At 52.8% G+C, this 285,102-nt stretch overlaps 3 protein-coding genes across 6 annotated transcripts in view; 1 reads left to right on the forward strand and 2 right to left on the reverse strand.

Moving 5' to 3' along the window:
- The window catches only part of UBE2T (ubiquitin conjugating enzyme E2 T), a 20,410-nt gene extending 20,260 nt beyond the window's left edge, over positions 1 to 150 (forward strand). Inside the window, exon 7 of the mRNA XM_074935991.1 lies at positions 1 to 150. This exon is cut by the window's left edge and continues 211 nt beyond it. The gene's annotated coding sequence lies outside the window, so the exon portion shown is untranslated.
- A 4,543-nt stretch (positions 151 to 4,693) lies between these two features.
- LGR6 (leucine rich repeat containing G protein-coupled receptor 6) lies at positions 4,694 to 207,852 on the reverse strand. Of its 4 annotated transcripts, XM_074936144.1 has the most exons (19): positions 207,624 to 207,852; positions 141,643 to 141,714; positions 118,833 to 118,904; positions 99,566 to 99,637; positions 75,176 to 75,391; positions 62,466 to 62,537; positions 38,396 to 38,464; positions 35,524 to 35,595; positions 34,189 to 34,260; positions 32,966 to 33,034; positions 32,119 to 32,190; positions 29,471 to 29,536; positions 27,422 to 27,493; positions 25,993 to 26,064; positions 23,878 to 24,003; positions 20,707 to 20,849; positions 17,824 to 17,829; positions 7,347 to 7,427; positions 4,694 to 6,252 (listed from the first exon to the last, which is right to left on the reverse strand). In XM_074936144.1, exons 1-19 carry the CDS (start codon positions 207,842 to 207,844, stop codon positions 5,015 to 5,017), a joined length of 2,883 nt encoding a protein of 960 aa, XP_074792245.1. In that variant the 5' UTR covers positions 207,845 to 207,852; the 3' UTR covers positions 4,694 to 5,014. The 4 variants fall into 4 exon arrangements, with proteins under 4 accessions (XP_074792245.1, XP_074792247.1, XP_074792246.1 ...); XM_074936146.1 differs by lacking the exon at positions 75,176 to 75,391; XM_074936145.1 differs by lacking the exon at positions 35,524 to 35,595.
- A 17,084-nt stretch (positions 207,853 to 224,936) lies between these two features.
- Positions 224,937 to 276,223, reverse strand: LOC141975621 (receptor-type tyrosine-protein phosphatase V-like). The gene is made up of 39 exons (XM_074936147.1): positions 276,161 to 276,223; positions 274,198 to 274,264; positions 270,727 to 270,993; positions 269,347 to 269,616; positions 267,765 to 268,034; positions 265,516 to 265,788; positions 264,512 to 264,778; positions 263,386 to 263,658; positions 261,802 to 262,071; positions 257,862 to 258,131; positions 256,546 to 256,818; positions 255,162 to 255,434; positions 254,340 to 254,609; positions 253,143 to 253,415; positions 250,952 to 251,224; positions 249,558 to 249,830; positions 247,649 to 247,921; positions 246,922 to 247,200; positions 246,546 to 246,680; positions 246,228 to 246,438; positions 245,689 to 245,756; positions 245,040 to 245,166; positions 244,663 to 244,710; positions 243,877 to 243,970; positions 243,035 to 243,125; positions 240,070 to 240,146; positions 239,069 to 239,203; positions 238,350 to 238,472; positions 237,302 to 237,462; positions 236,665 to 236,800; positions 235,536 to 235,615; positions 235,026 to 235,113; positions 234,235 to 234,325; positions 233,668 to 233,744; positions 233,372 to 233,506; positions 231,542 to 231,664; positions 230,811 to 230,968; positions 230,096 to 230,231; positions 224,937 to 226,679 (listed from the first exon to the last, which is right to left on the reverse strand). The coding sequence occupies exons 1-39, from the start codon at positions 276,221 to 276,223 to the stop codon at positions 226,620 to 226,622; spliced, it is 6,831 nt and encodes a 2,276-aa protein (XP_074792248.1). The 3' UTR covers positions 224,937 to 226,619.
- Positions 276,224 to 285,102: the final 8,879 nt, after the last annotated feature.

Here is a 285,102-nt window from a genome sequence, read left to right on the forward strand (position 1 = left end):
GATGGCAGGGGGTTTGTTTTCAAATTAAAGTTTTTTTAATTTTATTTCAGTAGCATTACATGTTTTGTATTCTTGTTTGTCTTGCATCTTTTGTGCCTAAGTATTGTGAAGGAAGGCAGAATTGGGAATAATAAATCAGTCTTATATGTATTAGAGTTCTCTTGTGATGATGGTTATTGTGTGAATGAGAAATGGCTTAACATTGCCCATGGACAGTATATGGCCAGTCTGGCTTTTTTGTTTTTGTGGTTGATGACAGAGTAGAAATTGGAGCACATAATTAAAGGATGTATTTGAATTTGTAAGTAATATTTTGGTGTTTCCCGCCACAATTGAGACATCAGCACACCTGCCTGTAGCAGACACTTCGGTTTCCCTTGTTGGAGTAATAATAGTCAATGATACATGAGTGTGGACATATTGTATACTCTGTATCTCACCCTTTCCCCAGCCATCTTCCCACCTGTGCAATCAGTAACCAGCTCATAAATCAGAGTTCCACAAGCTGAGCAGATGGCTTAATGTTTTGCAGCCCAAACTGGAGCGGAGTCTAGGGGGAGATTTCAACTGGTGTAATTTATACCTTCCAGTCCCTTAATGCAGATTTGCATCCACTTACCAACTTGTACCTTACACCTCAAGTCTGCATTTGGCCATTGAATGTAAAGGAATCTAAATTTTGGTAATCTTGAAACCCGAGGGGCTGAAAAAGGGTGAGAGCATAGCAAGAAACACAACTACCTGGGCTATGTGAGAAATTGTAATTTAAAGCAGCCACTGCTATTCCTCACTTCCTTCTGACTTCCCAACATGTGTAAGTTTCACCAGCTTCAGTTCCCTTATGCACTAGTGTGTGGGTGCAAAGGAGTCTGTTCGTGGAAGAAGTCTGACTTTCAGAGGTACTGCGATCCTGTTGATTTCAGTTGGAGTTATGGGTGCTGAGCACTTCTGGCAAAGTCCTGAAAATGTCCATCTTACACCACCCCTGAAGTGGGCCGTTAAACTAAATCTGAACTAAGCGGTAGTTTAGTGAATGGAAGCGCTTTGTCACTAGCTTATATTCGGGCTTGTCTGCACTTAAAATATTGTAGTGGCTCAATTCATAGAATATCAGGGTTGGAAGGGACCTCAGGAGGTCATCTAGTCCCACCCCCTGCTGAAAGCAGGGCCAATCCCCAATTTTTGCCCCAGATCCCTAAATGGCCCCCTCAAGGATTGAACTCACAACCCTGGGTTTAGCAGGCCAATGCTCAAACCACTGAGCTATCCCCTCCACCAATTGCAGTGCTTCAGAGAAGATGCTTCCTTTGCCAATGGCATGTGTTCTGCCGTTGGGGTAGGTAAACCACTTTGCCGAGAGTCAGTAGCTCGGGCAGCAAGAGAATTCTCCCGTCAGCCTTGCGCTGTCTACATCAGGGGTTAGGTCGGTTTAACTATGTCTCTTGGGTGTGGATTTTTCACAGCCCTGATCAATGTAAATTATACCGACCTAACTTCCTGGTGTAGGCCAGGCCTTAGAGACAAGAGCCACAGCTCTTAGAAAATTACATATTTAGGCAGGACATACGTGTTAAATTGACTTGGCTAATAGCCTTTATGAATAGGAACATGGAATCTGCCACACTGGATCAGACTCATCTAGTTCATTATCCTGTTTTTGATGATACTGTAGGTGTGCCCCCCTAGTGGGCTGTGAAGGCATGTTTGGGGGGATATGGCGAGGCCCAGGCCAGCCCCCACAGAGAGAGGGGAGGGAACTGCCCCCAGCTCTGCTCTGGCCCCAGCTCCTGCACACTTGGCTGCAGCTCCGCTCCTAGCCCTGCCCCCAGCCTTAGCCCTGCCCCCAGCTGTGGCCCCCTTACCCCTGTCTGTGCCCTCTTCCCCCTCCACGGGAGCTGTATCCCCAGCTCCCAAAAAGTTTAGGGACCACTGTACTAGATGCTTCATTATAGTGTCATTGCCCACAAGGGGGTTTCTCTGAAGTGGATGAATATGCAATTCTTGTGTCTTTGTGCTATTATTTCTGTATTACCATAATTTCCAGGAGCCCTAGTCATGGAGCAAAACTCACTGTGCTAGGCACTGTATAAACACAGAACAAAAAGGCTAGTAAGTGCGGAATGTTGTTTCTGTATGCTAATTCTGTAACTAGACCTAGCGCTTCACCCACCCCAGAGAAAACAGATTCCCTTCTCTGGCAACACAGGACAGAGAGAATCTGGGGGAGGAGAGTATGCACGGAAGGACAGAAGAGGTGGAAGGCTGTTTCATGCCCAGGGAAAGCATGAAGGGAAATGTGAATCCATGGGCCTAATTCTGCAACCCCTCCTGTTGAAATGAATGGGCGCTCGATGGAGAAAGGAGGGGTGCTTGCAGCAGCCGGGGCTGAGTGCAAAGAGATGAGGCAGTGACAGGCACATGGAGGAATGGAGTGAGTGGCGGAGGAGAGGTTGGACAGGGCCTTCAAAGTCAACTTACCCTCTGAGGAGAGAGTTGAATGAGATTTGATTTTTAAAAGAGAACAGTTGCCTGGAACTAGTCTGTTAACTTCTAGGCCTAACCTTCATGTCTTTGCCTACCTGAAACTTAGCAGTGAAATTGGGACTTGAACATGTTAAATTCTTAGGCCTTTGCTCTCCCAGAAGCTGCAGGGAGCCCCTCCAACCACTCCATGCAGATTCAGAGTATAGGCAGCAGGGGACCTAAAGCCTTTGCTTCAGTGGTGCTTCAGTGACCCCCTTCCCCTCACCCCCAAACAGAGTAGTAATAGTTGCATCCAAATATTTCCTACACAGCTCAACAGGAGTTTGCTTCTCCAGTAGGGACTGAATGTGGGGAACAGGGCACAGCCCAGCCTGCACCAATTCTGAGGTAGTTAGTGACGACGAATGTGTGGAAGTCAGTTACCTCCCCTCACTCAAGTGCTTGCTCATGCACGAAGTCCTACTGAACAATTAAAAGGTGGTTCTACTCTGAACTGCCGTGGGGATCTCTGCGTCAATGAATCCAGAGCAAATGGGTTCAGTTTACATATAAAGGGATGTTTTTTTCCTACTGCCAGCCCCACTCACCAGCCTGCAGCTTCAGGGCTTGCCTGTGTTACAGAATGCAGAAGCTTTATTAGATGCACATAGTGAGCCCAGTTTGGCGCTCGGGCCTTGTCTACATTACATCCATATCACAGACGCAAAACGGAGTTGGCCAAGTCCAAAGGGTTCTGTCTCAGACGGTGTTGGTTTTGCCTTCTCTTCTGTACCCCCAAAAGCTTATTTGCTGAGATGCTAATGTTAATGAGACCTAACCAACCAGTCATGGTTTTTTAACCCTGTTCTATGGGAAAACTGCAGCACTTTAAACTTATTTTAAAATTACAATTTATTTTTCTATAGCGTCTTTCATACAGGATGCTTTACAGTTCATATACACAAACAGGGTGAAGGAATGGTCAGCAGGGCAGGGAAACTGGTTATATATAAATATACACATAATATACACACGCACGCATGCTGGATATTATATATGGCATCATATATACATACAATAACATATACATGGTGTATTAAAGGCATTACATCCAATTCAGAGTTTCTCTTAGTACAGGCATGTGACAGATGGATGTGTCCATGGTTTGTATTTGATATAGGGTAGAATTAATGTTAAGAATAAATGATCAGAATGATATTAATCTGGTGTCCTTTAAAAGCAGACGGTGCTTGACGCAGACTAACACCTCCAGTAAGACAATATCCCAGAGCATGGTGGCTGATCATGTTAACACTGATTCAGGAGAACAAACGGCAGGCAGCCCGAGAGTGGGAGAGGATGCATATTTCGGGTAATAAAGAACTGGGGAAAAAAGATCTGGAAGGGTTTATCCATAGAAGCACGGAGGCTCAGAGCCTCAAAGGTATTTAGGGGGCCTACCGCCCATTGAGACCAATGAGAGTTAGCTGCCTACGTGCCTTTGAGGATCTGGACGCTAGAGTAAGCAATCACAAAGCTGTCCCAGCCCTTTAAAGGGAGTCAGGCTCAGCCATGCCTGTGACGGGTCAGCTACTTGCCTGCAGATCCCGCCTGGCAGGGGAGCAGACGGCCCTATTCGTTATTAGGTCCAGTGGGAAGGGGTCAAAGGGCTGTGAGAGTGCCGCTGGAAGGCTGGCACTGTGGAAGGGTGGTTGTCTCCTCTAGTAGGCCCTGGAGAAGGGCAAATGCGAGGCCCCAAATTAACGGCTGCTTTTGAAAACGTTGCCCTTCATCCCCTCCCTTGGTTTCCCCAGCTGCGTAACGGGGAAGGTACAGTTCTGACTCCCCTCCCAGGGCATGGCGGCGCTCACCGGAGGGTGTCTGTAAAGTGTCCTGCGAGGTGCGAAGCCTGAGGATTCTCCCACCTGCTGTGGGGTTGCAAAGGGTTTTTGCTGCCACTGCTGTGGGTGCTGCCTGGTGCCACTTCACTCCCACCTCCTCCACTCCCTCGCCCATCCTCTTCCAGGACACACGACCAGCAGGACTAAGTGTGGGCCAGCATCACAGCTCTTAGGGTCAGAGGGCAGCAAGCTTGGCAAGAGCTCCCGCTCCACCACAGAGGCTGGGGGGGTCACTCCCTTGTGGGGGGGAGGAATCTCCCTGGACTAGAAGCATTTTGGTTCCTTACCTGCAGGTCCTTCCTGCTCTCTGACTTGGTATGCTAGGAGTCTGTCTAGGGAAATCCCAGAGGGGAGTCTCTCTCGCTCTCTTTCTGGGCTTAGGGGGTCCCCTGTTATGCAGGGGCAGAGGGGACACAGTGTTTCTTTGTGCGTTCGTGCACTTGTATCCTGCCATGAAAGCCCTGAGCCCTTGGGATGGCGGCTAGGCTGCGCTGCCAGGTATTGCTCTGCCTGTTGCCCAGGGTTATGATGCGATGGGGGCATGTCGGTGCCTGACATAGATCAGCCTGCGTCTCGTCCCCCCAAGGCTGGGGGAGCTTTTGCTTGACTCATTTGATGAGGGGCTGCCTGCGTGGCCGCTTGGGGGGTGTTTATAAGTGAGACGTGAAGGATGGTGCGGGCAGAGAGGGGAAGAAGCTGACCCGGAGGCCGCTGCTGGCTGGATCCCTGCTTTCCGAGGAAATCAGCAGCTCGTCGTCGGTCAGGCAGGGGTGGCGGGCAGAGTAGCCACTCTCTTGCCCCTTGGCACCCATCCTCTGCTGGCAGGGGACGAGCGTCACCGAGGGGAAGCTGTAGGCATCCAGGACCGGGTGCACACCCAAGGCGTCGGGCACCTCAAATATGTGATCGGCGTCCGAGAAGGTCACTAGAGCCTGGGTGGAGTCGTACGAGCTCTTCTCCGTGTCATCTGAGGCGTACGACCGGGGGCAGCTGCCCTTGGTCTGGCCCCTGTGCTGAAGCAGGCGCAGGTCGTCTCGGAAGTGGGGGTTGAAGAGCAGATAAAGCAGGGGGTTCAAGCAGGCAGGTAAGGGCAGCACCACCAGCAGGACCGACTTGATGACCTCTGGGGTGATGAGGAAGAGGTTGAGCATGGAGGAGAAGGTGAGGAAGGCTACCGGGCAGTAGAGGAGACAGTTGGTGAAGATCAGCCAGGCCACATGCTTGATCATGGCACAGTCCCAGAGGGTGTCGAACTCCCCTTTCAGCAGGCTGCAGTAGAGCCGGATGTAGGTGCCCGTGATGATCAGGAAGCAGAGGGTGTTCCCCATCACCAGGGCCACCATGAAGCCCAGGGTGGAGGATTTCCCGTCGGGGACGGGGGACGGGAGGCAGAGAGGGGACGCACCGTACTCCCCAACGGAGAAGAGCGGCAGGGCTGCCGCTGCACAGGACAGCATCAGGCAGCCCAGCGTGGCGGCTTTAACGCTGCTGAAGGAAGGTGACTTCCCGTACAGCCGGAAGCAGGAGACTGAAACGCTGCACTGCACGGTGGCCAGCGTCAGCAGGAGGATGGCGGCCTCTGAGGCGAAGACGGACAGGAAGCCCGTAGCCCTGCAGCCCGCCCCCGTCTCCCACCTGGCCCCGTACTTGGCAAACTGTCCGTAGGTCAGGGCGTCGACGACAGCCAGCATGCTGCAGTAGACGCCCGTCAGCATATTGGCCCCGGCTATGGAGCCGATGATGAACTTGACTGGCGAGAGGTAGCTGGGCGAGGCGAAGACGGCCAGGCTGACCAGCCCATTGCAGAGCACTGAGACCAGCGCGATGGCCCAGACCCCCAGGCGGATTATCCAGCTCTCAAACAACTGATTGCAAGGCTTGAAGGGACCTGCAAGGAAACGAGGCCCAACATCATCGACCATACTGTCGCGTCGCTGATACGGCACGTGGGCCTGATCCCAGCCAGGGCTTGACCCAGCCGGTCCCACTCCTGTTCAGCGCTACCAAGCAGAAGTGGGTCAGAACAAATGCCCTAGACCCGCTGAGGGCACCTCTGACCCAGGAGACGTTCCAAGGGCCCTATGCTTCCAGTGTTACCCCTGAGGTCTGCCCCAATGTGCTCTCCCCCCAGCTGTCTAAGGGGCTCTGGTGCTGCCCAGTGGATAAGAGCACACTGTGTATAAGTAGGAGGTGAACATTGCTGAGCAGGTCAGGGAGTGGAGAAGCGGGGAGGGCTGTGCTGGCATCTGTGTGCATGGCCTGGGATGTGTGGCTTGAATGTCAGCCCTTTACTCTGAATTCATAAGTTTATGGAAGGGATGGTGTGATGAGACTGTCTACAATGGCATGGAGCCGGTCTGCGACGGCTAGCAGCAAATATCTCCACCAGCCAGAGACGGGACACTGAGTTACTCCAGAGGATTCTTTCCCAGGTGTCTGCCTGGTGGGTCTTGCCCACATGCTCAGGGTCTAACTGATCACCAGATTTGGGGCTGGGAAGGAATTTCCCCCTGGAAGTTCAAGACTAGCTTCTGCAAAGCAATCCACATGTGCGGGAGCCTTGGGTGAACATGTGAAGCACTGGCTGCTCTGTGTGGTACCAGGGTAGGTGGTTTAGCCTGCAGTTTCCTATGCTAGTGTGTGATGGGGCCAATCCAGTCCCCTCTTCTGCTAGGACATACAGCCTTCCTAGGCATGGGCCCTGGTGCAGGGAAAGGCTGGAAGTGGGAAGAGCTCTGTAGAAGGGTGGGGCTGCCATGAGTCCTCCCTCTCCACCTGGGAGGGCACTAGCTCCATGGCTTCAGCCTGGTAAAGAGGAATCCCACTGCTGTCCCCAGGACCCAGCCTGGATTCTGGTCTAATTGTGTAGGTAGCGAGTGGTGGGATGTAGGGGGAAGGACGTGGGAATCAGCTGCATTAGAAGAGCCTCGAGTCTTATTTCTGTGCTTTAGAGGAGGGGTCTCCCCTCAGCTTGCTGCTCACCAGGGCTGGGTGTGCACTGGATGGTGGGGTGCAACTTTGACTCCTCAAACTCCAGCTGGAAGTCGTCCATGTCCAGGTCATCTAGGCAGGAAAAGGAAAAAGGGAAAATGAGCTCAGAACAGAACACTGCAGGGACACAAGGTCAGTGCCAGGCCGGTGCCGGGAGCTTTTCAAAGGTTACAAGGCCAGAAGGGACCACTGTGATCATCCAGTCCAACCTCCTGCTTAGAACAGGGCACAGACCTGCCCTGAGTTAATTCCTGTTTGAACTAGAGCAGATCTTCTAGAAAAACATCCTGTCTTGATTTAGCAGTCGCCCATGTTGGAGAACCACACCACAATCCTTGGTAAGTTATCATCACTCTTAAAAATTTACATCTTATTTCGAGTCTGAATTTATCTAGCTTCAACTTCCAGCCATTGGACGTTTTAGACCTTTGTCTGTTAGACTGAAGAGCCTGTTATTAAATATTTTCTCACCATGTAGGTACTCACAGACTGATCAAATCACCCCTGAACCTTCTCTTTGTTAAGCGAAATAGATTGAACTCCTTGAGTCTCTCATTATAAGGCAGGTTCGCCAACCCTTTAATCATTCTCGTGGCTCTTCAAACCCTCTCCCACTGCCTTTGTTTGTGAGATCAACCTGCACGATTAAAAGGGATGTTGCGGTCTTGCTTGCCCTTTGTGTTGCGGGTAGAGGGTGCATGCCCCTGGAGAAGCCTGTTGGGTTGGCAGGGAAGCCAGCCCCGCACCATTTTAAAAACGAGTCTCACAATATTTGATGTTTTAATTAAAGCCCCAGGTCCCAGAATCATGAGATTACATGGGCATCTCAGCTTGCCTTAAAAAGAAAGTGGATGTTCCTAATCCTCTTGGTAGCAGAGAAAAGCCTGAAAATGTGACCCAGGAGTGTCAGCTCCATGGGGCAGGGTCCGTCTTTTTGTTCTGCCTTTGTACAGCACCTAGCACAAGTGTTATTGTTGTATGCCTGGAGCATCTAGGTGTCCTAGTCCTGGGGCAGGATGCCACAAAAGGTGGTCCCTGCCCAAAGAGCTGACTATCTAAATATGGGTGTGTGTGTGATAGAATGCAGCTGTATTCTCTATGCTCGCACCCTGAGGGCCAGGTCTATTCCTGGTGTAAGAATCAGGTGCCTGTGGTCTAATCCAAGGCCTGCTTTTCTCCATTGCCCCTCACATATCAATGGCATCTGGCCCCAAATAACCCAGTTGATTGCTGCTAATCCTTAGCTATGGAAACACCAAAACCAGGGTGAGTTCTCCCATTGCACCACCACAATGCACAGCACCAGCTGAGGGGCTGCCGTGGCTGCACACCCTGGCTTGGATCCCTTGTGGGGGTTCTCAGCACCCCTGCTTGGGAGCCTCTCACCACAGCCCATGTTTCCTGCCCTGTAGGGCTCGGGGAGACTCTTCAGCCAAGCCCCTAGGGCTAGATCTGCAGAGATCTCCTCCACGTGAGGGCAGTGGGGTGGGGGAGGTTGTGGATGGGGGTGGCTGCACAATGCAAGAAGCAACCATTGCTGGTTGCAGAGGCCATGGCCAAGGGAACATAGGGCCAGACTTACAAAGGTATTTAATTGCCTAGAGATGCAGATACTCACCTAATGGGATTTAGTAAAGGGCCTAAACACCTTAGGGACCCAACCCAATAGGCACCTAACCTGCTTAGGAACTTTTGACCATCCCACTAGGGTACCTGCCTGCATCTTCAAGTCCCTAAACCCTTTGTACATTTAGCCAAGAGTATTATTTAATAATAATAATAATGATAAATAACGTGCTGCCTTCAGCACCTCCCGACAGATTCTGTGGCCTTCTTGGTTTCAGGAAGCCTTGGAAAAAACTTTTCATCTGTTTGCCCAAGCATTAAAATATCACTGCTGCTCTGGAGTCTGGCAAGAAAACACCCAGAGTGGGACGGAAAATATTTCCTCCCTTGCACTTTACAGTCTCATAAACCCATCGAGTCTTCTTCTGCTCTCAGGCCCTGGCACACTGTGTCTTGATCCCCTGACACTGGAAGCCTTCAGTTTCTCTGGCCCAGCTCTTTCCTGTTTGGGAACGTTGCTGTACGAAAGGCCTCGACGGCTTTGCATTTAACAGATGCTCCATACTGCAAGATGGTCCTGGGCCAGGGCAACCCCAAAGGCAGGAAATGTAAACTGGGAGTTCCTCTCCTCATTGGGAACGTGGGCACACGTCAGCCGGGGAAGCGCTGGAATAAATGAGCTATTCCTCAGTGAGTGGGAATATTCTAACAGAGCCCAGCTCTGTTCTGGCAGGGCAGGTTGCCTTAGTTTTGTAACATCCCCATATGTGTTTATTTGGACTCTGCTAAGGGGCCTACAGGCCTCTGGGCATGGGCGCTGAGAAGATCACCCACTGGCCCCATGGCTGGATGGGCTGATCCCAGGAGCCTGAAAGCACAGCGTTGGGGCGCTAATCCGTAGAGCAGAGGGCAGAGCTAACGAAGAGTGACGCTCTGTATTCGATATTTCTCACTCCGTATAGATCTTGTTTTCTGCCATAACCAGGGTTCTCACACCTCATAATTTATGAATAATGTTATGAATGAAAGGCGCCCTGGCAAGGAGCTGCATTGCTTTCCTACGGTAGCCACGTTACAGCTCCGAGCATGTCAGCAACTGGGATAGAAGAGGCTGTGTTGCCCAACTGTCTAGACAGATGATCTTCTGCTGTTTGTTTAGCTTGAGGTGCTAAGAGCGCAAGCTAGGCAATATGTCTGGAAAAGGCGCATATTCCCATAAACATCCTTTAGTCAAAACAACGCAAGTTCACAAAGAAGCACCATGTGTTCTCTTTGAAACTGAGATGACCTCCATGGGAGCAGGGTCGGAGATGATGCAGGACGCACGCAGAATCCATTACAAGTGGGAATAAAAAGCCAGTCTGTGTTTTATGTGTGACTGTCACAGATGCAAAGTGCCACTCAGGCAGAAGTGAGCTACCCAGTCCAATCATTCACTGGGAACAGGAATTTCTACAGCCAAGAGAAAGGGGGTCTGGCTGGGGTCCCGGAGACAGCAGCCAGTTTAATTCTGAATTGACAAAATCAGCTTGGTCAACAGTAACCACACAATGGGACCTAAGGTCCCTCAGTTATTTCCTGCTCTTCGTACGGGGGAACAGCGGTATCCCATGTCTTTATTAGCACTTGTATTACGCTAGCATCTGGGAGCCTCAGCTGAGATCGGGAACCCACTGTGTGACATGTTTTACTGACATACAGGTGTGACTAGAATGGGGCAATTATTTTTGGTCAAATAATAAAGTCGCCCCCAAATGAAACTATTTGGGAATTCTAGTTGAATTTGACGAATAAAAAAATAGGGGAAACCTCCCCTCCCCCCCCCGACAGAATTAAAATGGTTCATTTCGACATTTTTGAAACAAAATGTTTTGACTTTTCATTTCGACATGATTCATTTCTAAATTTCACTCCATTTGTTTAATTTTTTAAAAAAAGGGTAAAAAGCACCCAAAAAGTAACGAAACAGAATAAAAAAACAACAACAAAAATTTGTTTTGGGTCAAATGAAACATTTAATTCAACCTGAAATGAATTTTGTTCATTTTTGTTTTGTGCTGGTAAGAAAACCCAAGAAAGTTTCATTTTTGGTTCGAAAGGAAGTGATTTTTATTTTATTTTTCGGTTTGTCCATCAAACTGGAAAATCAATATTTGCTCAGCTCTATTCTTGATGGTCCCTGCCCTGAAGAGCATACGTCTAAATAGTTGACAGGTTCAATCTCAAATACCATAGCACGGCGGCTGCTGGTGAATGGTGACCTTTCACTGATGGTAACTGTGCATCAGACAGAAAGACGGAATGCTTTCTCTCCCGCTAAGTTCTGATAGTCTGTTGGTTTTAGAGCATCAGGCTTATATTTTATGGCCATGCTAATTTTTGCTGCCATCTTTGTTGTCCTTTCTCCTGCCAAAGCTGTGAACTAAGAGAGACCAATCACAGCGGGGCAAAGCAATGCCACTGATTTCATCCTGCTCTCGAAGCTGATGGCTGCTAAGCAAAACCTGGTCACTACATTTAGGAGGCTAAATAGAAATAGAGCTCATTCGGAGACAGTGGGGTTTAGTGGATAGTGCACCAGACTAGGAATTCAAGAGACCTGGTTTCTATTTCTGGCTCTGACCTGGTGGTTGACCTTGGACAAGTCACTTTGCCTCTCTGTGCCTCAGTTTCCCCATACTGGCCTCCTTTGTCATGTGCTTTAAGATCTACTGATGAAAGGAGCTAGTTATCATTTGAAAACTTGCCCCTCAGCCTTTCTTGCAGGCTGTCTGACAGCAATGAAGTAGCTGAATGCAAACTGTTATATGCCGCTGCTTCCTTGCCTTCATCATGTCCCATCCATCAGGGTCGGTGGCTCTCGTTCTTCGTCTCCAAGCATTCTTGTCCAGTGGGTATTCCAAGTTGACACCAACCTTTTCCATGTCCTCCTTCAGCATCTCAAACCACCATTTTCTAAGTCTTCCTTGTGGTCTTTGTCCCACGATTATTAGCTCTGGTACTCTCTGGCCATCCTATCCCATATCTTGTCATCTGACATGACCAACCATATCAGGTGATACTCCCTCAGCTTTTTCATGATGGGGGCTACCTGCATCATGGCTCATACCATTTCATTGCATAGCCTATCAGCTCTCATCTTACCCAGGGTTCTCATTTCGGCAGTGTGCAGTGGTTGTTCTCTCTTTCTCACAGGCCAGCCTTCTGATCCATACATCATGGCTGGCCTAATCATGAATTTATCACTTTGCTCTTTAGTTTACTTGGCATATCCTTAAAGCATAGAGTTCCCGTCAACCCCCTCCATTTCACCAAGGACTCGTCACACGACTCCTAACATCCGCATTCATCACTCAACACTGAACGAGCTATGGAAGTTGTTGCCCAGACATGAACTGAATACCACCCTGTTTTACTGGCTTCTCGTTGTCCCTCTCAATGAAGCGTTGCATATATTTAGTCTTTTGTTGGCCGACCCATAAGCTATTTTCATCTAATGCAGCCCTCCGTAGTTCTCAGTCCCTTTTCGGTTCAGATTTATCTTCATGGCACAATCTAATGTCATTGGTGAAAAGCATGCTCCATGGAGCATCTCCCCTAATCTACTGAGTCAAGGTGTCCACCATAGTCACAAACAGGAATGGGCTTAAGGCTGATTCTTGGTGTAGACCCACCCTCCCAGGGAATGACTCACTGTCGGTGCAGTTTCTTCTGTTCTCTCTACTGTTGTGCTACCCTCCTACATGTCCATGACAGTCTGAACATATGTCTCCAGAAGATTGCGTAGCCGCAGGCACCACCATAACAATTCTCTAGGAATTCTGTCATAGGCCTTCTCTAAATCCACAGACAATAAGTGAAGTTTCTTGCATCTCTCCCTGTGTATCTCCTGCAATGTTCAGGCTGCAAACACTGCATTCATCGTTGACCTTCCTGGCATAAACCTGAATTGGTGGTCACCTGCTTGATACTCCAACTCCTCCTGAAGTTTTTCTCCATAATTCTTTCCAGTCATTTCATCGTGTGATTCATTAAGTTGATGGTAGAGTTGCCAGGTGTCTGGTTTTCGACCGGAACGCCAGGTCGAAAAGGGACCCTGGCAGCTCTGGTCAGTACTGCTGACCGGGCCATTAAAAGTGTGGTTGGCGCAGGGCTGGCAGGCTCCCTACCCAGCTCCATGCGGCTCCCCGGAAGCGGCAACATGTCCCTCAGCTCCTAGGGGGAGGAGCAGCGGCGCCTGCAGGTGGAGGCAAAACGCACCAAGCAGAGCCGCCTGGCCACGCCCCCACCTAGGAGCCAAGGGACATGCCGGTGCTTATGGGAGCAGCCCGAGATGAGCGCCACCTGGAGCCCACACCTCTCACCTCCTCCTGCACTCCAACCCCTGCCCTGAGCCCACTCCCTCACCCCAAATCCCTCCTGGAGCCCTCACCCCCTCCTGCGCCCCAACCCCCTGTACCAGCTTAGAAACCCCCCAACTCCCTGCCCCAGCCTGGAGCCCCCTCCTACACCCCAAACTCCTCATCCCTGGCCCCACCCCAGAGCCTGCACGGCCAGCCAAAGCCCTCACCTCCTCCTGCACCCCAACCCCATGCCTCAGCTTGAGAGCCCCTCCACATGCTGAACCTATCAGCCCCAGCCCGGAGCCCCCTCCTGCACCCCAATCCCCTCATCCCCAGCCCCACCCTAGAGGCTGCACCTCCAGCCAAAGCCCTCACCCCCTGCCCCACCACAACCCCCTGCCTCAGGAAAATGAGCGAGTGAGTGAGGGTGGTGGAGAGTGAGCGACTGAGGGAGGGGGGATGGAGTGAGCAGGGGCGGGTCCTCGGGGCACGGGCAGGCCAGTGGGTGGGGCAAGGGTGTTCGGTTTTGTGCAATTAGAAAGTTGGCAACTCTAGTTAATGGGTCGGTAATTACTACATTCTTGCACATCTCCTTATCATATACTTGATGGCAGGGACCAATGTGCTCTTCCTTCCCACATCAGGCATGTTTTCAATATGGAAAATTAAATTGAAAAAAAGTTTGTGGTCATCCCCACTCCCCCATGGCCTAATGCTTTAAATGCCTGGACTGGTCCACCATCGGGTCCCACTCCCTTCCGACATTTCATCACCTCTAGCATTGTCTGAAGCTGGAACTGGGCTTCCCAGCGTGGGTAGACAGTCACGTGTTAACTCTGCTCAAGCTAGCATGCTAAAGGAGTACAATGGCTGCAGTAGCATGGGCAGTGGCTCGGGCTAGCCACCCGAGTACAGACCCAGAGGGTCCCGGTGGGTACGTACGTGGGTGACTAGCCCGAGCTGCCGCCCGTGCTGCCCTGGCTAGGCTGTTATTTTTAGCATGCTAGTTCAAGCAGAGCTTGCACGTGGCTGTGTAACCGTGCTGGGAAGCGTGCTCCCGGCTACAGGGTTAGATTTAGCTAAATTTTCCACCATGGGGATAGGTCTTGTAAGGTTGTTGCTTGCGCGTACTTCCCTCAACGGTTTCTTCACATTCTCCCCATTGAACAGTTTCTCAAAGAACCGTGGTCACCACGTACTGATTTCCCCATCTTCCATCAGCACTCTTCCGTTCTCACAGGTGACACTTCACAATTCCCAAGTCCTCTGTGCTTATCTGCCTAATCTTGGCTAATCTATGGATTCCTTTTTCCCCTTCCTTCGTTAATAGACTTGTGTATGAGGCTTTAAATGCCTGATCCTTAGCTTCCACATTCACGGTTCTCGGCGTTTTCTTTACCAGAGTGTATTCCTCATAGCTTTCCACCGTTCTTACTTTCTGCCATCGCTGAAACCTTGCCGCCTTCTTCTTTACTGCTTCCTGCATATTGCTGGACCACTGCCATCTCCTGGCCATGATATTTCCCTCCTGTTGCTTGCCCACAGAAGAAACTTGTTCACTTTCTGTAATATGTTTGGATATTTCCCCCCCAGTCTTCACTGGTATTATTGTGATTGGTTTGGTCATTGTCCAACCTCCGTAGAGCCTTATCCTTAAATTTCAGACTTATCAGTGAGAGTCCACCACTTTATCTTTTGTTCCACAACTCGTCTTTTGCCCTGTCGCCTTTTCATCTGGAAGTCCATGACAAGCAATCTGTGTTGCTCTGCTATCTGCTTTCCTGGGATCACGTTACAGTTTCTCATGTTTTTTAGATCTCTTCCTCTTTTCAGGAAGTAGTCAAGTCTGGGATCTGTATTTAATTAAGTTCTCAGGCCATGGGCTCTGGCTAACCCTGAAGTATCCTTCAGCTTCACTTCTGGTTCCAAAGTCTCATCCTCCATGACAATTGTTGTAGCCGTCACTGTGTTCTCAACACGTCCGTTGGGGTCAGCTCCAATAATCAAGTACTCACCTTGTGGTTCTTCATTTTGCACTCGGTCCAGCGCTATCTTCTCAGAATTTCTTCTTCTCAGTCGTACAACCAAACTCCAGCATGTATGTTTGTTCTCTGCCCAGTGCTATTCCAACTTTCATCAGAAGGTCACTCTTCCTTTGCATTTTCACTACCTTTTCCTGTAATATTTCTGCTCTGACTATTCCTGATCCATTCCGCCTTGCTTCTGAGCCCTGATACATTATCTTGTAACCCTCCCAGATGTTCATGGATTTCAATCCCTTCCATTTTGTCTTTTTGTATACAGGCAATGTGCACTGTCCTTTTCAACCTCTTGGCCACTTCGCTTGATTTCACAGTCATTGTTCCCACATTCAGGGAAGCCAAACGTAGTTCTTTAGCCACATGCCCAGAATGTGGTGGCCTTTTCCCATTTTGCACAGCTGCCCGGTGAAGCGGTTGCCCGTTATGTCCAGGGGACGCCCTAGCATTGTACTGAAATAAGACAAACACCCACAGAGCACGTGTGAACGGCACAACTTTTACACTCCAGCTGGTCAAGTCAGATGCTCTTGTTTTGAAACTGGAGTCCCTTCTCCTAGGTGGCTATGGTTAGGTGCCAGGGCTAGCGAGCCCCATCTGCCTGGAGCAATCTGGTTGTACGGCGCCAGTCTCCTGCCTTTCACACCATTGCTACAGGCTGCAGGGCAAAAATCCTGAGTTATTTGCTCTTAAGCAAGAAGCTTAATCTCTGGGGGGAAAGGGCGGAGAGCTTTGTTCCTCCTTACTGAGGCACTTAATGTACTGTCCTTCTAAATTCATGTACCAAGGCCTGGCTACAATTGCTGAAGGCCACAAAGGAGGCCTTGGGAATAAAACAGTAATTAATACATTAAAATAGCAATTTATACATGCGTTTAAAAAACCCACACGAGCAAAAGTGCGTCATGCACAGGAGATGCAAGGGTCCATTATTGAATGTTTAATGACCGAGACATGCCAGGGCCATGCCTAGCTAAGGACATGCTTGCACAGTCCATGCACCTTAAGACCATGGGAATTATTCTAACAGGCATTTAGCATAGGCCTAGGTGGCTCTTCCTCCCTCTGGGCTGCCAAGAGTCTCATCCCTCAGAATTGTTCTGCGTCACTCCCTGGTCCTAATACCCTAGGGACACACTAAGAGGGGCCGGAACCAGTCCACCTCAGGGCTTCCTGGAAGGTGCTGAACACCCTTAACTCTTATTGACTTCAACGGGAGTTCAGGGCGCTCAGCCCCTGGCAGGATTGGAGCCTGACAGAGTAGCCACTAAGCGATCCAATGGCTCAAGTGGCAGTGAGCGAGCTAGTCCCCAAAAGGTGGGGATCTGCCGGGAGCATCGCTGAGACTCACAGTGCAGCCAGTTCATTTTACATTTCATTGAACCAGCTGTAATTCGCCGGGCCAATGCCCCCGCTGCGTGCGCCAAGGTCGTTAAAGTATGGGACACATTAATGTTGGGAAAAATGACCAGGCTGCAAAGAGGTTCCTGCTGCACTGATGTTAACACATGGTTCTACGTCACCTACTCAGGGTTACTACCCAGCTTGCCGTGCTTCCTGGTCCTGCCACACTAACAAGAGCTAAGTTTGTTAGTTTCCACTCATGAAGCTTATCCACAGGCTCCAACAGATCGGAGGGGGGAGGGGATACAGACTGCACTGGTAAATAATGTGGGGTCTATGGACCATTTTCATAGCTGTGTACCCATAATTCAGATCAATATCATAGAGTCATAGAATAACAGGGTTGGAAGGGACCTCAGGAGGTCATCTAGTCCAACCCCCTGCTCAAGCAGGACCAACCCCAGCTAAATCATCCCAGCCAGGGCTTTGTCAAGCCGGGCCTTAAAAACCCCTATGGAAGGAAATTCCACCACCTCCCTAGGGAACCCATTCCATTCCATATCTATTCATTTTGTTTCAAAATTTGCTTCTAGCAAATTTTCCAAAGGAAATGTTTTCCACTGGAAAATACCGAGCCCGTTAAATGGAAACATTTTTTCGGGAATGTGTCGATTTTATCAGCATTTTTATGGGAAATGACCCAAACCTTTCATTTTGAGTTGAATGTTATGACAGGAGTGGGTGGGTGAGATTCTGCGGCCTGCGTGGTGCAGGAGGTCGGACTAGATGATCATAATGGTCCCGTCTGACCTTAGTATCTATGAATCTATGATACTATAATTGCTAATATAATATAAAAGTTGAAATGGTTCTACTAATATATAATATGGTCAAAATGATAAAGGCAAGAGTTTGGAATAGTTCATTTTGTGTAAAATGAGGCGATATGGACGTTTGGTCCCTCTTTGGGGCTACATGAAATTTTCAAATCTCAGACTTTCCTGCAGTTGGGAATTGAGCAGCTCTGGTTTTGGAGCAGCGAATTGAGCAGCTCTGGTTTTTTGAGCAACGCTGCTCACCTCCTGGCCCAGGGGCAATGGCACCATAGCAACCTATGAAATAAAAATGGACAGAACCACGCTTTCAATGCGGCCTCATCACATGGGATCTGCTAACCCTGCTCTGGGCTAGCACAGCATGCCTGGCAAGGCAAGGGTGGACCGTGCATTCTCCTTTGAGTTGCAAAAAAAGGCCCAGCCCAGATTCTGCACTGCGTACAACTGTTGGGGCCGCACCTCCAGCACAGCGGGCGCCTAAAGCGAGCTTTAGGCCTCAGCGTACAAGGGCACAGCGCCAGTGGACTCCTGGGCCACCTCCCTCCCTGCTGCTGGTGCAGGAGGCATGGCCAGGGCTCCCTTATGTCTGACTGATCACCTGCCACTGCGGTGGGCAAACTTTTTGGCCCGAGGGCCACATTGGGGTGCGAAACTGTATGGCGGGCCAGGAAGAGAAGGCTGTGCCCCCCAAACAGCCTGGCCCCCGCCCCCTATTTGCCCCTTCCCACTTGTCGTCCCCGACTGCCCCCTCCTGGGATCCCCGACCCAAACCGCCCCTGCCCAGGATCCCACCCCCTATCCAACCCTCCCTGTACCCTGACTGCCCCGACCTATCCACACCCCTTCCCCGACAGGCCCCCCAGGACTCCCATGCCCTAGCCAACCCCCCCGTTCCCCGACCCCTGACCACCGAGAACCTCCGCCCCATCTAACCACCCCCTGCTCCCTGTCCCCTGACTTCCCAACCCCACCACCGCCAGGCGTGCACTGCTGCTGCCCCCTTACCATGCCGCGCAGAGTGGCAGGAGCTTGCAGCCCTGCTGCCCGCACGGCGGCGTGGCTGTGTGGGCGGGAGAACAGCGGGGGAGGGGCCGGGGGCGAGCCTCCAGGGCCAGGAGATCAAGGGCTGGGCAGGACGGTCCCGCCCCTAGTTTGCCCACCTCTGTGCTACTGTATCAGCCATCTGGCAGCTCTGTATGCCAGGAGACCGGCTCAGTGCACAGCAGTCCCAGGGGTAGGGGAGTAGTGTTGCCTTCTAATGCACCAGGCACTTGTTGGCCCAGAAGGAGGATCGAGCCTGATGTGTTTCTACTTTCAAGGCACTCCAGAATTAGTCAATGTGCATGGGGTCACGTATTTACACAAACACGTAAAAAAACCAGTCTCCCGGCTGCATTGCAAAATGCTCTTTCTTCGCTCCGTAGGTTTGGATATCAGTAGCTAAACAGGAACTGTGGGTCTCCTCTTTTTATTTGCCTTTATCGGAAGGTTCCCCCTCCCCCCCGCCTCCCCCAAAGGATCCAGCTCACGCTGCTGGGGGAAGCTGCCAGTGTTTGCTCGCTGTGCAACAAGCATCGATTCCTGCAAATACTGATGCATGTCATCAGGGTGAAACCTACAACGGCAGCTTTTCAGAGTGATAAATGCAAAAGCCATGGGATTGACCCACGGTCCCTCAGTTTTCAGGCAAATTGGGCTGTGCATGTACATTTTAGAGAACTTTGTTAATTAAAGGCAGGTCATCTGGGTGTGTGTGGAGGGGCTTTATCTCAGGAGACCCTTGACTGCATGATCCCAACTTTGCACCCTAAAGGTCTTTTCAAGGTAATCTGCCTATGCATGTACACGCGGGAGTACTTTGAGACAGGTCACTTGGGAGGAGAACGTGTCTTGGGAGCCCGCCTGATCAAATGACCCCAAATTTACACCACAAACCGTACCCCAGGCCCTCTAACGGCACACCAAATTTCAAGATGATCTGAATGTGCCAGTCAGTTTTAGAGCACTGTAACCAAAGGGCTTGAAACTGGCATGCTCCAGTACTGGATCTGGGTCGCAGCAGCCTGCATACCACTTTATGCAACCAGTCTAATAACTTTGGAAATATTGCAGTCGGTGGCTGGTTTTCGGTGTTGTTCACGAGATGAGATCAGGGGAAGTCTACTGATGTCAATTTATGTGGCTCCTGCATATTTCTACCTCTCATTCCATCTCTGGTCATAAATAAGAACCAGAGCATTTTAGAGGCTGGTCATTTTTGGGGTGGGGGGAGGGGGAGAAGGATATATCTGCTGATCCACTGCACCAAATGACCCCAAATTTTATCAGCAACTCTATTCCTGGCTCTCATGGGCAGAACAATTTTCAAGGCATGTGCATTTTACAGCACTCTGAAAAACTGGCTCTGAAACAGAAAGCTTCCTTCAACCTTAACTATGTTATCACTCCTGCATAATCTAGCCCCAGCCTTTATCTCCTCTGAGTCCACAGGCTGACAGTGTTTGCGGATGGAGCAGTGTTTCCTTTTATTCGTGCCTGACTGCGGGGCACTTTTGCCTGGTGTTTCGATTGCCAGGCACAAAAGAGTCAGTTTTCATTGTACCCTCGGTGATTTCCAATCCTTGGTCCAGCTCTGCGCTTTCTCATCCTTCTTTATTCTCTTTCAAGCAGTATTCACCCTGAGCATCGTCCTTATCTGGTGTGTTACACTAGAGACAGAGACGCTGTAGGATCAGCATTCTGCTGGGGAGTTACACTGTCACAGGAATACCAGATGGCCCAGTCACTAGCTCAGGTCAGCTTGTTTGAGGGGAGAAATAGTCCTGAAGCTAAAAGAATCATGGGAGGGGACTGTTCTCTCCTAAATGTGAGGCCACCCTGGGGCCTGCCCCCCAGCTGCTGTCAAGATACAAGCCATTCTGTCCAATCCAGGATATTTTGGAGATTCCAGCCTAGCTCCACTGGGCCCTTAGTAACACTGATTGCAGCCCAAGGTGTCAGCATTCACAGGAAATGATACACCCCCTGACCAGCCGGACATGGAAACCTGTGGGCCTGCTTCTATTTTACACTGATCTAATGCCATTCACTGCCTTCGCTGGGGTTCTTCCTGATGTACCCCAGTGTAAGAGAATGCAGAATCAGGCCCAAATGTACAGCCAAACCTGGCCCATGAATTGATCACAGCTCAGCCTAATTTACTTACAGTGGTTATCAGCATGACCCGGAAACAACCCCATGCTCCTCTTGTAGGCATCCTCATCTTCCGGGCTCATGTCTTCTGTCTCCCACTGGCTGGATACCTTGAAGAAGTTGCTACAGACTCCATAGGCGCAGCACTGGTAGGCATAGGGCACTTCTAGGATTCTAGGGAGGGGAAAAGCAGGTCTCTTAGCTACTTCATGCGGACTGTGTTGGAATTGCAAGCTATCGCTTGAAGAGAGGGGAGAGTTTCCTGCTTCTGCTTGCAGGCAATGGGGCTCTATAGCAAAGCCTGCAATGTGGATCAGTCTAGAAAGAGGCAGCTTAAAAGCCAGGTTGGGAGAGTTGTGCCTCGCTGTCTTAGGGAGCAGCCTGTTTTGGTTCTCTCTGCTTTTTGGATTCTTGTGTGTTATCGTTCTGAAGTCCAAGAAACAAAGTCATGTTACGTTGCAACCTTCCAGTGAGGTTTCTCTGTGTGTGTGTGCTGGGAATGTAACACTTCACTGCTCGTGAAACCAAGGGCCTGATTTCCCATTGCCCTACGCTGGGTGCAAAACGTGACTAAACCAGGTTGGGGGAGGCTCTGCATCCTCTGCCCTGCTGTAAGTGACTCAGCCAGCACAGGGCAGGAGTAGGTGCGTGTCCGGTTCCTGACCCGGTTATTACACATGTCCAGGATCCAAAGTAGAAGTTAAAAGCAAGTATTTAACTTCACGGCAAGCTGAGGAGCATTGTGACAACATGGCTAAGTGTCATGCGCGCACTTCCCATCTGCACCTTGCTTTACAAGTAATAGCTCATGACACCCCTCGTGAGACAGATGGATGAGCATGCGCCTACGCGTATGTGTCTTGGGGGGATGTATTTTTACCCTTTGTGCCGACTGTTTTGAAGGTGCACAAACTACAGAGCAGCCCTCGGGCAGTCTGCTACGAGAGCACCTCACACTGTGGCTTAGTTGTGCCTCTCACCTGAGTGACCTTCCAGCAGGTGGAGTAGCTCGTTCTTCTGAAAATGCCACTTAGGATCCCAGTCCTCAGGCCAGGCCTCCACCTTTTACTGCTCTCAGCCCACAGCATGCCTCCCAATGCCAGCTTTGGAAAATAGCTAGATGCTCAGCTCCCATAACAGCCCCTAGATGATGCCCCAGTGCTACTGCACCTGCCCAGGCTCTTGAGAACATTGCGTGTGCGCCTCACTTTGGCGGAGGCATCGAGAGGGTAGCTCTCCAGCATGGTGATGGACTCACAAAAAACTCTGAGTGTGAGGGGGGACTCGGGCACAGGGGTTAGATTAGAATCAGAAGTCGGGGATACCCCCACTAGCTCTGCCAGCCCGATGGCTCTGGGCCACGCTCTGCCAGCCCACTCAAGGAAGCCTGGCTATGTTTCTCGAATTCAGCAAGATACCTGAATGCAGCTGGCTGCTAATCAGAAGCAGGGCCAGTAATTACATCCTGTATTACAAGGTCAATTAAACCGCAGTTGAATATCATCAGGGTTAAATATCAGGGCTATCAGGCTGAAACAGCACTTTCACCACTGACAGCAAATGCCTGCCTCATTTCTGGAAGCCAGTAAAGCCTGGCAATCCAATTGAGGCAGCCTTCAGTTTTTCAGGCAGTTAAGGTCTTTTGACAGGATTAGTAAATCTGGGGAAACTCTATAGTCTAAAAGTATGGTTTTGTTTTAAGTTACCAAACATTTCTGGCTGAACCCTGGGAGGTGATGGGAACTCTGTATACAGATCTGCTTCCTGTTATAAACTCCAGATTAAATCCTATTACCAAAAGGTGGTAAGAAAGTGAAGATCCTTAGGAGGTGGCTAAGAACTGTTTCCAGATGCCCCCATCAGAAAGGGCAGCAATTAGGACTGAAACTGTCTCTCTAGCACCACAAGCTGATGTTTTGGAAAGACCAGTGGGTGCACAGGCTGAGTCTGAGTCCAAGGCCCACCCTCCCCATGTCAGTTACTCTGATGTAAATCCAAACCAGCTAAATTGACATCACTAGGGTTAGTCTGGATTCACACCACTGCAAGGGAGAGCTGAATTTGGCCTGATGTCACTGCATTGTGTTCGCCTGCATGTCAGGGCTTATCCCCACCAATCCCTCAGCTGCTAACACCAACATTGTTAAAAAGGGCCTCTGATGCTGGCAGCCTCCATTTTTGGAAGCCCAACTTGAGACACTCTGGGCCTGATTTGCACAGGTGCTGAGACCCCACGGTTCCAGCTGGAGTCAGTGGGAACCTTGGGGCATACACCACCTCTGAAAACCACCCCACAATGAGGACTCCCCAAATCAGAGGCCACTTTTGAAAAATGCTGGCCTTCACCTCCAAGTCAGGGTATGAACGTGGCCCATGCACTAGCCACAAAAAGAACAGGAGGACTTGTGGCACCTTAGAGACTAACAAATTTATTTGAGCATAAGCTTTCGTGAGCTACAGCTCACTTCATCGGCTTACGAAAGCTTATGCTCAAATAAATTGGTTAGTCTCTAAGGTGCCACAAGTCCTCCTGTTCTTTTTGCGAATACAGACTAACACGGCTGCTACTCTGAAACCTGCAATAGCCACAGCTCACTGCGCACCAGACAAGGGGACGGCGCTAAGAACTCACTGCTAACACAGGTGCTGAGGCTCGCCACAAAGCCGGCATTCCCAGGGCAGAGGTGGCCTCAGTGCCATAGATTCATAGATATTAAGGTCAGAAGGGACCATTATGATCATCTATGCAGCATTGTCTTGTTTAGAGGCTTAATGTGACTCCCTTCGGGCAGCTCATTAATCCATAGCAGACAAGACACGGCCACACAAACAGCGTTTACTGAAGGAAAGCTGGATGTCATTAGCTAGGACTGGCTTCTGAGAATGTTTTCCGTTCAGAGATGCCCCAGGCTCATGCTCCTTGCTTCACGAGCTCCGCTTGTGTGTGTGTGTTTGGCGGATGTGAGCAATGGGACGTTAAGCGGAACATCAGTTTCCCACGGAAGGCTCGGAAGGATGGATGTGGAGTGTTAGCAAGAAACCGGGCTTTCTCGACCTGCCGGCCGGGAGGAATGGCAGGAAAATGTCCAGTAAACAAGGAGAGCAGGCGTCTGATTGAAATAAACAAATAAAGGCCCATTGGCGAGACCCACTTGGAGCTCGGAGGATAAAGGTGAACCGGGCACCCAGAGCAAAACCATACCTCATCTTAGGGAAGCTTTCTTTGCTGAAGGGCTCAGACAGCGCCGGGTTGCCTTGGAGCTTCAGATGGGTCAGTCCACCCAAACCATCCAGCGGCAGGGTGACCAGCTGGTTGTTGGTCAAATCTCTGTTGTAGTGAAAGGAAGGAGGAGCAGCAGGATTAGGGTTTTGCTGATCAGAGGTGTGTTAACCGAGAGAGGCTGGACAGCTCGGCAGATGGCCCATGGTCATCTTGACCTGGTGGATGTCCAAAATATGATACAGAAATGGAGAGGGCAAGAAGTGTTGCTGGGCGCTGACTGGGGGCCAGTCCCAATTTGGGGATGAATGAAAAGATACAGCAATCATTAGGGGAGTGCCATCTCCAGGGGTGCTGGAATGGGGGGGCCGAGGGGCCATGGCTCTCCCACTTGTTGAAAGTGGACAGGCCTGGGCCGTCCCCTTTTCGCCACGGGCCCTGCCCCTGCCCCTCCTCTTCCCCCTGAGGCCCTGCCCCCGGCCAGGCCAGAAGCTGGAGCCAGGTCGGGGTAAGAGCTGTGTGGGCAGCTGTGGCAAGCTGTGGACCCTCCACCTGCCCTGGTTGGGAGAGCTGGAGGCAGGAACGTGGGCCAGGGGCTGCTCCCAGGCCCCCCCATCCCAGGCAAGAGGAGGGGCCCGGGCTTCTCGGTTCAGTTCCAGCTTCTGGCTTGGCCAGGGGGCGGGGCCACAGAGTGGGTGGGGCCTTGTTGCCTCCCGCTATTACGAAGACTCCGTCGCTGCTGGCCATCGCTGTAAACTCTACTTCGGTTTTCTGCCTTGTTCTCGTAATCATGGGATTAGAATGCCCTGATCTGCTCCCTCACTCCCACCATCCGTCATGCCCCATTTTCTTGAGGTCTTTTAAAATCAGACGATTTTCTGGGCTTGGGTCTTGGAAGGCCAATTAGCGGGGCAAAGCACTGTCTCTGCAATTTTCCACATGACATCAAAAGTAGGGTCTTATCCCTGATTGCAATCACGTACGCAGCTTGCTAACGCCTGCCCATTCATTAGCTTTGGCGATAGGGTGAAGTCCTTTGTTCATCCCTGATCAGCTACAGCATAGACAGCCACAGCCCAAGTGTACTCATCCCACCCTGCTAACGTGCCTCAGTCCTGACCTAGGGTAAGACTTTGCCTCAGCTCTCTAGTGCAGGGGTCAGAGCGTGTCCCAGTCAAACTCAGCCCTTGGCCCCCAGCAATTCTGGGGACTGGATACCTGTCCGTTAGCAACAGAGACCAATGGATCCTGGAACCTAAACTACTGAATGGTCACCAGATGATGATGACTCTGAGTCGATACTCATCCCCTGCTACGTTTAAACTGGTGAGCCATGGCTAGCCACGGCAGGATCATGGCAGGGAAGAAGGCCGGCTATGAAGAGGAAGGCCCCAGATCCTCAAAGGTATTTAGGATCCTAACTCCCATCGAAAGCAACCCTTGAGGAGCGGGGCCTAAGACCCGTGTTGATAAAGCATCCACTCTGCTCATTAGCAAAAGGCATCTAGGGAAAATATGGACCCCATGGGAGGTAAATGGGCAGGGACCTTGAGGGTTTATACCTATCTCTGCAGCATGAGGTGCGGGTCACTTGCTATGATCATCTGAGTGTCTCACCAAATCCAATCCCTGCCACTGTAGGCCTTGGGCACTGGTGCACCTTGGTCCCTCCTGTTCTCTGCCCATGGCATGTAACAGTTTAGTCCCCTGGGGGCAGTCATGCCTTGTTTTAACTCTGGTTGTGGAGCTTGGGGTGGAGGCGGCTGGGTGGTGTTTAAGGGCCTGTGATTCACAGAAGGTCAGACTGGATGATCTGTGTGTCCCTTCCAGCCTTAAACTCTGTGACTCTTTCTGTAGCTTCAAGATTTCACTTGAGGGGCACTCTCAGTTGCATGTGTTTGCATTAGCACCACAGCCATCATGCAGGGCCCACCGAGCCATCCTGTCTGCCAGTCTGTCTGTGTAGGCATTTATACCACTCCCATCACTGGTGTGTGTGAGCATCTGTGCCCGGCCCCACTTTCTGCGAGGGAACCTGAGGTCCCCACAACTGCACTTTCCTTGTCCCACTGCAGGAGTAATCTCGAAGCAACTTACAGCTTGGTGAGCGAGCGGAGGGTCGCAAAGGCCTCCGGATGAATCGACTGGATGTAATTCCAACTCAGGTCTCTGCAAAGCAAGTACCCGGCGGTGAGGGTGGCTGAGGAGAATGGTGGGGTGCCTGTGAATGGGGAAGCTATCGAGATTGGTAGGCCAAGATGTGAAACGCAGCCATTACCCATCCAAATCTCAATGTCCAAGCTCCCCTGGTTCTCACCACGCTCTGGGGAGACCTCTCTCTTACTGAGGAAGGCCAAATTCTCATCAGCCCTGAACGGATCCCCAGTAAAACCTCCTGAGTCCCCTCCACTGGCGTGTGTGTTCTCCTTTTCCTCTCCCATGTCCCTTCTTCCCTCCCCCCATCCTCCCCCAGGCTGCTGGGATTCTGGGCGTTATCATTGACTGTCCCGGGCTCTCTCTTAGCGGGGAAGCCATCCGAAATCAAGCTAGGCTAGATCCGTACCCCCTGGAGTTTTGGAATCCAGCTCTGTTAGCGCAAAGGCTGCACAGCCCCTGTCAGGGCACAAGTTGGCTGGCCCCTGAGGAAAGATTCCCCTTGGGTTTCTTTCTGCAAGTTTGGGGACTTTTGCACTGAAATACTAAACTCCGAGGTACTGACAGTTCATGGCTTCCCCATAGTGCAAAGCAGCAGGCTACTGGCCCAGATACCCTCTCCCAGGAGTGGGCAAGCAGGGCAAGCAGGGCCAGAATCTCTAGGGATTGAGTGTGCAAGTGTGTGTGAAGTGCTGGTGTGTACGCATTAGCATGCATGGTGCGAATGGATGTGGTTAGTGGGCAGTTGTGTGTCCATGTGAGTTTGGGTGTGTGTAGTTAGTACACGCGGGACATAGGGAGCGAATGTGTGTGGTGTACAGCATCTGTGTGCAGTTGGTAGGTGTAGTCAGTAGCGCATAAATGTGCGTGGTTCGGATGTGTGAGGTGTAGGTCTGTGTGTTTGTGTAGTTAGTACAGGTGTTGCATAGTGTGCGTATGTTTGTGTGTGGTTAGCATGTGAGGTGTGTATATGTTTCTGTGGGGTTAATATGTGTGGTTAGTGTACGTGATGTGTGTACGGAGGGGGTCTGTGTATTTGTGGTGCACACATACATATATTAGAGTGTGTGTTTTCTGCACCGTGCTGCATTCACTTCCATGCACTGCCATTATTTGCATGATCTGCACCCAGCCGCTGCCATGAGTTCTCTGCCTGGAGCTGGGCTCACCCATGTGCCCCTATAGCCCCGTGGTCCATTGCTTCCCCCGGGCAGGTGTTTGGGACCCAAGAACCTAGCAGTGCAAGCAAAGCTTTCAGGTCTGGGACTGCGTGAGCACCTTGCACAAACCTGGCAGTGAGCCCACGGTTCCCCTCCCCCACAACAAAGAGCCCCACGGTTTCCAGTGCCGGCGGAGCCGGAGCCGGACTCACATGGAGCGGAGGGCCACGAGCTGCCCGAAGGTGTCGGCTCTGATTTCATGGATCCTATTGTGCTGGAGGCCTCTGAAAAGACAGAGAGGCTGGCATGAGAGAGAGGATCTCTCCGGGCCCCTGGCAGCCAAAGAAAGCTTGTCAACCCTGCTCTTATTTCAAGGGGTGAGCGGGTCAGGACACAAAGCAACCCAAACCCAGCCCTCTCCCAAGTGCCACGCTGGGTGTCAGACAGCGCTCCCTTTCACGCACCCCCCCTCCACCGCACAGCAAAAGAACCGTCTGTCTGGACTTGTCAAAGGCTCTCGCGTTCTCAGCCTTTCCAAGCTGCTGCTCCTATTCCATGCGCCATCCCACCATGGAGCTTGGGTGCTCCACAGCCATGCAAAGCTTGGAGGTGGTGAGTCAGGACGCGCGCCTCGAATGGCTCTTTGCTATAGGGCTGGACAGTGACTGACCCTAGCGTGAGAGAGTGAGTGTGTGTTCACACACACGTGCAAGGAGCAGATGCAATCCAGCCCTTCGCAAAGAGCCATTCAGAGGCGCGTGCGTTGACCCACCGTCTCCAAATTCCATGCTTTGCACCCTCTTTAAGTCTCAGCCATGTGCCACGTGCAATCCCTGTCCCTGCACTCTCCTGAATGCAGAGACCACGCCCCTCTGGCAACCCAGGGCACAAGCCACCCAAGGGGGTGGGAAGGAATCAGGGCCAGGGCTGGAGCCACACTGCACCGGCTTATGGAACCATACACTCCCATGCACTCCGTGAGGTGCGATCCTTTACAGAGCACTTCTCTGCACTGCCCACAATACCAGCTAGTATTCGCAGCCCAGGCTGTCTCTAAGTCACACATTCAGAAAGGCCAGAGGAGCCATTCTGAGCATTTGCTCTGACCTGCTGCCTAATGCATATCAGAGAACCTCACCCAGGGATCCCTGCATCCAGCCCATAACTTGTGGTCGAGCTGGAGCAGTTTCTAGGTAGAGACACCCCATCTTGCTGTAAAGGCTCCAGCTGATGAAGACTGCACCAAGCCCCCTAAGGGGAATCTGGGCTTCTCAAGCAATGCCACCTGTCCTGCTGTGAGCGGTGAGTGGGCGTCCTACCCTCCCTTCCTCTTGCCTACTGAAACACATTCAAGCATCTCATCGTCAGCTGTAATGCTTTGTAGGACTCACCCTCAGCCCTCATGTCTGCCTGCTCCCCTGCCAGGTCTCTGTGCTGTTCCCGAGCATCTCTTGGTTCAGGCTGTCTGCATACTCAGGCAGACCCCATGACATCAATTACACTCAGTTTCTATTTTCAAGGTTTTCTCCCAACCATAAAGGCTAGACACATATCATTTTAAACAAAAGGTCCAATTGCGGAGCACAGCTCCGTGGCAAGTGGGTGCATTCCACTGCCAGTTCTGCAGCTGTAGAATCGCAGGATACCTGGGCCCAAGGCACATTCAATGGGATATAGGTACCTAACTCGCTTAGGCGCTTTTGAAAATCCAAACCTTAGCTACCATGGTGATAGGGGTCCTATTAATGCCATCAGCTGGAATAGATCAGGGGATGCTCAGATGGGGAATTAAACTTCGTATGAAGGTAAAGCAGAGCTCAATGCAATCAAGCCCTTCTTTCTCCTCTTGGGGCTGGGATCTCTCCAGAGAAAGCTCCTTGTGGGGTAAGTTCTTTGGGGCAGGGAGCAGCTCCTTGTTCTATGTTTGTACAGCCCCTAGCACAACGGGCCTTGGTCCATGGCTGGGGCGACTATTCCACATAATAATACGAATTCTCAGTGCTTCCCGGATGGTGCTGGGCCCTTAGCACAGCCTCTCTCTTGCTTATTTCAGGGGATTTGGGTCCAGTATTAGTGAACTGAACTTTTCACCCCCAGCATGGATTTGAGTCCTGGCAAAAGCCCGGCTGAGTTTTTATCTCCTTGGAACTGGATCTCCCACGCCTTGCTCAGTCCCTCCTCAGAGCCAGGACCACCTCACTATCACCAAGAGGGCCCCTGTCCCCGAACCAAGCTTTGAATGAAGGAATCTCTTGACTCACATTTCTTCCAGCTGCTGGCACCTGTGGAAACTGGGCAGCTCCTCGATTTGATTGTGCGAGAGTTCGCTGTGGGAAAGGAATGCCACAGACATGGCAGGAGATTAAGAGCAAAGCAAGCCATCCTGAGAGCATTCTTGGAAAGTAGATATTGCGAAGGAGGGGAGCGGACTGACCTCGGGCCGTGCAGCTGGGGAAAGCAGGAAACCCCAGCACAGAGGCATATCCGCTCAGCGCACACCTGACACTTGGCACTGATTTCCTCGTTCATTTCCTTGCATTATGCATGGATTGCTCAATGGCTCACCGGCTAACCCAGCCCCAGCACAGCTCCATCAATCCCAGCCACACGCGAGCCACTTCTACCGCTGGGGATTGGCTTTTCTTGAGGGGAAGGGCTGCGCAGCTCTCCCCACCCAGCCCCCGCCACAGGGACTTGTGCATGTCAAGGCTCCCCTCCTGCCCCTGTGGATGGATGAGCACTGCAGATGCACTTTCAGAGGCCAGGCGACATGTTAGCTCACAGGGTAGTCGGGCTGGTGATGGTGCCTGTTCTCCTCCCTGGCACTGCACGTGCACCGAGCTGCACCACTGGCCTGATCCTGGTTTTTAGCCCTTCTCTTGGAAGACGCCATGTTCAGTGGTTCATTACAGCCAGTGCAGGACGTTCCTGCCTGTCAGCTGCAGCTCCCCCATCCCAGGATGTCATTCAAAACATGATCCCCCCCCAAGTCCTTGCTGTGCCATCTGTGCCCCACACTGCACCAGTGAGCAAGTGTTTGTCCACAACTTTGGGGGGAGGGATAGCTCAGTGGTTTGAGGATGGGCCTGCTAAACCCAGAGTTGGGAGTTCAATCCCTGAGCGGGCCATTTAGGGATCTGCAGCAAAAATTGGGGATTGGTCCTGCTTTGAGCAGGGGGCTGGACTAGATACCTCCTGAGGTCCCTTCCAACCCTGATAGTCTATAAACCTCCCAACCCCCCCGCACAACTGTTAGTCCTTATACTTTGTATTTCTATGGCACCATCCAGCCCAGAATCTGAAAGCACTTTACAAACATTAACTATGCCTCCTGTGAGCTACTGTCCCCACTGTACAGGTGGGGAAACTGAGGCATAGAGTGATGAAGTGACTTGCCCAGGGATGTACAGTCAGTGAGAGAGCCAGGCACAAAGTCCCTGAGTCCTGACTCCTAGCAGGTTCAATTCTTACTTCAGCCACAGGCTTCCAGTGTGACCTTGGGGCAGTCCTAGAATCATAGAATCATAGAATATCAGGGTTGGAAGGGACCTCAGGAGGTTATCTAATCCCACCCCCTGCTCAAAGCAGGACCAACCCCATCTAAATCATCCCAGCCAGGGCTTTGTCAAGCCTGACCTTAAAAACCTCTACGGAAGGAGATTCCACCACCTCCCTAGGGAACCCATTCCAGTGCTTCACCACCCTCCAACTGAAAAAGTTTTCCTAAAGAGTCACTTAGATGGGGCCTCAGTTCCCGATCTGTACAATGGGGCTAATACCGCTGTCCTGCGTCACAGGGATGTGTGACGATAAATACATTAAAGATTGTGAGGTGCTCAGATACCACGGCGATGGGGGCCAGAGAAGTACCTTAGAGAGAGATCTAGTCTCCTGCTTTAACCACTAGACAACGCTACCACGCCACACAGACATTGACCCTTGCTTTTGCCTGACCTGCGATCACTATAAAAAAGGTGTATTTTTAACAGCCATTCTGTCTCCCATCAATAATGAATCGAATTAACGGCCTGAGGCCGAGAAAAGGCACAAGGGAAAATATGAGAGAAAGAGGCAAAACCATCCAGTTCACAGAGGAGAGGAAAGCATGACTGGTAAAGCAGGTCAAAAAAATTCCATCCAAACAGTTTTTCAACTGAAAGTGCGGTTTTGACTAAATGAAAATTTTCACAAAAAGTCTCTGCTTTCCATGGAAAATTTGGAACCCTTTTTTTCAAAAAAATAAATCCCCAAATACCCGAAGACTGAAACAATTTGGCCAAAACCTAATTTTTTTGATTTCGAATTGCTACCCCGGTGCCTCCTGGAAGTCTGAGGTCAATTGCCTGATGCTCCCATTCTCCTCTGTGATCTGTGTTCCCCTGCCAGACTAGGTCTCCCGGAGCTCACCCTAGCCAGGGTCTCCCAGGATACACCAGCGACTCAACAAGAAAGGAGACCAGGGTGCATCATGGAAAATGTAGTCTGGCCGAAGAGACCGGCCCATAGAGGAGAACAGCATCAGCACTACAGTCCCATGTGGCACCTCGGCAGCATTTCCAAATCAAATTTTAATTATTTTTTTTTGTCAACCTTTTTTCCACTGAATATGTTCAGTTTTCAATTTTTTTGCCAAAAAGTTGACATTTTCCATGGGGAAAAAAAAAACCACTTTCCAACCAGCTCTGGCCATGCTGACTTGGTAGCACTTCGCACCCACTCCACTCTGCCCTGACACTGGGGCGAATAGCACACAAAGCCGCAGAGCAGAGAGACGTCAATCCCAGCGGGTGTCTTATTAGCTAATGTCCCGGAGCCCAGAGCTGCCTCACTGGGCGCTGTGCTGGGATCAGACAAGCAAACCAAAGAATGGGGCAGTGAAATCTGGTGGAGAAGCGCGTGAGTTACTCACAGGACTCGGAGGCTGGGCAGCTGCTGGCACATTCCTCTGGGAAGCAAACGGATCCCTGCCCGGGTCAAGGTCCTGGGGGCGTGAAGGAGACAGAAGGGGCTACTGAGAAGCTGGCATGCAGAGAGCCCAGCCCTCGCTGAGGGAGGACAGAGCAAATGAAAGAGCAAAGCACATGGTGAGAAATTAAAGGTGACTTGGTAAGAGGGAGGAAGGACCCTGCACTGGGCTGGGGGAAGGGAGGGACGAGTTTAACATGCCCCGTGGCTCATGGATTGCTTGGTTCTACACCTAATCTGCCAATGGGCTTCTCCTTGGAGACTGTGGAAGGGGAATGTGCTGGTCCCACAGACATCCCCAGAGCACCCTCCATCCGGGGATCAGGGCCGTGCACTGCCATTGGGGTTGGTAGTGGGGGAATCTGAGGCCCTGCAGAAACGGTGGGAGGTTCTGCAGTGTCAGCAGGGTCTCTGTCCGTGGAGCTCTCCGATCTGCCGCAGACCCCCCTTCCCTGGGGGAATGACGTGGTAGCGCTGGGACTGAACGGTTGGTGCGGGATATGATTTCTGGAGGACCATGTGAGTAGCTGGCTTTACAGACCAAGTCGGGGGGAGGTAGCGAGCCAGAGACCACAGTGGCAAAGAGACACGTGGAGGGCAAAGGTGGGGGACTCCAGGAGAAGCTATGGGTAGCAGCCGCAGAGAGGAGCCTCCAGGATAGGCAGTGGAGTTTCCCATGGTGTCTAAGACCCTGCACTGCAGAGCTTGGTAAACGCTCTCTCCTCCAAGCCCATGCCCAAGCCTGGAAGGAACACCACGAGGAACGTGGAAGAGGGCGACTTCCCACTCACAGAATTTCTAGGCTGGTGGTTCCTTTAAGGTCTGGGAATTCTCTGATGTCTGTTGCTCCGTTCAGTGACCTGCAGAGAAGGATGGACAAGCTCAGGGGGGGTCGTATGGAAGATGGGCAGAGCAAACTGGAAGGAGCGAGGGCAGGTGCTGGAGCTTCCAAATCCCCCCTTCTCCCAAAAGCTTTGGCAGCTGACAAGTGGTGGCCCAGGCCTAGCTAGGAAGGTGGGAAGCACTGCCACGCCTGACGATACCTCTCCCAGGAGCGTGCCACGGCTGGCTGGGGTGTGGAGCAGGGCACCGATGCATTGAACCAGGGACTCAGGCGTTTACTCCCCAGGAAACTTGGCAGGGTCCCACCCACCCCCTCCAAACCCTGACATTCTTGGCAAATTGCTTCCAACAAAAACAAAATGATGGTAGCCTCCAAGCTCCCCGGTGCCTTTATCCCAGGGAGCTAAAGAACGCTGCGTGGTTCTTGTTAGAAGTTATTTTATTAGCTGGAGCATATAACTATGCACCCAGTGGCTTTATGAGGCTTGTAAAGAGAGCACGTTTGAGGTTACCTCTGCCACGGGCCCATCTGCCGTGCACCAACGGAGGAGGACTGGCTGCAAAACACCCCATATGCAGGCCTGGCTGGTCAAGAAGATGCACCACACAATGGCAAGTGGCGCCGAGGAGATGCAGGCTAATGCCTGTCAGTGTGTTTCCAGTTGTGACACACTGCTATGGCAATGCATTACTGTGTGTCTGTTCTGTGAGCCGCTGTCCCCGTGAAACCTCTGCCTGGCAGCATGGTATTGCCAGGGCCGGGCAGTGCTGCATAGTGGTGTGAGACTCGGCACACGGAGAATGCAGCAAGTTAAGGAGCATCTGCGGCTCAAGCGGGGGCGTGGCAGGAAGCACACCGATGTCTGGTGAGTGGGATGGTTCTCCAGAGAGGTGCAGGGACACCGCAGAGTCCTGGGGGGCTAGCACCCAGGCCCTGCCATGCTTGCAGTGAGAAAGGAGGCCCCTCTCAGAACTGTTGCTCTGAGCGACTGTGGACACCTGGGTCATTAACATGGGCCATGCAGAGCTCTGCCAAGATCCCCTGGTGAAGGTACTTCCAGACACGAGGGCTTGGACGGCAAAGGGGGATGGAAGACGCTCAGTCTGCTGGCCCCGGAGGCTTGGATTGCCAGTTGCGTTACCTCTCTAAGGACCTGAGGGATGAACTTACAGAGTGTGCAGCTTTGACAAGAACTGGAATGCGGACTGTCCAACAAACTGGATGGGATTGTCATAAAAATGGCTGCAAAGGAGACAAATACCCAGCTTAGGTTACCCTGTGCGGACTGGAGGAGATGCTAGTGTTAGTCCAAAGCAGCGGAAGCGACTAGGAATGAGCTGTGCAAGAGATTCTGGCATCCTCGTGGTGAGCCCACCTGCTCCAGATCATTCCTGCCTATGCTACAGGCTCCAACCCAGGCTGGGCATTGAAGGGAGGCCCCGGGGCAAGTGCTCTGCAGCCCTGGCTTTGCCTGCTGGGCTGCAGGTGCCTCCATGAAGTCCCATCACTGCTCTGAGCCACGACTGGAAGGCGCATGACGCAATAGAGCTGCTCCCCTGTTAAACCAAACTGCTGCACATGCCGCGTAGAACGGGGCTGAGGGTCGCGTTGTTTGGCTCTGATTGTATTTTCCCATCCCTCAGAGCGGAGCAGTGCCCCGTGTCACCCGCTGTCCCCTCCACCGCCAGAAGGTGGGATTCCCCCGTGCGACGTACAGCATCAGCCCGGCAGAGCTTCCACCAATTCATCGCCAAAAGTGTGGTGGGGAAACCAGAGGGAGGAAGTGCCTGGAAAACCTGCAGGGTAGGACGGGAGTGGTGCCGGCATCCCTCTGCATCCTACCCATGGGCCTTCAGACCCTGCTGGGTCTGGGGTGGTGATCGTGGCCTGCTGAACTGGCTTGGCTCAGCTCTCCCTAGCCGCGTCCCAGGCTCGCAGCTACAGCTATCACAAACAAGTTCCAAGCACGGGCTCTAAGCATCACCGTGGGCTAACATCGGGGCAGGCGTGGAGAAACCCCTCCACCGCTGTGTGTTACACACAGCAATACCAATGCTGTATAAATGATCTGTTCATCTCTCCTCCTCTCTAAGGGCTTCATGTGAGACTGGAGCCATCAGAGCTGGGGTTGGTGGGACACATGGGAAAAAGAGGGGGTCAGAGGACAGGAGGGAGGGGGAGGCATAGCTCAGTGGTTTGATCATTGACCTGCTAAACCCAGGTTGTGAGCTCAGTCCTTGAGGGGGCCATTTAGGGATCTGGGGCAAAAACTGGGGACTGGTCCTGCTTTGAGCAGGGGGTTGGACTACATGACCTCCTGAGGTCTCTTCCAACCCTGATATTCTATGAGGGGAAGAACTAAGAGACAAACCTTCATCTTACATTAGGGTCCTTCTTTCATCACATCCCACCCTCCCCAGCACATGCATGTCAGATTACGACCCTGGGAAATGATGGAGATCCCCTGTACAGAATGAAGTAGGAAAGCTGGTTCACATTGCTTACATGGTTTGGAGTAAAGGATTCCCAACAAATGCCTTCTCTGGAATAGCCTTTATGTTGTTGTTATGGAAGCCCCTGTTGGAAGAGAAAGGCCAGGATGTGACTGGGTCAGAAGATGGGAAAGGAAACCCCCTTAAAAGAGGTAGAGGATTTGAAACACAGAGGGGATGCACAGAGTTATAGATTCTGAGGCCAGAAGGGACCATTGCGATCATCTCACCTGACATAGGTCAGAGAACGTCCCTACTATGATCCCTAGAGCAGAGCTTTTAGAAAAACACCCCATCTCGATTTAAAAATGGCCGCTGATGGAGACTCCACTCTGACCCTTAGGATGGGATCAGAGCCTTAGGCATGGTCCACTCTTAAAATTAGATTGACCTCACTGTGCCGCTCAGGGTTGTGCAAAATTTTGCACCGAGTGCTGGTTGTGTAGCCGCGGCTAGCTGATGGAAGAATTCTTCTGTCAGCTGAGCTACCCCCTTCTCGGGGAGGGGGATTAGCTACATCAAGGGAAAACCCCTTCTGTTAACGCAGGGTGCTCCAGGGGCCCAGCTGTAGCGCCGTAGTGCAGACTCACCCGTGGACTCTGTCTCACGCATAATGCCACTGACACGAATGTAGAAGGCGCATCATCGACCGCCCTGCTCCATCAGACCTAGGGCCTGATTGGCCTAGCCCTGCTCAGGTTGAGTAGCATGGCATGCCAGGAATAGCACCACTGAAGTCAGTGGGATTACTCCTGGATCAAGGGGGCTGTTAAATATAGGGAAGAGTGTCCGATTCTGGGAGCACAATGAAAGGAATGGGCCCATTTTATGCCACCGTATCTAGCCAAGGATTTTAGGTTTTTTAAAAAGTCTCACCATTACGTCTGTCCAACTTTTAACTACGTTTGCAGCCTGTTTGTGGGACAGCTGGCTTGATGCAGGGCTGGCCATAGCACTTCCTGGCCATGCCCAGGAAATGGTTTGCCTCCCACCTTGTCACAGATTGGATCAAGCCCAGGAGAGACCCCTGTGATCCTCCGCTCTGCCCTCCAGCTTAACGCAAGCCAGAGACGCCCACCCAAGGAGTCCTGTGCTGAGCCCAGCGTTGTGTGGCAGAGCTACAGCAGATCATCGAGAAGGAAACAGCCCCTGAGCGATGGTCAATCCACACATCCCTCGGGAACCCGTTTCAATGGTTAATTCCCCCTAGGTGCCTCTTGTTTCCACTCTGATTTCAGCTTCCAGCTGTTGGCTTCAGCTCTGCCTTTGGGTCTACTATGAGAGATCTTCTTCCTACCCAGGGACTTCTTCTTCCTCCAGCCAACCAAAAAACCCTCTGTCTCCCACCCACCCCTTCCTCAAAATACTAACGGGGCTGCCTCTTGTCCCCATGCCTGCACTCTACATCACCACGAATGAGCGGCACAGCCTCAGGGTCGATAAATAACCAGGGAGCCCCAGCTCCCTGCAAAATGGGCTTGTCCCTGTCTCAGGGCCCATCCCTGGCACTTGCAGGGACAATAGTTCTGCGCCCTTGTGGAGCCACTGACCAGCTAAGCTGGTGACCCTGCCAGCAGGCTGGGGCGAGCGCATACACTCCCCTTGTCCTGCCGGCCAGTGATGTGGCCACCATGGCCTCCCTGAAGCCACTCAGCGAGCAGCCCCTCTCGCCGGCCCTCCCACACATTGGCAGGTATATGTGCAGATAGTGAGTCTGGGCATGGGTGTGACTGGTGCGGCCGAGAGGGGGCTGGCATAGCAGAGGGGCACTAGACTGTCACAGGGGAAGACAAAGAACGGAGCGGGCGACATAGAGCAGGAGTAGGCGTGGCAGGAGGAGAGTGCGGGCGAGGTGGGGGTGGAAGGTGCTTGGGGTAAGAGGGAGGAGAAAGGGAGGAAAAGGAAAAAAGGGGACAATCTCACAGATCACGCTGATGGGAGGAACAGGCCACCGCACCCTGCCACGGCTCTCGGCAGCCAAAGGTCGCTCCCAGGCCTGGTGCTGAGAGGGGCAGACACAAGCATGTGATAGGCTACACAGGCGAGGTGTGTGTCCAAACAGCACAGGAAGGACCCTCGTTGTATGTTAATCGGGGATGGGCCATACTGATCCTTCCCCCGGACCCGCCAGTCAGAGGGGAGCAAGCCACGAGAAGGGTCCCATGTGCGGTGTAGACACCCAGAGTCTGCGGGTGCTAGAGGAGGCTGTTGGTGCTGCTGGGGCTGAGAATAGCCTTATAAGCACCAGGCTAACTCCATGGGTACGCTGCCTCTATGGGCCCGATCCTGGGGGTGGACGTCAGTGAGAGTTGGGACTCTAAACAAGTCTCAGTGGGTGAGTTGCACAGTGGGGGTCAGTCACAACAGCTTAGGGTCTGATCCAAACCCTACTGATGTCAACGGCAGCATCTCCCACTGACAGGAGGTCCTGTAAGGGATGATCTGGTGGTTCCTTCTGGCCCTAAACTCTATGGCTGTAATGGGCTTTGGCTCGGGTCCTTAGCCAGGCCTACCAGGAGGCCGAGGCCAGTCAGCGCTGGGGAGCTGCGAGGTCGGGGGGAGTGCACCTCCTCGTCTCCCGGCTCCATGTGGGCTCTCCTTGGTGGTTCCCCCACCCTGCATTCTGCCAGAGGCCACATCTGTTTAAACCCATCACCGCTGGCCAGCTGGTGTCACGACTTCTAGAAATGCTCTTTCCACGCTAATGAGGCCCCGTGAGGCATGTGTTGCCACGGTGGGGTGGAATGAGCTATTTTAATGGGGATCACAGAGACGGTAGGGAGGAGTTTGGAGGCTGCTCTCCCCAGCTCAGGCCATGCGTGGCCCTTTATGGGTTACTATCTTGTCGAGAATTCAGTTGGAATGCAGTAAATAAGAAATCTCACAGCTCCTGCAGCCGGCCTAGCGTCCTGATGGCTACCGGGAATTCCAGCAGCTTGTTATAGTTCAGGTCCCTGAAAGAAAGAGAGGGAAAGCAGTCATTAAGGCCGCTGTAGGAGCTCAGCGGAGCATGTCCGTGCTCTGAAGGGATGGAAACTTGGTTATTAAGCATCAGAGATGGCTGTTTCCAGCTGTGCCGATCCAGCCACCAATGTCTGGAAACAACACACATTCCTGCCACAGGAATATTCCCAGCTAGGGGCATTGTCAGGCATGGGCCAGACCGGGCTCTGGCTGCCTAGAAGATGTGACTGTCTGGAATCCTCAGCCTCCCACCCCCGACCCCACAACAGTCCTCAGCGTTGGCCCGAGTTGGACTGATTCACTATCTTCACTGTGTCCGCCCTGCACCCTGGAGTCTCACTCTCACATACTATTGTAGTTATAGACATTTGCCGCATGCCCTGGGGGGGCCACATCTGAGCATGTTTACAAAAACAAGATACAAACAGCAGCTGCCGTTCCATGGGCCTCGGGGAAGGGCCACCGCTCTGATCCCCATCTCCCAGCCACCAAATGTGGCATGCAAGAAGGAGGAGGGGATTCCAGAACAGGGGGCCGTCCAGCGGGAACGCTCTGCCGCTCGTCCCCAGGTGCTCAGCCCGGCTAGCTGTAGCTGCCCTGATGGAGCAGGTTCTGGGCATTAACTCCTGATGTTCATGCTTTTGGGACAGGGATTGGAAATCCTGGGCTGAATGTGGAGGTGATGCACAAGGTTTGGGTGGGGGGGTTAGACTCCTGGGGAGCTACTGACACTTGGTGTGCACAGGAGGGGAAGTCAGTGTAACTGGCTCGCAGAGGCGCTAGATGGAACTTACAGCAGGGGGGTGGTTTCCTTTAGCTAGCACCTTCCTACATCCTCCGGTTAGCTGCTCATCTTGCTACGCTCTTCCGACCCTCTCATCACGTGAGATGCCCCATCTTACCCTCCCTGGGCACCCGAGTGGCAGTTTGAGTGGTGATGTGGGAGGGAGAGATGCAGGTTAAATGGTGGCCGGCGGTTAAGACTCTAATGGGGTCTGAACTGGTGTTGCACATGTTGGGGGGAAGGACTAAGGTATAGTCACACCAGCTTAGTGGCTGATCCAACTCTACTGACATCAATGGAGAGTCCTGCATTGACTTCAATGGGCTTTGGCTCACTTAGACTCAGATCCATTTCAGACATCTTCTGGGGACCCCTCTACGAGTCTGTCCTGTCCCACCCATGCCAGGTCCATGCCCTGTTCCAACTCCCTGCTGAAGCTGGGGTTGCCTCAATCACAATAGGAAGAGAGTGGGGGTTGGGGTGGCTAGCAAAGGTGCCGAAGACAGGAGCAGATTCTGCCTCTGGAGAGGGGAGTCTGTCCTAGCATTTCAACTCTGGCAATGGGGCTTCAATGCAGTTGATACTCTCCATGGAGACGCAGCTCCACCTTGAGATGGTACAGTCCAGTCCTACTGATCCCTTATGGGCCAGGGCACCAAGAGACCGCGCTGAAGGTCGCACTTAGCATTGCAAGGCATGCATATCACGGCACTCCTTTCTGCGGGCAGGTAACTCAGTGAATTTTAAGAGGTGAATCCCTTGGAACATTAGAGGAATTACTGGCTCCTGCAGATTACTGTGTAATTACGCTTAATCGTTCCCAAAGTAATTACATCGAACCTGGATTGTGGGTTACAAGACAAAAAGAACCATGAATTTACAGCAATGAGATGGTATTTGCTGCCTAATTACCTGCTAACTCCCACCCTCTGGGTCCTCACTGGGTAATTACCCTCTAATTCTCCCCTGTCCCCGCCCCTACATAGTAATTACCCCATAATTCTCCTCTGAGCCCCACCCCTACATGATAATTACCCTGTAACTCCCCCCTGTCCCCGCCCCTACATGGTAATTACCCTGTAACTCCCCCCTGGCCCTGCCCCTACCTGGTAATTCCCTGTCCCAATCTAGGATATCTGGCCAGCTTGTACTTGTGACAGTGACATTGCTGCCAAGCCTGACTCAGTGACATGGAAAAGAAAGGAATGAAAATAGCCTAAAAATTCCCTAATCCTGGCATCCTCATCCCTTCCTACAGGACACACGGCTGTCTCTGCTGCCTGTAGGCTGACCAGAAGTCCCGTTTTAAAGGGACAGTCCCTGGGGACTTTTTCTTATACAGGCGCCTATTACCGCCCACCCCCTTTCCTGTTTTTTCGCAGTTGCTATCTGGTCACCCTAGCTGCCTGAGACAATCAAGGGCCTGTGGTTGGGCTAATGCTTTCCACCTTCTTGTCATGTTTACAAGTCTATCCTGAGCTGCATGGGTGGGGATCCAACTGGACTCCCTGAAAGCTACCTACATGAACCAAGGGGAGGCTACACATGACGATGCTATCCCTAAGTCTGAACCACACTGGGTCAATTAAGAGAGCTCCCTTGTCAATGAAGGATGGGTTGGTTTGACCCATTAAAGCCGGGCATTGAGCTCATGGGTCAGTATGTGTAACGGGTCAGTTTCTCCATCACGTCTGCTCCAGGTAATCTGTCCAGGATTAAGTGGGCTGACTCTGCTGCTCATACAACTTGTTATTGGGGGTGGGGGGGAAGCATTACCTGTTATCCGACCCATGGTACTTCGCTGGCCTCTATCACCAGAGTATCTGAGCACCTCAGAGTCATTATATTTACCCTCACACAGCCCCGTGCAGCAGGGCTACTGTCACCATTGCACATACAGCGAAACTGAGGCCCAGAGCGGCAAAGGGGCTTGCCCAAGGTCACATAGGACGTCTATGGCCCAGCAGGCACTGGAACCCAAGTCTCCCAAATTCTATGCTAGTGCTCTAGCCAGCGGACAGCCTACCACTCTCATTTAAACAGTTTCAGTCAACCAATAAGGGAGCTGAGCCAATACCATGTGGCTTATGTGGCCAATCACATATCATGGAAAACAAATAGGGAGGGGTTCCCCACTGGGCAACAGACAGCACAAGGCTGAGCCACCGCTTCAGTCCTGCTCCAGCCTTTGCAGGTCCTAAGTGGTGGCTAAGCCCCTGCACAGGGGTGAGTTTCACCCCCATGAGCAGCTGGTATGTTTATGAGCAGTCCACAGGAGGAAAACGCTTCCCAGCAGAAACCAGGCTTGGCTCCCGGATGAGTCACTAGCAGAAAAAAGCACCTCAATTCACAGCCAATATCATTTGCAAGGAATAATTCAACAAGCTCTAATATTTGCTCCCTCTCTTGCTCTGAAATTGCATTTCCTTTCCAATATATTTCCCTCTCAGGCAGACTATTACACAGGCTCCCTTCTCTTTCATCAGCAGACTAAACATTTTGTTTGCACATCAGTGTGTCTGCAAGTATGTACAGGAATCGTTCCTCCTGAATAAATACACCCTTTCTTCCCAGCACTGCAGGCATCTCCGGACTCCCCTGTCAATACTTGGCAGATACAGGGTGTATTGTATTCAGCAGATACCTCTGGGTGGACGAGCCACCCCTGTACTCTGCCATGTATTGTGCTGTGTGGGAAGCTGAAGCAGACCCAGGTGCAATTGTGTTGTTCAGACCCAGGTGCAATTGTGTTGTCTGACTGGTGGTAACCCTGGGCTGTCTGGGAGAGACGCTGGACTTTTCTAAAGGATCCTGCTAACTTTTGCCCCAGTGTTTCCCAAGAGCCTCCACCCTGGAAGAAGAAACCAATTGCATCTGCCTGCAGCTCTGCTATGGGGTGTTAGCGGCCTGCCCATCTCGATGTATATGTCACCCTCGCCCCTCTGGCTGGTCCATCTCTGGGATGCACCCCACTCTGGAAAACACTGATCTACACTGAGTTCCCATCTCAATTTAGTGAGACCAATAAGCAGAGAGTTATTTTCACCTCCAGGAGTCTCCCCCGCCACGTGGGGCCCGTTCCCCAAATCCTTACTCAGGCATGGGTCATGCCTTACTTGCCTAAAAAGAGCCCACCTGTAACTACTGAGAAAAATCTCTAGACTTGACCTTCAGAGAGAAGGTCCCTGGCATGGGAAACCCTGGCTGTGCTCTTGTAGGGCAAACCAGCATCCCCACTCCCCCTTGCTGGGAGTGCTGATGGGTAAGACGACGATTTACTCATGGGTATTTTTAGTAAAAGTCACGGACAAGTCACGGGCAAGAAACAGAAAATCATGACCCATGGCCTGTCCATGACTTTTACCATAAATGCCCCTTGAATCTTGGTTGGGGGAGCTCTGGGCAGTCTGGAGTCAGCCACACTGGCCACTGCAGAAGTCACAGAGGTCGCAGGACGTCATGGAACCCGAGACTTCCGCGACCCCTGTGACCAACACAGAGCCCTACTGATGGGACGCCGATGACCTACAACGAAGGCATGAATCATATTGGCAAGAGCATTGGCCAAAGAGGACAGGTACTTCCCAGATTCCTCAGCTCAGGAGCTGCAGCAGTGATGAGCCGCGCAGGAGGGAGACAATGCTGAATATTCAGCGACGCTAATTCTGCGAAGACACGGTAGGAGATCTGTCTTCATAAAGATAAGACCAGCATCTGGGGGTCAATTCCATCCCAGGTGTAACACCGCTGCCTTTGTTCCGGGGATAAATTTGGCCCATCCTGTCTTACCTGTCTTGGTTTTCCTGTGGGTGACAGAACTTGAATTCTTCTCTTGGTTTGTCTTTTGGAAAAGATGGACTGGGTGCAGCTAGGGGGAAAGCCTGGCTCTAGGGGAAGTCAGTAGGCATTTCAGCATTGACTTCAGTGGGGACTCGGTGTCACCCACAGAGTCTTTAGACTTGAAGAGGCCCTTTTTGTGGAGCCAGGATTGGGCAAAGACACTCAAGGAAGTCACGCCTGGCTACAGCACTGGGGCCTTCCCAGCTTTAATCTTCCAGGGATGCTGAGCTGTGCCTCTAAGAGGTACAGAACAGAACTTACAGCCCGAGGGGAAGGGAGTGTTTGGGGGGTGGGGGAGAGGAGGGCTGTTGAAGGTACAGGGGCCACCCCCAGGGTCACCGGCATCTCCACAGTGCTGTGTGCCATGACCTCACCCCCAGCCCCACACCAGGCTTGTGAAGGGAGCCTCAGAGGGCAGCATTGTTATGGTTTCCTTCCGTTGTGCCCATGCTGGGGGGAATCTTCCCGTGGCTGGATTCAGAGATTTTAGGGCCCCTTTATGCTCCTCCGGCCCTGTTATGTGGTGTAAAGAGAGCAGAGAAGGGAATCTCAGCCATGTTTTCTAAAAACTGATGGAAATGTAGTTCCTCCACTCTGAGCTCAGGTACTCAGGTACCATGATGATGAGTTCAGAATAGAGACAAGAGACAGACAGAGAGATGGATGGGGTGTATGGGGATAGATAGATAGATAAATGTGGTGTATGGGGATAGATAGATAGATAGATAGATGTGGCGTATGGGAAGAGTGAGAGAGCGATCTTGTCCTAGAGTGACTGATAACAACCGTGTCATATGAAAAAACTTTATAAAACACCTTGTGAATTTGTTTTCCTCCCTCAGTATTTAAAATTTGTTCAGAAGGGTTAATAATTAGTTCTCTAAAGTTTTTTCTCATCTTCACAGCATTGGGTTCGGTCCCTGCAAAGACATGGGGAAGGCTGCAAAAGCCCATGCTTGCCACCAGGTGGCACTGTACTACAGCTGGGTGCTGCCATGGTGACCTGGGTTGGCCAAAGCCTCCCCCTTGCTCAGGGGAGGGAGAAGTGAGCCAGATCTGCATTCAGCATCTGTGCATCGTCCATTGCATGAGCTGGGAGCTCTCTGCTGGATGGTGGGAGGCTTTCTCCTTCCAGCCCCCAGCTGGGAAAGGGGATACCATGCCCACCCTGTCTGATGGGAAGATGCCGACACACCATCCTTTTCCCATCTTCCCCAGCACCATACGAGTTGAGCTCCACGTAAGGAATAAATGATACAGGCCTGACAGGAGGGTGTTTTGTCCACGATCAAGGACTTTACAGAGCCAAATTGGCCGGCCAAGTGTTTTGGGGAATGGTGTGCAAGAGACATTATAATAAAAATACCATTTCTCTTCGCCGAGCTCCAAGACACCAGCTCCAGACACCACAATTGGACTTTTAAGGTGATCATGTCTGCTCCTTTAGTTACAATCAAAACCGCTTAAAGTCACCCCCCCAACCGCCAACCCCGGCCTCCGCTGGAGCCATAGCGTGCTGGGTGGGACACTATTTATTACTCATTTTATAGAGTGCCTCTAGCTTCATATTTGCAAGATCTCAACCAACCCTGTTTACTTAGAAATAAAAGCAAATTGACATCAGCGCAGCCCTTATGTCAGACAGTAACTGCCAGGGCGACTTGAAACTGACGATGCGCAGCCTGGAACTATTAATCACTTAAAACAGGCCAGAAAAAGAGGAGGGGGGAAACAAGATAAGTGCAACTCAATTTTCTGCCTGTTACAGGCTATTAGTGGTTCCACAAAGAAAACCCAAACCAAAAATTATATGGAACTATAAATTCTTCCCTAAGCCACAAAACACCAGAGATTTGCAGCTTATACACCTGCTGGGGGAATAAGGTTAGAACCTGGAGGTAAGATGTTTGCTGGTGATTTCAGTCCCCCTGCAAAGTCCGAGATGTCATTCGAACTCCCCAGGAGTCTCCTCAGCAGACCAGATACTTGATTCGTGCGACACCAGGCACGCCTCAAGGGAGTTATGGCAGTGTGTGCATCCAATTGGCAGCTAACCAGACTGCGGGAAAATTGGGTTACCGGTGGTGCTTGCGGCACTGGTTATGGTGAGCAAATCAAGCATCACTAATTCATAGATTTAAAGCCTGAAGGGCCCATTATGATCATCTGCATAGCACAGGTGAGAGAATCTCACCTGCATCAAGCCCATAGCTTCCGGCTGAGCTTTTAGAGAGAGACACCCAATCCTGATTTCAAGAGTGAATAATAAGGAAGATTAGGATGCCAGCGCGGGTGGTCTGCCCACACCCCATTCTGGCAAGCATCAGCAAGGCTATGCTGATACAGTGCAGAGATAGTCAGTTCCACTGCTCCATAGGCTTTAGAAAAACACAAGGGGTCCCTTCAAAATGCCAAGGCACTACAGCTCCTTGTTACAACGGGACAAACACTGCGCTGACTGCAGGGTCAGGGCCTATGCTCATTTCACAGGGGCCACCAAACCAACAACTCATGACAGCAACTTTGGGTCGCAAGCGGCCACAGCTGGAGTTGAACTGGCAACCTGAAAGTAGCTCATTCCTGGACCATCCAGTCCCATTAAGCCATATTAAATTACCAGCAATGATGATGATTTCATATTTATGTTGTGGTAGCATCTAGAGGCCGCAGCTAGTTTGGGCCCCATGGTGCTGGGTGGTGAGCATAAGAACATAAGAACGGCCAGACTGGGTCAGACCAAAGGTCCATCTAGCCCAGTATCCTGTCTGCCGACAGTGGCCAATGCCAGATGCCCCAGAGGGAATGAACAGAACAGGTAATCATCAAGTGATCCACCCCGTCTCCCATTCCCAGCTTCTGGCAAACAGAGGCTAGGGACACCATCCCTGCCCATCCTGGCTCATAGCCACAGATGGACCTGTCCTCCATGAACGTATCTCGTTCTTTTTTGGAACTTGCTGGCTAAAGGACAAGATACAACAGGTGCGTGAGATAAACCCAGCGGGTCAGGGTCGGAAATAGGGTAAAATAAAAAATAGCCCGTTGCCAGGTCACAACAGGGGTGGGGGGTGGGGGGTGGAACAGCGATCACAGCCCTCCCCTGCTGAGCCATTACTGAAGTCTTACATGGGCACTGGGGAAGAGGTGAATTTATCCCCCATTGGCACAAACAAAGGCTTGGTGCTGCACAAGACACAGAATGAAGACAGCACTGGGAGGCGCTTTAGCATGTGCCGTCTGGTCTGGCTCCCTGCTTGTGGAAGAAGCGAGTCTCCAGGGGGGTGGAGAATGGAACTGGCTGTTTCTCACCTGTGCAAATGCCTTTCCCTCTATGCAGAACACAGCAAACCCCTGGCAGAGAAAGCACCCACCGTCTGGCCTTGGGGGAAACTGGTCAGAGCTCCCCAGAGCCAGCTTTTTGGCTAGCACAGAGCATTTCTTCCATCCAGGCATTTTTTCTTACCAGCCTTGCATGGAAACAGCCCCATCTTTGCCTCGCATAGAGTGTTTGAATCACTATCCAGGGGTTTACACAGGATTGAAACTTATACTGGAGGGGGAAGGCATCTGTCTGGAGCTCCTGCCTTATACATCTCCAGCTGCCAGTCCCTCTCCATCAGGGCTCTGTTCCCTATTTAGAGATGTAGCAGTGCCCAGAATGTGTCTGCTCCAACCAGTGTTTCTGTCTCTTCTGTAACAGATGAAGGTACGGAATTAAATATGTTTTCAATTCCAACTGCTTTATTTAACAAGCTGGACATAAGCCTTTGAGAGGCAGGCTCTCGTGGGGGGTCCCGGAGACACAAGCACATAGCACTTACAAGACACAAAGGAAATTGATTGCAAAGCACAAAGCAATGGGGACCGCAGTGATTCAGCTCGCAGACTGCTGCACTCTGCCATCCAGAGGGGCGTGGGCTCAAAGCCCGATGGACAGTTGGTCATTTGTGAAATGAGTTAGGGGCCATGGGGGCTCTAACAAACCCCTGTTTGGGCAAATTGCTAAAGAGCTGCACCCTGCACTCTGCTCAGGAGAGGAAGATCAGGGCTGCTCGGCAGTGGGGGGCTGCGGGTTGGGATTGAGGGGCACCGGTAGAGCTGGTGGGAGTGCATGCAGAACCCTGAGCTAGAGGGGGCTGTGGGGCAGGACTGAGACACTGGCAGATCGGTGCATGAAGAGCCCAGGACTAGGCTAGCAGGGGGCTGTGATTCACGACTGAGGGGCACTGGCAGAGTTGTGTGTGTGGGGAACCCAGGCCAGGGAGAGCAGAGGGGGCTGCAGCGTGGGACTGGGGGACGTGGGCAGAGTTGCGGGGTAGGGAGGCAAGACTGGAGTAGCAGGGGGATTGAAGCTTAGGAGCGAGGTGCGTGGGCAGAGCTGCGTGTGCAATGGGAGATGCATGGTGGAACCTGTCTGCCCACAGCCTGCCTCTCTCTGGTGCTTCTCTAGCCTGCGCTGACTCTTCCTCCCTTTCATGGGCACCAATTCACGCTCACATCTTCTGGGAACAGAGGGCTCATTCCTCCAGCGCGAGCAGCTGCCCTGACTCAGCCGCTCGTTGGCAGGCAGCGCCGAGGCCATCAGCCCGCGCAGGGCTGGAGGGGAATTCCAGGAAGATGAAGCACGGGGGACAAGGAGCCATGTCAGAGCAGCTCTGAGAGCGAAGGGCGTCTTTGGGGAGGTTGCTGGCCTTAGTCCAGTCGTTATGAGAAGATCAGCAGCTGGAGAGCTGGAGGGCTGGGACAGGGTAACGCTGGGGGATGGATGGAGTAATACTGGGGAGCTGGGGATGAAGGGATGGGGCAATGCTGGGGAGTTGGGGGGATGGGACAGAGGGTCACACTGGGGAGCTGGCAGTGGGACAGGATGGGGTTTCTCCAGACCAAAGGGGGAAAGACATAGCAATGAGGGTGAGCAGTTACCCCTTGGGATGGGGATCATCATCCCGAACCCTGCCATGGAACATCTCCACCAGCAGGAGCAGCTCAGGGTGGAACATGCGACCCAGTGGGCCAAGCTTACTGTCTCCAGCGCTGCTTGTGCCCTGCGGGGTTCTCCTTGCTCCCAGTCCCCAAATATTGCATCTGCCTTGGGGGCAAATTCCAGATCAAAATGAAACCAGGGCGTAGCTCAGCTCCCTCTGCTGTGTTGTCCCAACACAACGGGGACAAGGGGCCTCACCAAAGATCCCGAGGCAGGAGGGTCAACGGCCCTTGATCAGCGAAGCCAGAGGCTCAGGTTGTGCCCCCAGATACGTGCACACACCAGGCCGGAAGCAAAGGACCCATGGAAATCAGAGACGGGTCAGGTGGCCCGCTGGGCAGGAGCGCTCCCGATGCTACAGTGCATTCTCCAGTTGGCTTCCCTGGCTCCCACTCTCGTTATTCATGGTTATTTACACAGCCCCCAGTCTGCTGTGCCTGGAAGACAGTGGCCCTGAAGACTCACCCTGTACCAGTGGAAGGGAACTCCCTCACAGATGGCCTGTCTCCCTGACTCCGCTTGCATTTCCCCTTTCTCTGTCACCCTGTGCCCGCATACTGCCTTGCTGCTAACAACCCCTCTCCAGCTGCACCCACAGCTGAGCAGATCACTAAGCAAAAGTCTTTGTCAGGGTCCACGGGCGGTGAGTGCTTCACTTTTCTGGGTGCCCAAATTGAGAGGCCCTCCAGGGCTGATTGTCAGGAAGCGCTGAGCTCCCACAGCTCAACCTGGACCGGAGGAGGGCGCTCGGCACCTCTGAAAATGAGGCAGGATGTGTCTCAAGTTGGGGTTGTGACAGATCTGTCATTAACGTGCAATAGCCTAGAGAAACCTTACAGGCTTTTGCCCTAAGAAGACATGTGCTTGCAAAGGATGCACTGTGTGGTGACTTATAAGTGGCACAATTACATTGTGTACCAGGGCAGAAGTGAAGTAGACCTGCTTAGGCCGACTGTCTTTTGCAGGGAATAACCCAGAGAAGGCAGGGAACTCTTTAGCTTAGAGATACCCTGGTCAGAAGGGAGAGAGCCGTTGGTCTCCACTGCAGAGAGCTGGGCGCAGCCCACAGATTTTGACTGCTTGTCACAGGGATCTTGACTGTGCAGCGGACGCTCTAGTGCTTGACAAACTAGGCAGCTGCTTGGGGTGGCAGGTTTCTGGGAGAAGCAATTTTGTTTTTGAATGCTCTGCCGGCGGGATGGAGGGGAGAGTGAGAGAGCTGCTAATAAGTGCTGGGAAAAATAGTGACTGAGAGGTCAGCGCATGCTCCCCACTGCTACATGATGAAAATCCGCCCATGCCCAGGTACCAGGGCATGGAGGGTTAGGCACACCGAAGTTTTGCAGACTGTCTAGAGCTGCATCTGCTGACTGTGCACGGCCCAGGGGTCCCGTCTGTGCACGGCCCAGGGGTCCCGATGGTGCACAGCCCAGGGATTCCAAATGTGTGTGGCCCAGGGATCCCCATACACCACTGGGGAAGGCAAATTCTGCACTAGTGCCTGGGCATCCTTTGGCAAAAGGCTTCTCCCAGACAGCGACAAGTGCCCCATGTTCCTGAAAGGGTTAAGCCAACCCTGGCCGGGGGCGGGGGGCGAGGGAGGGGGTCTCAGCTGGAAGATTCCCAGCTTCCTCCCTCCTGCTTTCGTGGCCCAAGGCACAGTCCCCCCACCCCACAGAAAATCTAAACATTCAGTGACATCAGTAGGTTCCAGCCCTGCTCTCTGCGTTTCCAAAGCCTGTCTAATTACCCACATAATGGGAGCAGTGCGTTGTGAAAGCCTGTGGTGAGGGCACTTCCTGTGAGGCAAGGTTAGGCAGATCTGACGCCTGGGGCCAGTGGGTTTGGGATCAGCCCTTTCGGGAGACGTTTTTAATTGATGAATGTTTTGGTTTTTTTTAAAAATAAGGCTTTTAAACAAGGAAAGGTTTGTTCCCTCCAAGTGATTTATCTCCCGTCTGTGATTAGAGGAGGAAGTGTCACAGACTGGAGAGCTGCAGAGATGGGGAACAAGCAGGTCACCCCAGGCAGGTGGGATGAAGCCTGATCTCAAGGCATTGTGTACACTGCCCCGTTGACTGCTCCAACGCACTGGAGAGGCACACACAAGCCCCCGGCTGTAGGGGTGCTGTATTCTCCAAATCGCTGAGGAGTCCTGGATCCAGGAAAGACCTCAGCATCCTGGAGCTCGCATGGAGGCAGTGGTGGTATGGTCAGGCCTGGGGACGGGGCAGGAATGGGGAAGCTACTCAATGGATGACTCTCCGTGGCCTTCTATGGATGGGTGAAGGGAGAGCCCCACCACCAGTCCTGCAAAGCCCTGCACGGTCCATGCTATGGGTGATGGGAAGTGTGCTTCAACAAGGGACCGGCCTGTGTGTGTACATGAGGGCAGGGAATGTGCATGTGTTGGTGTGTGTGTATGGGGATGCACAGGATGTGTGTGAGTGTGGTGTGTGTGATGTATAAGGTGGGTGTGCATGTGTTGGGGTTCGCGGACGTGTGTCTGTAAGGGGCATCAGAGAGCAGCTCAGGCCAAAGGCGTAGCTGTTGGTCACGTTCCCTTTTAGCTATCTTCCAAGGCCTGGGGACTGCTCCTCCTTCCCCAGCTCTGCAGGGGGCTGCTATCTCCACCCACAGGCCTTCAGGGTGCAGTAGGCTAGGGGCTGCTGCCTCCCCCAGTTTTACCACAGTTGGTGGGGGTGGGAGGGCAGGAGACACTGATACCAGATCCTGGTACCAGTCCCTCTACCCCAGCCACGGCTCGGACGCTCCCCAGGCTGCTCCGGAGGCGTCAGGGAGGACTGTCGCTTATTTTCTACCTTTCCCTCCAGTGATTTAGCTGCAGGATCCGCAGAAGCCAGTGAGATCATAGCAGAAACGCTCCGAATCCTGCCCCTGAGCAAGCCCCCCACATAGAGATGCTGGATGTCTATGCCAAAGGGCAGGAAAGGAGCAGCCATAAATCCACCACTCACTCACCTCCCTGCAGGGAGGGTCCTTCTTCACTTCTCCCTCCCCTGTCACTTTATCCCCCTCCTCTCTATTCAGGTCTCCTGAGGTCCCTAAGCTGGGCCCGTCACCCTGGTATCTGAACCCCTTCCAGAGCCTCTCCCAGCTACCCAGAATAGCTCATCCCACACCACACCAGTCACTGCCTTTTCCCCCATTCTGCCTCTGGTTTTCTTGCCTCTCCTTTGTCTGGAAGGGGCCTCCCCTCCCCCTCTTCGCTCCCCTCCTTTCCCCGCATTCCTGCGAATCCATGCCCCATCTCTGCTCTTCCTGCCCTCTTTGTTCCCTGCAGCCCCGTCTCTCTACGCCCCGGGCACTGACTGCTCCCCAGCCTTCTTCACCCTCCTCTCGCTCATGTCAGTTCTGTAGCCCTTCGATAGTGCTCTGCAAACACCCATTAGTCCCTCACCGCCTCCCCCCTCAGGTAGATCAGGGACTAGTGGTACCGTCCCCATACTAGAGAGGGGGAACGGAGAACTATCCTTCCTTCCTATTCTCTGCTCCCCTACTCTATTGCTCTGCATTTCCCCTCCCTTCTAAGTCCCCCCCATTCCCTTTTCCGTCCAGTAAGCTAATCCCTCCTGCAGTGAGCCATGGCACCTGACCCCACTCTGCTGGAGAGACCTACCCCTTCCCCTCCCTTTGCCTGCCGGGTTTATTGGGGTGCGTTCTTTGGGGCAGTGCCCTGCACAACAGGGCCCCAATCTTGGCCGGCCCTTAGGCCTGCCTGCAGCACCAGCCATAACGCACAGAAAGGTGTGCACAGCCACCGCCCGGTTTGCAGTGTCTCAAAGTGAGCCGGGAGCTGAGGGAGAGCTACGCAGGCCCGTGGGCGAGCCAGAGCCGAGCCCTTTCCCTGTCAGTCGGTGCCGTTCGAGGGCTCCAGCCAATGCCAATTTTCAGTTGAGAGGCATCCAAGTTCGCAGACATGCCACCCACCTCCCCTATTAGCATAACAGAGGCCCTGCCGGCTTGCTGAAACCCGTCTCCTTGCCATGGATGTGACGAGAGCCGGCACCCCGGGCCACAAACGCCCCTTCTCACAGCTTTGGCATAAGAAGCTTTGTCTTCTGTGCAGGGCCGGATTAACCTTTTGTGGGCCCGGCGCCAAAAATATTTGTGGGCGCCCATGGAGGCAATGGAGCCTGGCGCAGGGAGGTCGGTCCCCAGACTGAGGGGCCAACCAGGCCCCCCGCTCCGCCCAGCCCAGTGCGAGAGCACTATTTACAACCCAGCAGTTGCCAGACGCACAGGGGCCCTGTGATGCCAGCGTGCCCCTTCCCCTGTGGGGGCAGGCCCATGCCACGCCACAGAGCCCCCCGCCCAACACCCCCCTGACTCCCTATGACCAGAGCCCCCCCCAGACCCACTATGCCCAACGCCCCCCCAACCTCCCCCAGAAATGCACAGTGCCCTGCACAACACCACCCCTGCCCAGTGCCCCCAACAGAACCCCCACTCCCTAGTGCCCCAACACACACACATCTTCCCCACCCCCTCACGGCCCAGCACCCCCCCAGATTTCCCAGAGACCCCCTCCCCCACGCCCTGCCTCCCGGCCGCACTCACTGGCCCTGCTGGGAGGCGACTGTGTCTGCGGGCTGAGCCCGGGGCCGGGAATCGCTCCGGCCCCTCGGGAGTGGCACGATCAGCCAGGCCAGGGTCCCTCAAGACGCACTTGCCTGGAGGGGCCCAGCCAAGCCCCCCACACTGTCAGCCCCCCCCCCCCCCCGACGCCCCCAGGGTGAGACTGGCCAGGCTTCTGCACCATTCCCGGGCGGCTCAGCTCTGGGGAGCCAGGTGGGGCCCCACAACCAGAGGTGCACTGGGGTCCTGCCTGGGGGCAGAGAGGAGCCCTCGGCCAGCTGGCGGGCAGGCCGAGAGGAGCAAGTGATTGGCAGGGGGAGCCAGCGGGGTGTCGGGGCGCAGGGCAAGCAGAGCAGGCCGGGGCCCCTTCTGAGCGTGGGCCCGGCTCCATGGAGCCACTGTGAACCCGGCACTGCCTCTGTGGCAACATCATAACAGGATGGAGGCAAAAATCTCTCCCCTCCCTCAGCTGCCCTCCTCACATTGCAATGTGGGCTCCCATGAAGAACAAGAGACCCCCCGGCCCCGCTCTGGGGCGGCAGGGGGGATGGGCAGCTGCAGAATCGGGCTGGGTGATCGAAACTCGGGTTAACATGTGTGCGTTGCCCCAGCGCTGTACGGTTTGTGTTTTACAGCCCCGAACATGGTACGTTTTACAAGGCCACCGGGACTCGCTACCCAGGATAACGCTGTGGCTGGCGTCTGAGCTTCTGACATTCCTCACTTCTGCTCTTTCCAAAGCTTGAGGTTTCCCTTAGCACCTCTTGGCTCCTTTCTGTCACCTCCTGCAATCTCAGCCCAAAGCCTCCTGCCCTACGCTTCTGCCCTCTCCTCTCACCATAACCCAACCTTGCCTTTGCAGTGGGAGCTACCAGCTGCTGGCTTTCGCCTTCTGTTGTTCCTAGTGTGGTTCGTTGTTTTCTTAGGAGCTCTTGCCCAGCTCTTTGGCAATAAAGGAGGCAGCTTTTGCTCTTCACACAGCAGTCATACCCCGCAGAAAGTACACAGCCCAGTGGAGTCCAAATAACTGTGTTTACTAACAATACACAATAGATATGCCAGGCCTCACTACAGCTTCTAGAACACAGTGAGCGCCATTAGAGGGCTCACGACCTATTTAAAGGAATACTACCCTTTTCTCATACTCACGCCAAAGGTGCTATATAAAGAATGTGTCACATAAGGTGAACAGCAGAGAGGCTAACAGAGGAAGTTTGCCTGGGATCTGTCTGAGAGGAGATACGCTAAGGGCTGCATTAGGGGGGTTGTGTTGGTGAGTATCTGAGTGTCTATTGCGGGGACAGTTTGACAGTTTGACCGTGTGTTTGATTGTTTGAAAAGTGTGAATTGGGAGTGCTTTGTTCCGTGTGAGCCTTGAGTGGGCCTGACTGTTATAAAAAGCCAGTCAGCTGCAAACAAGCTGAGCGGCGAACAGCAGAGAGGCTAACAGAGGGAGTTCGCCCGGGGAGAGCCCACTGAGGCTTACGTCTTGCAAGCTTCTCTGAGTAGTTACTACAACTCCTGAGGAAGCTCGTAGAAAGAAGGTAATATGGATGGGGAGTGTTCAGCTGTTGTGACCTGCACTGGATGTGCTATGTTTGTCTTTCTTCCACAGGACAGAAGCGACTTTGTCTGTACAAAGTGCAAGCTGGTCTACATATTGGAAGAGACAGTTCAAGGTCTGGAGAAACAGGTATCGACCCTGTGTTGCATAAGAGAAACTGAAGATTTCCTGGACAGACATCAGAATATGCTTCTACGGACACAATGTTCTGAAGATTCAGAGCAGGCTGCGCAGCAGGGACAGGAGGATGGTGAAGAAATTTGGCAGCATGTGACCTCCAGAAGAAGAAAGGGGAGCGTCCATGTACCAGCAGCGCAGATACAGGTAAGTAACCGTTTTCATGTTCTCTCCACAGGTACTAAGGCGGAGAGTGGACTAGATGATACATCTGAGGGAAGAGAGCAGAAGGAGACTCCGCCGATTGGAAGGCATGAGATGCACTGTCCTAGGGTTGGGGGTTCCACGACCACTGCTCCCAAGAGAAGGAGGCGGGTGGTGATGGTCGGGGACTCTCTCCTCAGGGGGACTGAGTCATCTATCTGCTGCCCCGACTGGGAAAACCGAGAAGTCTGCTGCTTGCCAGGAGCTAGGTTTCGCGATGTGACAGAGAGACTGCCGAGACTCATCAAGCCCTTGGATCGCTACCCCTTTCTGCTTCTCCATGTGGGCATCAATGATACTGCCAAAAATGACCTTGAGTGGATCACTGCAGACCACGTGGCTCTGGGAAGAAGGATAAAGGAGTCTGAGGCGCAAGGGTGTTCTCGTCCATCCTCCCCGTGGAAGGAAAAGGCCTGGGTAGAGACCGTCGAATCGTGGAAGTCAACGAATGGCTACACAGGTGGTGTTGGAGAGAAGGCTTTGAATTCTTTGACCATGGGATGATGTTCCAAGAAGGAGGAGTGCTAGGCAGAAACGGGCTCCACCTAACGAAGAGAGGGAAGAGCATCTTTGCGAGCAAGCTGGCTAACCTAGTAAGGAGGGCTTTAAACTAGGTTCACCGGGGGAAGGAGACCAAAGCCCTGAGGTAAGTGGGGAAGTGGGATACCGGGAGGAAGCACAGGCAGGAACGTCTGTGAGGGGAGGGCTCCTGCCTCATACTGAGAATGAGGGATGATCAGCGAGTTATCTCAAGTGCCTATACACAAATGCATGAAGCCTGGGAAACAAGCAGGGAGAACTGGAAGTCCTGGCACAGTCAAGGAATTATGATGTGATTGGAATAACAGAGACTTGGTGGGATAACTCACATGACTGGAGTACTGTCATGGATGGATATAAACTGTTGCGGAAGGACAGGCAGGGCAGAAAAGGTGGGGGAGTTGCATTGTATGTAAGAGAGCAGTATGACTGCTCAGAGCTCCGGTATGAAACTGCAGAAAAACCTGAGAGTCTCTGGATTAAGTTTAGAAGTGTGAGCAACAAGGGCGATGTCGTGGTGGGAGTCTGCTGTAGACCACCGGACCAGGGGGATGAGGTGGACGAGGCTTTCTTCTGGCAACACACAGAAGTTACTAGATCGCAGGGCCCTGGTTCTCATGGGAGACTTCAATCACCCTGATATCTGCTGGGAGAGCAATACAGCGGAGCACAGACAATCCAGGAAGTTTTTGGAAAGTGTAGGGGACAATTTCCTGGTGCAAGTGCTGGAGGAACCAACTAGGAGCAGAGCTCTTCTTGACCTGCTGCTCACAAACTGGAAAGAATTAGTAGGGGAAGCAAAACTGGATGGGAACCTGGGAGGCAGTGATCATGAGATGGTCGCGTTCAGGATCCTGACACAGGGAAGAAAGGAGAGCAGCAGAATACGGACCCTGGACTTCAGAAAAACAGACTTTGACTCCCTCAGGGGGCTGATGGGCGGGGTCCCCTGGGAGAATAACATGAGGGAGAAAGGAGTCCAGGAGAGCTGGCTGTATTTTAAAGAATCCTTATTGAGGTTACAGGGACAAACCATCCCGATGCGTAGAAAGAATAGTAAATATGGCAGGCAACCAGCTTGGCTTAACAGTGAAATCCTTCCTGATCCGAAACACAAAAAAGAAGCTCACAAGAAGTGGAAGATTGGACAAATGACCAGGGAGGAGTATAAAAATATTGCTCAGGCATGCAGGAGTGAAATCAGGAAGGCCAAATCACACCTGGAGTTGCAGCTAGCAAGAGATGTTAAGAGTAACAAGAAGGGTTTCTTCAGGTATGTTAGCAACAAGAAGAAAGTCAAGGAAAGTGTGGGCCCCTTACTGAATGAGGGAGGCAACCTAGTGACAGAGGATGTGGAAAAAGCTAACGTACTCAATGCTTTTTTCACCTCTGTCTTCACGAACAAGGTCAGCTCCCAGGCTGCTGCACTGGGCAGCACAGCATGGAGAGGAGGCGACCAGCCCTCTGTGGAGAAAGAAGTGGTTCAGGACTATTTAGAAAAGCTGGACAAGCACACGTCCATGGGGCCGGATGCGCTGCATCCGGCACTACTAAAGGAGTTGGCGGATGTGATTGCAGAGCCATTGGCCATTATCTTTGAAAACTCATGGCGATCGGGGGAGGTCCCAGATGACTGGAAAAAGGCTAATGTAGTGCCCATCTTTAAAAAAGGGAAGGAGGAGGATCCCGGGAACTACAGACCAGTCAGCCTCACCTCAGTCCCTGGAAAAATCATGGAGCAGGTCCTCAAGGAATCAATTCTGAAGCATTTAGAGGAGAGGAAAGTGATCAGGAACAGTCAGCATGGATTCACCAAGGGCAAGTCATGCCTGACTAATCTAATTGCCTTCTATGACGAGATAACTGGCTCTGTGGATGAGGGGAAAGCAGTGGACGTGTTATTCCTTGACTTTAGTAAAGCTTTTGACACGGTCTCCCACAGTATTCTTGTCATCAAGTTAAAGAAGTATGGGCTGGATGAATGGACTATAAGGCGGATAGAAAGCTGGCTAGATTGTCGGGCTCAACGGGTAGTGATCAATGGCTCCATGTCTAGTAGGCAGCTGGTATCAAGCGGAGTGTCCCAAGGGTTGGTCCTCGGGCCGGTTTTGTTCAATATCTTCATTAATGATCTGGAGGATGGCGTGGATTGCACCCTCAGCAAGTTTGCAGATGACACTAAACTGGGAGGAAAGGTAGATACGCTGGAGGGTAGGGATAGGATACAGAGGGCCCTAGACAAATTAGAGGATTGGGCCAAAAGAAATCTGATGAGGTTCAACAAGGATAAGTGCAGAGTCCTGCACTTAAGACGGAAGAATCCCATGCACCGCTACAGACTAGGGACCGAATGGCTCGGCAGCAGTTCTGCAGAGAAGGACCTAGGGGTTATAGTGGACGAGAAGCTGGATATGAGTCAACAGTGTGCCCTTGTTGCCAAGACGGCCAATGGCATTTTGGGCTGTATAAGTAGGGGCATTGCCAGGAGATCGAGGGACATGATCGTTCCCCTATATTCGACATTGGTGAGGCCTCATCTGGAGTACTGTGTCCAGTTTTGGGCCCCACACTATAAGAAGGATGTGGAAAAATTGGAAAGCGTCCAGCAGAGGGCAACAAAAATGATGAGGGGACTGGAACACATGACTTATGAGGAGAGGCTGAGGGAGCTGGGATTGTTTAGTCTACGGAAGAGAAGAATGAGGGGGGATTTGATAGCTGCTTTCAACTACCTGAAAGGGGGTTCCAAAGAGGATAGATCTAGACTGTTCTCAGTGGTGGCAGATGACAGAACAAGGAGTAATGATCTCAAGTTGCAGTGGGGGAGGTTTAGGTTGGATATTAGGAAAAACTTTTTCACTCGGAGGGTGGTGAAGCACTGGAATGCATTACCTAGGGAGGTGGTGGAATCTCCTTCCTTTGAGGTTTTTAAGATCAGGCTTGACAAAGCCCTGGCTGGGATGATTTAGTTGGGGATTGGTCCTGCTTTGAGCAGGGGGTTGGACTAGATGACCTGCTGAGGTCCCTTCCAACCCTGATATTCTATGATTCTAAGGTCTCTTGAGCTCTGCGATTTATCCCCAGTCTCCTTGGGAGTCTTAGGAGACAGGCCCAAAAACATGCTCATCTCAAAGAGCGTCCCAGCCTAAACCTTGGCCCCATGGCTGTTCCCCTACTGGGGCTTCTTGCCCTAGCCCTGTTGTGTCTGTGTGGCTCCTTCGTGTGTATTCTCCTATCCCCAGGTGAACTGGCGACATGCCTCACTGGGTTTTTCCAAGAGGCTTGGAACACATACCAAACCACATGGGAGACAGAGGTTTTATCTTCCCTCCTGCTATCTTGCATGAGAGATGTCTAAATAATGAAGATTTGGGATAGCCAGAGGGGGAAATACTCTTCTAGTAAGCGGCTCACATGAAAACCTTCAAGAGTAATAACTGGAGCTAGACCAACATCAGAGTAGCAAGGCTGTGGCGCAAACGTTTTCACCTCGCCGCTTTCTCCTGCCATGGTTTGGTGTCTGTGCCTTCCTGAGCAGCTGGGATAGGGGGGTCTGCTGATCCATCAGGGCTACAACATGTCATTTGCACATCTCTTGTGAAGGGGGCGATGCACGGCTGCCCTGACTCTGTGGGGCACTACTCATTAGGCTGGCAGAGGAGGGGAGCTCAACAACCCCACTTTCTCTTTACCTCTTTCCAGGTGATTAGTGCAGCAGTCTCTGCTCAAAGGGAGCTCTCACTGTGATCTGTCTGTGCACAGACTGGGCACACAGAGGAGAATTCCTGAATGCCCCCAGCTCCCAGCTGCGGAGGGATTGCACAGAGCAATCGGAGCTATTTCTCTCTTGAATCTAAAACAGGGCTTCTCAAACTTCATTGCACTGCGACCTGCTTCTGACAACAAAAATTACTACACGACCCCAGGAGGTGGGACCGAAGCTTGAACCCACCCGAGTCCGAGTTTGTATTTTACAAAGTACAATCCCTCTCCCTGCCTATCCTGGCCAATCCAGCTGTCTAGACATGGTGGGGAATCTCTGGCTCTGGGTAACTAGCTCCCATCAGTGCCTTTGAAAACCCCACCCAAAATGTCTTTACCCCTGCTGAGCTTTAGAAGTAACAGCCATAACAACATGGCACATGGCTCCATATCCGCAATGGAACAAAATGCACCTCTTGGAAACACCGGAGCAGGTTCTGCTCTGAGCAACATTCTGGCCATCTCCTTGACTTCACTAGGGTTACACCCATAAAACAACTGGGAGCAGAATTTGGCCCATGAAATACTGAAGAATAGGTTAAATACCACATGTGAGATTAGCAAAATATCCCCAGCCTGTACTGGAGGCAAGAGGAAGAAGTTTAAAGGAGGTGTCCAAAGGGGAGGCAGTGTGGGCTAGTGGCTAGATCACAGAATGCTCCCCCAGCGCCCCACAGCGCAAGGGGCGAGCTCCCACTGCTACACCTCTTTTGTGGAGTGCAGCGCCAATCGACCAGCCCTGCCCTTTCGGGGACAAGGGGTGCCCCCCAGTGGTGCAGTCAGGAACTGTGATTGCAACAGGCCAGGGGAGTGCATGGGCGGAAGCTCCGGGCACTCTCCTTATCCTCACACCTGCGCACCCCAGGTAGGAGCCGGGAAGAAAGGAGGAGACGCAACAAGGGGGCTCCCTGGATCAGTGGACAAAGCAACGAATCTCCAGCCGCAGAGGCGGTGCCTGACTGGTAATTCCCTGCGAGGGCAGGAGATGAGGGAGACAAAGAGAGGGATCCCCAGCGGTGGGGAAGGACAGTGTGGGGAGCTTCCTCAGCCTATTCCCATGCTGTACCTGTTTCCTGGATCAATGGTCTCCTGGACTTTGACCCTATCAATTTCCCCTGCTGTCGAGCTCTGCACAGGAGAGGGGGCAGAGAGCCAGCGGGGCTGGGTTATGCCAGGTTGGCCTGAGCAGGAGGCTGGTGTAACGTATGCTGCTGTCACATGGTTCCTAGGGGCTTTGTGGAGTGCCCCTCTCCCATCTCCACCAGCTACTTTACAGCTAGACTCTGTCCCCTTGGTGCTGCCTGAAGGCCGCCGGGAATCTGGAGCAATGTACGTGCCAGTCCAAGGAAAGGTGTCACCTGGGGCTTGAAACCAATCCGGACAATGGAATAGCTGGAGCCTGCTGACCAGTGGGCGGCTCTTGGCCATGAATGCGAGATTCCTTGATGCCTCCATCATGTAATCGTCGCAGCAAAATGCCCCGGCTTTGCCTGCCACGCACACAAACCCCGGACAGTGGGAAATGAGCTCTACGCACAGAGATTTCTCTTCTCCCAGCTGGTCTCCGATGCGTTTCCCCTCTGTTTTACACTGGGTGTTATGGTTTTTGGGGGCGGGGGGGGGGGAGGGTGGATTAGGGGAGACTGTAAATCATGAAGGTTCCATCTGGTCCACACTGACATCATCCAAGCAAACAGTTGCACGTAAAGAACTGCCAGAAGCAGGCCCTAGGCAGGGCTGGTGATCAGATACCATGGTGAGGGGCACACACGGAACACTTGGACAGACAGCAGAGACGTCATGTTGACAGCGGCCTCCCGTCACCCCATGTGCGACTCAGCTTCCTTTCACTGATCTATAATGTGCCTGTCTTAAAATCTAACCTAGCCTCTCTTTCTCTCGGTACGTGCCCCACACCCACGGCCACGTTAACCGAGTACCTCGTGGTTCCATTATAAATACACACCGACACGTCCAGTGGAAATCTGGAGGAGACCCCCCGCTGCCCCAAGCCACCAGTACCAAAGTCTAACACCCTCCTCCCTGTTCTGGGTGCCTCGGGCTCTGTCGGTCCAAATGCAAGGGAGAGTGTTTCCTGAGACCGCCTTGCCCCCAGCCCTCTGGGGAGCACACCTAGGGACCATGGCCCAGCTCCTCAAAAGTATTTAGGCCCCAGTGGGAGTTAGGCACCTAAATACCTTTGAAGATCTGGGCCCAGCAATTTGTCTGCAGTATCTAAGCAGCTTCCCGCTAAGCACGGAAAACGCCCTGTCTCTCTGAGTGACACTTTTATGACAGGACACGTCCTCTCTGTTTATTCCCATGCCCTTCCCCTTCTTTCGTTGGGTTCTGCCCAAGGCCAGCACAGCGGGAGAGGTTTCTGTGCAACTGAGGGCAAGAAGCCGCCTGCTCAGACATTTTGGAGCCCTGATTTATTTGCTTGTTTGTTTGTTTTTCACATGAGGCCAGTGTATGGTCCATTAAACCCGGGCTGTTCACAGGGCAGCCACATGGACTCCTGGGCGAGGCTTTTCGCTCTCTCCCGCAGTTCAGCAACACCCCAGTGCCGGTAGCTAGGAGCAGTCCTGTTTTCTGATGGAGTTCCTGTCCTACAGCAGGATCCACGCCTGACTTACAAGAACCTTGGAGTCTAGGCTAAAGCTAGCCTGCCTGCAGGACAGACTACACCGGAGAATTTGTCTGTTTTGTCATCGTTATTATTATTAAGAATCATGGTTATTACAATAGTGGCTAGGGACCAACCAAAAACAGGGCTCTATTGTGCTAGATATTGTACAGCCGAACCAAGAGACAATCCTTGAACTGTCGGGTGGCATGAAATGCTTGTAAAATACCTTGGCCAAGATTTTGCAGACCTGGCCACTGATTTTTTAACCGGCCTTAATTTTTGGGTGGCCTTAGAAGGCCCCGATTTCCAGACGGTGGGAGAGTGAGCAGGGATGGCGCGTGAGGTGTTGACAGCTGGGTGGCGGAGGCTGACAACTGGTGAACAGTTAGGTGCATACTCGGGGGGCAGTGACGTGATAAGAGACCAGGACAGAGCAGCAGATCATGAGAAAGGGCATCATGCCGTACCCCTGTGGGGGTGTAGCCAGTGCGTTCGGGGCATGGTCCGGCTCCCCAGCCTGGTTAGCAGCTGTATGCATGCCAGGCCCTACAGTCTGTGAGGGAATAATGGAGCTGGAGAGCCGTTAACAGGCTCTGAGACCTGGTGGAATGGCTCTGTCTCAAAGCACTTGTCTCCAGGGCCTGCAGTTACAAGAAGAAAGCAAAAGAAGAGAACACGAAGCAGCAAACAGGCTGCTGAACACGCCAGCTCCTTCCAGTAACTCCAAGTTTAATTGGAACTCCCCTCCGAGGCACACTCCCCATCCCCCACGCACCTGTGCCAGGGGAGGCTGTGGCTGCACTTAGCCCCTGGGCCTGGCATGGATACACACATCGCCCATGCCGGCTCCGCACAGAGCCCTTCGCAGAGGGCATTATTCCCCGCCGAAGAGAAAACGGGCAACTCACAGGGTTTCCAGGCTGTGCAACCCTTCGAAGCTGTTGATCCCCAGGCTCTGGATCCGGTTGTTGTGCAGGTGCCTGCAGAGAAAACGGAGAGGCTTAAATGGGGCCGAACTCAGCTGGCCTTTCTCCAGCAGTCCCTGAGCGGCGACCATGCAGGGGTGCTCGGAGAGCTGAGTGCGGCTGAGCACACGAAGGGCACCGGGGCAGGAAATACACCTTGCAGAGACTCGCTAAACCACTAGGCTCTCAGGATGGCCACAGGGTGCCGCAAACAAGAGCGAGGTATATAAAAGCCAGGGCTGGCGTTAGGGGGTAGCAAGCAGGGCAATTGCCCGGGGCCTCACACCACAGGGGGCACCACGAAGCTAAGTTGCTCAGGCTTCGACTTCAGCCCCGGGTGGTGGGGCCCCTGGCTGAAGTCCCACGCAGCTGGGCTTTGGCTTTCTGCCCTGGGCCCTAGCGAGTCTAAGGCTGGCCATGCTTGGAGGAAACCCCGAAACCTGCCTGCAGCCCCCCAGGGAATGCCAGATCCCTGGCTGAGAACCACTGAGGTGGATGATACAGCATAGAGCCCATGTTCAGTGGCCTATTTTCTTCTTAGTAAGTGGGTGTGCCCTTCCTTTCTCTCTAACGAACGTTCTCTCTACCACAATAGGCCCTGTTCTGGGTGGAGGTTCTTGGAGCCCTTTTCCCTTCAGGAGAAAGGCACAGAAGTGAGTCTGAGCGAGCTGGAGGGGTCTAAGCCAGTGTTGCCGAGACACTTGGGACTAGAAGCTAGTGTGTGTTACAGCAGCTCAGCACGCTCCCATGCACCACCTCCGAATCTGGCCGCTTCTGGGACACCGTCCTGTGAACTGCCTTTCCTGCCACACATTCAGTTTGCACAAATGACACTCAGTTTGCACAGCCACTCAGTGCCAAGCTGCACAACTGCAACACGGACAAAAGAGCTTCCTGCCCAGCTCATGCATCGCATGCAACGTGCACCACTGTGGGATCTACAGCAGAGATTTCCCAAGCTCCTTAGTGGGTTTGGATGCCCAATTCCCATTCATTTGACTAGGAAGCCCTGGGCTTTGAAAAGCTCAAGCCAACACTGCTAACACGTGTTGGGCCCTATCCGATCAAGCACCTTCAACAACCATTCATTGCTTCAGGCCCCATGGGTGGATCCAAGTAGACTAAGCAAAGGCCTCCTTCTTCTGCAATGAATGTTACAATACCGATGGTCCAAAGCCCTGTCCTCATTCGCATCCCCCGCCCCACTGATCTCAATGCATGGGTGGATTTACCTAGAAGTGTTTAAAAAAAAAAAAAAAGACAATAAAACCTCTGAGCCCCATGAGTCTTGGTCTTTTAGTTCAATGCCATGATGTCTACAGTCACAGCTTAATTATCTCTTGCTCGCAGAAAGATGGAAATACTTCCAGATTTAGACTTCTGGATTTACTCCAGTTTGACTGCAATCGAGGTTATCTTCAGTTTAATGCTTTAAAAATGTCTAACCCCGGAGCCGAGTGGCTAACGTGACATTCTGGTGTGCATTATCCACACTGAATCAACAAAGCTTACCCGTTTTCTCCTCTCTTCATTGTCTTTTGTCCCAGTGCCACGTATTGTGCAGTGGGTGTGTTATTTCTGATGCTCGAGGGCCCATGCATTATGAAGCCCTTCTGGGCTAATGCTGCTGCTGGAGACCCTTGTGCCATCTCTATTGTAAGGGCAGTAAAGTCTCCGGTGTTACATCTGTCCTTGAGAGCCCAGGCATGGTACAGTCCCATGGGTTCCCATTGGGATGTCCTGTGTGTTATTTCTGTGGCCATGTCTACACTTCAGGGACTACAGAGGCACAGCTATGTCACTATAGCCACGCCAGTATAACCCCATAGCGTAGACCTAGCTTCCAGGCTCTAGGAAAACCACTTCCCTGAGTGATGGTAGCTAGGTCGATGGAAGCAGTCTGCGATTGGCCTAGCTGTGTCTACCCTGGGGCTAGGGCATCATAGTTACAGTGTTCAGAGGGGTGGATTTTTCACAACCCCGAGTGCCGGAGCTATATCAACCTACATTTTAAGTGCAGGCCAGGCCTCTCTCTTCGTTTTTGGCAAAACTAGGATCTGTGTTACTGGATTCTTCCTTCCAAGTTGTCAGCGGCTGTCTGAGTGTGTGCATGAGTGTGCGTGGGTTTTAGCCACCTGACTCCCATTCCAGGCAGTGAGTGCCCCCCTCGTTGAACCAAGGCAGAGCGCTCCAGAATCCTACTCCAATCATCTTTTCAGTCCAGACAGATGGATCCCGGGTGCCCTGGAGACATGCTGTAAAGCAGAGAAGGCAACACCCAGGGGACAGACTGTGAGTCCTTGCTCACCTGAGTAGTGCCCTTGATTCCAGTGGGGCTCCTCACATGAGTAAGGACTCACCAGCCTAGTAGCAGCTCAGGGGGACAGAATATTTGCTGTGGTCCACTTCACTAGATCGGTCCATTTTATATGCCTGGGGCCTCGCCCCTGATAAATACCAAGCCCCTCACATCCAGACACAGACAGACTCTGCATCCGCTGTGATGTAAAGCATTAATCTATTACCATCGATCTATTCCCCAACCTATTGTGTCCTGGAATACAGCCTCTTTAAAATGGCCTGGGGCCGCGCTAGCAGGTGGATCAATGACATTGGTGTTTCTTGTGCTTGCTCTAAATCTGCCTTGGCTCAGAGAAAAAATTCTCTCCCTGCACCTGGATTTGAGTGCAGGAAGTATCACCGAGCGCACACTGTTCCCAAAGCCAAATGTTCCACGGTAAAAGCAGGAGGGTTTAGGAGCCGGGGAGGAAGCAGGCTCTGTCTGGTAGTTAAATGAAGGGCTGTGAGGACCGGAGCGCAGTTTGGAAACCAGCTTGATTCTCCCAGAGAAGCACATTTCCATCCAGTGATTCTGATGAGAACACACAGATTCTGGGGAGACACGAGGGTGCGGCCGTACAGCAAAATTTACTGTCTGCTCCCAGAGGTAAGTGGGGGAGAGGAAAAAGCAGCTGCAAGAAAACTTGGCTCAATTGTGATTCTCCGAGGAGGAGAAAGATTTAGATAAAACCCCAAGTCAGGAGATTAGAGGAGCTATTTCTCTTTGTCACAAAAAAATATGTTCCCCGTCCAGATGGTTTCCTCCGCCACATTTTATGGGGCATTTTCAGATCAAGTTGCCCTTACATCACTTTGGGCTTTCGCACTAAGATGACGCCAGTCGTTTGAGTCCCTCTGACCCTGGATAATGCACTCGCCAAGCCAAATGTTTGGATCTCACTGCATGTTCCCAGGGACGGGGGAAGCCAAAAGAGTGAGGTGCAAAACAAAACCCCCAATCCTCTAGTGCATCTGTTCATTTGAAATGACAAGCATGGGCATGAGGAAACAGGAAAGACAGGGCTTGCAATTCAGGTAGCAGGGACAACATTTCTAGACTGTTCTCAGTGGTAGCTGATGACAGAACAAGGAGTAATGGTCTCAAGTTGCAGTGGGGGAGGTTTAGGCTGGATATTAGGAAAAACTTTTTCACTAGGAGGGTGGTGAAGCACTGGAACGGGTTACCTGGGAGGTGGTGGAATCTCCTTCCTTTGAGCTTTTTAAGGACCGGCTTGACAAAGCCCTGGCTGGGATGATTTAGTTGGTGATTAGTCCTGCTTTGAGCAGGGGGGGTTGGACTAGATGACCTCCTGAGGTCCCTTCCGACCCTGATATTCTACAATTCTATGATTCTAGATGTGCTGGGTCTGCAGCTGTGGACCTCGCTTCCCCTGGGATCCTGCCCCAAATTACTCACCTTCCAGGCCTGGCATGTGACGTATTAAGTAGCATTCCCTTAGGAGGGGCTGGCAGAGAGCCGTACAGAATGCAGAGCTTTCATTTGGACAGACAGGTTGGGGAAATGAAAGTCTTGTTATGGATCCTCTCTCATCTCAGGCAGTCTTAACAGAGGCATCCTGGCCTGTGTTCTACACCTTTACAGGGCATCAATGATCAATGGCTCCATGTCTAGTTGGCAGGCGGTGTCAAGTGGTGTGTCCCAGGGGTCGGTCCTGGGGCCGGTTTTGTTCAATATCTTCATAAATGATATGGCGAGGATGGTGTGGATTGCACTCTCAGCAAATTTGCGGATGATACTAAACTGGGAGGAGTGGTAGATACGCTGGAGGGGAGGGATAGGATACAGAAGGACCTAGACAAATTGGAGGATTGGGCCAAAAGAAATCTGATGAGGTTCAATAAGGATAAGTGCAGGGTCCTGCACTTAGGATGGAAGAATCCAATGCACCGCTACAGACTAGGGACCGAATGGCTAGGCAGCAGTTCTGCAGAAAAGGACCTAGGGGTGACAGTGGACGAGAAGCTGGATATGAGTCAACAGTGTGCCCTTGTTGCCAAGAAGGCCAATGGCATTTTGGGATGTATAAGTAGGGGCATAGCGAGCAGATCGAGGGACGTGATCGTTCCCCTCTATTCGACACTGGTGAGGCCTCATCTGGAGTACTGTGTCCAGTTTTGGGCCCCACACTACAAGAAGGATGTGGATAAATTGGAGAGAGTCCAGCGAAGGGCAACAAAAATGATTAGGGGTCTAGAGCACATGACTTATGAGGAGAGGCTGAGGGAGCTGGGATTGTTTAGTCTGCAGAAGAGAAGAATGAGGGGGGATTTGATAGCTGCTTTCAACTACCTGAAAGGGGGTTCCAAAGAGGATGGCTCTAGACTGTTCTCAATGGTAGCAGATGACAGAACGAGGAGTAATGGTCTCAAGTTGCAATGGGGGAGGTTTAGATTGGATATTAGGAAAAACTTTTTCACTAAGAAGGTGGTGAAACACTGGAATGCGTTACCTAGGGAGGTGGTAGAATCTCCTTCCTTAGAGGTTTTTAAGGTCAGGCTTGACAAAGCCCTGGCTGGGATGATTTAACTGGGAATTGGTCCTGCTTCGAGCAGGGGGTTGGACTAGATGACCTTCTGGGGTCCCTTCCAACCCTGATATTCTATGATTCTATGATTCTATGATCACAAAGAGAAACAAATAGGTAACGTCTTCCCACCCACCCATGTGCATACGCCTTGACTTGGAACATTCACGGCTTTAAAAACAGCTATCTTCCTCCTATGGGGCCAGATTCTGCTTCCCTGACTCCTGTTGGGTAGCAGCTTTCTCATCCAATCCTTCCATCCATTTCAAGGGGACCACTTGAGGAGTAAGGTAGCACTGAATGTCCTAGATAGAGTTTGATCCGGGCAGCGCTCCATCTCCAAGGAGACGACGTCCCTTTGGGATGTGCCATCATGATAACTGAATGTGAGTAAAGGTGGCACAACCTGGTCATTCATTAGGACCAGAAATCAAGCCCGACTTGATTTTTCTAGGTTTAGAAATGTTTGAGCTGCAGGAGCCCATCAGTTTCATTCAGGCCATATCAGCAAAGAGGAATGAAACGAACACTGAGCCGGTTTTGCTTAAACTTGGCTTGAAGACGTTTGGAGATCAAGCAAAGAGAAATCCAGCAGATCTGCCTGAAACAGGGATCCAACTCACTGAGGAGTCAGCGTTGGTCTCCCCACTGGTGTGGCATCCAGAAGGAACGCTGAGAGTTTACATTGGCATGCGGGTAGCATGCATCACTGTTGCTGTCTGCACTTTGAAATGGGCTTCCTCCCCTGCGAGCACACGCACCCTGCTGAAAAGAGGCATGTTTTGTTGTTGAACATGTTTCTCTCCATCAGAAAAGCAAGCAGGCGAGAGACAGCCTTGCATCTGCGGTGACTGCACTGCAGTCTGGGAAACTGGAAAGGCACATCAGGAAAAAATTACAGGAGCCACCTGCCTCCAATAAAGAACAAATAGCAATTCCCGACGGGGGGGTCTTTCGTCCTATTAAAAACTCTCTAAACAGGCTGTAGCCCTGCACCCTATTAAAACAGGATTTATTCCAAATTCTCCTTTCGGAAGTCTTCTGGCAAATTGTCTCGTTTTCCTTTTCATTCTTATTTTCAAATAAGTTTTCCCGTGGGTGAAAGGAGCCCTAGAGAACAAAGTCCTGTGTCTAGCAACAAGCATGGCACAGACAGTAGCAGTGCAAGCTTCCCCCGCCGCTTGGAAGTCTCTGGAGAAGAGAGCAGCTTGGTCTTTCTGCCTACTAAGTACAACAACTACAAACAAGGGGAAAGGATTAGTGCCAATGATACCAGTCTGTTAAGAACCCTAGGATGTATCAACAGGGGAGTAGTGAGTAAGGAGGTGATTTTACGTCTGGTGGGACCAATACAAGAATACTGCGTCCAATTCTGGTGTCCACATTTTAAAAACAACGTTGAAATTTTGGAAAGAGTGCAGAGAAGAGCCATAAAAATGATTTGTGGGCTGAAAAAAAATGCTTTAGAGTGGGAAACTTAAGAAATGCAATCCGATTAGCTTATTAAAAAGATCAAGAGGTGACTTGATCACAGTGTGTAAATGCCTTCATGGGGAGAAAATATGGGGTACGACAGGCTCTTAGATCAAGGGGAGAAAGACAGAACAAGAATCAATGGTGATGGTGGCCCTAGCCTCTTTTTGCCAGATGCTGGGAATGGGAGACAGGGGGTGGATCACTTGATGGTGACCTGTTCTGTTCATTCCCTCTGGGGCACCTGGCACTGGCCACTGTCGGAAGACAGGATACTGGGCTAGATGGACCTTTGGTCTGACCCAGTAGGGCCGTTCTTATGTTCTCATCAATGATTGGAAGTTAAGGCCAGACAAATTCAAATTAAAAACAAATTTTTAACAGTGAGGGTGATTAACCATTGGCACAAACTACCAAGGAAAGTGGTGGATTCTCCATCGCTTTCATTTCTAAATGTTTCCATTTTCTCTCTTGAAGGACCAATATGACCAGCTTCATTTTCCACCAGTCACTTGTATTCCATTGCCTTGGATCAAATTCAACGTCTGAAATGAGTCGGGATCTTGTCAGTGCACCGTGAACATCTCAGATGACATAGGGGAGTGTCATGGGCAAAACCCATTCAAAGTCCCAATCTGCCACAGATCAGTAGGGGCATCTGGTCACAGGAACTGTGCAAATTCACCTGGACAACCCCGAGCAGCTGGTAGCAGTGGTTAGACTCATTTGGAGATGAATAAAATCAGCTGGAATTGACAGCAGCAGCAGGGGATTTCATAGAGCGCTATTAATCTCTTCTACGGGTACTAGAGATGCAAACTCACTTTTCTCCAGGCAACGTGCTCAGCCCTCAGAGAGAGAATCAGCTTTTGTGGACTAAAAGGCCAAGACATGGAGCCCAGATGCTCTAGGCAATATTTTTTCTTAATAATAGAGGTTCCAAGGTGTCTTACGAAACTGTGGATCATTACCCCACTTTACAGATGCGAAAACTGAGGCACATGGAGATTCATACCAATGCTACGGCCATTTTATCAGAAGACCCCAAGTTTGGGGATCCCAGCTTGAGACACTGAGGGTCTGATATTCAGGGATGCTGAGTCCCTAAAGCTCCCACTGAAGTCAACTTGAGCTAGGGGTGCTCAGCTTCCCCAGCCCCCCTGGAAATCAGGCCCCTGGTGTCTCAAGTTGGATTCCCAAACATAGAAGCCTTCTCTCTTGGGCATGAAGCAAGCCTCCTTCACAGAGCGGAACCCCACTGGCAGTAATAGCAGAAGAGTGTATTTCCCCATGTGACCGGCACAGAGAGCAGCTGATCCCTGACTTGACCCATCCCCCCTGGTACGACTTCCCAAAGCCTGTGGGGACCTGAATACACAGCATGTTCCTGGAGGGACGTCTGGATATTTAGGGGCAGGCGATACTGCTATTCCAGTTCCTCTCCCCCACTTTTGAGTGGCATCTGCCCCATTTTCATCCCTCCTATGCTGAAGAGCAGAGGGATTGAGTGAGAGCTCGCTCGATGCAAAGCACAGCGAGCCGGAAGGCCAACCTTTTGATACCAAGGGGACGGGCACCTAGGTCAGGCTGTTTGTCATGGAGTTGAGCACTCTTGGCCATGTGACAAGACAGGGCTCCGGGGGTCCTGGCATCACTCATGCTGGTGTAGGCCTGCAGTAACGTCAGAGGAATTCCCCCGCTTGTGACTGAGAGCAGGACGGCCCATGGTCGTTACCAAGCCATCAGCACTGCAATGGAAGCACTCCCTTCAACCGGCTCCAGGGCCAGAGGGCAGCTCAGACTCCAGGGCCCAGTCACCTCTTAGCCGCTCTGCTCAGGGTCATGCTGACACGAGGAAATGAAGCTGCAACCCCCCGCCATGGCATGGTGACAGAGCCCAGATCTCCCCACACAAACGCCGGAGGCTGACTGAACCTCACCCTCTACCCCAGGCAGCTGCATTTATTAGGCCTTTGAAAGAACAAAACACACCGAGGACCGCTCTGCCTGGAGCGACAGGCTAGGTGCCACCATCTCAGCCTGGTCAATCCGCCTCCCCATCCATTCCCGGGTAATTGCAGCCAGGGCTTGTCTTTGTGTCCTCCCATCTCTCTCCCTAGGGAAAGGCAGCAGGTTAGATACTCCCTGCTTGGTTCGTGGGGAGAGTAAGAGAGGATGCCCACCAGGAAAAGCCATTCTCCTAAGCACGGCAGTACGTTCATGATGCCCCAAGGAGCGGGGGAGGCAGTGTGTCATGGGAGTCCCTGGTGGTGGTGCATCCTAGAAGACACAGTCCAGCCTGGGAGTTCAGCCCATAGAGGAGAATGGGGACATGGCGTAACTAAAGCTAGACATGAGAAGTAATTCTTCCACTCAGAACTGGCGAGGCCTCAGCTGGAGTTCTGTGTCCAGTTCTGGGCACCATGCTTCAGGAAAGATGTGAGTACATTGGAAAAAGTCCAGAGGAGATCAACAAAGATGATTAAAGATCATAGAAAAGATGACAAGGCAAGACTGAAAAATCTGGGTTTGTTTAGTCTGGAGAAGAGAAGACAGAGAGGACATGATAACAGTCTTTAAGTACATAAAAGGACGTTTTAAAGAGGAAAGTGATATATTGTTCTCCTTAACTATGGAAGACAGGCCAAGATGTAATGGGCTTAAATTGCAGCAGGGGAGATTTAGGTTAGACTTTAGGAACAGCTTCCTGCGAGGGTACATTAGTTAAGCACTGGAACAAGTTGCCTAGGGAGATTATGGAAACTCCATCACTGGAAGTTTCTAGGAACAGGTTAGACAAACACCTGTCAGGGACGGTCTAGATAATATTTAGACCTGCCTCAGAGCAGGAGCCTGGACTAGATGACCTACCGAGGTCTCTTCCAGTCGAACATTTCTATGATAAACTACAATTCCCATGATGCACGGTGGTAGCATATCCAAATTGAAATATTTCTGGTTTTAGCCCTTCTGATTTTCAATGAAAAAAAAATTATTTTGTCAAAATCCCAATTTTCAGTCAAAAACCAGTTTTGATGGAAATTTTTCGACCAGCCGTTCTCACAGATGCTAAGTGACATTCTGTCCCTGTCATGCTGGGTCAGACTCCGGAGGGAAAGTCTTAGTGTCCCATTCCCAACCCCTTCAGGCCCCCTACCCCCCATATCAAACAAACCAGCCCTCAACATCACTGCGCTAACACTCACAGCAAAGGAAGCTGCAGTTATCAAAGATAGCGAAGGGGAGCATGGTGGAGTGATTACACAGGGGCCTGCTTTCAAAATACTCTGCAACCCTTGTTACAAACCTGCACCAGAAATGGGAACAGGTCAGGGAATTCCTCAGCGAGGGGGTGTAATTTATAAGCAGAGGCTGAAGCCCCTAATTTATTCCAGATTGAGGCAGGTATATTTTGCTGTGGGTTCATCCCATCACCACCGGATGGTTCAGCTGTGTCTTTCCCAAAGGCCCAAGGTGTGCAGAGCAGGAAAACACGTTGCTGCATCTGGGAAGGTCGTGTTCTCCTGACGAGGGGCGTCTGTGAGCATTAATCAGCCTATAAATGACAGCTTTTTCCCGGTACTCCTCCACATCTGCTCTTAGCTCCCCTCTCCTACAGGTGCTTATGTTAAATAACTCCCAGACTAGAAGGGTACTTAAGTTTATGGCAGCGGCTAGCCTCTCTTCTCCCTGCATTTGCAAGTTTGCACACTCACACCTGGACAGACACATGCACTCTGCATGGCGGTGGGGAAGTTTTACTGGCTGGTGGGCTGAGATTCTTTGCTGAGGTTTTGGAAAGTTTGTTAGCCTCGTCGGAGGCTGAGCGTGGAGGAAGGCAGCTCACAGGTCAGGGCACAAGGGGAACATCAGATCTTCTGTGGGCTAAGTGCCGACACGGGGAAACCGAGAGCATGGCGGCAATTTGTGTGGCTGGCTCTGTGGAACACTTGTGAGTCCCACAGAAATCCTGAATGATCTCCCACAATGTCGGGTTAGGCTCCTACACATGTCCCATACCCAGCTGTCTGCGAGAGGGTACTCCTTTCCGTCTTGTGGTCAAGGCCTCTTCTGCTTTCCCACCATAGCGAAGAAGTTTTTTCCCACCCAACGTTTGGGATTCCCAGTATGAGAGCACCATGCTTCTGAGGTTGAGATAACAGTCCAAAAGGCAATTGAAGCCAAAGGGCATCACCAGTGGTTGAACTGATGACTGCAAGTGCCTTGAGATGACGACATTTGGTCCTATCCTCATAGGCTATCAGGGTTGGAAGGGACCTCAGGAGGTCATCTGGTCCAACCCCCTGCTCAAAGCAGGACCGATCCCCAATTTTTGCCCCAGATCCCTAAATGACCCCCTCAAGGATTGAACTCTATCCTGTGTGAAAACAAACTGATTATCTGACATTTCTCAAGCTATTTCTCCCCAGTGTGCCTTTACCTTCCATCTAAGCAGCTGAATATTTAATAAAAGTTTGTAAAGTGCATATTTCTATAAGGCTTCAGCAAACGCTTTTTCTTCTGAGAGCTAAGCAATTGCTAAGCTTTCCCTGAGCACCAGATGCTGATGATACTTTATTGCTGGCTACAAAACACATGAATACGGTAGCACTCCATTTTATGTCCCATAAGCAAGCCTGTAACTATTGCATGTACATACAGGGGTTCTGGGCTACTTGGCAATTACACTTTAACTTACTAAACACCAACCAATAAATTGCCAACTAATTTGCAGATCTAGGTTTCCATTTAGAAGACCAATAACATGTAAGCCCCCAGTTAATGTAAGGGACACTTCCCAGTATGAAATTACAAAGGCATCCGTTTGCCATATAATTAGAGATTGTAGAGTGTTTACTGTTTCTCAGTGCCTGTGAAATAAATGTATTCCATCTGGAATGGAGCAGTCATTGGAAGCAGTGTCATTTTCCTAGACTGTTCAATATACTGTAAATTATGTCTTTACATTCCAATGGCACCGTAAAAAGAATCTAGAAAGTACCAAGTAGTGTGATAGGGTCGGGCCAGATGGCTATAGGAGAATAATAGAAGGCAGATATATTAGCCCCAGGCTAAGTAGGTCCCTTTTCCCTGGGTAAGGTAACAGGGAAGGTTCCAGAACAATCAGGAACCTTCTGGAGACAACTAAGACAGGCTGATTAGAACACCTGCAGCCAATCAAGAAGCTGCTAGAATCAATTAAGGCAGGCTAATCAGGGCACCTGGGTTTTAAAAAGGAGCTCACTTCAGTTTGTGGTGCGCGTGTGAGGAGCTGGGAGCAAGAGGCACTAGGAGCTGAGAGTGAGAACGCGGACTGTTGGAGGACTGAGGTGTACAAGCAATATCAGACACCAGGAGGAAGGTCCTGTGGTGAGGATAAAGAAGGTGTTGGCAGGAGGCCATGGGAAAGTAGCCCAGGGGGTTGTAGCTGTCGCACAGCTGTTCCAGGAGGCACTCTAGACAGCTGCAGTCCACAGGGCCCTGGGCTGGAACCCGGACTAGAGGGCAGGCCCGGGTTCCCCCCAAACCTCCCAACTCCTGGTCAGACACAGGAGGAGTCGACCTGGACTGTGGGTTCAGAAAAACGGCCAAGCTGAGGGCTGCCGTGAAGCTCCAAGGCGAGCAAATCCACCAGTAAGTGCAAGACCCACCAAGGTAGAGCAGGAACTTTGTCACAGTAGGTTTAGAATTATTACAAAGAATAGTAGCCCATAGCCACTGGTCATTTTATCTCTCTCACACACACAGTGCTGAGGTCAGAACTGTTGTACTTTACCTCCCAAACCCAGAGTGGTTAGGAAAGTTTTTGGTCAAAGTTTCTTTCCAACAAAAAAGGACTTCTGGACAAAAAACCAAAAAGTTTTGCAGAAACTTTGGTAGACATTTCCCACTTTTTTTTTAAATGAAAAGCCAGAAACTTTTTGGTGCACATTTTCATTAAAATATGTGGGGTTTCGGTTTGCAAAACGGGAACATTTTTACACAAACCAGTTTTCAAAACATGAAAACATCCGTGGTTTTCCATGGAAAAACAGAAAAAAAATTGTGGAAAATTTAGAAAGAAAAGCAATTAAAAAAATTCATAGGACAAATAATTAGCATTTTTAAAATCAGCTCGATTCAAAACACTGGTTGCTATCATTTGAGCTAAAGGAGATCTCCTTTATGTGGCCGCAACAGTAGGTCTTACATCCAGATCGTCTTGGCCTGACCACTAGAGCGTGGCATTGCTCATTCTCACACACACACAAATATAAACAGCGTATAAATGTACAGTGCATGTCGAGAGCTTACAGTACAATGAGGCTGCTGAGGTTCTGGAAGGCGTAGTCAGGAATGTGCCAGATCAGGTTGAGAGCCAGCGTCATGGCCTGCAGGGCTGGAAGGTTGTTGAGAGCTTGGACAGGGATCTCTGTCAGGGCATTATCATCCAGCCACAAGTGACGTAAGGAGGGCAGCCCCTCAAAGCTCTTCTTGGGCACCACGGAAATCAGGTTTGCATCCAGGCGTCTGGGGGAAAGAAACAGTGCGGATGAGTAACAGGTTCACCCAGCATTTCATGATGAGCTTGTATTGTTAGTTAAGTGGGTTTCTTGCCGCTGACTCGAGAAATTGACAGCCCTGGAGATGGAGCTGGTCTGTAAAAAGCAATTAAAGCAAGGGGAAGCCATAGTGCAATGTTCCAAACTGTGCCCAGGACAGGTGCTGCAACTGTGACCTGGCAGCACCTCTTATGGGACCTTGAGGGTAGTTCATTTCTGTAGCCCATTCAAACCTCCCAAGGTTGCCAACTGCCAGTTCTGATGGTGTTTCTAACAATGTAACTGGACTAAGACCCATCATCTTATTTCATATAGACGTGCCGAACAGCCGCCAGCCAGGAATGCCTGAGTTCCTGGGGTCCTGGATTAGGTATGAATGCCTGACCTAGAAACCAAAGACAAAGAGGAAGGGAGCATCGACGGTGAGCATCCATCAGACTGTATCTCAGAACACGCTCTCTGGGTTGCAGGAGTTCAGGTCTTAGTCCAACTACTCTTTACAGTCATGAAAACCCAATGACTGGAGCTGGTCAGAAACTGGAAATTCTGTTCCATGAGAAATTCCGCCTTTGAAATTTGGTTTTGTTCCAAATTTCCCCTGGAACAAAAATTCTGAAAGATTTCCATTCAGAACAATTCAAAGATTTTGTTTCAGTAATGTCAAACTGTTTCATTTCAATAAGGTGCAAACATTTCATTTTGATAATGTCAAAGCATCATAATATAAAATGTGGAACATATGGATTATACGGAATATTATCTGTAACTATAATGTAATATTAAAATTAAGATTTTAATTGGATATTAAAGTCAAAACGAAATGACTCAAAATGATAAAGTCAAACCAAACCTGGTTGAAAAGTGAGAAAATCAAAATGATTTGTTTCAATTTTTTCCTGTCAAAAATTTTGTTGAAATTGACATGTTCCTGTGACATGTTTAGACTCTGACAAAATTGCATTTTCTGACAGAAAACTGTTCCATCAAAATTCTTCAAACAAACTCTACCAACAGCAAAATCTACCAAAAATCAGTGATATCCTCCAAGTTCACTGGAGCCGCAATGAGATTCACTCTTTTACCCATAAGAAATAAACAGGATAGTTTGATGTGTCTTGCTGCCTAGGACCCTATATGATAAATGACTATGGACAAATTTCTGCCCTGGCTTATACCCTGTTAACACAGTTACATGGAATATAATTCAGGGGAAAGTTTAGCACATTGTTTTTTCTTCAAGAGATCAGGACACCAAAACTTACTAAAGCCCACGGTTGTGTTTTAAGAAAACCTGGTCAAAATTTTTCATCAAAACATTTTTGGACAATTAATAGCTTTTTAACCAAAACAAAATCTTTGGTGGAAATTCTGGTTTTGTTGAAAATTTCTGGTTTTTGGGGGGTGGGGGAGGCGGGGCTAAACAATGGAAACGAAGAACTGTAATTGTTTTGGTAAAATGTTTTCATTTTCAGTCAGATAAATATTATTGCTTGGTTTTTTGGAAACCAGATCTCTCTTACCCCATACCATACCACTTTATTGAAAACGGTTTTCAAAAGCTAATCGTTTTCACATTACATTTTCATAGAAAAAGACATTTCACAGGAAGTTTAAAAAGACTATACATTTTTCAAAATGTCGAGGGAAAAAGAATTTACATTTTTTTGCCCCCGTCTAGCTTTAAGCCATAACAAAGGAAGAAGCTGACACAGAGGGTGGACTATCCCCCAGAGCATAAGGGGAAGTGGCTGAGAGAAGGATGGTGTTGTGGTTAAAGAAATGAGCTGAGTCGCAGAAGATCTGGCTCCAAATACCACCTCAGTGAGTCACAGACTTCCTGTGTGACCTGGGGCAGTGCCTCTGTAGGAGGAGGATAATCCTGATTTGACTACGTAGTTTGTAAACTCCTCAGGCCAGGGACAGCCTCTTACAGCGTGTAGATGGCTGCTGCCATGATAGGACTCTGATTTCTATTGGAGTCTCTACTTCTAATTTAATCTGAATGGTCCTTGTGTACGTGAGCCTTGGCTGGCAGAGTTAAGCTCAGTTTTACGCACGATAACACGGTGCATGGGGATTTCACCATCCTTTGCCTTTCGGTGGTACTGAGGGAAAACACTGATTGGCTGCTAGCTAGGGATGGTGGTGAGACAGCTGCAGACGCTATCCTGCTGTAGAAGACAGGCACTAAATTGATACAGGCAGAGCTAGCAAACGGGCCTACATTTCTGTCTCAATTAAGGAGAAGTAAGGCAGATCACTCACGCAGCAGAACCAGAGCCATCTATCCCCCGAGCTGTTCATAATAGCAGAGCGCTTACATCTCAGAGCTTGGGGTCGGGTCAGCTGTCCTTTACTCCTCTGCACAGGGGCTGTGAGAGGATGTGTCTACACTGCAACTGGAAGTGTGACCGCAGCATGCCCGAGCTAGCTGGAATCCAGCCAGCTCGGGTAACAACAGCAGCAGAGCCGTGGCAGCACTGGTTTGCCACGTGAGCGCTCAGGTCGCCCGCCCACGCTAAAGCCCAAGCTGCTGCAGAGTCACTAGCTAGATTACAACTAGCTCAGGTATGTCTGCAATGCTGCAATCAGACCTCTGTCCATAGTGTAGACAGGCCACCTGCATGGCCCTGTTATACCAATATTAATACAGACCAGGTCTGACTTTAAACCTCTCTGTCGTATCCACCCATGTAGCTCCCAACACCATAGGGTATGAGAAGCTCACAATCTTCGCTGTATTTGTCCTCCCAACATGGCTGGGAGGTAGGGCAGTGCTATTATCCCCATCGTATGGGGGAAACTGAGGCACAGTACCATTTTTAGGCACCATTGTGCTCCACAAAACTCCCACTGGCTGCTACCTAGCCCTGTAGACACCTCAGATTGCTTGGTGCTTTTGTTTTTGGAGTAAAAGTAGCCTCGGTGCTTATGTTTCTGCCTCTGCGCACGTGCAGTGCACCTCAGTCTAGGTGCTGGGGCGCTATCTCCCACCTAAGCCCCAGGGCAGTTCACAAAACCGGGGAAGACAAGAGCTTGGCTGCCTAGGTCACGTGTGGGACTCGATCCAGGAGGTGTGTTCAGAGGCCGCCCTAACTCCACACCAAATGGGAGGGGAAGGAGGACCCCCTTCCTGATAACACTGGACTGAAGATTATTGTATGCACCCGAGACCTGGGTGACTCCCAGTTCAAGTCCCTCTCTGCCAGAGGAGGGGGAAGCGTTTGAACAGGGATCAGCCACCTCCCAGGGGAGAGTGCCCTAACCCCTGCACTGAAGGTTATCAGGGTGGCCCTCCTCTTCTCCCCCACCCCCACAGCTGTTTTGCGTGGGGGCCTCCGAGCACCCGTAGCAGATCGACCGCCAAAGTCGTGTGCTGGGCCTGAACGCCTATCTTCCCCCAGTGCATGAATCATAAGAAGAGACAGGTGCCCCCCTGCAGCCCGGACTTCGGCACCAAGCCCAGAGCAGGGGAGGGCCTAGCACTCTCATTGGCACCCCCCTTGGCTAGCTCCCATTCCACGTGTCCCGGCTTTGTTTACTACATTCTAAGGTGCCAGCGTCAACACCTTCATTCTATAGAGAGCCTTGGCGCCGAACTTGGTTTTGTGGAACTTAATATTGTTCCTGTGGTTTTCGTCACAACGCCTAAGCCCCTTCTGCAGGTCCAAGCTTGGGAGACTAAGTGACTCGTCCAAGGTCACTCAAAAAGGCTGTGACACAGCAGGAGCTTGCCTGTGGGTCTCTCTCTCTCTCCCTCTGCCTCCGGGCGAGTGCCGTAACCGCTGAACTGCTGCAAGTTTCTCACGTAGACAAGCCCACAGAGACTCGGATGGCTTCAGAAACCCGCCCTAACAAACGGATGTTTGCACAGGACATGAAAGCCTCTCAGCGCTCCAGCTGAGCAGGCCAGGGGGGCGCTCCGTTAGCTCACTGGCAGGGTTGCTGTCTGTCTGCCCCAGTTCATATCTCGCTGCAGGATACAGGCAGATTTAACAACAGCGTGTAAATCTGCCTGCAGCGTCTCACAGACAGAATGCAGGGTCACCGACTGTTTAGGTGCATGGAGAACATTAAACTGCCTCTGATCTATGGAAAATGAGAAAGCCACTAAAATACCATGGGCATTTTTTTTGCTGGGGCCCTGTCTGCTCGATCCTAACCGAGAACCGGGGAGGCCTGCTGCATTTTCTCTTGCAAGGCTGGCATTGGCCCAGCAGAGAGGCTGAAAGGAAAGTGGCAGTGCCCAGGGAGAACTCTGTACTGCTGCCCTTACTATGTTTGAGGATCCGGGAATGGCATAGGCAGGGCATGGGAGCCTCCCTGCTCCCATCTGAGACCGCACTTCCTGGCAAGGAACTAGGTCAAGTGATGAAGCTGTCTCTTTGCACCCGCGTGCATATCTGCTCCAGCTTGAGCGGAGCTGATCTCACCAGAAACGTCTTAATTGCTGCCTCAAAGGCAATTGTCTCTAGTCCTATCTGAGTTTATCTTGACAGGCTCAGTTCAGTTACCCACTCTCTCATAATAGGAAAAAAGTTCCCTGTGGTGAGAGAAGGAGGTGATGTCACTGCAGAGAAACCTTTCTGATAACTTAGTAATGTCTAGGACCCAAAGCCTCAGCGCTTTGCTCAGGCAAAGCTCCTGGATGCTTTGCTTGAGTCAAGACCTGGCCTGTTGGCTTCAGTGGGAGCTTGGAAATGAGGACGACTTAGCAAATAATGAATGAATTGAGGACCCTGGGCCATGGGTCCAGGGCAGAGCAAGACACCCAGCTCAGAGGTACTCCGCTCCAGCGTGGGCTCCAGCCCGGCCACATGCGTCTGCAAACCAGCTCCTGACGGTGGTGCGCATGCAAACACCCAATCCTTTCTGGAGAGCTGCAAACACTGAAGCTCCAACGGGCCAGCCCAGTGAGAGTCCAGGTCACATAGTCATTGTGATTGGCTTCGGATTGGCCTCTTGGTTGGCTTCGGATACCTTACACACCTGTCTGAGTATGAAGGGCAGGTATTATTCTTCAAGGGCCTCCAGCAGAATGGGTTGGAGGAGGGCCCACTGGTCAGGGCGCTAACCTGGGACTTGGGAGACCCAGGTCTGAGTCCCTGTCCCACCACAGACTTCCTGGGAATTCCTGATGCCTGCTTGGGGCAGTAATCGCAGTGGAGCAAAACTGGGCGTATTTTGGGGAAAGGGGAAAACCTGTCTTTCAGGCTTGTCCCAGAATTCTCCAGGGGCTCAGCTCAGTCTCTGCCCCAGGAGCTTTGCCAGCCCACAAATCAGACCTGCAAGAGGCCCCTCGTCCTGCTTCCAGTTTCCAATCAGCTCTTGCAAACCCCCAGGCAAGGCCTGCGAGCCCCAGTCACAAACACATTCTCTATCCATTAGCCGCTGAACAAGACCCAGTGGAAAAGATTGTTGGGCTCTGTTTGAACTGCAATCAACGCTGCTCTTGGCACAGACGGCTCAGGGAAATCCTCCGCGGAAGGATGCTCAGGAAGTGAAATCAACCCTGGGCTTAAACTCCACACTCGGTGCCCTTGGTGGAAACAAAAGGGCCTTGTTATCCCAGCCACAGCCACCTCCAAAAACCCTCCGGTCGGAATTGTGCAACCATGATACAAGTTGGGATTGCAGCACAGTGAAAAGACTGCTGACAGGCTAAGGAACTTTCCTCGCACGGAACCCTGCAATCAAGTCCTTCCCCGGGGGATCTTTGGCTTCACACTTACTGCTCAGCACAGCAAGCAGCCTGGCACAAGGAGATGCTCCCTTGTCAAAGCCTCAGGAGACAGCCAGACACCGGGAGGAGTGACTCAGGAGGGGGATCAAAGAAGTGCCTGGATCCCCGAGTTTCTGCAGGGAACTGCAGCATTTGTCAAACACCTGAGTTAGTCGGACAAGGAGAGAGGAGCACTTCCCTGTGATAGGAAGGAAAGTGAGCTACTGACAAATGCCCACACTGGGCGTGGCAATATTTGACCATCGTTAAATGTCAAACTGAGTTGTGGTGTTGGAGTGGCGGTGGGGGAGCAGAGGCTTGCAGTGCTCATGGAATGTGCTGAACTGAAAGCCCTGGACACTGACACCCTCCAGCGCCTTGTCTCCACGAGGAGAAGGGTGTGTTCATAACACGTGTTAAAATCCCACAGCAGACAAGGCAAGTTGTTGTTTTAACACATTAGCAGGTTGAGGTAAACCCTAGGCTCCCCAGCTAACGTGTGAAAATGACAACGTGCCCTGTCTACACTAGGATTTTAACACACTAGTGCACACGCGTTAGACTGTAAGCTTGTTGGGGCCGAGTCCATCTCTGTTCAGTGGTTGTACAGCGCCTAGCACAATGGGGTCGTGTGCCATGACCGGCTTCCTAGGTGCTACCATAATAAACACTTTTTTTCCTAGTGTAGACATAGCCTTGGCTTAGGAAGGGGAGCTGGGGGTGCTCAGCAACTCGGAGAATCAGGCATAAATGTGCAAGCACAGACTCAAGAGCAGAGTGCCTTCAGCCCGGGGAAACAGGCAGACTCTCGACTCTGGTCCTTTCCCATGGGCTGATACAGGTGCTTAGGCCAGTTCTGCCTCCGTAGGCTAACGGAGACCAGGGAGGAACCCACGTCAGAGAGGGCTGAAGCTGGAATGAAGGTCCTGGAAGTACTGAAGTCCAGGGGTCGGCTGGATGGGAGTGCTGGCTTTCACCCTGACAAAGTGACTCAGGTTGATGCTCTTTGGGACAGGGGGTATCTCTTTGTTCTGTGTCTGTACAGCACCTGGTGCCATGGGGACCTGGCCCATGGCTGGGGCTGCTAGGTGCTACCGTAATACACCTGCTATATAATGTACAGCACCTGGCGCCATCTGGTCCAGGGCTGGGGCTCCTAAGTGCTACAGTAATACAAATAATATAACCATAGCAACAGGGGCCATCAGCAAAGCCCTCACTAGTTACAGGGGAGCACGGTGGCACGTCTGCCCCAGGGGGCAATGGTGTGTTGAGCTCCCGCTTTTGGCCGAGGGAGGGCTGTTAGAGGGTGCAGAAGTGCAGGGTGTGAGGTGGCTTTCACCTTCTTCCCGCAGAGCCGGCGCCATTGGGGGCCCTAAGCAGGAATATCCCCCCCCCATACTAAAACAGGCAAGTTCTCATAATAAAAAGCAAATAGGGCCCCCCTTGAGTTGCTCGGGGCCCTAAGCAATTGCTTTGTCTGCTTCTGCCTAGCGCCGGCTCGGTCTCCCTGCCACCCGCAGACCAGCCAGATGGACCAAGGCAAGCGGGCGACGGCTGCAGGCGCAGCTTCTTGCCAGGAGGGGCCACTCTCTACCCAGCTGCAGAAACTTCTCCTTCTACCCCCGCCTCCAGGAGGCAGATAAATGGAGGTTGGGGGCCCTGGGACTGGGGAGGCCTGGGAGAGTGGGGTTTGGACAGGGAGTGCCTGGGAGGAGGAAGGCCCTTGGGAAAGGGGATTGGGACCAGGGAGGAGGAGGCTCTTGGAGGAGCCTTAGAAGGGGGAGACCTTACAGAGGCTAATGGGGGGAGGCCTTGGGGATGGGAAACAGAGACAGGGGACAGGTGACAGAAGGCTGGAGGGCGGCAAGGAGGAACCTTGGGGAGAGGGGGCTGGCTGCTTACCTGCCCTGAGATGGTAGCAGCCTTTGGCCACTACTGAGCACCGCTGAACTCACACCACAGACGCAAGATTGCCCAGTCCAGGACCAGCCCCCAGAGCCAGCTGCTCCCCCCTCCTTTCAGAAGGGACAGGGATGGGCGACACAGCGACCAAGTCACACCCGCCGAGGGATCCGAGCTCAAGAGGAGCCGCTGCACCAGCTGGCCTGGAGCCCCCGCTGTAGCGTTAGGTCACTGTCAGTGAGCCAGGGGCCTCTGGATGCCTTTCCCTGAGATCCTAACCAGGCCCTCCTCTAGCCAGCTCCCCGTACAGGATCCTAAAAGGAACAGAAGTGGTTGATCGGCTAATGGAGGTTCTGGGAATCCGGGCATCTGGCCCAGCTGCCCCTCTTATGACCGGCTCAGTCTGTCACCAAAGAACGCCCAGAGGTCCCCGCCAGGATCAAGGCCCTTGTTCTATATAGGTTCTGATACCGTGCTCACCACTGTGGCGTCAGTGCACTGGGCGCTGCCCAAACCTGTGATAAAGACAACCCTGCCCCCAACGCGTACAGTGTAGAAAAGCTGCTCTAGACGTGAAACCCGTCCAGGCGTGGAGGAGCCAGCCTTTACCCCTGCACTCTGGGATGGCGCGTGGCCTCGCTCCCTGCTCACAGCCCGCTCGCTCCATTGTCTCCAGCGATGGAGCTTCTGATTTGTGCAGCAGTAACTGCGAAGAGCCCCGGGCCATCAGCCTGGGCCCTCACAAGGCACCGTGCAGTGGGTCATTTCTCATATGGCTATGGCAGAGCAGGGCACAGCCCACTTCTGGACAGGGCATGCAAAGATGGCCTATACCCCCAGCCTGAGCCTACTCTGGGCTGGGCCGGGCAGGGCCAGGTCAGGACAGTCCTTCTGCAAGCAGCTTGCAGGCTGTTCTAAGTTGTGCTTGCTGCCACTAGCCCCATGGGATGCAGGGACTTCCTAGTCACACCCCTTACATCTGGGGCAACCCTCCCTTGGTCACCATAATCTACTTGTGGTGCAATGAAAAGCTGCTGCACTAGACCTGAGGACCTGGGCCAACCTATCTATGTAACACTGACATGCATGAGGAAGAATAGTCCAGTACTTAGGACACTAGGCTAAGGCTTGGGGTCAAGTCCCTGCTCTTCCACTGGCTCCCTGTGTGACCTTGGGCAAGTCACCTAGCCTCTCTGTGCTTCCATTCCTGCTGTGGACAATGGGGATAAGAGCACTATCCTACTTCCCAAGAGTGTAGGAGGATCAATACAAGTGTGAGGTGCTCAGATACTCAGGTGAGGGAGCCAGGTCAGTACCATCGATAGAGGAAAGAGACATAGCTAGGAGCATGACTTGTTGGTTCCTAGAGGCTCTCAGAATGACTGATTGGGTATTGTCCTGTTTCTCTGAACACTTTGCTTACGGGAGTCATTAGGAAAAAATAAAAACAACCTGGTTTTCCTACGGGAGCAATGAGTGAAGCCCAACATTCTGCACTGGGAGGCAACATAATCCTTCTGATACCCATCCTCTATCCCCAGGTTTGATCCAGCTCTCACTTACCCCAGCATCAATCAGGAGGAACTTTCTGAAGTCAGTGGAGTGACACAGGTATCAAGGAAGACCAGAATCAGACCCTATTGTCTATCTAGGTTCCTCTCTTGGTGCCCAACTACCACAGTGAGGGCTGCCTAGATATGACACTTGTCCTTCAACAAGGACAAGTGCAGAGTCCTGCACTTAGGACGGAAGAATCCCGTGCACTGCTACAGACTAGGGACCGAGTGGCTAGGCAGCAGTTCTGCAGAAAAGGACCTAGGGGTTACAGTGGACAAGAAGCTGGATACGAGTCAACAGTGTGCCCTTGTTGCCAAGAAGGCTAACGGCATTTTGGGCTATATAAGTAGGGGCATTGCTAGCAGATTGAGCGACGTGATCATTCCCCTCTATTCAGCATTGGTGAGGCCTCATCTGGAGTACTGTGTCCAATTTTGGACCCAACACTAAAAGAAGGATGTGGAAAAATTGGAGAGAGTCCAGCGGAGGGCAACAAAAAAGATTTAGGTTGTATAGTAGGAAAAACTTTTTCACTAGGAGGGTGGTGAAGCACTGGAATGGGTTCCCTAGGCAGATGGTGGAATCTCCTTCCTAAAAACCTCTAAGGCCCGGCTTGACAAAGCCCTGGCTGGGATGATTTAGTTGGGGTTGGTCCTGCTTTGAGCAGGGGGTGGGACTAGATGACCTGCTGAGGTCCCTTCCAACCCTGAGATTCTAGGATTCTGTGATTATAGATCATTAGTTTTATACTTGCCATTCTCAGCCCATTTTAGATGGATCCTCACTGTAGCTCATCAGGTGTGTTGGAGTGCTGACACATCTACTGTATGTAACATCTGGGACCCATCTTCCCTGTTGCACTGACACATCTACCGTATGTAACATCTGGGACCCATCATTAATCTTCTCAGTCACCAGGGGAACTGTAACAAGTCCTGGATACTCATGTGCATAAGTGAGAGAGTTAAGGGTCACGAGTCCCCTTAATAAAGGTCAATGGAAAACATATAGGGAGTTATCCCATGGCTCACACTCTAGAGAGTGTGTGTGTGTGATTATTTATTTAGAGCCTACAGTGATCTAGGCCCAATGCAAACAGGCAAGAAGATATGGGCCTCTTCTGGAAGAGATTACAATCTGAGCTATGGGTCTTTGAGCTTCGGTGCTTGCAGACAGGTGCTACGGTGCTTGCCTCCTGCCATGGTCCAGCTGAGAAGCAACATGAAGCTGAGTCTTTAACATGCCACCAGGCTGCTTATATTGGAAGGAAACAGCAGCCCTGCAATGGAAGATGAGGGGACACCGGGACTCAGGGACTGAAGTCATGGCCCGAACGAAAGCAATAGAAAAACACCAATTGACTCTAGTGGGGTCAGATTTCCTGGCTTCCAGCTTAGGTACACCTTTGTAAGATTACAGCAGGTCTTTTGTGTGCATGTGGGGGGGGGGGGGGGGGGGGGTTTGTCTCTTTCTGTCGCGTCCCTGGAACAACATCTAACTTGGCAATGCAGAAACCGCCGAATTAAGCCAAAACATGCGGCATCCTGTAGAATCCAGTAGGCTTGGGAGCACTGATGGTGAATCCCAAAGAAGTTGAGTTGGGGATGACAGGTAGCACATACCCCAGCATCATATTTTCCATCCACCCCTGCTCTTTAGTTTTAGGAATTCGCACTTAATTTTTCTGCAGGCTCCTTCATGCAGTGCACCACCAGCAAGATAATCACAAGCTCATGAGAACAGGGAAATTAGAAGAGAGGAAATGACTCAAGCACTTAAAGGGAGCGTTAAAGATGAACGGGGCAGTGCACGTATCACCTGGGTGATACCATAATTTGAGATTGTTAGTTCAAGATAAGTGAAAAATTCTGTACACATTCTGGGCCAGATCTTCATCCGATGTAAACGGACATATCTCTGTTGACTTTAGTGGATCTACCCCAGCTGAGCATGTGGTCCAACGCATTCAGTAAATAGAGCCTCCATTTCTGCTTGCAGGACATGTGTGACTTACACCAATTTATTTATTTTGAAAAATTTACCAACTTTTCTTGCACCTCTTTAAAAATTCTGTGTCTTGACTGTGTACTAGTCTCTGTAAGCAGCTGAGCTGAGTTAGGCAGCTAAGTCGTGTGTATTGTTTCTCTTCTCAGACTGGAGGAGCATGGGAGAACTTCACAGCATAAATAATTGCACGTGCATACAAATGCAAAATTTGGTTTCCATAAAAATTTACATGAGCTACTTTGAAGTTTGCTTCCCAAGAACTTTCACATCATTGACACTCAGTCATTCAGAGTGAGCACCAACTGGAGCTAAGAATGCCTAAGTCTTTGAGTCCTTGGCCATCCCCAGGCTCCTGGTCAAGAGGCAAAGTCCAAATCAAGCCAAGGTCCAAGCCAGGAGCAGGAATGGTTGTGACAGCTACAGCAAATCCACACTGTTCATAGAATCATAGAATATCAGGGCTGGAAGGGACCTCAGGAGGTCATCAAGTCCAACCCCCTGCTCAAAGCAGGACCAATCCCCAATTTTTGCCCCAGATCCCTAAATGGCCCCCTCAAGGATTGAACTCACAACCCTGGGTTTAGCAGGCCAATGCTCAAAACACTGAGCTATCCCTCCCCTCCTGTTGCTTAAACATTTCCTGGAATGCCCCTTGGGTTTATAGAGGGTGGGGAGCCAATCAGGAGCCATGAGGCTGCTGCCTATCAGACTCCTTGAGGCAGGACTTCCCACGGTCTGTGGACACAGAGAGTGACGGGCAATGGAGTGCTAACTAATTGCAACGGCCGCTGGGAGGCAGCGTGGTGCAGTTAGCTACCTAGATGCTCTGCAGACCTGGGTTCTAGACCTATAGGCTCTTACACAATCTCACTGGCCATTGCTCAGTCTGTGATTTTCTCTTCTTGGGGAGGATTGTTAAGACAACTTTGGTGTGACATGACATCCTTTGATTCCCAGATCCCTTTAACTTTTACATTTGACCTCTGTGTAGGGCAAAGATGGCTCTAGATTCACTGGCTGATGGTGGGCAAAGGCCAAGGGTCCATGCTGTTTCACTTCTTCCTGTCAGGAGCCTTTCGTACCATCGCTTGAGAAATTTTGGGCCCCAGCTGCAGCAGAAGAACCCACTCTAGAGGGTTCCAGAGGGCTGTTCTGGGTAACTGCTCTCTTGTGGGGTTCCAGGAGGCTGTGTTCTGTCATCCCCCCACTGCCCAGTGTGCATCTTAGGCCCCGTGGGGAGATAGTGACACACCTTGGGCTTTTGGGATTCTGAGGAGAAGCAGTTCTAGGTGTTGTTTTCAGCAGGCCCAGGTGGTGCAGTGCCTTTGTTTTCTTAGTATCTGGACGAGATAAGGACATGGCTGAAACTTAACTAAGGGGAAGGGTGGTCTTGTAGTCCACTCAGGAGATATGGGTTTTCTTCTTGGTTCTGTTTCAGGCCCCCACTGTGACCAGGGTCACTTCCCTTAGGGAAGGATTTCCTGTCCTGGTTCCAGCACCTTTGCACCTCCTGAGAAGCACAACGAGGCCAGAATGTAGCCATAGCTGCCTAGTTAGGGATTCCCCCAGCCATGGGAACTCAGCTAGTGTAAAGTTCCTGCACCAACCGCTGGACTGAAAGTGGTTGCAAGTCTCTGGCCCTGGGCCGGCGCAAAGGCCGCTGCTTTGCCGCAAGATACCTTTGCAAAAGCAAAATGTTCATTGGAATATTGATTTGCAACTATACTCCGCAGTCTGCCCAGCACATGGCATGGCTCTCAAAGTGCCGTGTGGATCAGTGGCTGGCGAGTTCATTCCTTCAGCCCACGCTGACTCCCAGACTGCTACAGGGAACAAAATGTGACCAGTTCTCTTCCAACTACAGAGCATCAGTGTGACGGAGCAGTAAGAGACCCTGTGATCAGCAGGGCCGTCATGTGCTATAGGGCAGGAGGAGCAGTTGAAGCTGCTCGAGCGTCCATCGAAGAAAGGTTCAGACAAATGAAGCACCACAAAGGGAGACCCCAGGGGGGTGGGGGTTGTATGACCTTAGTAAGCTGCTGGTGGACAGGAAAACACTCTTGAACAATTGTACGGACCTTCACCGGATGCTGACACATGGGGAATATTCGGACATCAGTGATAAAGCCCTCTAGGTTGAATGGGACAACATCTGTCAAATTGTGCAATATGGGAAGCACTCTCCACTCCAGGTTCTCCAGTTCAGTCACTATGCAGAGCTGAAGGCCACTTTTCCTGATGTGTGAGCAGCTTTGAAGATTCTGCTCACCCTGCCGGTCAGAGTCGCGAGTGGGTGAGTGCAGCTTTTCGAAGCTCAGGCTCACTAAAACACATCTTCAGTCGACGATGGCCAACGAGAGACTGCGATCGTTGGCTATTTTACGGCTTGAAAATGCCATTGGGCCAGTCTTTGGATCTCTCTGACGCTGCGCTTCAGTTTGCAAGGGCCAAAGGTGAGAAAAGCGACCGTTTGAACTACAGGATTCGAGTTAACGTTCTAAGGCTGTTACCTACCGTGACACTATTTAATACTGGTCCACCCAAGGTTGGTGCACAGTTCAATGTCTTGATGTTAGAACATTTCACTTATTCTTAAAATTAAAAAGTTTCTATAAGCTTAGAGGAATTTTTTTTTATTTGCTTATATGTTGCATGAATAAATACAAATTTACAGATCCTAGCATGCAAATGTATCGTCTTATGTGACAGGGATAAATTAGGCATGCAAATTGTGTATCAAAGTTGTGAAATGGGCTACACATGCAATAAAAAATAAGGCATTCAAAAGTTTAACAAATAGGGGGGAGGCGCTGAAGATGCTCCTCACCTGGGGTGCCATTTGGTCTAGGGTCTCTCCCCATGCCTGTTCCAAGTGATTCTTCAGACTCTAGGCTGACCTCTTGTGGTTAAACTCGGCCCACTGGCTTGCCCCGGGTTTTGTGTCCTTTTATGGTACAGAAGTGCCATTATGCACTGAAAATGCCCAATGGAAAACACACATTCTCATGCAAGTAAGGAGAGGAGACTAAGCCCACAAACTCTGTCATGCTTCTCCCCTAAAGTCAGCTGCTGGACTGGAGACAGGAGAGGACTTCAGAGATGATATACGGTAGTTCTTCTGTCTTTTCCCAAAGCAGCTACTGGTGGAAGAAGGGTCTTTTGGAGGGAGGAGATCCACCCGCCAGAGTGCTTTCATTTTCCAACCTAAGCATTATTTCTGTTAAGATGCGTCTGAAAAACCTGAGGACCCTTGCTCTAATGGACGCAGCTCAGAAGGAAAGTCCTCATGGTTGCTTTGTCTGAATCCGAGTCCCTCAAGATTCCAAGTTCCTCAGCTACTTAATAGCTTCTTCTCAACTCCCCTTATACTGTGCTCCATAACCCCACCTTATGGCCCATAAATCACATTAATAATACAGAGCTAGCCTTGTCACAAGATAAATTCTGCGCCAGCAGATTGTAAATTGATGTCACATTATCCCTGTTTTATAGACGCCTCTTCTACTTCCGCAGCTTTCTATCCTGTAAACATTCAGTGGAAGTGAATTTTCTTTTTATCCGTATTCCATCAAATGTGATTTATAAGGAACAATAATGCCCTTAATGGCAAGCTGTCAAACCCCAACAGGTCAAAGGTGAGAGATGAAAATGGGGAGAATTCAGAGGAACTCTTCAGGCCATGCTAATTCCGAAATGATTTTTTTCCCCCTTCCATCTGTCATAAAAATGTATATGCTTGTGAGAGTTTGATCGGATGGGGGAGCGTTTTCCCCTTTGTCTACATCAAAGCCTACATACCTGCAAATTCCTAGAAGTCATTCCTTGCGTGTTAATCTCCAGCATATATATAAAAATAATTATCTCCCCTAAGGGGCCAGGGCTGGAAGAGTCTTGATTGTGATTCCATCAGGTTCCAAAGGGTTCCTGCTAAGGATATCAGGACTAAGGGTGTCTCCGGTAGCAATTAAGAACTTGGAGGCACCTTGTTACAGAAGTCACAGCCTCCACCCTGCCCCCTCATGACATGGGGTGGCCCTGCAGCACCCTGCCTCAGTTTCTCGGAGGTTTCCAAAAATAATCCACTCGCTGCAAAATTCTTTAAACAAGCTCCCTCCTCCCCGCTCCCGGGGTCCAGTTTATTTAACATAGCCCAGCTCCCAAAGTGAGCTCCCTTTCACCCACCCTTAAGTTTAGAGTTTCACAGCCCTCCTCCTGGGACTGCGTCCTTTAAGACCTGGCATCCGTGGCCCGCAAACTCAGCACTTTAGTGCAGGGTCTCACAGCCCTCTGGGGACCAGGTACTAGCTGAGCTACTGCTCTCAGCATCCCCTCACAACCTTTCTGTGGCCATTCATCACCACCACTTCCCCTTTGTCCCGCAGCCTCTGGGCTAGATAAGGTAGAGACCTGACTGGGTCACATGATCTTCATTTCCCCCACCTGGGGCTGAGACCCATCTCCCTGCAAAGGGCAAGCCAGCCTATCACACTCCTGTACTCCAGGGACATATATCCAGCCCTAAAACCGGCAGCACGGATAGCGTGATTCCTTCCTGCACTAAGATTTCTCCACTGCCCTTTCTTCCTCCTTCCATAGTAACCTTCTTCACCTTCGGCAGACATGATTTTCCCTGGGAGGTCAGCAAGGAAAGCTGAGTTACTTTAAATAACCCAGATGTGGGCGCGGGGCAGGGCTGGAGGGGCTTTCAGAACCCCAGGCAGGCTCTGAGCATCTGTAGAAACAAAGCAGGAGATGGACTATGAGGCTTGAAACAACTGGAGCCTTTCCGGTGACTTCAGTTGGAAGCTGGATGGCGGCCACAGTGGGCAAATTTTGTTAACGTGGCGGCACTTTCCCTCTGCGGGATCTATCTGGTAACGTCAAGAGGAAAGACATTCAGGTGTAGTGCTAGGATAAATGTTGTCAAGTCCAGCAATGGCACAAGAAGCCAAGGGAGGGTATGGAAGGGCCCTTGATGGAAAGGTTCACGGTCAAGCCTGATGCTATGCAGCAGGGATAACAACACGACTTTGCCTTGTCGTCCGAGACGCCCAACGCACGTCACACACAAGTAATGAAATGCCCACCCTCTCTGTGCGCGCGTGTGTGAGATTATCCCTGTTTTAAAGGGAGGGGTACGTGAGGAGCAGAGGGGTGAGGGAACTTGCCCACGGTCCCACACAGAGTGAACAGCAGAGCTAAGCCCAGGATGGCTGGTGGTTCAGATGCTGGCCTAGTGTAACACCTCCTAAGTGTACCTCAGCGTGTTTTTGTATTTTGACCGGGATGATATGACTCTTAGCTAAAGCTGTGGAGCAGACTCATTAATCTCTCTCTCTCTCTCTAAGTGGTCTCGGTGCCACTAGATGGGACAGAACACCACACCCCACCCAGGAGGTGTGTGGGTTACACTAGCACCTAGAAGACCTAGGTTCAAATCCCAGCTCTGCCACCAGTTCCCTTGGCAAGTCACTTTGTCTCTCTGTATCTGTTCCCCAGTCGCAGGACGTAACAGTGGTGTTACGAGATGCTAAGGCGATTGGGGCTGCATGAGGACCACTGACTGACTTGAATGGGAATTCCTTATACCCTGCCTGGGGGAAAAGTAGCTCCCAGGGGTCTTGCTTCTGAGTCCCCGGCTCCCTCGCCATTAGACTGCATTGCCTGTGTAGCAGAGGGATCGTGACACCAGTCGTGCCAGGAGAGGGCACGCTTGAAATCTCTTCCAACCCAAAAGGATTCAGGGATTAAAATAGCCCCTTCTCCCCTCCTTGTTCAATCTGTGACGGTGTCGACCTAGTGAGGTGCGTGCCACGACCTGCTCTGGCTGGACAGAGCTCCGCATGGCTGTTAGGTCCTGCCATGGAGAGGGCCGTGGTCCGCCATGGCAAGGCTGAACGACAGCAGCTACTTTGGGGGAGCCTTCCACAATGGCACTTCCAGGAGCGTGTGGACTCAAAACCAGACAAGGAAACCGGCTGCGACTCCCTGGAGATTACTGAATAGCAGCCGGTGCTGGAGGAGCACTGAGACCCTCCCTGGCAGCTGTAATTGCCACAAAACTACCTGAGCCAACTCCCACTGTAGAATCAGCCTGCTGCCTTCTAAGCGCCATTCCCCAGTACCGCTCTGCAGAGAACCTAACGAAAGGCCCAGCCATTCCCGTCTCTTTTGACCATCGTTTGCGGGAGAAAAACCAAGAGTTTCTCTTGATCTTTTAATCCACCATGGCTCCTTTCCCTCTTTCCCTCGCTCTCCTTCTGCAAGCCCAGTAATTATAATTTATAGCACCTGCTTGCTTTGAAACTCCTTGGATTCCTTTCATCTGGCAGAGGAACAGACGCAATGCCCATCTGCTTTAGGTAAGAGCTCGCAAACCGCAGAGTCGTTAATTAGACTGACACACGACTGTTCAGAGTACACATGGCATTCTGCTACCGCACCTATAAACCGCTGGTAACCAGACACCCTGCCAGGAGAGCTCAACGGGACTGGAACATTACATAAGAGGCTGGCACCCGGTCTGCTTTGACCAGACGTTGCCATCACGTGTACGTGCTCTTCTCTCTAATCTCTCCTGTTGCGCTTCAGAATGGACACAAAAGGCAGAGCAAGCCCCTGTGAGAAGCAGCCCCTCCGGAGCAGGCAATTGGGCCGTTTTATAGGGCTCTGGGTTTTCATTTCTTTTTAAATCCAAATTCCTCCTTCCATTTGCCTGGCTACTCTTTGCTGACAGCTCCCCAGAGCTCTGTAGGGTTCCTGCTCCCCGCAGCAGTAGATGATGGAGGTGATTCTAAAACAGAGCGCCTCTGGCTGCAGAGTGATTGAACTTGCAACCAGGTGTGTGCCACAGATCTCAGAACGAGGGGGGATATGGTGCTGGTGGGATGGGAGGGGCAGATGAGGTGGGGGGAACAAGGTGCATTTCCTCCTGCAGGAGGCAGCTTTAAAACTACCCCCCCCCACCCAGAAATTTCAAACAGGTGAGTCTAAATTCAGCAGGGGCCTAGGGCAGCGGGAGGGGAGGACCAGGGACCCAGCAGGGGAAGGACAGAGAAAGTCGGGTCAGCAGGTGAACAACGTTGCAGGAGCATAGCATGGGGTGGGCAGCAAGCAGCCGCAGCAGCACCAGTGCAGGGCGGCTGCGGGCAGGAGGAAAAGCTGCGTCTCCATCTCTGGCACTGGTTATGACACCTGCTCCCTTAGGCCAGCTTGTCCCCATGGCATAGACAGGATCAAGCGTATTAACGCCTGCTGCAAGGAAACGCCCAGCAGGGGTCGGTCATGGATTGTACACTCCTAATTCACATGCAACCACAGCTGAGCGATGCACAATGAATAAACCCCGTGCAGTTGCTGGAGCGGGGTCCCAGCCTCCAGCCTGACCACAGGGGTGAAGTCTAGGGGAGCCAGACACCTCCCCCACACGCCTACCAACACCCATGAGGCAGGTGCAGGCAGTCGAAGATGGGGTAACCTCCATGCTGAGGAGCTGGAATAGAGCGTGAGAAGGTTAATGTAGGTTGGGGGCCACTTCTTACCCCTTCGTCTTCACTGCTTTGGCTGCTACCTTCCTCCTGCATCCTCCTGGGGGTACTTAAGGGGTGGTATTTTCTCAAGCTCCCCCCACGGCCTCGGACTAGCGGCACGCTTCTGCTAAAATAATCTGCTCTCGGCAGGAGGCAGAGTGCTACAGACGCATACACCATCTGCGAGCTGGGGACACGCGGCAGACCCCCGAGGTGCACTGCTCGCTGTTGCTTCGGCCCATTGCACTGAGATTCACCTTGCCCGGCTGGAAATCCTGCCGGCGTTGCTTTCCCGGCTGAGATCACGCTACGTTTTGCAGGAGGGAGCTAAGTTGCCTTATCAGAACTGTCGTGCTCCAAAAATTAAGAGTGCATCTAAAAGACCAGGGAAGAAATAGGACAATGGTGGTCCCCCCAGTACAGCATGTGTAACCCACACACCTCCTGGGTGTGGTGTTGTGTCCCAGCTTGTGGCATTGAGACTACTTAGAGAGAGAGCTTGCTCTACAGCCTTAGCTAACAGCCGCCTGGCTTTTAGCTCATGTGGTAAAGGCTCATGCACTAAGCTCCAGCTGTCCCAGGTTCAATCCCGCCCACCGACGACCGGGGTTTACACATGCACAGGGCCCCCTCTGCTTTCAATCCAAAACACGCCTGAATCCAAATTCAGTCTGTTTCTCCCCATGCCCTCTGTTCTTACGTTTAATGGGGTTCCAAACTTAGTTGGGACCATTCGGTTCAATTCAGTGCTGAGTCCTAAGGGCACATGTCGCAAATGGGCACTCAGGAGCATTTGTTTGAACGCCACATGGCTGGTCAGTTCACCTGTGTTCATCCCTTTGTATTTGCAACATGGCTTTTTGTTCGGGGAGCAGCTGGCCTCCAAGCGAAAACCCACAAGGAAATGAGAACAAGGGAATTTATGAATGAACAAGAGTTTCTCTAATTGTTTCTTGTTATTTTCCTGTTTAAACAGTTCCAGCTATCCAAACAGAGGGCAGAAACAATACCACGTGACTTAGATGACTGGTCACAGAGCATGAATCAAACTAAAAAGCAAACACAGGCAGACAATTGGGCATCCAACCATCCAGCCAATGGAGCACAGCAGGGTGGCCCTTTGACAGTTCCTGAGTAATTTCCCAACAAATAATATTTGTACTGTTATGAGAAGCCAAAATCCTGATTTCACCCAAAAAACCCAAGCAAATCAAACCCACTGTGAGGCAGGCTTGTCTCGAACCCGAACACTCTCCAGCATTTTGGATGAGGCTCCTGTGGACGTTTACATGCGAGTTTCCTCCCTCCGCACCCGACTCTGCTCTGAACTCACATCGGAGTCACTCCGTTGTGACTTCATAACAGTTGCTGGGGCAACAGCCAGTGATGTCAGGGACGCAGCCGCCTGCCCGGACTGCAAGAGAAATTTGTTCTAACACATAGAGCTGCAAGGGCGAGAAAACAAACAGGACACAATCGGGTTTTGTCCATGCTCCCCCCACACACTCAAGTTTGCTCCAATCTGCAAGCCCTGTCAGCTTAGGATGTTTTATGGTGTGTTCCCTGACGGCCCAACAGTCAGTTAATATCCCACGAAGTGCCAGGCAAGCCCCAGAACTCAGGGTGATGAACAGCCACAAAATCCTTTCCCATTTCTGAATGGAAAGACCAGAAGCTCTGGGCAAGGTGAACAAGCCCCGTCTCACATACCCCAACTCGTAAAGCTTGGAAGCCACACTGCAATGATATATGGATGTTCCAATCTGGTTACTATGCCGGTAATAAATACATGTGAGCCTCATAAACTTGTGGAAAATTACTCACAGATACTTGAATTACGAAGAGAAAAAAAATCTCTAATACAGAGCTGCCTTCTCTTCTTCAGAAATGGCTGTCTCTATGGAGACACGGCTAGAACCCAGGGGCTCGTGGCCAGGGGCCAGTTACTTGCATTCAAAGATGTATTGGCAGCACCAATGAAACTGGAGCGAATCAGCTTAGCGTTATATCTGCCTTAAAACACAACGAAGTTTGCTACGGGGGAACGCTGTTTACTCCACAACCTTTCATCTCTCTCAGATCAGACCCAATTTAGCCGAATGGCCACTCGTCCGACGGAAATAGGTGGAATGGGGAGGTCACTGCAGAAGGGTATTTCTGGAGTAATCTTGGCTCTCAGAGGAAAATTGCTGCACATGAACAAACAGAGGATGAGAGCTTTTCTTTATGAGTATAGTGTAGAGGAGGAGGGTAGTGTCCCTTTAAATACTTTGAGAGTCCTCCAGTGGAGCTCACAGTGTTCTGTGTTTTGACGCTACCAAAAGCCATCGGGAGCAGCCGCCTGTGTAGGTAGCTACGCCTGGCATGTTGTGTATCGTCAGGAAACACAATTATCTGGACTCCACTGGGCCCATGTGATTGCTCCAGACAATCACTGCTGCGTAAAGAGCAAAGACACAGCAGTGTCAGCGAGTCAGTGTCTTTCTGATCCTGGCTCCAAGTGGGTTCAGTGGCCGAAGGACCCCAAACCTTTCAGAATAGCCCTCCAAGATTGTGTTTGCCTCCCACAGGCCAATCCAATCCCAGGGAATCCCATGGAGCCAAATACGACCCTGGTGTCAGAGGGGAGCAACTCCAGCAGCTTTGCTGGAGTCACACCAGCCCCCCGGGAACTCTGAAGGTGATCTCCAAGCATCGGCGCAGCGATTGAGCACCAGCTTCGTGGCTTTACGGAGCTGAGCTGGAACCTGGATGCAACCTGATGTGGGCGCAGGTCAGTCCCACACCACAAAACTAACTGCAACACATCTTCGCCCTGTGCCACCATCTGCTGGGCTCAGAGCGTTGCAGGTGTGTGCAGCCGGAATATACCTTCCGTGCCGCCTGGGGTCCCACGCGTGGGAAGCTCCGGCTCACCACTGCCTGCCTGTGTGCAGGTCGAATGCACCTCTGCTTTCAGTGTCATGTTAGGGACCACAGCACTGCAAATCTGAGAAGAAGAAGAAGAAGAATATACAAACAGAAGCTCCCCATGCCAGCCTGGTAACAGCCTCGCAAGACTCTGCTCTCTGCTGGATCTGCAGGGTGGGCTCGGTGAATCGAAAAGCAAACTTCATGGTGACTCTCTCTTGATGCAATCTAGATAGATGGATGCCGCAGCGCCGGAGTACCCTGTCCTAGTACTGACCCAGTCTGAGCCTGCCGTGCTGGAGAAACGGGACGGGTCATACCCCCCGAACTTTAACCAAGTCCCTGGGTTGCTGTGCTGCCCAGCCTCCTGGCGCTCTCGGCACCCTTTGCACGTGTCACACCGGGGTGGGTTTTCAGCCATGGGGATTGAACCTGGCACCTCTGGCTCCAAAAGCACAGGCAGACTTTCTTTTAGCTCAGGCAGGCTCTTCGGCATCTGTGTGGCCTGGCCACCACCAGAGGGGGACAGAACATCACACCAGCCGGCTCCCACATGCACTGCAGAGCAGGTCACTACCCGGGCGCTCCGCACTGAGCTGGGAGAAAGGGGAGCTGGCAAGCCCAGGCGCGGGGCGTTGTGCTGGCTGGCTGCCCGGCACTGCCCCTCCGGGTAGATGTCTGCCTGCAGTGGGGTGCTGAGCAGGGGTCTGCCCGCGACAGGCCCAGAGCGCTGCTGTAGCAAATGCTGCATGAGACGGGGTTTGGCTAGAACAACAGGGTCTGCCCCTCCCTGCACAGCCTAATCTTGCTGTTTCTGTAGGATTGGTGTAGAACAGACCACATGGCGCACCTCGCACCTAGGCCTCACTGCTCCTCCAGCAGGTGGGCAGCATTTCCCCCGTTTGACAGATCTGGGGAGGCAGGAGGGGAAGGAAGGAGAGCTAGAGGGAGGAAGGGGGTGATCATGGGCAGAGTCAGCGACAGCACCAACTACCGGTAGCAACAAACACTTTGAAAGCGCTTCCAGCAGAATTAACAGTCTCAGGCTGCTTTAAACCATACAGAGAATGCATACAGACCAGCCACAAACCCGCTGGAAAACGTGAAGCATTAAAAATGACCTCATTTAAAGCACTTTTGTGTGGGGAAAAGAACCCTGACATTTCAGCTCTCTGATTCTTCACCAACCTTGCAGGGTGTGTGTGTGTGTGTGTGTGTGTGTGTGTGTGTGTGTGTGTGTGTGTGTGTGTGTGTGTGTGTGTGTGTGTGTGTGTGTGAAAACAGAATGTTATTACACAGTGAAACATGCCTGGAAATTACTCCATCCATGGTCACGCTAATAAGGGCTTGTCTACACTTAAAAGGCTCCTGTGGCACAGCGGCAGTGCTTCAGTGTAGACACTGCCTACACCGATGGGAGGCGTTCTCCCGTCGCTGTTGTTAATCCACCTCCCTAAGAGGCGGTAGATGGGAGAATTCTCCCATCGATCTAGCACTGTCTACACGGGGAGTTAGGTCAGCCTAACTACACCGGTTGGGGGTGGGGGTGGGTTGTGGATTCTTAACACCCCTGAGCGACATAGCTGGGTCAACCTACCTTTTTCGTGTAGAGGAGGCCAACTGTCAAAGCAGTTACGCCTTAAACTCAATGGGAGAGCCAGGCATGGAACCCTGCAGTCCCGGCTCTGAGGCCAGGACAACCCCTGAACGTCTGGCTGCAGATATGCTGGTATAAAGGTGCCTTATACTGGTATGGCTTGTTCCCCTTCCTGTCGAGGAATCACTATTTGGATATTAAGCACTTTTATACCAGTTTAGGTGCAGCCACGCTAGGGCTCAGGGTTTGTACCTCTGCAGTTAAACTGTTGCATGCAAACAAGGCCTGAGGCTTTGTCTACACTGCCAAGTTGTCGACAAAACTTTTGTCTTTCACGGGTGCTTTACAAAGCCCCCACCCCACCCAAAGACAAAAGTTTTGCCGTGGCAAGCGACAGTGTGAACACGGCTTTGTCCGCAGGAGCGCTCTCCTGCCGACAAACCGAATGCCGCTCGCAGGGGTGGAAGTATTTTGTCGGCCAAAGCAACGACAAAGTGCCGACAAAGAGCGTTTACACACGCCGACTTCTAGCGACAAGGCTGTCGCGACGCAGCCCTGTTGCTAAAAGTTGCATGGTGTAGACAAGCCCACAGTCCCCTACTCAAACCTGCTAGGCTCTGTGCTGCTCCAGGCTAGACTGTAACCGCAGGGCTAGGGGTATAGCTTGCCTCGTAGAGAGCCTTTTCCCAGGGCTCCTGGAAACCTACACCAGCTGCGGTGGCCTTCTCACATGGGGAGGTCTAATTCCAGCAACCCTAACAAGACAGTGGTCCCACCACAACAGGTGCCCTCCCTCCCCACAAGACTAGGGACGGTAGCTCACGAGGGGAAAGACAAGGCAGAAGAGACAGAGGAACTAATGACTCTGGTGCTGAGAAGCCAACAGCTCCCAGCGGGGATCCTTTAATGACTTACAGAGACTGGAGGTTTGGAAGATCCCTCAGTGCCTCGGCGGGGATCCGGCTGAGCTGGTTGTTCTGCAACATCCTATAATGAGAAAAGAAAAGGCTTTAAAAAACCAAACACCCTGGAGGCTTCCCCCACTCCCTGGGCTTGGAGACACAAAGCCTCAAGCTCTCTCCAATGTGGGAGGGGATGGGAGGGAGGCTCGGGGTGCACAGGGTTCCTGAAACGCAGCCTTGTAGGCTGCAAATAAGTGACTGGCAATCCCGGCAGAGAGTAGCACTAACACGGAGTCTGCCCTGCGGCTGGGCGGTGTAATTCCCAGCTCAGCGAGACATACCCTCTCTAGCTCTGCTCAGCAGCATTTGCGGCCATGGTGGTGTGGCCAGAGGCCCAAAAACAGCCCCGTCTGAGATCCTCGGTACGAACCCGAGCGGCTAGCCCAGACTGCCACCTGAGCTGCCACGGCCACACGGCTACTTTCAGGTAGCTCGGACAGAGCTACCACATGGATGTCTACCGGAGCTGGGATTTACCCCTGCAGCTGCGGTGTAGTGCTCCCCATGGTGATCAACGATTCTGCAGCAGAGAGGCCCATGGGAAACATAAGTGGTGTTTGATGGGAAAGTTTGGGGTAGGCATTGGGGTGCATGAGACATTAAAGGGTCCTCTCCTGATCCCCAAGTCTTGATGCAGAGGGACTGGCCCCACGCTAATAGGGATGGACCCTGGCGTTGTGTGTCCTTCTGGGAGCACAGAGCAGGCCTTTCTCGGGTGGCTGGGTTATCTAATTCCTGGTGTTTTTAAGAATAACAAGATTCCACATGGATACAGATGTTACTGCTATTAATACGTTATTAATTATTATTATTAGGACTATTGAGGGAGCGTTCCCCACCCCGACGTGCTAGCAAGGGGGCTGGGTGAATTTCAACAGCAATGCAGCATGCAGAAGTGAGGGACCCAGGCACCCTGCTGGGGCTGAGGGACCCAGGCACTCTGCAGAGGCAGGTGAGGTCACACCTGTAGCACTGAACGCAGGGGAGGCAAGGAAGGACTCCAGAGGATACAGAAGCGGGTTCTGAAGATGGTAAAGGACCGCAAAGATTATGCAGTAACTAAGGGAACAGCAGCTTTGCCCTCAGGCTGCTTTGGAGAGAGACAGATGAGGTCTATAACCATCCCATTAGTTCCATGGGAACATTTCAAATTGGCTTTGGTGACTTGTACACAGTCACACTGCGAGCCAATAGCAGAGCCAGGAATAGAACCCAGGAGTCCTGCCACCCAGTCTGCTGCCCTGTGCAGCTTCCCACTGGACATGCTGTCATGTTCCAAGCAAATGCCCAGGGATGGGGACCAGCCACAAAGGTCAAACTGGATCTGGCTTTCCAGGGGGAGTTAGAGCAGGGGAGTTGGCCTGGCCCATTATAAAGAGAAGGGCCATTTGCAAAATCCATGTGCAGATTGGGGTTTGGATCCCCAAGACCCTGAAGGCCCAGGAATGTCCAATATTTAGGGTGCCATTTCTGGCAGCAAATATTACAGCAGGGATCAAAAGATTCCTCCAGCCTTCCTCAGCCAAAGCATTGGCATTGTCAGGTCCATGACACGCTGAAGTACAAACATTTGATCGCTGACCCATTGAGTTTGTTGTCCCTGTATTCCCAGCATTGCTAACCCCACGACTTCAAAGTCCAAGAGACCACCCCTCCCCCCGACATTAGCTTAAAAACCAGCAGCTTCCCCTTTTAACCGCATGGTCTGTTTTCTGATTTAAACTCTTCACGTAAAACATGCTGCCTTGGGTGTGTGCGCACAATGGTTGTGTGCAGACTGGGTGTGTGTGTGTGTGCGCACTCGTGCACACAATGGGCGTGTGCATACAATGTATATGCATGCAGTGTGCGCGCAATGGGAGTGTGTATGCAATGGGTGTGTGCACACAACGTGTGTGCATGCATGCAGTGTGTAGTGGGTGTGTGCATGCAGCGTGTGTGCAATGCAAGTGTGCATGTGTTTGTGCATGCAAATGAATGTGTTTGTGTGTATCTGAGTGTGTGCTCGCACCTCTGTGTGTGGGCACATGTGTACAGGTGTCAGGATGAAAATTCAGCTGGAAACTCACCAAAGGCCTCTAAATGAATAGGGGGCGCCCTTCCCTCGCTCACATCCTGTTCCCCTCCCCCAAGCGCAGGGCTGTCCTTAGGATTTATGGGGCCCACCGCTCAGGGCTGGCCTTACCATGAGGCAAACTGAGGCGGCTGCCTCAGGTGCCAGACTGTGGGGGGGGGGGGGAGGCGCCACTGGGACTCAGAGTGTAGACAATTGTGTCTGCTGCTGGTGCACACGTATTCTCTCTGCTCTAGACGCACAGAGATGGGGGAGTGCTGTGCTGGAGGAAGGAGGGCACAAGAGACATAACAGGCAGGCAGGAAAAAAGAGGAGAGGGAATAACAGAAAGCAGCAGGAGCTGCAGGGAGAGAGAGGAGGAGAAGCCTCGTATGTACCTCTCCAGCTCCCCCAGGAGCCTGGACCGATTAACCCCAGCTTCTCAGGGAGGGATAGCTCAGTGGTTTGAGCACTGGCCTGCTAAACCCAGGATTGTGAGTTCAATCCTTGAAGGGGCCATTTAAGAATCTGGGGTGGGAATTGATGCAGGGGGTTGGACTAGATGACCTCCTGAGGTTCCTTCCAACCCTGATATTATATGATTCTATATGATTCCTGTTTCCTGCTGCTTCCCTGAACCCACTTGAGGAGAACAGGCAGTCAACTGAAGTAGTAGGAGCCAGTTAGGCCCTTAAGACGCTGATATCTTCCCTCACTCAGGCCCTGCTACCAGCCTGCTTATTTGTCCCCTTCAATTGAGTGTTGAGAGCCACTATAGCTGGCACAGAACAGCAGTCATGAGTGAAAGAAGAAAACGCCCCCCTGGGGCAGCATTCGGGAAAAGAAAAAGCAAAGTAAGCTTTTCTATCTAAGCAGGAAGGAGCTCTCCTGAGATACACAGACACAAATGTTCACGGTGAGCCTTCCGGCCCCAGTGAGGATGTGAGTGCTGAAGAGATGCCTGATCTTCAAGTTAGTCAGAGTGCAGGTGACCTGGCAGCTATTGCAGCATCCATATCTGGATGTAACCATGCACATTCCTGAAGAAAAGTGTAGATCAGAGAAGAGTGTGGTGGAGGTGCAAGAAACAGCTGCTGCTGAGTTTAGTTCCTTAAGTCTAGATGATCCAGGACTGTGGACTCACTTAAGCAGTAGCCTGAGGGACTTCCTTGTACTGCCTGGGCCACAGCAAGTGAAAAACTTCATGTTCCCTAAAGACAATGAAAACAGAAGTTTCCATTCAACACATTACTGGCGTGAAATCCCCAATGCTGACAAAGTGGAGAGGCCATGGCTTATATACTCAAAAACCCAGAATGCTGCATACTGTTTTTGTTGCAAACTCTTCCAGTCTAATGTTCCAGCCACATTGGGTTCTACAGGAACAAAGGACTGGAAAAATCTGGCTAGAAATCTGGCATGCCATGAGAAAGCAGCAAATCACCAGAGAGCATTCCACAGGTGGAAAGAGCTTGAGATGAGACTAAGGTTAAAGGCCACCATAGATGATCAGCATCAAGAGAAGATTGCATCAGAGTCTCTTTACTGGCAAAATGTTCTGAAAAGGCTCATTGCCATTGTGAGAATGCTTGCTACCCAAAACCTAGCCCTGCGTGGCACTTCAGATCAGCTGTATGTGCCAAACAATGGAAACTTCCTTAAAATTGTGGAGCTGATGGCTAGTTTGATGCTGTACTCCAGGAGCATGTAAGAAGAGTCACCCCCCAAGAAATGTTTCAGAGTAGCAGCCGTGTTAATCTGTATCCGCAAAAAGAAAAGGAGTACTTGTGGCACCTTAGAGACTAACAAATTTATTTGAGCATAAGCTTTCGTGAGCTACAGCTCACTTCATTGGATGCATTCAGTGGAAAATACAGTGGAGAGATTTATATACATAGAGAACATGAAACAATGGGTGTTACCACACACACTGTAAGGAGAGTGATCAGGTAAGGTGAGCTATTACCAGCAGGAGAGCGGGGGGCTGAGGAGGGGAACCTTTTGTAGTCATAATCAAGGTGGGCCATTTCCAGCAGTTGACAAGAACATCTGAAGAACAGCATGGGGAGGGGAATAAACATGGGGAAATAGTTTTACTTTGTGTAATGACCCATCCACTCCCAGACTTTATTCAAGCCTACGTTAATTGTATCCAGTTTGCAAATTAATTCCAATTCAGCAGTCTCTCGTTGGAGTCTGTTTTTGAAGTTTTTTTATTGAAGAAGAATTGCCACTTTTAGGTCTGTAATCGAGTGACCAGAGAGATTGAAGTGTTCTCCGACTGGTTTTTGAATGTTATAATTCTTGACGTGTGATTTGTGTCCATTTATTCTTTTACGTAGAGACTGTCCAGTTTGGCCAATGTACATGGCAGAGGGGCATTGCTGGCACAAGATGGCATATATCACATTGGTAGATGTGCAGGTGAACGAGCCTCTGATGGTGTGGCTGATGTGTTTAGGCCCTATGATGGTGTCCCCTGAATAGATATGTGGACACAGTTGGCAACGGGCTTTGTTGCAAGGATAGGTTCCTGGGTTAGTGGTTCTGTTGTGTGGTGTTTGGTTGCTGGTGAGTATTTGCTTCAGGTTGGGGGGCTGTCTGTAAGCAAGGACTGGCCTGTCTCCCAAGATCTGTGAGAGTGATGGGTCGTCCTTCAGGATAGGTTGTGCGCTGGAGAGGTTTTAGTTGGAGGCTGAAGGTGATGGCTAGTGGCGTTCTATTATTTTCTTTGTTGGGCCTGTCTTGTAGTAGGTGACTTCTGGGTACTCTTCTGGCTCTGTCAATCTGTTTCTTCACTTCAGCAGGTGGGTATTGTAATTGTAAGAACGCTTGATAGAGATCTTGTAGGTGTTTGTCTCTGTCTGAGGGGTTGGAGCAAATGCGGTTGTATCGTAGAGCTTGGTTATAGACAATGGATTGTGTGATGTGGTCTGGACGAAAGCTGGAGGCATGTAGGTAGGCATAGCGGTCAGTAGGTTTCCAGTATAGGGTGGTGTTTATGTGACCATCGCTTATTAGCACCGTAGTGTCCAGGAAGCGGCTCTCTTGTGTGGACTGGTCCAGGCTGAGGTTGATGGTGGGATGGAAATTGTTGAAATCATGGTGGAATTCCTCAAGGGCTTCTTTTCCATGGGTCCAGATGATGAAGATGTCATCAATGTAGTGCAAATAGAGTAGGGGCATTAGGGGACGAGAGCTGAGGAAGCGTTGTTCTAAGTCAGCCATAAAGATGCTGGCATACTGTGGGGCCATGCGGCAGCCATAGCAGTGCCGCTGATTTGAAGGTATACCTTGTCCCCAAGAAATGAACACACACCACTACCTTGGAAAAACAAACAATTCAAAATGAGATCATACAGTTACTGGCAACAAAAGTCAAACAGAAAATTGTAGCAGATCTGAAGTCAGCAAGATATTACTCTGTTATTCTGGACTGCACACCTGACATCAGCCATACGGAATAAATGACTTTAGTGGTGCGTTTTGTAACAACAACAGACCCTAGTGACAATGTCCTTGCCGTGGTGACGGTCCGAGAGCATTTTCTGGAATTATCGACATTGATGATACTACAGGAGCTGGTCTGACAAATGTGCTTCTTAGAAAGCTGGAAGAGACGGGAATTGCGATGGCTGACAGGAGAGGTCAGGGCTACGGTAATGGTGCCAACATGAGAGGACAGAACAGAGGAGAGCAGACACGGATCCGAGAGTTAAACCCTCGAGCTTTTTTTGTCCCATGCAGTTCTATTCATTGAACTCGGTGGTCAGTGATGCAGCATCAGCTTCTAGTGAGGCTGCTCAATTTTTTAAATGTAATTCAAAGCATCGATGTATTTTTCTCTGCCTCAACTCATCGATGGCAAATTTTGAAGCAACATCTGGGAACATCCTCTCTGACACTGAAACCACTGAGTGCCCCACGATGGGAAAGTCAAGTGGAGGTGATAAAGCCTGTCAAACACTGAATTGGGAAGATAGATGATGCCACAGTTGCCATGATGGAGGACAATGCTATGACAGGAACTGTTCATGGGAGAACAGTGGAAGAGGGAAATGGAATCACCAGAAACATACATCACTTCACATTTCTGTGTGGCTTAGTGTTGTGGCATGACACACTGTTTGAAAGAAAAGTTGTAAGCAAGAGACTCCAAGGTGTTGACCTTGATATATCTGGAGCAATGGAACAACTGGACCAAGCAAAGTCAGACCTACAGTCTTGCCGGTCAGATGAGGGATTTCAAAACGTTCTGAAGAGTGCACAGAAGTTGCCAGAGGAGCTTCACACTGAAGCTATTTTCCCACCCATTCAAGAACACAAGAATCACCGAAGAAGACAACATTTTGATTATGAGGCATGGGATAATCCCATAAGAGACCCCAAACAACAATTCAAAGTTGAATTCTTTAACCAGGTGCTAGACTGTGCAATCCAGTCAGTTGAAGAACGTTTCATGCAGCTCAAGGAACACAGCAGTGTATTTGGGATGTTGTGTGATATTCCAAAACTCCCCACTATACCTGAAGAAGACCTACACCAGCAATGCAGGGCACTAGAGACCGTGCTGACACATGATGACATGCGCGATATTGATGCGAGTGATTTAGGTGATGAACTGAAAGCCCTTTCAAGATACATTTCAGCAGGATCAACTCCAAAGGCTGTTCTGGAATATATGTGCACAAATAAGATGATCATCCTCTTTCCAAATGCTTTTGTTGCTCTGCACATACTTCTAACACTTCCTGTAACAGTTGCCAGTGGAGAACGCAGCTTCTCCAAGCTGAAGCTAATAAAAACACATCTACGCTCCACAATGACCCAGGAGAGGCTAGTCGGCCTTGCAACCATCTCAATAGAGCATGAGCTGGCCCAGACTGTGGACCTTCAGCAGGAAGCTGTTCAAATCTTTGCAACCAAGGCGGCACGGAAAGCACCACTTTGATTATTCAAACAGATACAAATGCCCGTGTTTACCATGCAGACAAGGAAAGTTACATTTGCTGTTCACGTGTTTGAAAGTTAAGTGTTACTTAAAATTTTTGAACAAGGCATTTTTAAGTTGTTAGTTCTCCTTTTTTGGGGTAGGCAGCAGGGCAGTACCCCGAGAGGAGTAGAACAGGAAGAAGGCAGAATTGAGAGCTTTCAGAGTTTTGGCCCAAGCGAGGGGGCATGGGGGCATCATTTGAGCTCCCCGCCTGAGGTGCCAAAATGTTGTGGGCCGGCCCGGCCACCGCAGTATTATTAAACCGGTGCCCCTATGCCTGACTTGCTCTTAGCAACACAAACATAAGCTTACAGTGTTGGAAAACTTGCCACATGCACTTTATTAAAAGCAGTTTAAACAAGTTAATCACACCATAACGCTGATGGACTATACTTGCACGAAAGAAGCAGCACTATAGAAACATTTCTGATTTATTGACAGAATGATGCAAATAATATAATTTTTTTTAATGTCAACACTTTATTGGAAATTACTATGAAGAGGTATTGAAACAGCCCGGGAGGACGTGGGAGGGAAGGCAGAGGCAGCAAAGGATACCAAGCCGCCCGGCAGTTCCCCGCAGAGACCCCCGTACCCTCTCCCACATGCAGAACGTGCGGGCGCATTTGGCTCTGTGAATAGGGCCCCGCCCAAGGAGACTGCAGCGCACACTGGGTGTGTGGGAGCCGACCCGCTCCTACCTCCTGTCCCGGTGGTGCCCCAAATTTTCGGGTGCCCTACACAGCCGCGTATGCTGCATATGCCTAAGGGTGGCCCTATCCAAGTGCTCTCCAAAGCTTCCCTGGGGCACCACACAACACCCCCGCACAATTCAGATCTCAGCTCCTGCTGCCCCAGTCCCGATCCCCCCACCCCCAGGATGGCCCGACTGCTGCACACACCGCAGGCTCCTAATCCTGATCCTCCCTCCCTCCCAGCAGACCCCAGGAAGTATCATTATCCCCATTTTACAGAGGGGTAAACTGAGACATGGAGAGGGGCAGCCACTCTGATTTACACTGCTGCAGGCTGAGACCAGAATCTGGTCCCTTTGTGCCCGGCCGGCTGAGAAAACGATCAGGAGAGGGATGGCAGATGGAGGGAGAAAGAAGAAAGCAAAGCGGAGGAGTTGGAGAGACGCCTGCACAGCGGCTGTGGGCCAGGCCGTACTCTCCTGCGGAACAATGGTTCAGATAAGCGCCAGCGCTGACTGCCAGCCCCGCTGCTTTAAGTAAACAGCCTCTTCAGTTAATGACAGTCATTTGCATTCACACAAGTAAACACTGGCTGGGCCCCACAGGCCGTTTCGGTGGTGCATTGGCAGGCTGGGCTTAAACAGGATGGAGGCGGGGAGGGGGGGGCGGGCAGGGTGGGAATTCCTCTGCCAACCTAAGCCATGTGCCTTCCTTCTTTTTAGTGTGACCCTCAGTGACCATGACAGCGAAGGGCCAGATCCTTGACCCTAGTGGCTCCTCAGCCCTGCCTCAGTGGCACAAACCAGCTGGAAGGCTGCTTTAAAGGAGCCTCTATTGATTGCCCCCGGCAGAGGGGGTCTAGAGCCAGAGAAGGAGGTCACAGAGAGGCCAGGAGGAGTGGCGGGCAGAGTGCCAGATCCTCAAGCTACATGGTGTTCCATACGGCCTGTTGCAATGGGCATGAAACTTAGAGCAGCCCTGAGGCTGCTCTATGTCTCAGCCCTGGGCCAGTCCAGAATCAAGGGAACAGGGAGGTGGCTTACAGCCACCTTTCCTTCATGCCCTTCAGCCATGCTGATTGCAAAGTAGCAGCTAAAGATGCTGGTAGCTAAAGTGCCAGGATCTGCTACGGGAACTGCAGCATTTTCTAGCTTAACTGATGACAGTGTTTCTGAGGACAGGTTAACTCTTGGTAACTGCACCTTCAAACCGGGTTCCTGGCACTCTGCTTTCTAACGGACCTCTCATCGGCCCAGGGCCCCAGTGTGCAATAAAGATGCTCAGTGCAGGGTGCAAGCTCGTGCGCGTATACACGCACACGCACACACAAGGTAGGCAAAAACTGTAACCTGTTGTGAGCTTTGCGCCCCTGACTCATTCAGGAGTCTTTATTTCTGCAGTAAATAAGATTCAGCATGCAAAGGGCAAGTGGACGACCCCAAATCTGTGCAGAATGGAGGTAACGTTGAGTCTGAAATGAACAGCGTGGCGCACAGGAGACAGGTGCTCCCTAGCACGTGGGAGAGCGTGGTTGCTGGGGAAGTGAAACACGCACAAGCTGGGATGCCTTTGCCCCTCAGATAGTGCTCCAGGTACTACTGTATATATTCAGCCTCCGGCCTTAGACTCTAACCTCTGTGGGTAGGTCTACACTGCAAAAAAACCAAAACCAGTGACAGCAAGCCTCAGAGGCCGGGTCTACAGGCTCAGGCTGGTGAGTCTTGCAGGATGGGACTAAAAAAGCAGGGTAGACGTTCTGGCTCAGGCTGGCGTGCAGGCTCTGAGACCTGGCGAGGGGGGTGGATCTCAGAACCCAGCGCCAGCCTGAGGGGGAACGTCGACACTGTTCTTTTTAGCCCCCTAGCGCAAGCCCGAGTCTGTAGACCGGGGCTCTGAGACTTGCTGCCATGGTTTGGGGTCCTTTTTTTGCAATGTACAGGTACCCTGAGTCACAACAGCCTCGCCCCATTCAATTGTGGCCATGCAATAGCGGCCCTAGGGCAGAAAACATTTTCTCCCCCCCACGCCGAGCAGCTGAGGGAACACGAACAAGAGTGGCACAGCCATTTGGCGCCCCTAGAAGTTGTCCCCCACCTGCCTCTGGAACCAACCTGGTGGCAAGGGGGCTGAAGTTTTGGCTTTCACAATGATTCTGGTGTGAGGGCATCACTAAGCAATGCCCTGGCTGCCGCTTTGCTCATGCGAGTTGTGCAGCTGGTGGGCTCAGCATCTTTGTGGTCGCTCGGGTAAGCTCTTTGTTGCCTTCATGGACATTTGCAGACTAGGGGACTCCGTAATGAAGCCTGCCACCTACCACTGGCAGCAGTCAGCCAGCAGCTAGCCAGCCTAGAGTAAGGTGGGGTGAGCTGTGCCTGTCTGGCTTAGAGAGGTTTCTCTCTCTCTCTGGTTCTTGTGTGTTATTCTGAATTCTAAGAACTAAAGCAGTGTTACACTGCAACCTTCCAGCAAAAGGATTTATGCTTTTATCTAGTTTCTCTCTTGCAATCCATGGCCATAACACTGGCGTGACACGAGGTACGTGTTGAAACAAATCTCGCTGTCCTGCTTCCTTTGCATCCGTCATTGCAGAGTCGAAACTTCCAGCCCCGTGTTCGCTGCTGCCTGAAAAGTCTTGGGCCCAGAGCCTCAAAGGTGTCTAACTCCCATTGAAATCAAGGTCTCCAGTCCCTTAACATTGAACGGCGCCAAGCTCACCCTGACAGCGAGGCCACACGCAGCTGGTCATGGGCTCCCTCGGCCTGTCGTTCCTCACTTGCCATGTTCTGCAATAGCGTCTGCTTGCCTGGAAGTTCTGCTGTGGTGTTTTCTGTACAATAGGATCTTCTTTGCCAGGCTCTGTAGCCCCCACCCTTGCTGGGGCGAGCACGTGGCAAGGTCTTTGACCCTCTGCCTCTGAGCAATGACGCAAAAGAGCTATTTGCCTGCCCGTGGCATAGTTGGCTGTTAAGTTGCAGTTCCTCGCTGAAAAGTGTAAAACTGAGCACTTCTTATTTATTAGCCCTGCTCCCCCGCAGGGAGGGGATCCAGAGTCTTGCAAGTCAAAGACACTTTTACTGCTTTGGGTTGTGTCATCCGAGATAGACCCACGTGCAGGGCAATATCCACTGTGAGCGGTAGCCGAGAGAAAAAGGGGCACAGAGATGGTACAGAAACCGAATCACAGAGATGCGCAGTGAGGTAGTGAGAATTAAATCCCGGTCTCCTCGGGCCCAGACTGGCACCCTAACCGCTGGGACATCCTTCCTCCCCACGGAGCACCACTGCCCAGCAGCTGGTTAAACTCTTTCTGCCCCTGCTCCGATCGGCTCGGTGGACGGCCCCCAGCCTTCTCTAGGGGTATTTCCTAGTGGCAATGATTTAGTTGGGGATTAGTCCTGCTTTGAGCAGCGGGTGGGACTAGATGACCTCCTGAGGTCCCTTCCTACCCTGATATTCTATGAATTCCAAGAGCTCACAACCCAGATTTTTAGCGTGGGATTTAAACATGAGCATCCCCCCTTAATCATACTAAGCCTGGCTAGTTGCAGCTCAGGTTGGGTCCCCCCCGGCCCATTTTACACACGGGAAAACCGTGGCCCAGGAAGGGAAGGCCCTAAGGAAGGCAGCAGCAGAGCAGAGCTCAGACCTCAGCAGCACCCGGGTCCAGCAGCACCCATCAGTCCACTGCTGCTTTTGGGACGGCTGCTCCCTGCCTGACTATCCCATCTCTCCCAGCCTCTGGGGGCGGTGGGGTGCTCCCCACTTCGTGTGGGGCTGCACAAAGGAAGGTGTGGATTGGCGCCAACGCCACTATCGACGCTGAGAGCCAAATGGATCCCTGGTGTAAATAGAGGGAGTGCAGCCCCCTAGAGACTGCACCATCGTCTGCACTGCGGGGGGCGGTGCCATGGAGACGGGACAGCACTTGGGCTCTCAACTGAGGCTGCTGGACACAGACAGACCCTGTGGCTCTCAGGCTCCCAGACTTGTCCAGCGTCACCACCAGGGATCCCCCTAACTCTTGCGTGGGCCAGCGGACAGCACCGTGCCCCTTTCCCTTAAAGTGGGGTGACCAGATGTCCCGTTTTTAAAGACACAGTCCCGTTTTTTGGGGACTTTTTCTTATGTAGGGGCCGATTACCCCCACCCCCTGTCCCATTTTTTCATGGTTGCTATCTGGTAACCCTACCCTTAAGGGCACCGTGCGGCGTGAGCTGCATGCAAGCCAGCGAGTATTCCAGGCAGGCCAGGGTGTGCGTAACGTGGGGCCCGGGAAGGGGGAGGTAGGGCTGGTCTGTGGGGCTGATCCAAGCCTTCCTCTGATAATGTCTCCACCGTTTCATCTTGCTTGATCATTAAAAACAATAAAGGAAAGGGTGAGATCAAGGGCGGCACACCCACCACCCCAGGCAAGGGGGGGGCAGGGGAAATGTTATTTCAAGAGGGAGCATTGATTCGTGGCTCCTGGGGAAAGCTGTTCATTTCATAACAGGCATGTCCTCCCATGCTGCCCCCCCCGGCCACGGCCTCCTGCACTGAACTAACTCCCTGACACTCTCTGAATCCCACCTCGAGGCCTCCTAACCCTCTGTCTCCCATCCTATGCCCTGTGCTTCTCTGGATGCAGCTGCTCTCCCCAGGACACCCGCCGTCTGCGCCTCACTCCCCGCCGCTTCTAGAGGGGCTCCCCCCTGCCCGCTTGGCTTGTAACTGCACGCGTGCTGCAGACTGATGGGCCAGGGCTGCTCCTGGAGGAATCAGAAATTCCTTCTCTGCCCTATAAATGAGGGCCTGATTCTCACTGACACCCAGGAGCGCTGGAACCATTTGTATAGCGGGGTGCTGAGAGCCATTGAACCAAACTGTAAATGCGGTATATATTAGGAACCACTTCAAGCCAGGGGGTGCTGCAGCATCCCTAGTTCCATGGCTCCTTCAAGCAGGAAGGCCCCTTTACACTGCCAGACTGGTGTGAATGAGAATCAGGCCAATGAATCATTAGAAACAGGGCGGGAGGGGGGTCTGATGGCTGAGGATTCTCCACTGGGGCTGGATTCTCCTCCCATGTTGGTGTAAAGCAGGAGTAACTCTGCTAACATCCGTCTCCCTCTGCCAGGCACCTGATGCACCAGCAGGCGCTGTGCTACTCCCACAATGCAATGCAGCCACAACCCCCCTCTCGCCAGCCGGGAGTACAGTCAAGTGACACACAGCAGCCAGGGAGTCTCGGCAAACCTGGCCCTGTGGGAGGATTTTGCATCCACTTTGCACTAGGCTGAGTGACCCCACATGGTGCCAGCGGGGGGAGAATCAGTCCCATGGACTTCAGTGGAGTCGCTCCTGCTCTACCCCGGTGCAAGAGGATGCATAGCTCATTTCCCACTGGGTCGTTCACCTGTTAGAACCCAGCTCAGAGCGAAAGCTGCTCCCCACGGGTAGGGGGCAGGCTGTGGGGAAGGATAGAGGCCGTGACCTGTTCCCAGGGGCCTTGCAAAGCCACCACTCACAAAAATGGGTGAATGGAGGCTTAGCGCTTCTCTGACTTTGCTGAAGCATGATGGCCGAGAGCTCTGAGTAGGTGGAGGGGAGGGAAGCTGGCACAGACACATCTTTAATGTTCCTGGCCTACAGAGAAGTGAGATAGAAATCCTCTTGCTGGAAGATTGCAACATAACACTACTTTATTTCTCAGAATTCAGACTAACACACAAGAACACAAAACAGAGAGAGACAAAGCAGGCTGCTCCCTGAGGCAGTGAGGCACAACTAACCCCCTTTCCCAAGGCTGCTTGTCTGGAGAACTGACTGCTGCGAGGCCCAGGTTTCATGCTTCCCTATAGAGCCTCCTACCTTGCAAGCAGGACAAGGAAAAGACACTGAGCATCTAAAGTGACAGCCTACCATGTCAATAGTTTTCAATACATCAAACTTCAGCAGAATGAAATTCACCTCAAACAACTACACCCATTAAAGTATTTCTAAGGCAGCTCAGGCCCTGGGATGCCGGTTGCTCCTGGATTGCTGGTGCCTTTGGATAGCTCATGCCTGTCGATATCTATAAATTCAATCTCTGGGTATCACCTCCTTATATCAGAGGAGGCCAGAGGGAGACGTGTGCCTGGCACTTGGGGCAGAAGGCAGTGAGGTTTGAGGAGGTCCAATGTTCCTGTGGGGGACTGTTCCTCAGTCCGCGTCTGGCCCTCTTGAAAGCTCTGTCTCCGGCTGGGATGAGTTTTTCCCCTTGTGATAGAAAGTTCTGTTGAACCTGGGCAGCTGAACTCTTACGCACTGTTGCGATCCCAGTGCTTTGCACAATCCTTTAGATTCAATGGCCCAGATCCAGGGTGAGTCTTGACAAGGACTGAGCCCTTGAGCTTGACTCGCTGATCTGTGGGAAGCCCACGTAGACCGTGGAGGACAGAGGCATTGTGCTCATGGTCGCCCATGTTGCCAAGGAGATGTGCTGCGGAGTTCTGAACCATGATGGTTTCACACCTGGGACGTTGCACTGGTGTAGTCCAGCCGAGAGGCGGCAAAGCCATGTGTAACCGAGGCCAGGACATTGTCTGACAGGACGGGTGCGACAGCTACCCAGTCAAAGGGAAGCCTTTTCACACCAACTTCGCACACATGCAGGTGACTCCACAAGCACCGAATATGGCCCAATAGCCCAGTGAAATGATTCCTCCGTCCCTTTGGGTTGGGGGGGTGGGGGCGGGGGTGCCTCTCTTGCTGTCCTCATTCAGGGGAGCAGTGCTTTGGAGCATCACACCAAGGATCAGAGTAGCTGGCTCAGAATAGGCTTCGTGGCAGGGAGTGTGATGCAGAGGGATGCAGGGATCAAGTGGCAAGGGGAGCTGAGAGCTCTCACGGCCGGAACGAGGGTTGGGCATTGGGGCGCCAGAGTTCTAGTCACAGCTCTGCCACTGACTCACTGTGTGACCTCAGGCAAATCACTTCAGAGGAACATAGGAACTGCCACCCTGGATCAGACCCAACGCCCAGCTACTCCCATCTTGCGTCTCTGACAGTTATCAGCTTCAAAGGAAGGTTTAAGAACCCCACCATAAGCAGATGTGTGATAAATCGGCCCTTCCTATAAATCTCTTTCTTCAGTCCCCCGTGCCTCAGTTTCCCCATCCGTAAAATGGCAAAACTGATACCTTACTAGTGTCTAGCAGCCCCTGCCAAGATTGGGGCCCCATTGCAGTAGGTGCTGCACAGACCCAGAGAAGGGGTATGTCTACACTTCATACAACCTGGGCTCAGACTCAGGTTTAAGCCCAAACCCTGCTACCGTCCACACACAAAGCCTTCTGACACGTACCAGAAGCCTCTCAGGATGCAGGCCTGGGGACTTGCCCTGGGTACGGGTCTGAGCCCACATCCCACTGTGGCACAGATTCAAGACTGCTCATTTTGCATTGGGGACATAGCAGAAGCCCAGATCGCCAGGCTCACGTTCGGAGAGTCCGCCAATGATATCCCACAATCCCCTAGGCCTGTGTGTCCTGGCCCTTCCATTCCCATTTGGTTCCCAGGCATCAGAAGAAACCTCCTGGTTCAAATACAGCTGCTCGGCCTTTAACCTACTCTTTCCACGTGGCCTGCTCAACTGGAAACAGAGCTAACCCTATCGTGTGTTAGCTACACCCAGCACTTAAGAGGCAGCCCTAGCACCCGACGCCCTGCTAGCTGGTCAGAGGAACCCAGCCTGGTCAATCTGTGCTGTGAGGCGAGCAAGACACAGGCCTTCAGCAGGAACATAAGAAATGAGCCTGTCTACGCAGAGATATCAAAGACGCTGGGAACCACTGGACCGGTGATCAATGCTGGAAGAGGGACAAGCACCTGGGGGCCACTTACTGCAGGATACATGTCTACACTGGAAAACAGTGTGTTCTTAACATGACAGTGAAGACAGGACATCAATCATCATCATGTTCCTGTTACCCCTCTGGCATTTAGGGCCGTGACGACGCTCTTCCACTCCTGTCTGTTTCCAGCAAGTCTTTCCATGGTTCCTCAGCTGTGACTCCACAGCTCTTTGCCATGTTTTCGGGTGGCCTCGTTTTTGCTTGCCTTCAGGTGTCCATCTTATCGCTACTCTGGTGATGGAATCCATTTCCGTCTGAGGCACATGACTGATCCATCTCCAACACCTCCTGGCAATGATGGTCTCAGATCCTCTTGGCTGCACTGTGTGAACAGATCTTGGCTGGAGATTGTTCTAGGCCAAAAGATAAGGAGGATTTTTCTGAGGCAGGTTTTATGGAATGAAGACAGTTTGGACATGGCATACACTCTCATTCCCCAGCATTCTGCCCTATAAAGTAGTGTTGAAAGTATGCAGCTCTGATAAATCTTGAGTTTGGTTTCGGTGTTGTATTTGGATGATTTCCAGATTGTATTTAAGCTCCTGAAGGTGTTCCTGGATTTATTGATTTTGTTCCAGACGTCCTGGCTTGTTCCACCATCCTGGCTGAGGGTGCTGCCCAAGTATGTGAATGTTTCTACACTGGTGAGAACACGATCCTCTAGCCGTACTGGTGATGGTGAGGCAATACTGAAGGTCATGATCTCTGTCTTATTGCGGTTGATTTTCAGTCCAATGCACTGAGTCGAGTTGTTTTTTCTTGTGTATGGTGCTGGGTATGTGGTAGGAGAGTGACATCATCTGCGAAGTCCAGGTCTTCAAGGGATAAGAAGAGACAGGACAACTTGGCTTTTAACTCAGGTTAGCGGCTCAAGTTCAATCCTAGGCTGCCCTATAGGCTTGAACTTGAGTTGCTACCCCAAGTTGCTGAGATGGGGAACGGAGGCACAGGGAGGCTAATTGACTAACCCAAGGTCACAGGGGGATTCTCTGGCACTTTGACTAGGCAGAACAAGGATTTGAACCAGGGTCTCTCACATTCCAGGCGACTGCTCTAACCACTGGGTTGGAGCAAAATAACCAACTGAGCCAAAAGCTCCCCACATCCAGCAGGGTTTGAAACTAAGTGCCTGGAAAGATTCCTTCAGCCTGGACTCACCCCAGAGGGGGTGGGTCTCATGGAGCCAGCTAGCCGTCTCCCCTCCCCCCCAAGGAACCTCTGCCTCCCAGCCAGATCCAGAAGCTTCCCTCCATACACGCCTGCAGCCTCGGCGACCCAAGTGGGGTCTAAGGGGGTGTCTTGTCCCACAGGGAGATGGGCATTCCCTACAGCTGCATAGACAGCAATCAGCTGGCATCTTTCCTATGATGGAGGTGGCAGAGGTGGCGTGGGGATTTTAATCCTCTCTTTGCCTTCTCCCACATGGGCTCTCTGCAAGAGGGTGGAGGTGCTCATCAGATATCGTCCCGGGGGGAGGAGGGTGCGGGGATGACCTTGTCAGTGCTGGATTGGGGGGCTGGGGGGAGAGAAGAGCAAACTGCAGCCACCATGCCCAGGCAAATGGAGCCCAAGGTACGGAAAGTCTTGGTCTGAAGGATGCACCTTCAGGTTGTCAGCGCTCCCTTCTGGGCTGCAGGGGAGACTGCATGGCCCCAGGGCTTTAAGATGCGTGGGGCCTCCTGGGTTGGGTCAAGCCTGGATTCGCCTCCTCACACAGTCCCCCTTGGTCCCTGGCCTGGGTGCTGCAAAGCAGGGCCCCACGCGGCTGCATGCTGGGCCTGTGCTGAGAGCTAGCCCTGAGGTCTTGTTCCATAAGGAGGGGAGGGATCCTAGCAGAGGAAATGGCCAGTGTCGGCATGAAGAGTTGGAATTAGCCTTCGCTCCCTGTCTCAACGGCAGAGGAATACAGCGATGCAGATGGCAGCCTTGGAGTAAGCGTTTGGAGGATCCAGTCCCCATGTACATTTCCCTTCCTCGCCTCTCTGCCCGAGGCCCCAGCCTGGCATCTCCCGGGGATTGTCACAGGACACGGGTGTCACACAGTCTGCGCTGGTGTCTGGAGAGGCAGAGCTGGCTCCCCATTAGCCTGCAGGGGGCGCTGTGCAAACTCAGGGAGTAACACATCCTTCCTAGGATGTTCCTACATTCTGCATCCACAGCTGGCTGGGAGTCAGTCAAATATAAATGGCTGAAAAGAGGCTTTCAAAACCCAGGAGTTCCTGGAGTAGAAAGTTCCCCTTGTTGAAACTGGGTGGATGAGCTGCGGTTTTTCCTCAGTTCCTTTGATACGTTGCCTAATGCAGACTATGGATAAAGAAGCATCTGATTGCTAAGCCCAGAGATTTAGGGCAGGATTCATACTTTATATCTTCAGAACACCTAGTAAACAGGGCTGCACTCTCTAATCCTGGGAGCAGGTTTGTACCTGCTCGCTTCGTATAAACCATGCCGGCTGCGCTGATTTCACAGTGCGGTCGAGTTCAAAACATCGCCTCCGGGGTGAAATGTTTATTGCAGGAAAGATGTTCAGAAATGTTTGTCGAGAGAAGAGAGGGACGGGCAGCTGGATAGCAGAGCAGAGGCTGTGCCGGACCCTCTCAGAGCAGCAAAGAGTCAGGCATATTCCAGTCTGGGAAGACCCCATCTCTGCAGTGATGCATTCTACCCTGTGAATTTGGTAACCTCTGCCCATCTGTCTCTGCCCACTGGGCCATCCCTAGCCCCACACCCCTTCCCATTGGAAGGGCTTGGGTGATTGGCTGCGAGGAGACCCAGCAGGGGTTTTCTGGGTCTTGATGTTGCACTGGGGATGGGGGAAGAAGGCTGTCTTGTGCCAGAAAGATGCTGGCTAGGGATTGCTAGGCCTCCTTCTCAGGAAGACAAGGCCAGGTAAGAGGGAGCAGGGTGTGATGCGGGGCTGAGGAAAGATTACAGAACCTGTGAAGAAGAAGTTACAAAGTACAGACAAATCACACAAGCATCTGACACAGTGGGTACTCAGGCAAAACTCCCCTGTGTAAGGATCTCAGGACTGGGCCAGTCTCTGGTTCCCGGGCAGTATCGTGATCCAGGGGCACACATGTCGTGGAGCTGAGCTGCAGCGTGGCAATCTACTCTATACAAGGTCACGTAACAGATCAGGACTTGAGCCAGGTTCTCCCCCATCCCAGGCTACTGCTCGAAGCACCTAGTAACCCTTCCTCTCTGAACAGCGCAAGCTGGGTCAGAGCAAACAACCAGCTAAGCCAAAAGTTCCCCACAGCCAGGGTTTGAAACAGAGCCCAGAAAGGTTCCTTCCGCCTGGACTCGCCCCAGGGCGGGGAATCTCTCTATTCTTGTACAATCCTGCGGAACACACAGAAAACGGTGCAGACTGGAGCTGTGACCTGCAGCAGGACAGAGCCCCCAGCATGCCCCGGAGCTGCCACATGATCATTTGGCTTGGCACTTTAACCCGTGTGGATTCGGAAACTGGTAATTGGATGCCTTGTGGCTTGGCAGCTGCCTCTGAACGGAGCAAAGTCCCACGTCATGTGTGACCCCCTGGGACAATGGCCCTGCAAGAGTGCAACGGCAGTGCCTGGGGAAAAGGCAGTACTTACAGGATCTTCAGGCTGTAGAGGCCACAAAAGGCTTCTCCTGGGATCTGGGAGAGCTGGTTTCCAGAGAGGCGCCTGCAGAAAAGAGGAGCCAGTGTCACATCAACATCTCTAATGCCGGTGCTTTGTCAGAGGACACTTAATAACTTGTACTTCGTGCCTCTTGCTACAGCCTAGGAGAAGACTGTGGATACGACTGAATGCTGAACGTGAGACTCGCGCTCAGTACCCCGTTCATTAGTGTTCCCCTCTAGTAGCTAACCCACGTGAGGGGATAATGGCCTTCTACTACTGCCGCCGGCTAATGGTGAGGGAGGCTCATGCCTCTAGCAGGGAAGGACCCAAACTCAGTCCCCAGTGATAACCCATGGCTGGGGCCATTCCATGCCCCACTGGGAGAGGACTCTGCGCTACAGCCACCAAGGCAGGAGAGAGGCAATGAGGCTTGTCTCTGCCATTGTAAGAGGCCTTGACTCTTTTTCCTCCATAAAGATAGCCACTAACCGTGACTGCAAGGAGACACCCGGCTTTGCTGGCCTAAAAGCTGGTAGTGATGGCAGCGCAGTGTGGGAACGACCTCCCCTTGCTAGGGCACAGAGACCACGGTGGCACTGCTGCTGGGGTTATTCTCCCCTCTGTTCCTATGCCCTCTTTTGCCACCCTCTCTGCCCTGGCTGGCACCTGCCTGTTAGTATGCCCCCACCGCTTCGCCAGACTGCGCAGGTTTAATGCTTTCCCCGTAGGTCAGTCTCTCCAAATCCCTGCTCATTGGGGTCACGCCTCTTTGAACTCCTTCCAATTTATCACCATCACTGTCGAAGCGCTGAGCAGAGCCATGAGTTCATAGCCAGCTCCAAACTCCTCCAGAGCTCAGGGGGGTTTGGGTGCCCTGGATCACACCCATTGCTACAGGAGACTTTGAGTGAATAAGCAACAGGATAGAGACTAATGCAGAAAATATCATGATGCCACCACATAAATCCATAGTGTGCCCACACTGGAATACTGTCCACAGTTCTAGTCGCCCATCTTAAAAAAAGATATATTAGAATTAGAGAAGGGCAACAAAAATTATTAGGGGCACGGAACAGCTTCCGTCCGAGGAGAGATTAAAGAGACTGGGACGTTGCAGCTTGGAAGAGAGAAGGGGGGAGATGACAGAGGTCTATAAAATCACGACTGGTCTGGAGAAAAAGTGCTGTTTACCCCTTCACATCACACAAGAATCAGGGGTCACACAGTGAAATTATTAGGCAACAGTTTTAAAACAAGCATAAGGAAGTACTTCACACAATACACCGTCAACCTGTGGAACTCATTGCCAGGGGATGTTATGAAAGGCCAAAAGTATAACTGGGTTCAAAAAAAAGGGAGTTAGATCAGGTCATGGAGGATAGCTCCAGCAATGGCTATAAGCCAAGATGGTCAGGGATGCAACCCCATGTTCTAGGTGTCCCTAAACCTCTGACTGCCAGAAGCTGGGACTGGACGGCAGGGGATGGATCGCTCAATAATTGCCCTGTTCTCTTCATTTCCTCTGAAATATCTGGCACCAGCCACTGTTGGAAGACAGGATACTGGGCTAGATGGACCATTGGTTTGACCCAGGATGGCCACTCTTATGTTCTTAGAGGAAGACAGGGTTCAGAGACAGGTGACAAGAATGATCGGGGCAGGGAAAAACTCCCACATGAGGAGAGACTGTAATGATTGAGATAGTTACCTTAGCGGGGAGGCGAATGAAAAGGGGGCACAGTAAAGGAATACAAAGTGGCAAACGCTCTGCAGAAGGGAGAGCGGGAGCATCTGTCATCTCACAACATGGGAACAAGGGGACATGACATCAGAAGGTGGCAAAGTCAAAACCAATAAAAGAAACCCTTTTTCACACAATGTGGATTGGCCTGTGGAACTAACTGCCACAAGATGTCATTGAGGCCACAATCTCAGTAAAATTCAAAGAGGGTCCATCTGGGTATATTTCACTTAAATAAATGCCCTGCCATTGCTAGGGCCTGGGGCATTGCTGGCACCTCAGTCCCTCCTATTCTTTGCCTGTAGCACACAAAGTTGAGTCTTCTGAGGGCTGTAAAACGTTAGGCTAATTCTGGTGGTGGGGCTTGGTGTGGGGTGGCAGGGTGGGGCTGGTGGCCTGTGCTATACAGGAGGTCAGATCTGGTGATCCCTTCTGGCCTTGAACTCTATGACTCCGTTCACATGGATTTTGGCCTTTTGGTTTTTCGAGGGAAACTCTAGCATTTACGTAGAGCCCTCCCCGACTCCTCTGCTCCATTCTCTGAGCAGTTCTAATTGTTACAATCACTTTTACAGATGGTGACTCAGGCACAGAGAGGACACGTGACCTCCCCATGATCACATGGGAGCTCTGTCACAGAGCCAGGAACCGAAGCCAGATCTCCTGAGCCTAAACCCAATGCCTTGGCCACAAGGCCCTGTCGCCTCCTCAAGGTGGCATGTATCTGCCTCCTTGGTATTGCTTGCCGGTGCCTGATGCCAGCACACTGGAGCAGCATCACCAGCTCCATGTGTTCAACAATCCTGAGCTGGGTCTCCCAAAAATCATGAGATTAGTTTTTAAAATCTCCGGATTTTAAAGCTAATCACTGCAGTCACATTTTCAAGCTCTGTGCTGCAACCATGAGGTCTAGAAACTTACTTTTATTTTTAAGGAAACCGGTGATCCTCATTTATTCACATGACTCCAGGAGCTGGGGCTTTAACATGAAATCCCATGAGACTCATGAGACATGGCAGCACATCCATGGCAGTGGTGCCACCCAATGGCTGGGGGTGAAGGGCTTTCACAGGTGCTCCCAATGCCCTCGTCAGGTGTAAAACTCAGCCACCAGTACCTGAGATCGGGCATAGGTATGATAGGGGATGTAGGAATTAAAAACTGGCAAGAAATCCAGTTCCTTTTTTAAAGACGTGGGTGTGAACTGGGTGCTAACTGACAAATTCATTTCAGAAGCTGCCACGTATATTTCAGCGAGTGTTTTGAAAAAGGCCAAAGACTGTCGGCTGTAAGACGCTTCTGGGATCGGCACCAGGCATGCCCACTCACCGCTGGCCATGCGCGGTTGTGCCGGTGCCAGCCCCAACTCAACCTCCCGCCCCACCGCTGGAATCCAAAATTGCTCCCATAATTAGGCCTCCGACAGCATAAGTAGCACAGGGTCGTCTCTTTAATGTGCGGGCGCAGGCTGGAACTTGCCTCTTTGCAGTACGTCAGCTGCCTGGCAAGCTGGGCTGTTTGTCACCGGGGAGTGTGATTGGGTGAAACTGCTCCCTTTGACGGCCAATTTCCACATGGGGAGAGGATGCCTGGGAGATGAGATTATGGGGGGGGAGGGGGCAGGGGGAGAAGCTTCCAGAGCTGCCGTCCCTGGCTAGTTTAAAAAGCCACCACACAAAACCAGAGGCAATGCTGGTTCCTGCACCAGGAATCTTGGGGGTTCCCCTGCAGGTGAAGAGAGGATGCATGGGGGGGGGGCATTCGAACAGCAGCCAGTTCTCAGGTAGATAGGAATGTATCAGATACATGAGAGAGGGAGAGATAGAAGGCTGCTCTGAAATGGGCGGAGGGTGGTGGGGGGCGAGGATGTCCTGCAATGGACGAAAGGGGACATGGCCCCTCTGCACCCCTGGCTCTGCAGTTGGGGTTTTAAAAGGAGAGTCAAAATGGGTTAGACTGCTGCATGCCCTTATTCGACAGCATGCTTCTGGGCTTTTACGTGTGCAGCTGCAGGCGTGTGTTGATGGCTGTGAACGCATATGCAGAGGTGCTGTTCTGCATGCATGCACAGGTGTCGAGTGTGTCTGCATGTGTGTTTACAGGCATCCGTGCGCAGGCTGGTCAGCCTGTGGGTGCGCACACATCACAATGGGGTGCGCGCATACTTTTGTGGCTGTGCACGTGTCCATGGCTGTGGATACGGATGTGCTACCTTCTCCCAGACTGTGCCCCACCTTGCTGGGCCCCCCAGCAGGGCGACCCAGAGCAGAGCCCTGCAGTCCCTTCCCTCCCAGACTAAGCTTGTAAGGGGGCACTTGGATCTGAACGAAGGACCACGTGATCCGCAGTCAAACACTCTATCACTGAGCTACACTCCCGTGACAGGGCCAGGTTGTGACGTGCAAGCCCCTCTCAGCAGCAAGGACGCTTGAGTGGGGAGGGGGCAAGAGTCAGGGAGGTTCCTGGGGAAGAAGCCACCCACCCCAGCTGGCAGTGTCCTATTCACCCCATGGTGGGAAGAGAGTTACGGGGGGTAATAAATCGGGGGGGAGGGGAGGGAGCTGGCTGTCAGCACTGGTGTCCTGTTCCTTGTCATTAGCTTCTTTGGCCATTTAATGTGGCACACCCAAGACACAATGATCTCCCTGTGCCCATGGTGCTGCATTCCCATGCTTATTGTCAATCAGCAGCCTCCTCCCTGCTGAACTCCCCCTTCCCTTCCAAGCTCTCTTGAAGGTCACCCCCCCTGGTGGGCAGATTCCTTCCATTAAATGCATCCTTGGAAGCCAAAATACCATGAAGTTCAAGCAGACAGAGCCTTTCCCCTTTGCTTTCATTTAGAGGGGAGACGACTCCTCTCACAGTGATGCTGACAAATGGCAGCTAATTCGGGACCAGCGGCCCCCTCTCCCCCCAGTATTACAGTTCACCCCTTCCCCACAGGAGACTGGAACCATATTTCCAAGCAGCCCGTGAGACCCGAGCTAGGGAATTCACCCCCCTGGGAGCACGAATGGGAAGCTGCTCTCCTTGGAAGGGGTGTCCCCCCAAGAAGATAAGCTAGGGCTATCTCCACTCCAGCTCCAGACCTCAGACACCCCCACATCTGTTTGGGGTAGGCAGGGCTAGGCCTCCGGCCCTTCTCTGCTATCTCCTCTGGAGACACCAGAGCTCCCATCATTGCAGATCAGAGTCAGGAAGTGGTGAGGGGTCTGCTGCAGTGGTAACTGCTGAGAGGCGTGGGAAGGGCAGGCAGAGGGGTGGCAGCAGCATCCTGCGGGGCTGGCTCATTCCCTGAAGCCAAGTAATGTTTGCCACCCAGAGATTCTTCCCATAGGCGCTGACCTTCATAGGAAGCCCACCCATCCCCACCCCCCTATCGTCTCTCATTCAGCATCTGGATATCGACTCCTGCCAACCTCCATCACGTTTTCAAACAAGAACCTCTGTGCTTTCCCCCAGGCTGCCCCTCACGCTCGGGATAAAGAACCACAAAGCCACCTCATTCTCTTCCTGCAAAATCCTTTTCAGAACTCTCCTTGGCTGTGATGCCTATAAGCCACTTGATGACAAGCTGTCTCTCTCTAGTTCTCTGATCTGGCTGGTGGGTGTGTTTCTAATGCACCTATCCCTTCGTGTGAGTACCAAGGCTGGGCTGAACCTATGGCTGACCAGTATGCCCCCCCCAAACCGAAAAAGGTCAAATAGTTCGGTTCGAACCAAACTTGAAGTGTTTTTGGTATCTCTCACCAAAATGGAAAGCTCCAAACATTTCATTTCAAGTCAAACAACTTTTCGTTTGACCTTGGATAAATTCCTTTTTTTAGTTTCTCAGTTCATTTTTTCAAGCATTTTTCACCTTTTGGGGGTTTTTTTATTAGCTGAATTTGGAAACAAAAAGTCAAAATCTTTCCTTTCCGAAACAAAACACTGACATTTCCAAAAATATTTTGGCAGTGGTTTCCCCCCCTCCCAGTTAAAAATAACTCACCACATTTGACCTAAATTCACAAATAGTTTTGGTGTCCTGATGTGCCAGCTCTAGCTGAATATGCTCTCATACATAGATCAGAGCTTCTCAGGAGTGGGTAGAAGCCAAACAGGGCTACTAAGGTCCTGAGGTCCTGAGGCAAGGCCTGAGGCCAGATCTATACTAAAAAGCTACGTCAACCCAGCTATATTGCTCATAGGTCCGAAGAATACACACACACACACACACACACACACACACACCCCTCAGCGATTTAGTTAAGCCAACCTAACCTCCCGTGTAGCCAGTGCTAGGAGGACCGAAGAATTCTTCCGTGGACTTAATTACCGCCTCATGGGGAGGTAGATTCATTACAATGATGGGAGAAGCCCTCCTCGCGCCGAAGTGAGTGGCTACACTGAAGCACTGCAGCTATGCCGCTGTTGCAGTTTAAGTGTAGACAGCTTGAGTCTGTTCTCACTTCCACAGGTGTAAATCAGGAGTCAAGCCAATGGAGTTACACAGGTGTAAACATGTTGTAAATGAGAAGAGTCAAACCAGTTATTTCCCTGCCCTAACTGGTGTTTGCAATTCTTCCCAGTTTAGTATCACCTACAAATTTCATTCACGTGCCCTTTACTCCCTTCTGCCCTGCTCATTAGACAGTATGTTAAACAGGCCCTTTCTAACACTGCTGCTCCCTGTGGGCCCCACCAAACCTTCTTCCAGCTCTGTGCAGTGTTCGTTACTCTTGTTCATGGCCTCTGAGACAGTTCAAGCCACAGGAATGTTCATATCCAAGCCAATTTGGATCCATCTGCCAAGTAAGACCATGTCTACACTACAGAATTAAGTTGACCTAACTTATGTCAGCATACAGCCATCGCAGTAATTACTTCGCTTGTGTGTGTTGACACTTTGCTCTTTGTGCTGGCGGTGCATGGCCTCACCAGGAGCACTTGTATCGATTGTACTGTGAGGATGGGGCATTGTGGGAGGGCTCCTGAAAGCCAGTAACAGTTGACATGAGCAACTCAGCGTCTACACACTGACACTGCATGGACCTAACTACACCACTTGTGGAGGTGGAGGAGTTCTTAAGTCAGTGTAGTTGGGCAGTGCCGCTGGGCAGGAGAGATGTGTAAGTGTAGACACTTCCATAGTTAGGACAACGTAAGCTGCCCTTGCCCTAACTCTGTAGTTTAGACCCGGTTTAAGATTTAATGAGATGTAGCTGCTTTCCCCAACAACCCAATACAGGACATTAAATGCGTTTCCTCCATCCCCTTATTGTATAAGCTGTCCAGTTTCTCTAACAACGTTAGCTCTGTCCAAACCCCCCAGCGCTGCCGGTGAATCACGGTTTTATTAAGGATCTCTCAAGAGGCACTCTGTTTGAAGGGACCTTTTTGGAAATGTGCCTGTAGGACTGGTGGGAAACAGTGTCCCTGTCCTGTGAGAATTGGTGAGATTGGGAAAAATTTTCCCACCCTGAATTGGAGGGAGGGGCAGAAGTCAAAACTGGGACAAAGTCTCAAGTCTCTGTGAACCAAAAATCTTTTTTTGCATCATTTCAATTTCACACTTTAACATCTGAAAGAATTTCGGTTTTACTATACGGTCAATTTTGAAACATGCCGTTCATTTCAAAAGTGTCAAAATGAGACAGCCCGACAATTTCCAAACTTCTTTCCCTTCCCCCCCAAATGTTTTTGAAAGAAGGAAAGTTTGTCTGACTCTTCTCCGTGAGATGGTTCTGTTTCGGCAAATCAGCATTTCCAAACAAAAATATATTTAGTGGAAAAATTCCGGATTAGCACAAAGGGCCTGGTTCCATTTATATTAAGGCCTCTTTGTTGTGCTGTGGGGTGATGACTGGAGGAATTCTGCACGTACCTCAGGGGCTTTTATCACCCTGTGAGCTGTTGCAGTCTTGTAAAAGGGGAGAGCTGGGAGGCAGAATTCTTCCCTGGTAACCTAAAGGGAACCTGGAGCAGATGTAACTTCTACAGTAAAGCCCCTTCCCACTGCCAGAGCTGTGCAATTTGTGCAAAGTAGAATCAGGCCCAGTGTCGTTTATATTTGCACCATTGTTGCTCAGAGCCAAATATTCAGTTGCTCAGCACTCATAACTGGGGCCCAGATTTTTATAAAAGCTCAGTGTCCAATGTGCACCTATATTGCTGAGCACTTGTGAAAATCTGGTAATTTACTGTGGTGAACAATGGGAGCTGAAGTCTTTTGAAAGTCTAGCCTAGACTGTAGGTGCTAAGCTCTTTTGAAAATTCTGGCTATGATGCATGCCTGAGTCTGTGGCAAGCCTGACCACAGCTCTGAGGGGTTTTAGTGACCCATGCTTTTCAATCTGCTGTTGACTCTGAAACCTAATGTTGAAAAGTTAAAGATCAATAACGTTAACAATATCACTGTCGAGCATCTAAACAGAAACATCTGGCTTTGGTGATTCTCCACCATTATGGGTCACAGTGAGAGACTAAGAGGCAGTGGGGAGCCACTGGCTGTCAAGGGTAACAAAGGCGGGAAATGAGAAGTTCCAATCCTGTGCAAATCTCAAATCCATTTTATCCCAGGGAAGAGAAAAGGGAAATTCATCCAATCCCTAATGCTCTGGCAAATCCTCCAGATTCACAGTTTGCAGTTTCCCAAATGGAACAGTGCATTGTGGGTAAAAAATGCAGTGTGGTGCAACGTAAAGTTCTCTCAGAGTAAATGAAAATGAGAAATTTCCTTTTGCACGAAGGGGCAGCAAATGAGCTAACCACCACTTGCGGCAAACCGAAGCCTATAGACAAGGGAAATGTGCTCCCTAAAATGCTCTGGTTTCAGATTTATTTGAAGCTGCTGCGGGAGTGTCAGTGCCCCCACTATGTCACAGAAATGTCAGTGGCTGTATTATGCCCAGGGCTGGGTACAACCTCCTTGAAGCTAGTGGACATAATAGCCATGCTTCATTCAGGAAGCATGTAAAAAGCAATTAAGCTCCTTTATGGAACAGATAGATGAAACACAGGAGCCACCACCCAAAGCACGGCCACATGCAAGGCTGGCTAGAAATCTGACATATGTGGGTGGAGGGCTTTGAGTAGGGGATGAATACCAATGCAAAGGGCTGGGTATTGTCTGAGAGAGCTGTATGTGCATGTGTGAGAGAAGCACAACAGATGCACATTATGTGTACATCTACACCGCCATAAAACACCCACGGCACAGCCACAGATTGCCAGGGTCAGCTGACTCAGGCTCACCCGGCTATAAAATTGTAGTGTAGATACTTGGGCTGCAGCACAGGCTCCAAGATCCTGCAAGGAGGGAGGGTCCCAGAACCCAGGCTCCAGCCCAAGCCCAGATGTCTACACTGCAAACCATCCTGGTTCAGTGACAAAATGAAGGCGGTGGTTAGAAACAAAAAGGCAACATATAACAAATGGAAAAAAGTGGAAATAGAGAGCAATCAATACAAATTAGAAGCTCGGAAGTACAGAAAATTGATAAGGGAAGCTAAAGACATCAGGCTGGCAGGGCCAGTAAGTACAATAAGGATTTTTTTTAAAGTATACTAGGAACAAAAGAAGTCCTAACAATGTGCCAATACCATTGTTAGTTGGTAAAACTGTTACTAATAATTCAGAAAAGGTAGACGTGTTCAATAAGTATTTCCATTCTGTATTAGGAAGGAAGCAGGATAATGTGTTTGTATCATGTGAAGGTGATGGAGTACTTTCCAGTACATTAGTAATGGAAGAGGATGCTGAACAACATCTGCTAGGGATAAACATTTTTTAAATCAGTGGGCCTGGAAAACTTGCCCCCAGGAGTCTTAAAAATGTTGGCTGAAGAGATTGCATGCCCACTGGTATTAATTTTTAATAATTCTTTGAGGGAAATTTCAGAAGACTGGAACAATGTTAATGTTGTGCCAATGTTCAGAAAGGACAAGCATGATGACCTGGAAAATAGAATGGAAAAGCTGATCCAGGATTCAAGTGATAAAATATTAAAGAATAGGAATAGAATCAATGCCAGTCAACATGGGTGTATGGTAACTGCAGAGATAATATACTGAGATTTTTATAAGGCATCTGATTTAGTACCACACAACATTTTGGATTTAAAAAAAGAAAGAGCATTACACAATATCAATGAAGCATACATTAAATTGGTTATGAACTAGCTAATTGACAGATCTCAAAAAGTAGTGGTCCAAGGGGGAATCTTCATTGTAGGGGTAGTTACTAGTGGGGTTCTGCAGAGATTGGTACTAGGTCTGATCCCATTCAGCATTTGTGTCAGTGATCTGGAAGTAAACGTAAAATCGGGGCTGATAAAATTTGCAAATGAAAGAATAATTGGCCGAACAGAAAACGATGAGGACAGGACCGTCAAACAGAGCGATCTGGATCATTTGGTACAACTGAACGCGAGCGCCTAGTGCGATGCTGTGGCAAAAAACACGGATGCAATTCTTGGCTGGATAAGCAGGGGACTTTTGAGGAAGGAGGTGATTTTGCCTCTGTAAATGGCATTGGTGAGACCGGTACTAGAACACTGTGTCCAGTTCTGGTGTCCACATTTTTTAAAAGGCTATTGAAAATTTGGAGAGGGTGCAGAAAAGAGCCGTAAAAATTTGGTGGCTGGAGAAAATGCCCGACAGGAAGAGACTGAGCTCAATCTGCTCCGCTTATCACAAAGAAGTTTGAGAGGTGACTTCATTACAGTGCATAAATATCTTCATGGAGAGAAAATAATGGATACTAAGGGGGACTTCGACCTAGAAGAGGAAGGCAGAACAAAAGCAGATGGCCACACAAATTTAAATTAGAAATTAGGCTCACATCTTTTAACGGAGGCTGATGAATCATTGGAACAAGCTATCAAGGAAAGTGATTGATTCTCCATATCTGGAGATCTTCAAGTCAAGACCGCATGCCTTTCTGGAAGATGCTTTAGCCAAGCACCAGGTATTGGACTCAGTACAGTGGGAACTGGGCAAAATGTAATGGCCTGCGATACACAGGAGGTGAGACAAGATGATCTAATGTCACCTTCTGGCCTTAACATTAAAAATAAAATCACATGCCTTAGAACACATGGAGCTCCGTCTGTTGCACTTAACAAAGAAGAAGAAAGGGTGACTTGATCACAGCCTATAAGTTCAAGGAATGGTGGAAGCTCCCGAAGAGTGGGGGGGCCCCCACTGGAGCCTGAACAGTGATCCTGCCCCCCATGCCTACCCTTCCCCTGAGTCCCCACCCTCACACACCCCCTCTCCCCAAGTCACCACCCTTGCACTTCCCCTTCTCCCTGAGGCCCCACCCCTTCCTGCAAGGCCCCACCCCTGCACCACCTCTTCCCCTCAAATCCCCACTCCACCTCTTCCACCCAAGACCTGTCCTCCGTCACTCGCCCTTACGGCCGGTAAAAAGTGATGGGGCCATTGCCCTCCGTTCCGGGGCCCTGATAAGTGCCTCTGTATGGAACAGAGTACAGCTATTGAACTTGTTATTCAGGAGATCTGACTAGATGATCACAGTGGTCACTTCTAGCCTTAGAAACTCGGAATACAATCGAAGCGTCTCAGAAATGTCCCTTAATGCAGCACCACTACACCCCAGAAATCTGAATGCCCAACAACGTCATGACTCTAGGCCATACCTGCGTGCTACCCCCGAACGCTGGCCCTGGCTTTTATATGCTGAGAAGCCCTGCCATAAACCACTATGACACAGAAATCCACATACCCCAAAATGCAGCAACGGGATGTGTGACAGAATGCAGCACCGGGTTGTCCGACAAATAGCAGTGGCCCGTAACACAGCACTGCTTAATGCCACACCAATACCATTGCTCAGGAGTATCCGTGCCCCATAAAGCAGCGTTGCTGTCACTTAAATATCAATGAGTGTAACAGGTCGAGCACTTACCGCCACAGCATCTCCTGCTGGTCGTTCAGGAATTAACTCATCCCAACCTCAGAGCGCCTCCTGCTGGCCAGTGTTTCTTTTGTTGTCACTACCTGTCTTTCATGATCAATCTCCACCACTATACTTCAGGCCCCGCGTCCCTCCCGGCCCACGGTGCCCTTTCTCCTGGGTACTGCCCTGTGGCAGTACCCCCACACTCAGGGTCCTTCCCTGCCCAGGGAACCCCAATCCCCTAAGCCCATCATGCCTCAATGACCCACTGCCAGTCTTCATCTAGCCCCTTCCCTCAGGGGCAAACCACAGTCTGAAGTGGCCGCTCGTCATTGGCAAGGGGGTTGGACCTGCTGCCTCTTCTTCCCCTGGCTGCTTCCCCACAGCCCTAATACCTCCTCCGGCCCTAACAGCAAGGCCTCTGCCTGGGGGTTTGCCAGGCTGGAGCTTCCCCAGCTGCTCCTGCCCTTCACCAGCACTGTCCAAAGTACCCATGTCTCCTTCCAGCCCATCTCACTCCAAAGCTGGAGAGAGACTGCCTGCCTTCTGGCCCTGCAGCCCTTTTATAGGGCCCAGCCTGGCCCTGATTGGCTGCCTCCCAGCCTTTTCTGATCTGCTCTCCGTCCCAGCCCTCTCCAAGGGCTGGCTTTTAACCCTTTCAGGACCGGAGCAGGGTGACCGCCCTGCTACAATGACCCAGCACGCGGTACCGCTGGGTTGCAGAAATGTCCGCGCCCACAATAAGAATCGACCCTGTCACACAGAAATGTGATGGGTCTATCCTGCAGCGCTGCTTTTTCACAGAAACGGTCAGTGTCCAACAACGCTGCGCCGACACGTCCCGAAAACCCCGGCACCCCACAACGCAGCTCGGCTGTATCACACCCATTGCAGTGCTCCCTCGAGCGTCGCACAGCTGGTTCACAGGAGTATCGAGGACCTAGGCACCACCACGTCGCAGAAACGCCAGTGCACCAGACTGCGGCACGGCGAGATCAAAGAAACGTTAGTGGGTCGAGCTACGTCGCAGAAAGGTCATTGCCCCTGAAGGCAGTGCAGCTGTGTCATAGGAATGCCAACGCCCCATAAGACAGTATCACCATGCCAGGGAAATGTCAGGTCCCCACAATGCACTGCGTCCCAGTAAAGGCAATGCCTCGTAACCTTGGACGGCTGGGTCAGAGATGCGTCGGGGCCCCTGTAATGGGATGCGCTGACTCAGCTCCTCACCCGCTGCTATGAAGCGAGCGCTGATTGAAAGACAAGCTGTTGGCAGAGGTGACCAATTAACTGAGGGACGACCCAGCTGAGGGGCTAACGGGGTGGAAGTGTCCCCAGCTGGTAGGCCTGTGTCGGCAAACAGGAAGGAAGTGCTGGGAGAGGGCAGGGAGCCAGAAGGAAGGCAGAAGTTGGCAGGACTGGCTGCTGCTACGACTACTGTACCCTTGCCCAGAAGCAAGGGGGGAAGCTGGCTCTTGATTGTGAAGGTAGTTCATAACAAAGCACCGTGAAGGTTGAGAAGACCTGGAGTGGTTGTGGTCAGCCACTGAGCTGGAGAGGACTCTCAGGGGACCACCCTGTGACAGCCCCGTATGCCACAGTCATCTCAGTGTCCCCATGGCACACAACTGCCTTGTCACAGGGAGCAGGGCTCTGGCCCCTCCACCCCACTAGCAAGCGAGAGAGATGGGGCGAGATGCACCACAGACGGCTCAGAGGAGGAAGGATCTCCACCTTCCCCTGCTGAGATCCCAGAGTGCTGCTGTCCCCTGCAGACACCAGCAGGGGTAGCAGGCCCCTAGGCTAGTTGGTGGCTGTGTGGTCACCCACCGGCTTCACAGGCACCCGCCCTTCCCCACCTCCTGCTGTTATTTGCTGCCTGCGCTTGTTGCACCTTGTCTGTCTGCATCCTTTTCGCAGCGGGGCTCTGACCCCTGACTGGTGCCCCCTGGTGATACTCCAACCCCCGCGCACAAAGCACAACCCCCATGACAACAGGCCCTGCTCTGCCAGGAGGAGACCCAGCGGTGGGCAACCGGCCACACGTGCCCCGAACCGGGAGAGGGTGCGAGGCGAACGGCCATGGGGGACACCTGTCCACTGCTCCACTCCTTTCTGCTGGCACCAAGCGCACATGCTGGGGTTCGAAACGCAGTAACAAAAGCCTTTGCTAGGGAACACATTTCAACATGTTAGTTTTCCCAGGCCAGCTTTCAAAATCCCCTTTCTATTGCTTCTGTGCCGATTGCCCTTGTCTCACTTGGCTCCTGGCTTCAGGCTGCATTAAGTGGGATTTATTAGCAACTTTAATCAGCTGAAAGAAAGAAAAGAAAAGAAAAGAAAAGAAAAGATGCTAACCTCCAGGCCCCTATTTCAGGAGACCCCTTTCCCAAGGAACTGGAGCTGTCTTTCTTGGCAGGCAGAGCTAGCCAATGCCTGTGCGGGGACTGTATATGTTCCCCACACTCTGTTGTCAGCGTCAAATGCAGTTTGATTTTTCCCCACTCCAAAGCTCGAGGTGGCGGGGGGGGGGGGGGGGTGGAGAGCGCGGGCAGCAGGGGGTGCCAAGAATGCAGTCAAACGGCCTGACAGACAGCTGTCAGGGAGCCATCCTGGGAAGGGAGTCCCTGGATATGTTGCTTCTTCAAAGTCAGATGAAGCTGAGCATCTGCTCTCCCTGGGAGCCCCCTGGGGCTATATCATTGATTGCATTTGTCTTCTGAAGAGCCCCAGGTGAAATATTAATGAATCACAGCTCACGTCTGAGTATCATTATTTCATTTTACAGGTGGGGAAACTGAGGCACGGAAGGGGGAAGTGACTCACCCAAGACCACACAGTGAGAGTTAATGGCTGAGCCAGGAACTGAACGCTTGACTCCCAGTGCAGTGCCGTAACCACAAAGCCATCCTTGATCCCTAGTGATAAATGAACCCTCCACTCCTGCCAGAGACAATGGGGGAGGTGGCTGGGGAGCGAAAACCTGGCAACCAGCTCTGCGCTGCAGCCTAATGAACATCACGGCAACCACATGCAGCTGCAGGACAACTAACTGTGGCATGTAACCTATCACTTAAATCACCCACTGCACACAATGACTGGAGGGTTGCTAATGTGAAGCTGATCTTTTTTAAAAAGCTTCATGGACGATCCTGGAAATTACAGGCTGGTAAGATTAACTTCAGTACCAGGCAAACTGGTTGAAACTATAGTAAAGGACAGAATTATCAGACACAGAGCTGAACATGATATGTTGGGGAAGAGTCTGCATGGTGTTTGTAAAGGGAAATCATGCCTCAGTCTGTTAGAACTCTTTGAGAGTGTCAACAAGCATGTGGACAAGGGGGATCCAGTGGATATAGTGGACTTGGACTTTCAGAAAGCCTTTGACAAGGTCTCTCATCAAAGGTTCTTAAGCAAAGTAAGGAGTCATGGGATAAGAGGGAAGGTTCTCTCATGGGTCAGTAACTGGTTAAAAGACAGGGAACAAAGGGTAGGAATAAATGGTCAGTTTTCACAGTGAAGAGAGGTATATGGCGGGACTGTATAGAGGACTAGTGCTGTTGAATGAATTCATACATCTTCTGGAAAAGGGGGTGAACAATGATACAAAATTGCTCAAGATTGTTAAGTCCAAAGTTGGCTGCGAAGCGTTACGAAGGGATCTCACAAAACTGGGTGACTGGGCAACAAAGTGGCAGATGAAATTCAATGTTGATAAATGCAAAGTAATGCACATTGCAAAACATAATCCCAGCTATACATATACAATGATGGGGTCTAAATTAGCTCAAGGAAGAGATCTTGGAGTCATTGTGGCTAGTTCTCTGAAAACATCCACTCAATGTGCAGCGGCAGCCAAAAAGGCGAACAGAATGTTGGGAACCATTAGGAAAGGAATCGATAATAAGGCAGAAAATGCCATAATGCCTCTATATAAATCCATGGTACATCCACACCTTGAATACTGTGTGCGGTTCTGGTCGCCCCATCTCAAAAAGATATATTAGAATTCGAAAAGGTGCAGAGAAGGGCAACAAAAATGCCCCCAAATGTTGCCAGAATGATTAGGGGTATGGAACAGCTTCCACATGAAGAGATATAAGGTGGACTATAAGGTGGATAGAAAGCTGGCTAGATTGTCGGGCTCAACGGGTAGTGATCAATGGCTCCATGTCTAGTTGGCAGCCGGGATCAAGTGGAGTGCCCCAAGGGTTGGTCCTCGGGCCGGGTTTGTTCAATATCTTCCTAAATGATCTGGAGGATGGTGTGGATTGCACCCTCAGCAAGTTTGCAGATGACACTAAACTGGGAGGAGAGGTAGATATGCTGGAGGATAGGGATAGGATACAGAGGGCCCTAGACAAATTAGAGGATTGGGCCAAAAGAAATCTGATGAGGTTCAACAAGGACAAGTGCAGAGTCCTGCACTTAGGACGGAAGAATCCCATGCACCGTGACAGACTAGGGACCGAATGGCTCGGCAGCAGTTCTGCAGAAAAGGACCTAGGGGTTACAGTGGACGAGAAGCTGGATATAAGTCAACAGTATGCCCTTGTTGCCAAGAAGGCCAATGGCATTTTGGGCTGTATACGTAGGGGCATTGCCAGCAGATCAAGGGACGTGATTGTTCCTCTCTATTCGACATTGGTGAGGCCTCATCTGGAGTACTGTGTCCAGTTTTGGGCCCCACACTACAAGAAGGATGTGGAAAAAATTGGAAAACGTCCAGCGGAGGGAAACAAAAATGATTAGGGGTCTGGAACACATGACTTATGAGGAGAGGTTGAGGGAACTGGGATTGTTTAGTCTGCGGAACAGAAGAATGAGGGGGGTTTGATAGCTGCTTTCAACTACCTGAAAGGGGTTCCAAAGAGGATGGATCTAGACTATTCTCAGTGGTAGCAGATGACAGAACGAGGAGTAATGGTCTCAAGTTGCAGCGGGGGAGGTTTAGGTTGGATATTAGGAAAAACTTTTTCACTAGGAGGGTGGGGAAACACTGGAATGCATTACCTAGGGAGGTGGTGGAATCTCCTTCCTTAGAAGTTTTTAAGGTCAGGCTTGACAAAGCCCTGGCTGAGATGATTTAGTTGGGGATTGGTCCTGCTTTGAGCAGGGGGGTGGACTAGATGACCTCCTGAGGTCCCTTCCAACCCTGATAGTCTATGATTCTATGATATTGAATTACCTGGGGCTGTTCATCTTAGTAAAGAGAAGACTAAGGGGGGTTGTGATAGAGGTCTATAAAATCAGGAATGGTGTGGATAAAGTGAAAGGGAAGGATTATTTACCCGTTCACATAACATAAGAACCAGGGGTCACCCAACATGAATAGGCACCAGGTTGTAAACAACCATAAGGAAGTACTTCCTCACATAACACACAGCCAACCTGTGGAACTCATTGCCAAGGGATGTTGTGAAGGCCAAAAATATAACTGGGTTCAAAAAGCGTTAGATAAATTCATGGAGGATATGTCCATTAATGGCTATTAGGCAAGAGGGGCAGGGATGCACCCCATGCTCTGGATATCCCTAAACTTCTGACTGCTAGAAGCTGGGACTGGAGGACAGTGGATGGATCACTTGATAATTGCCCTCTGAAGCACCTGGCACCAGCTCCTGTCAGACTGGGATTATGTTATCCAGTGTGCAATACTTTGCATTTATCAGCAATGAATTTCAACTGCCATTTTGTTGCCCAGTCACCCAGTTTTGTGAGATTCCATTATAACTCTTCGAAGTCAGCTTTGGACTTAACGATCTCGAGTAATTTTGTATCATCTGCTAACTTTGCCACCTCATTGTTCACCCCCTTTTCCAGATCATATGTGAATATGCTGAACAGCACTGGTCTCGGCCTAGATCCTTGGGGGACCTCGCTATTTACCTCTCTCCATTACGAAAACTGTGTCCTAGCCTTTGTTTCCTATCTTTTAACCAGTTACTGATCCATGGGGGGACCTTCCCTCTTATCCCATGTCTGCCTGTACAATTGCTGTCCGGTACTCTGGGAAAATCTCTGAAGAGTTCATTGGAGGGAAGGAACAGGGTAGTGCATGAGATACACTCAAGGATGGATGTTCCGCCCCCTTCACAAAGACATCAAATATGCAGAAGAGAAGATCTCTAACTGTCCGAAGAAGACGGACAATCTCCAAACAGGACACTCTGGTAAGAAGAGAGGACGGAACATTCGACAAGGGACAGCAGGACAGCAGAATGGGGTGTGGGAGCAAAGGCATGAGATATAACTGCAAGATTGGATGGGGTTCTGGAGGCGGTAGGCAAGACTTGACTGGTGCTGATGGTGCACTGGTGATGCACCAACATCCTATTCTGGCATTTCCTAACTCCAGAGTACTTGACTTTGCAACCTTCGTATTCTTTTAATATAGTTTTTGTCTATTTAATTTCCTAGATTTTTATAAACCCAAACTGAACAAACAGAAATTCCATCATGTGGCATCATATTGACACCCACCTGGGTCATCAGCAGGGTTAGAAGCCTCTAGAGCAGTGGTGGGCAACCTGCGACCAGTCAGGTTAATCCACTGGTGGGCCATGAGACAGTTTGTTTACACTGACCATCCGCAGGCAAAGCTGTCCGCAGCTTCCAGTGGCCGTGGTTCGCCATTCCCAGCCAATGGGAGCTGCGGGAAGCTAATTGTGCTAATTATTAAATTACTACACTCTCGCTGTCTCTCTCCTTCCCTCTCTTTTCTTTCTGCACATGATACATGGAATCAAGTCATGATCACTGTCAGCTAGGCAACCATTAATTGCCTAGCAAGGGGAATACTGAGTAGAAGTGGGAAAACAGTATTACCTTGGGACACAGATTGAAATACTGTGTCCAGTTCTGGTCTCCGCACTTTAAATATGATGTTGAAAAACTGGAAAGGGTTCAGGAAAGAGCTGCAAGAAGGAATCAAGGTCTGGAGAACCTGCCTAATAGCAGGAAACTTAAGAAGCTTGAACTTCATAGCTTACCCAAGAGAAGGTTAAGAAGTGACTTCATCCTGGCCTATTAGTGCCTACAAGGGGAAAAGGTTTCCAATATAAGAGGGCTCTTGAATGTAGCAGACAAAGATAGAACATGAACCAGTGGCTGGAAGCTAAACTAGATAAATTCAGACCCGAAATAAGACCCACATTTTTAACAGAGAGGGGAATTGACCATTGGGACAAATTGCCAACCGGTGTGGTGGATTTTCCATCACTTGAAGTCTTTAAATCAAGACTGGGCACCTCTTGCTCAGCTCAACCCAAAATAATTGGGTTTGATGCAGGAATCCCTGGGTGAGGGTCTCTGGCCTGTGTTATGCTGGAGGTCAGACAAGGTGATCATAATGGTCCCTTTTGCCTTGGAACCTATGACCGCACGGATCTATGTGCCACCTTCTCCATCCCCTTTGCTTTCCTTATTCCCATTTGGTACCTTGGCTAGTAATCACCAGCCCTGGCAGTTAACGAGAGGAGTCCGTTCCAAAATAACCATGAGACTGATTTGAAAATTATGAGACTTTGAAAAAATAAATAAAAGATGTTGAGGCTTTGGTATGTCCTCGGATTGGTTAACCTTTAGGCAATGCTATCTGCTCACCAATATATGTGTGTGTGTGTGTGATTCTCCCTAAACACGCACACAGCCTTCCACCCAGCTGTTCACAGGGGATCTCCCTTTACCCTCCCTTCCCTCCTGTGATGGGAGACCTGTCGTTGTCGCTCAGGAGGTCACCTAGTCCAACCCCCTGCTCAAAGCAGGACCAATCCCCAACCATGTCCTTTCCCTACCGTTCTCCTCCGTCCACAAACTCTGCCCTCTACTCATTGTTCCCAGCCCAGCTTAGAATACCAGCCTGCAGCCAACCCCTCCGTCCTGGTTAGCTGGCGGCAAGAACCCCACGCCTGCCAGCCCAAATATGACACCTGGTCCTGTGGTGTCTGAGTGCGGCACACAATTCAAAAGTACAAAGGCTCAGAGCACCAAGGTGTTGTTCTCCCCCGCTTCCTCTGAGACAGCAGATCAGCGGCAAGATCAGGGCATAGCTTACATATGTCTCATCACCATTACACTGCCTTACACCAACGCCGCTGAATTGGGTCCAGTAAGCTGCCATCACAAGTGTGAACACGTGCTGGGAAGCATGAAAGGTGGTGTAGCTAAGAGCCAGCTGTGCATGCTCTCAGGGAGTGCCACACAGAGACGGATTACTGTTTTGTGGAGCCCTAGGCCAGAACAAGTGGGGGCCCCTCCCCACCCCCATCCGCCCCCACCTTCCCCACGCTCCTGCCAGGGAGTGGGGTCAGGGCATGGGGGCTTCCCGCGCTCCCTGGTAGGAGCAGCAGGTGGGCAGGAAGAGCGGCGCAAGCCCCAGTGCCCTAACCCCACTTCCTGGCATGAGTTCTGGGCAGGCAGGCGGAGTGGGTTGGGGCGCAGGGTGCCCATTTTTCCAAGGCCCCCCAATTGGCCAGGTCCCCTGGGTCTGGGCCCCATTGGCCCAGTGGCTAATCTGCCACCAGTGCCATGTTCGGGGCAGCACGTGCAGGAGAGATGGTCTGGAACTGGAATTTCTGCTCCTCAGGAAATTCTGACATTATTCTACTCAGAATGAAAAGCCAAAACTAAAAAACATTCTGACATTTTTATTTTGATATTATTATTTATTAGATACATTACGGTAGTGCCTAGGTGCCCCAGTCATGCACTAGGACCCCATTGTGCTAGGCACTGTACATTATTTATTAGGTGTATTATGGTAGCACCTCGGAGCCCAGTCCTAGACCCAGAACCCAATGTTCTAGGTGTTGTACAGACACAGAACAAAAAGATGGGCCCTGCCCCAAGAAAACACCATCTAGGTCTGTCAAGGTTCCTTCCCCACTCTGAACTCTAGGGTACAGATGTGGGGACCTGCATGAAAACCTCCTAAGCTTACTTTTACCAGCTTAGGTTAAAACTTCCCCAAGGTACAAACTATTTTACCCTTGGACTTCCACTGCCACTACCAAACATTTATCTGGGTTTATTTTTATTAGGAAAGCGTCATTTGGAAACGTCTTTCCCCCCAAAATCCTCCCAACCCTTGCACCCCACTTCCTGGGGAAGGTTTGGTAAAATCCTCACCAATTTGCATAGGTGACCACAGACCCAAACCCTTGGATCTTAGAACAATGAAAAAAGCATTCAGTTTCCTTACAAGAAGACTTTTAATAGAAGTAAAAAAGAATCACCTCTGTAAAATCAGGATGGTGAATACCTTACAGGGTAATTAGATTCAAAACATAGAGAATCCCTCTAGGCAAAACCTTAAGTTACAAAAAAGACACACAGACAGGAATATTCATTCTATTCAGCACAGCTATTTTCTCAGCCATTTAAAGAAATCATAATCTAACACATACCTAGCTAGATTACTTACTAAGTTCTACGACTCCATTCCTGTTCTGTCCCCGGCAAAAGCATCACACAGACAGACACAGACCCTTTGTTTTTCTCCCTCCTCCCAGCTTTTGAAAGTATCTTGTCTCCTCATTGGTCATTTTGGTCAGGTGCCAGCGAGGTTATCTTTAGCTTCTTAACCCTTTACAGGTGAAAGGATTTTTCCTCTGGCCAGGAGGGATTTTAAAGGTGATTACCCTTCCCTTTATGTTTATGACAAGGTCTAAGACAAAAGACGACAGATGGAGACACATGGACTGATAGGGGAGTATAAGGAAACAAGGACACAAGGCCAGTGAGTGTGATAGGCAGTGACCCAACAGTCAGTGCATCAGATTGGAACTCAGAACTCCTGGGTTCTATTCCCAGCTCCACCACTGACGACTCACTGGGCAAACTGATCCTCTTCTCTGGCTCTCAATTTATCCATATGCAAAATGGGGCTAATACTACTGGCTCGCCCCACATGAGATCCTGGGGTGAAAGGAGCTCTAGAAACGCAAAGGATGATAGTGTTGAAATGTTTCATTTAAACTTGTATAGTCTAATTAAATATTCCAAACCACACACATACCACATATTTAGAGATACAACATTATATCATATATCAGCATGATGCAATATTAAAATTAATATTTTAGTATCACATACAAGTGTTCCAATTTCTATGAAGCTGTCTTTTTTTTTTTTTACAGTAAACTCTTCTGACAAAATTTTTTTCAATCAGCTCTAATATTTGGCCTGCTCCAAGCAGCCATAGCATCAGCACAAAACCATAGAGGCCTCTTTCATGGTCAAGCGATATTGTGCGTTATCTTCTCAGGGTGAAATTCACCCCCAGGCAAAGGGCTGTCCCCTTATGCCCTATTTTAAGGGGTTACATGAAATTTAAGTTGCTCCTAATGCTGGTGTTTTGCACTAGGGTAAACGATAGCCTTTCAGACCAGGCTACCATCTCCAGCGAGGCCAGGTGTGTCACTGGCACATGGCCTCCTTTTGTTATTTTGCTGGCATCACTGATATTCCTGGTGCACACGTAATCAGAGTGCCAGGTCGGGTGGGTGTACAGTAGGAGCTAGGGGTATGGTTTCCCTGCTCATGTGCACCTATTCGTACTCGCCCTCATCACACGCCAAGTGTAGGCATAGCCACAGAGAGCACGCTGCCATTCACACTGCCGTATAACAGGAGCCGCCTGCCTTTGGTGCAAAATCAGATTTTTCCTGAATTCCACGGCCTACTTACACCGCCTCAATTGCAGCACTTACACGTGCCTCTTCAAAGTTGCACCCCACCGGCCCACATACAGGTAGTGAAGATATCCCCACGTCTCCAGAAGGTGAAACAGTAAACAGCCTGTCCAGCAGTGTGAACAGTTACTGCCTTACTCTGGGACAGGGGAGCCCCTGATGCTCCTCTCATGTTGATTTCGCATCTACTGCAATGTCTGCTGCCAACTCCCGATTTCCATCAGCGTGAGAGGAGAAAGTAACGGCTAGTGCAACTCAGCATGGAATTAATTCATCACTGCACCAAGCCACTGCATCTGTTGTAGTACTCTCACCTCCCCTAGGGACATGGGACCTGACTCCCCTCTTGCATTTTAGCTCCACTGAGGTCACTTTGGCCCCCTTCCCAAGCGACAGCCCTCTCCACCACATGCCGCCCCAGAACGAGGTATGCTCGGTGCAGTCACGCCATACTTACAGCTCCTCCAGGAAGCGCAGGTGCTGGAACGGACTGGGTTGCAGCTCGCTAATGTTGTTCATGCTCAGATCACTAAAGGAGAAGAAAGACAGAAGTCTCTGATCAGTTATTTTTGGGGGCTCGCCTGGCATAAACCACTCCCTGCTCTGCTGGCTGGGCTCTGGCGAGGGAGGATACGCCCTTGTCAACGGCATCTCAGCTCTAACATGGCAAGCAGAAAAAAACTCCCAGGCTCTGGGGGAAAATATCAGTGCACAAAGCAGGATGAAAGATGTAATCATAGTAATTAATACTATATTCTTCTAGAGCATCTTTCATCTGAGCATCTCAAGCATCAGCCGGTTTACGAAGCTTCCCATCAGCCCCATAAGTGTTATTATCCCACTTCGGGAAACCCAGGCACTGAGCGGTTTGGAATATTATTTCTTTAGACCCAGTAGTGTCCTGTTCTAGCCATTATCCACACTGCTCCCTGCAGGGGGATCTCGTCCAGGGTAGCAGCACACACCTGCCCTGCAGAGGTGATAGCGAGTTGTTGAAGAGGGAATGCGTCTTGGCTTGCTCTGAACTGTTAACAGCCAGGCAAAGGATCATGACGAAGACTGCAGGGCCTGGAATTTGCTCCAAACCTTGTTGCAAAGTCCACGTCCTACTTTATACACAGATTTGGAAGGATTGGCTTGTAATCGGTCAACGTCAGTAAATGTCGATTTCCCCGTGCAAAAACAGATGAAAAAAATATTTCCATCAATAACAACCAAAATTTACAGAGAAGTAAAGTAAGAAAAATGCAACGTGAGGACTAATTAGAGCTTGTTTTAATGCTATTTACTTGGCATATTTTGACCTGTGATGTTGACAATTCATGTTTCAATGGTTATAAAACTTTAACTTTTCGAATCTTAGTGTTTATTGTCATTAAATAATTGTCTGAACCCCCCCCTCATAATTTCCTACAACTGTGAAAATCAGTAAATACTGAAAAGCTGCTTAAATATCAATATTATCAATTGAAATTATAAACCAATAAAAATAAAAGTTGAATTCTGCCAAGCCTATTTGAAGAAATACTGAAGAAAACCGCTTCAGATTTGGCTTTTTTCTAGTTCTGTGGCTTCTGGCTGAGGCCCCGTTTAGTATCTGTTTAATATCTGACACATTCACTCTCAGGAGACCAGATACTTCATTGGAAAGTGACGGATTTGACTGACTTCCATCTCCAACCTTTATAACCTACTAGTCCATCATGTGTCGACCATACAATTAAGAGTAACAAAACCCCGTGTGCTATTCCATAGATCAAGAGTAAGTTTGTGGCTAAAACTCTACACCAGGTGCTCCTAGACATTCTCCCTTCAGGAAATCAGCAAGGGCAATGAGTTAGCAGGAACGGATGAAAGGAACAGGCAGGTACGGCTGTGGCTCCATAAAACTGCGCCTATCCTGGAGGGAGGGAGGGCCAGCTTCCCAGTGCCGTTCCATGAATCGGCTTGGCAGGACAGCCCATGCCCAGGGTGCCGATGGAATTGTAAGGATCTGGGCTAGTACAGCTGTGAACAGGAGGTAGACGCGCAGCTGCGCTACTGAAGCCAGGCTGGAAAGTTCCCCCCCCCCCCCCGCCAATGCCCCATTGTACAACTGGAGCAGGTCTGTGATCACTGCCATCGTGACCAACACACTGGCATTATAACTGGGGACTTCCGGAGCTAAAAGCAGAAGCTGCTACAGCCTGAACTAAAGTGTCAAGGCTCCCTCGCTGTGTGGTGACAGACTCACATCCCCTGTGGATCTGGGACACTCTCACACATCAAGGGGAGCGGGCATCAGGCCCTGGCTGTTAGGGCCGGTCAACAAATTTCCATCTAAACTTTTTTTTGATGGAAAATTGGACTTTTGACTAAATACTTTTTTGTCCTTTTTGGGTGGAAGAAAAAGGGCTTTCTCATAGGAAAACTCAACATTCTGTGGTTTTTCAGCCAAAATGTGGTAGGTTTTCAGTTGAAAACTATGCAAAATTGGAAACGAAAATGGCTGGAACTGAAAAATATTTGAGTTTGGGGCCCTGAAAAATTTCAGTTTTTGGATGAAAAAAAAAAATCAAATTTTTCTCCTTAATAAAGTTTTCCCTTGTTTTATACACAGATTTGGTGCTTGTTAAGAGCAGCCAGTGGAGGTCTGTCTGTAGCTTTTCCCTACCGGTTAGGCTCGAGCCAGTGATGTTTGGTAAATTTTAAAAGGAAACCCTTTTTGTTGCCAAAAACAACTGGCAGAACGGTTACACTTGGACCAATGGATAGGACACTAGACTGGCAATCAAGACTGCTGGGTCCTTTTCCCAGCTCTACCATTGATTTAGGCTACATTTTTCAAAAGGTTTCAGAGTAGCAGTTGTGTTAATCTGTATTCGCAAAAAGAAAAGGAGTACTTGTGGCACCTTAGAGACTAACCAATTTATTTGAGCATAAGCTTTCGTGAGCTACAGCTCACTTCATCACTTTCAAAAGCTGACTCTGTTTTTTGATGTCCATCTTGAAACACCTAATGTATAATTATTGGAGGAAGAGACTCATCAGACCGCTCATCGCTGGGGCATTCTTGCTTTTATTTATTATTTGGATTAGAATAGTGTCAAGATTGGGGTCGCATTGTGCTGGGCACTGTACAAACATATAGTGAAAGAGAGCCCCTGCCTTCCTTACAGTTTAAATGGATGAGAGAGGCAAACGGTAAGTGGGGAAACAGAGGCACAGAGTGGTGAAGGGATTTGCCCAAGGTCACATGGTAGGTCAGTGGCAGAGTGAGGAATAGGCTCCAGGTCTCCTGAGTCCCATCCCAGTGCCTCATCACTTACTGTCCTCCACTGACATCAATGGAGTTACAGCAGAGATGAATCTGACCTCACCGTTATTTCAGCAGAAGTGCTAGAGACCAGCTCCATTCACATAGGCACCTGGTGGCAGATGCTGTGGTCCTCCTGTTCCCTTCCCCCCACTAACTATTGAGCGCCAGTCTCTTCACACAGAACCTTAAATGAAGCCTAAAATCATCTCTTTGGCCCCAGCCCATCTAGTCTGGCTCTAAACCAAAATGCCACAGTTGAGTGAAACACATTCCTGGAATTGCCAGCTCAATCTCCCGTCCAGGAACCTTCCTTCCCCCCAACCCTGCGTTTGAAGGCAGATCCCAAGAGCTTTTGAAATCTTCCACACGCCCCTCACAGCTGACTCTTGCCAATCCCCGAGAGCTTCACTCACCTGGCCTCACGCGGTTACATTGATCAAGATTTCAAGAAAACCAAATCTAAATATTCACCTTAAGCGCTCCCGAAACTTGTATACACAGGAAAATGGAGCCACCGTTCATGGAAGCGTGATTCAGAGAGTCAGGACTCATAACTTATCTGGCCCCCCAGGGGTAACTTAATATATTTACTTTGATGTCACTCTCCTTTCACAAACAGGCCCTTTCCCTATTAGCTGGCGCAGAAAAGCAGAAATAAACTAGAGGGTGCTACTCTCCTCCTACCCCCTGACCCCATGCCTCCCTGCCCCAGATACACTGCTAAGACCATGGACAATGGGCTGGATCTGTTCCTACCAGAAAGTCACCAAGGTTTTTTAAAGCAGTGATGCCATCAGTAGGGCAAAGAGATTGCCTCGTTGGCATGAGTTTTCTCTTCTCTCTAGGATCTCTAATGAAGGGTGAATTCTTGTAGCAACCGGAGCACTCTGAATGGCTGAGCTGGAGCCAGGCAGACTCTCTAGGAGTGCGGAACGAGACGCCAAAGGAGTCGGTTATAAAACTGGGCACAGGAGACCAAACCCAAGCCTGATGTAAGCCCCCACTAGTCCCGAGGGGAGCTGCACATGCTTCCACCACAGGCGATTTTGGCCCCCAATGTTGAAAGAAGCTGCAATGTGAGGACCTGCAAATATGGAGTTCATGTCCACCGCAGCCACCAAGTCTGACCTGAGGGCTTCCTAGGAGGCCAGCCACGGGAGAGTCTACAGCCTGGTCCCGCATGTGTGCAGCTGAATCACGTAACTCTCTGGCAGGTGTGTTTGCTTCCCCTTGCAAGCCACATGGGCAAACACAGGGGCGCGCACTGTGCTGGGAAAAATCACGCACATGTTGCTGAGCCACGGCAACCATCTTCTCCTCCAGGGTCATTTCTACGTAACAGGACGGTGAAGAGTCCAGAGGTGGGTCTGAACTACAGACCCAGATCCAAACGTCGCTTGGAGGAAGCTTGGGTGGATCCACACGGGCCCCTCTTTGTAAAATGGGCAGAGCCAACCCCTACGATCCAACCCTGGGGCCTGGGCGTCCCCTGGGATGTTTCCTCTCCAGTGCACAGTTTGGCAAAGCTCAGAAGGGCTGGAGGTTGAGCCAGGGCTCGGCCTCGGAGTTCAGCCAAACCTTTGGGGCTGAGGAGGGTTATTGTTGTACAGGGACACGGCTGGATGCTCCTGTCTGAGCTGCAAGCAGGCGGCCCCCACAGACAGGTCAGCATGAGGAGTGGTAAGGGAATTGGGGAAATCCTAAACCCAGCATACCCCTTTCACTGGCCTGTGGGGAACAGCTCAGAGGTCACAAACCCTTTCTTTGCACAGAGCTGCAGCACCTTCTCCTGCCCTCTCCTTTGCCACGTCGCCCCTTTCCCACTCCAGCCTCCACCTTAGCTCACGCCCCCACCCCCATGTGCCTGCTGACTGCCCTCCTCTGACTGCCCACTCCCCTTCTGTCTCCTGATCATGGGCACATTGTTCTGGCTCCACCCTGCTTCACCCCACTCCTGACCCCCCTGCTCCTCCCCACACCTCCTTCTCCCCCATCCAGCCCCGATTTTCCCATCACTTTTGAGGCCCTGCTAGGACTGTCTAGCCCCATACAGACCATCTACATGACTGGAGTGCTGGCCCCAGACATCTCAGCGTGAGGCTGAGGGGCTGGGACAGGTTTTATAGCCTCACACAGTGCCCAGGAGGGAGGTAAATAAATGACTCCCTGCTTCCAGCCCGCACAGGTCCGGTGCAGGTGCTGTACGGCTTGGCCGATCCAAGCCCCGCAGCCATTTCGAGACGCTCCCAGAGCATGGCCAGGAGACGCCTTGCTTTGCAGACTCAGATGGTGCTGTCTACAGCTGGGCGAGATCGTTGTGTGGGGGTAAATTCCAGGCTTGAGTCCGTGGCATGCTGAAGGACTTTGTTAGGCCCATGTCCTCCCAGGCTGGTGAGGGCTAGTGGGGGAGAACTGGCCCATTGCTGGAGGTTGTTAGCAGCCCCCAGGGAGTCTGGCCATTGCTCAGAATCCAGCATCCCATTCGGGGGTAAGGCTCTCCGGGCAGGGTGGAGTGAGAGAAAACTCACAGTGTCTCCCTGTCCAGTGTCCGTCTGGGAAACTCCAAACAGCTGATACAGCCCACAGCCGAGCAAGCCTCCCACCTCTCCTTTCCATGCTGCCTGCCTGGATTGCTGCTCTGGGTGCATGGGGGGAAAGCTGGTTCTGCAGGACCACTACTGCCCCATGCAAGCAAGTGGGCAGAGAAGGGGCAAAGGGAGAGGAGGCGGAGCCTTGCCTTTGCCCCGCCCCCTTCACAGTGGCAGAGCTGGCAGATCATGGGGGATAAAGTAAACCAAAGAAAACAAAATGAGGCAGCTAACTAAGCCTGGCGATTGTGCCTTGTGGTTTGTTTCTAACAAGACCATCTGTCCGGAGAAACCTCCAGTGCACCAACTGGCCCCCTCTCAAGGCTGGCAGGCGTTCCGGGTCTGCGAAGTCGCTCATTCTGGCTCTTTGGAAGCATTTTTGTGTGTGTGAAGAATTTCAGCAATGCAACCATTTTACATTCCCCAAAATAAGCGGCACTGCTCCCGAGGTCACTGCATGTTGGTTAATAAGATGCCAGTCTCACCCGCCACTTCATCCCAAAGGCCCGCGCAGCCCACTGCTCCCGGGCTGTGCGCTCCAGTGTTTCCTTGGAGAAGAGCCCTTGATGTGAATTCCCACAAATGTTCCCTTTGGCTTGAGGCCAGCGGACCCCAAGCCCCATGGGGTAGACTCGATGAAAATCAGATCCACTCCACTGGGGTGTTCAGAGGTGCTACATGAAGGGGTGTGAGCGAAGCTGAGGGAACCGAAGTGAGCAAAGGGTACATCTACACTGCAGCTGGGAGGCTGGGATACAACAAAATTTTCCGAAAGAGGGGGCCAAAGCTCCCCCTCTGCTGCCCTGCACCCAGTTCCCCACATTCCCCTCTGCTGCCCCCACACCCAGCCCCCCACATTCCCCTCTGCTGCCCCCACACCCAGCCCCCACATTCCCCTCTGCTGCCCCCACACCCAGCCCCCAGATCTCCCCCTGCTGCTCCCCATATCCAGACCTGAGCTCCCTCAGGCTGCCTGGGCACCCAAACCCGCACTCTCCCCCCTGCTCCATGCACACTCCCCTCCTGCTGCCCCACACCCATCCAGCTCCAAGCTCTCCCTCCCCACATTGCCCCACACCCGGCTCTGTGCTCTCCCTCTACATTACCCCACACCCTTCCCCACAGTCTCACCCTGGCGCCCAGCGGTCACCTGCCCCCACACCCAGCCCCGTGGACTCCCTGCCCCCACACCCAGCCCCTCAGTCTCTCCTAGGGAAGTGGTCAGGCAGAAGAAGAGCACCATCTCGAGGGGAGGGATAGCTCAGTGGTTTGAGCCTTGGCCTGCTAAACCCAGGGTTGTGAGTTCAATCCTTGAGGGGGCCATTTAGGGATCTGGGGCAAAAATTGGGGATTGGTCCTGCTTTGAGCAGGGGGTTGGACCTCTTGAGATCCCTTCCAACCATGATATCCTATGATTCTATCCCTAGCAGGGACAGGCAGTCCTGGGAGCCCCAGAGCCCATCCTCCTCCTGCATCTTCACTTCCCCAGGAAGCACCAACAGCCGAAATCCAACCCTCCCACCCTTCCTAGGAGGTGCCTGGTGTTCCCTGCTCTGTTTCTCCCTGTGGGCTGGGGTGCCCGGTGCCCATAGGGGCCAGAAGGACTGCAAAAGTTGGGGTTGGGGGGAAAACAAGTGCACAGGGTCACAACACCGCTCAAATTTGGCCCAGCTGCCTCTCCATCATGCCAGCTCCTGTCAAGGGTCAAAGGGGAGGAGGGCTTGGCCCCCTTGATTCCTCCCCTTGTTGTGCCCCTGCTGGGAGGTAGATGCACACACACTATTTCTGCTCAGGCTAGTACCTAAGACTAGCAAAGCGGCCGGGGCTGCACGGGCAGGCGCTCGGCCTAGCTGCTCAAGCCTGTACCTAGGATCTTGGCCGGGGCTGTATTCTGGGCAGTTAGTGCATCCCGCCGCCCATGCCGCTGGGGCTGCGTGCTGCTGTTCTCAGCTGCTTCCTCGAGCCGAGCTAGCGGGGGCACGTCTACCCGAGCCGGGAATGCCACCGGCAGCTGCAACGTTGACATCCCCTGGTTCAACTTTGCAGCCGCTGAGGGTGCGGCCGCTGGTGTGAACGGGAAGACAAGCCGCCGGACTGAAGTCAGTGACTTTGCACCGATGTTAAACCCAGCGGCACCGAGAGCAGAATCAGGCTTTTTTAAGACTACAAACCCACTAGAGAGTCTGTCATCGGGGCCGTTTCTGGGACACTGACTGTGATGTGTCTAAAAACCAAACCTGATGTGCAAGCACCAGGCCTTCCCCTCCATGAGTGCCCATCGAGCTATGCTGAAGTGACACCGATTTACACCAGCTGAGGAGCTGGCCCGCTGCAGTGCCATTATTACTGTTATTCATTAAGTGCATTATGGTAGTGGCAAGGAGCCCAAGTCATGGACTGGTCCCCCCATTGTGCAAGGCACTGTACAAATACAGAACCCAAAGTGCCAACAATCACCAGTACAAGATGAGACAAGAGATGAGTACAGGCAGATGGGGAAACACAAGGAAACTGGGAGACAATCCTGGTCAGGCCGGGGTCTCAGCACACCAGCCGTTGCCAGGTGTTTTGCAGGCATCCCGGCAGAGCAGAGAGCTCTGAGGAGGGAGCTGCAGGAGAACAAGGGGGCAGCTTTGCGGCTGTTTATGGGGCGTGCGAGGGGCGGTGTGGGAGAAAGCACGAAGGTGCCTGGCTGAAAACTTAACCAGTGGGCGATGGAGGTGGGAATCATGGGGCCGCCGGAGATGGGCGCTGACATTTCAATAGCGAATGAGAGGGGATAGGTCGGTGGGGGACGGGCCATGCGGGGCCCTGAGAGCAAAGACACCCAGACAGAGAGGGAGATCCACACTGGAGATGTTTAAAGGCGACCCTGAGCCTTGCAGTGCATTGACTGGGCACTGCACTCAACCCCAGGTCGAAACAGCCCCTAGAGAGGAAAGGCAGCTTTGCAGAGCACTCCATTCAAAGCCCTGTGACAGCCGGGTGGCCAGCACGTCACTCAGGACGGGATGTCGGGGCAGGGGCTGCACAAAGTGGCACGTGCCCCTAGGAAACCTGTGTAGTGAAGGAAGGAGACGTGGCATCAAGAGAATGCATCTCGAAGCAGCATTAACTCCTGTGAGGGGCTCTAGCCAGCCCTCTTGGGGCCCCCAGAATGCAGCTCTGCACCAGGAGAGCCAATGACTGAGGACTCGTGAGGCTGGGGGTGTGGGTTTCCCATGGACTACCAGCCTCTGCCCTACACCGCTGCTAGCTGCATGAAGCAGGGTGGTTAGAGGAAGGGGAAATTGCCCAAGCAATGGCCGTGTGGGACTGACTGGTTCCCAGAAGGGGATACACAGTGGCCCTGGGGCCAGATGCCCTTTCACTCATGCCGGGGTAAATCAGGAGCCCCCCAACGTCCATGCAGTTACCCCATTAGAAATCTGCTCTGAGAGGACAATCAGGCCGCTGGGTCCCGACTGCTTTTAGAGGCGGGTGGTTCCCTGCAGCTGCTTGGGAGTGCTTGAAAGGGACGAATTGTCTCGTCTTCGCTGAAGAGATGCCCACTCTGTGGTCCTGGCCCAGCCTAACTCCACGACAGGAAGCAGGTGCCTCTCTCCTGTTATTGATTATGGAGCTGTGATAGCAGGAGCTTCGGCTGCGTCAAACGCTTTGCAAGTCAGTTCTCTGTCTACGCCACAAGCCAGTGATTGTCCGAAGGAGCTGGCTGAGGTCTCCCACGGCCAGCAATCTCTACTGGCTCCTGTCCCTACAAAGGGGGTGGGTGCCACATGACCATGTCGCCTGGTTGTTATTTGCTATGCTAGAAGGTTTCAAGGGCTGCCATTAAGTAGCTCTTTGCCCTGCAGATAATCCCATATCTTGTTAAAGCTGTTGGGTGCACTAAGCACCCTTCTTTAAGGCTAATTGGGAGGAGCAATTAAACTCCCCTGTATGTAGTGATAGCTGGAGACAACAGAAGCCACCACCCAACACAACAGGCTGTATTGCCAGGGGCCCAATGAGAAGCTAAATTGTGAGGGCTCAGAGGTTTAGTAGCAAATGCAGGGGTGAGGAGATTGATTGGCTGGAGCTGTGTGCGTTAGCCCTGAAAGCCAACAGCTAGCAGCTGTGAGAGCGAGCAGGGACAGAGGGGGCACGGGACTGGCCGAAGAGGCAGACTTGGAAACGATAAGCGAGGAAACTGCTTGCTGCTGTTTGTTTTCACTGCATTCGGGGGAACAGGACTCGGTGTGAAGACTTTGTAAATACACAGGATTGCACCAAAGAAAGACTTCAGTCCTCTTATCAATTTCTCCTAACAGAAACAACCCAGCAAGGCCCCCAGTATTAGTGAATCGCTTGGGCCAAAGGGGCAATGGTATTTTAATAGTGCCAGTTTTTCCAAAGAAATCCAGGCCAGATTTTCAGGGCTTCAGTTCCAGACCTGCCCCAATGGTCTATAAAATCATGAATGGTGCAGAGAAAGTAAATAAGGAGGTGTTATTTACTCCTTCCCATAAGACAAGAACTAGGGGTCGCTAAATGCAACTAATAGGCAGCAGGTTTCAAACAAACAAAAGGAAGTATTACTTCACACAACACACAGTCAATCTGTGGAACTCCTCGCCAGAGGATGTTGTGAAGGCCAAGACTATGACAGAATTCAAAAAAGAACTAGATAAGTTCATGGAGGATAGGTCCATCAATGGCTATTTGCCAGGATGAGCAGGGATGGTATCCCTAGCCTCTGTTTGCCAGAAGCTGGGAATGGGAGACAGGGGATGGATCACTTGATGATTACCTGTTCTGTTCATTCCCTCTGGGTCACCCGGCACTGGCCACTGTCGGAAGACAGGACACTGGGCTAGATGGACCTTTGGTCTGACCCAGTCTGGCCGTTCTTATGTTCTTAATGCACTGAGCCCTTCTGAACATATAGCCCCGGCTGTGGCTGCTGAGCACTTGGAAATCAGTCCCACACAGGGTAGCTTTCCCAGCACCAAGGGGACTGAACAGAAGTTTCCAGTTTGGCTGAGGGGGGAGGCTAATGGGCTCTAGCACCTGGGAGGAGGAGGAGGATGTTATTATTTAATTATTTGTACTGTGCTAGATGCTGTACAATATTGATTAGGTGTATTACAGTAGTGCCTAGGAGTCCCAGTCATGGACCAGAATCCCAGTGTGTCAGGGGCTGTACAGACACAGAACAAAACGACAGCCTGTCTCAAAGGCCTCTAACATTGGGCTCAATCCTGCAAGGTGCTGAGTTAGTGGGAGATGAGAGCCTTCAGCACCTTGGGACACCTCGTATTGATGTGCAGTGAAAAGCAGGCCATAAATGATGGGTTTAAGAAGCTCCCAAGATCTCCCTATAATGATTCCTGGGTCTTCATGAAATTCCTGGGTGGCTCTGGCTGGACCCACCACCACTCGCAAAGAGGTAATTTGGCTTGGAGAGCTAGCTGAAATGTTTCCTGTTACAGTGACGAGCCCCATATGGGGGACCACATTACAAGCGGCCTCCGCAGAGAAATAGAGATGGGTGAGATCAAGCAAGAGAGAAAAGTTATCTCCAGTGCTCCAGGAGAAATCTGGAGGCACGGCCCTGGCTTCAGTGCTGTTTCCCTGGAGTAGCTGAGACCATGATGTGGTCCTGTGTTTCCACTTCAGTTCTCCATGTTTCTAATTCGTGGACTCACCCTCAGAAGATCCCATAACCACTAAACCATGTCTGTGCCCTACCAATGATCCCCACAATGTTGCTATATTAAAAAAACTTTTGAGTCCCATTCCCATAGCGGAATCCATGGGATGTCACCCTAAATGGGCAACTCTGCCAGTGTGGTCTGTGCGGCACTTGCTGGTGGTCTGTGAGGAACACATCTCATTGGAGCTGGCTCTCCTCCTTTCAGCTGCTTCTGCAGCCAGCCAGACTCTGCAAGGAAGATCCTGGACATCTGTGAAAGCAAATTGAAACCAGGGAAAAGCCAGCACAGCGGGAGATGTTGATAAGTAAAGGAAGGAGCAAGGGAGAAGTAGGAGCTGCTCTCAGAGACCACCAGCAGGAGTGGCATTGACAGCCACCAGTGGAGGCCATCAGATAGGAGAGGAACCAGTAGCTGCCAACTGGAGCAGGTTAAATTACATTTGTATTTGACCCTGGTGCAACCACAGCTGGAATACTGGGTCCAGATCTGGGGTCCACTATTCAAGAAGGATGAAGATAAATTGGAGAGGGCTCAGAGAAGAGCCACAAGAATGATTAAAGGATTAGAAAATCTGCCTTATAGTGAGAGACTCAAGGAGCTCCATCTATTTAGCTTAACAAAGAGAATGTGAAGTGGTGACTTGATTGCAGTCTATAAGTACCTAGCCGTGGAACAAATATTTGATAGTGGACTTTTCAGTCTAGCAGAGAAAGGTCTAAGATGATCCAATGGCTGTAAATTGAAGCTTGACAAATTCAGACTAGAAATAAGGTGCACGTTGTTAACAGTGCTGGTAATTAACCCCTGGAACAATTTACCAAGAGTCCTGGTGGATTCTCCATTAATGACATTCTTAAATCAAGATTGGATGTTTTTCTAAAAGATCTGCTCTGGCTCAACCAGGAGTTACTCAGGGAAGTTCTGTGGCTTGTGTTATGCAGAAGATCAGACTAAGATGCGAGAGATCCTGAATCAGGTAGATCAGGGATTTGAATTTGGGTCTCCCACATGCCGGGTGAGTGCTGGAAACGCATCCAGAGAACAGCTCAGGCTTAACCGAAAGAACCCTCACCAAACCTGTAAGAGCTTGGTCCACCTGCTTTCACACTGAATTCATCACATAGATCTAGGGGCTGATTCACCAACATGCCGTGGTTTAGAGCTAGACAGGAACCACATTTTCCATTGAATGGGAACTGCCAGGAATTCAAACGAGTTTTCTGTTCCGAAATGGAACAAAACCAAAACATTCTGAAATTTCGCACAAAACAAAATTCCAAATGCTTTTTGTTTGTCTGTTTCAGGTCAATACAAATATTTCATGTAGATAAACTCAAACTGCTTCCTTCCAATCCTGAGATTTCATTTGAATAATATAATATATATTTCAAAACGAAGTCGCTCCAAAATGAAAAATCGAAACATTGCATTGTGAAAATATTGTGTCCCCCGCCCCCCCCCCAATGGAATTTTGCCAAAATCAACAGGTGTCCATGAACAGTTTGTTTTGGCCAAGTGGCATTTTCCGCTGAAAACACGTTCGGCTGGAAATTCCCAACCAGCTCTGCTCTGGCCGCTTTGTGCCACTCGGGCTGAGCTGGGTTGACGTCACTGCATCACTGGAGCAGTGCAAAGCTCATGAGCTGAGATTCTCTGCTGCCCCCCGATGAGGCACTGCACAAAAAGGGACAACCCAGGGGGAAGGGGGGCAAAAGTGGCTTCCTTATCCTAAGGGGGCCACGACAGTCCCCAGCACAGGTGCCGACTTTCTCATTTCCCCAGAGGGGCTCAACCACCGGTCTGCCCCAGACCCCGACCCCGCTCCACTCCTTCCCCCAAGGCCTCCCCCCTGCCCAACCTCTTCCCACCCCTGCCTCTTCCCGCCCATTCCACCCCTCCCCTGAGCATGCCGTGCCCTCGCAGGAGCGCACTGGTGAATCTGGATCATGGTTTCCAAGCCACGAGGGGAGAGGAACTGGGGCACTGTGAGGATGCTATTGGAAGGGTACATGCTTTGCCGGGTAAATATGGGTTGTTGGGTTTCTTTGTACATGTAGAGAGAAGGTGAAGGGAGCGCAGCTGTGAGTATTAAAGGCAAGCTGGTCCAGTTTTACTCGCCTTTAGCTACTGCTCTTTGCAAGCTGTTTGCATGGCTATGAGGCAATTAGCCAATGTCATTATGAGAGCGCTCTCTGAAAGAGATGGTGGAACATCGGTCAGTAGCGCATTCATAGACACAGTGCCAGTAGATGGTGCTCAAGAATACACAGCCTCCTTCCTAGGCTTTGGAGGACCAATAAAAGGACCAAATATGGTGCAGCTGGACAGCCAGACTCGTGCAAGCAGGGCTTGACTAAAAATGGTATTATGGACATTGCAGCTGAAGCTCTCTAGCTTGAAAGGCCAAGTGTCAACCCGAGCTTGCAATGTCCAATGGCTATTTTTAGGGTGCTAGCTCAAGCAAGCATGAATCTGCCTCTCTGGGCTGGGAGGTTCGCTCCCAGCAGCAGGGTAGACCTACCCCGAACGGCTTCCTGCGTGCAGCTCCTACAAAACAGTACAGTGTCTAACCTGGGCGGAAATAAGGGACGGAAATAATGGGAGCTCAGGAGCCTGAGCCTCTCTCGTTAACACACTGAATCATCCAATAATTGTCACGAGAAAATGAGTGCTAGGCCGTGACAATCGGCTGGGAGGTACTCCAGGAGCAGGGAAAGTGGCGATGGGCGTCGGATCTGTTGTGTCAGGTCCGGTGTGTGCACACACTCCCCGCCCCAGACCTGTGCATATGATATGCAACCACCCCACACGTACCAGCGGGGCCCCCCCCCGCCACACACACAATCAGCCTTCCCGTTAGACAGTGCCCCTGCAAAACGAATTTGCTTCTTGTGCCCATATAAGACAAGGATGAGAACGGAGGGGGAAATCTGTACTAAGAAGCAATATTTAAACTCAAAGCATTTGTCATTGTAACAAGCAGCTTCTGTACTGACGTCCCACGTACTGATTTACTGCACAGCCAGCTGGCCAGCCGCTCCCTTCTCCTTCAGCACAGCCCTCATGGCGGCTTTCTTAAGTGCCCGTAGTTAATTAGGCCTAGATCCTCAAAGGGATTTAGGTGTCAAACACCTGTTCGTTTCAACTGGAGCTGGGAGTCTAAGTACTTTTGAGGATCTGGGCCCCATGGCACATCTGCCTAGAGCTGCCACTGTTCACCTGTCTCCTTTCACTGCTCCCATCACCAAGCTTCAGACTCCTTGCCCCCCCCATCTGCTCCTGGGAATCCTGAGCTGCCCGTACCCACGTTATTCCCTGTTCCTGCCAGCTTGCTTTCAGGAGCGCAGGCTCAGAGGCATGCGAGCGACCACAGCTGTTTGTGTAACGTGGCCGATCCGTCCCACTCCTACGGGCGCTGGCAGCATGCCGCTGTTGCTGGGAGCCCCGGAGCCAGGCCCTGCCAAGGCGCCGGGGAATCAGCTGGCAGGAGATCAGAGGTGAGGTGCCGGCAGGTTTTGTGGAACACGGGCATTTGCTACTTGCATGCTCCTACCTGTGGCAAAGCCACGCGGAGTCGGGGCCAGAGGCAGCCTGACCTTTCATGCGATGCGTGGCCGAGCTGGGAACAATGAAGGAAAGGTGCCAGGGCTGGGTTTATAACTCCCAACTGCAACGCACTTTCTCTGCATGAGCAGGCAATGGTGGCTTCTCTCATGCCAGGGCTGGGGGTGGTAGGGCCGGACAGACAGACAGGAGGGGGCAGAGCACTGCAGGAAGGGCCTGTGTGCACAGAGAACGCTGGCCCAGACTCTCCGCTCCTGTATCCCGTATCCCATTCCTGGTGGGCACTAGAGGTACCAGAATCCAGCCCCACGTCTCTGGGCTGGGCATGTCAAGAGGCACATACTAATCAGAAGGCTGGAAAGGGCTCTGCTGAAATGGATCTGGGGTAAACTGCAGGGTATTTTTCACACACATTAGATCAATGTATTTGTGCTGGCTTTGTCTGGGTGATAACGGGTTTGGGGACCCTTTTGCCTGTAGATCGCTATTCTGATTTGGGGCCAGATGGGGAGTGACAAGAAGCTTGATTCCAGCCGACAGCTGTTTAATGACCCACATGTGCAATGAGCTCGTGGGTCTCAGGTCAGCGTCCGCATCACCAAGACTATCACAATGGGTACTAATGACAGGTTTCAGAGTAGCAGCCGTGTTCGTCTGTATCCGCAAAAAGAAAAGGAGGACGTGTGGCACCTTGGAGACTAACAAATTTATCTGAGCATAAGCTTTCGTGAGCTACAGCTCACTTCATCGGCTGCATGCATGTAGCTCACAAAAGCTTATGCTCAAATAAATTTGTTAGTCTCTAAGGTGCCACAAGTCCTCCTTTTCTTTTAATGGGCACTAAGTGGCTTTCCAGGCTGAGAGGCCGGGGGGCTGAATGGCCCATGGAGATTGACCTTCCTGCTTGCCCCCAAAGCGGGGCCCCTCCAGGGAAGGGGTGAGGCATGTTGGCCTGGCAGTGGGCAGGAGTACCCAGGCAGCGCCAGAGCTGTGTAAACCGAGTTCTACACTCCAGGGTGGGCAGTCCAGCACCTTGTATCCCTTGAAAGGAAAAATAAAAACAGGAGCCGCTGTCCCACCAGTGCTGATCCCTGGTTTGGCTCTAGCAGCTGGCTGAAAACGGTCCCCATACGTATCAAGAGGCTAAAATACATGTAGGGCATTTCTCTCCTTTAGCCCTGCAGGCCCAGCCCAGCTCCGGTAGAGGCAGCTGGAGCGTATCCCCATTAGTCCCACGGCCTGGAGCCCATTCAGATAGGTAGGGAAACAGCATCAATTTATTTCAGAGCTGGATAAGCTGCACAGACTCCTGCGCTGGGCCTCCCAGAGCCCGGCCTAGAGTTCCGGTCCTGCTGATCTCCAAGCACAGGATCATGCCTCCAGACCATGTGCCCAGCTGGGGCTGCCGGAGATGGCAGATCCCAGCCCAGCAGGGGGAACTGGAGTGAGATCCCCAAACTCGCGTCACACAGGTCCATCAGCTGGCCTTGACCTTTGGTCATTCCCGGTCTGATCCACATCAGATCCAATGGCTTAGAGGAGGCTCTCAGGACCAGTCCCTCAGTGCTGTAATGGAGCAGCCCTTTAAAGCTATAGTAATGCAGCCAGGGGGCTAAGGAGCCACGTACCTGACATAGCATGTCTGGAGGCATTTTCTAAGGTTCCCGGAAAAACACTGAGATTTGTTGCCAAGAAAGGTTTATATGATCAGCTGCCAGCCCCTCTGTAGCACATGGTGCCAGCTCCAGGAGAGCAGAACCTGCTCCCCAGAAAAGCGTGACAAGATTTAGGGTCAGAAGAAGACCAAGGGCTCCTGTTTCTTGCCTTCTGTCAGTCACCCCGGGATTGCAGGCTGAGGTTAATTACCTACACTTAGCAGCCTCTTTGCAAACCTGGCTCTAACACTGCTTTTCCAGCCAGACTCTGCAGGGATGGTCTGTTCAGAGCCCCTAGCCCCGCCAAGCTGCTGTTCAGACTTAGCCCTCCCTGAAGACACCTCATTCCACATTCCCCTGGCAGCTCTGCCTGGACCATTTTTGGGTCAGAGTTTTCCCACGTACTGATTTACTGTGCAGCCAGCCAGCCTGCAGCCAGGCACTGGCCCGGGGTGGAGGGGAAGACAGGGAATGGCGGCCTAGACTGACACAGATGCTGCTCCTGAATTGCTCTCCGTGCATTGACAAGCCCTTGGATGGGTAACCAGTGACTGAGAAGGCTATGTGGAGGAGACAGGCTGCATAGGCAGCACACCCACTGGGTGGAGCAGTAGGCTGGGAACCTCTGATTTATACCTAACGCTTCCACTGGCTCACTTTCTGGCCTTGGGTAAGCCAGTTCCTTTCCCTGTGCCTCAGTTTCCCCATCCTTAAAATGGGGATGCTGTTGCAGTAAAGTATGCAAAGCACCTGGAGATCCTCGGCTACGAGCCACTCTAATAAATAATCTTTCTATTTTTCTTACTTGGAAGGAAAATCACCCCCAGCTGTGACCATGTGATTCCTTTGCCAATGATCCAGGGGGTCATTATGGATTAGCAAATGCTGTGGAGCTGGTCTGCGCCGCAGCATACTCAGAGCTACCCGAGAACTCAGCAGGCAGAGTATGCAGAATCGTGGCCTTTAAACACGATTAACAAGCTAAATGTGTTGTACTTTGGGTGCACTGTTCTTTTCCCCACTGCCAGCAGGTAGGCGCTTGAACAAGGTCTCTGCTGCACCTTCCTTGGATCCTCCTCTCCACCCTTACTCCCGCTGCTGCAAACCCCTGCGTTCTACCCCACCCCAAGAGACATAATTCACCTTTAACAAAGAGCAACAGGCTGAATATGGTCAGTAAGGCAGCAGGGCCTAATAGATGGAGCCCAGGGCTAGGTCTGAGCAGACCTAAGTTCTATGCTCTGCTCTTCCACTGGCCTGTTGGATGATTCTGGGCAAGTCACTTTACAGCCCCGTGCCTCAGTTTCCCCATCTGTAAAGTGGGGATAAAGAACCTGACCCCCTTTGTGAAGCACTCTGAGATCTAATAAGCCAGGGAGGTGAAGGTCAGCTCCACCCAGCTAGATGAAACTGATCGTCAATGGACAATGAGGTTCTAGCTCCTCACGAACCAACCTACTTGATGGGTTAAACAGATGCTCTCAGGGTGATGTGTGAAGCACTTCAGGCTAATGGATACCAGAGCCCAATCCTGTAAGGAGCTGAGCACCCTGAGCTCTCACTGAAGTCATGGACAGTGGTGGGTGCTCAGCATATTACAAGATCAGGCCCATATACTCCGGGGGTGACAACCCCCCTTCCCCCACTCCCTTCACCCTGCCAGGATGGGGATCAGCAGGGATCCAAGATCTCTCTGGAGAGAGGCACAAGTCCCATGGTGGAGGATTTACAAGGCAGTCTGCCTTTCCTGGCCAGCAGTGCTATCGTTGTGAACAGGCACGGATCGGTGCTCTCTCTTTCTTGCCATTGTGCTGGGCAACAGATCCTGGGAGGCCAAGACAATGACCACCCGAGTCCAAAGCAGATCCTGAATGCAGAGGGGGACAGGGGACGGAGCTCCGATCTCACTCCCTGCCCAGTCTCCACGCCTCCAACACACTCGCTCGCTTTTGGGAGCAGATTTTCAGCAGAGCTCTGCAGAGCATGTGCTGTGTGACCCATATTGTGCTGGGGTCTCTGGGTTCACAGGGCCCTGCGAGAAGAGGAATGTAAGAAGGTGGGGGAATAATAGGGGATCCCCCCCAGGCATATTTCAGAACAGGAACGAAACCAACACGCTAACCTGAGGAGAGAAGACATAGTGACAGTGCAGCAAGCCAGCGGGTTACCGGAGAGGCAGCGATCGGTAACCCTAACGCTAACCTGGGCTGTACAAAGAACAGTCGGCCTCAGCAGAGAAGACAAGGACTGGCGATGCGGTGAAAGCACCTTTCCCGGGAGGTGGCCCGTCTTGCACATCAGCAGGACAAACTGCGCAGCCGGTGCCTGCCCCACGTGCAGAGGACGGCAGGCTCTAGGGCTGTCCACCAGCCCCATTTCAGCTTCCCCAAATCTCCTATTTTAAGGGACTCTCTCCACCCTCTCATATGGCTGGTGCCCCCTTGCCCTGGATGGTCAGTAGCTTCAGAGGGGAAGAGAGCACTGTGACAGACGCAATAACCTGAATCAACCCTATGGAAGTAAGAAACTTTCTTGAATGAGAGTTAATCCCTTTGGGGTCCATTGCATTAAAAAGACACTGCCCCAGTAGCATGTGACTCCTCTAGGAGGAGGGGGATGCTGATGAAGTTCCTCTGTTATCAGCCCTCTGAAGCCACCCCCGGAGAGGAGCCATGTACTGGTTCAAACTGCATTCTCCCGGGCCCAACAGAAAAAGAAAGGGGGTTTGGATAGATAGCCTGGTTTTTAAGTGGCTCAGGGCCTTTTTCCTGATCCAGCAAATGGACCGGACCCGTGGTCCACAGCAGGCCCAAATCCCTGGGGAAGGGTTGGAAGGACTCGGCCTGTCAAGGGCCCATAATACTGTGCTTGTTCTGAGCTGATGCAGTGATAAACCTGTGACCACCAAGGAAACCCCGTGGGTGGGGTGTTGAGGGTCAGCTCCCGACAGAGCCCATGTTGCAATTGGGGTGATCTCTGGTCAGGTTATTAATGTGCAGGTAGGTTCTTTTATTGTGTTTAGTATGTTTCCTCTGTAGTGCTTTCACTGGGAGAATAAACCAGGCTTGCCTACAGAGTGCTGTGGGGTAGCTGAGAACTGCAGCAATTACACCTGTTAACCGTTTCGAAGGAGAAGGCTAGCAGGTGTGCTTGGGCAGCGTGTCTCCGGGAATAACACAGTGAAGGCAAGGAACCGCGCAGCCTGGAAGTGCCCCGGCCAGTAGGGAGTGAGATGCGAGTCTCTGCCCAACAAAGGCAGCAGCTGGGGAGCCAGAGGTCTGCGAGCAGGTGCCTGAGCTGGGCCACTGCAGGGAAATCGAGATGCCCTGACCTGTGACCGTCACATTCGAGATGGGCCCAACCCTTGCATCCAAGCACACTCAGACTTTGGGTCTGGCTCAGGATTTCCCAACCCCTTTCCAAGCGCACGGCAGGGTATCACCTGGACGACCCGGAGCTGACACACCCGCAGCGCTGCAGACTCACCGTCAAGGGGCGTAGAAAGAAATCAAATAACCTGCCGTCTGCTTGAAACCCTGCGTAGCCAGGAAGGGCAAGATTTGCCAAAGTGCTCAGAACCCACCGAGCTGAGATCTTCGGAACCCCCGGCCCACGCCGGCCGGTAACTGCCCCGGGAGAGCCATTTGCTACAAAGCAACAATCCCGGAACGTGCACTCTTCGCAAGGCAGCAACGATCGCAGTCCTCCTAAGAGCAAAGTGGCAATTGGCCTGCCCAAACGTGCATTGGCCCGCTGCATAATACGGGCCATCTAATTTGTACCACCAGAAAGTACGGAAGGACTTAGAGAAACATCGGTTTCACTGCAGTGAACTCCACTGGGGTCAGTGTGGTTACTCCTGATTTACACCCGGGCAAGGGAGATCAGAATCAAGCTGTTCGCCCATACAGGGCCAGGGCCTTGGCACGTTCCCCTCTCCTGAGGCGGTTGTTTGTTCGTGATGTTGGGGTTTTGTTGTTTTTATTGTTTGGTAGTGGCTGGGTTTTTTTAGAAAGTAGCGTTTAACCAGCATTTATTGCAGTGCGATGTCTTTCCAAACTAAACGTAGCAGGGGCCAAAATATGCATCCCAAATGAGCACTTCTGGGGGGCTGTTTTTCCAAGCCAGGACACGGCGTCCCCTGGCCCTCCCTGCCAGATCTCAGCCTGACACTGCTCTCGAGAGATTGTGCAGAAGTTTATAGAGACATTTGCTTCCAAAAAGATGTAATTATTACCAGGACTTTGCTTCATTTCCAGACAGAGGCCCACATCACACAACACAGGCATGTGTGTCCCGCACACATGCATATCCCACCCACGTTCATACATGTCTGGTACCTGCTCATGTGCCCCCCACACATCCCTTGCACACATGCTCTGCTCCTCTGCCTACTGCACATGTGTGTCCCGCACACGTATCACACTCATATGTGTCCCACGCATGGATCAGGCAGGGCTGCCTATGGAGTGCTTCACGTCTGCGCTGGATGTGTCATTCTGGGCTTTGGCCCGGCTCGCTGGGAGTGGTACTTGGGCCCCACATGCGTGAGGAGTCTCTGGTACGATTCCGTCCCTCTTACTGGAAGGGGAGGCCCAGAGTAGATGCTGCCGTTTCTGGGGAATGTGGGGAGATGAGATGTGGGAGGGGAGGTGTCATCATAACTGATCACTTGCCGTGTCTTCTGTCGCCACCTCCTTCCCCCACTCCATATTCCTTTAATGCCTTCCTTCCCCGTCCCCCTTCTACTGCCCAGATTTCCCCACATGCCTATAGGCCAGGCTGGGTCACTTAGCAGCAGGCCATTGGAGCACCAGTCTCTTGAGCCTCCTGCGTTCTGTCCACAGGGAGGCCACACCACCGAAAGTCCTGAGATGGCAGAGGTCTCACCCTGAGCAATTCCACAAACCCTGAACCAGGGCAGGTCTCGGGAGAGGAAAGGGAAAATGGGAGAGCCCAGACTTCTCTCCAAAACATTTCTCCCCTCCCCCAGGTCCTCCCTCCCCCCTCCCCCCCCAGTCCTGCTCTAAATGCAACATTCTCCCCAACGCGCTGGGGCAGGGGTAGTCAATTATTTTTTGTCAAGGTCCAAATTTCTTGGTCAAGGTCCAGACTCCAGAGAAAATAATAAGTAAAGAGAAAGATTTCAGGGTCCATTCATAAGCATCTGGCGGTCTGGATTTGGCCCTTGGTCTGCCTATTGGCTACCCCCTGCTCCAGGTGTTCTTCAAAGAACTTCAAAGAACAGAAACTCTCCCTGCACAAGCCGGATTCTCCTCCAGCTAGGCAATAGACGGCAACGTGAACTCCCCTTGCAAACCGGACTTGGAGAACCACATTCATTTCCATAGGAATCTGTGCTGCAAAACCAACCCCCTCACCCCCCTGCCACCGCCCCCGAAAGCAAACCATTGAGACAATGTTATACGGATTCCAGACATATCTGCTACCTCTTGCCTGCGGGCGTCTGTGTTAGTGGCCACGGCAGACATTATAACTATTCCTTAATGCTAGCTCAGGCCTTGTTTTGCACGTCAGATGCTACCTCTTTGCACGCGTAAGTGTGACTGTTGGAACTCGCCCGTTCTTTTTATGACTCGAGAGCTTCTATAAACTTTTAATTATTTACTTAAACGTCCAAATTGGATCCCTCGTTCCACGGATACCAAAGGAATTCTGAGTGAAACGTCTGCTCCGAGCCTGATGTCTGCGAGCTGGGTTACAGAGTGGGGCTCCGCTTCGTCCCCCTGGCCTACAGGGGAACAGGATTGGAAATCCAGCCTGAGCTCTGACTACTGCAACTTGGGAGGATTGTCTGGTTTGTGCATGTGTCCCTCCAGCAGAGCCACCCACGTGCTGTTTGGCTGGGCATAGGCTCTGGATGCCCCCTGGGCGAGGAATCACACACGTCAGCTTTGAGGGCCAGAACCTGAGTCCCACTGCAACTCGGGTCAAGCCCTGTCGGTTTGCAGCATGGATGCGGGTCAAGCTGCAGATCTGAGTCAGAAGGTTGTGAGGCCCAGGGCCAGCAACTGGAAACCCAGGTTTACAATGCAGTGTGGCCTGGGTCTTAGTGCGCAGTGTAGACATGCCTTGAAAAACCTGCAACTCTGTGTCTCTGGGTATTTAGCTTCAGTCAGTGGGAGTTAGGTGAAGCCACCTCCAGAGCACCCCCTTGTGCTTTTCGGTGGCTCTGCCACAGCCTTGCCTCAGTTTCCCCCCTTCTCCGGGCTCCTGCAAACTCCACAGCCTGGTCTGGCTGCAGCAGTGCCTTGGCCCTGTGGCTAAGTCCTTAACAAATACCCACCCGTTCTGGGGGAACAGAGCTCCTCAGCCCATGCTCAAAACAAAACACAAAGTCTTAGCCCCAGTCGCAAACTGGGCCGAGCCCCTCCTTCCCGTGGGGGTCTATCGTCTCCCTCTAACTCTGCTGCCCACCCTCAGGACTCAGCTTCCAGCCCTTCGCAGACTCCTTTCCATCTGTCTGCTGACCCCCTTTGGGTGGCACCCTGCTTTTTCCCAAGTAGGCACTCCCAGGCCTTCCTACCTGGCATCTTCCACAGGCCTCTGCCTGCCCTGTGCTCCCCTCTGGCTCCCCACAGCCTTCCTGCAGCCACCACTTCCCCTTTCTTCCCAGGGCGAGATGAGCTAGAGACCTGCTTGGGTCACATGACCTTCATTTTCCCCACCAGGGGGAGGAGAGTTGGCTGTGTCACAGGTGGGGCCGAGCCCCATCTCCCTTTCAAGGGTCAGCCACCCTCTAACAGGTGCCTAAATACCTTTAAAAACCCGGCCTTAAGTGATTTGCCCCAGGTCCCAGAGGAGGTCTGTGGCAGATTTGAACCCAGAGGTTACAAGACCCAGGCTGGGAACCTAAGCACTCAGTCAAGGTGTAAAGGAGTAAACGACAGATTCTAAACCGCAAGCTAAGCCAGGTCCAACCCCTGCAGGACCCGAAGAGGAGGTGGGAGAGACAAAGCCATCAGCTGCAAGGCAGATCGACATGCTGGGCCTGTACGTTCCACCCACCCTGGCGAGCACAGCTGTTCAGACACACTGTCATGCCAGCGTGGCTGCTTGCAACAGCATCAGCTCTCTAATTCATCTTCATCACTTTACTCCTGCTGCAAAGAGCAGAAGAATTTGCTGGTGGTGGAGCAGCGGCTCAGCCAGATGGTGTTTCCTGCAAGCCAGCTCTGGGACAGAGGGCTGGCCTTTGTACCAAAGGCACCTCAGAACCCCCTCCTCTTTAATACCTTACTTTGTCGTTACTTCCATGACTGGCTCATGGCATTTTGTTTCGTCCACAGACTCAGTCCCTCCAATGAAAACCAACCAGGTAGAGATGGTTCTAGGTAGGGTGACCAGATAGCAACTGTGAAAAAACAGGACAGGGGGTGGGGGGTAATAGGCGCCTATATAAGAAAAAGTCCCAAAAAACAGGACTGTCCCTTTAAAAACAGGACATCTGGTCACTCTAGTTCTAGGCATTAGCACGTGGAACTCCAGGATCAACATGGAGGCCTCAGGGCCAGCTCTATGCAGAGGTGCCCACAATCTGAAGAGTGGCCCAACCCAATCTGTGTGTACATGAGCCAGCTTCGGCAATCATAAGACACCTGCAGAATAGTGGCCCCGAGAGGAGAAAATTCTGTCATAAGCTGACACCTGCTTAGAAACTGAGACAGGGCCAGGACCTTGCCTTTCAACACGCTTGTCTCCGAGACCTCGTGTTCCGAGCCAGAGCAGGAACAAATCCGTAACAACGTGGGGTTGAAATCCGTTGAACGCACTCAAGCCAGAATGCAAAGCAACCATTCGCTCCAAGGTGAGAAGGGGTTTGGGTAGAGCTGGCACTCCACACTGACGGATATTGAGAACAGGCTTGCCAGGCGTCTGGATGGAACACGGATTTGATTGCTGTAGTATTCAACCTGTCCCCAAATAGTTTCAACCCTCCTGCGGCATGGCATGAGTCAACCACTAGCTGCCTGGGCGTGGGAAGAAAGTTCTCCTAGGGGCAGGTTATTCCAGAATTGCCCACTTGCATCTTTCCTGGGCACTGTGATATTGAACTAGATGGTCTGCTCTGGTCTGACAGGTCCTATGATGACTTAGATTCAGGGGCGGACTAACCCTTTCTGTTGCTCTGGTCCAACAAGAAACCGGCTGCCATTCCCCCTCCCCATCCACGTAAAGGCAGGAACTGAAAAACTTGCCCCTTATATGGGAGGGCACTGGGCTGTCCCCTTGTATGGGAGGGCACTGGGTGCCCTGCCACTGAACTGGGCAATCAGGAAAACAGCAGCATATGCAAAAAGGTGCCACACAGAGTCCAGGTTACCAGGGGTAACCAAGGCACAAGCAAATCAAATCTTCATGTAACTGGGAAACATGTAATGTAATGGGACAAGAATCTGCATCCCTTCCCACTCTCACTAGGACATCTTGTACCTATATACCTATCCCGGTAGAGTTAAAGTGGGACATCTTTCTAGTGTGGACACATTGTGACTCCCAGGGGGTGGGTTTGTGTCCCAGGGATTGAGGGACATGCAAGTGTTATTATAAATGAGATAGACACTGTTTCCTAACAGGAGAGTAATGACCCCTGGGGGCGGGAGGGGGTCATTTAAAGCAAAGCAAATCTCACTCCCCCACCACCCACGCACCCTCACCTGTCAAAGTCAAGTGTTCTCTGCCACCCGCTTGAAGCACCCACACAAATACACGATTTTACTCTGACTTTTATAGTAGATGTACCATAGAAATGTGGGGCTGGATGGCACCTCAGGAGGTCATCAAGTCCTGCCCCCTGGGCTGAGGCAGGATCAAGTAAACCTAGACCATCCCTGAAAGGTGTGTGTCCAACCTCCTCTTAAAAACCTCCAGTGACGGGAATTCCACAACCTCCCTTGGGAGCCTGCTCCAGAGCTTAACTCCCCTTAGAGTTAGACAGGTTTCCCTACTATCTATCCTCAATCTCCCTGGCTGCTGATTAAGCCCATTATTTCTTGTCCTACCTTCAATGGACAAGGAGAAGAACTGATCATCGTCCTCTTTATAACAGCCCTTCACATATTCGAAGGCTGTTATCCGGTTCCCCCTCCATCTTCTTTTCTTAAGACTAAACAGACTCCATTTTTTTTAACCGTTCCTCACAGGCCAGGGTTTCTAAACCTTTTAGCATTTTGGTTCTTCTCGTCTGGACTCTCTCCAATTTGTCTACATACTTCTTAAAGTGTGGGACCCAGAACTGAACACAGTACCCCAGATGGAGCTCACCTTCCATGTCTTATACACACCTCTCTGGTTAACACACCTCAAAGTGGTATTAGCAATTGCATCGCACTGTTGATTCATATTCAATCTGTAATCTACTATTACCCCAGATCCCTTTCATTAGTACAACCACTGAGGCAGCTATTCCACACTATGTAGTTGTTCATTTCCTTTTTCCTTCTTAAGTGTAGTACTTTGCATTTGTCTTTACTGAATTTCATCTTGTTGATTTCAGACCAATTCCCCAATTTATCCAAGGTCATTTTGAATTCTAATCCTGTCCTCCAAAGTGTTAGCAACCCCTCTCAGCTAGCTGTAATCCACAGGTTTCATATACACACTCTCCACTCCATTGTCCAAGTCATTAATGAAAATATTGAATAGTACCAGACTCCTGCAGGACTCACTAGATACATACTCCCAGTTTGACAGTAAACTACTGATTACTCTTTGAGTACTGTCTTTAATCATTTGTGCACCCACCTTATAGTAACTTAATTAAGACCACATTTTCCTAGTTTCCTTATGAGACTGTCATGGGGCACTGAGTCAAAAGCCTTGCTAAAATCAAGCAATCTCATGTCTACTGCTCCCCACCCCCATCCACAAAGCCAGTAACCCTGTCGAAGAAGGAAATTAGGTTGGATTGGCATGATTTGCTGTTGTCCAATCCACGCTGGCTGTTCCTTATAACTCTATTATCCCCTAAGTGCTTACAAACTGATTGTTTAGTCATTTGTTCTGGGGATCTTTCCAGCTACCAAAGTTGGACTGACTGCTCTATAGTTCATAGAATCATAGACTATCAGGGTTGGAAGGGACCTCAGGAGGTCATCTAGTCCCACCCCCTGCTCAAAGCAGGACCAGTCCTCAACTAAATCATTCCAGCCAGGGCTTTGTCAAACCTGACCTTAAAAACTTCTAAGGAAGGAGATTCCACCACCTCCCTAGGGAACCCATTCCAGTGCTTCACCACCCTCCTGGTGAAAAAGTTTTTCCTAATATCCAACCTAGACCTCCCCCATTGCAACTTGAGACCATTACTCCTCGTTCTGTCATCTGCTACCACTGAGAACAGTCTAGATCCATCCTCTCTGGAACCACCTCTCAGGTAGTTGAAAGCAGCTATCAAATCCCCCCTCATTCTTCTCTTCCGCAGACTAAACAATCCCAGTTCCCTCAGCCTCTCCTCATAACTCATGTGTTCCAGTCCCCTAATTATTTTTGTTGCCCTCTGCTGGATGCATTCCAATTTTTCCACATCCTTCTTGTAGTGTGGGGCCCAAAACTGGACACAGTACTCCAGATGAGGCCTCACCAATGTCGAATAGAGGGGAACAATCACGTCCCTCGATCTGCTGGCAATGTCCCTAGTTATACAGCCCAAAATGCCGTTAGCCTTCTTGGCAACAAGGGCACACTGTTGACTCATATCCAGCTTCTCGTCCACTGTAACCCCTAGTTCCCAGGGTCCTCTTTGTTCCCCTTTGTAAAGATGGGCACTGTGTTTCAGTCCTCTGGGATCTCACCCTCCTCCAGGAGTTCTCAGAGGTAACTGTTTACAGTTCTGAGATTGTAAGAGGGTCATTGTCAAAGTTCAGAGCAACTGCATTTGTATTGCCCTTGCATGGTCCACCAAGGACACCCACCCAGTAGGGTTGCCACCCGTCTGGATTTTATCTGGACAGTCTGGTTTTTGACATCTGTGTCCAGGTGCCATTGAGGGTTGCCAGGTGCCCAGTTTTCGACCAGAAAGTCCGATTGAAAAGGGGACTTTGCAATGTCCAGTCAGATGTGCTGACCGGACACCAAAAGCCTGGCTAACACAGGGTGGGGGAAGGCACCGGTGCCAGCCTGATCAGCTGGGGATGCCTCCTACCTGCAGGCAGGTTCCTTGTCAGGCAGCTCCCGACCCAGCCCCAGAGCAGAGGCACTCCAGCTGCTGGAGGGGAGGGAGGTGGAGACGATCCAGTGAGTGACGGGGTGGGGGGGGGGAAAGAGGAGTGAGTGTTGGGAGCGGGGCCTCAAGGGAAAAGGTGGATTGGAGCAGAGCCTTTGCAGGGAGAGGTGGAACAGGGACAGGGCCATGGGGAGAAGAGGCGGGGCAGGGGTGGGGCCTCGGGGGTCTGGTTACCAGAATTAGAAAGGTGGCAACCCTACACCCCAGGCTTCCAGCTCCTCAACCATCTCCTCCCTGGGGCAGAGATGTGCCTCTCTCTCCCTCCTGACTGGGGTTTTTCCAGGCTGCATGGTTCTCTGCCTACACAGTGAATTCCGCAGCAAGTCAAACTGCCAAAGCCAGCCAGCGTCGCCTTCCCAGAGGCTAGAAACAGCGTAATTGCCCACAGTCCTACCACACAGCTCTTTTTAAACAAGCACATTTATTCTTACGGTAAAAGCGTCACAGAAAAAAACATATTCAACCCAATAAAAGAACCTCCACGCATGCAGCGATCACACCACCTCCAGTAAAGGCTCTGGCTGGTGAACAGACCTTCAAAGCCCACACGGGTTTTTTCCTGTGGTTACTGGGTCATAACATCATTTGCTCAGGACGAGAACCCCCACAAATCTGTGAGTCACTGCTTTCTGCAGTGTGGGGCTTTGATCTCCAGCGACCGAGAACAGGTAATCAGCCAGACGACAGTCCCGTCCTCAGAGTGAAGCTTCAAAAGGCTGGGTTTTTGCACAACTGGGGCGGGGGAGCGACATTGTTTAAAGGAGTCCGTTGAAGACTTTTACCTCTTCCCGGGGTTTCCATGAGTCACATCTCTCCCTAGAGACATTACTGACAATCCCACAGTAGTACAGAATCATTTGCGTTTTTAACACCATGAACCTTAGGCTTCGTCTACACTAGCCTTTTGTCGGCAAAACTTTTGTCGGTCAGGGGTGTGAAAAAAACACCCCACGACTGACATAAGTTTCAGCCACAAAAGTGCCGGTGTGCACAGCGCTACGTCAGCGGGAGATGCCGCTCGTTGCGGGTGGTTTAATTATGCCGGCAGGAGAGCTCTCTCCCACTGGCATAGAGCAGTTACACGGGAGACCTTACACAGCACAGCTGCAGAGGGACAGCTGTGTCGCTATAAGGTCTCCCGTGTAGACATAGTCTTAAACTTAATAAGGTTTAACTTCCTTCAGGAAGGTTTGTCTGGGGTATTGCAGGACTTTGCCTCATCTGTCAGAGTTATGAACATTTTTGACTTTGAATAAGGGGTGGCCAAGCTGACCAGGTAGAAAAACACTGGCTTGGATGCAAATACCCCCAGCTTGGGACTCACCCTGCCCCTGCCTGCAGCTCCGTTGCTATTGCTGAAAAGGGACAGGAGGACAATGAAGGCAAAGATTGGCTCGGGGCGATAAATCTTCCTTCTCCCTTGCCCAGCGATTGTCTATTGTCTCGGGAACTCGTCTGTCTGTCCTGGCACAGAAGTAACATCCGATGTGTTTGGAAGAGAGAATCATGAAAAGCGGGGGAGAGGCCAATTAGACCGGGGCAAGGGGAGGTGGCTCCATTGTTGATGTGCAGTCAGCATCCGTGGCTATTCAGCCCTTGTTTACTTAGTGCAGGCGTCGGTCGGGTTCGCTTGGCCTCATTTGGGAGGCCTGCTGGGAAGGGCGGAACGTCTCTTCCCCTCCTTTTGTGCAGAGGTTGGGTAGAGAGTGAATGATACAGATGGGGGTGTAATCGTGTTTTGGAGCAAGACTGAATGGGCCCTGCCAGTGGGTTTGGGGTCAGGAAGTAGGGTTGTCAACCCTCCCGGATTGGTTGGGAGTCTCCTGGAATCGCCTCAATCTCCCGGAGGCTACTGAAACCAATGCAGGAGATTTTAGGCTGCTAAAAGTCCGGTGTTGCCCCCGCCCTAAGCACCGACTCCGCAGCTCCCATTGGCCAGGAACCACAGCCAATGGGAGCTGTGGGGGAAGTGCCTGCAGGCAGGATCTGCCCCTGAGCCTAGGAGCCAAATGTGCCAGTCACTTCCAGGAGTCACCTGAGGTAAGCACCACCCGGTCAGAGCATGCATCCCTCACCCCCTCCTGCCCCAGCCCTGAGCCCCCTCCCGCACCCAAACTCCTTCACAGAGCTTGCACCCCACACTCCCTCCTGCACCCAAACCTCCTGCCCCAGGCTCAGCCAGGAGTCCCCTCCCACACTTTGAACCCCTCCGCCCCACCCCCACAGCCCAGACCCGGCACCCCCTCCCGCATCCCTACCCCCTGCCCCAGCCCGGTGAAAGTGAGTGAGGGTGGCGGAGAGCAAGCGACGGAGGGATGGGGGAAGGAATGAGTGGGGGCGGGGCTGCAGGGCGGGGCTGCAGGGCAGGGGTGGGGGGCGGGGGGGACCAGGGCATTTGGGTTTGTGCGATAAGACAGTTGGCAACCCTATCAGGTAGGAATTTTCCCCGGGTCAGACTGACAGGGCCCTTAGGGGGTTTCACCTTCCTTTGCAGCCTAGAGCACAGGTTGCTGCTGGGATCATCTGGGCATATCCCACCGAATCAATTCCCTGCCATTGGGACACTGGTGGCAGGTTGGTCTCTCCTGTTCCCTGCCTGTCATGCACAGTTGCTTTGTCTCCTGAGGGCTGTAATGCTTTGGTCTCATTCTGGTTGTTGGGTGTAGTGTGCGGGTGCCGGGTGATGTTGGTGGCCTGTGTTACACAGGAGGGGAGACTGCAACGCTAAGATTCTAATGTCTGGCTCTGAGCTGGTTTAAGGCTTGCAAAATTGCCCCTAACGTGAGTCCCGTCCACACTGACGAAACCCCTTAACTCAAGTGCGTGCTGCTTTTAACAGCAATGCCTCCAATGCCTTCCCACAGTGCCCCCCAGGTGCTCAGAAAGGACAGAAAAATTCTCCCACCATTCCCTGGGAAAGAATTGCATGCCTCCCAATATTTCTAAAGCAGGCTGGGTCTTGCCACGCCACACCTGGTGGGGGGCACGGCGGAGGGGGTGGGGTGTCAGGCATCAGGGGACCGCACTGGGGAGGCCCAGTAACATTGCACCAGTCCACCGCCCAGGCGAAGGACACAACGGGTGGGGAGCTTGGCTCAAAACAAATGAAGTTGCAACAGTGCTTGTTGGCGAAGCTTACGCACCGTCGCCGGCCCTTCGGTGTGTGACCACAAGGGATGAAATCCTGGCCCCATGGAAGGCAATGGGAGCTGAGGCATCGATTTCACTGAGGCTTGGATTGCACCCAGGGATACAAGTGTGGCAGGTGTTTGCAATGCCAAATTCTCTAGTATAGACCTGCCTACTATGGCTTTATGCAATGGGAGAATAATTCCCCCATAATTAATAACCTTTTGATGCCGTCCGGGATCCTACAGCATTTCTGCGCCTGTGATTGCTGCTGACTTGAACAGCTACATTCCTTTCACTGCCATGGTTCTATTTCCAGTTTTGCCCTCGATAACTAGAATCTTCCCCTCTGCGTTTGAGGTCTCCTGTACCCGGTGCGGAGAATGCAGCAAACACAGAGATAAGACTTTGTTAGTGATCTCAAGGAAAGAGAGAAATTTTTAAACACAACTGCTTGTATCAGTACGTTCCAGTTCTTACCCAGCAATGTCTGTATAGCCAGTCCCAACAATTCAGAAGCCATGAAATGGGCCCCTAAAAATCACGAGATTGGCTTCAAACTCTTGAGATTTTAACAGGGTTATGCTGAAAGGTGCTAATGGGTCTCAGATCCAAAGACAATCCCAGATCTCGTTAAAGCCAGAGGGTGCTAAGCACCTTCTTTTAGGCTCAATGGAAGGAGCTATTAAGCCCCTTAATGTAGTAAAGACAGCTGCAGACTTTGAGAGCAACTGCCCAAAGCAATAGGCCACATGGCACGGCAGAGCTAAGCTGTACGGACTGAGGGGTTTCCAATGCAGACACTAGAAGCCTGTGCGCAGGCTGAGTGTGACGGAGCAGAAAGCCTGAAGGAGCTGGGAGAGAGACTCTGAGCTCGCATATGGTCAACTTCTGATCCGGATGGAAACAGCCCTGCAAGGCCCTGAGGTTTGGTCATCCACCCGGGCCAAAGGGGAAGCAATAATAAATACTGGGTTCCTGTGATTCACCTTCTGGGTTTTGAGCCTTTAGGGGTCACATTTTCCAGCTTTCCTCCATGACCTCGAAGGCTGGAAATTGACTTTATTTTGAAAGGAAAGCTGAGATCCTCCTGTAACCAGCTGACTCCAGCAGCCGGGGCTTTCAGAAAAGCACCAAAGAGCACGTGAGTTGGCAACGCTGCCGTGGCTGAGTTGCCTGATGATTTTCAGCCCCAGGATGCATCACTTGTCTCCTGCTAACGCGAGGAACGTTTGTCTGTTTCCTAGGTCACTGCCCTGGTGCATTTAATTCTTTTGGAAGACACCCGCGCCGAAGTGTGGGTCACAGAGGACTGCTGACACTGCTCAGAGGCCTGGTGGCTATACAAACTGGAAAGCAGGGCCCTGCCGTACCTCCAGTCGGAGTGACCTTCCCGTCCAGCTCATCTAACCAGTCTACACTCAAATGCTGTTTGCCGGGTGCAATGGGGTGGAGCAGTGCCCCTGCTATTTCCACAGGGGATGCTTTCAGCTGAGTAATGTACCAGAGATCAGTGATGCGCACTGGGTTGGTGACCAGACAGCCTGTCCTACCCGCTGTTTCCGATTCAACACCATGACACTGAAGGGGCTCAAGGGAACTTTCCATTGCCATCCACCTGACACCACGGGTGAAAATCCGAGCGGTCTGGGATTGCCTGTGCTTGAAGGACTAATCAGCTAGGCAGGAAGGCAGTGCTGAGAGCAAAGGTCTGGAAACCTGGAGCTCGGTTTTTAAAGGCGCAGCACCCTTTTGCTTTTCAAAACTCCCAGGGGGCTGAGCTCTTCCAAAAATCCGCCCCCTGGATTCTATCCTCCGCTCACTGTGTGACATTTGGCACGGCTCTCCCCCACCCTGCGGCCAGCGCTGGGGCCGGAACCACTGTGGCTAGTGGGTGCTGAGCACCCCCTGTTTTTCTTCCGTGGGTGCTTGAGCCCCGGAGCACCCACAGAGTCAGTGCCTATGCTACCAGCCCTACAGAGAAAGAAACACGCTCCCCTCTGCCCTGCCCAGCTCCTCCAGAGAGCATGCCTTTCAGGCTGGCAGGCTTTGCACTCCAGCTGTTTTTCTATAGAGCTTCTGACTCCCATCTACAACAGCAAGTGCTGTGGTTTCCTTCCAAAACACCAGCCCTCCTGTCGGTGCAGATCGGTCTTTGTGATGGGGTTTGGCAGGTACAATTTAAGGACTCAGCTACAAAGGTGTTTCCTCCTAGCCTGCCAGACAACCTTTCTTTAAAATGTGCATATGCAAATTTCCTTTCCTTTAAAAATATCACTACCTTCCCTTCCATGTGCCATAAATCCCCAGACAGCAAGAGCAGAGCAGGGCTCCAAGAACACATCCGTCACACAAGGAGAGAATCCATCACAGCCTGTCTAGAGTTGCTAAGAGAGAGCCTCCAGATATCTCTGCCTCCTGCATGCCCCATCCAGCGCCAGCTCCTCTACCAAGCTGGCAATGCAGCCCCCGCCATCCCACAGCCTGGCTCCCTGCCCCATACCATGGCCTGGTTCCGCTACACAGCCCCTGCCATCCCATTTCTGGTTCCCCCCCAATGAGCCCGTGTGCGTACACATCAAGCCTGAAGGAAGGTCCCCCAGTCATGGCTCCCATGCCAAACCTGCAATGCCACCTGCACAGTGCCAACTCACAGCTCCTTTTCTCCAGCCTATGGGGCTGCCCCCCCAATCTCCAGCTGACCAACTCCAACCTATGCTACAGTCCATCACTCCCTAAATGCCAGCTCCCTGTGGTATGGCCCACATGCCTCCTAGTCCCACCCACATTTGCGTGCTGGGGTGCCCTCAGCAGGGGTACCCTAGGGCAGCAAGTTTGAGCTATTGTTTCAGGCTATCTGCAGACTCAGGCAGGACGTTGCTGCCTAGTTTGCACCCTAGTCACACTCCAAGGATCATCATCCCCGGGGAACGTGTGCTCACCAGTTGGTGCCTTTTGTGCTGTGACTCAGTGAGTCCTGTTATCCTTATGTTCAGCCTAAGACTCTCCTGCCCACATCAGCACCCCAAATTTCTCCCTGACGCCCTAGAGCTCTTCCCACATGCTCCCCAAAACTCTCCCATGTCCTCTCCCTACACAACTCCTTGGATGCTAACCTTAAAGAATCTTCAGGTGATGCACCTAAATCACCTCTACCTCACAGTGTAGCTGCCTCTACACTGCTCCTCAGGTGCTCACCCTAAGTTGCCCCCCCCCAGATGCTGACCCCAAAAACAACCATCAAAAATTGAGATGTTTTTCTGATTTTGATGAAAGTGGCATTTTTAGCCCTTATTTTGGGGTCTGATTTTCAGAGGATTCAGCTCCCATTTAGGCATGTAAATAAGGGCTGATTTTCAAAAGTTCGCATCACCGAGTAGCTCCCGTTGTGACCCCCCTTGGCCAGATTTTTTTCAAAAAAGTTCAGCACCCAATGTGCTGAATCTTGAAAACATGACCCTGGCTTAGATGCCTCAACGGGAGCAGAATCTGGCCCAAACTCTGGATTGGGGGTGGGGTTGGGGGTGGTCAGGCCAGAGAGGCTGGTTACAAAGGCGAAAGCTTTGATCTATGTATTATTTTGGTTAGCAGCAATGGCAGGAAAAGGAAAGGCAGGGAAAGCACATGGGATCGTTAGTGGGTGCTGCTGAATCTGTTCTGTAACATTTCCTCAGTGGAGGGCCAGGGGCTTTGTAATGGAATCGTTTCACTTGCAAGGCACTGTGACCCTAAGAGCCCCTCAGTGCCAGCTGGCAGAGGGGCCACTGTTCTCTAACTCCTCTCAGGCCTGACACACTCACTACACCTAACACACTGCTGTCATGATATTTATCTGTAAAGAGCATCATGTGACGTATCAAATGAAATCTGGTGACATGGGTCTTTAATATCATGGTGTGATGTATGTAACACGCAGCGTGTAAAGAGTTATGTACGCTAACAGATGTTTCAGAGGCAGAGTTGATAAAGGAGTTTGCCCTAGACAAAGGGACATCGATTTGCCAGTTTGCCAGCATCTCTAATGTCAAGTGAGCACGGGGATGTCAGAGACAATGGGTACTTTTTTGGCGTATGAGATAAACATGCAATGAGGAAATAGCATGGTGCCAGCACTTCAGAGGACACCCAGCAGTCTGAACGCCGGAGGGGTCGGCCTGATTCTTGAGACAAAGACGACGAACTTTGGGGAATAGACGGAGAAGCAAAAGAGCATCTTGTTATCCATCACTGGGGGACCAAAGTGGTCAGCGCTCTCTGTATCTATGAATGGTGGATCCCTAACCAGACGGGTCGGGGACAGTGAGAAGTAGCTATAGGTGAGAAAACTGCTTTAGACAAAGCTGAGAGCCTGCTGTGGTTGGATGTAGATGATTCGAAGAGTGTTTTATTTGTAACCCTTTTCCATCTCTTCTCTCTGCTTGGTATCACTTCAAGCTCTTTTCTTTTTTAATGAATTTATAATTAACCCAGACTAAGTTTATCTCTGTGCTATTATATCACAGTGAGGTGTGTGCAGCCTTGGCGGGGGTGTGCTCTGTCTCTTTGGACACCGCGGACTTGGTATTTCTGTTGGTAGCCAGTGACAGGGGCTGGATGGCCACTTAGGACTGGCAGAGCCCCAAGGGGTTTGTTTTGCTGGCTAGCAGCCTGTCGTGGCTGGGAGTTTCCACACAGACCAGCACCAATAAACCCCTCTTTTGCTAAGGCAGAAGAACAGGGTGGCTTAGGGTTCTGGATGCCCTGAGAAAGCACCACAGTCACTCTCAGCCAAAACACATGACGGGCGGGATAAGCTGGAAAACCATATATTCGAAGTCTAGCCTTAAATGACCCAAAAAGGGTCATTTCTCCCGCCACAGGAAGGGAATTCCATGAGCAGGGAATGTCGGATAAAAGCAGAATAGGTAACAAGTAAGAGATACACTGGGAGAAAACTCCCCAGGTCCCAGAGGCAAATCAGTCTGATGCGAGAAGGAAGCAATGGTGTACACCGGAAGTGAGCCTCTGCCAGGGGAGATCTCAAGGAACACAGAGCATTGGAATGTGCTCTTTTTAAAGGTGACTCGCAAAGGGGTAAGGGGTTGGTGTCGGATTTTCTCTCTTTTCGTCATATAAAAAAGGATTTTTTTTTGTTGAAAGACGCAGTATGTGGTTACATTTTAGAATATAGGATACGTTAAATTCTGCTGGAGGCGTTACTGAGGGGCCAGAGCGCGGTGGTGAGGGCTCTCACCCTTTCATTGACGTGGCAGGGCAGCCGGATCTTTAGCCAGGAGATCTTTCCTCCAAAACTGTTCATCAAGCATTTGAGTAAAATAAGTGTTAACCAAAACCAAAATCAAAGGACTTCCAAACAGTCAGCAAAAGCATGTCTCCCCTTCTGGCTGAATCAGGTCTCTAATGGGACAAGGCCCAGTTTGCATACAATGTCACACATGGACCGCTCTGACCCTCACTCCCCCTCCTTGCATTTCCTTTGCAGGTCACATTTCCCACCAATATTCTCAGCACCAGAAACAGAAAATCTCTTGCCCCCCTGGAACTGGGCAGGGGCCTTCCAGAGAAAGGACAGGGTAGATGCAGGCACTGGGGAATCTGGGAGAAAAGGCAGCATAAATGTATCTATTCGCACTGCTTGAGTGAATCAGGATCTTGTTGAGATACAATCCCAGTGTTTAATCAGGGACTGCTTAACGCCTGCAATGCCCATGGAATTCAGCATTCATTAACGGCCAGTGATTATACCCTGGCAGCAGGTGTTATCGCAGCAGTGCCTGCGGCTCCCAACCGAGACCAGGGCCCCCTGGTGCAAGGCGCTGTACATAAACAGACTGAGAGCTGACAGGGTGCATAGACAAGAGACGTGGGGGACAGGAGAAAGAAAAGGTTACTACCTCATTTTGCAGCTAGGGAACTGAGACCCAGAGAGATTCAAGGCCAGCTTTCCATGTGCCCAGCACCCACTATCGTGGCTGGATTTTCAGTCAAGCTCAGAGCTTTGGGTACACTTTGGGGAACGATGCTTAGCCCTTGAATGCTAATCATACCATCAGCAGATCTCAAAGCACTTTACCAAGAAGGTATGGGGAAACTGAGGCCCAGGGTGGGGCAGTGACCAGCCCAATATCACCTCGCTGGCCAGTGGCAGGAATACAGTCCAGTGCTCTACCAACTAGGGAGCACTGCCTCTGGCCTCATGTGACTTATTTAATGTCACACAGGAAGCATTTGGCAGAGGAAGGACCTGAATCCAGATCTTTTGGGTCCCCGTACAGTGCTTTAACTACCCTCCTCCTAGCTGGAAGAGCACGCAGCAAAAGCTATAATTAAGGTTTTGACTCAGGTGCCCTTAGAGCATCTTCACTCCCAACTTTCTCAGGCTGGCTCCTTTTGGGCTGAATACTCTCCTGCTTGGTCTCAGGCTGAAAGTCAGATTTTCCGGGAAGCCCGGATCACAGTCACTCAAGGCATTTCTCGGTAAGGGGAGCGGGGAACCAAACAGCTTGGGAGATTTGGGATAGGCTCAGAAGTGACCCCGTGGGTTGGAGGTCAGCCCAACTTCTGTCTCAGTGATAACTGCAGAGGGATTGCAGGGAAGTTATTCATTAACCTGCCTGCAGTTAAGGGCACTGGATGGAAACACGTGATTCTAGTTAGGGGTCTTAAAGACCCAATCATGGCTGCTGGTAAAGCTTCCCAGTATGGGTAGAAAGTGACTCTCAGCAGGTCAGAGAGGGATGGGGAAATCCTAGGAGATGCGGGGCCCTGTGCAGATCCTAGCGAAGAGGAGCAGCTCGCAGACAAGCTGCTGCAGAGGCTGATCTAATGCAGGGATGCAGTCAGGAGGCTGCACAGAGGGCAGTGAAAGTAGCTCTGTGAGGACGGAATTTGAGAAGAGCTGTGATGGATTTTGGGCCAAAGGCCAGGAGGTGCTGAGGGCTTCCTGGGAGATGTAGCACACCCTCATCTCCAGCTGCAATCAGGGGCTGAACACCTCACTGAATCGGGGCCTTGCAGAACCCTGGCTGCCATCTCCAGGCTGTTGTTCCAGGGTTCCTTCGCATGCTGGGGTGGCAGGGATGCTGCTGCTGGTTTCAGAGGATGCCAGGTGGAGTCCACGTGGCTGGGTGGCAAGGCTGAGCTCTGGGCTGTGAGAAGTGCTGGCCTGGCTGGGTCTCTCAGGCCAGCTGGCTTGGCAGGGAGGCTGTGCTCTGAGCTGGGGGGAACGTGGGACGCAGGGAAGGGAGAATGGGAGTTGGATCCCTGAAGAGGAAGGGGCTGCCCTGCGGGCTAGGACAGCCTCACCTGGAGGCCAGACTGACACATGCACTAGTCGTTTCTGTGAACCCGTTTGGGAAAGCCGGCGCTGTACTATGTTAACTATCATCCTAGCACGGGCTAGAGCAGCTGGCTGCTCCTCTTGTTCCAGCTGCTTCTACCGGTGAAGAGTCTGGCGGCCTGTGAAACCAGGCAGAACCAAGGAGGGGGGCGTCAGCGTTCAACTGCCTCCCCTAGGGCTCCCTGCTAGCTCAGAGCATTAAAAGAAGAAGCAGAAGCTGCCTGGGGACCTGCCCCCCATCATGGGGAGAGGATTGCTGACGCGAGCCCACTGGGAGGAACTCGTGTGCACTGGGGAGGAGAGAGAGGCATGGAATGGACAGGAAGGCAGAACAACTGGGATGGACGTCGGTTGTGATTTCCAGAGGAGACAATGCACCAAACCATTCCTCCCCCGTTTCCCGACGGTACCTGCACCCTCCACGCTTGAGCAGATTGTTACAGACAGATGGTCGCTCCCTCCCCTCCGATGCACACGGACTGCCTTTGTTGCATAATCTGCACTGGACCTGTGCATGGAACAGGGCCTGGTGTTCCGGGGTGGAGTGAGGGCCGCCCTGTGGGGAGGGGCTTGGGGAGGAGAATTTGGCCCTTACTCTATTTACCAAAGCTGTCCTGTTTCCTCTGCTGGTAACTGCCACCTCCCAACCCACCTCCTCCCACTCCCGTATCACTGGGGCCACCAGGGTGTGGGCAACGGCACTCAAAGGGTTAAGGCGGATATTCCCAACCTCCAGGCTACCTACCAAGCAAGGACCAAGTGTGCCAGGGAGCTCCGAGGTCTGCCTTTGTCCCTGTGAATGACGCTAGGCCACTCGCCCCCATGCTGTGCCAGGCTAGCCCATGACGCTAACGGTTTCTGGCAGCTTTGCTGCATTGGGTGGAAAATCTCCCCGGCTCCCCATTCAGCTGCCAGCTATCACTGGACAGCACGCCAGTCTGGATCGCCTCGGGTTTGTGCTGGATGGGGGACTAATGGCACTGGGATGGAATTCCTCTTTCCAGTGGGTGCACATTGTTAATAGATGACCATGTTCTGTCCTGGGCACGATGCCCTCCAGATATGGGGAAGAAAGCAATCCGTGGGCCCTGGCTCTGCCCCGCAGCCACATGTCACTACCCAACCCCCGCTACCTTCTTTCTTCACGGGCTGTCTTTATTGGCTCCCAATCAATCATTTTACAGAGCAATTGAGACTGTTGCTCCGATCGAGTCTCACCTGGGCTCGTCCTGGCTTCTGTCTGAAAACACTCGAGTGCTTGGAAAATCATTGGGCCTCACGCAGAGCTCCCTGACGCTGGATTCATGCCTGTGCTACTCAGTGGAGTTACTCCTGATTTACACCAGGGTGTGCAAAAGGGGAATCAGGACCAATGGGGCTACTCCTGATTTCATAGAATCATAGAATCATAGAATATCAGGGTTGGAAGGGACCCCAGAAGGTCATCTAGTCCAACCCCCTGCTCGAAGCAGGACCAATTCCCAGTTAAATCATCCCAGCCAGGGCTTTGTCAAGCCTGACCTTAAAAACCTCTAAGGAAGGAGATTCTACCACCTCCCTAGGTAACGCATTCCAGTGTTTCACCACCCTCTTAGTGAAAAAGTTTTTCCTAATATCCAATCTAAACCTCCCCCATTGCAACTTGAGACCATTACTCCTCGTTCTGTCATCTGCTACCATTGAGAACAGTCTAGAGCCATCCTCTTTGGAACCCCCTTTCAGGTAGTTGAAAGCAGCTATCAAATCCCCCCTCATTCTTCTCTTCTGCAGACTAAACAATCCCAGCTCCCTCAGCCTCTCTTCATAAGTCATGTGCTCTAGACCCCTAATCATTTTTGTTGCCCTTCGCTGGACTCTCTCCAATTTATCCACATCCTTCTTGTAGTGTGGGGCCCAAAACTGGACACAGTACTCCAGATGAGGCCTCACCAGTGTCGAATAGAGGGGAACGATCACATCCCTCGATCTGCTCGCTATGCCCCTACTTATACATCCCAAAATGCCATTGGCCTTCTTGGCAACAAGGGCACACTGTTGACTCATATCCAGCTTCTTGTCCACTGTCACCCCTAGGTCCTTTTCCGCAGAACTGCTGCCTAGCCATTCGGTCCCTAGTCTGTAGCGGTGCATTGGATTCTTCCATCCTAAGTGCAGGACCCTGCACTTATCCTTATTGAACCTCATCAGATTTCTTTTGGCCCAATCCTCCAATTTGTCTAGGTCCTTCTGTATCCTATCCCTCCCCTCCAGCATATCTACCACTCCTCCCAGTTTAGTATCATCTGCAAATTTGCTGAGAGTGCAATCCACACCATCCTCCAGATCATTTATGAAGATATTGAACAAAACCGGCCCCAGGACCGACCCCTGGGGCACTCCACTTGACACTGGCTGCCAACTAGACATGGAGCCATTTATCACTACCCGTTGAGCCCGACAATCTAGCCAGCTTTCTACCCACCTTATAGTGCATTCATCTAGCCCATACTTCCTTAACTTGCTGACAAGAATACTGTGGGGGACCGTGTCAAAAGCTTTGCTAAAGTCAAGAAACAATACATCCACTGCTTTCCCTTCATCCACAGAACCAGTAATCTCATCATAAAAGGCGATTAGATTAGTCAGGCATGACCTTCCCTTGGTGAATCCATGCTGACTGTTCCTGATCACTTTCCTCTCATGTAAGTGCTTCAGGATTGATTCTTTGAGGACCTGCTCCATGATTTTTCCAGGGACTGAGGTGAGGCTGACTGGCCTGTAGTTCCCAGGATCCTCCTTCTTCCCTTTTTTAAAGATTGGCACTACATTAGCCTTTTTCCAGTCATCCGGGACTTCCCCCGTTCGCCACGAGTTTTCAAAGATAATGGCCAAGGGCTCTGCAATCACAGCTGCCAATTCCTTCAGCACTCTCGGATGTAACTCGTCCGGCCCCATGGACTTGTGCACGTCCAGCTTTTCTAAATAGTCCCTAACCACCTCTATCTCCACAGAGGGCTGGCCATCTCTTCCCCATTCTGTGATGCCCAGCGCAGCAGTCTGGGAGCTGACCTTGTTAGTGAAAACAGAGGCAAAAAAAGCATTGAGTACATTTCCCCTGGTGTAAACCAAAAGACCAACAGGCCCACTCTATTCAGCGCCAATTCTTCCACTGCCTCCTATAATATTTTCCACGCTCTCTTCCTTCATGCTTTTATATTATCAGTAACATTTGCATGCAAACAAAATCTTGGTGACTCAATAAAAATACATCAGTCTGTTCTTTGTTACCTCAAGCCACCTGGCTGTGTCTTCCCTAATGGTTGCTATGGCAGAATTGGGATGTCACCGGAGATGTTTCTACCTGGAAAGTATCTTGGTACCATGAATATTAGGGTTGAAAGAGACCTCAGAGGTCATCTGGTCCAATCCCCTGCTCAAAGCAGGACCAATCCCCAACTAAATCATCCCAGCCAGGGCTTTGTCAAGCCGGGCCTTAAACACCTCAAAGGAAGGAGATTCCATCACCTCCCTAGGTAACCCATTCCAGTGCTTCCCCACCCTCCTCGTGAAATAGTTTTTCCTAATATCCAACCTAGACCTCCCGCACTGCAATTTGAGACCATGGCTCCTCGTTCTGTCAAGATGGATGTGATCCACAGTAACCAGATTAGGCATCATGGACAGAGGCTCCTGCTTTTGCTGCTTGGAAAAAAGGCAGTGAAACCCCACAGAGTGAAAGAACCTGTTCCCTTGCAAACATCTCTGGGGTCGCTAAACTGAAGACAACTTGGGCCCAAGAAACAGCCTTGTCCCGAAACAGAGCAGCCCGCACATTCCTGGAGGAGACACCAGCAGCTTCAGATCTGAAAAAGCCATCGGAATGCGAGGGCTGCATGCATCAGTAACAATGAATTGTTCTATTGTGCCTGGTAATGGGGGAGGATCGTTAATTGCAGGGTATTTTCAAGCTAGGGGGTTTATTCTGGCAGTGGGTGAACTTTAAGGGGGGCGGCAGAGGTTCCCCAGTGCCCTCCCAAATCTGGAAGTTATGCAAACCTTTTCTCCTGAATTACAGGCCAAATCCTGAGGGCCTAACACAGGTTTGTTTATTCAGTCCTGACAGAAGCCAGTGGGAGGATGACCCAGTGGCTGGGGGTCAGAGTCTGCCCCCCTTGCTCATGTTAAAGAGGACTGCCCCTTTAGCTTCAGTGGAGTAAGGTGGGGGCAGAGCCAGGGCCTCTTGGGCCCAGCACGAGGCAAAGACCCAAGTGAAAGCCCGTGAGAAAGACAAACGAAGGCACCAGTGCCCAGGCAGCAGGGTCACACTGATATGTCGGCCGTGGCCTGTTCAGTACCAGCCCCCACGCACCCCACTGAACAGAGAGCAGACACAGATCTCTGCTGCCAAGAGCTTTGCTCCAGGTCCCGAGAGGGGCAATGCAGAGCTGCACCTCCCCACGAGCAGCTGGGGAAGGGACTGTGACTTGGGCAGCCCATTCTGCCCCCCAAGGGAGCAGTGATGTGCCCTGCCCATATATTGGTGCACTTTGCTCCGTCCCGCGGCCGGCTCAGCTCCGCACAGGCACAGGGGAAGGTCTGACCGTCTGAGCTGGGGCTGCAGGGCTCCCTAGTCATCCTCCCTGCCTGCCCCGCACCATCAATTTAGGGGCATGAGAGACACCCGCCCAATCCCAAACGCTAAGTGGATGGGGCCTGCAGGTGCTCGGGGATGGGGGAGGCTCCTTGGGACCCTCACAGCTGATCCTGCTCCAGAGTCTGGCAGCTCCTACTGCTCTCTCCGCTCACACCTCATGGGAGGGGAGGGGGCGGATGCTGCTCCAGGTGGGGACACAGATGGGGCAGAGCCCCCCACAGCCAGTCCTGCCCACACAAGCCACAGCCTCAGGGCCTGTCAAGCCTGCTGCCGTTCCTCCCTCCCCGCTCTCTGCCTGACGCCACCCAGCTCCCACTTCCCCAGGAAAACGGGCCATGGAGGATGGGACACGTTTGAGAATCAGGCAACCCTTCTGATGACGAGCTCTGTGCCCACAGTGCCCAGAGCATCGCCTCTCCCACTCGGAGAAGCTGCAGCAACACAAGGAACAAATAGAGTCCCAAGATGCCACCAGGTGAGATCCCCAATACCGTCAGGGTCTGGCCTAGCCAGAAACCCCAGTGCCTGGCTCAGATGGCAGAGAACCATACTAGGGATGCAGGAGAGTCATCGATTCAGGGCCAGAAGGAACCATTGTGATCCTCCAGTCTGACCTCCTGCATGGCACGAGCCCTGGAACCTCCCCAAGGTAACTCCCAGAGCAGATCTTTTAGAAAAAAAACCCATCTTGATTTGCAAATTGCCAGCAATGAAGAATCCACCACAACCCTCACTCAGTTGTTCCAGGGGTTAATGACTCTCGCTATTAATAATGTACACCTTATTGCTAGTCTCTATTTGTCTAGCTTCAACTTCCAGCCACTGGGTCATGTTAGACCTTCCTCTGTTAGACTGAAGAGCCCATTATTAACTATTTGGGGGTTTGGGGGGGGGTTTGGAGCCAAGGACAAGAAAAACACTTTTATTCAAACAAAACTATCAAATAACCTGTACACAAAAGTTCAGTCTCTTCCCCTGAAAGAAGTGAGGACCCAAGAGCCAGGTCCCCAGACTAACGCTGCTGCTCCTATTTACTGTCTTAGAGCAGCCCATTGTAAGTAACCCCGTTTCCAAAGTGGGGGAGTGATCCTATGGCCCAGCCTGCGTCCAGAGCTCTCCCTGGAAGAGAGCGGGACAGTGAGCCGGAAACAGCTGGCACTTCACTCCATTGAGCAGCAGCTAAAAAGATCCTGATGCCAGTAGCAAGGTGTAAAGGAGTCCCGTATTTCCTGCATCTTTGCCCTGGGGTAAGTACAGACTGTGATCGAGTCACCCTTTAGCCTTCTCTTCGTGAAGCTAAACAGGTGGAGCTCCTCAATAAGGCACTGCAAGAATCTGGCGAGAGGCTGATGGGCCATGGGGAGGCACAGAAAGGATTGTGGGGTGCGCTGAGTCTGCTGAGAACTCCCTGCACTCTCTCCCCAGAAGCAGCCCGGCTCAGACCAGCCTCAGGCCGGGGGTTGGAAACCCCCCGGCATTCCGTTGGCCAAGAGACAGCATGCCGGGGGAGATAAAATGCTGGATTCACACCGTCCCTGGTGCGAGAAGATCTCTTGGGTCATCCATCCCAGCTGTCTGAGCTCAGCAGGAAGGACTCCCTGCTATTTGATGCATCCCTATATCTTATCTCACCTCAGCCACAGCTGCCTCGCTTGGTAAACAGCTCCCTTCTCTGCCAGAGCTGACAGCCAGTCGGCTCTGCACTCCTAGAAGACCCAATTCCCAGCCGCCTTGGGCTCTGACCTGCTGCAGGGGGGTTTATCTGGAGGACGCTCTCGGCTCCATTCCTCCGGCGAGCAGCACCCGGGCCAGGCCTCTCTCAGAGCTCCAGAATGCAGAAGCTTTGCCAAGCCCTACGCTCCACTGGGGAGGGGTTGTTCGAAGGCCTGGTCGCTGGCTCGCCCTCGGGGGAGAGAGATGTGCCCCACCCAGCTTCATGGTCACCTCTTTCTCCTCTCTCAGTGCTGCTATCGCCCCAGCATCCCTCGGCCAGTACCGGGGGCTCTGCCGGGTTCTCTGTCTGTGAGCACTTCTAGCCAAGGGCGTCTCTCTGCGAGGCCAATACTGCTGAGAAGCAAGGACAAAACTGACGCCCCGCCACCAGTACATTGCTCACGCTACGTGCGGGTGCAAGCACTGGTCAGTGTGTGTGTGTCCCCCTCTGCACCTGATCGGCAGTGGCTATGAACCTGTCCCCGGCACAGCTAGAGAGCCCGACTCCAGCTCACGCCTTTCGTTCTGGAGGTTCCCCAGTTCAATCCGTGGTGTCGGCCGACATGGCGGCCGACACACAGGCATCTCGTGGGGAGATGTGGGGGAGGGCCAGGTACCAGAGCTGCCATGAGTCTCCCCAGTACACATGCTGACCTCGCATTGATACTGGTGGGAGCCTATCGAGAGCAGAACAGCCCCCCCCACCCCGCCCCCGGCTGCTATTGTAACCTCCGGAGGACAGGAGTGGGCAAAGCGCTCAGCATGGGCCTAAACCTGAGCCCGCTGGAGTCAGGAAGAGTTTTACCATCGACAGGAGCTAGGGTTGCCAACTTTCTAATGGTACAAAACTGGACTCCTTGCCCCGCCCCTGCCCTGAGGCCCCCAGTCACTCCATTCCCCTCTCCCTCCATCTCTTGCTCTCCCCCACCCTCACCTACTTTCACCAGGCTGGGCTGAGGGTTGGGGTGCGGGAGGGGGCTGAGGGCTCCTGCTGGGGGTGTGGGCTCTGGGGTGGAGTTGGGGATGAGGGGTTTGGGGTACAGGAGGGGGCTCCGGGCTGGGGCCGAGGGGTTCGGAGTGTGGGAGGGGGTGTGGGCTCCGCTGGGGTCGTGGGTTCTGGGGTGGGGCTGAGAATGAGGGGTTTGGGGTGCAGGAGGGGGTTGGGGGTGCAGGGTCCCAGTAGCACTTACCAAGACTCGAGCACTGCCCCAGGGTCATTTTAACACCACTGAAATGTGGCCATCTCTGGGGTGAAACACGGCAGCTGCTTAATAGCTCACAGCAACATCACATGGTTGTTTAGGACAGGAAGCTTCAGGGGTTTGCTTGCCAAGGTGAACAAATCTGCTCCCACAACACACTTTCTGCTCCCACCTCCCACTCTTCCCTTGTTCGGCCCTTCTTTATGAAGCCCAGATCCACATTCAGCCCTGCTTGCCTGTGATAGCCCCACTGAGCAGTTCTGGGGCCTGATCCAAAGCTCACAAAAGTAATTGAAAAGACTCGTGCTGATTTCACTGGGCTGTGGATTGGGCCCCGCAAGCTGGATGCACGAAACTTGGCGAAATGAGAGAGAGGCTTAAATCCCAACCATCCCAAGAAGGACGGGCCGAACTGGGAGCTGGGTGAAACCTGACGCTTCACACTGCCTGCAATGTCTGATTAAATCCACCCGGTGCTGTGCGAACTGCTGGGGCACCGTGTGTGGGGCCTGTTTTCACTTAAGTCCCCCAGCGCTAATGAGATCTGAAGGCAGAACAGGGCCAGGGAAATGAAGAGCGACTGAGTGGCAAAGGCTTTGTAGTGCCACATGCCCTGCTGATCCTCTGTCGAGCAAACCAAAGCTAATTAGCATCTTCCCTGGCGCGTAGGGCACCGGGCGGCTGGGGCCAGGGAAGGAATGTGTTCGGAGACGTGACTCAGCATGACAGACTCGGGGTTCTGGATCCAACCCAGCCAGCAAAGCACTGACACATGGAAAGGAGGTGTCCACAGATCCCATTCGCCACCACTGCGCACTGGGAGCTGATGTTCAGTTCCACCATGTCTCCGAAGTCCTTTCCCGAGTCACTGTCTCTTGAACTTCACATTGGGGCGGCTCCCCCCTCACAGTGATATCCTGCTCCGGCTACAGATTGCATGGCAGTGCCACAGTCCAGATCCCCAGTGGGATTTAGGCACCTAGCTCCCATGGGTTTCTCTTTGAGGATCTGGGCCCAGGGGCTTGTAGACACAGGGAAATTGACGAGCAGAGCTATTCAGCAGTGGTCACTTTTATTCTGGAATGGTGTCTATGTGGGGGAGTTATTCCTGAATAGCTATGCTGGTCAATTTCCCTTGTGTAGACAAGGCCTTAGCGGTTGCTTGAATTTCCCCAAGTGGGTTTCATATTCCAGGACCTTTTGGTATGTACATTCATCCCCAATCCACATATTATAGGCCGATAAGAAGAATTTCTGCATGTACCTAGCACCTTTCATCCAAGGATCGAAGTCAAAATTACAGCCCCAAACATTCCAATATAGTACAGCCCCATCATTCCCGGGCTGCTCAAGCATCCTGACATCAAAGGGAATGTGGACTTCCCCTCCAGTCCAGCTGCACTGCCCAGCCGTGCTTCAGATGCAGCCAGGACGCCACAAAGGTGGTGGCGGCAGGCCGGCCAGAGGGATAGGAACCGGCTCCAAGGCAGTATCTACCCAGCCATGAAACACCTGCGGCTGGCTCGTGTTAGCTGGCTCTGGCTCGGGCTGCAGGACTGTAACACTGTGGCGGAGATTGGGGCTTGGGCTGGGGCCCAGGCTCTGGGAACCTGCATGGAGGGAGGGTCCCAGGGCCCGGGTTTCAGCCCAAGCCCAAACATCTACATGGCAATTTTGCTGCCTGAGCCCCGCAAGCCTGCTGGCCCAAGCCAGCAGCGGGTGGCCCATTGCTGTGTAGACATACCCTACAGCCAGGGCAAAAAGAGCCAGTGTGAATTCTTGCCCTCCCGAACCTGGCCACTTTCCAGTCTCTTTCTGGCACGTTAAAGCTATGCAGGGATGCTCCCAGCTTTGTGTATGGACAATGAAAAGTGAGGAGCAGGGAGCGCTGCTGAAAGAACAGACAGGCAAGTGCGGGGAGACCCTCTGGAACCTGTTGCAACCCTGTCAGAACCCACGATCCACAGGTGGGGCTGAGAAACTTCGCACTGATGTTCAGACCCTGCCTGGCTAAGCGCCAGGCTGATGCCTGACGAGTTGAAATAAGATCTGAGACCTCCTAGCTTGTTTCACAAGAGTCAGGGTTCGACCACCCCCTCTGCTGCCCTGGCCAAGCTCCAGTCTAACTATAGTCCATGGGTCCTTTCAGCAGTATAAAGGGTCCCCATTCACTTTCCTCACGGAAGCGGAGAGACATTGCTTTTCCACAAAGCTTCTGGCTTCCAGCCCCAAAGTGGCTGCATTTCCCTGGAGGGTGTAATGACTTCCTCTGGCCTGTAAGGGTCTGTAAGGGGAAGCAGTATAAGGCTGTTACCTCTCTTCTTCCTAGCAGGTATATATTACCCCCAAATTGGTTGTTAAGACAGTTTCGAAAAAGACGTTTTAAATTAAGGAGCCCAGATCTAGGGATGAAAAGCCCTATATGAGAGTTCATAGCTCACTTACAGCACGTTTCAGCAGCAGCAGATCTCAAAGCGCTTCACAAAGGAGGGCAGTATCATTATCTGTATTTTACAGGTGGGGAAGCTGAGGCACAGAGAGGGATGCTCTGTGGGAAGGAGGCTATAGAAAGAGAAACACCTATGAATGGCAATAGCATGTCAGCCTAACCTGTGTGCAGAGAATTACTGGGATGGATTTTACTCCAACTGATGTCACACTCTATAGCTCGCGTTGTGGCATGTTCTCATCCCCCCATCAATAAATCAAGACCTCCAGCTTTCACGTTTTTGTCACTAATAAACCCTGAATTGTTTGAGACATGAAAGAGGAACAATGCACTCGCCAGCAGTAGCTGGGAGACACATCCTCCAGCAGGACTGGGCATGCAAAGACATGTACGGAACTGGGAATAGCTCCGCCAGCTTCACAATTAGAGCTGGTTGAAGACCAGAATGTGCATCCAGCGGAAAATGCCCAGATTTTGAACTGTTCCATCCCAAACCGGGGCATACATTCGGGATCTCGGAATTGTTTGTGGTTTGAGATCAGCTGACAAAAAGTACTGCATAGGCGCTAGTCACTGTTATAGAGCACTTTTCATCCATAGAGCTCATGCCTGCTCCAAAAATATTACTTAAGACCTTACGGAAACATAAGAACATAGGATGGGAAGGGAATTCCTGGGTCCCTGAGTTCAGTCCCCGCTATCACAGGCAACCTCATCATATCATCCCATTCATAAACTTATCAAGCTCCACCTTAAGACCAGTTCGCTGGTTTGCCCCCACTACACCTACTCGGAGTCTGTTCCCAAACCTGCCTCCTCTGATGGTTAGAAACCTTCTACTTTCCAGCCTAAATCTGCTCATGGCCAGTTTATCCCCATTTGTTCTTAACAGACTCATTGACTTTAAGATCAGAACAGAAGGGACCATCGTGATCATCTAGTCTGACCTCCTGCACATCACAGGCCACAGAACCTCCCCCTCCCGCTCCTCTAATAGGCCCCAAACCCCTGGCTGAGTTACTGACGTCCTTTAAAGACTTCAAGTTACAGAGAATCCACCACTGACTCTAGTTCAAAGCAGCAAGTGACTCAGGCCCTACGCTGCAGAGGAAGACAAAAAAACCCAAACACTTGGGGCTCTGCCAATCGGACCCAGGGGAAAAATCCCTCCTCACCCTGAATCTGGTGATCAGCTAGACCCTCAGCATGTGGGCAAGACCCACCAGCCAGACACCTGGGAAAGAATCCTCTGGAGTAACTCAGAGCCTTTCCCATCTGGTGTCCCATCACCAGCCGTTGGAGAGACTTGCTACTAGCTGTCGTGGATTTGCCAGATGCCACTGTAGGCCGTCTCATCACACCATCCCCTCCATAAACTTATCCAGAACAGTCTTGAAACATTGCCCTTTAGCCTGCCCAGTTCTCCTCCCTCCCTGATGTTTCATTTCACAGTGTATATTAGGTTCAGTTTTGACAGCCACAATTCCTTCCCCTTGTGTATGCAGCCCAGCGTGGCCTGGCACTTCATCTCAGCTGAGCACGGTGTTGCAAAGTGAACCCTTATTAAACACTAGCTCTGAATAGTGTGAGCTCTTAGCAGACTTTCCCCACCGCGCACATCGACCTCTTCCTCCCCATGAGATATTTCCTTTCTTGTTCTCTCCCTTTGCAGCGGGCACAGCCCTGACCAGGCGGTGCTGCGCCCGGGGCTCACCTTCCCTTTGAAGGAAGGGAATGTTGTCAGTTAGCTGCCGTGGGGGGGACATTCTTTGCTGGAAACTATTCGGTCTCCCCGGGGTCTCTTTGTAGTGGGACCCGCGGCTGCTCTTATGGAGAGACGGCACGTTCCAGGAGCAGCTCCTAACCTTACAGGTGTGTCTGACTCACTCCTCTCCCGGGGGGTGGGGGTGGGGGGGCCTGCTTTTCATTTCAAAATCCCTCTGCTCTTCGAGGAGGGTTTAGGCAGCTACAGGAAGGATTTTGAACAAGGAGAAAGGGGGGAAGAACAGGGGGAGACTTGGAAACAATCCTCAGGAAACCTGCTTCTCTGGGCAAGGAGCCCAAGGAGAGCTGGCTCTGTAAGGGCCCGGCCCGCACTTGGAAAATGACTGACAGACCCGGGTCCCTGCTCTGCTCAGTGGGCTTGGCCCCCGGGACAGGCAGGGCCTTTGCAGACCGGGCTCTGGCGCCTAGCTGGAATTCAGCATCAAGCCTCCTGGCCTGGTGTTTACCAGCGATGGGCGCTGGTACCTGCTGCACCAGCTCAGGTGGACCTGCAGAGGGGAGCCCACGGTGTCCTGAAGCCACGTCCTAAGGACATACAAACCACACGCATGCAGACGCTGCCTGGGGGAGACAGGCCCCGAGCCCTGCTCCTTCGTCTCTCCTGCTTGAGCCAACAGAGGACCGCGTTGGTGGGAGCAGGTCCTGTGTCCCTTCGGTGTCCGGCCACCAGAGGGACAACTCACTGGCCTGCTCCCCACTCCTGACCCATCTCCTGTCGAAACCAAAACCTCAGCCAGCTTCTCTGACATCTCCTCATGAGCGTCCAGCCCTCAGCCTAAGCTCATCCTGGCCAAAACAGAGCTCTTCATCTTTCCCCTCTCCCTCCTTTCTGAGTCACCCTGGACAACGGCACCTGGGCTTGGTCTTTGACTCGGTCCCCTTGCTAGATCCTCGCACCCAGGCCACCTGGAAATCCTCCCGCCTTTCCGCTCTGCCCAGCCAGCTCCGATCACCTCACACCTCGACGCCTGCGCCCTCCCCTTCTCCAGCACAATCCCTCCACAAGGCACTTGCGTCCATTCGAAATGCCACACCAGAGATCACCGCCCTAGTTGGGCGCTTTGGCCACATCACCACTTTTTGTGTATCCCTCCGCCAGCCCCCCACCCCGTCCCCCTTCCCTGCCACATCAAACACCAGCTGTTCGTCTTCACTTTTAAAGCTCATCCCAGCCCATTGCCTCATGACTGGTTCTCTCATAGCTGCTGGAGAGATGCCCACTCCTGCCGCCACTCTGCCAAGGGTGCCAACCCCCAGCGCCCACTGGGAAAACTGTCCAAGAAGCACCTTCGTGCTCTTTCCCCTGGTGCCCTGCCGGGGGGGGGGAGCACCCCATGAACCTCCACCAGGCACCTCCTGCCTCTTCACACTCTCCTTTGCTGGGATGCAGACAAAGCTCTCGACAATGGGGCGGCAGCTGCTGTGCCCAGATCGCTGCTCAGAGTGGCCCCGCTGTCCCCGGTGCCTGCCCCGGTCTGTGTGTTGTAATTGCTCACTGGCCGTTGTCTTCTACCTCCACTGTGAGCTCTCAATGGCAGGAACTGCCTCTTTGCTGCATGTGTGTGCGTACAGCATCTATCGTGACGGGGCCCCGATCCCCGACTCTGTGGCCGCAATCCTGCTAATAAGGGCAATGGGCCCAAGGAGTGTTTTCCACATGATGACACGGGGTGGGGCCCAGTCAAGCTCCCCATTGGCCCTGGGTGCCGAGAGAGAGAAAGGAGGCTCCCGCCATCCTATTCCTCCCAGGAAGGGTTGAGGTAGCAGGTGGGGGGATGGTTTTGCTCCAGCCTCAGCTGTTGAGTGTCTCCCGCTCCCTGACTCAGGCAGGTGCAGCAGGGGAGATGCATGCATGGGCCGCACTCTGGCACCCTGGCTTCTGCAAAAATCAAAGAGCTTTTCAAAGCAAACCCTAAACTCCTTTAATCGCCAGGTAGAGCCCCTCCCGTGAAGATCTAAGGGCTTTGAGCTCAGGGTTTTCATTGCCCTGGGCAGATTTATGAGCTGCTTCTGCAAGGAGGAAAGGGAAGGAGGGAGGGAGAGGGAAGCTGCCATGCACTGCTTACCCTGGGAGGAGGGAGCAGGACAGGCTGGCGGGCAGGAGAGAGGAGCCAGGGCTGCAGGGAAGGTGGAAATCCAAACCCACCACGCACTGTGCTGTTGAGAGCAAGCGGCCCTTGGGGAGCATCCCAGCTGCAGCTGTACGTTCTCCGCTCAGACCTGACCCCTGGTCCATCAGTGCGAGCTTCAAAGCCTCCGAGCCCAGGTCGACTGCTTCCCCCACAGGCTCAGAGCCCGAGCTCCCGCCTGAGCCGCAAGCCCCACAAACTCACATCTTGGACGCTCGCTGCTGCAGGCTGTGTCACCATATGCCAGGATGGATGCAAATGCATGTGGGATATAATTTTTTTAAAGAGAAAAGCACAGATAATCCAATTGCCCCTATGACCATACTGAGGGCTAGTACTAAGCAGAACTGTGCAAAATAACCGATTTTTTGGTTTGGTGGCTGAACTGAAAAATGAAAAAAAAAAAAGTTTTGGGTCGATCCAAAGCAAAAAAATTCCATGTTTTGGATGCACTGAAATGTCAAAAAAAAACCTTCATTTGAGTCGACCAAAATGTTTCAATTGACACAAAACAAAATGTTTCATTCTGAGGTTTCTTAATTTGTTTTTAACTAAAATCGAGAATGTATTGTCTTCCCGAAACACAAGTCAGAAATAAAATTCTTGTTTCTCCAGCCGAAACAAATGGCCAAAATCCACCCAAACTCGCAAATTGTTTCAGTCGGCCCAAACCTTCATTTTTCTGTGAAAAAAGGTTTCACGTGAAACATTTCTCCCCGCACTGGTACTATGCTCATTTTAGAGAAACCGAGGTGCAGAGCTTGCTCAGAGTCACATCCATGAGTCAGTTGCAGAACCCAGATCTCTCAACTGCTTCACTTTTGCTCTAATCACTATACCACGCTGTCCTCCAGACTACACTGCATTTCTCTACACTGGCCCACTTGCTGTCAGGGAGGGATGCCAGTCCTCGCCCACAGACAACCCGTCAACCTGAAGCATATTCTCACCAGCAACGACACACCGTACCATAGTAACTCTAACTCAGGAACCAATCCATGCAACAAAACTCAATACCAACTCTGCCCACATATCTACACCAGCGACACCATCACAGGACCTAACCAGATCAGCCACACCATCACCGGTTCATTCACCTGCACGTCCACCAATGTAATATACGCCATCATGTGCCAGCAATGCCCCTCTGCTATGTACATCGGCCAGACTGGACAGTCCCAACGTAAAAGGATAAATGGACACAAATCAGATATTAGGAATGGCAATATATGAAAACCTGTAGGAGAACACTTCAACCTCCCTGGACACACAATAGCAGATTTAAAGGCAGCCATGCTGCTGCAAAAAAACTTCAGGACCAGACTTCAAAGAGAAACTGCTGAACTGCAGTTCATTTGCAAATTTGACACCATCAGCTCAGGATTAAACAAAGACTGTGAATGGCTCGCCAACTACAAAAGCCGTTTCTCCTCCCTTGGTGTTCACGCCTCAACCGCTAGAAGAGGGCCTCATCCTCCCTGATTGCACTAACCTCGTTACCCCTAGCCTGATTCTTGCTTGCATATTTATACCTGCCTCTGGAAATTTTCACTACATGCATCTGATAAAGTGGGTATTCACCCACGAAAGCGCATGCTCCAATAGGTCTGTTAGTCTATAAGGTGCCACAGGACTCTTTGCCACTTTTACATATTTATTGGTAGTGGTCAACAGTGTAACCAAACTGTCCCTGTCTATGCTGTATTCTGTTAATTCAGAGATCAAAAGGACATCTTAACATTTAAATGAACTGTAAACATAGGATATCGCTGTATTCATCTGTCTTTGAAATGTATAGCAAATGATCTGCAAATGGTGGAAAAACAGATAATTGCCTTATGTTCATCAGTGGAGATAATTACCGGCGATGCTTAGGAAATGGGTCCACTTCAAAGTCCCCATGAGGCCTATTGCTCGCCAAAGGACTCCAAGCTGTCAAAGAAGGCCTGAAACCTTATGAAAAATAGCTTGGGTCCTGATCCTGTGATCTCAGATCTGCCTGAGGCTTCATGCAGGGGAAGCCGAAGCCATAAGGACTAAGATCCCAGCTCTGACTGGATTGCCCTGAAATATAAACATTGGCCTATTTAACTGGGAATTGGTCCTGCTTCGAGCAGGGGGTTGGACTAGATGACCTTCTGGGGTCCCTTCCAACCCTGATATTCTATGATTCTATGATTCTATAACCAATGGACTATTTCTGAAAGAACTCTTGGCATCTACAAAGCTCACCATCTCTGCTATGAATCTGAAGCTCAAGATTGTACTTATGTCTTTTAACCATACTCTCTCTCTCTTTTCTTTATTAATAAATTTTAGTCTAGTTAATAAGAATTGGCTGTAAGCGTGTATTTGGGTAAGAGCTGGAATATTCATTAACCCGGGAGGTAATGTGGCTGATCCTTTGGGATTGGTAGAACATTTTTTATACAATGAATAATATTTTCAGTAATCCTCATCATATTTGATTTGGGTGTCTCGGTGGAGGCCTGAGGTTGGGTTATTTTAAGGCAGTGGTTCTCAAACTTTTGTACTGGTGACCCCTTTCACATAGCAAGCCTCTGAGTGTGACCCTCCTCCCCTTATAAATTAAAAACACTTTTTTGTATATTTAACACCATTATAAATACTGGAGGCAAAGCGGGGCTTGGGGTGGAAGCTGACAGCTTGCGCCCTCCCCCCCAATGTAATAACTTCGCAATCCCCTGCGGGGTCCCGACCCACAGTTTGAGAACCCCTGCTTTAAGGGAACTGTGTTGTTGACTTCTGGATAACCAGTAAGGTATTATAGAAGCTGTTTTATGCTGTCTTGGTAAATCTAAGTATTGGAATATCCACCAGTTTTGGGGATTGTCTGCCCCATTCTTTGCAGTTCACCCTAATTGAGTGACCTCAGTTGGCTCCCCTTAGGACTCCGGTCATACAGAGTAGTATCCAAACCATGCTAGGTGTTGTATTTATGGAAGATAAGGTCCCTGCCCCAAACAGCTTCCACTCCAGGATAAATGAGAGCTACAACATCTGCGGGAGTGGTAGGATGAGCACACAACGGGGAAGGAAATATGTGTAGACGGTTGGAGAATGAGACTTTTATCCCACATTTAAAAATCTTCTTTTATTCCAAATTGGGACGAAATACAAAATCTCGCAATTTACAGCGGAACAATTCTGAAATATTTTGTTTCAGAAATATCAAAACAAAAATTGAAATGTTTTATTTCAATAATGTTGAAATATAAAATAATAATCTCTAATATTAAATATAACGTGTGTCAATATAATATATTACGATTAATTAAAAGTTTAGGAAAGGGAGTTTTTTTTAAAGTGAAAATGAAATGAAATCAGAATGTCAGAATGGAACAGAATGAAACAAGAAAACCAGAACAAAATACTCCTTTTGGAGTCAAACTTTTTTTTAAAAAATCCATTAAAAAAATTCATTGAAATTGACATGTTCTTGCAAAACATTTCAATTTTGATGGAGTTGCATTTTCTGAGGGAAAACTGCTGTCAATTTTTTTCGACCACTTCTAGAAATAAGCTCACCCAACAGCTGAATTGTTAAGTTTATGTCTTGCTACAGAAGTCAATTCAGACTTCAATTCGAGCATTTTCTTTGAAGAATTGGTGATAATCTGTGTTTCATGGAGACTGATCTCTTGATTGTGCAACTCCTTGGCAAATTCAGCACCTTCCCATCATGCCCCCTGCTAATTCTCCCGCATCCTGCCTGATCCATTCAGGGATATCACAAGAAGAGCTGGGCAACATTTTTCTGACGGCACTTTTCTTCGCTGGCTTTGCAGATCCAGATAATCTGAAACACGGTGCGAATTCATGTCAAATTCGCCAAATTGTTTCAGTTGAAACAAAACAGTGTGAAAAAGTCAAAACATTTTAATGTTTGGACTCAAAATGACTTTGTTTCAAATTTCACATGCATTTTATGTAGTTAATTAAAAAGGAAAAACCCCTCAGAAATGAAATGCTAACTTTTGGATTGAACTACATTGTTCATTTGACCTCAATCAACTTTTTAAAAACTTTTTCATTTCCCCAAAGAATTCAATTTCTTTCTCTCCCTCCCCCCACCCCCAATTTTTCCGTTCAGCCACCCAGTTGCCAAATTAGTTATCCTCATCCCGTATCTGCAGCAACTCATGACTATGATTGCGGGGGACGGGACGGTGGGACTTCCCCAATTCTTTGGCAGCCAATCAGCACCTCCCAGAGTCTTGAGAGCTGCCCTAGACCAAACCCTTAGCTAAATGCCAAGCTGCCAGGAGCTAAGGAATCCTGGCTACTGTATGGCTGATGAGGGAATCACTTGAGTCCTAGTTGATAAATAAGGTCATTTAGAAGCACATGCCCAGCAGCTGTGGTTTTGGGGTTATTTTTTGGTTTCTCTTACAAGCCCACTTCCCAGACAAAGGCAGATCATTAAGAACGAAAACAAATCTATTGGCTTTGGGGTAGGGGAGACAGAATGAGAAACGACAATGTATTTCGGGTTGGTTTTGGTCTAGGCTCTTCAGGGAGTCAAAACAGCTGAAGTTCATTATCAGTTTATTACCAGTCATTGCCTTTGAAGGCGGGTCTCCAACCGCAGCCTGCCGCGCTGCAGGGCTGGGAATGGCAGGCCCAGTTCGGTTTGATTCAAGCTGCTTTGACCCGCCGGGGCGCAGATTTCCGCAGCTGCCGAGATCCCCCTGGCATTTCCCATTGCTGCTGAGGTCCTTGGGCACCACAGATGGGCAAAGAGCATCTTCCCACGGAGCTGCGCTCCACAGAGCAGCACAAGGCAAGAGGGCCCGGATCCTCAAAGCTCTTTAGGAGCCTAAGATGCAAGACTCAGACCCAAGGCCCACGTTGTTCCTCTGTGCGCCCAGACAACCTGCCCTTCCCTGTCATAGAATCATAGAATATCAGGGTTGGAAGGGACCTCAGGAGATCAACTAGTCCAACCTCCTGCTCAAAGGGGGACCAATCCCCAATTTTTACCCCAGATCCCTAAATAGCCCCCTCAAGGATTGAACTCACAACCCTGGGTTTAGCAGGCCAATGCTCAAACCACTGAGCTATCCCTCCCCCCAAAGGCACAGAGGCTTCTGATCTCCTACGGTGACTCCTTGGTGATGACAGTTGTTGCTCAGAGGTGTCCAGAGGGCATGAGCTGGAGGGTGTCTGTTTTCATGGCCAGTCCAGCCAATCGAGGCGGGGAGACTGATGGGTCATTACAGCCACTCTGATGCCTGGTCTGCAGAGGGCAGGCAGTGGCCGCAGCATATTTGAGTGCTGATTACAGCAGAAAAGATTATAGACAAACCTGCTGGCGACTGTTCGTTCAAACACACTGGGGAATGCCAGCTTGAGCACGCTCCTTCCCCTTGCCTCTGTCCTAACGTCGGAGCCCACAAGCTGCACCGAAGCTCAAATACATCCATTTCTAATGCTGAATCCTGCTGTCATGCTTGCATATTGCACTGTGACAATGAGTAAACGGACATTGTCCAATCAGGGAACAGCGTCAAGGACGCCTGACCTCCGAAACTAACCAGCACAGCACAAGTTAGGAAGAGTCACAGTGATCTGCAGGCCAGCTGGGTAAATTTACGAATCCATTTCCAATGAAGAATGCTGCGATCTGTCCGTTAACGCGAGAAGAGGTGCTGTCCATGCAATAACTTACAAGAGGTAAATGATTTGCTCAGCTCTAGTCATTTATCCTAGAACATAAGAACAAAGCAACAAATCTGCCCAGTCTAGTCTGCTATCTAAGTCTCCTGATTTAAGCGGGTGTAGAAGCAGGTCTCATGTGGGGTGCCAAGAATCAAACACCAATTTGGTGACTGAATCAGAAACAGAATCCAGCTGTCCTGACTCCCAGGCTGCTGTTCCCTTTAAACTCGTGCAGTAGGAAGCTGAATGTGAATGTGTCCTTCCCAGCAGCAGACAATAGGACCCCCTGGGACTGAGCCACAAGCAACCCACATCAGACTCACTTTAATCAATGCTGTCTGCAAGACGGTGAGGCTCTTTGGATAATACAGATAACTGATGCAGCATTTCTACCCACTCAAAGGTGGGATTTCTTATTCCCCCCCCCCCCCCGCACAGATGGGGAGCCAAAAGCACGGAGCCAGTGGGGGACTAAGCTAAGGGGACACAGCTGACAGTGGCAGAGTCTGCACTAGATCCCAGCTCCCTGTCTAGTGGCCTACCCACTAGATCCCACCGCTTCTCTTGTAAACTGCCCATTACATCAGAGATCTAGTGTTGGCTCAAGGCCCTGGGTTTAAGCTACATGACTCCCGTCGAGGTCCCTGCATTTGTGTGCATGCTTGGGTGTGATGCACAGAAAATGCTTTTCTTCTGCGTCAGATTTCACTCCTTTCTTGTCCCAGAGGCCCTATTCTGGGGCTGCGTATGAGTTACTCCCACTGGAGTCAAGGGGACTTACTCATATCCTGCAGGAGGAGAATCCAGGCCCCAGCACTCAAAAACATTCCTTTTAATTCCTTTTACAGCAGCCACACCTCACCTTGCAGCCAGGCTCCCAGCGCAGGTCTCGTTTCCATAGGGAAGGCTGCAGAGTGAGAGACTTACAGATTTCTGGCAGCAGGAGCTCAGAAATGGCATTCCCTGACCCACCCGGGGACAGGAGAAAAGCTCACGCACAGAGCCAGCCTTTCAAAGGGTCACATGCCCTCTGGTTTCCTCTGCAGCCTGACCCACTCTGATTTGGATCCGTGGCTCTCCCGTGGAGGTATCATACCTCTGTGCAAACTGGCTGAGCTACACACTGACAGGAGAGACAAAGTGGATTTCCGGTCACTGGGGAAATCCTGCCTTGTCATGACTCACAGCAGCATTTGTGTCGCTATCTAGGGTACTAATCTGGGCCCCATTACAGTAGCATCTGAGGGCCCGGATTTACTCTAACACGCTCCTGGGCAGCAGGGCACTGCTATTACACCCATTGTACAGATGGGGAACTGAAGCCCAGCCAGGCTAAGGCACTAACCAACGAGTCTATTCCTCTTCCGGAGATTGAACCCAAGTTCCCAAAAGCCTCGGCAAGTGCCGCCACCGCTGGCCCATCCTTGTAGTCGCCAGGTGACCCCTGGCCCCGTAGCGTGTTAACGGCATGTCTGCACTGCGGCGGGCAGTGACTGCGGCATGCAGTGACTCACGCCAGCTCGGGGACCAAGAGCAGTGCAGCCGCGGCGGCATGGGCTGTGCACGCCCACCTGGAGCCCTGGCGCCGTACGTGGGCGGCTAACCCGCGCTGCAGCCCCTGCTGCTGTAGCTGGAAAGTTAAGCTCATGGCTGTTTGCGTGCGCTGTGGGCATGTCCCCGACGTCAGTGTCGACAGACTCCCAGTGACCGGGGAGACCGCGTCAGGCCATTCCCAAGCTCCCGGGGCACATTAGCACGATCTGGGGCCTGTTTCCATTTTGCTGTGGGAAAACCCTTGGTTATCGGCTCCTTACCAAACGTCAGAGCACCAGCGATGTGCTTGGGCTTTAATTGCCCCGGGCAGAGGCCAGAACAAGGCCTCGGCACCACTTAAGTCCACACGCCTATTTACTGCTTCTGGGCTTAGGTGATGGCGAGATTGGAAGCAAAGACCATCTTTTCGTTCTTTGTTTGTAAAGCCCCTAGCACCGTGGGTTCCCAGTCCATGGCTCAGGCTCCTAGGTGCTATAGCAATGCAAATAGGAAATACCGATACGCCTTGGGCTGGCCCTCCGGGCAGGGCCGCCTCTCCCCTGGTGCTGCAAGTAGCAAAAAATGAGACAGTCCCTGCCCCGCACCGTCTTCACAAGCTGCCCCCAACAGCTTCACCCACCTGCGTTTGGGAGTGGGGTTTGCATTAGGTCCGGAGCCCCAAGCCCTTCCCTCTGTGGGGGGCTTTCCCTTCCCCGCAACATTCGGTGCTGCATTTCCCCTTCAGGGAGCAGACAGGCAGCCTCTGCTCAGGCCAGTGCTTATGCAACCTGTTGGTGTGGCTAGAGGCATCCGTGCACCAAATGGCTACTGCTCTCCCCCCCGGCCCTGTTCCCTCTCCCCCCCCCCACCCCGCAGCGGCCCCACTTCAGGAATTCCTGCTACCTGCTACGTGCGAGGTGGGCACTCCTCAATGGTAGTCAAATTAGTCTAGGGAGCTGGAGTGATTGGCTGTGTGTTAGCAAGAGGGCCGTGGTTTGGCCTGAGTCCTATTTGTTTCCCCTCTAAGTACCATGGGAGCTTCCCACTGCATACACAGCCCGTTCCTGGGAGGACCAGCAAGGAAATGCTTCTCATCCATCAGGGGAACAGTTCTGTGGTGTACTGGAAACTGGTTAAAAATGACAAGCTGTTCTGTGAGATGTGAGGGATTCCCGGTCCTGCTCACAGGCAAGGGGGCGGTGAGGGAAGCTGTGGCCTTTGGGTCCACCAAGTCAGTCAGCAGACAGCCCTTGGAAAGAGTCTTTTTAAAGCAAGGTGGGGTGAGTTGGGACTCGCTCCTCTGGGAGCAGCCTGTTTTGTCTCTCTCTGTTTTCAGGTTCTCATGCGTTATCGGTCTGGATTCTGAGAAATAAAGCAGGGTTATGTTGCAACCCTCCAGCGAGGGTGTTCACATGTTTATCTTGGGGTGCATGGCGTGAGCCTAACAGCCTCTCCTTGCAGACAGGCTGAGGCTGTGTTTCTGTCTCAGCAAGGTCTCACCAGGTAGCACGTTCACCACGTTTCCTTTCCACAGCCAATGAGAAATCAGCAGGGGCAAGTTATTCAGGGAGGCTGGAAATCTCGTCTACCTCTGTTTTCCAGCCAGCCCTGCGACAGGGGGTTCGGCTCGTGCAAGCCTGTACACCGCTGGTGCCATGTACATGATACACGTGGGACCAGGTCAGGTTGTCATCCTCCTACTTCCCACCCTGAGACCTTTCTGTTCGGGGTGTTGGGATCTGGGGCTCTGATTGGGCCCCGAAGAATGACAGGGCCAGTTGTGACAGGTGGATGCTGGCTGGAGCCTGGATTTCAAGCCCTGCCCTCCCAACATTCCTGGGCTGCTTGGATTGGGTCTGCTCGTGTGGCGGTCACCATCCTGGCTGACCCACTGGGCGTTGAACTGGGGACCGGCGGAGCTAAAACCCTGAGTGGCTGCAGCTTCAGCTAGAGAGGCAGAATTTCTAGGGGGGCCTGTAACAGACTCAGTTTCTCTTTGGATCGGCCCAACGGGCGACCTGTCGCACACCCACCAGTGGGTACAGCCGCACGCACATAGTGAAAGTCACCGAGGCCCCACTTAGCTCCTTCTGGAGCCCTAGACAGAGGGGTGAATTTCACCTACAGTGCAGGAGGGGACTGGGGCCACGTGGGCCTGAGCCGCCAATCTGGCTCTGCAGTCCCATGCCAAATCCCTCCATCCTCTAAAGGTTCAGGGGTACCTGGACGGGGCCCAGCAAACACATGACTTGGGAAAGGGGTTTGTCCTCCCCTCAGAATCCTGCTTCCCATACCCAGGCTCCCATGGCACCTTCTGGAGTCGGTGCTGCACGGCCGCCTGGCGGGATAAGCCAGGCTTGGTGGGGCAGGGGAAGGTGCTGTACAAAGGCCACCCCCTTGGGCGGAGCTGCTCCTGAGAGGGGGTCTGGCTTCTTCGCTGGGGCTAGCACCCAAAGGGAGCAGGCCCTGAAGGGGCGCGTCACCTCAACAGGGTGGCCTGCTGCAGCGCAGGGCAGAGGAGAGGAGTTTGGAAAGGTTTCACCGCTGAGCTGGAGCGCGGTGATATCTCCGTGCCAAGCCTCTACTCCGGGGCGTAGCGTGGGACGACTGTGCCTCCAGGGGCTGGCACGGCCCCGTGGACTTCCCCAGGAGAGCTGGGAGCTGCCCGGAGGCGCTTGGCCAGATGGGGCACATAGCCTTCGTGTCGGGGGCAGGGGCAGGAGATCCTCCTCTAATGATTGAACGTAGAGAAACAAGTCACGCCCTGAGCCCCCCTTCTTACTGACTGAGGGGACAGGCAGACCAGGGCCTCCATGCGGGAATACACCCCACTGGCCAGCCATATGTTCTGGGCTTTGCCCAACCTGAGCCGCAGCGAGAACTGCCCATCCCTGATCCCAGCCCTGTTGCTGGCCAGCGCGGGGCAGCACGGGCGGCTGACGAAAACGGGGAGGAGAGGGAATGCAAACTCAGGCGAGGTTGCTCCTGGCAGCAGGTTCCGCTTGAGGGATGTGACGAGGGGGTTTCCCAGCTTTCCCTGCCCGGCTCCCCATGACCCTGGAAGCAGCAATTGCAGAGCCGTGGGTGGGAGAACCTCAGAGAGCCTTTCCCATGGCGGGGAGAGGGCAGCGATGGTGGCGGCAGGGCTTCACATTCCCCGCAGGGCTGCTAAATTCCAGACGCCTGCTCAGAATCTCTAGGCCAGCTGAGAATGCGGCGGGGAGCTCCCTGCCCCACTCCCCGCGGAGACAGCTTGGGCAATGAGAAGGCGTCTGTTTGGGGGACCCTCAGAGATGCCACTAAAGCCCACGGGGGGGCTGGGCTCGATGCTGCACTCAGGGAGCAGTGCTGCGATGGTGGATGTGTGGTGGTGGGTGGTAGGGTGATGGCACTGGGCTGAATGGCTGTCCCGGGCGGCCTGAGTTCAGAGAGGACTTTGGGGGAGATGGGGCAGGCTCTAGCCTGCCACCTGAAGGCCAGCACCAGGGCACTGTGTTTCTCCAGGAACTTGGCGGGGCAGAGACCAAGGTGGACTGGCCCCTCCCAGATCACCAGGCGAGCTTTCCCCTCCGCAGCTGCTGCCACCTGGAGCAGCCTCCATCTAGCTGCCTCGGCTATCGGGAAATCAGGCTGCAGCCTTAGCCTTTCTCCCCATCACCCCGCTGCCACCATCCAGGAGCGGGACTTGGCAATCCCCATAGCAAAGACACTGCAAGAGACGGAGCTGTTGAGAGGAAGCAGCTAAGAGGACATAGTGGGCTGCCAGTGCTGACTCCCAGGCCCTGCTTTGATCGCCTTCGAGATGAAACATTTTAGGGACGGGGCAGGACCTCAGACTCGTTGGTCCAATTTCTCACCCTGCTGTCTGAGACGGAGAGCCTAATCATCTGGGGTTATTATAAAAACCCCTTGGCGTTGCCCTAGCCCCATTCCTCTAAGACAGTCAAATGCTCTGCAGAGGTGAACATAATTAGTCTCATTATACAGGCAGGGAAACTGAGGCACAAAGCGGCGCCGGCTAAAAGGTCCGAACGTTGGGTGTCGAACAGAAAACACCTGAATCTATGTCTAGCCACTCAAATGAGCCCCCTGAATTTTAGCCCTCAGGGCTCTCGCCAAAGTCCGGCCACTTATTTAGGTGCCTCAGTGTGGACTGAAGCCAGAAACATTCACAAGGGCTCAGCCCCCCCCCCCCACAGCCCGTGCCAGGTTTTCAAGAGAGCTCGATGTTGCTGAGCAGTTTGGAAAATCTGGCTCCACGTGTGGGTGCTGAGCCCTGGAAAATCCGGCCCTCAGTGACTTGCAGCAAAGCAGGTTACCCAGTGGCAGAGATGGGAGTAAAACCCAGCCCCCCTAGTCCCCGACTGTAGCCACGAGCCCAGGGCATCTCCCATATTTACATTACAGGGTGTCATGTATTAATTTACAGGCTAGGCTCCACAATCTGAAGCCTTTTAATCACGCAGCCAGCTTGCTGGCATTCTCCCGAGTCTCTGAGAGGCAGCGCCAAGGGGCCAGACACTCTAGTCCCTCACATGATGGGGCCTGCAAGGTAGGTGCCGATAACTCCCCCAGACTGGCTTTGCCAATGGGGTGTTGGGCTCGGGAGGTTACAATGCCCGCACGTTTCCTCCAAACTGCTGTCAATGGCGCCACCCCATGAGCAAAGTGGGCTAATGTTCGTACCAGGGAAATCCCTCAGCGAAGGGGCGAAGCAGTTAGAAAGACAATGACACCTTGGGATGGGCAGGATAGAAATTGATCGGCACAGCAGGAAAACAGCAGGATGCCAACTGTCAGGGGAAAGACTGACCTCATCCAGAAACAGCCTGGTTCTCAGAGGTGCTGAGCCACCTGCCGTGCCTGCGGGGGACCCAGCGACTATGACAATCAGGCCTAAAATGTCTTCACAACACCCCACAGGCTGCAATCCTCACCCCACTGCAAACAGCCGCCACATCGGCATGCCCACTCTGCTAGCGACTGCCCTGCTTGGCAGGGTCCTTGCCCCAGGGACCCTGCACTCCTCTGATTAATGTGGCTAAGGAGTTATGGAGAGTCTGACAATCCTATTAGAATAATGTTAGCCACCTATGTGACCCGGGCGGCGGCTAGTGCAAAGCGTGCATGGGCTAGCAGAGGCCCGGCAGCACCCTCCCTGCATCCACTGAGGAGGGGACCATGTTCCTACAGAGGTCCTTAGCAGGAGAATGCACAAGTCCTGAAATGAATTAAAAGATGGAACGGGTCCCTGATGGGGCTTTACTTTGCCATCGCAATAGCACTGGTCTGCTGTGCTTACAATCCACCGCCCTGGGGACGCACGGGCCAAAGCTGGCATTCCTCATCCAGCAGTGCTTGTTTGCAGACAGAACCAGAGCTGGCTGCGAGGTGCTTAGGGTGAGATGCTTCTGCTGTAGGAGACACCTGAGGGTGACAGTCATGCTGCAGGGTCCCCACCTAAAGGTACATGCACCTTGCACTAGGCGTCTCCCTTGTATTTCCTGCTCACCGCTGAAAAGCATCCATTCTGAATGGGATCCCACACAGCCCTTCCCACCTGTCTGCCAGTGAGAGACAGAGACACTGCAACAGGAGGGCTGAATGCCAACTCTGCCTCGGACAAAAATGGACTGGGGAGAGGAGATGGCACCCTTCTCTAGCACCTTCCATCCAGGGCTCTCAAAGCACTTCACAACAGAGGGTCAGTATCATTATCCCCACCTCACAGAGGGGGAAACCGAGGCAGCAACCTGCCTGAGGAAATGAGTGGCAAAGTCTGAAATACAAGCCAGGGCTCCTGCCTCCTTCCTAAGCCTGTTGTTCTAGGCACTAGGAAAGACTGCCCTCTGCACTGACCGGGGTGCTCAGCATAACCCGCTGCTGTTTGCCAGGTACGCAGTATGGTTCTTATGCTGAATACATTTCTCTGGCAGCCCTTCAGCTCTGTCCCTAAATTCAAAAGCCAAGCTCCTTCCCATCCTTTCCGCAGCACAAATTGTGAACACAGCTACAAAGCGTCTTTCCCAGGGAATGCCAAAGCCGACCTGTCTCATGCAGAGCAGGGCACCCAGTGGAAGCACCCAGCTGCCCTTCCAAGCCCTCCCTTGTAGAGCACGGGGAAGTTCTCAAGAGGGCAGGTTAGTCCCAGTCCTCTCCACAACTGGGACGTAACCAGAGTGGAACCACTGGGACCATCCGTGGCGCTAGAAGTCAACCCTGCAAAATCCTCTTTGAACTGAGCCCTGTTGGGTACCCTGTGGCAACAGGGCTGGGCCAGGGCTTGGAAAATTAAGATCTTTGAAGTGAACCACCTGGTGAAACTTTACTATCCGTCTGAAACAGACAATTCCAACACTGCTGGTGGCCAACCCAAACTGAAAGCCCCCAAAGCCATGGGTTATCACAGCCATTGAAATGTTTGACAGAAAGAGCCAGGACAGTTGGCGGTAATTGCTCAGTATAAATACTCCATTATGCTCTCAAACAATCAGAATCTGCCCAGCAAACCAGCTCCTCTGATCCGTTGCAATCAAGAAGCAAAGCATGCATAACATCACAGTATAAACAGCATTATGCAGAGGGGCATAGGGAGGAGGGGGGAGTTGGCTCAGCAGGTCCTGAAATAATAGCTGCCTTTTGGTTTTGTTTCTAATTTGTGGGAGAAATTTTATATCAGCAAAGTGTGGCCCCAAATTCCGAGCCCAAGCAAGCTGCAGCTGATTCTGGGGTGGGGGTGTCTATCCTTGTGCCCCAAGGACAGCCCTTGCCCTGCAAAGCAAATGACAGTTTGGTACTTACAGGTAAGCCGTTAAGGGGCTCAGGCTGACAGGGACTTGGGAGAGTCCCAGCTCTGAACAATCCACTGAGAGCATTATGCCATCTTCTTCACAGTGGCACTGAGGCGGACATGCTGGCGCAGCACCTGGGTCCGTGGATGCCGCCTGGAGAGTGGCAGAGGAGGACAGAAAAGTGCACCAGAAGAAGAGCTTGTCCATCTTGGTCACAGCTGCAGCCCTCATGAGCTGGGTGAGGGTGGCTTGCACTGGCTCTGACTGCTCGGACAGAGTCTGACTTCTCAGACCCAGCAGGCACTGGATCCCCTGCACTCCTGAGTGTAGTAAAGATGCAGCCAGTGAAGGGGAGGCATTGTTGAATGATCTTGGTTATTGGGTTTCACGGGCTGGGCAGGGCAGGGGCGTGAGAGCCTCGGAGAGGAGGAGCTAAAGGAACTTTCTGCTCTCTCCCTCTCTCTCCCAGAGAGCTGGCAGGAATTTCATTCAAAGAGAAGAAGAAGAAGAAAAAAAACACCCCAACAAATAAAGACCTGTTTGTAGCTCCGGGACCCATGCTTTGTTTTGCAATGTTTTTGTGGGGTAGCAGTGCAGGGGCAAGGAAAGCCGACTCCTCCAGGAGAAAGTAATTTAAACGGGTTTGATCCTGCCCCAAACACTGACCGGTACCCCTGAACCATGCCTTTGGAGGCACATGCACTGGGGCTGGCTCCCTAAACCCAGCCGTCAGCTGGGAATTCAGGGGTTAACATTCAGGGGGATTAGTCTGAATAAGCCATGCTGCTGCCACCCAAAAACTGCACTGCTATCTACCTATCTTAGGTACTTCTATGGCTCCAGCACCATAGAGCACCTCTTTACCCTCCACACCCCCCTGGGAGGCAGCGCAGTGCTAGTGTACAGATGGGAAACTGAGGCACAGGGAGACTAATTAACTTGCCTGAGGGAGGCTGTGACAAAGCAGGCAATTGAATCCAGGTCTCCTGACTCCTCGACTAGTGCCCTTATCACTAGGCCATCCTGCCTCCGCGCCTTCTCTGAGCTCACAGTACCGTGTTTCATGTCAGATGACATCTCTCCTTTGATCAAGGACTGTGCCTTATGGCGATAAACAGACAACACCTGGAGAGCGGAAGCGATACGATTATTCCTAAATGTAGTGTCGAATGCTACACGCTAGAGGTGAACAACAGAACCACAACCACCCCCCCACACACACCCCGGAGACCACAGAAGCACGTGTTGGACTCTTCTATCCACTGTGTTACTGAAGGGGGAACAGTTTGGCAAGACAAACAAAAACTAGATTTCACCTCCAAAAATTACAACCAGCCCTTCTCTAAACCCATTCCTGCAAGGAGCCTGACAGACAGAGGGAAATCACCCTGAGGATCTCCTCTGGGAGTCAGTTTCTTCAGGGGGGTTCCACACTCCCTCTTTTGCGGACTGTAGTCTCAGGTTTAACTTGAGACTCGCTGAGGCTTCTCTGCTTTTCCCTGCTCACTCCCTCCACTGCCCGGAAAGTCAGAGCAACTCAAATGCCTCCTGCGCATGGCTTCCAGCTCCAAACTGCCCACAAAGCGACCCAACGTCTGCCAGACGGACGCGATGATGACCCCGGAGTGGGCAGCCCTGAGGCTGGAGGCGCAGGAGTGGAGAAAGAAGACTCCAGGCATGTGTTGCTGCAGAGAATCCCGCTGAACACACCTGCAGGTCCCACATCACCAGCTGGGTGCCGTGGTCAGAGTGAGAACTGGGAGCCTGGGTCCCACTACCTGTTTTTCCACCAATTCCCTGTGTCCTGACGTGAATCAATGCACCTGTCTGCGTCCTTGTTACTTCCCGGGAAAAGAGCTAGGAGAATGTGGCGGCCTGTAAAGCACGAGAGGCTTAAGCAGCCGACGCTGCACTTGGAGGGCTGATTGCAGCTCAGGTAGACACACTCGAACCAGCTTTAATCTCACTTGCTTGAGTCCTGGAGCAGTGAAGCCGCAGCGGCACTGGCTAGCTACCGAGTAATTCCCCAGGGCTCCAGACAGGCTCATACAGACCGAGCAGCATAGCCCACGCTGTATGGCTTCGCTGCTAGATGAAAGCTAGTTAGCTTGGGCTCGGCTACCCCCCATGATCGCAGTATAGACATACCCTGAGTAGCTTACCCAAGAGAAGGTCAAGAGATGCCTTGATCCCAGAATAAGTACCCTCCTGGGGAAAAGATTTCTGTTATTAGCAGGCTCTTCAATCTAGCAGACCAGGGTAGAAGGAGATCCAATGGCTGGAAGTTGAAGCTAGACACATTCAAACAGGGAATACGTTTGCACATGTTTAATGGGGACGGCAATCAACCATTGGAACCACTTACTGAGGGGAATGCGGGATTCTTATCATCCCTGGAGTCAAGACCGGGTGTCTCTTTCTAAAACATCTGCTCGAGCTCAGCCACAAGCTGTGAACAGGGTGAGGAACCCCTGGCTGGGTTTGTCTGACCTGTGCTATGCAGGAGGTCGATTGAATGTATCTAATTTCGATGGGAGTTAGGTGCCTAAAGATCTGGGCCATTGGTCCCTTCTGGCCTTAAACTCTAAGGCCCCACTGAAGTCAACGGGCACTTTGCCACAGACTTCTGTAGGGCCTGCATTTCACCCTTGAAATTTAGAAATTGATTTAATGGGAATAACACCACGTACATCACAGGGCATTTCTGAGGTTTCATTAATTAAGCCTTTGCAAAGTGCTTTGACATCCCCAGCCACACAGGATTTAGATTAAAGGGAAAGAGCTATACAGGGAGGTGGGAACTCCATAATTAAAGGGTGAGCCAGGCATGCTTTCCTACAGCTTTGACTTGGACAATTGGTTTGGCTGAAAAATTGCCACATTTACTCAGGCGGCCAGTCTGGAGAATGCGCGCAACCCATTGGGAGTGCCAGGCCAGTCCCAACAACCCTGGCCAGAAAGGATGGATTCACCTAAGGTGTCTCTGTCTCCCTCTAGCTCAAAAATGGTTCATTACTGGACCCTAAAACTTCTTGCCCAGTGAAATGTCCTTGGGGATTCAGCCGCTGGCTAGACTGGAAGAAAATAATTTGTGTTGAATTTGTGATTAATAGAGCTGATGGGAAATGCAGTTTCACTGAAACGTTTCCAGGAACGCGTCAGGTTGGACAAAATTTGTGCTGGAAACATTCTTCTGAAATGATTCAATTTGAAGGGGGAGGATTTAGTTTGGACTGTCTCATATTGTGTCAGCTTTTAATTTTTTTTAAACTGTCAATTCACGTTACTATCACATTTCTACGTCCCTAGGTTACTTTATAGAGAGATAATATTTGATAGTATATCGTACGGTTTCAACTGTATTAAAACGTTTGGAGGAGTTTATTTCAATGTTTCCTCAGTAAATTTAGGATTTGAAGACAAAAGGCAATTTCGAAATGAGATGGAAATTCTCTTTTCCGGCCAGCTTTAGTTAATGATTTCTGCTGTGCATAGCTGGGGTGGGGGGGCCACTGACTGCAGTGGTAGCTCTGGGCCCAATCCACTCCCATTAACATAAACAGATGTTTTTTGCCATTGGCTTTAGTGGAAGCAGGATCAGGCCCCCTGTATGTTTGTGTGTTGCCCTCTAGTGGCTGGCTGCGGCTTAAAGAGAGCAGAAGAGTGTTTCTAATAGCAGACGGCAATCCAGGCTGGTCCCTTAGCTCAGCTGATAGGGCTCCTGTCTCACTCTTTGGTGTGCATAGCTTATTAGAGAGAACGAAATAGCCCCTTCACACGGACGTTACAACCTCTACCCCTGACGTTTCAGTTGTGAGTCTGGCACAATTCCCTATGCAGTGTTGTAGCCATGTCAGTCCCAGGATATTAGAGAGACCAGGTGGATGAGGGAATATCTTTTATAGGACCAACTTCTGTTGATGAGAGAGGCAAGTTTTCGAGCTGACACAAAGCTCTTCCTCGGGTCTGGGGAAAGTACTCAGTGTCATAGCTAAAAACAAGGTGAGGCAGACTGTTTTAACAGGCCACTTCACCTTGAATGGTCCCTTGAAATATGTATTAACGACTTATGCTAAACAGATATATTGGAATTGGAAAAGGTGCAGAAAAAGGCAACAAAAATGATTAGGGTTATGAAACAGCTTCTGTATGAGGAGTGATTAATAAGACTGGGACTTTTCAACTTGGAAAAGAGACAGCTAAGAGGGGATATGATAACGGCCTATAAAATGATGAGTGGTGTGGAGAAAGTAAATAAGGAAGTGTTGTTTACTCCTCATAACACAAGAATTAGAATTAATAGGCAGCAGGTTTAAAACAAACCAAAGGATGTATTTCTTCACACAACGCACAGTTAACCTGTGGAACTCTTTGCCAGAAGATGTTGTGAAGGCCAAGACTATGACAGGGGTCAAAAAAGAATTAGATAAGTTCATGGAGAATAGGTCCATCAATGGCTATTAGTCAGGATGGCAGCGATGCAAAACCATGCTCCGAAGTGTCCCCAGTCTTTGTTTGCCAGAAGCCGGGAATGGGCGACAGAGGATGGATCACTTGATGGGCGACAGAGGATGGATCACTCTGTTACTGAATGAGGGAGGCAACCTAGTGACAGAGGATGTGGAAAAAGCTAATGTACTCAATGCTTTTTTTGCCTCTGTTTTCACTAACAAGGTCAGCTCCCAGACTGCTGCGCTGGGCATCACAGAATGGGGAAGAGATGGCCAGCCCTCTGTGGAGATAGAGGTGGTTAGGGACTATTTAGAAAAGCTGGACGTGCACAAGTCCATGGGGCCGGACGAGTTGCATCCGAGAGTGCTGAAGGAATTGGCGGCTGTGATTGCAGAGCCCTTGGCCATTATCTTTGAAAACTCGTGGCGAATGGGGGAAGTCCCGGATGACTGGAAAAAGGCTAATGTAGTGCCAATCTTTAAAAAAGGGAAGAAGGAGGATCCTGGGAACTACAGGCCAGTCAGCCTCACCTCAGTCCCTGGAAAAATCATGGAGCAGGTCCTCAAAGAATCAATCCTGAAGCACTTACATGAGAGGAAAGTGATCAGGAACAGTCAGCATGGGTTCACCAAGGGAAGGTCATGCCTGACTAATCTAATCGCCTTTTATGATGAGATTACTGGTTCTGTGGATGAAGGGAAAGCAGTGGATGTATTGTTTCTTGACTTTAGCAAAGCTTTTGACACGGTCTCCCACAGTATTCTTGTCAGCAAGTTAAGGAATTATGGGCTGGATGAATGCACTATAAGGTGGGTAGAAAGCTGGCTAGATTGTCGGGCTCAACGGGTAGTGATCAATGGCTCCATGTCTAGTTGGCAGCCGGTGTCAAGTGGTGTGCCCCAGGGGTCGGTCCTGGGGCCGGTTTTGTTCAATATCTTCATAAATGATCTGGAGGATGGTGTGGATTGCACTCTCAGCAAATTTGCGGATGATACTAAACTGGGAGGAGTGGTAGATACGCTGGAGGGGAGGGATAGGATACAGAAGGACCTAGACAAATTGGAGGATTGGGCCAAAAGAAATCTGATGAGGTTCAATAAGGATAAGTGCAGGGTCCTGCACTTAGGATGGAAGAATCCAATGCACCGCTACAGACTAGGGACCGAATGGCTAGGCAGCAGTTCTGCAGAAAAGGACCTAGGGGTGACAGTGGACGAGAAGCTGGATATGAGTCAGCAGTGTGCCCTTGTTGCCAAGAAGGCCAATGGCATTTTGGGATGTATAAGTAGGGGCATAGCGAGCAGATCAAGGGACGTGATCGTTCCCCTCTATTCGACACTGGTGAGGCCTCATCTGGAGTACTGTGTCCAGTTTTGGGCCCCACACTACAAGAAGGATGTGGATAAATTGGAGAGAGTCCAGCGAAGGGCAACAAAAATGATTAGGGGTCTAGAGCACATGACTTATGACGAGAGGCTGAGGGAGCTGGGATTGTTTAGTCTGCAGAAGAGAAGAATGAGGGGGGATTTGATAGCTGCTTTCAACTACCTGAAAGGGGGTTCCAAAGAGGATGGCTCTAGACTGTTCTCAATGGTAGCAGATGACAGAACGAGGAGTAATGGTCTCAAGTTGCAATGGGGGAGGTTTAGATTGGATATTAGGAAAAACTTTTTCACTAAGAGGGTGGTGAAACACTGGAATGCGTTACCTAGGGAGGTGGTAGAATCTCCTTCCTTAGACGTTTTTAAGGTCAGGCTTGACAAAGCCCTGGCTGGGATGATTTAACTGGGAATTGGTCCTGCTTCGAGCAGGGGGTTGGACTAGATGACCTTCTGGGGTCCCTTCCAACCCTGATATTCTATGATTCTATGATTCCCTGTTCTGTACATTTCCTCTGAAGCACCTGGGCTAGATGGACCATTGGTCTGACCCAGTCTGGCCATTCTTATGTTAATACCTCTCCTGTCATGGGGGGGGGGGGGGGGGGGGAGAGAGGAAGAGGAAAGCAGGGTTGTTAGAGGGTTACAGATTGTTGTAATAAGCCATAAATCCAGGGTCTCCATTCAGTGCATAATTTTTAGTGTCTAGCAAAGGTTTGTGCATTTAATCCCCCTAGCTCATCTTCAGAAGCATCGTGCAGGTTTTCTGTGAGGACGAGGATGGAAAGGTCAGACACAGAGTGATCACTTTGAGAAAAGTGTTCAGCCACAGGTCTTTAATCATTTCCAGGAAAATTATAAGAGACAAAAAAAAAAAAAAAACAACCCTGTGGCCTGCGGGGGAACACTTTTCACAAAAAGGAAAGGAGGACTTGTGGCATCTTAGAGACTAACCAATTTATTTGAGCATAAGCTTTATGCTCAAAGGTACCACAAGTCCTCCTTTTCTTTTTGCGAATACAGACTAACACGGCTGTTACTCTGAAACTTTTCACAAAGCGAGCACACGCTGCTTTCTCCCTTTCCCCTTCCTTCCTCCCTGTGATGGGAGAGGTGTTAACAGGCCATTTCACGGGTCCCTTGAAATATGTGTTAACTACTTATGCTAAACAATCGGTTCCACCCACTCTGTCACTCACCTTGTCTCTCTAGAAGAAAGAAAAGGAGGACTTGTGGCACTTTAGAGACTAACAAATTTATTTGAGCATAAGCTTTCGTGAGCTACAGCTCACTTCATCGGATGCATTCAGTGGAATGTCTCTCTAGGATTCCCTGTGTTCTTTTTCTCACCACACCAGCAGTTAGAGTGATGGTAGTCCTGCTGCACATGATGGGTGGCTAATTTAGCTGTCTAGGGACTGTGCATCTCTTTTAGGCTTGTGTTGATTAAAGCAGGGCTCTGCAGGAGCTGGTGACAGCTGGGCCAGCACCCCTCACTGCTTTCTTAACTTGATGACCTGTCCCATCCTGTCTATTTGGGGGGAGGGATAGCTCAGTGGTTTGAGCATTGGCCTGCTAAACCCACAGTTGTGAGTTCAATCCTTGAGGGGGCCATTTAGGGATCTGGGGCAAAAATTGGGGATTGGTCCTACTTTGAGCAGGGAGTTGGACTAGATGACCTCCTGAGGTCCCTTCCAACCCTGATATTCTATTTCAACTGATAAAACTTTTCTGGCTCCCTGGGCTGAGTCCAGGAGTGTGAATGCCCATGTCCCATGAATCTGCAAAGCAGATCTGATGAATCTGCAAAGCAGAGGCCTGACTGCAACTCAAAAAACAACAGCAGCAGCATGTGGGGACAAAGCAAAAAATGAGATTAAACTAGCTAGGGACATCGAGGGTAACAAGAAAACATTTAAAAAATAAATGAGAAGCAAGAGGAAGACCAAAGACAGGTTAGGCCCATTGCTCAATGAAAGGGAAAGATAATAACAGAAAACGCATCAATGGCCAAAGTGTTAAATGCTTTTTTTGTTTAATTTTTCACCAAAAAAGTTAGCAGTGATTGTACATCTAACATCGTGAACATCAGTGTAAATGGGGTAAGATCTGAAGCTAAACTAGGAAAACAACAAGTTAAGAATTACTTAAAAGTTAGAGGTCTTCATGTCTGCCGGGCCTGATGAAATACATCCTAGAACACTTAAAGAACTGTCTGAAGAGATCTCTGAGCCATTAGCGATTCTCTTTTAGAACTCAGAGAGGAGTTCGCACAGGATTTGAAAGAGCAAATAGCGTACCTAGCTATACAATGGGGAATAAGGACAATTGGGGGAACTTAACTTTGGTACCTGGAAAGATAATGGAGCAAATTGTCAAACAAGCACCTAGAAGAAAATAAGGTGATAAAGTAACAGTCAACATGGATTTGTCAAGAACAAAGCTTGTCAAACCAACCTAATATCTTTCATTGACACAGTAACAAGCCTTCTGGATAGCAGGGAAGCAGTAGATGTGATATATCTTGACGTTAGTAAGGCTTTTGGTACTGTCTCACATGACTTCCTCACAAACAAACTAGAGAAATATAGCCTAGAAATGAAACTACTGGTTGAAAAAGCGTACTCAGAATGGAGTTATCAATGGTTCACAATCAAGCAAATTAGAGGATTGGGCCAAAGGAAATCTGATGAGGTTCAACAAGGACAAGTGCAGAGTCCTGCACTTAGGACGGAAGAATCCCATGCACCGCTACAGACTAGGAACCGAATGGCTCGGCAGCAGTTCTGCAGAGAAGGACCTAGGGGTTACAGTGGACGAGAAGCTGGATATGAGTCAGCAGTGTGCCCTTGTTGCCAAGAAGGCTAACGGCATATTGGGCTGCATTAGTAGGAGCATTGCCAGGAGATCGAGGGACGTGATCATTCCCTTCTATTTGACATTGGTGAGGCCTCATCTGGAGTACTGTGTCCAGTTTTGGGCCCCACACTACAAGAAGGATGTGAAAAAATTGGAAAACATCCAGCGGAGGGCAACAAAAATGATTAGGGGACTGGAACACATGACTTATGAGGAGAGGCTGAGGGAACTGGGATTGTTTAGTGAAGAGAAGAATGAGGGGGGATTTGATAGCTTCTTTCAACTACCTGAAAGGGGGTTCCAAAGAGGATGGATCTAGACTGTTCTCAGTGGTAGCAGATGACAGAACGAGGAGTAATGGTCTCAAGTTGCAGTGGGGGAGGTTTAGGTTGGATATTAGGAAAAACTTTTTCACCAGGAGGGTGGTGAAGCACTGGAATGGGTTACCTAGGGAGGTGGTGGAATCTCCTTCCTTTGAGGTTTTTAAGGTCAGGCTTGACAAAGCCCTGGCTGGAATGATTTATTTGGGATTGGTCCTGCTTTGAGCAGGGGGTTGGACTAGATGACCTCCTGAGGTCCCTTCCAACCCTGATATTCTATGATTCTAAGCTGGAAGGTGTGTTGTGTGGGGTCCTGCAGGCATCTGTTCTGGGTCTGGTTCTATTCAATATCTTCACAAATGGTTTGCATAATGGCATAGTTAGTATACTGTGACAAAGCTCTGTCCTTACCTCCGTGGGTCCCACGTTTCCTGGCGGATTTCACTAGCCTCAGAGGCTCACTGTGACCCTCCACATAACCCTTCTCTCTCTCTAGAGACAAGGGTCACAGTCTACTGAGCCATTTTCATCATAAGCCAGCAAGGGAGGTGAGGAGAAGTTATCTTTCCTTGCACAGTCTCTGTTGTCTCCCAGTCTCAGTGATTAATCAGGGGGCAAAGGTGGGGGGGGGGAGCCCGGGCCCACCCTCTACTCCAGGCTCCAGCCCAGGGACCCTAATAGTATCAGCTATGGTAGCTGACCTTTTAGAAACATGACATGTACAATTCCCTGGGCTACTTCCCCCACAGCAGCCCTCAATTCCTCAAGCTCCACTTCACCCTTACCTCAGGGCCTCCTTCCTTGTGCCGGATATGGTGTGTGCTACTCAGCCTCTCCAACAGCACACCTTCCTTCCACAGCTCCTGACATGCACACCCACCTGACTGGCTGGGAGGCTTTTAACTAGTTTCAGCCAGCCCCTGATTGGCTTCAGGTGACCCAATCAACCTAGCCTTCTCCCTGCCTTCTGGAAAGTTCTTAATTGGCCCCAGGTGTCTTAATTGACCTGGAGCAGCTTCCATTTCACTTAACCTGGTACCAGGGATTTGTTTAGCCTGGAGTTAATATATCTATCTCCCACCACTTTTCTATAGCCATCTGGCCTTGCCCCGTCACAATACATATAAAGTTTGCAGACAATATTGGGCTGGGAGGGGTTGCCAGTGCTTTGGAGGACAGGATAAGAATTCAAAATGATCTTGACAGACTGGAGGAATGCTCTGAAACAGACAGAATGAAATTCAATAGGGACAAATGCAAAGTACTACGAGTAGAAAGGAATAATCAGCTGCACAAATACAGAATGGGAAATGTGTGCCTAGGAAGGAGTACTGCAGATAGGGAGCTGGGGGTTATAATGGGTCAAAAACTAAATATGAGTCAACAACGTAACACTGTTGCAAAAAAAACCAAAAACAAACAAACATCATTCTGGGATGTATTAGCTGGAATGTTGTGAGCAAGACAAGAAGTAATTCTTCTGCTCTGCTAAGCATTGATAAGGCCTCAGAATACTGTGTCCAGTTCTGTGCACCACACTTCAGGGGAAATGTGGACATATTGGAAAGAGTCCAGAAGCAACAAAAAATGATAAAAGGTCTAGAAAACATGACCTACGAGGAAAGATTGAGAAAATCCAGTTTGTTTAGTCTGGGGAAGAGAAGGCTGCGGGAGGACACGACAACCGTCTTAAAATACGTAAAAGGGTGTTATAAAGAGAAGGGTGATCAAATGTTCTCCTTAACCACCAAGGACAGGACAAGAAGTAAGGGGTTTAAATTGCAGCAAGGGGGATTTAGATTAGACTTTAGGAAAAACTTCTTAACTGTCAGAGTGGTTGAGCACTGGAACAAATTACGTAGGGAGGCTGTAGTCTCCATCATTGGAGGTTTATAGGAACAGGTTAGACAAACACTTGTCAGGGCTGGTCTAGATAAGACTTAGTCCTGCCATGAGTTCAGGGGACTGGAGTAGCTGACCTCTTGAGGTCCCTTCCAGTCCTGCTCAGAGCTGGGAGTCAACCACTCAGTGGTATATGAAACCAAGGCAGGAGACAGCCCCATAGCACGTTTAAATGGTGGTCTTGCGGTGGGGCTGGAGGTCCTGGGGTCTGTTGCCAGGCAGCCCTGGTGATGGAAGTAGAGTATACACAGTACCAGGATCTCTGCCCTGTGGTGGGCAGGAGGGCAGAGTAGATGGCTCCTGCTGCCCTTCCAATAGCTGATATTTCTGTTTTAACATCACTGGTTTGTTAAAATCTTTGCAATGAAATTTACGACGGTAAAACAAGCTGCGGGTTGCTGCTTGGGCTCCTCATGCTCTGCTGCTGACAGGGCTGCGTCTTTTAGCAGCCCTGGATTCCTGGTCACCCTGGCTCCTGAGCAGCAGTCATTTCCTGCTCTCTCCTCTTCTCTCTTCACCTGTGCTGGGAGGCTGGGACCGCTGCATGGAGGGGCTGCTCCTATCCAGCACTATGGTGAGTGCTCTCTCTGCCTAACGCTATCCCAGGGCTGTGCCGCCAGGTTCTGCAGAGAGCAGAATGCAGCAGAAAGCGGCGGGAATGGGCTGCCTGCCAACAAAGCCAAATGCCTGGGGTTTGGGGTTGCGTCTGCGCTCCTCGGCAGTGCCCCAGGGAGCCATCGAGGGGTCATTTGTGAGGCCAAAGGACGATGGAATGTGTCCCTCTCCCAGCACTTCCGCCAGGGCCGGCCAGGGGCCAGGCCGTCTGTTATCTCAGCCCCGAAAGGCGTTCCAGAACGTAAACACAAACACTCAGAAAACAAGCACACCAGCAGCCCCGGCGGGCAGCCCTGCACTGCGGAGCCGGCTGTGGGGTGGGGAAGCAGTCTCCACATGCACAGGGCCCCCAGCCTGCCCCTTCCTGGACCCCTTGCCAATGAACAGCCCAGGGCCCTTACGCAGCGTGGTCCGGCCATGGTGCTGCTAGGCCTTGCCACCCCCCAGAGAGGCAGGTAACCACTGTGCCCCCGATGTTACTGGTAAGAAACAGGCACGGCAGGAGGGTGGATTCCACCTGGCTCTTGGGAGGTGCACACGGAGGGGAAAGAGGGGCTGGCACAGTCACTCAGAGGCGCACAGGGACTGCTCCCTCCGAGGCATCTCAGAGCCACCCCGGCACTGCGCTCCAGCGGCGGCTACTAGTCCTGTCGGGAGCACGTCACTTACCTCGGCTTCAATCCTCCTCCAAGGGTGCAGGGGAGCTACAGCAGGACAGCCGACAAGCCCGGACCCCTGGATCCCTTGTTAAAGCCAGAAGAGACCACGGTGATCCTCCAGCACCTCACCCAGGGATTCCTGCAGGGAGCCCGTCTCTCCTGCTAGACAAGGACGGCCGCTCTTGATTGAAGGACCCCCCAAGAGTTGGAGAATCCCCCCCACGCCTTGGAGCAGCTGCTCCAATTCCCCCCCTTGCTAAAAATGTGTACCTTTTTCCTAGTCTGACTTGGCCTCGCTCCAGCTTGTGGCCTAGGGATCTCGTTCTGTCTCTGCCTGCTGGATTAACAAACCTCCTCTTCCCCCCCTCATCTCTGCCCTAAGAAGAATAACAAGGACCCATCCTCAGCCATTCTGCCTGGGTGGCTCGCCCAACAGGGTCAGTGCGCACCATGCTCTCTCATTAGTTGCTTATGTGACTACAGCCACAGAGGCCACTGGTGCCCAAGGACTCCTCCAGAAAGAGGATTTGACAAGTGACACGGTAGGGCTGCTGGCTCCAGGAAATGAGTGGCCCAGGGAACGAGACATTCAGAGCCATCACTTGTAATCTCTGGGTGACTGGGTGTAGTCTCTGGGTGATGGATAGCCTGCACGCCCCACGTGTGATTCCTCCCTCTCCGAACAGCCCCAAAATGCCCACAGCAGAGGAGCAGTGGCTTGACCCAGGGCAGGGGGGTTCACCCAGGGCAGGGGGGTTCACCCAGGTAGGGGTACCACCTGCCTGGTATTTGACCCAGGGCCCCTCCCTGCGAGCCCTGCGAAGGCCACTTTGGATCCCAGGCACCTGCAATTAACGCCCGCCCCCACAAACTCACTCCTCTAGAGAGTGCCCCCTGCAGGCTTTCAGACTAGTACCTCAGTTTCCCCTCTCAAACAGGGTAACCCTCCGAGCTCTTTGCAGGGGAGCGATGCGGTGGCTTTGAGTGCTCGTGTTCTGATGCCGGAGGGATGGGCCCCTTCCAGATGGTTCGCGGAGAATTTCCAGGTTGGTCCATTGATCTGGGGAGTGGGCGGCTCCCCCAGGGTTTGACCTTCAGCTGCGGAGAGGGGTGGGACAAGAAGGGGGCCCTGGACGCTGCCGGGCTGGAGTAGGGATAAATGCAAACACCGCCAACATGCTACCCAGAGGCTGGGGGTGGGTTTGTTTTTCCGTTTCTCTCTCTCCCCCTCTGGGGCTCGTGGCTGGAGGCCTGGGAAGTTACTCATCCAAACCGCAGCTCCCAGGACACCCTGTGTAAGCAGCTGCGGCTCCAGCCTCTGCTGGAGCAGTGGGTGGGAGCTTGTCAATCCATCCTCATCACCCTGTCAATGTCCTGGGGGGGCGGGAAAAGAGACTCTGGGCAACGGGCCGCACCACAGACCCGGCCTGGCAGGAGATGGCCTTGTGTGACCCACTGCTCCGGGTGGGTCCCCTTGGGCCTGACCCACTGGCAAGAGGAACCTGCTGTAGCTGCAGCCTGGGAGCTGTAGCAGCTCCTGCTTTTCACCCTGGAGACCACTTCAGTCCCTGGTGGGGGCTGTTGTGCTAGCAATGGCCAGTGCGAGAGCAGGGTCTTGAGAACACCTGCTCCAGAAACCTGAGTTCTTCCTTGGGCAGCCACACTCCTCGCCCTCCGCAGCGGGGCTTCGTCTGCCCCAGGTAGGGTTACCACCTGCCTAGTATTTGACCGGCCTGGCTGGGTTTTTTACAGATTTGCCAGAAAAAATAAAATCTGCAGGTTTTTTGTTTTTTTTTAACGTGGGTCTAAAGATTTGCATGATTATCACAGTACACTGGGATAGCTAATGTTCAAAGTTTCTGTGCTCCGCTAAAGATACTGCAGTGTTCTCACTTTCGCAGTTTCAGCGAGAACAGATCAAACCTGTTGAACATACAGCAGCCGTCTGCTCACCAGCGTGCAGTGCACCGCGTGGGTGTGTGAGAGAGGGTCTGAGAATGAGGAGACGGGCGAGGCATATTAAATAATGGAAGATCAGGACGATGGTACGAGTGGCCCCAGTACACCCCCCGAAAAAGAAAGACCTTGGATCAGAAACTGCACTTTCAGTGACGATTGGCTAAAGGAAACCGATTACAAAGAGGTGACTGGCAAAATGTGCTGAGAAAACAAATGCCTGTTTGTTATCAATGATGTTACCAGTCTTATCTATGTGTGTTCTCTCTCTAGAGGGTTAGAAAACCTGCCTTATTGTGATAGACTCCAGGAGCTCAATCTATTTACCTTAACAAAGAGAAGGTTGAGAAGTGACTTGATCACAGTCTATAGGTACTTACATGGGGAACAAATATTTAATAACGGGCTTCTCAGTCTAGCAGAAGAAGGTCTGACACGAATGGCTGGGAGCTGAAGCCAGACAAATTCAGACTGGAAATACGGTGCACGTTATTAACCGGGATCGTATTGGGGCAGGTCTTTGGCCTGCGCTATGCAGGGGTCAGACTGGATGATTACAACGGTCCCTCCTGACCTTGGTTCCCAGCTCCTTGAATGGCACTTTCTTGGTGTGGGGTTTCACACACCACAGCCCTCCACAGGGACAATGCCAGGCCAGCTCTGCCATGTAGAGCACCGGCCTGGGGCTAAGGGTGAATGGCTGAGCGGGTCCCTGGGACCTGATGCATGCGTTCCATCATGCGCCGACGGAAGGGATAGCTAAGGCTGGGAACGCCGACCGGTTAAAAGGCAGCTATTCTGAAAGCTGTAAAATCCACATGCTTAAAATTTGCTGAGCATCAAGGGGGGCAGTGAGTAGTGAGGTCGCGAGTGACCCACATTTGGGGTCATTTGAGCAAGGGGTTCCCAAGATCCGGCCCCCCTAAAGTCACGTTTACAAAAGTCACTTGGTTCTTCTCACACACACACAACCTGGGGCTCAGATGACAGCCCTGATCCTCCCCAAACTGATCTCTGCCACTCAGGCTGATCTGGCCCCCACAGCCCCTTGATGGAAACGATATTTCTGGAAGTATTCTGGGTAGACCTCAGGGCCCCAGACTGGGCCTGGCTGAGGAGAGCAAACGGCATCTGTACCGCTGGACAAGGGCTGCCAGGTGGTTTGCCATCCCCATAACTGGGTGGCCAAGTTGAGACGCAGTGGCCGTTGAACCTAAGAGTCAGCCACGCCCCATCGTGGCTGGGCTGTGGGCCTGGCACTGCAGGCTCTCCTCAGCGAGTGCCCTCTGCCAATGGCTGCTCCAGCCCCGCTGTGGGCTGCCTCCTCTGGGGACGCCGTTAGGTCTCGTTTACTCCCACGGCTTACAGGGTAACCAGGAGTCCAAACAACAGTCCTGCAGCCTCAGGCCACATCTCTGGCCCTACCCCTGCTCTCTGCTTTGCACCACCTTTCCCAGCCACTGGCAGGGGAACCCAGACCCTCCCCCTTTTCTGGGGTCTAGTCCAAGGACCCAGCCAGCAGGCAAGGTCTGGCTGTACAGACCCACCCCTGCTTTCTCCCTGGGTTCCTTCCTGCCACAGCTGGCCTGCAGGCCTTTCCCACCCCACTTCCCGGACCCAGGGTCTACGTGGATTCCCCTCAGGCTCCCCTCTTCCATCAGGCCATGGCTGGAATGGAGCTCTGCAATAAATGCAAGCCACCAGTACCAACTTAACCTCAACTTGAGCTCTTCGCTTATCGTCCCCCCACTCTCTGCTGCTCAGCTCAGCTCAACCCCCACTCCCCAGGGCTGGTATTTTGAGTCCTACCACTGAAGCTAAGTCCCCTCCTGTAGCCAAGAGCCTGTCCTCCAAGAGCAGGAACTCCCAGCCTCCCTGCTCCCCTCCAAGCAGGGCTCTCTCTGTCCTTGTGAGGAAACCTCACTCCTCACCAGATGGACCTGCTAACTGACCTACTGAACATCCCTGCAGGTGAGTGTTCGGGCTCCTGTTAACCCTCTCAGAACCAGCATGGGGTGTAGACCCCATTTTGATCCACGTTCTGTGGAGCCCTGCCCTATGGGAGCTTTCTGAGACAGAGTCTCACGCACATTCATGGTTCTCCATCTGGCAGTCTTGCCCTCATTTAAGAGCTCTTCACAGTGCTCTAAACTCCATGTGCAGGCTCTGATTAGGAGTATTATCAAGGAAATTAGCATAAAACAAACAGAGGGAAGGTGAAGATGCCAGTAAGCAGCTGGGATAATACAATCCTGCCCCATGACTGGTTCCTGGACAATGGGACTGACTGTGATCAAAGGAAAGCAAGTCGCTAGTACATTTGGTCCAGGGGTTCAAGCTACACAACCCTTAACATGAGCTGCTCAGAACATTTTCAGCTTCTGCTGACTTTTGGGAGGGCAGAGCTAGGGAATGGGGGGCTGGGAGCAGTGAGGGGTGTTAGAGCAGTGCAGGGATGTGGGGGTTCGGAGGGTGCTGAGTGAGGGCTGGCCCCCTTTGCCGCTTAGGGCTGCACACTGGCACAACTACTGATGCGCCAGCGTGGTCCAAGCTGATGACCCTTCTTAGCGCCAGGGCTCATCCAAACGCTGCATTTTTGAAAACCCAGTCTGATGGCCAGAGCTTTGACGAAGAACTGGGTTTCCAACAGGGTAGTTCCCCCATGATCCCTTGATGGATAAGGGATTATCCTCAAAGAGACCTTTATTTTCAGGATCTCAGAAGCAGAACCATGGTGGAGGGGGAGTTGGGCACCTTCCCCAGCAATGATATACTGGGAGGGAGGGGTTGCCGTCTCTCCCCTCCTCCGTCCCCTACAGATACCCCCATTCTCCACAATTCCACCCCATGGCTGCTCCACCAGGGCAAGGGAGGGGCGTCCTTCCCTCCCCTGCTCCCCCTCCTTCCCCTTGCTGCCTCCAGCCACGGGGAAGGGCTCTAGGCTCCCCCTTCACCATGATGCTGCTGCTCCTAGGGGAAAGGGGAGGTCAGCGCAGTGCAGGGGAGAGGACATGGGGCAGCGACGGGGCTAACACTCAGCCAGTGGCTGGCTTTGTCATTGCCAAGGAGCCAGAGGCCATGGAGGGGGCAGCTGGGCTGCGGGATGAGGACGAGCTCAGGATTTAAAAAAAAAAAAATAAATCAGGCGAATTTATTGTCCAAAAACTTCATTTATACCTCTGGTCAGGTTGCCCGATGGTGCCAGCCCCAGACAGAGCAAACACAGCTGAGCGTGTGCAGCTCAACGCTGCAACTGGAATCAAGACAAACCCCTCCGTCATTCTTCCTGTCTACTTCTTATGGCACCCCCCCAATACTGGCACCCCTTGGGGGTAGTGCCAGCTCCAGGAGCCAGAGTTAAGGTCCCATTGCAGGGGTGGTATGTTGCTGGTTTCTAGGGCTGTTTTCTTTATTGTTCATGCCCCTTGCTTGGTGATCCATTTATTGAGAGACCCCGCTGTTCCCCTTGGTCCCCAGCCCTGGGTCACAGAGTCCCACATCCCAGTGGGATGAAGAGACAGCTCCTCTGGCGCGAACACTAGAGGATGTGGCTGATACACATGCTCCCCTGGTAGAGGGTAGCAGTGTGCTGAGGCCAAATTAGTGGACAATATTTTTCCCCCACATAAACTGGGATCATGCAGCAGGCCTTAGAGACAGGGTTATATGGAGGGTGACTGGCCAGCAAGGGTCTTCTCATTTAATTGCCATTCCCGGTTTTGCTGTCGTGCCTTGGCCCCTGCTCACGGGCCCTGCATAAATGTGGGGGTGATGTGACGCTGTCAGGGGGAAGGGAGTCCTGCCCCTGTTCTCCCAGCTACGAGAGGTGAGAGTCCCATGGGAAGGGTTGTCCCGAGGGTCTGCAGAGGTCTGCTGCTCTCGCGGTTGGGACTCAGTTCTCGGAGCCGAGCTGCCGGGCTCTGGCTGTGCAAGGACAGCCGGCACAAAGGGGCAGCGCTTGGAAGCCAGCTGAAGGGCGTGGTCCCGGCGGGTGCGCATGGCTGCCTTTGGGGATGGTGCGCTCCAGTCCAGCTGGAAGGTCGCAGGCCAGGCCAGGGCGCGCGGTAAAACCGACCGTTGGTTAGAGGACACTGGCTCCTAGGGCTGTTTTCTTTATTGTTCATACCCATTGCTTGCTGATCCATTTATTGAGAGACCCCGCTGTTCCCTTTGGTCCCCAGCCCGGGGTCACAGAGTCTCCAAAAGGCACTAGCAAACCCGGAGCGTCCGCTCGACACTCTGAGAAGCACTGTGTCGCGCCTAGGCCCTCCACCCCTCCTGCCGGACGGAAATAAGCATCGCCCAGCAGCCTGCTCCGTTGGACGTGCCGGCTCTGAGCCAGGCGCGGCAGGAAGGGCGCCCCACGTATTCTGTCTTGTACTCAGCGGGGGGATGGAGGCCGGCAGGATCCCAGAGCAAGTGCTACAGCGACTGGATTCATGGCCCTTCCAGAGTCCCAGGAATCCCGGGCAGCAGGGATGCAGCGCCGCTTCATGCTTTGAATCCTGGACAGGGTCCCGTGCCCTGCACTGGGTACTTGCAGGCCGAGTGGGCTGCAGCACTGCGGGCGGCAGAAGGGCACTCCCTGCGGGAGGCTGGTGCAGACGGTGCATGTGCAATAGGCTCTCCCACCGCGTCCTGGGAGAAGGAGACCAGGAGAGTCCGAGATTCTGAACCGCTCATGCAGGCTAACCCAGCCTTAGCGCCTCATCTGTGCTGGCCTCCAGGGGTGGGGAGCTGACTGGTGCCTCTGCCCCAGGCCGGTCCCCTTCTCTGCGGAGGGAGCTGCAGTCGGGTTTGTGCAAACAGCCCTGCAATGTGCTCTCCTCAGCCTGCCCCCAGCGCCGGGCTCTCTGTGATCTTCCTAGGGCTGCCTCTGGGTGAGGATGTCCCGGATGCACGTGTACAAGAACACGTACTGATCCTGAAGGGAGGCAGGAGCCAGAGAGAGGTAGATTAGAGATCAGATTAGAGCGTAATTTAGGCCGGCGGGGCTTGACCCTACCTCACTCCATCAGGAGTCGCTGCAGTTACCCAGGGAGCCCCCTGACTGTCATGACACTGGGCTTCTGCAGTCACCCCATTTCATATAACCAGGTCAGATAAGCTCTGGACCGGGCTCCCAAGGTTAACTACCCTGCGAGTTAGACAGGTTTTGTCGAATACCTGGCTGCCGAGGAAGCCTATTACTTCTTATCCTACCTTCAGTGTACACGGAGGACAAGTCAGGTCCCCCTTCAGTCTTCTTTTCCAAGACTAAATACGCCCAGTGTTTTTAACTTTTCCTCACAGGTCAGGGTTTCTAAACCTTTTAGCATTTGTATTGCTCTCCCCTGGACTCTCTCCACTTTGTCCACATCTTTCCCCAAGTGTGGTGCCCAGAACTGGACACAGTACTCCAGCTGGGGCCTCACCAGTGCTGAGCAGAGCGGGATAATTACCTCCCATGTCTCCCGTATGACACTCCTGTCAATACACCCCAGAATGGTGTATTTTTTGCAACTTCATCACACTGTTGGCTCATATTAGTTTCCTCTAACCCTAGACCCTTTTCACCAGAACCACCTAGCCAGTTATTGCACCTTTTGGAGTTGTGAGTTTGATTTTTCCTTCCTAAGTGTAGCACTTTGCACTTGTCTTTATTGACTTTCATCTTGTTGATTTCAGACCAATTCTCTAATTTGTCACAGTCGTTTTGAATTCTAATCCTGTCCTCCAAAGTGCTTGCAAGCCCTCACAGCTGGGTGTCATCTGCAAATTTTATAAACAGACTCTCCACTCCATTATCCAAGTCATTAATGACAATATTGAATAGTACCGGACCCAGGACGGACCCCACTAGATACCCCTTTCCAGCTGGACAGCGAACCATTGATAACCACTCTTTGAGCACAGTCTTTCAATCAGTTCGCACCCATCTTACACCACATTTCTCGAGTTTGCTTATGAGACTGTCATGTGGGACTGTGTCAAAAACCTTAGTAAAATCAAGATCTCACATCTACTGCTTCCCCTCATCCACTAGGTCAGCAATCCCGTCAAAGAAGGAAATTAGGTTGGTTTGTCATGATTTGTTCTTGACAAATCCACGCTGGCTGTTCCTTATAACTCTATTATCCTGTAGGTGCCTACAAACTGATCATTTAATCATTTGTTCCAGTATCTTTCCAGGAACCAGAGTTAGGCTAACTGGTCTATAATTCCCTACGTCCTCTTTGTTCCCCTTTTCAAAGATGGTAAATTCCATGCCTGAATTACTGGAATACAGGGAATTTCAGAACCCAGCACCATTAGCTGCGCCGTGCTGGCCCTGCTGGTGTTTGGATACTCTTCTTGGGAGGAGTCTGTACGAAAAGGTCAGGCCAGTTGCACTGCAGAACAGCGAATGGGTCTGGGTTCCGGTCTAATGACACGTATGGGGGAGTAAACACAAGTGATTCAGACGTGGAGAGACCCTTCCCGGGATCTGGAGTGGGGATGTGTAGCAGGAAGTGTCATTCCAGGGAAACTGACTAAAAGGTCGGTAATCACTCAGGCTTCCCTGTTGGTTACTGGCCTCTGGGAGAACTGACCACCCCGGAGTGCGACTGCAGCTCGGCCATGGTGGCACCAAAACAGGACCAGCTCTAGGCACCAGCAAAGCAAGCGTGTGCTTGGGGCACAATTCCAGGGGGGCATTCTGGCCCCCCCTTTTTTTTTTTTGCTTGGGCAGTTGCACTCTCGGAGCTTGGGGTGGCAAAAAACCTCGAGCCGGCCCTGCACTAATGTCACGGTTTCACCCAGGGACCCATGTAAAATAAGAGCAGCCTGGCCTAGATCCAGAGCCACAGGCGAGCCCTGTGCTTCTGCCCCCATGTGTGGTCTGGAGGGCTCGGGTCCTACTGGCCCTTCCCTTGCCTGGCTGAGCAGCGGCTGGAAGGGGCAGGGGGTGTACATAAGAGAACCCCGTGCGACAGCTCTCCTCCAGCTCCCAGGGCCCATGGGGCTTGGATTAATTCATTAACTGACTGGCTGTTTGCAGGGTGCTTGGCAGCAGGGACGTCACAGAAGGATTTTTATTATCAGTGGGATCGGGAATGTGGGGGAACTCGTCCCTAAAGGCTTCTGAGAAATAAACGAATTAACTTCCAACCCCTGTCCAAAAGCAGGTCTGTGGAACCAGAGCTCGGCTCGGGCTGCGGCCAAGCCCAAGCCAGCAGATTCCAGCCTGCGCAGGATGAAATCCTGGGATTGGCACCCTGAGCCTGGTGTCACACTACCATCTAGTGGTGCGATGCCTCTGCGCTGCTCCCAACGCGGCCTCAACCCAATCTGCCATGGGAATGCGGGCAGAGGTGCCTCTGATGGCCCTCTGGGCTCCTCACCCTGACCTGCGGGCGAGCTGGGTGTCTCCCGTTGGTGCCCTGCTGCAGGGCGCAGGTCGGGAAGGCTCAGATAGACACTCAGGGTATGGCTGCACTGCAGCTGGGAGCGAGCGTCCCAGCGCGGCTAGACAGACGCTAGCCTGAACCACCACCCGTGTTAGCGCACGTCTGTCCACCTGGGCTGGGACGCACACTCCCAGCTGCAGGGCAGCCAGACCCTCACTAATGAGCGGGGTGTAAGAACCTAGCTATAAGAGAAAGCGGCACAGGATAACCCAAGAGACTTCCAATACCCCAGCGTACCAGGGCCTGTGGTTTTCAGTGCCCAGATCCTGAGGGGAAGCCGGCCGGGGATTTGCCCACATGGGAACAAACTAGGGGTCCATGCCCTGGCTGTCAGGGATGGATGGGAGCGGGGCTAGGACTGTGAGGATTTGATTTTCAGCTCCACCTGGTTGTTTCCTGGGTCTGGGCTGAGTAGAAGCTGCTGGCTTTAACCTTAACATCAAAGACATTTACTGCCGATCCTCTGAGTTTTTAGGCACCTAACTCCCATTGAAATCAGTGGGAGTTAGGGGCCTAAATGCCACTGAGGATCTGGGCCTGAGAGTCCTTCCCCTGAGCTCCCTGCTGGGCTTGGGGCAGATGGAACAACCCCCCACCGTGAGCTGCTCCCCCCGCCCCCCGAACATCCCCTGGCAGGGCATGGAGAGAGGGGCACAGAACCTGGGCTAAGAACCACGCCATGTGTCGGGCTTGGAGCAGGATACCCGTCTCGGTGAACTCCGTCGGGGCTGAGGCTGGGTGGGGAGAAGCTGCCCAAGGAGAGAGGAGGCTGACAGAGAACTCAGGGGACCGTGGGTCTTCTCTGAGAAACTCTCCCCTATTGCACCCGGCTCCGGGCCTCTGTTCTGCACCTGGCCGTTGCTTCCCCAGGGCACACCTGGCCCCGACACCCTCCCTCCTCGCCACCTACCGGCGTCGGGGTCATGAGGCAGCAGCTTCTCATCAGCCTGAGGGTGACTCCGTAGATGTCCACACTCCGCTCCGCTTTCATCTGGTGCAGCAGGCAGTCCAGGGCGATCAGCGTCCCCATCTGGTCAATGCCACTACTGAAAGGGGCAGCCAATGGGGGAGAGCCATCAACCCTCCTGCCACCCGCTACGCAACCCAGGGCACAGGCACAGACGTAGGAGATGGACAAGGCCCGGATGATCGTGGAGCCCGTCTCCCAGCAGGGCAGGGCAGGGCAGAGACCCTCAGGAGAGAGGGACATTCACAGAGACTATGCCTGGGCAGGGCCGGGAAGCTGGCCTGGCCTCTGAATGAGCACTGAGGCAACCAGGGCATCTGGGCAAGCTGGGGGCTCATGGATGGCTATCTGAGACTGCGCCCTGTACCAGGCTCTCTGGCCAGCCCCTGGCATCTCACATCCCCATGCTGGCTCCCCCGACGGGACTGCATACACTGACTGTCAGCATCTGAGCCTCAGTCTGGCCCTGATGGGACCTCTGGTCCTTACGTCTTCCTGGAGACCGGCAGGGGAGAACTGCCAGGTCATTTGGTCAGCCCCAGGCTGCCCCATGACTGGCCCAGCCCTGCAGTTGGCTCTCCCGTGGGGATGTTCGTCCAGGGGCTTCTGACCCCGGGGGACTCACAAGGGCATGGAAGAGTGAGTCACGTGACCAGACCTGCAGTGCAGGAGCAGTGGGCCGGCTCGCTTCCTGTGTGGCATGCACCGTCTAACTGCGGCGAGAAACTCCACCAGGGGCTGGGCATCTGGCTGCTGCTGGCACCCCCACAGAGGGTACAGGAATTGCTGCACCTGCCTCTCCTTCACTTTCTTCTCCTGGCAGGGCAGAGAGAGCTGCTGTGGTTATGGACGAAGGGGGCATGCGTGGACGACAGGATGGGAGGGTGCTGCGATCAGCACGGACAGGCCTGGACACCAGGGGAGCAGGGAGAGCCCTGCTTCCTAGCCTCTGGCCTGTTAGGTGCCCTGCCACCGTGATGCATTGGGTCCTGTGGTGCCCCGTCACCCGGTCCGTCTATGCTGGGTCAGCACGGCCTGCTGGGGCAGGGCCCAGCCACCTCCCCAGCGGTGGGGTGCTGCAGTGGTAGCAGACAGAGGGACAGGGGCATAAAAGCAGAGCTGTTCTCCCTGGGTCAGCTCCGCCCCTCACACTGCATCCGGTGGCATCTGTGTGACGAGTTAGCAGGTCCCAGTCAAGGTCCCAGGGGCCCGTGACTCCCAGACCACCCCCGCACTGGCTCTCGGGAGAGTCCAAGAAGGCAATGAGCCACCAAAGCTGGAAACGTCTGCAGGCAGTGCCTGTAGGGCAGGGCTGAGGTACATCCGCAGGGAGTGGGGGGAGCTCCCGGGGCTTGAGAAACCAGCTCCCCTGGCCTCAGAGGCACGTACGTGTTTCAGTTTGAGCTGAATGCACCTCCATCCCGAGACGTGCTTCTCCAGGCCCCGCTGGATGGTCAACATCTCTGTGCAGACTGGGCTACCCTCCAGGGGCCAGCATGCCTCACTCAGGACCTGCGCACAACAGCGACAGGTGCATCAAGCTCCCGGTGTCCCCATTTCGGATCAGCCCCCACTCGGCATTGCTCACAGGTGCCGGGCCAAGGGCACAGACAGCATCAGGATGACACTGTCCGGCAAAGGGCCATGTGGGTGGCCATCCTCCCGGAAGCCGACAGCCCACCGGTACGTTGGAAACATCGTTGCGGATTGCAGCCACCTTCACCTTAATACAGTGTGGCAGCCCAACGAGACTACAGCTCCCAGCGTGCCATGCTCTACCATAGCAGAGCCATCAGGCTGCATTGCATGTTGGGGGATGTAGTCTTTGGGGGCTGCACCTCCAGCATGAGGAGTGAAGGGTGGCTGTGACCCACTGGGTTTTATGCAAATTCCGCATGCTCTTTGGCCTTCTGGGAAGTTGCCTTTGGGAGCCCAGAGGGAGGGGAGGCAGCTGAGGCCTTGGAGGGGGTGCCCCTTCTTCAGGAGCACAGATCAGTGGAGAGAGATCCATCTTGAACTGCTGTCCCCTGTAAAAGCAGAGGTCTCCATCTGGCTGCTGCCCTACTAACTAGCTGGGGTCTACCTCCCAAGGGGGCCACATGGACCATTTACTGCTTCCAGAGTTGGGACTCATTTTGTTTTCTACCTCAAATGTTACAAAGGGGTGGTGGGGGGAGGGAGCAGGCTGTCCCCACAATAGTGCCCACGGCCCCTGTGGTGCCATGGAGCCAGGCATCACCCATGCATGTCAGGGGAGCAGGGTCCTAACCTGGACCACAGCCTGCTCCACCCAGGGAGTTTCCAAGTCTGGCCCAAAGCTTCGGGAAACGGTGGCAGAGGCTGGTGAGACAAACCTGCGTGTGTGACAGTGCAGTGCCATGGAGACCACGCAGAAAATGCAGCACAGCCTGGGGGAGGGAGGTTCAAGGAACCCCTCCCCCTGCCCCCGGTCAGCACCTACCAGGGCAGTATCACAAGTCACACCGGAGGTGGCTCTAGCCCATTTACCCCGGTGGTCAGCATGGCTCTTCCCCACTGGCAGAGAGCAGAACAATGAGATGCCCATGATGCCAGACTCAGCAGGCCAGTGGGAGGAGCAGTGCCAGGCTCCTGCGTGGGCACTCTCCTCCTCCGACCGCATGGCGGTAACAAAGGTGGTGGGAAATTTTCTGTCAAAACTGTTTTTCAATGGAAAAATGGATTTTTGACCAGCTTTTCTCTGGGCATGCCTGCCCCTCTGGGTACCTCCGCTGGTTTGTTGACAACGGAACACCTGAAACCCAAACTCTTTCCACTTGGAAATGCTGCCATGGTGCCCGATGGGACTGTAGTTCGGTTGCCTCGTGGCTCTATTGTTATGCATGGGCAAGGCTCCCTGATCAGACTACATCTCCCATGATGCACTGCCTCCCCTCTCCAACAGGGGATATTGTGGTGCATCATGGGAGATGTAGTCTGACCAGGGAGTTTGGTCCATGAAGGACAATGGAGACATGATGCAGACAAACTACAGTTCCCAAGAGGCACCGTGGCGGCCGCATTTCCAAATTGAAATATTTCAGGGTTTGGCCAAAATTTTTCAATATTCAAATTTCTGCCAAAAAAATTGAGGTTGTCTGTAGAAAAAAAACCCTCTATTTTTCAACCAGCTGTAGCCATCACCTCATCTAAAGAGACCCCCCCAGCTCTCTTGCTAACCATGCAGCACCTGCACCTTACCTGGCCCTTCTCCTGGCATGGCAGCAGGGTGACAATGGTGTGGACGCCATGGTCCCACACTAAGCGCCAGAATTCCTCCATGGTCACCTTGTCAGGCCCTTGCACGGCCAGATAGTCCCTGGCTGAATTGCAGCCCTGTGTGAAGAACCAGAGTCTTACTCGCCTGCCCCAGGGGTAGGGATCCTCAGAAGGGGTGAGTTCTGCTCCCCAGGGGATCAGGGTGGGTAGAGGGCCAGGGGGCCAGGCGGGGAGGTGAGGGAGTTCACTTCCCAGGGGATCAGGGTGGGGCAACTCACCGGGAGGAGCCAGGCCTGGCTGAGATCCGAGAAAGGGCCTTGTTCCAGCGGCGAAAATTTCACTCTTGAGCGATCATCTGCCAGACAGGCCAGGCATGAGGGGCTGGGGTGGGGGTGGGGGGCAGTTCCGCCTGGCCCAGCTCAGCACACCCAGCCCCACGCAAGGAGACCAGCCTTCTGGCTCCGGCCCAAACTCCCTGCCAGCCTGAGCCATAGCTACATAAGGCCTGTCACTCCTGCACTGGGTCTCTCCCTCAATCCCTCTCCCCTTACTCTCAGCCCGGGGCGCATGCCCTCTGCCTGCACATAACCCCATTCCAGCCCCAGTCCATTCACTTCCATGCACACTTCATCTGTGGCCAGGTCTTGCCTTGGGAACTCTCTGCCACAAGGCTGCGGGAGAGGAGATAAGCCTGGAGATGCTAGAGAGGGCCCCATTTCGACAAGCTCCCCTGATCCTGAAGCTGCAAGTCCAGCCCTGGTGCTTCCCCCACCCCCACGCCACCCCACGCACACAGCTGGTGCCAGCCCTGGGGATAGAGGCGCTTACATGTCAGTGGCACTTACATGGGAGGATGCTGGAGACAGGGCGGCTCTCCTGGATGCCTGAAGATGGTGCTGCAGAGCTGGCTTTGTCCTTTGCCACTTCTAGGAGGATCTGCCACAGGGAACCAGAGGGAGGGAGGGAGTGGGAGAGATCAGGCCCTTTCCTGGCTATGCCCAGCCAGGGCGACGGGGGTGGAGGGAGCACGCTGGGACTGGGTGGATGGCTGATGTGGGATGCCCTGCCCCGGAAGACAGCAGGGGGTGAACCCAGTCCACAGGCCAGAGCTCCCAGGGCAAGCTTTCATCCGCACCCCAGCTCAGGGAGTCAGCCCCGTGCCTCAGTGTCCCCATTGGGGCTGCTGCCACGCTGCCCGCTAGGTTTGTTTGGCTGGGAGATTTGGTGCAGCAGCCACGGGGGATGCCCGTGGAGTGTAGCACCTCTGCCTGCCCCCCGCCTCCAATTCCCTGTGTGGATCCGCCCCTGGGGAGTCTCAGGGAGGGCTGGTGTCCCGGCCGTGTCTGCTCTGCAGGGGGATCAGGAGGGAAGCAGCGCCGGCCATCCTCCAGCTGGCGGGGTGTCCCAGGCCTGGCAGCGTTGCCGTGGCAATGGGTGCCCCCAGCACCAGCCATCTCCACAACAGTCAGATCTGGCAGGAGCCTGACTGAGCAGGGGCTGCTCGTGGGGGTGCGGGGGGTGCTTGTGTGTCTGGCCCAGCCACTAATGCTCCTGTCACCCCCAGCGCGTGCGCGTGCGTGCCTGGGGGAGCTGGCATCTGTGATCCCCAGCAGGGCGCTGCTCCAGGTGCTCCTACCTCATACTCCCGCAGGAAGCCCGCGTTGGACTTGGCCGATTTCTGGGCATGGTGTGGCAGGAAGCTTTTGAGAGGGATCGGGCAGGAGCTGGGAAAACAAGGGGTGGAGGTGGGGGGTTAATAAACCCCTGTGCACCCACATCTCACGAAGAGCCAGGCCACTCGGTCGACAGGGTGAACCCCCTCCCTGGCCTGACCCTGCTAGTTCCATGGGAGCAGCCAGCCACCGGCCAGCTGGAAAGGGCATCCCAAGGCCGGCTCACAGAAAGGAGACTTGAGTCCTGACTGGCTATGTAGGGAGCAGTTCCAGAGCATCGCCCAGGGACTCCGTGACAGGAGGGAAAGGACCGAGGCCAGACTTTGGCCCTGCCTTGGTGCAGGGAGCAGGCCCGCTTGCTGGGATTTCCAAGTCCCTATTGCTGGGAGCCGAAGCCCAGGCCTGGGTCGGGATCGGAGTCTGAGGCGCTGAACCCGAGCACCCACACGTCTGGGACGGGCTAGGTGCCTTACATCTCCGTCCCGGACTGGCCCAAGAGCAGCTCCTCCGTGATCTTCTCCAGAATGCAGCTGTGCAGAAAAACATACTGGCCCTGGAAAGCAAGGGCAGGTGGTCAGCGCAGAGCGAGCCCACCTGAACCGCGGCACCGCACAGAGCACGGCCTTGTGCAGCGAGTCAGGAGCCCCAGCCAGCCCTGCCGCTGGGTGAGTCAGTCTCCCTCTTTGTCCAGTGGGGCCAGTAACACAGTAACACTGGCCCCACCGCCCCATCCTGGCCGGGGGGGAAGCACTAAGCTTTGTGCCCGGCTCTGGGAGCGTCCCGTGTGCCAGTGAGATGATTCGGGTCAAAGAATTCCCAACAAGGGCCCAGCATGGAGTCGAGCAGCAGGAACATGCACGCTGCTCCTGGCTGGCATTTTCACCGTGCTTCGCGGGATCCCCTCTGGGTTACCCAGCGCCCACAGCCAGCCTTTCTGAGGAGGCTCCCACAGGCCTGATTAGCCCCTGGCAGCTCATCCCTGGCTCCTGCTGTGGCTGCATGTCCGGGGGTGCTGCGAGGGTCCGGTGACTGGGGTGAGCCGACCTCCGGGCTGCAACTCACGGGCGCCCTGTGCAGCTTGTCACGCCCCGGACGTGCACGGGGCAGCGTGGAGCTGCTCAAACCTGGGGCCTGCCGAGTTGTTCTGGGATAGGCTCAGACCAATCTGATTTTGATTACACCCCCCCCAGCTACCACCCAGGCCCCCCCAGCTCATCCTGTCCCTGGGTGCTGTTGGCTACGATGCTTCCCCAGACTGGTGCTCCGGGCCTGCTCCCACTGAATTCTGGGCCCTGAAGAACCGTGTGTTCTTGCTGGTGGTCTGGCCGGGCACACAGCTGTTGGGAGATGGCAGGGGAAGGCAGCTCGAACAGGGGCACATCTGAGCCACACTCGGGACAAGAGTCCGTACGGGGCTGAGCTCAGAGCCGCACTGGGTCAGGGGCCGAGGCAGCACCGTCCTGCGGCCGACAGGGGCACAGCTGAGGGATGTCAGGAGCTGGCTGATGTGCAAAGGGGTGGGAGGGCTAGCCGAGCTCTGGGCTCCCTCCCAGGCCCGCTGATTTGGCGGCAGGGCGGAAGGAAGAGGGCCCAGGGCCTCACCAGCGTCTGAATCATCTGGTAGCGGCTCATCCGCATGGTGTAAATGGTATTGAACACGTCCACCACCTTCTCCTCCTTCAGCTGATGCAGCAGCCTGTCCAAGGCGATGAAGGTGCCGCTGCGGCCCACCCCCGCACTGCAAGAGCACAGACAGCAAGGGGTTAACACGGCCAGGTCTTCCTCCAGCCCTCCGGTTCCACTGCCCCCCCAGCAGGCAGGCACCAGCCCCAATGAGGGGGGAGGAGATGGCCATCAGCCTGAAGGAGCTGTGGGGTTGTGGGGCCGAGGAGCTGTCCCAAGGTGGGGGGGGGATCTGTGGGGGTTGTGGGGCCCAGGAGCGGTCCTGGGGGGGGTTGTGGGGCTGGGGAGATGGCCCCAGAGCTGCACCGGAAGGTGGGGAATCATCTCCATAGTCTCCAGCACTCGCAGAGATAGGGCAGGGGCAGCGTCCCTCACTCACTGTCAGCTGGGAGCTGCCTCTCCAGACCAGACCATCCCCAGGGCTCTCACCGCCCCATGGCTCCAGCCCCCACATACAAGGAGGGGCCCAATTTACCAGGTCATCTCTCAGCTCAGGGAAAGACACCCCTTCTCCAGCAGCCCGCACCTGGCAGAGCTAAGGCAGGCAGGTCCTCACCTGCAGTGCACCAGCGTTGGCCCAGAACCCTTGGCCGTCTGCATGTGCCCTCGTGCCAGGTCCCGGAAGGCCATCAGGGAAGCTGTGGACTCGGGAATGCCGTGGTCGGGCCACGCCGTGTAGTGCAGGTGGGTCACACGTCTCTCCTCCCGTAGGTCCTCCTGTCACAGATGGTGACTCAGTGTTAGTTCGCGGCAAACCCGAGTCTCAGCGGGGTATTCACGGGGAACGTTCCCAGCCACTTCTGGAGCCCAGGGTCTGTCCACTACAGCTCCCTGAGTGATCTCCAGGGGCCGGAATCAGCTACCAGAACTTGGAGAGACTGATGCTGGGGCTGCATCTCTGGGCGTCGGAGACCCACAGCCAGCCCTGGGCCCTGGGTCTCCGGGATCCCCAGACGCTCCCCGGCCAGCCCTGGGCATCGGTTACGTCAGCACTGAGCAGTCATGCAAACCCGGCATGGACGAGACACTCACGTCTGAGAGATCAGGTGCCTGACGCTACTGGCCAGAGCCAGGCCCTTGCTCTGTTCTGTTCAGGGCCCTGTCCTGAGGCCATCTCCATGGCATGCGATTGCCTGGGCAGGCTGCACCATGTGGCTCTGCCAACACGCAGGCCAGGCCTGGGGAAGCCTCGTGGGCGGCAGCCTGGATACCAGCTGGTAGGGGCAGGGAGCTGGCTCATCAGAGCGTGCAGTTAGCATAGTGCTGCCTCTGAGGTGATTGAGCATCTGGAAACAAACACCCCTGGGCGATGCACAGCACCCCCCGATGGGAATGGGGAGGGAGGGCGGGGGTGACGGTGAATGGGAGGGGGATGGCATGCCCAGGAAGCCATGTGCTGCCCGCCCTGGTAGCTGTGGATTCTTGACAATCCTCAAGATGAGTCCCAGTGCGGACCGACCTGTTTCACTTGTGGCCTCGTTGGAACCCAGCTGCCCAGAGGCGAAAGGGCAGGCTGCCTCCGGGACACCTCCCCCAGTGAGACACCCCCACGGCAGTGCCCTCGGCGGGGGCCTGCGCCAGGCTCCTCTCGGCCGCTCACTCACGTGCCAGAGCTTGAACGTGCGCGTGGTCCACTCGTCAGCGCTGCTCTGGGAGAGCAGGTCCACGCGGATGTGTCCGTAGGAGACCGGCAACAACTCTGAAGGCCAGTAGTGATCACACAGCACCTGGGGGGAAGGCAGGGCGTGGGGACAGGGAAACCAGCACAGGGAGAGAGACCGGTGCCCACAGAAGACAGCTGCAGCCACTGGAGAGATGGGCCCGGATGAAACTCCCCAGCTCAGCATGCTCCAACTCCAAGCTGGGGCTTTGGGCCACATCTCGCCTTCTGCAGGGGGAGCAGAATCTGGGCATGGAGACAAATGCAGCATGGGCTAGTGGTTTGGCGTCTGCTCCCCACCGCGTGTCTTTGGGCAGCTCACATCCCCTCTCGGTGCCTCAGTTTCCTCTTTGGTAGGACGGGGCTAGGGCCAGTGTCCTCCTTGCCGAGGGGCCGTGTGGGTTCATTAGTTCACAGCTAAGTTATTGTCTGCACCTAGATATTAGAGTAACGGGCGCTCTAGAAATACCTAGTGGAGACAGACGTCGCCTGGCTGGATGCCCACACATCCAGCACTGCCACTGCCCCTTCACCCTGTCCTACAGGCCTCCCGCTATTACGTTGCGGGGCCCAGCATGGCTGCATGAATGGAGCAGCATTTGCATCTGGCTGTGGGTCAGGCCCCTCCTCGCACCAGCAGTGCGCGCCCAGCACCAGCCCTACCCGTCCGTTCTCCATGCCCACTGTCAGCATGATGATGTTGCAGATGCTCTGCTCCCAGACCAGCCTCCAGAAATCCTCAATGGTTTTCTTCAGCGGCCCCTGGGTGACAACGAACTCCTGTGGGGAGGTGTAGCCCTGGGGCAGAGACCAGAGAGTCAGAGTCAGCCTGGGCCAGAAGCTGTGAGACCCTGGATTTGGGGATGAGTAGGTGACCTACTGGGTCCCTCTAGGAGAGGGCCAGGTGCCCGTTGACCTCAGCATTGCTGCCAGAATGGGCACACTCCCTGGGCAGCAGGTGGCAGCTGGGGGCTATTATAGGATGCCCTGGAAGAGTGTGTTTCCCTCTCTCTGGCATGAGAGAGATTGGATGCCCCTCAAACCCCCACAGTGTGACCCTGCGGGGAGAAGCATCTGACCCCAGACTGCTGCCGGCCGCTGCTGGACAGCAGAAACGACTAGATGGACTCTGGTTCTGATCCAGTCTGGCCATTCCTGTTTACTGCCTTTAACACACTCATGCAACACGCATACATGTGCACACACACTCCCAGGCATGCTGGGTGCCCCCTGTCCGTTACCTGGGGAAGTCCCCTGGACGGAGGCTGGGGGACCAGGTCCAGCATCAGTCAAGTGCAGCTGTACAGATTCGGAGGAGAAAGAGGAGACAGACAGATCAGGCAGTGAATCCAGAGAGGCTGAGAGTGAGAGTGTCCTCAATTAGCAGAGCAGCAGCTGTGATCACTCCCCCATGCACACAAGCGGGGGCACACACACAAACACACACTTCACAGACCCCAGGCCACAGCCAGCCTGGCTGCGCCAGTCCCCCGTCTCCAACACCTTCCACCTGTGCCAGCTCCAATGCCATCTGCCAGCCAGCCCCAGATGTTAATGGGACCGAGCCCCTCCTGTGACCGAGCCCCCTGCATGTGCCAGCTATGCCCCCCTTGTGTGCAGGGATTCCTCGGGGGCTGTGGTGGGGGAGGCGAGCAGGCACTCACAGGGATGTAGTTAGCGTTGATGTAGTCGGAGTGGGGCTCCTGCCCCAGCTGGCTCAGCCTGACTCTTGAGTGGTCGTCTGCAAGAAACCAAAGCAGCGATCACGCCGTGCGCTGCACCTCGCTGAGCCAGACCCCAGTCCTCCGGGGAGCCCGGCTCAGGGGCAGCATGCTCTGCTTCCTTCTCAGGTCCTCCCCCTTCTCCAGCTGGGCACAAGGAGGTCAGAAGGAGACCAGGGCCCTTTGGCCTACACCCCTTGCCCCACCCAGGAAGGTCTGCCAGGCCTGTGGGTTGGGTTAGGCCCTTCCCACCCAGGTCCCTTGGTCTGTTCTTCAAAGCTCAACTGTATTTTGGAGAACGCAGGTCACACTAGCAAGTGGGAGGGCTGGCCCAGGCTAGGGTCCTGGGGCCGGCCCCACCTCTTTCCTGTCCAGGCAGCACCCTCAGACGCCCGCTCCGTGCCTGGTGTGAGATGGTCAGTGCTGCTGAGACGCTGTGGAGGGGCCATCACACCTTTCAAGAGGCAAATCATGCCCGGGGAGGAGGAGGAGGAGTACCTCCATGGGGCTGTTCTGGTTCCTGGGCCTGAAAGGGGACGCCCCAGGGGTTGCTGCGTCTCACCGACTCACAGGGAAGGTGGGCTCATGCGTAATGTTCAGCTGTAGCAGCGACGGAGCCAGCGTGGGGCGGTGCACTCAGCAGTGCCCAACGAGCTCGGGAAGAGCTCCTGGCCTGACCCAGCCTCTCCCAGGTCTGTGCACCTGTGACCCAAGAGCCCCTCAACGCCCACTAGCAAGGGGGCTACTGGACTGTCCTGATTCTCCTATGGACCTTCTGGTCATGTGAAGATTTAAATGAAAGCCAGGGTGACACTGGTCATTGTTACTGCTGTGAAATGTATGCCCAGATACTAGGGAAGGACTTATGTACGGCTACTGCGCATATGTTCTTAGAGTCGGTATCACAGCAGAGGTGGAGAACCGGGTGTCCTGTCAGACATGGGATGTTTAGTCTCCTGCCCCTCTGTTGAAATGTAAATGAAGTATTGTCTCATTCACAATGGGTCCCCCATCACCTGTCTAAGCTGAATGCAGATGAAGGATTGCCCGAATGTCAGAAAGCAACTAACAGGTAGAGAAACACAGCAGGGAAAGAGAACTTTATCTGGAGATACACTTCAAAGGTTCGCGGGATTCTTTTTGGGGAACAAAGACGACACCCCACCATCCTGCCCCGAGGACATAAACGGGCAGCACATTTACATTCATGAAAATGGGATCACAACCAGCCTGGACTGAAGACACTTGCAGAAGGCTTGGGGTGAGACACACTTCATCAGACAGGAGGTGAGTCTGTTAATTAAGTTTAGTCGCTAGAAAGGGTGTGATGATTTTGTTTTATATGTCACCTTTTGTTTCCCTTATCGTTACTCATGATCCCTTGAATCTTGAGTCTTTGAGATACACTGCTAGTGAAATCAAGGATACGTGTATTACCAGTGCTGTGATACTGAGCAAGGTGCTGATCCTGCTTTGAATCGGACAAGCTGGTGTGTGCATTGTTCCCTTGGGGACAGCAGGCCTGGTGATTCTGTGAGTGTTCAGTGGATAAAGGCTGAGCAGTACAGGGGAACGTTTCAAAGGGGCCCGGAGACTGGGGTGCACCTGTTGTTAACCTGCAAGGCGGAGTCAGGGCTGGCAGAGCCCAGAGGAGAGGGCTTGGGTGGTGCCAGGGAACTTACACCCAGTTAAGCCCAAACAAGACTCCCTCATACTGGAAGCAGGGGGTAACAAGGGGACTCACAGTCCTGGGCACCCCAAGAAATGTCACAACACCCCTCTCTCCTCCTCTCCCCTGGCACACCGGGGTGTGTGTGTCAGTGCTAATGACATGCACACAAGGTGAGATGGGAGCTGGCCCTGGCCTGGGGGTCTTCTCAGCCTCCCATGGGGCAGTATGCCTCAAAGGGCGGGATTCTGCCCTGAGCTCCCCCCGCCCCCTCCAGGAATAGTACAGGGACAACACAAGTGGTGGGAGGCTGGAGGGGTCAGGGAGCAGCCCCCTGTTGCTCGCAGCATCCCCTGCTGGCAGATGCACAGACCAGGGAGTTGTCCTTATGCTGTGGCCAAAACTTGGGGGTCATTGGAAGGAGGAGGGGACTAAGGAGGGGGGGCCATTCAAGTTTAAAGGATCAGTGAGATCTGAGGTGGGATGGGAGACCCAGCCCTGCTCAGGCTCACCAGGCCACCTCAGGAATAACTGTGGGCAGGCTGTCAGTGATCAGTGATTGTGGGTGCCCCACCAGAGAGGCCGTAACCAGGCCTGATTCTGAGAGGCTGAGCACCCACAGCGCCAGCAAACCAAAGGGATCTGCAGGGGCTCAACACTTCTGAAAACCAGGGCCTGGGTGTCTCAAACTGGCACACAAAATTATAATCCCTATCTTTTATATAGCGCCTTTTCACCCGCACCACTCGCCATCCTTATCCCCAATTTACAGATGGGGAAACTGAGGCACGGGAGATGATGTGACCCTGCTCTATCCAATAGGCCATGCTGCCTCCTACATTGGCCACTCTGAAAATCAGAGTAGCAGCCGTGTTAGTCTGTATTCGCAAAAAGAAAAGGAGGACTTGTGGCACCTTAGAGACTAACCAATTTATTTGCGCATAAGCTTTCGTGAGCTACAGCTCCGATGCATCCGATGAAGTGAGCTCACGAAAGCTTATGCTCAAATAAATTGGTTAGTCTCTAAGGTGCCACAAGTCCTCCTTTTCTTTTCACTCTGGAAATGTCTCCTGAAGCTTTCTGTGCCTTGGTGTCCCTGGGTGTGGCAAGGAGATGGTAACCCCCCTGCCGCTGGGGTGGGGGCTTGGTTAGTGTCCCCCCAAGATCCTGGGATGGAAGGTGCCAGGGAAGGGCAGAAGGGGAGGGAGGGAGACATAGGGGCTGAGCCCCTGAACTTACAGGGCAGCACGTGGGGGTATCTGTTCTTGGACGTGTTGGCTGGAAGTTCCGCTTCCACCTTAGGCTGCTCCTTCCCTACCTCCTTCAGCTCCTGCAGGGCACAAGGATAAACCCAGTGATGCCTCTCTGGGACAGATGGGCTGGGGTGGAGAGGGCCAGCCAGGAGGCCGCCCAGCAAGAGCCTCCGCAGCCCCAGCTTGCCACACACAACCAATGGGTCTCCCTGGCGTTTGGACAGGCAGAGCTTGTTTGGTCTCCTGGGGCCACATTTGGCTTTCACAGCAACATGGATCACGAACAGCCTGATGGAGACTCCCCAGGGTACAGCCCGGGAGCAGCAGGGGAGAGCTCGGCCACTCAGGAGGGTTCAGCATCAAATCCCCCAGCTCCTGGGACTCCCGAGGGCAGCCGTGGGCAGACCTTCCCTTAAAAGCGCCCCAGCACCTGTGACTTTGTGCGCCAGGCTCGGGGGCAACGGAGGTGACACCGGTAACAGCGGCCGTGTAGACACGGCCGCACAAGCTGGTGACCCAAGCGTACACCCCCGGTCCCCAGCAGGCTTGTTCTCCGGTCGCCAGACCGGGCCACCAGGACTTCAAGACTATTGTTACCTGCGCTAGCTAGCCTGGAGCTGGGGCAGGCATGCCACGCCACGTTGCCATCAGACCTCCACTGGCTAGCTGCTTTTTCTGCTACGTCCCCTCCCCACCCCCTTCGATGGGCAATGGTACCCAGCGAATGCAAAACCGCTCGGTTATTTCCCCAACCCCCATGTGACGCTGAGGGCACATCTCCACTGTCGCCGTCCCCAGGAGCACGCTCTCCTTGCACCCGATGCTCACCTCAAAGTCCTGGAAGAAGCCCTGGTTGGCATTTGCCGTCTTCGCCTCATAATACTGCTTGAAGCTCTGGATGGGGATCGGCCGGTGGACATTTCTGCAGGAGATATAATTGTGCCCTTGGCAATGGGGGACAGGCAGTGCAGGGGTTTACTACCACACTGCCCCGGAGAGTCCTATGGCCTGGGTTATGCAGGAGGTCAGCCCAGATGATCTGGCCTTGGAATCTATGAACCCCAAACCTAATGACCTGTGACACCTCAGTCCCCTGTGCCGTCTTGCACTGGGACATCCACAGAGCGATGGCACTCGGCCTGTCCCACCTCCTGTGGCAGGGGTTCCTCCCAGCCCCTTTGGCTGCAGGCCTGTAAGGACGTTTGCACTCTCAGCTAACGGGGTTTCTCCTCTTTTCGCCCAAGCACTAGCATAGCGTCCCCAGCCCATGGAGGGGCCTGGCCTTCGCTCTGTGTCGGTGCACTGGTTACTTAGCACTGGATGCATTTCAGGGTGATGAAGGCTGTGACAGACCTTTGGAACACGGGAATCTGCCCAGAGGCGGCTGGGGCTTGGCATCACAGCTGCCAGTGACCTAGATAACGAAGGGTTAGCAGGTGAGCGGCGTGGCAACTGCTGGCACTTTAAAAAGAGACTCGATGGACCAGATTGGCAGGAGCAGCCTACAGCCATGCTCCCTTTGTGGCTCGTCGTGGAGAGCTGGCATGTGGGTAGGCAAGGAGACAGCCTGAGTCCCCGACACCCGCCCATCTCTGCCAGGAGCAGCACGCTCACCTCAAGCTGTACGTGGCCATTTCTTGCGATAAGTTACTCTTCTTGGTTCTGAAAGGAAAGCATAGGGGATGTCACCCATCCTGGCAGCACCATGGCTGGGGCCAAGCGCCCTGTTTAGCAGCGGGGGGGGGTCTGCGAGAGGGCATGGCTCCCTCCCGCTTACACAGATGACTCGGGGAACTTTTCAGTGTGGATTCCCCATCACACCCAACAGCTCACACTTGCTATGCTGGACCTGGCCCACCCTTTTCGATACACATCTGCTGTCGGTCAGCTCCTTGTTCAGTGAAAGCCAATCGCATTGTCTTTGCTCTCAGCGGCTACCACTTCCCAGGCCCATCCTGGATCTCATCCCTTGGGAGACGGACCTCCTTTACCTTTTCGTTCGGACCCGCTTCCAGTAGACCCAGCCGAAAATCACTGCAAATGTCAGGAGTAAGCCCGCGACAATTCCAGCCACGACTGGCACTGTAACAGGACTGGGGTCTGCGCCAGCTCCAGCCGCTGAAGACAAAGACCGTGGGGATTCTTTGCATTTGTACTGTGCATTCCAAAAGATCCTGCCGTGCTCCGCAAACTGACCCAGACATGCCCGCTGCAAGTCACCCACCCCTGCTTCACAACCAGGATCACCGGACATTGGGATCACAGGGGAAGGAGGACCAAGCGGTTAGGGCACTAACTGAAGACTTGGCAGACCTGGGTTCAAGTCCTCGCCCTGCCACTGACTTCCTGTGCAGCCTGGGGCAAATCCCTTAGCTGCTCTGTGCCTCAGTTTCCCATGTGTATAATGGGGTTGATTGCTCTGCCCTGCCTTGCCTTACAAGGTCAATACAGTAAAGGCTGTGAAGCGCTTTGAGACCCATGGATGAAAAGCGAGTGCTTAGTATCATTATTAAATGTAATCTACACTTTCTGAGATTTTCTGCCCTGCCATTATTGGCAATTAAGGAACTCTCCTAGCAGAGACAGCTAGGGGGATAGCTAGTAACACCATTGCTGAAGCAGCATGAGGAATCGCCTTACCCGAAAACGCCGTGAAGGACACAGAAGGATCCACCAGGTTGTATTTGGTGAAAGCAGCAATGCTGAACCTATGGCAAAGCCAAGAGCAGAGGTTAGTCCCAGACGCTCAGAGGAAACAGGATTGGCCTGACCCTGCCACTGGATTTCCAGCCCCATACAGAAAGAACGTGGTGCTGGGGAAATGGAAACCAGCAATGAGATGGTGCCTGTCTGGGCCAGCCGGCGAGATGGGTGCCAGGAAGGCAACATGAGAGCTGGTTTGTGATATTTTCCTATTGGGAAAGTCTGATTTTCCTACAGGGAATTTTGAAATGTGGGAGGGTGGGGAAGGTTTCCAGACATTCGTACATTTCCCAGTCTTTTCCTCGGACCACTGCCCAGTGCAGCCACCTTGGTCCCACTGAGGCCCCCTGGCGTAGGTGTTTGGGGTGCGAGGGAGCTGCAGCCCTGTTCTCACCACATAGCCGTGCTCCCTTTCCCCTTCCAGCCCTCCTTGTCTGCCAGCATCTGCCAGAGCAGGGGTCCCCTCCTGTGCTCACCTGTACTGAGTGTTTGCCTTCAGCTTCCCATTGCAGATCTCCCGGGACTGGCCACACTCGTCTGTTCCCACTGGCACTGACAAGGTTTGAGGAGTGCTCCTCTTGTCCGCATGGAAGGGATTGGGGAACAGCACAGCCACGTAGGAGTCCTCCTGTCCGTAATAGTGATCATACCAGGTGCTGGACACGATTTCCTGGGTGGGCCTCGACACTGGAGTTAAAGACACAACCGTATCAGCAGCAGCCCCCGCGCCTCGGTGGGGAACTGTGCGCCCCGGGTCTCAACGGAGCCGGCGCGGGCGAGAGGCGGACACTCACGCGACTCGTTGCTGGTGACGATGACAGCATAGTACTCGATCCGGCCGTTCTCCTCGCTGAACGTGTCGGGGGAGATGAGCACTCTGGAGCCAGGCTCCACCCGCGGGACGTCTGCTCGTACTGGCGGAGGCAGGACTGAAATGGAAACGCGGCCGGCCCAGGGGGGTTAGGGCTGGAGCTTGGCTAGGTCCTGAGCAAGTTGCACCCCACAGCCCCAGTGCAGCAGTTTCGCTACAAACCAGTCCCAAGCCCCAGCCTCCTCTCCGCATTCAGGGGCTCTGATCTCTGGACTAGGGCCCGCTAGCTAACCAGTAAACCCGACCTGGCAGCTCTTCCTGGGGGCCGTGGGGAGAGAACAGGCCAGGCGGAGACCTACCCTCTGCTGACGTGTTGCACACCAGAGTCACAGCCCGGCTCCTCAGCCCATTCCTGCCCACTGTGCTCAGGCTGATTCGGTATGAAGAGTCTGGCTCCAAACCCCACAGGCTGGCCTCGCTCCCGGGAGCAATCACCCGAGCCTCAGCCTGGGGGGGCCCCCCGGACAGCCTCTCTGCTGCCAGCTCGCAGGCCTCCACGTCTCCAGCGGGGAAGGTCCAGTTCAGGGAAAAGCCCTTTGAGTCAGGCTGGCACCGCAGATCTTCCACTGGGTCAGGCGCTGAGAAAGGAGACGCGCTGAGCTAGGCAGACCCCACACGGGGTCCCCGAACCAGGCCGTGTGCCCCACAGCAGTTCCATGCCTGCATGGCGCAAAGCTGGATACCTGGGCCTTGGGACCCCCGGCTTGGTGGCCTAGGGCTGGAGTGGGTTGGCCAGGGCCTTTGCAAGAGGGATGGTGAGGTTGGACCGGGATAGGGGGCCACGCGGGAGGCCAGGGGCCAGCGTGGCTGTGCCCAGGGCCTGCAGGGGAGGGACATGTCACAGGAGGACCAGGCTAAGGAAGACTCTCTCTGGAATCCGGTTTATTTCACAGGATGCCAGGCCACTGTCTGGCTCCGTGGGGGCATCTCCCTCCAGTCACTAGCTCACCCCCCTCCCTGTCCGACACACACCCGCTGCGCGTTCCAGCCCTTGCAGCCTCCCGCCCAGCGCAGGTCCACACCCACCTATTGGCACCACTAAGATGCTCGAGCTACTCCAGTAAGGCCCAGCCACGCAGCTCAGGGAAACCGAGTAATTTCTGCCTGGGACCAGCCCCTGGAAGAAGTGCTGGACTTGCCCCCCGGCCAGGGTGTGCCTCCGCGGTAGTGTGTTGTTCCCGGGATCCCGCAGCCACAGCTGGCAGTAATCCTGCTGGCTGGAGACGTGCCCCCAGGACACGGCCAGCACTCTGCGGCTCTCCCCAGTCACCGCAGAGAGATTCGCTGGAACCAGAGGGGCTACGTTATAAAAACAATCCAAGGGAGAGAGAGTCATTTCCTGAGTCTGCCACATCGACCCCTACCCCATCCCGGAGACAATCCCTGTATTCTCACATCCCACGTTACAGTCTCAGATTGCCTGCGGGGACATTTCTGGACTCGTCTCTTTCATTAGTTTCCTAACTATTTCAGATTTTCCCTATGAGATTATTTTCCTACCAGGAAGCGTCACCCTTTAAACGCTCATCTCGGCTGAAACACCCAGCTCCCCTCACCACCCTGAGCCGGAACAAAGGCAACATGGATAAGCAATTAGCCCCAGCTACATTTGCAAGCAGCATCACCTCCCAAGACGGTGAACGTCCACGAGCCAAGAAAGCTGAAGTGCTTTGAGAAGGTGATGCTCCCCCGTCAGCCTTTGGAAGACGTAATGGGCTTCGTACAAGAAATCAGGGGCTTAATCTGCAGCCAGGGAGATTGAGGTTAGATATTAGGGAAAACTGTCTCACTCTAAGGGGAGTTAAGCTCTGGAACAAGCTCCCAAGGGAGGCTGTGGAATCCCCATCACTGGAGGTTTTTAAGACCAGGCTGGACAAACCTACCAGGGATGACCTAGGTTTACCTGGCCCGGACTCAGTGCAGGGGGCTGGACTTGATGCCTTTTTCTGTGGTTCTGTGGCTGGAAGCCAAAGGATAAAAGGTCCATCTATCCAGCCGCTGGGAGGTATAATTCCCATACACGCTCTAGCTCTGCTCAGGCTAGTGTGCTAATAACACTGTGGCTGTGATATAATCCCCCCGCCCCCCGGGTACGTACTCAGGCAGCTAGCCAGAGCCACCGCCTGGGCCACCATGGCCATGCTGCTATTTGTGGCATGCTGGCTCCTGCCGAGCTCGTGCATGTCCGCTTAGGGGCTTTTGAAGGTGCTCAAATCTAGGCTCGGGCACCTAACATTCAGCTACTCTGCTGAATAGATGGGCCTGGCTGCAGGAAAAAGCTCTGGGAATGCCCTGAAAGCTGAACCCGCTGTCCGCTAACGCCGACGCCATGTTTCGTTTTGACGCGACAAAGATTTGATGCCCCGGATTGGAAAGATTGGAACAAAGATACAGTTTGAGCCCCGGGGGCTCCCATCCCTGCTGGAGTCTCGCTAAGTTCTTGGCCTCGACGACACCTTGCAGGCGTGTGCTTGGGGTCTCTGGCGGAAACGGCCAGTGCCTGGCTGGGGAGGAGCAATGGCTTTGGGGTGGCGCTGTTATGATTAAAAGCACTCGCTGCAGATGGTGCAAGGCCCTGAGAGCAAAGGACGCTGGGAACCCAGAATGCCTGGCCAAAGAGAGCAATCCCAGGCTGCAGGCTCTCCTCTGGCTGCTCCCTAGCCAGGACTTTGGGGTTCTCAGGAGCCACCGGCTCCCCCTCAGCTTCCTAAATCAGAGCCCAAACCCACCTCCTCCAGGGAGCCTGCAGCCCACAAGCTGTCACCCAGCAGCACTAGCTACTCTCCCTCCAGCCCACTGCTCTGGCCGCTGTCCGGCAGTATCCCAGGCCACCCCAGCGCCCGCACTGCGAGCGCCAAGCGTGCACAGCCCCACCCAGCTCGGCAGGGTTCTATCTCACGCGCCGGGCAAAGGCGCTGGGGCTCCCACCACTCACTCGTCCAGTCGCTGATGTTCCCGGCGGACGTCCGGTAGGGCCCAGCCGCGGAGGCCACCTCCAGCAAATACTTGTGTCCCGGAGCCAGGCCTGAGAAGGTGAACTTGTGGGCGCCCTTCCCAAGAGAGGCATTTGCTGCCACCGCGCCCGCTCGTGCATGGTACAGCGTCAGCGTATAGCCGTCTTGCTCCCCGGCGGCTGCTCCCCAGGACGCGCTCAGCCTGTCAGGGCGTCCCTGGTTTGTCAGGTACACATTAGAAGGTGCCAAAGGGCCTGGGGAAACACCAGGAGACACAATGAAAGCCACAAGCACTAGCAGGGGTTCGTCAGCCACCCATGCCTGGCTCTGTCATCATTCGCTAACTGCACATGGCTTTAATTGCCTTCTTCACTCATGGGTGGAGGTGACATGTTCCCAGCTCAGGCATAGGGCAGAGGATTCCCATTTCCTTTCCCCCACCAGCCCAAGTGCAATTGGGCCCCTCAGGCACATCTGACCCTAAATCTCTCCCGCTCCCCTCTCAGCACATTTGGAAATGGCCACAGTTCTATTACCAAGGGCCAGATCCTTCCCAATGCGGGTCAACTCAAAGATGGGCCAACGGGAATCGGGGCGGGGGGGGTCTCACGTCCACTGTGTCTCAAGGAATCCCAGTTAGATTAGCTCAGTTTATACATATAAAGATGCTTTTCTCTAACGGCCAGCCCATCACACTCAGCCTGGGAGCTGAAAGTCAAGCCGGCCTCTTTTCTCCATGCACATCATCCTCAGGAACTCGGACCCAGGTGAGGAAGTTATAGGTGTAACCTGCAACGGAGACAAAATCCTGTACACTCATCAACTGGCTCCTGGTTACTGGGGAGGAGGCATGAGATGGAAAGAACCCAGCTTGACTCTGAGATCCCAGGTGGAGTGGCAGGGCTGGCTGTTAGGAGAAAACAAAAACCATTTGCTTGTGAAACTGAGTGGATCTGATACAGAAATCAGTGACAGACAATAACTCCAGGGCTCATCTTACAGAATCGATTTCCAGAGTAGACACAGGTTCAACCCATCATGGCCACTGAGTATGAAGTCATACCCCAATCCTCCAGGGGGGCAGGTCTCAGCTTACTCGGCCTGAATTCGCGGAGCAGATGCTCCCTGGTTCTAGGTTCACCTCTGGATCCCACATAGCCACGGAGCCAAAACGCATATGGTCGTGGTGACAGGTCACAGGATCCAGAGGGAACTGGGAACTCACTGATCAATGCCAGAGACCATCTCTGGGATTCACAGCTGGGAAGGGCGGACCAGTTCTGCTCAGTTCCCAGGGCTGTGAACTCTCAGACACAGCTGCTGGGGAACCCGTATAGGGCTCCGATTAGCTCATTATGAAAATCCTGCTACTCACATGTCCAGTCGCTGATGTTCTCTGCAGACATCCTGTAGGGCCCAGCCGTTGAAGCCAGCTCCAGCAGGTACTGGCTTCCTGGGGCCAGGTTCACGAAGGTGAAATTGTGGGTGTCTTTCCCAACAGAGGCCCTCACTGTCACGGCACCCGATCCCGCGTGGTACAGGGTCAGCGTGTAGCCATCCCGGCCCCCTGCCGCAGCTCCCCAGGACGCAGTCAGCCTGTCGGGGTGCCCCTGATTCATCAGGGAGATATTAGGGGGTACCAGAGGATCTGGGGAAACACCAGATCTTATATCACAAACGGGGCAGAGCGGGTGGGATCCTCAGCATGACAGGCACTGCACTGAGGGGTATGTGCGTCCTGAGGTTAAGGGGGGGGGCCTTGCTGCCACACACCTCTCCCCCCACTCCCCTATCTGGGCCCCATGCACTGCTGCTACTTTGCCATCTGCCCCTGTTGTGATAGCCTGTGACCCACGAACTTCTGAACGCCAGCTGTCAAGAGGGTTACAGGAATCTCCTGATTCTGGTCTGTATTTCTGGTTCCCCAAAGACTGTCAGGTGAAGTTTGAAATGAAAGCCGGTGTCACTCTGCTCACCAACATCGCTGAGAAAGGTCAGCACAGATGCTACGTGAGGAGTTATGTATACACTGGAAATCTGCTCTGAAACGCTGGATCAAGGGATTAGTCACCAGCAAAGAAGGAAACCTGGCTGAGAAATGTTTCTCTCTCTTTGTCGCAATGTGAATCAAGCCCCCTAAGCTAACACAGCCGACGCCCATTTACATACAAAGTCAAATGTTAAACAAAGAGCTGTGAAATCACCAGGAAAGGAGTACAGGGGAAAACAAGCCACCGGGGAGTTCTCCTGTCTGGGAGCAAAGACAATGAACGGGGCGGGGCGGGGGCAAAGATAACACCCGGGCAACCTTCACTGAAGAACAGAAAGGACAGTGCTTTTCACTCCCCGAACGCAGGTCTCAGGTGGTCCTGGCTGGAAAGGCGGGAGAGAGCTTTGGGTGAGATAAAATGTTGTTAGAGTGGAGGTTACCTTGGTAGTTAAGTTTAGTCTCGAGAAAGCATGTTCCGATTTTGTTTGCTACGTAACCACTCATTTCCCATATCCTCACTCACTAGCCCTTGAACCTTGAGTCTCTGATCATCCGCTTAGGCTATCTACACACTACAGCTTAGCATGTGTGTGAGCAGGCAGGTGTCCATGGGTGCGCGTCTGCGTAAGTGGGCGTGTGTGATCGGGCACGTCAGCGTGGGCACGTTCTGTCCATGTGTGAGTGAGAGTGCATCTTTCTGTGTCCTTGGGCACGTGGGTGTGTATATAGGGTGCGTGTCTGTGTGAGTGTGTACTTCTCCCCATGGGAATGGAGAAGTGTGCAGGGGAGGGTAGCCCACCTCCCCTTAGCCCAGGGGTGGGCCAACTTTTTGGCCCGAGGGCCACATCTGGGTATGGAAATTGTTTGGCAGGCCATGAAATGAGGAGTTCAGGGTGCAGAAGGGGGCTCCAGGCTGGGGCAGGGGCTTGGAGCGCAAGGAGGGGGGTGAGGGCTCCGGCTGGAGGTGCAGGCTCTGGGGTGGGGCTGAGAATGAGGGGTTTGGGGTGCAGGAAGGTGCTCCAGGCTCAGATCAAGGGGATTGGAGGGCAGGAGGGGGATCAGGGCTGGGGCAGGGGGTTGCAGTGAGGGAGAGGTTCAGGGGTGCAGGCTTTGGGTGGCACTTACCTCAAGCAGCTCCCAGAAGCAGGGGCATGTCCCCACTCTGGCTCCTATGTGGAAGCGCGGCCAGGTGGCTCTGCTGCGTGCTTCCCCGTCCACAGGCACCGCCTCTGTAGTTTCCCTTGGCCACAGTTCCCGGCCAATGGGAGTTGTGGGGTGGCGCTTGGGGCGGGGGCAGCACGCGGAGTCCCCGGCTCCTATGTTTAGGGGCAGCCAGGAGTGGGGATATGCAGCAGGAGCTCGAGGGCCGGATTAAATCAGCTCACAGGCCGGATGTGGCCCATGGGCCATACTTTGCCCACCCCTGCCTTAGCCACTGATGTCACCGCCTGGCATCTGAGCACCTGCCAGCACTAGGCAGCTTCCCAAATGCTGCTCTACGCTTGCAAGGGCCTCCTGCTCCGTTCGCAAGCAGCACCCCTTTATGCATCCCCCCCTTTACAACCCCAGCACTCACAGGTCCAGTCGCTGACGTTGGCTGCGGCCACCCTGTAGGGCCCGGCGATGGAGACCACCTCCAGCAAGTGCCTGTATCCTGGGGCCAGCTCTGCGAAGGTGAAATTGTGGGCATTCTCCCCAGTGACGGCCCTGGCTGCCACCGCGCCTGATCCCGCGTGGTACAGGGTCAGCGCGTAGCCCTCGCGGCCCCCGGCGGCTGCTCCCCAGGACGCGCTCAGCCTGTCGGGGTGCCCCTGGTTTGCCACACGCACGGCCAGAGGGGTCAGAGGGCCTGGAGGTGAAACCAAACACTTCAGGGTACAGAGCCTGCAGCTGTGGGCCACCCGGCCCAACCTCATAACTCGGGCCTGCCAGAGCCGGGCACGTCCGAGCTGGGCTGGGGCCCCTGATCTGTCCCACCGGGCTCTGTTGGGGCTGGCGGTAAGATGCCGATGGCCACGGCTCTGTCACAGAACCGCCTCGCCACCACCACTGGGGCTTCTGAGCCAGCCTCGGCTGGGACTCCCCCACCTCCCCCTGCCCTGCCCCAGCCTTCCTCTTGGATGCCCCGGGCCCATGAGATCTGGCCACGTTCCCAGCAGAGACTGCTCGAGCTGGATGTAGTGGGATGTGAATGAAGGGTGTTGTGGGGCGGGGGGGTGAGGGGGGGAAATCCAGTGAGCTGATCACAGAACGGTCCCTGCTTTGGGGTGGGATGATCTGCAAGGCCCTAAAGGGCTGGCCCATCCCCCACACAACTCCAGTTCCGATCCAAGGTATCGGGAACTCACCGCCCAGAGCATGGGGTGCAGGCAGGGAAGGCAGGCTGCCCCCGACACCCCTCTGGCATGTTGGGCACGATCCTGGTGTCCAGGCACAGTGCAGGAGGGGAGCAGGGACAGAGCTGCAGGGCTGGTAAAGCAGTCCCTGTGCCCTGCCCTGCCAGGATCCAGGGGGAAGGCCTTAGGAAAACACTGGCAATATACTTACTGCTCCCAATGGCTGACCTCCTCGTGGAGGTGCCCTCCCAGAACCAGGCAGGATTGGGTGGCATCCCCCAGGTCCCAATTGCACACGGGCAGATGGAGTGGAAATGGCACCCGGGACAGGCCCTAGACACCATTCAGGACACGACTCCGGGCAGAGATGGGTCTCCCCAAGCCAAGCCTGTGCCAGGAGAGCCAAGGGGTCCCTGGCTGCAGGGTGGGGCACTCACGTGTCCAGTGGGTGAGGTTGGGGGTGCTGCAGTGGTAAGGCCCTGCCGTGGTGCTCACTCCCACGCTGTAGCGGGTGCCCGGGGTCAGGCTCTGGAAGGTGTGGTTCCTAGCGCCCCAGGGGAGCAAGACGTGGTCGACGTGCCTGCCGGAGGAGGCATCGTACAGATCCACGGTGTAGCCCTCTCCTCCCCCCTCCGGCCCCGTCCAGGAGACCTGAAGGGCGGAGGCAGAGGGGCTGGCCAGGGTGAGGTTGGCAGGAGCCAGGGGGTCTGGAAAAGAAGGGGAGACACAGTCGGCCTCCGCTGGCAGAAGCAACCACAGCTTCTGCCCCACCCCCCTTGCCAGGGGCACAGCCCACCCCAGCAGGCAGCCTCCTCTCATCCAGCAGGTGGGGGCGCTACCAACACTGGTCTCCAGCTTGCATCCCCCGAGAGCAGCACGCAACACAGACACCAGGGAAAAAGCTGGTCCCACAGCAGCTCCAAGGGGGTTGCTGGCCCGGGCAGCACAGAGGGCAGCAGACCTGGGACCTGCAGCCGGGTAAGGGAGGAGGTGTGGGGGTCAGGGACTGGAGGGAGGGACTGGCTCCCAGGGATAGCAGGGTCAGAGCGGGGCCTGGCACCCGGGGGCCAAAGGCAGGGATGCTGCAGTGGCGCTGGGCAGAGGGGAGAGTGGGGATGAATTGGGGGCTGTTCCCCAGGGGCAGAGGGGTCTCTAGAGGTGTAGGATCAGAACTGGGGAGAGGGAGCCAGGCTCTGAGTAGGGCAGAGGGGGGCATAGGGTCAGAGCTGGGGGGTTGGTCCTGAGCCCGTCACACTCACACGTCCATTGGGTGACGTTGACAGAGGAGGATTCGTAGGGACCTTTCACAGCGGTGACTTGTGCAGCGAATCTGCGGCCCGCTGCCAAGCGAGTCCAGGTGACGTTCCGGGCGTTGGGTCCCAGGGTCTGAGCTGTCTCCCTGCCCCAGGGCACCAGGCTGTACAGAATAACCCGGTAATGGTCCCTGCCCCCAGGGGGCTCGTCCCAGGCAGCGCGCAGCACCGAGGAGCTGCCTGAGTTGGTGAGGCTCACGTTGGCAGGAGGAGCTGGAACTGCAGGGCAAAGGCCGAGAGGGAGGAGTCAGGGCAAGAGGGAGCCACCAGGCAAGGGAAAATCCCATCGCTGACGTGCAGCCACCTCTGAGGAGGAGCCTGACACCCCTGTGTGATGAAGCAGGACTGTTCTTAATGTTTCCTCTGAACATTGTGGGGGCGCCTCAGTTTCCCCTAGGCAGTTCTTAAGTATCTAGGGGGTGGGGTAAGGGTGTATGATCCTTGCAGAGCCCTAGAGGGCAGGTGTGTGCAGGGGTCTGGACACAGAGAATGGCCGACACCCTGTTTCCTGGCAACTGATGGCCTGGGCCCTTCCCCCCTGCAAGGTGAGAGCTAAAGGGTTGGAGAACAAAGGAACCAGGTGGCCTCCTGGCCCGGGAAAGGGACAAAGCCCAGAGGAGGAGGGGCTGGAGGGAGTTTCAGTTTGGGGCTGGCTGGGGACATGGAGTGAAGTGCAGACGTGGTTGTCTGGCTCACTGCCCCCCAAAATGGACCCGGCTGAGGGGTCCTGTTCTCTGTACCTACAAGCTCTGTGTTAGACCATGTTCCTGTCGTCTAATAAACCTTCTGTTTTACTGGCTGGCTGAGAGTCCCGTCTGACTGCGGAGTTGAGTGGCAGGACCCTCTGGCTTCCCCAAGACCCCGCCTGGGCGGACTCGCTGGGGGAAGCGCACGGAGGGGCAGAGGATGCTGAATGCTCCGAGGTCAGACCCAGGAAGGTGGAAGCTGTGTGAGCTGTGTGTCCTGCAGACAGGCTGCTCACAGAGAGGAGGCTCCCCCAGAGTCCTGTCTGGCTTCGTAGGGAGCAGTCCCAGAGCATCGCCCTGCAACAGCCAAGAGCAAGAGCTCGGGACGCGAGGAAGGGCCCTGTTCAGTTGAAAGGGCGGGGGATGGAGGCAGACAGCAATTGTTCCCACAGAAATCTGAACCGGCAATCATCTTTTTATACATGGTGCCAAAGCATGGCACCTCTGGCAGGACAACACCTCCAGCCCTGCACCGGGGCACCCCCCTCTCTCTTGCCATCACCTGTCCAGTGCTCCCGGCTCTTCTGCCCTCTGAGCCAGACTGAGAGCCTGGAAGCGCACAGCAGAGCCGGCAGGGCTCTCACCTGTGCAGCCAGTGACATTCTGGGGGTCGGAGCTGTAGGGTCCAGCAAGAGCGGAGATTCCAACGTGGTAGCAAGATCCCGGGGCCAGCCCCGCCAGGGAGACGCTGGTGTTGCCCTTCCCCACATTCAGGCATCTCCTGGCTGCCAGGGAGCCCTCCTCATCCACACTGACCAGGTAGCCATCTCTCTGTCCAGCGGGGGCCTCCCAGTGGACCGCCAGAGCGGAGGTGCTGCCCCCGTTGGTCACGGCTGGGGACAGCGGCGTCAGAGGGGCTAGCAGGGAGAAAGAGCGTCATGGGGCCCGCAGGGGCAAACACGGCACGTGCCCTGTGTCCTTAGAGCAAGAGTAGGAGAGCCAATGCCCCAGGCACTTCACAGCCAGACTAAGGCACGGTGGGTGCTCGAGATCTCGCCTCCTCACCCCGTTTCATGTGGCTGTGCGGTGACAGCGACGGCCCAGGGTAATAGCACGTGTCTGACTGGGGTAAGGGCCAGAGGACCCCATTCTCTGACACCTTCCTGGGCAGCAAGGGCCTAGGGTTAGGGCAGAATGGCACTCCTCCCCCAGCCAAGACCCCCTTTCCCCCCGTGTCGTGCTCTAACGGCCAGCCCCCCACACTCAGCCTGGGAGCTGAGAGTCAAGCCGGCCTCTTTCCTCCATGCTCAGGAACTTGGACCCAGGTGAGGAAGTTATAGGTGTAACCTGCAACAGAGACATAATCCTGTACACTCATCAACTGGCTCCTGGTTACTGGGGAGGAGGCATGAGATGGAAAGAACCCAGCTTGACTCTGAGATCCCAGGCGGAGTGGGCAGGGCTGGCTGTTAGGAGAAAACAAAAACCATTTGCTTGTGAAACTGAGTGGATCTGATACAGAAATCTGTGAAAGACAATAACCCAAGTGCCATTCCCCTGCAGCCAGGTACCTGCTAGCACCATCGTCCTGGAGACTGGCATATTCTAGAGCATTATGCGCCCCCAGGGGAGCGCTAAGTATCGGAGGGGTCGAGTCTGCTGAGCCCAGCCTCAAAGGTAAAGGGGACTCGGGGGGCACTTCCCTTGACCCAAACCAGCCCACAAACAGGGGTTCAGTTTGGATCAGAGGCCTGGCTGAGATCCCCGGGATTCTGCCCAGCGTTGATACGGATGAGCGGGGGCAGCCTGAGTCAGTCAGTCTGTGTACCCCAAAGCGGTGCCCTGTGGAAGCCCCAGTGTGACGGCCGCCCTCTGGGCTGACACAGAGGGGACTGAACCAGGGACCTCCAGAGCTAAGAGCAGGAGCTGCTACACCCATACCGCCGGGCCCATGCTATACCTGTGTAGCCAACAGCCGTCTGTGAGGAGGTGCGGTGGGGTCCGGCCTGCGAGACGATCTCCACCCAGTACCGCACCCCGGGCACCAGGCCGTCCAAGTCAACGTGAGCAGCTCCACGCCGTACGGACACGTTCCTGATGATGGACAGAGACTCATCTGCGTAGAGCTGCACCCAGTGATCTCCCTCCATGCCCGACTCCATCCAGCCCACGTGCAGCTCCCAGGGGCTCAGTCCACGTGTCACACTCACGTTGGCCAGCGACACAGGGTCTGAGGAGGGGAAACAAAGGCAGGAAGATGCATTAGATGGGGGAAGAGAAGAAAAACGGCCACAGCTCATGGGGGTGCTGGGAGCCTGAATTCATCTGTATGGCAGGTGCCCAGATACTGTGGTGATGGGCACCATAGAACCTTTTGATGAGTCCTAGACTGTGAACCCAGGATCTTCCTCTCTGCAGCACAAGGCACCTGGGCAAAAGGAGACGCTCCATTCATGGGCAGCAGCAAAAGCAGGCTTTTATCTAGCAGGCCAGCCTGTAGCGGGGGACACAGAATGCACTTTGCCAGTGCGTTACCCAAGCTTCTTGGGGCACAGCTACACAGTGACACAGGTGCTCTGAGGTGCCTTGTGTGCTTCCAGGGCTACACATGGGGCTGGCATTGCTACTGAGGGCAGACAACTCTCAGCCCAGCACCCCCGCAATGAGAGCAACGGGCAGACACAGCTGGCCCCGGAAGCTGCCTCCCCTCCTCTTACAGCTTCTCCGCTCCCTTCACGCCTGTTACAGCGCAAGCCCCCATGTCCAAGCTAGGACCCCAGTACCACCTGTGGATGCTGGAACTGGCAGGCAGCCCCCTCAAAGCCATCCCAGGCACTGAGGCTAATGCCAGGTCCCTAAATCCATATTAGGCACCCAACGATTTCCAGGAGCACTGAGCACTCACTCATGGCTCTTGCTGAACTCCTCTTCAGCTGTCCGCTTTGGCCTAGCAGCCTCTGCATCACAGACTCACAGACTTTAAGGCCAGAAGGGGCCATCGTGATCATCTAGTCTCACCTCCTGCATGTTTCAGGCCACAGAACCTCCCCCACCCGCTCCTGCTATGGACCCCTAGCCTCTGGCTGAGTTACTGACATCCTCAAATCATGGTTTAAAGACTTTAAGTTACAGAGAATCCACCATTGACACTAGCTTAAACCTGCAAGTGACTCATGCCCCATGCTGCAGAGGAAGTTGAAAAACACCCAGGGTCTCTGCCAATCTGAGCTGGGGGGAAATTCCTTCCCGACCCCAAATATGGTGATCAGTTAGACCCTGAGCATGTGGACAAGACCCAGAAGCCAGACACCTGGGAAAGAATCTTCTTTAGTAACTCAGAGCCCTCCCCATCTAGTGCCCCATCACCAGCCATGGGAGATATCTGCTGCTAGCGGTCGTATCACTGCAAATGCTGGAAGCAGAGACAAAGGGGATACCTACACCACAGTCAGGAGGAAAAATCACAGCATGGGCAGACGTACCCAGCTAGCTCGGATACTGATAGCAGTGACGCCATGGCAGTGCAGGCTACCTGCCCCAGTACAGACCCAGTGCAACAGAATGCTAAAGCATATTGCACTGCTCAGCCACTATATGTAAAATGTAGTGTAAAATACCTTATTTAAAGCTTACCTCAGCAGACAGAGCATTAAAACATCTTATGATGAACCTATCTGGTGTAGAAGGAAACTCCCTAGCCAGTCCATATCTGGTACAGAAGCATGACATGGTGTCAAAAGTAAACTAAGAGCAAAAAAAAGAAGGAAAACAGCAACAAAGGTTGCAGGATATTATCAACATGCCACTCTTCAATGCTCCAGAGAACTGCAGCTTTCACAAACCTTCCCAATGGACAGTCTGGAAGCAGTATTTTGCAAGATTTCAAATTGCAAACAAGCTGCACAAAGGAACTGAAGATATACAGGTATCTGCTTTAATTTCTTCACGGGGAAGCAGGCAGAGCACATCTTTAAATCCTTTGACTTCACTAAAGACAGTCACAAAGATGACTATGAAAAGGTTCTGGCTATGTTTGGTGCATACTTTATACCTCAGAGAAATGTGGTTTATGGAAGAGCATGTTTTCACCAGAGAATTCAAGAAATGGGAAAATGTTGACTATTTTATAAGAGCTCTGCATACATTGACTGAAAACTGATTTGGGGAATGCAAAACATGAAAATATTTTGTATAGCGAAACTGACAAACTTGAAAGTCCTGAAACCAGCTTAGAAACTGTAAACAGACACTTGGGTGTTAAAAGTCATTATCATAAAATCCCTGAGGCAAGAAGAGAGAACTTCCAGGCTAAGAAGGACAAATTCCAGCCTACATGCACAAGGTGTGGGAAAAAATCATATCCCAAGAGATGATGTATGTCCAGCCAGAGGCATGCGGTGTAATAAATGCATGAAATATGGACATTTTTCAGCTGTTTGCTGCAACAAAGCAGTCAGGGAGTTGACTCATATTGCAGACAATCAAAAGCCATTGTTTCTGCAATCTATCACTTGTGGTGACATAGAACCTGCCTGGAGAGTGAAACTGAATATTCTCAGCAAGACTCTTGACTTTAAAACTGACTCAGCTACTGATGTGATACTCATATCTCAGAAGGTACTTACAACCACCTTCAACCCCTCCCAGAGCTAAAGTCACCTGACACAGCTCTTACTAACCCTGGATGTATTCTTTGAACTGCATGGGCTAGTTCACCACAGAAACAACTTACAAAGACAAAAGCTGTGCATTCAGATTGTATGTGACCAAAAGACCACAGACCAACAGCCTTCTCAGCCGCAGCATGGCACCATGATGGGCCTAATGAGAAAGGTGGAAGAACTCAATAGAATATTTGGTGATACTGGACTTTTGAGAGGAATTCCAGTACAAATAACCTAACAAGACAATACTGAACCATATAGTGTACATACACCTCACAGCATTCCTATCCCATTACTTTATAGAGTGGAAACTGAGTTAAAGAGAATGGAGCGGATTGGCATAATTAAGAAAATCTCTGAGCCAGCAGCATAGTATCCCTCAATGGTACCGGTTATAAAGAAAAATGGAAAAATATTAATCTGTGTGGTTCTTAAAAGACTTAATGAAGCAGTTGTGAGAGAAACAATCTTTCTGCCCAACACTGGATGACTTCCTCCCCAAAGTGAAAGGAGCAACAGTATTCTCCAAGCTGGATGCCTCAAGCAGATTCTGGCAAATTCCTTTAGCCAAAGAAAGTGCTAAAATGACTACATTCATCACACCATTTGGATGGTTTTGCTTTCAAAGGTTACCTTTTGGGATTGCCAGTGCCCCATAAAATTTTCCAAAGAAAGATGGCAGAACCGTTAACGAATACAAATAGAGTTGTAATTTTCAGGGACGATATTCTGATTATATGGATCTTCGATGGAAGAACAACAAAACCCTCAACAAAGTCCTAAGCCTAATCAGTCAGTCTGGACCGAAGCTAAACAAGGAAAAAGGCATTTTCCGCCTTCCCCAAATCGTGACATTGTGAATACTGTAAATGGTAGGAATGCAGAACTTAAAGGGGGAGATGTAATGGAATGCTAAACTGTGTTATACTGTTCGGTGTATGCCGTTATACTGTGTGTAAAATATCTTATTTAAAGCTAAACTCAGCCATAGCGGGCAGAGCATTAAAGGATCTTATGCTGAACACATCTGGTGTCTATAAGCAGGCTTGTAGCCAGTCCACATCTGGTCCAGGAACATGACACCTGCCCATGCTGCCGCAGCTTCACTGCTATTGTTATTGGTGCCAACTAGATCAAAGCTACGTCTACACATGCTGCAGCCACACCTCTGATTGCACTGTGGACAGACCCAGAGTCTGCAGGAGACCATCCCCACAGGCCGCAGCCCCTACTCACATGTCCACGCCATGGCAGATGGTGCCGAGGCTCTGTAGGGTCCCGCCAGGGCCGTCACCTCCACGAAGTACTGGATCCCGGGGAGAAGCCCCAGGAAAGTGAAGTTCTGAGTGTCTGGCCCCACTGAGACATTCTGTTGCACCAAGAGTTCCTTGCTGTAGAGGTGGAGGAGGAACCGGTCTCTGTCCCCGGAAGCCCTGTGCCAGGTGGCAGAGAGACCCAGGGCGTGTTTTTTACTGGTCAGGGTCACATCAGATGGGGCCAAAGGGTCTGAAAGAAAGAGGTGGGTAAGAGGATAATAGCTACCGTGCCATGGATGTGGGGGAATGAGATGCAGAGAGTGGGACGAGGGCCCTGGAGCTGGAGCTGGAGCTGTGGCTCTTGAGGGAGAAAGGCTGGGCTGGGGATTTAGACACGGGGTTGGGGGGCAGGAGATGTGGGTTCTATTCCCATCTCTGCCATGGTGCAAACCTGTCAGCCAGCCTTGGTGCGCCTCCATCCGTAAAATGGGTATAACACCTCCCTTGCTCACGGGGGTGCTGGGAGGCTGAACCTGATGGTAGGGAAGTACCCAGATATTCTGGTGATGGGCACCATAGAAAAGCCCCACTAATAAAATAAGTTTGTATGAACCACAGTCCTAAAAGGTCACAGTGCAGGTAGGGGACTGGGATTCCAGCTGCATTTGTCTCAGATAATCTGCCCAGCCAGGCCCCACAAATAGCCAGCCTTCTGCTAAGCACCAATGATATGCTGGCGGGATCGAGCAATCTTGCACCACATATGAGCAACATCACTGCACGGAGCGGCGTCCTCACACCTGAAGCTGGCACCCGCCTCATCACTTTTAAAATGTTTGCCAGCGAGAGTTGGGAGTTCCTGTAACCCCAAACGGAATGCCTTCCACCGAGAGCGCGGCCTACAGGTGGGAAGCCAGAAACACCTCCATGTGCGTGGAGACGGGCAAAACTACCGGATCTCACTGCTCGGGTGAAACACACACATGTGATGGGAGGGATCTCAAGGGCATCAAGCTCGTGTGCAGAGGAATGCTGTACATGTGTCAACACAAAGTACCATGGGACCTACGGAAACTTGGCCTGGGAATAGGGGTGGATCTAAACCAGAACTAGACTCCAGGCCCCATTGGATCCTGCCTGGCACCCTGGGTGTCATTTACACCTGTGCAAAGGGAGTGTCAAACGCTGGGCATCCCAAAGGGTTGGCACTCATTTTGCACAAGTGGGCAGGACACACAAGGGAAAGGGAGGGGAGAATCAGGCCCATTTGGGGCTACCTTTCGTCTTGGTTTAACTCCACCCATTGCACTGGAGTCTCATCTGCTTACACCAAGGCTGGACTGGGCCCTCAGATTCCTCCTGGCTAGCCACCTTCATTCACATGTCTCTGACCAGCCAGCCAACCAGCCACCTTCTCAGCTCCAGCATTCCCAAAGCGCCCATCGCTACACTGTCGTCTCTAGACCCCCGGCTGTCACTCTTCTCCATTCCTCTGGAGCCTGAACTGCCCACGCTACAGCCAGCTCAGGAGACAGGCGGGTCTGGGAGAGCAGCCCCGACTCACATGTCCAGTCCGTGGCCGTCCGCACAGGCGATCTGTAAGCTCCAGCCACAGCAGCCATCTCCAGGGTGTACTGACGCCCAGGGCTCAGCCCCTGGAAGGTGATGTTAGTGCAGCTCTCCCCCAGGGTCACGTTCCTGAGCCACGCCTGCGACTTGGCTTCGAGGAGGACACCGCTGTAAGTCACGCTGCCGGCAGCAGCTCCTTTCCAAGAGGCGTGCAAGGAGGTGCTTTGTCCCTGGTTGCTGAGGCTCAGCTCTTCCACAGGCGAAGGATCTAGGGGAGAAAAGGGACTGGAGTCAAAGCCGGGCAATGGATCGGGAGCAGACTGCTAGAGCCTCCCATGGGCTCTGCCATGGTCCCAGACTTGCCTGGCCTGGAACACCCTCCCCTGTGCCCGTTACTGCCACAGCAGGGTCCACAGCCACAGGGGACCGGGGGAGAATCCTGCCCCATTTTCTCAGGGCAAACAAACCTCAGCCGTCAGGCCCCTGCTGATGGTCTAGCGGGTCACCTGCCAACCCTCCGCTCAGAGCCAGCAGGGCACCGTGATTTACGTGCATTTTGGGGAGTTTCGCTTCCCAATGAAGTGCCAAGTGCGGGTCCCCGCAGGAGGTGGGATAAAGGACTGAGTCTGATCTAGTGCGGTAAGAGGGAGAGGCCAGCTGGCTGGGCTGACAGCCTGAACTGGTGTGGTGGGGGGTGGACACTGGACTCAGTCGAGACCTGTGGCCCAATCTAAGGCAGGAGGTAGGTGGATAACGGACCAGGTGGACGTATGGCCCAATCAGGTGCAGCAGAGGGGAGATAGCTTAGTAAACGGGCCTATGGCCTGATGCAGTATGGCAGGGGCCTGGGCTAGACAGACCTATGCTCTGATCCTGTGGGCTAGTCCAGACGCTGGACTGGGCTGACCCATGGGTTCCAGGTGTCACTAAACCCCAGGGTCCTTCTGATCCTTCTGCCGTTCTAGTCAGTGAGGTCACAAAAGACGCACCAGTGATGTCACAAGCACTGATCTGTGACATCACCAGGACGAGCGGCTGAGAAGCCCACTGGGAACTCGCGTGTGCCCCTGGCTCCATCTCCATCCCTGTCAGCCCCCGTGGCGGGCACCGGTGGCACTCACATGTCCAGTTGGTGACGCGCAGGGGCGGGGAGATGTAAGGCCCAGCCACCGCGCTGATCACAAAGGCGTAGTGGGTCCCCGGGCTCAGCCCCTCATAGGTGAGGTTGGTGACACCTCCCACTTCGGAGCTATTCTTCACCAGCGCAGGGGGCTCCAGTGAGTACAATGCCACCACGTACCCAGCTCCGGCCACCTCCGTCCAACGGGCATGCAGGGTGGAGGTGCTCCCCTGGCTGGAGAGGCTCACGCCAGGGGGTGCTAGTGGCTCTGAAAAGCAGAAAGAGCCCCGTGTTGCCAGTACGCTCAGAACCACGCTGCACGGGGGGGGGCCAGGGGCCCCTCCCCGTGCAGCACCCAGGGGCTGCTCCACGCGTGGGATCGCGGGCACAGCCATATGGAACTCTGGGGGCAGCTGGGGGCATCACTCTGATGCCCTGTCACTCATTTAAAGGCACTTCAGCACTGTGGGGAGAGGCAGGACTGACGGCCCTGGAGATAGAGGACCTTTTGTTAGCCACAGAGCCAGGGTGACCCCAACGGGGAAGCTCTGTCTTCGCGGCCCATTCAGGGTGAGGGCTGTGCTGTGCAAAGCCTGGCACTGCATCGCCCTCTGGCACTGCTCTCCAGGCCAGGCCCCAGGCTCTGGTTTCTGGTGACAGCAAGAAGCATGCTCACAAAGCTTGCCAATCCTGAGCACCAACCACTTCATCAATGGCCAGGTGACCTTGTGTCAGGTCAGCTGATATACCAGAACTCCTCTCTCAGATCCTTATTCATCACAGTCACCCAAGAGTGACCCCAGTGCCAACAGCATGCCCAGCCAGGAAGCCCTGCCCTCCCTCCTCGAGGACCTTCCAGTGCCATTGCCCACCCCAGAGCCACGCATGGGCCAGCCCATCTAACACCCCAGCCCATCAGCAGCCAGGGGTCATGGCACAGGCCATTGTCCTGGCCTCCCTGACCCCCCAGTGCCTTCGGGTCACGAGCACGGGATCGCTGCTTACGTGTCCAGGCGGCGGCACTGGGAGAAGGTGCCCTGTGAGGCCCAGCCACGGCTGTCACTCGCACCGAGTACTGGTTCCCAGGACTCAGCCCATGGAAGCTGACGTGAGCGCTGTCTCCTCCCACAGACACGTTCCTGGCCAGGGCTCTGCTCACTCCCTGAAGCAAGGTCACCAGATAATGGTCCCTCTCTCCAGCGGGTGGGGTCCAGCGAGCCTGCAATGAGCCAGCCTCCCCAGTGATGCTCAGGGTCAGGTTGGCTGGGCTCAGGGGGTCTGGGAGGGAGGAGAACACAGGGTGGAGGGTCAGTGCCCAGCAGCTCAAATATCTCCTAAAAAGAACCCCCAGGCACACACTGCCCCCAGACAGCCTCATCCACTCACCCAGGGCAGAAGCCGTCTCCTTTTCAGGGAGAAGTCAGTGACTGCACTGGCTAGAGCAGGCAGTGCCAGCCTCCCCCACGCAGCCTTGCCCCACATCTCTGTCCTGCCCTCCCCAGCCTCTGTCCCAAAGAGAGTTCCCCCAGAAGAGACAGAAGCATGAATTAGAGATGTAGGAGACGGAAAAGACTGAGATCAGCTAATCCTTCCCTCTCACACAGGCCAGAGCAGAGCTGTTCCTTACACCATGTTATACCAGACTCAGTTTAACTGTCCCAAGTAATGGCACCTGCACCCCGCTCCCCTGGGAGACAAGCCCACAGCCTCATAGAGCTCATTGTGAGTTCATCAATCTGGATTGTCAGCCTAAATTCTCCCCAGCTTCATCTCATCCTGTTCCTGCTACTGTTTCATTCTTTGATTAGGGGCCTGTCCTTGAAACTAACTCCCAATTCAGAACAGACCTTGAATGTTTTGGCACCATGTAACATTTCGTTAATCTCTAGGCAGCAGCTGCATCAGAGAATGAGTCTAGTCAGAGACGCTCTATGGCAGTAAGCAGGCAGCTGATGAGATGCACAGCTTCCAAAAGTAACTGCACCACAGTTAACAAGAAGCATTTTTCCAAGATGTAGCTACCTGGATAGTTAGTTGAAAAGAGGGTGCAGGAATATCTGTAATCTCACAAATCAGCAGTGGGGCACCAAAAATCATAGGATTGCCTTAAAAACAAGCCATGGGATGTTTTCAAACGATTCATTCTCCCTCTTCCTCTCTCCACTGTCTGACCTGAGCATCAAGGGTTCATAGTCTCAGGCTCTGCTCCCCAATCACGAGGGCTGGAAACGGACTCTTTTTAAAAACAGAAGCCGATAGTCTAAAGTCATCACCTGACTCCAGGAGCCAGGGCTTTCAGAAAAAGCACCATCGCAGGAGCTGGCCACGCTGCTGTCTGGCTCCTGAGCTGTCCCTGCTACACAATGACGGGCCATGGCATAAGGCAGATGCTGCATCACCAGGGGTCTAAATTAGCTGTCACCACTCAAGAAAGAGATCTTGGAGTCATTGTAGAGAGTTCTCTGAAAACATCCACTCAATGTGCAGCAGCAGTCAAAAAAGCGAACAGAATATTGGGCCTCATTAAGAAAGGGATAGATAATGAAACAGAAAATATCATATTGCCTCTATACAAATCCATCTTGAATACTGCGTGGAGATGTGGTCGCCCCATCTCAAAAAAGATATATTGGAATTGGAAAAGGTTCAGAAAAGGGCAACAAAAATGATTAGGGGTCTGGAACGGCTTCCGTATGAAGAGAGATTAATAAGAGTGGGACTTTTCAGCTTGGAAAAGAGATGACTACAAGGGGTTATGATTGAGGTCTACAAAATCACGACTGGTGTGGAGAAAGTAAATCAGAAAGTGTTATTTACTCCTTCTCATAACACACGAACTAGGGGACCCCAAATGACATTCACAGGCAGCAGGTTTAAAAGAAACAAAAAAGGAAGTATTTTTTCACACAACGCACAGTCAGTCTGTGGAACTCCTTGCCAGAGGATGTTGTGACGGCCAAGACTATAACAGGATTCAAAAAAGAACTAGATAAGTTCATGGAGGACAGGTCGATCAATGGCTATTAGCCAGGATGGACAGGGATGGTGTCCCTAGCCTCTGTTTGCCAGAAGCTGGGAATGGGAGACAGGGGATGGATCACTTGATGATTCCCTGTTCTGTACATTCCCTCTGGGGCACCTGGCATTGGCCACTGTCGGTAGGATACTGGGCTAGATGAACATTTGGTCCGACCCAGTCTGGCTACTCTTATGTTCTTATGCCCCCTCCCCTGTCCCTGGAGAGCTGTACTCACATGTCCAGGCGGTGGCATTGGGCCCCGCTGCCCAGTACGGCCCAGCGGCGGCGCTCACCCCCAGATGGTACGGGGTGCCGGGGCTGAGGTGCTGGAAGGTATAGTTGGAGAGACCCCTCTTGGCTGATACTGTCCTGGTCACCGTGCGGGAGAGCAGGTTGTGGAGGGTTAAGTGCAGCCAGGCAGCTCCTTCGGCACCGCTCCAGGAGGCAAAGAGGCTGGTGCTGGAGCCCAGGCTCTGCAGTGTCAGCGCTGCCGGGGCGGTGGGTGCTGAGGACACAGATGGGAGCTGGGGAGATTTGTGGCTGGCAGTGCCCAGCCTGCCAGGGGTATGGGGTGCGTGGGTGGGGAGGTAGATCATTTTACCCGGCGGAGTTGGGGGGCCTGCCTAGCGCCAGGTTCCAGCGCTGGTGGGGCAGCCGGGCAGGAACCAGAGAAGCCCAAGGGGGGCTGAGTGGCTCCCAGCTAGGCAACCCCCAGCACGCAAGGCAGAGGATGGGGATGGCCTGGCCACGGCTCCCTGTGGGAGACTCCTGAATGTCCTCAGGAGAGTCACTGGGCTCCTCCCGCTGAGATGTGCCCAGAGGCCAGAGCGGGATGCTGGGGGCCAAGAGGTAACCTGGCAGAGCTGGCAGGAGCCATTACAGGCTGCCCCAAGCAGATCTCACACCTGAGCCCCGTGCTGAATGCCTGGGGGCTCCAGCGCCCAGCGCTGCGGACAGCCTCACTGCGGTGGGACTCGCTGCGTCCGTGCTAGAGACAGCCATGCAGACAGCCTCCTGACCCACCGGCCCCTCCGCTGTGCAGGGCGCTGCCGATGCTGATTGCCTCCTGTTTCCTTCCCAGCCAAGAGCAGCCCCTCGCTGAACCAGGGCAGCCTGTGTCCTCTGTGCAGCCCTGGTGTTCGGGCACGTGCCAGCCCGGGGCTGGGCTGCCCCAGGTGAGGGGAGGGTTAAGCAGGGGTAGCTGGGCACAGTCCAAGTCAGATTCTCTTGCTCCATAGGAAAGGGCCTTCTTGGGGCGCTGGGATCAGTGGGAAGGGACAGGCCTGGACGCTGAACCAGCTCCATGACTCAGACTAGCTGGGGCCCTTCTGCCAGCACCCCCAGGGCCAAGGCTGCTGGAGGGAGGGAGGAGGGCAGAGCAGCCAGTCTGGGCCAGGCAAGGGGGCAGATGTGAATGGCCTTGGGGCTGGGCGGGGCAGGTGAGATGCAGGTGTCGCTAGCTCTTCCCGCCACGGGGATGAGCACCTCACAGTAAATAGAAATAAACCTACCCAGTGCCGGGATGGGAACAGAGGCGAGCAGGTGAATCCGCTCTCTAGGTCTCAACCACCCGTCAGGGGCACCCCCCTCCCATTCACATACATACAATGGGGGTGGACCAAACCTCCCCACCTCATGCCCAGCTCACACTCGGGCCAGTCTCACGCCCCACAGCCCCAGCTCACACAGATAACAGGCTGCTGGCCCAGCTCTCACATACCCAGGAGAGCCCGTCCCCACCAGGGCACAGCCATGCCGTCATCTCTCACACATAGCCCCTCCTGGGCTCGCGGTTGCAGCCCACCCGCTCTGCTTACCTGTCCACTGATGGGTGCTGGTGCTGGCCTGCCTCGCTCCAGCCAGCGTGCTGATCCTCAGGGCGTACTCGCTGCCAGGCAGCAGCCCGTTGAACAGGAAGGTGGAGACGGCTCTGGGGACAGACTCGTTCCTCACGGCCCCCTGGGAGTCGAGGTGGTAGAGAACGAGCCGGTAGCCGTCCTTCTGGCCGGGGGCGTCCGTCCAGGAGGCTCGCAGGGCCGAGGGGCTCCCGCTGCTGCTCAGACTCACGTTGTGCACGGGAGCAGGGCCTGTGCCAAACACAACAGACAGCGTGTCCTGGCAGCCACAGTGTGCCTGCCACACAGCCATGGCGTGAGACTGACCGGGCGCCCACAGAGCCTGGAGAGGGTCCTTGTGAGATCCCCCGACATGCTGGATCCATCTAGCTAGACTCCATGCCAGAGCGACCCCCTGAGCCCCTTTGTCAGCCCAGCTCAGCCACTGCTCTGTCCCTGAGGAACGGTGTGGCAGGGATTTCTGTGTGCCCGTACCAGGGGCCCAACGGGATCTGCCCTAGAGTCGGGCTCTGGGAATTCACTCGGAAAACCGGGGCTTGGAGCATCTCCAAGTCCGCCTGGTGCCAGTTCTGCAGAGTGACCTTCCCACGAAGGTCATCCTGTTAAGTGTGACCATAAATAGCCCCCAGCTCCCCTCCTGCCAATCCATGCCCCTGGGAGCCCAGTGTCTTCCCCGTCTCCCCATCTTCATCCTTCGGTCACTTTCCTTTCACCACTCATCGCTTTGCTCTCCCTTCCTCAGCACCTTTCCCCACCAATCCCCCCTGCCCTGAATCTCCATGTTTCCCTTCCCCACCACCAGGCTGGAAGAGTGGGGGGGGGGGGTCTGCAGCGCAGAGCAGTGCTGGTGCCACCGTCCATGCCACGCCCCTGGTTCTCCCAAACATTGAGGGAGCTGAGGGGGGAGGGGGGAGATCCAGGTACCTTGCCCTAGGTCTGGATCGCCTTCCTCTGCAAGGTTGAATGCCAGGCTGATTTGGAAAGAAGCCAGCAAGGGGTGCCATCGGCTGGCCTCTGGAGCCCTGGGGTGAGTGTGAGCTGGTGCTGGTTATGTGCTAAGGGGGCAGGAAAAGGGACTAACCCCAGAGGGGGTGGGAGATTAATGGGGGGACAGGCCGTGCTTCACCCTGTGTCCTCTTCTCCTCTGACATGCAGGGCTTCTCCTGTCCCCTTTGCAAACTCTGGACAAGGGCTCCTCCCATACAAGGGCCAGTTGCAACCACAGCCCCTGGTTTGGGGGTAACATGAGACCTGCTCCCTCAGTGCCTCCCTCGGGGCTCACATCGCTCCAACCCGGGGCAGGGGAGGGCGATAGCAGCAGGGAATGTAGGGAGCCCTTACTTGTCTGGCCGCTGACTCTCTGGCTGGCGATCGCCGCGCAGGCAAGAGCAGCCGTGACCTCAATGCTGTAGCCTGCCCCGGGGACAAGCCCCTGGAACTGGAAGCTGGTAGCGTTGGGTCCAGCCGATCCGTTCTGCAGCAGCACGTCCGGCTCCAGCGTGTAGATTGCCAGGGTGTAGCCCAGGGCACCCCCAGCCGGTTCGTCCCACGACAGGAAGAGGGAGTCAGGGCGGCCCTGGTCGCCGACGCTCACGTTCAGGAGGCTCCCTGCAGAATCAACGCCGGTGGGGCTGAGTGAGGAGCCATGGGCCCACCCAGCCCCAGCTCGTGGGTTCGCGGGAGACTCCGACAGGCTTCGCTGCCAAACGGATGGGGCCAGGCTTTCCCTGCACGCTGGGCTCTCCTGCAGCGCTAGCCCCATGGCGGGTGCTGGGCCCCGCAGGAAACTCCAGCCTTGCCAGCCGCTGCCCTGAGTGCCTCAGCAGCAGACCCCATTCCTTGCCTCCGAGCACAAAGCTTTTCATTAGAGTTAAACCCACTTTCTACCCATCTCCTCCAGCTGCCTCCTCCTTGGGGGTGGGATCACTAGAGCTCCCCACCCCACATAGAGTACTTAAAAGGCGCCCCCTCAGCCAGCCAGCTCCATTTTTAATTTGGGGGGGGTGGAGTATGGCCGAGTCTGTGACCCCTTGAGACTCTCCTCCTCCCGCACCCTTTAAGCATTGCCCCCGCAGGCCTGGGTCTCACCTTCTCCCATCTCTGCGGGGTAGAGCCTCGGCCAGCGGGAGGGACCGGTCATTCCCGCCGCAACGCAGGCTGCACCTCGGCTCGCTCGGGCAAAGCCGCACGATTGCTCTGTGGGGCTCCGGACTGTCCCCCTCCACGTCAGCACCTGGCCTCGCCTTCTCATTGTCTCGCCTGGTTTCTCTAGCCCACTTCACCCTCCCGCTATTTCGAGAGCCGGCTACTGGGGGATTGCAAGTCCCCAGCTGCAGGTGAGACATGAGTCTGGGGGCTCCCAACCTAGATCCCAGGAGACTTTGTCCTTGTCCTGGAACCAACTGTCTCTGCTCAGGGTCTGCACAGGCCACAAACTGATGGAGCTGGTCAGGCAACAGCAGATCGGGGTAGGGGGAGGGAAGGAGGCAAGAGATCAGGGTTGGGATAGCAGGGGGGCTCTGGGTCAGGAATACGGGGCATTTCCAAGGCTAGGGAGAAGGGGCAGGGCTGGAATCACAGGGGGAGGGACGGCAGGTTAGGAGTGAGAGGCATGGGCAGCGCCGGGGGGCCTGAGCGGTGAAGCAGCATGGAGCGGGAAGGGGCAGAACACTGGGGGGCCGTGCACTGGCAGAGCTGCACGCAGGGTAGCTGCATTCAGTTGCCCAGAGCAGACTCTTCAAGGCCCTGCTGGGATACAGTACACAAGAGCCTCGCAGGGGTAATTTACATCCTCACTGTTCATTGCTCCAGACCCCTCAGCACGGGAGCCAGGGGCCTCCTGGGAGTGCCCCTGGCAAGGGGAGGTCAGCCCAGATCCCCCAGGGGAGGGCAGCCGCCCGTGGGGCAAAGCACAGAGAGACTGGCACCAAATCCCCCCCGGCTCAGGGTGGGGGTGGCAGAAGCTCCAACACAGTGAGCTGGGCTGGCACAACCCAATGCTCGGGGGAGTCACTGCTGCCCAGGCTTGGGGCTGCACGGCAGAGCGGGGACGTGGGGTCTGCACGGGGACAGCCTGGGAGCAAGGGGGGGGGCATCAAAATGTTTGGGAACTGGCTCATTTATGGTGACATTATCAAAAATGGCTTCTAACCTAGAGCTCTCACAATTGATCAGGCACCATCCCCACAAACGGGGGCAGGGAAGATCCTGAGAGTAATCTACCTGGGCCAGCCACTGGCCTCTTCTATCCATCCCCATAAGCACCCCCTCTGTCCATTCCCACGCACTTCCCTTTATCCCTCCATCCATTCCCACCCTCCATCTATCCGTCTATCCATCCATCAACATACATACTCCTCCTTCCATCCATCCCCATACCTACCTATATGTACCCTCTATCTGCCTATCCATCCCCATACACACCCCCTGCATCCATCCATCCCCATCCACCCAACCCTATAAACATCCCTCCCTCCCTCCCCATAGCTACCCATATGTACCCTCTATCCATCCATCCATCCATCCATCACTTTTCATACCTCTCTATCCCTCCATCCCCAGACACACCCATCTATCTATCCATCCATCCCCAAACTATCCTCCATTCAGCAGAGGACAGCCCCAGACTCCCCTTGCTCTTGAGCCCCATCACACTCTGTAACTGAATGTGTGCCCTATCCAGGCAGTCAGACCTGCCACTCTTTCTAACCCTTTCCAGAGAAAAGCTCCCCCACATGGGTGTTAGGGCAGTGCTCCCCCACCCCCCGGAGAGCATGTGCCAGCCTGCTCAGCACCTCACTGCACTGTGCACTCTGCCTGTCCCTGGCCGGCTGCCATGCCATGCCCTGGATCTGTAACAATGGCGTGAGGATGGCTTTGGTTCTTGGCCCATCACATCCCTCCCTGCCCAGGTTAGCAGCAACGCCAGCAATCCAGCCCCCAAGTCAGGAGAATCCAGGTGGCAGGTGTTCCCCAGCCCTAGGTCAGCCCCTGGCCCAGCACTAATTAACAAATTAACAGCAGCACCATGGCCTTGGGCTCCCCTTACCTGGGATGGCCAAGCTGCCCTGGGGCGGGAGCTGTCCCACCAGACCCCCTCCTGTGGCAGCCCCTGCTCTCATCCCCTCAGCTCTGGCTCATGCTCAGGGCTTGCACTTCGTTTCCCCTTTTTCTCTTAAGATAAAACCCAGAAGGAAAATGATCCCTTTTCCTCCCAGCAAAGGTGACAAGGGGAATATTTAAGACACTGACATTGGTTTCAACAAAGAGAACATTGTCGTTCCCCGGACTTTGTGAACAAACTCGATGCAGAGGACACAGCTGTTGGGCCGCATCCCTTTCAGAGGCATCGCTTGGAGAGCTGGTGACTCCTGCCCTCTGCCACTGACTTGCTGCGGCCTCGGGCAAGTCGCTAACCTGGGCCTCAATTTCCCCAGTCCGCACAATAGAGATGGCGGTTGAGCCACGTTGCGGGTTTTGTGGGTGTGATGTGGCTGCCCCCTGGTGACCATTCGGTGCTTCCCGGGAACCATGGAATCAGAACTCAGATTCCCCTGCTCCACAAGGGGAGCTAAAGGAGACTCTCCATTAGTTACTAACAGGGCAATGGCTATGACACACAGTAAGGAGTTCTGAGACCATCCAGCAGAGGGTGGTGGTGACATCTACACTACTCCATTCATTGTAATACTTCCTAGGGGTACTGTGAGCCTCAAGCAAGGCCTATAAAAAGCGATGGAGATGCTCCCTGAGCTAGCCTAGCCCCTCACAACAGCTCACAGCCCCAGCGGAGGAGAACTCCCTGCTGCTCACCTCTCTCACCAGGCACCGCTTCGGCTCCCGCATGCCCCTCGGAGGTGGTCCGGTTACAGCCCTCGCCCTGTGGGATTGGATGCGGTGTGAGTGAGACCCGGGACACCCGGCCAAGAGGTGACTCAGACAGTCTATCAGGAGGAGGTTTCTGATCCCCTTTTTAACTGGGGTAGGAGAGCGGCTGGCTGGAAGTTGAAGCTAGACAAATTCAGGCTAGAAACAAGGTGCAGATTTTTAACAAGTAGGTGAATTAGCCATTGGGGCCGATTGCCTAGGATGCAGGGGATTCTCCATCACCCGTAGTACGTCTACACTGCAATCAGACACGCGCGGCTGGCCTGAGTCAGCTGACTTGGGCTCACAGGGCTTGGGCCCTAGGACTGTTTAATTGCTGTGTAGATGCTTGCCCTTGGGCTGGAGCCCGGGCTCTGGGACCCTCCCTGCTCACAGGTCCCAGCGTCACTAGGGTGACAGCCCAGGGTATCTGGCAGGCAGAGACAGGGGCTCCCGTTACAGCACTGCTGGGGGCACTGTCACAGCAGGCTTGTCCCCGTCGCCGTTCAGCAGCGCAGCCAGGACCTAGTCTGCCCCATGCAAAGCCCTGGGCTGGCCAGGCCTCTCGCACAGGCTCTGGGGCCCTGAGTGGGGGAGTCCCCCTGGTCTGGAGGGGGCTGGGGTGCGTGGGCACAGCAGGATCTGCAGCGTGGATGGGGCTGCCGAGATCCCAGACACCATGGGAGGAAGATGAGTGGGGAGGCAGCCGATGCTGGTTACCTTGGTCTCTGCCCCAGAACCTCTTCCCCGTCAGTGACCCCCAACACGAAGCAACTCCCCCTCCTCCCTCCCATGGCAGGTGCAGGGCTGACAGCCTGGAGACTTGTCCCTCCCCAACTCTGGCCCTGCAGGGCCAAACTCTGCTCTGGTGTAAGCAGGGACAGCTCCACCGAAGGCAATGGATTTACACCAGGGCTGACTTTGGCTGGGACGGAGGAGGTCTCACCCCTAGGGACAAGAGGGGGGTTCACCCCGCACGGCTCCCCCCCCCCCGACCTTGGCCTCTCCCAGGAGGGGCACAAGGCAGTCAGTGCCCTAGGAACTGGACTAAGGACCCCCCCCCCCCACAGCCACTGCCAAGCTGGGCCAGACGGGACCAGGAGCCCTTGTTCCCAGCCCCGCTGAATGACCCCTGCCAGAGTCACCGGCAACCAAAACTCAGACCAGCCGGCTTCTGTCTGACCCCTGCCTCTGCGCCTACCATCAGGGTGCCGGCTCTGCGGCCAGGGGGGCTGTCCATAAATCACCCAAGGCACTTGAGCGTCTGTGGGTCTTTCATTTTGCATGTTTGTTTCAGTGTCACAGGAGGGGGGAGGTCTTGAAAAATCACACCCAAAATGCGTTAGGTAATTACGGACAGCCCCCGGGGGACCGCGTGGGCTGGAGGTGCTACGGGGGGGGGGAGCAGCCCAAGGAGCCTGGAGCACCCAGCGCCCCCAACAGCAGTGCCAGGTGTTCAGCCCCTCTTGGGAGCACCCCCCACCCCTGGATCGGAGACCCTGGGGGGCCCTGACTCCTGCCGCGCTAAGGGAAGGGTCTCTGCTCGGTCCCATGCCCCCCAGCAGAGAACTGACCATCTCTCTGGAATCTCTTCCCTCTTAGCTCCCCTGCCTGCCTCATCCCTGGACCATGGGGAGGGGGGGGGGCACAGCCTGCAAACAGCCGATTCCCCAAGCGAAGTCGTGGCAACAACAACCAGCTCTGATGGCAGGGGCGAGAGGGCACCGAGGGCGGAGAGGAGGAGGAGGGAGCCAGCCAGCCCGCCCGCCCGTGACTGCGAACCTCGCTAATGCGCCGCAGCTGTGCAGCCCGCAAGAATGCGGTCATTCCCCAGCGGGGCCGGGCCAGGCGAGCCCCGAAACCTGAGTCCTCTGCGGAGAAACAAGGGGTGCAAGAGACACGGGCTTACCTCGGCCAGGCTCCCCAGGAGCCAGGACGCCCACAGCAGGGGCAGCAGCGGCGGCGGCTTCATCGGGAGCAAGGTGGGCTGGGGAGAAAAGAAACAGAAAGTTTGGGCCCCTCTTCGGTGCAGTTGTCCCCGGCCGGCTCCGTTCCCCCGTCTGCGTCCCCACACGGGATCCGAGCCCACCCGGGGCGGGGTGACGGCGGTGGGGCGCCAGCCCGGTGCAAGCGAACTCCGGCCGGCCGTGCGTGGGCAGGGGCCGTGGGTGTCTGTCGGAGGATTGTGCGTGTCAGAGAGAGAGCGAGATCTCCAGTGCCTGCCTGCGTGTGTGTGTGTGTGTGAGTTCGTTCCCCTGGGTGTTTGTCTCCTGTCTACGAGTCTGCCTCTAATGTTCCTCTGCGCGTGTGCGTGTCTGTGTCTGTCTGTGTGTGTGTGTCTGTGTGTGTCCCTTGCCTACGTGGGTCTGTTTTGCAGCGTGCTGGGCTGAGCTCGGCGGCCCGGGCTCCGGGACCTGGTCTAGCCGGGAGAAGAAGTTTTGCGAAGTTGCAGGCGCTGGTGCCGCGACGGGAGGGGATTGTCCGGGGCTCCCAGCTGGCGAGGAGCGTCCCGAGCAGCCCCCCTGCCCCCCCCCCCGGAAGGGAAGGCGGGTCGGAGCCTGCGGCCAGCTGGGTGTGTGGTGTGCAGGGGTCTGCCCCGGGCTGACACAGCACGTTTGGCTCCAGGCTGGCTCAGGGTGGCTGGGCTGGGCCCTTGAAGGAGGCGGGGGTGAGGGGCTGGTTCAAAGACGTGGCTAGTCCGAGCTGGTGCGGCACCCGGTGGAGGGGAGCGTGGCCCTATAGCCAGCATGGTGACTCTGGCAACGCTCGGCTAGGAGCCCACGCGGCCGGGCAATGGGACGAGCCGTAGGGCTGGTCCCAAGGCATCCCCAGAACCCAGAGGGGCGGGAATGATCAAGCCCCGCTTCCCAGTGGACTCCCCCTCCAGCTCCTGTAGGCATGGTGCCCTGCATGGGCCAGAGCTAACTCCTCCAGCTGGCATGGGCCCACAGGGCCCGCCGTACACAGGACTTGCCCACCCAGAGGCAGACATGAGCCAAGCAGGACCTGGAGAAGGGCTGGAACCTGCCACCCAGTGATGGGGGGCATGCAGAGCAGAACTGCCCCAAAGGCTCCCAGTTCCCAGCCTGGCCCAGGCCGTTCCTTCAGCAGCAGGTGGTGGCTGGCAGCCTCATGCCTGGGGCAACGGCCAAAGCAGGGTGGGGCTTGGGAACTGATTCAGGTGAAAGAAAAAACAAACTCAGCTGCCCCAACACCACTCCAGACTCCAAACTGTCCCCCCAGTCCACCTCCCCTGACCCTGAACTGCTCCCCACAAACCCGCCAAAGCACCTGCCCCGAACCCAGCTCCCACAACTCCAGACGTCTCCCCAGACTCCAAACTGTCCCCCCAAATCCATCTGCCAACTCTGAACTGAACTGAAATCCATCTCCCGACACCCCCTCAGACTCTGAACCATCCCCCTAGCCCTGCCCAGGCCACGTGCCTGGTCTGGGGCTGCACTGGGGAGAGTGGGGTCAGACGCCCACGGGGCCAGCGCCCCCGAAGTTGTTCACAGAAATCCATGAAAAGGAGAGTAGTCACTAGAGTTCCAGACTGCGGTCACAGGCCCGGGAGCGCTGCCAAGGCCCCAAGGGTCCCCGGGGTCACATTTCCGGGAGTGGGTACCGATGGGGGTCACAGCCAGAGTGGGGACATGGGTGGTCCTGGCTTCCCTTGGATTCTTGGGCTCCAGCTACACCAGGACATGGGGCCTGCTCGAGTGGGCCCCCCCCCACACACACATACAGCCTGCCCTGGCTCAGCTCCTCCAGAGTACCAGGGTGAGATGTTCCTCAGATACATGTCTGTGCAACATCAGCTCCCACAATGTGTATCCTCGGGCCCTAACTCACGGAGCACATGCCTGACATGGAGCCCACGGGCAAAGCAAGGCAGTGCAGACTGGCAGACACTGAGTTTAATGGTGGCAAGAAGTTAAAAAAAGAGCCTTAAACACGGGCCTGGCCTAATTCTCCAGGCTTCTGGGGACCAAAATACCTGAGCGTCATGACCGCTCAGAGCCGTCGGGACTCAGACAGGAAGTAGAGAACAGCCCCGGCAGGGCAGGCCTGGGGGCTGAGCTCGGAGAGGTCCCGTCTGATGGCTGGAGAAGTAATAAGGGATCAGGAGAATCAGAGCACAGATTCCAGTGTGGGGTGGGGAGCGCCTGGAAGGGGCATGGCGAGGAAAGGGGGAACATCGACCAACTAATAGCTACAACAAGAATCCTCGTTGGCGCTACTGTGAATAGGCTAGACTGGAGAGGATAGACAAGGTAGGAGGTCGACAGGTAGGAAGGAAGGAAGCTCGATGCCCACAGGTAGCTATTCACAAGGAACAATTATAGGAAAATTCTGTCTTTCTGGTTTGTATTTTGCTTCCTTAGTTGTTTCTCTACAAAGCACATTGAAACCCCAGGAAAAGCCAAAGAGACACTGCCCAGACGCTCCCTTGCTCCCCGGGCCAGGACCCTCTGCTTGCAGGACGACCCCCCACACACACTCCCCACCCCCACCCCGCCCCACCAGGTGTGTGGCCAGCACTAGTGCGAGCAGGGTCCCCCAGTATGCAGGGATCTGTTCCTAAAGCAGAGGACATGTGGCCTGAAGCAAAGCGATCCCTGTAAGTGGTTTGGCCCCTTCTGCAGGGCGGTAGGAAGTCAAGGGGAGGGCTGGGTGCTGGCAGGCAGGCAAGGGGCTGGAGTCTCTTCCCATTGGCCAAGGTTTGGGCTGGCTGCTGGAGCTGGCTGGCTGAGTCAGAGGCTGTTTAGAAAGGCCCCTTTCCAGCACTCCCTGGTTGCAGCCAGGAGAGGTTTGGCTTTCAATTTCCCTTGGAAACGGCACGGTCGTCAGCTTCGCTCCCTGCGCCCCAAGGCGTGGTTAGGGGATTTAGGCTCATCCAGTGCCTTGCGACGTTCGCACAGACGCTTCCAGCCTCGCTGTCGAGCCCGATGTTGCTTGACAGGTTTGTGTGGTGGGAACACGGGGTGTGCAGCAAGGTAGCCCCCAGGGCACCGGGGTGGGGCACAGGGGACACGGCAGCGCCTCCTGGGAGCCACAGCAAGGTGTGCCCAGAGGGAGGGAGAAGAGGAACATGGGTGAGTGGCATGGGCAGCCTGGGGCTTGAATAGGGCCAGGACTGAGGGGGAGAGACAGAGCTAGATGGGGAGCCCAGGGCTGGGAGAGGTGAGGGGCCCGTGGGTCAGGGTTGAGGGGCAGCAGGCCCGCTGTCTGGACTAGGAGGAGGTAGTGCAGAGGTGTATGCAGGGTGGGGGGAGCCAGAGATCTGGACTAGAGGAGGATGCTGCGAGTCAGGCGGGGGATCCAGTGGCTGGCCTGTCTGGAGGCAGTGTGCTGGGATCACTCTGCTGCTCCTGGATCTCGCTGAGAGGTGAATCCGCTCTGCACTGAAACCTCTACGGCTTGCTCCCTGCCCCTGGGTTTTCCCCTTCTCTGGCGGTGACGTTACAAGGGTGTGACTCCACGAGGAAACGAAGCAGGTGCCTTCCCCCCAGGGCAGCCACTGGTACAGAGCAAAGGGTGCGGCCCCGCTGTCTTTGAGCACAGCAGGAAATTCCAGGCCCCTGAAAAGTGCGGGGACCGAGTTCATTAGCTGAGGTCATGACCTGGGCCGTACCTGCCTCGCTTGGCTCAATGGAGACGCTGCCCTTGACTGCAGTTTGAGCTCTCCTTGCCAACGGTGGGCCCGGCCTGTCCCATCCCATCTGGAGGGGAGGCCCAGCTCCTCTCAAAAGTCCTCCCCTCTGCCCACAACTCCAGCGCTCCTGCCTCTCCCTGGGAGCAGGAGCTCAGAGCACTTCAGAGACTAATGAGTTCAGCCCCTGGGGAGATGGGGACCGATCTCCAACCCCATTTCATAGCTGGGCAAACAGACACACGCACGCATGAGTGAAGCAACTTGCTCCAGGCTATACATCAACGCTGGGAATAGAACCCAGGAGTCCTGACTGCCCCCCCCCCCCCCGGCTCCCATGGCTTAACCACTAGGCTGTGCTCCTCCCACTAGAATAGGTCCCACCCCTGATAATGCACCAGCTGTAGTTGCCCCTGAATCCGCTCAGCTCTTCTAACTCTCTCCCTGTTGGACTGGATGGAATCGCACAGGTCTGAGATGTGTACGGCTCAGACAGCTGGGAACACGACAGTCTGGCCACACCAAGTCCCTGAGCTGCAGGGAGGATCCCCTCCAGATCCAGGGGGCTGAGTCAGAGAGAGACCTGTACGAACAACTGAACCCTGATGTCCTAGACAGCACGGAGCCAGTGGAGGGAGCTGGCTGGGTCATGCCGGGGCACTTGCTGCTCTGCTAATCTCTCACCGAGATGGATGGAACTTGCAGGCCCTGTTCTGAGCGGTTCAAATCACCCCCTACCCCCCAGGTCTCTCCCCCTTTGCAAGCCCCACTTGGCAGCATCCAGTGCTGGGCACCATTCTCCCTGGGCGGACAGGCAGGCAGGCAATGGACCAAACAAGAGCAAGATACCTTCTTAGCTGAACTGAGTCCCTCAGGACAAAGATGCACCTTTACAGACCCGACCCGCTCTGCCTCCCGCTGACATGAGTGGAGTTACACTGGATTTAGTGGGGCATGGTGCCTGTACGTTACAGGGGTGTAGGATAATGCAGATCAAAGCACTGGGTCACAGGTTCTTAATCTTAACACAGTGGCTAATCCCTGATCACTCAGTGGCAAGTGACAGCACCGGCCCAGCTGTGCTGCGTGGCTCCTTCTGGGCCTTTGCAGAACAGGCTGGGGGCCGGGGCTCCTGTCGCTTGGGCAGTGCAATGGCTAGTGGGATTGTGGAGTGTGCAGCCCAAAGCTGCAGTGTGGATACAATGGGAGGCTGGCGTTCCTGGGGGGCTCCTTGGCTCAGAAGCTGTGGGGTGCTCCTGTGTGCGCCTCTCGAGGAGCTGCAGGGGGAAGGACAAGCCACAGACTGTGGGTAAATCTCTATCACCCACCCACAGGTTATGAGTCTGTCTTCACTGCAGGCTTCGCCCAGGCCACCTAGGCCAGGTGTAAAGCACCAGCACCCTCGGGTGAGAAGGCTGTATGTGTGGACAGGAGGGGGCAACACCCGGGTAAGAGCCTGGCTTCCCTCCAGTGAAGACCAACCCTAAACCTGTAATGGCTCGCTGGAATCCGCTCCCGCAGCTCAGTCCCAGAGAATACAGCGTCCCCCCTTCAGCCAAGCCCCATGCTGAGGGACCAGCCAGCAATGTGGGTAGATAGTAAGCTGCTTGGGACAGGGAACGTCTCATTGTCCTGTTTTGCACAGCGCCTAGCCCCATGGGGCCCTAGGGCTAGCACCACGCGACTAAAGAAGGAGAGGGAGTGACAGCCAGACAGATGGAGCAAGGGAGGGATGGACATCCCAGGGATTGCACTGACCTGTAGAATAGTCCAGGCATTCTTGGTGTGAAGAGGTTAATTAATGTTTCCCAGGGGGATACTGAGTGGAGTCTACAGACACGCCCCCCCCCCCCGCCCCACACACACACACCAGATCTTTGCCACCAGATCTCCCAGTGTCTTTTCTCCTGGGTAACAGCAGCCAAAGGCTCAGAGTGGGGGCTAGAATTAAGCTATAGGTCTTGTCTCCAGCTGATTTGGGATCCCCTTTCCCAGTTACAGCTAAACTAGATCAAAGACCCCTGCAGCATTCACCAGGCACCTGCCCCACACTCTGCCCCACTCTCACTAACTCGCCCACAGAGATGTGCATTCTGGGACCACACACCCTCCTTCCTACCTGACTTCGCTTCCCTCAGGGCCAGCACATCATTCATAAAAGGGGACAGATCAAGCCCCCTTTCATGCTTAGCAAGAGCAGCCCCCAGGGATTTCCCTACACCCCCCCCTTGAATTTTCCCAACACCCCCCCCCGCCCCAGTTTTGTGAACTAGTTACATGCAGTGTTGCCACTTTAGTGATTGGAAATTTGAATTGAAATTGAAACATTAATATACACTTTAAAAGCATATAAAGTATATTATAAAATATGGGTTTCAGAGTAGCAGCCGTGTTAGTCTGTATTCGCAAAAAGAACAGGAGGACTTGTGGCACCTTAGAGACTAACCAATTTATTTGAGCATAAGCTTTCGTGAGCTACAGCTAATAGCCATTGATGGACCTATCCTCCATGAACTTATCTAGTTCTTTTCTGAACCCTGTTATAATTTTGGCCTTCACAACTTCCCTGCCAAAAAAGTTCCACGGGTGACTGTGCGTTGTGTGAAGACATACTTCCTTTTGTTTGTTTTAAACCTGCTGCCTATTCATTTCATTGGGTGACCGCTGATTCTTGTGTTAAGTGAAGGGATAAATAACACGTCCTTATTCATTTTCTCCTCACCAATCAAGATTTTATAAGACGCTATCCTATCCACTCTTAGATATCTCTTTTCCAAGCTGTAAAGGCCCAGTCTTCTCTCCTCATATGGAATCTGTTCCATACCCCTAATCATTTTTGTTGCCCTTCTCTGTACCTTTTTCAATTCCAATATATCTTTTTTGAGATGGGGTGACCAGAACTACACGCAGTATTTAAGATGTGGGCATGTCATGGATTTATATAGTAAAAGTGGAGGAGCTTGGTTTGCCAGACTGATCAACTAAGCCAATACTGACAACTTACATGAAAAGGCTGCAAAACACCAGGCTTCTGGACTGCATCAACGTGCAGAAAGCCTTATAAGCCAGTCACTGTCAAAGCCAATTTTAGAAGAACTTAATGAGGCTGTTAAGAATGCTGGAGACACAACTCAGTTTATGTGAACCAACATGACTATTGCATCCTACTTTCTATTTAAGCAAGAGATACCACACACTGCAAACTAGAGGCCTATGTTAAGTGCATTGTCACGTGTTCATCCTGAAGTTGGACACTGGTTCCGAACAAGACTGGCAAATGCTCAGTACCTTTCTGCAAAAAACTCAGCTGACTCTCTTGAAACACGTGGTGCAACAGTGAAAGACTCAGGAGTTGAAAAAGTAAAGAATTCTCTCACTATATTCAAACTATGAGCATACATGGCCGACAAATGCACCAATGCAAATAGACATCAAGTATTAAGTCATTGTATACGTTATCTTGATGTCAGTGGTCGGCCAGTAGATGCATTTCTAGATGTTCAGGTTATAGAAGACACATTGGCTGTATCTGTGACAACCCACATCTTAGAACAGTTAAATGCTTATCAATTGGACCCCAAGGAGATGGCTGCTTGTGCATTTGATGGAGCTACAAACTTCTCTGGAAGACATGGTGGAGCACAAGCTTTGCTGGGAGAAAAGTGTAACCCTAATCTCTCCTATACACACTGAAGGGGCCATCTACTCCAGCTAGCACTCGTACAAGCTGCAGAATCTTCAAAAGACATTCAAAAGCCACAAATTTAATGGCTTTTTTATACTCTCTTTTTCAGCAAGAGTCCAAAAGGACTGAGCATTTTGGAAACAAATAGAAGATACACTGGGACTGAAGTTCAAATGAGTCCAACCTGGGAAAACCTGCTGGCAGTTGTCTTAAAATTACTGCAACTGTTATTACTGGCTTTAGAAAGTGTCCACCAAGATAGGACAGATCTAAGTAGTGAGGCTGGTGGACTACTTTTGTTACTAAGTTCAGAGAAGACTATCGCCATTCTCTCACTTGTAAGTCTACTGTTGAAACCACTTGGGTCATTAAACAATGTAACCCAGGCACCTATTACAACAGTAGTAGATCTTTGTCCAGAAATAGAAGCTATCCTTGGATCAGTCAGAGATATCCATTGAAAACGTACTGGAAGAAGCAAAGACTTCAGAAGTCCAGAAGCTGACTAATGAAGGTCCTTATATTGACTCTGTAAGTGAAGAGGACAAGAAGTGTTTGTTAAGCCAGCTGAAAAAGTACAAAGACAAAGATGATGAGGGGACTGGAACACATGAGTTATGAGGAGAGGCTGAGGGAACTGGGGATGTTTAGTCTACGGAAGAGAAGAATGAGGGGGGATTTGATAGCTGCTTTCAACTACCTGAAAGGGGGTTCCAAAGAGGATGGATCTAGACTATTCTCAGTGGTAGCTGATGACAGGACAAGGAGTAATGGTCTCAAGTTGCAGTGGGGGAGATTTATGTTGGATATTAGGAAAAACTTTTTCACTAGGAGGGTGGTGAAACACTGGAATGTGTTACCTAGGGAGGTGGTGGAATCTCCTTCCTTAGAAGTTTTTAAGGTCAGGCTTGACAAAGCCCTGGCTGGGATGATTTAATTGGGGATCGGTCCTGCTTTGAGCAGGGGGTTGGACTAGATGACCTCCTGAGGTCCTTTCCAACCCTGATATTCTATGATTCTTACAAATCTACAATAGAGATTTCTGGATTCTATTCAACCTCCACATAGCTTTTACAGATTCCTGTCTTATAAAACACCGACGGTTGAGTGGAGTGAGGCACTACCAGCTATGGGGCTGCCATGTGCTCAGGACAGAATAGAGAATTTTGAACACACAGTGGAATATCATACAATGAACGAATGAAGAATTAACTTCAACTTCTTTATCATCACTATTGGTTAGACCCAATCTTTGTGCTCTGTTTCCTGGGATGAAAGTAGGAATTCATCTCTTGCTACTCCCAGTCACAACAGCTACAGTTGAGCATATTTTTTCCTCATTGAATAGAATTTTGTGTTCTGAAAGAAGTCGCCTTCTGCCTGATCATGAGCATATCACGAAGGACTGGAAGTAACACACACACAAGAAGACACCAAAGAGTGCAAAATTACAAGAAGAAACCAAGACAGATGTGGGATAGCTCTGTGGTTTGAGCACTGGCCTGCTAAA

This window comes from Natator depressus, chromosome 21, assembly GCF_965152275.1.
Source record: "Natator depressus isolate rNatDep1 chromosome 21, rNatDep2.hap1, whole genome shotgun sequence".
Lineage (NCBI taxonomy): Eukaryota > Metazoa > Chordata > Testudines > Cheloniidae > Natator > Natator depressus.

Coding starts and splice junctions, on each gene's coding strand:
- LOC141975621 (XM_074936147.1), bottom strand. CDS start 276,223: ATGAAGCCGCCGCCGCTGCTGCCCCTGCTGTGGGCGTCCTGGCTCCTG. Junction 274,265..276,160: donor TCCTGGGGAGCCTGGCCGAG/GTAAGCCCGTGT, acceptor CCAATCCCACAG/GGCGAGGGCTGTAACCGGAC. Junction 236,801..237,301: donor CCAACGCTGGTGCACTGCAG/GTGAGGACCTGC, acceptor GTGCTCTTGCAG/TGCGGGGGTGGGCCGCAGCG.
- LGR6 (XM_074936143.1), bottom strand. CDS start 207,844: ATGAGGGCTGCAGCTGTGACCAAGATGGACAAGCTCTTCTTCTGGTGC. Junction 35,596..38,395: donor CTAGGCCGGCTGCAGGAGCT/GTGAGATTTCTT, acceptor CTCTTCCAACAG/GGGCTTCCATAACAACAACA. Junction 29,537..32,118: donor CTGCCCAGCCTCCGAGTCCT/GTGAGTAACTCA, acceptor CCTTTCCCACAG/CGAACTCTCGCACAATCAAA.